The sequence below is a fragment of the Mustelus asterias genome, unplaced genomic scaffold (assembly GCF_964213995.1).
Source record: "Mustelus asterias unplaced genomic scaffold, sMusAst1.hap1.1 HAP1_SCAFFOLD_107, whole genome shotgun sequence".
NCBI classification, from domain to species: Eukaryota; Metazoa; Chordata; class Chondrichthyes; order Carcharhiniformes; family Triakidae; genus Mustelus; species Mustelus asterias.
The window spans coordinates 2,478-243,431 of record NW_027590151.1 but is presented as its reverse complement, the minus strand read 5'-3'; the positions used below and the strand labels follow the sequence as shown (position 1 = coordinate 243,431).

The 240,954-nt window shown below is 45.7% G+C and overlaps 8 protein-coding genes, 3 non-coding genes and 1 pseudogene across 11 annotated transcripts; 5 read left to right on the top strand and 7 right to left on the bottom strand.

The window, feature by feature from the left end:
• Nucleotides 1-9,163: 9,163 nt before the first annotated feature.
• On the bottom strand, nucleotides 9,164-165,658 carry LOC144484438 (uncharacterized). Its single transcript, XM_078202970.1, has 22 exons — nucleotides 165,268-165,658; nucleotides 154,531-155,157; nucleotides 152,481-152,497; nucleotides 134,319-135,253; nucleotides 116,823-116,869; nucleotides 116,436-116,511; nucleotides 101,676-101,753; nucleotides 100,585-100,722; nucleotides 92,658-92,839; nucleotides 91,929-92,040; nucleotides 91,651-91,720; nucleotides 87,094-87,287; nucleotides 86,746-87,000; nucleotides 72,005-72,173; nucleotides 71,826-71,917; nucleotides 67,352-67,605; nucleotides 57,031-57,539; nucleotides 45,962-45,971; nucleotides 33,455-33,596; nucleotides 29,706-29,840; nucleotides 27,142-27,420; nucleotides 9,164-10,724 (listed from the first exon to the last, which is right to left on the bottom strand). Exons 1-22 carry the CDS (start codon nucleotides 165,549-165,551, stop codon nucleotides 9,714-9,716), a joined length of 5,616 nt encoding a protein of 1,871 aa, XP_078059096.1. The 5' UTR covers nucleotides 165,552-165,658; the 3' UTR covers nucleotides 9,164-9,713.
• On the top strand, nucleotides 20,445-60,717 carry LOC144484431 (uncharacterized). The gene is made up of 3 exons (XM_078202964.1): nucleotides 20,445-20,699; nucleotides 23,795-23,883; nucleotides 59,630-60,717. The coding sequence occupies exon 3, from the start codon at nucleotides 59,959-59,961 to the stop codon at nucleotides 60,715-60,717; it is 759 nt and encodes a 252-aa protein (XP_078059090.1). The 5' UTR covers nucleotides 20,445-20,699; nucleotides 23,795-23,883; nucleotides 59,630-59,958.
• On the bottom strand, nucleotides 99,402-188,910 carry LOC144484436 (uncharacterized). The gene is made up of 2 exons (XM_078202968.1): nucleotides 187,910-188,910; nucleotides 99,402-99,678 (listed from the first exon to the last, which is right to left on the bottom strand). Exon 1 carries the CDS (start codon nucleotides 188,908-188,910, stop codon nucleotides 187,930-187,932), a length of 981 nt encoding a protein of 326 aa, XP_078059094.1. The 3' UTR covers nucleotides 99,402-99,678; nucleotides 187,910-187,929.
• Nucleotides 117,526-117,597, bottom strand: trnae-uuc (transfer RNA glutamic acid (anticodon UUC)). The gene has a single exon. It is a non-coding gene; the product is annotated as a tRNA-Glu (tRNA).
• Nucleotides 119,132-119,213, bottom strand: trnal-aag (transfer RNA leucine (anticodon AAG)). Its single transcript has one exon. It is a non-coding gene; the product is annotated as a tRNA-Leu (tRNA).
• On the bottom strand, nucleotides 124,834-124,905 carry trnaq-cug (transfer RNA glutamine (anticodon CUG)). Its single transcript has one exon. It is a non-coding gene; the product is annotated as a tRNA-Gln (tRNA).
• LOC144484428 (uncharacterized) lies at nucleotides 140,713-146,356 on the top strand. Its single transcript, XM_078202961.1, has 3 exons — nucleotides 140,713-140,748; nucleotides 143,093-144,036; nucleotides 146,293-146,356. The coding sequence occupies exons 1-3, from the start codon at nucleotides 140,713-140,715 to the stop codon at nucleotides 146,354-146,356; spliced, it is 1,044 nt and encodes a 347-aa protein (XP_078059087.1).
• On the top strand, nucleotides 168,528-174,528 carry LOC144484455 (uncharacterized). Its single transcript, XM_078202989.1, has 2 exons — nucleotides 168,528-168,962; nucleotides 173,600-174,528. Exons 1-2 carry the CDS (start codon nucleotides 168,900-168,902, stop codon nucleotides 174,386-174,388), a joined length of 852 nt encoding a protein of 283 aa, XP_078059115.1. The 5' UTR covers nucleotides 168,528-168,899; the 3' UTR covers nucleotides 174,389-174,528.
• Nucleotides 181,475-182,215, bottom strand: LOC144484437 (uncharacterized; annotated as a pseudogene).
• A 7,431-nt stretch (nucleotides 188,911-196,341) lies between the features above and the next one.
• Nucleotides 196,342-214,658, bottom strand: LOC144484435 (uncharacterized). The gene is given in 4 exon segments (XM_078202967.1): nucleotides 196,342-198,549; nucleotides 202,153-203,036; nucleotides 210,797-211,602; nucleotides 214,589-214,658. Coding segments are annotated over 4 exon segments (2,778 nt in total). The 3' UTR covers nucleotides 196,342-197,531.
• Nucleotides 214,659-217,278: 2,620 nt separating this feature from the next.
• LOC144484449 (uncharacterized) lies at nucleotides 217,279-223,636 on the top strand. Its single transcript, XM_078202978.1, has 3 exons — nucleotides 217,279-217,649; nucleotides 217,987-218,238; nucleotides 222,886-223,636. The coding sequence occupies exons 1-3, from the start codon at nucleotides 217,279-217,281 to the stop codon at nucleotides 223,634-223,636; spliced, it is 1,374 nt and encodes a 457-aa protein (XP_078059104.1).
• A 3,985-nt stretch (nucleotides 223,637-227,621) lies between these two features.
• Nucleotides 227,622-240,675, top strand: LOC144484463 (uncharacterized). Its single transcript, XM_078202999.1, has 5 exons — nucleotides 227,622-227,698; nucleotides 229,517-230,812; nucleotides 235,607-235,632; nucleotides 235,717-235,908; nucleotides 239,783-240,675. The coding sequence occupies exons 2-5, from the start codon at nucleotides 229,623-229,625 to the stop codon at nucleotides 240,334-240,336; spliced, it is 1,962 nt and encodes a 653-aa protein (XP_078059125.1). The 5' UTR covers nucleotides 227,622-227,698; nucleotides 229,517-229,622; the 3' UTR covers nucleotides 240,337-240,675.
• The last annotated feature ends 279 nt before the right edge of the window (nucleotides 240,676-240,954 follow it).

Genomic DNA, 240,954 nt, shown 5'->3' with positions numbered 1-240,954 from the left:
CATGTGAGAATGAGAGTTTTGATTTGTAATGGTTCTTTAAAATTTGACACATGTGAAATGATTCTGACCAATCCTGTGTTGGATTGATCTTGGGTTAAACTTCCTGTCAGGTCCAAAGATTTATTCCTGACACAAGTCACACAAAGGAAAGGAAAATTCTGGAATTGGATACTGAAGAAAAGAGTTTAAAAAAAGAGAGTATTAAATAGAAATGATTCCCAGACCATGTGGTCATTCGATTAAAACAAAGGAAGGGTGCTGACGTCCATTTGAGAACTTTTAATCCGCCCCATTTCTAACTAAGGGAGTCGATGTACAAAGAAAGCCCAAGAAAGACCCCCCCCCAAGGGGGGTCTGGAAAGCATGATGGGGCACCTGTCCATGAGATGATCACAAAGCCCCATAATGCCCAGATACTAATTTTATTGAACCGAAAATGTATGTAATCTATCACCATTCTGATTGGATTGTGTCCAGCCGGGATGGGCTGAGTAACTGGATAAGAATTGATGATATTCTTTGTTGGGTGGAGTTGCACATGGTCAGCCCCTGTGGCTTCTCCCCGCTGGCGTAACTCAATAAACTGTTTGTCAATTGAATCAGGCACAACACACTGGGAAGAGATACAAAGTGCCCTCTCCACTGGAAGCTCATCGGCACAGCCACACTGGGGAGAGGCCGTTCGCCTGCTGGGTGTGTGGGAAGGGATTCACTGATTCATCCACTCTGCAGAGACACCAGCAAGTTCACACTGGTGAGAGTGCATTCACCTGCTGTCAGTGTGGGAAGGGATTTACTCGGATATGAAGCCTGCAGACACACCAGCGAGATCACACAGGGGAGAGACCATACAGCTGCTTTCAATGTGGGAAGGGATTCAGTAAGTCATCCAACCTACAGAAACACCAGCGAGTTCACACAGGAGAGCGGCCATTCAACTGCTCTGCATGTGGGAAAAGATTCACTCAGTTATCGAATCTGCTGAGACACCAGCGAGTTCAGAAGTGAATATGGGGATGAGAGTCTGCTGTTATTGTTTCTGCTCTCAATTACATCCAGGACTGCATTTTGTTCAGTCTCACAGTTGGTCATTGGGGAGGGTCGGAGGGTTTCTTTCTGCTGGACTGGCCGGTCTCACAACTTTGCCTCCAGTGGGCTGATGCTCTTTGAGTCTTGTTGCAAATACCTGATTTCAAATTTCACAAGAATGACAGAGTGACCGGGTGTGAGGAAGTTCAGAGATATTTAGTCAGCATTTATTTTTGAAATGCCCCAAACGCTCATCCAATTTCCTTTGTAATTGTTTATTGTCTCCACTTCCTCCACTCTCGTAGGCAGCGAGTTCCAGGTCATTACCATTCGCTGCATCAAAATAATCCCATCATAATTCCACCTCCCCCAATTGTAAACCTTGCCCTGCCGTACGGCCCTATCCCTCTCCATTGCAATAACGAAAGACACCGAATTGTGGTCACTATCTCCAAAGTGCTCTCCCACAAACAAACCGAACACTTGGTACTGGGTAATGAAACGGGCCAAGTCCAATGTGGCCCCACCTCTTGTCGGCCTATCCACATATTGTGTCAGGAAACCCTCCTGCACACACTGTACAAAAACTGCCCCATCCGAACTATTTGACCTATAAAGGTTCCAATCAATATTTGGAAAGTTAAAGTCACCTATCCATAATCTGCTTTGCAATTTCTTCCTCCACATCTCTATTACTATTTGGGGGCCTATAGAAAACTCCTAACAACGTGACCGCTCCTTTCCTATTTCTAACTTCAGCCCATATTACCTCAGTAGGCAGATCCCCCTCGAACTGTCTTTCTGCAGCCGTTAAACTATCCTTGATTAATAATGCTACTCCTCCACCTCTTTTACCACCTTCCCTACTCTTACTGAAACATCTATACCCCAGAACTTCCAACAACCATTCCTGTCCCTGTTCTAACCATGTCTCCGTAATGGCCACAACATTGTAGTCCCAAGTACCAATCCACACTCCAAGTTCACCTGCCTTATTCCAGATGCTCCTTGCATTGAAGTAGACACACTTCAACCCACCTTCCTGTCTGCCGGTACACTCCTGCAACCTTGATACCCTCCTCAGTACCTCACAACACTCAACACTGGCTTCTGGACTACAGCTCATTTTCCCATTCCCATTTCAAAGTTTATTTTTAGAAAGGTAAAATTATGAATAACAATAATGACTTTCACTAACTCCATTGAGTGACCACCCCAAGTAGAAATGTGAATCTTCCTCGGGGTCCTGAACCAAAGGCGATTTCCCAAAATCCTGCCCCAGGGGCACTCAGTACCTCCACAACTAGAGTCCAACCTGCAAAGCCCAAGATCACTCACAAATCCCACTGAGCATTCTAACACAGCTCCCAGCTCCAATACAGCTATAAATGTTATACTGTTAGTCAGAGCACAGAACATTGTTCAAAAATTCCTATTTTGCCTATGTAGGTTTATTATTAAAACTTCACCCAAAGACTTGTCTGTAATCCAGAAACTGTTTGTTCCTCAAACAAGTAAACAACCTTGCTGATATTAGAACCTTGATGTGGAGCATTTGATTAACATGTGATTTTACTCTAATGCAGGGGTGTTACATCTATCACCCCTTTTACTAAATCTATTCATTCACTCTGGCATTTTCCCCCTTTTCCTCATTGGCTTAGCCCAAGGTAGCCAACTTCCATTCCCTTTACAATCTCCTTCTCACAACTAATTTTCAGACATAATTGAAATGGTATAATTGGATATAAAAGCAGTGATAACATATAATTGCTGTATAAATTGCATAGATTCAAAACAATTCTCAAGCTGTCCCTTAACCTGCTCCATCTTGTAATAATTCTTATTCAGTATTATTTCTCCCGCGCCTTCATTTGTCCCAGTCCAAAATTCCATTTACTTTAATTTGTTCTTCCAGTCAGTTTCTCTGGAGTCTGTGTCAGTGCCTTGATCATTTCAAAATGATTTCTTACTCTTCAGGTCATATTAACCATTTCATGTCACGCTGTTAGTCAAGCAGCTGAGAAAGTCCCATTTGAATCATAGAATCATTACAGTGCAGAAGGAGGCCATTTGGCCCATCGTGTCTGCACCGACCACAATCCCATCCAGGCTCTATCCCCAAAACCCCATTTATTTACCCTGCTAGTTCGCCTGACGCTCAGAAGCAATTTACTATGGCCAATCAACCTAACCTGCATATCTTTGGAGTGTGGGAGGAAACCGGAGCACCTGGAGGAAACCCACGCAGATACGGAGAGATTGTGCAAACTCCACACAGACAGTGACCCGAGGCCAGAATTGAACCCGGGTCCTTGGGCGCTATGACGAAGCACTGCTAACCATTGTGCCACCGTGCCACACTTCATTCTTCAATACAGCTGCACTGTGCACTCTCGCATATTAGTTCATTCACAACTTACAAACCAATTCTGCAATCTCACATCAGTGTTCCAATTCCTTCTTTAATTCTCTGTTGGAGTCTCACATTCATAAGCCATCTTCACACATTTCCCTCCATGTTAAATGTTGTCTCTCATGTTGTTGTTATTAACCAGACATGTACTTTGTCTTGCTTGTTGTTATCTCTCTGTCCTCTCCCACAAATCCTTGTTGTGTATTTGTGAAAGGTTTATCAGGTCTATAGCGATGGTGCTGGGTATTTTACCAATCATCATCCTGAATTCCACTCTCTTTCAAAGGATGCACCATCCAATAATTCTGCTGGAAACTTCAAAAGAAAGTCAAAAGCCGGGGTCAAAGGGGTTTTCCATCTCAACGTATTTGCTTATTTCCCCCTGTACAATCCCAACGTCTCAGATGGCGGCCAGATTATAAAATTCAGTTCTCTCAAATAGTTCATGGACAAAGAAACAAACAAGGGGTGGCACGGTGGCTCGCACTGCTGCCTCACAGCACCAGGGATCTGGGTTTGATTCCCGACTTGGGTCACTGTCTGTGCGGAGTTTGCACATTCTCCCCGTGTCTGCGTCGGTTTCCTCCGGGTACTCCGGTTTCCTCCCACAGACTGAAAGACATGCTGGTTAGGTGCATTGTCCCAAACAGGCGCCGGAATGTGGTGACTAGGGGAATTTCACAGTGACGTCATTGCAATAAGCCTTACTTGTGACACTAATAAATAAACTTTAAATATCTCCAAGAAAAAGCTGTCACCTCATTTACCTCATCTATACTTCCCCTTTACCAGAATGTTCCATACCCGAATGTATGCATTCCTTTAAACTGCACTTTCCGGAGTTCTGGAGAATCTTTTAAAACATGAAATATACTCATAATATCTTTAAAAAGAAACCGAACATTTCACAGTAACTTCATTGCAGTGTTAATGCAAGTCTAGTTGTGACACTAATAAATAAACTTTAAAAACTTTAAGAATATTTGAAGTCAAAGTTTATTCATTAGTCACAAGTAGGCTTACATTCACACTGCAATGAAGTTACTGCGAAAATCCCTTAGTCGCCACACTCCGGCGCCTGCTCTGGCACACTGCGGGAGAATTTAGCCTAGCCAATGCACCTAACTAGCACGTCTTTTTGACTGTGGGAGGAAACTGGAGCACCCGGAGGAAATCCACGCAGACACAGGGAGAACGTGCAGACTCCGCCAGACAGTGACCCAAGTCAGGAATCGAACCGGGTCCCTGGCCTATTTGCTACCAAATAAACCTGTTGGACTTTAACCTGGTGTTGTGAGACTTCTTACTGTGAGACAGCCATGAGAACCATTGTGCCACAGTGCTGCCCCAAATTTGTGTTTGATTCCAGGCATTATCAACTTTGTTCTTTCCCTTAAACAACAGGTGATTTCCATTTTCAATGCTTGAAATAGCAACTCACATCAGATGTTTATCAATTCCAGTATCCTAAGCAGGCTTGGTGGTTTTCTGAAAAGTAAAGTCTTTTATTCTCTGCTTTAATTCTCAAAACTGTTGACTTCACTCAGAGCTGGAAACCATCATCACCTGTTTAAAAAACACAAACAATCCATCTGGCTCTGGCCAAGATCTCAGTGAGTTAATATGTCCAAGTATAGGTTACATTAAAAAACAAAGGCTGTGTGGAGATTTATAACAATCAACTGTCTGCTGAAAGTGTTAACTTCTCTGTGGAACCGAGAGAGGCGGGGAGTGGGCAGAGGAAACTTGGCAATTGCATCAACTTACATAATTTAAAAAACTTCTCTCGTGTTATTTTCTTCAATTTTGTTCCAATTTCATCTCTTTTATCGATCCTTTTTTGAACACCAATTTCAACTTTCAATATTTTCCACTTAATCAAAGTTGAAAGAAATACTTTGTGAAATATGTTGTTAACCGAATCTCAACAATTTTAACTCAGATGTTTAGGAAAGTTGGAACTGGTTTGCTGCCAAACTGCAGCCTGATCTTTGTGTTTTGGGAGCAAATTGGCCTTCACAATTCTAACCTTGAACAACTTAATTTCAAACCCAAATACATTCCTTTCACATTTTAGTACAGTCTGAATTTATTTCAAACAGAAACACACGGCAGTTCAAATTAAATTAATTTTTATTCCCTTTCCAAACTAATTCTTCGAATCTGTGATGCTTTCAAACAACACCCTGCTTCAACAATTATGACTCAAATGTACAGCATTCCTTCAACTGGGCAAACCAACTTGGAGTAAGCGTTGTGGATCATGATGGTGCAGAAGTCATGGCTAATCACACACACCTGCATTCCCTTATCACACAGGAGAGGCAGAGGAGAAGGGGGAGTGCTTTCAGTGATTCTTTTTTTGGAGAAAACAACTACATTTACTCACTGGTGACTGATTTGTGTCTCAGGTTGTTTGATGTTAGCTAAACACAGGGAGTGGTCTGCTTCAGGGGAGGTGTCACTTTGTGGCTGAATTAACTTCCTCAAAGTCCCCACGGCATTTTCTAACTCTTCACTTGATCTGATATTTTCTGACTGTAAATCAATATCTTGTTCCAGAGTTTGGCCGAACAGCAGTAGATTTTTCTGAGCTCCACTCACCCTATCATCTGCCCCCTGTTCCCAATGTAACTGATTGTCCAGGTCAGACGTGCTCTCCTGCCAGCAATCAGCTCCATTCTGCAGCTTATCCACCAGTTCCCTCAACTCTTTATATTTTGTACTCAGCTGTGAGGCAACAGGTTTCCAATGTAACTGGAAATTAATTTATTCTGGACTTTTTCCAACTTGCTGCTTCCTTTCTGAATCTCTTTAGAAAACCAATCAAGGACCCGCTCGTAATCTCCGTCACATTCTTCTCCACCTCCCAGGGTATCTTTTGCTCCTGATGCCCTTGACTCCGTTGTCAATCTGTCAGTCACATTGTAGCAGATGCCAAAGCCATTGTTGTATTTGCTTTTTTGAGGCAGCAGTGCTCACCACTGTGCCACTGGATGGAATGCTGGCCCAGTGGAGAGAAACATAGAAACTAGAAGCAGGAGTAGGCCATTCGGCCCCTTGAGCCTGCTCCACCATTCATCTTGATCATGGCTGATCATTGAATTCAATTTCCTGATTCGCCCCTTCCTTCCATATCCCTTGATCCCTTTAGCCCCAAGAGTATATCTCATATCTTCTTGAAATCAGGCAATGTTTTGGCCTCAACTATCGGGTGACATGGTGGCACAGTGGTTAGCACTGCTACCTCACAGCGTCAGGCATTTAATTCCAGCCTTGGGTGAGTGTCTGTTTGGAATTTGCATGTTCTCCCTGTGTCTGCGTGGGCTTCCTCCGGGTGCTCCAGTTTCCACCCACAGACCAAAGATGCCCAGATTCAGTGGATTTGCAATGTTGAATTCCCTCTTCGTCTCCCAAGCTGTGTGGGTTAGATAGGTTAGCCATGGTAAATGTGTGAGATTACAGGGATAGGGCAGGGGAGAGGGCCTGGGTAAGGTGCTCTGTTAGAGAGATGGTGCAGACTCGATGGTCCGAATGGTCCCTTCTGCACTGGAGGTATTCTATGATTCAATGAACACAGGAATGGTCAGAATTATTTCACATGTCCCAAATTTTAAATAACCATTACAATTAAAACTCTCTCATACTCATATGTGTGAGTTTGAATCTGGATTAAAATTCCCACAAGTTTAGCAAAGTTTCCTGGAATCATGTCTCTGGCCAGTAAATGTGGCTCCAGGTTCACAACTTTTATGAAAAAAAGCTTTATTAATTACACGTCCTTTATTTAAATGTTTGATTTAAATCACAGACAGAAAACCTGAAAGCTTGAAGCATTCAACAAATATCATCCACACACAAACAGAGAAACATAGCATGTGCTTTACAACAATAAACAAAATTAATTCCTTAAGCGTTCTTGTGGTTCTGTTTCTAAACTTCCAGAAATGCCTTTAATTAAAGACTCAAGATAAGGTTAATTCCCCAGAAAGATAAACCTTAACAAATGTAGCCCAAAACAATAATAAAACACATCTACAAACATCCACATAAAACAAATGAAACACACAGGTTCTCACAGCTCGTAAATTTCAAACAATGAATCCTCAGCATTCTCTCTCGCAGCTATAGCTTCTTAAAGCGACAGAGCACCACAAACGTTTCGCAATATACATTAATGATTTGGAAGATGGAACTGAAGGCATTGTTGCTAAGTTTGCAGATGATACAAAGATATGTAGAGGGGCAGGTAGTATTGAGGAAGCAGAGGGGCTGCAGAAGGACTTTGATGGGCTAGGAGAGTGGGCAAAGAAGTGGCAGATGGAATACAATGTGGAAAAGTGTGAGATTATGTACTTGGGGAGGAGGAATGGAGACATCGACTATTTCCTAAATGGGGAAATGTTTCAGAAATCAGAAGCACAAAGGGACTTGGGAGTCATTGTTCAAGATTCTCTTGAAGTTAACGTGCAGGTTTAGTTGGCAGTTCGAAAGGCAGATGCAATGTTAGCATTCATGTCAAGAGGGCTAGAATACAAGAGCAGCGATGTACTTCTGAGACTGTATAAGGCTCTGGTCAGACCCCATTTGGAGTATTGTGAGCAGTTTTGAGCCCCACATCTAAGGAACGATATGCTGGTCTTGGAAAGGGTCTGGAGGAGCTTCACAAGAATGATCTCTGGAATGAAGAGCTTGTCGTATGAAGAATGGTTGAGGACTCTGGGTCTGCACTCATTGGAGTTTAGAAGGATGAAGGGAGATCTTATTGAAACTTAGTGGGAAAAAACTAGAGGGCACAACCTCAGGCTAAAGGGATGATCCTTTAAAACAGAGATGAGGAGGAATTTCTTCAGCCAGAGAGTGGTGAATCTGTGGAACTCTTTGCCACAGAAGGCTGTGAAGGTCAGTTCATTGAGTGTCTGTAAGACAGAGATAGATAGGTTCTTGATTAATAAGGGGATCAGGGGTTATGTGGAAAAGGCAGGAGAATTTGGATGAGAAAAATATCAGCCATGATTGAATAGCGGAGAAGACTCGATGGGCCGAGTGGCCTAATTCTGCTCCTGTGTCTTATGGTCTAAGCTCACAACTCCTTGATTAAAATAAGACACAAGATCCTTCATTCCCCTTCATTATAACTTAAACTTTTTTTAGCCAACTTCCAAGGCCTGATTTTATCGGAAACATCAAGTCTTTGTTGATTTAAAATCCCAAACATGTTGCCAGCTGCAAAATCTTTGTTTTAGCTAATTTTAGCTCATTCTGAGTAAATATTCTCACCAGGTCCTCTGTTGGGGCCCTGCTAAGCAGCTTTAATGGTTCATGATTGCAGAAACTGAGCAGTCACAGGAATGTGGTTAAGATAGTCCAGTCCCATAATGCCTCACATTCAATCTGCAGTCCTTCAATTATAACAGAATATGTGGCTGTATGTAGCTGCCTCGGCCATGGTCAACCCCAACACTGCCTTCCTGAACTGCTACAATGCCTGAGGTGTAAGTACACCCACAGTGCTGTTAGGGAGGGATTTCCAGCTACACATTCCACACTTTCACTAGACTGTAGGTGGATATCAGATTGAGGTATTCCATTCAACCACACCCAAGGTGAGTTATTCCAATTCTGTTATTGTCCAGGACAATATATTCACAATATCATTAAAACAGAAATTAAACATTCCCATTTGATTTCAGGTATTAACATATTCTGTTAGTTTGTTCTTTATTGTCGATGTCAGGCTGGGGTTGTTTCCCTTGGAGCAAAGGAGGTTGAGGGGAGATTTGATAGAGGTGGACAAGATTCTGACAGGTTTAGATAAGGTGGACAAAGAAAAGCTGTTCCCATTAGCTGATGGGACAAGGATGAGGGGGACACAGATTTAAGGTTTTGGATCAGAGATGCGTGGGGGTGGGATGTGACGAAGAATATTTTGATGCAGCGAATGGTAATGAGCTGGAACTTGCTGCCTACGAGGGTGGAGGAAGTGGAGACAATAAACAATTACAAAGGAAATTGGATGGGCATTTGAGGGGATTTCAAACAAAAATAGTGACTCTTAACTTCCTCACACCCTGTCACTCTGTGATCCTTGTGAAATTTGGTAACACGACTCAAAGAGCATCAGCCCACTGGAGGCAAAGTCATGAGACCGGCCAGTCCAGCAGAAAGAAACCCTCCGACCCTCCCCATTGACCAACTGTGAGAATGAACAAAATGCAGTCCTGGATGTAATTGAGAGCAGAAACAATAACAGAAACAACCCCTGGAATCACTCGTGAACTTGTTGGTGTCTCAGCAGGGCGGATGAAAGACTGAATCTCTTCTCACACACAGAGCAGCTGAACGGTCTCTCCCCAGTGTGAACTCGCTGGTGTATCTGGAGGTGGGAGGACCGAGTGAATCCCTTCGCACATTGAGAGCAGGTGAACGGCTTCTCCCCAGTGTGAACTCGCTGGTGTGTCAGCAGGCTGGATGACTGAGTGAATCCCTTCCCACACTGAGAGCAGGTGAATGGCCTCTCCCCAGTGTGAACTCGCTGGTGTATCTGCAGCTGGGATGACTGAGTAAATCCCTCCCCACATTGAGAGCAGGTGAATGGCCTCTCCCCAGTGTGAACTCGCTGGTGTGTCTGCAGGTGGGATGACCGACTGAATCCCTCCCCACATTGAGAGCAGGTGAATGGCCTCTCCCCAGTGTGAACCCGCTGGTGTGTCTGCAGGTGGGATGACTGAGTGAATCCATTCCCACACTGAGAGCAGGTGAATGGCCTCTCCCCAGTGTGAACTCGGTGGTGTATCCGCAGGTGGGATGACTGAGTGAATCCCTTCCCACACTGAGAGCAGGTGAATGGCCTCTCTCCAGTGTGAACTCGCTGGTGTGCCCGCAGGTTGAATGACTGAGTGAAACCCTTCCCACACTGAGGGCAGGTGAATGGCCTTTCCCCAGTGTGAACTCGCCGGTGTGACTGCAGGCTGGATGAACAAGTGAATCCCTTCCCACACTGAGGGCAGGTGAACGGCCTCTCCCCAGTGTGAACTCGCTGGTGTGTCCGCAGGCTGGATAAATGACTGAATCCCTCCCCGCACTGAGAACACGTGAACGGTCTCTCCCCAGTGTGAACTCGCTGGTGTGACTGCAGGCTGAATGACTGAGTGAATCCCTCCCCACACTGAGAGCAGGTGAATGGTCTCTCCCCAGTGTGGTTGCGCCGATGAGCTTCCAGCTCTGATGGGGCTCTGTATCTCTTCCCACAGTCCCCACATTTCCACGGTTTCTCCATGGTGCAGGTGTCCTTACCTCTCTCTTGGGTGGACAATCAGTTGAAGTCTCGTCCACACTCACAACACGGGTACAGTCTCTCCCTGCTGTGAATGGTGTGATATTTATTCAGGCTGTGTAACTGGTTAAAGCTCTTTAGTTAGTGCACTGGAACACTCTCACTCGAGTGTGGCAGTGTGTTGCTGCTTTTCCAGTCACACTGACATTTCAAATCTTTTCAAATCAACAGACTGGACAATCATTTCTCCTTCCAGATTCAAAGTCCGATGATATTCAGCTCCCAAGGAATATGACTCTGTCAGATCTAGACGTGACGTTTGAGATTTCGGCCTGTGATTCCTCTTTCAATATCCTGTAAAACAGGTTGACAAAAGTCATCAGTGTCAGTACAGGATAGAAATTCAGAACAGACAATTCTAGTTTCTATGGAACATTCTTTCCTATTTCAGTCCCAAAAAGCTGTAAATTTCCATCCCACACACTCTCCCTCCATTCTCACTCTGCTGTATCTAATATTCACCCTCCCAATTCTCCTGAAGGTGCTGATTGAGGCTGATTGACAGATCCATGCTCACTGCTTCCTGTCCTGGACACAGAGACCATAACAAATAGGAGCTGCAGTCGGCCATTTGGCCCATCGATTCTTTTAAACTATTCAATGAGATAATTCGTTCATCTACCTCAGCATCATTCTCCCCACACTAAACCCATATCCCTTGATATATTCAATATCTAGAAACCAATCAATCTCTCTCTTGCAAGTAGTTGATGACTGAGGCTTCACTGTCCTCAGGGATTGAGAATTCCAAAGCTTTCCCACATCCTTGAGTGAAGAAATCCCCCCACGTCTTAGCTTTTGCTCCATCTTCTTGTCTGTTCCCCATAACCCTTGACACCCTTGTCAGTCAAAGATCTGTCTAACTGGAATATATTCAATGATTCTCAGCCTCCACTGGTCCCTGTGGAAGAGAAATCCAAAAGACTAACAACCCTCTGAGGGAAGAGATGTCTGGAAATATATAACGTAGCTACAGTTCCATATTACAAGATATTCAGATCCCAAGGAATATGGCTCTGTCTAGACGTGACGGTTGAGATTTTTGCCTTTGATTCCTCATTCAATATCCTATGAAATGAGTTTGCAAAAGTCATCACAGTCATAGAATCATAGAAACCCTACAGTGCAGAAGGAGGCCATTCGGCCCATCGAGTCTGCACCGACCACAATCCCACCCAGGCCTTACCCGCTAATCCCTTTTTTTTTTTACCCGCTAATTTACCCGCTAATCCCTCTAACCTACGCATCCCAGGACTCTAAGGGACAATTTTTAACCTGGCCAATCAACCTAACCCGCACATCTTTGGACTGTGGGAGGAAACCGGAGCACCCGGAGGAAACCCACGCAGACACGAGGAGAATGTGCAAACTCCACACAGACAGTGACCTGAGCCGGGAATCGAACCCAGGACCCTGGAGCTGTGAAGCAGCAGTGCTAACCACTGTGCTACCGTGCCGCCCCTGTCAGTATAGGATAGAAATTCAGAGCAGCCAATTCTAGTTTCTATGGAACATTCTTTCCTATTTCATTCCCAAAAAGTTGTAAATCTCCATCCATATCTATGGATTCTATTTAAAAACGAAAGTGGATGGGCATTTGAAGGAAATAAACTTTCAGGAGAATGGGGATATAGAGGGGGATTGGGACTGGAATGTTATACAGAGAGTCAGAATGGACTCGAGTTACCGAATGGATTCCTTCTGTGCTGTAATGACTTTATGACTGGAAATGTATAACATCACTATAGCATTATATTACAATGCAAGAACTAATAATAAAAGTATTTTATTACAGAAACATAAATAATATATCTAATCTGGGTACCATATAATAACACTAGACAGATCTCTGTCCTATATTAACATACTGTCCCCTTAAATGTCAGCCATCTCCTGGGGAAAGCTGCCCTTTAATGTGAACATGAGGAAAAAGACCATCCTTTTCGACAGACAAATAAATGTGTCAAGCTGAGGGAGCAAAGGATGTTCACCAGGCTGATTCAGGGAATCGCGGGACTGATGTATGAGGAGAGATTGACCAGGTTAGAATTGTTTTCGTTGGAGTTCAGATGAATGAGGGGGGAATCTCAAAGAGACTTATAAAATTCTAACAGGTCGAGACAGGATAGATGCAGGGAGGATGTTCCCGATGGAGTCCAGAACCAAGGGTCACAGTCTGAGGATTCAGGGCAGACCATTTAGGACGGAGGTGAGTAGACATTTCTTCACCCAAAGAGTAGTCACCCTGTGGAATTCATTACCACAGGAAGTAGTTGGTGCCAAAACATTGAATGTATTCAAGAGGCGGCTGGATAAAGCACTTGGGGTGAATGGGATCACAGGTTATGGGGAAAAAGCAGGATTAGGCTACTCAGTTGGATGATCAGCCATGATCATAATGAATGGCGGAGCAGGCTCGAAGGGCCAAATGGCCTCCTCCTGCTCCTATCATCTCTGTTTCTATATCAATGTCTTTAAGAGAGAGAGAGAGAGGGAGACCTGGGCCAACCTTTCCAGAGTCTGCAGCCTCCCTGGATTCACTTCCTTTCCCTTCAGTTGCTGCAAGTCCCCAATTTCCCCCAGAATGAGAAAAGAAATGGAAAGGGGGAGAAAAGAAAGTGTGTTACTCACAGATGTTGGCCTCTTTTAGGTCAAAACAAATAAACAAACTCAGATTAAGTCAGGACAAAGTAAAAGGGGCAGCTCCCCAAAAGGAGGGAGAACAGTCCGAACAGAAATCAAAGTACAAAGGAAACTTAAAAACATCAAATTAAAATGTGATTATTAGGGTCGATAACGCACCCCAACCCCTGCGGTGCCCAGCGGGCGCGGAAGGCGTCAACCGCGCCCGTGGACACCGCATGCTCCCTCTCCAGGGACACCTGGCCGCGAACGTAGCCGCGGTAGAGGGGAAGACAGTCAGGATGGACGGCCCCCTCGATCGCCCGCTGCCTGGACCGGTAAATGGCGCGTTTCGCCAGGCCCAGGAGCAGGTTCACGAGGAGGTCGCCATCCCGACCCCAACAAAAAGAAAGTGCAACCTAAGACACAAAACATAGACATGGTCCACGGACTTCACAAGGCCACAGAAGGGGCAAGCTTCATAGCCCGTGAACCAGTGAATCCTACGGTTGTGCGGAACTGCTGCATGCATCACCCTTCACCCCACGTCCCCGATGTAATTGGGGCAATCCCTCCGTAGAGGGACCTCTACGGAAACAAGGCCCGCCAAGGTGTATCCGGGCGACAGGCAAGGAGGCGGTAGTGGAAGGTGTGCAGCAGCAGCCCGCACAGGAAACGCCTCCGCGCGGTAGGAAAAGGCACGGAGGACATTTCCGCGAGACGGCTCAGGCTGTGGGGCACCTCACCCAGGGGAGGAGGGTTGAAGTTTTGGGCCAATGTGGAATTCTGTCCGAACAGGGGAACGCACGGGCGGGATCCCACCGCACGCCTGCGCCGCCTCGAGTTTGCGTGCACTTTCGGGGCCGAGCACGACCGTCCTAAGGTCTAGGATGGCTTTGGCCGCGTGCCGGACGGTCGTCCCCACGCGCTCAGCCAGCACGCGGGGGCCCATCCAGCCCGCTCCTCCGCCATCGAGCACGTCCCCGATTCTGGTCACCCCGGCGTCCACAGCCCTCCTCTCCGCCAGCCACCTGAAGTCATACGGCTGGAGGAGCGGATTCCGGAGCAGCGGCTCTCGCACGAGAGCTGCTACTCCTGACGGGGGAGAGCTGTGTCGCGAGGCGACCTTGTTCCAGACGGTGAGGAGGTCCTGGTAAAAGACGGGCAACTCCTGCAGCGCGGTCGAAGCACGCCCCAGTTCGATATGCAGGAGCTGCACGTCATAATTGAGGCCGTGCCAGTGGCAGAAGAAATATGGCACACCACTGTGGAGGGGGCTCAACGGAAAGGTACCTTTAGCGGAAGGTCGCTATCTGAGTGCGGAGGCACACCAGACCTTGCCCGCCCTCCTCAAGCGGGAGATACAGAACCGCAGCAGGGACCCAGTGCAGTCGATTGCCCCAGAAGAACCGCAGGAGGGTTCTCTGGATATCGGTGACAAAGCCAGGGGGAGGGGTCAAAGGGACCAGCCGGTACCACAGCATGGAGGAGACCAGCTGGTTTATGACGAGAACCCGCGCCCGTGAATGGTCACAAACACTCACCTCTGAAACAATTTAACTGATTTTAATATTAAAATCTCCTGCTGGAGCCTGCAGCTGGAAAGATATCAGAAGCATTGGCATCAGAGAAAAATCTCCCAGTTGAGGAAATCCCCGGGGAGCGGGGGTGATGTCACTGTGCAATTGTAAGTATGTGATGAGATCACAGACAGGAACACAGAATACCTGGGTCTGTGCAAACCAGTGAACACCACACATTATGGAGGATGTGAGGCTCCTTGACAGGGTGCAGAGCAGATTTATCAAAATGGTTTCAGGGATGAGGAATTATAGTTACAATGTTAGGCTGGATAACTTGGGGTTGTTCTCCTTGGAGCAAAGTAGATTGATTGAGGTGTACAAGGGTACATGGAGGTGTCAAAGTTTACATGCTCTGTTTACACGTGTACAAGCTCTGACTATGGGTCATCCAGTCTCGAAACGTTGGTTCTATTCTCTCTCCACAGATGCTGTCAGATCTGCTGAGATTTTCCAGCATTTATTGTTTTTATTTTCCTTTCTTTTTCCTTCTCTACCACCGCTCTGCCTCATCAATAAGACATTGGGACTCAGGGTTGATGCAGTTTGATGGACAAGTTGTCTCCATTCTGAGCACTGGGGAACAAGCCCCTCCCACTGATTGACAACATTGCCCTCTACAAACATGGCGGCCGCACGTGCGCACTGCTGCCTATTGCCCCCAATAAAGATGGCGAACGTTAACCCTGGACGAACACGAGGAGCTGCAGCCTTGCTCGGTACAAACTGGGTCCGGGAAGTTCTCTTCCGCGGTTTGCGGCTTACACAACATGCTTACGCAGCGTTTCCACCCACCTGGACGATCCATTGCTCTCTCCGTTCCTCCAATCACCTCGAACAGATTTCCGAGCCCACAGCAAAAGCCGTTTCCCATCGCCATTACTCATACTGCGCATGCTCGAGTCAAAGTTGGCCCCGCCCCTCGTTCGCTCCGATTGGTTGGAGGACCGACCGCCCCATGTCGGTCCTCCAGCACTGTCCCCTCTTCCCATTGGTCCGCGCTGCCGTCAATCAGCCGGGCATTGTGACGGTGATTTGCTGCTTGTCCAATAATAACAGTAAGAAGTTTAACAACACCAGGTTAAAGTCCAACAGGTTTATTTGGTAGCAAACGTCACACAAGCTTTCGGAGCCTCAAGCTCCTTCTTCAGGTGAGTGGGAATTCTGTTTACAAACAGGGCATATAAAGACACAGACTCAATTTACAGAATAATGGTTGGAATGCGAATCCTTGCAGCTAATCAAGTCTTAAAGGTACAAACAATGTGAGTGGAGAGCTTCCACTCTAAACACGTTAAAGAAGCCATCCCCGACGGACAAGCCCTCCGTATACACAGGATCTGCTCGGATGAGGAGGATCGCAACAGACACCTCCAGATGCTGAAAGATGCCCTCATAAGAACAGGATATAGCGCTCAACTCATCGATCGACAGTTCCGACGCGCCACAGTGAAAAACCGCACCGACCTCCTCAGAAGACAAACACGGGACACGGTGGACAGAGTACCCTTCGTCGTCCAGTACTTCATCGGAGCGGAGAAGCTACGGCATCTCCTCCGGAGCCTTCAACATGTCATTGATGAAGACGAACATCTCGCCAAGGCCATCCCCACACCCCCACTTCTTGCCTTCAAACAACCGCACAACCTCAAACAGACCATTGTCCGCAGCAAACTACCCAGCCTTCAGGAGAACAGTGACCACGACACCACACAACCCTGCCACAGCAACCTCTGCAACACGTGCCGGATCATCGACACAGATGCCATCATCTCACGTGAGAACACCATCCACCAGGTACACGGTACATACTCTTGCAACTCGGCCAAAGTTGTCTACCTGATACGCTGCAGGAAAGGATGTCCCGAGGCATGGTACATTGGGGAAACCATGCAGACGCTGTGACAACGGATGAATGAATACCACTCGACAATCACCAGGCAAGACTGTTCTCTTCCTGTTGGGGAGCACTTGAGCGGTCACGGGCATTCGGCCTCTGATATTCGGGTAAGCATTCTCCAAGGCGGCCTTCACGACACACGACGGCGCAGAGTTGCTGAGCAGAAACTGATAGCCAAGTTCTGCACACATGAGGACGGCCTCAACCGGGATATTGGGTTCATGTCACACTATCTGTAATCCCCACAACTTGCCTGGACTTGCAGAGTCTCACTGGCTGTCCTGTCTGGACAGTGGGGCGGCATGGTAGCACAGTGGTTAGCACTGCTGCTTTACAGCTCCAGGGACCTGGGTTCGATTCCCGGCTTGGGTCACTGTCTGTGTGGAGTTTGCACGTTCTCCTCGTGTCTGCGTGAGTTTCCTCCGGGTGCTCCGGTTTCCTCCCACAGTCCAAAGATGTGCGGGTGAGGTTGATTGGCCGTGCTAAAATTGCCCTTAGTGTCCTGAGATGCGTAGGTTAGAGGGATTAGTGGGTAAATATGTAGGGATATGGGGGTAGGGCCTGGGTGGGATTGTGGTCAGTGCAGACTCGATGGGCTGAATGGCCTCTTTCTGTGCTGTAGGGTTTCTATGATTCTATGAATACACATCTCTTTAGCCTGTCTTGATGCTGTCTCCACTCACATTGTTTGTACCTTTAAGACTTGATTAGCTGTAAGTATTTGCATTCCAACCATTATTCTGTTAATTGAGTTTGTGTCTTTATATGCCCTGTTTGTGAACAGAATTCCCACTCACCTGAAGAAGGAGCTTAAGACTCCGAAAGCTTGTGGCTTTTGCTACCAAATAAACCTGTTGGACTTTAACCTGGTGTTGTTAAACCTCTTACTGTGTTTACCCTAGTCCAACGCCGGCATCTCCACATTAGTAATAACAGTGACAGAGTCTCAGTGTAACAATGACACACACAGGCTCCAATTCATTCAGAGTGGAGATGGGGCACAGAGACAACACAGCAAAGCACTGACTTACTCTGAGTGTAACAAATACAATGTTTGTTAAAATATTTAGAGTCACATTGCAGTATGTTAGTGAACACAGCATTAGATCCAATGTAATGGTAATACAGTCAGTATCTCGTGCACCATAACCAAAGTTTAAGTTTCATTTGATAGTGTGAGTGAGTCGTGGTCTATTGATATAATGTATTTAGATTCCGGTGTGTGTTACTCTGCCACTGTCATTATCGGACAATAACCTGTCTGTCATTCCAATTCTGCTGTATTTTACAACGGCAGTTTCAGTGTCTCTGAGGTCATTTTAACTGCAGGTAATCTGACATTAAGGGAGACAAGAGGCCCAACAAACATTTGATTATAATAGGAGGACAAAGTGCAAGGGAACAATGATATTTTAAGGTGTCTGTGTTATGGTGAGTGTCACTGGGAGGTGAGTGATAAAATACAAGTGGAAACATCATGACAGAGACACATGTGACTGACTCGGCCTGACTGAGAGCTGTTATACTCGAGGCGAGAATAATGAGGACATGGGGAGCTCCAGGGATTTCTGATATCTGAGGTGTATCTGTTAGAGGAACTGAAAATAATCAGTTCCTTCTCATTGTTATCTCCAGTTCTCAAGTTACACAGACACACAGGAAAGAGATCTGACAGCTCATCAAACCCAATATTTTAATCTTCTGTTTGAGACACATTATAATCGAAAAGATCAAATATTAAAACCTGAGGAGAGATACATTCAGAATGTCACAAAGATGAGTGAATTGTCTAATTAATCCCATTCACCATAACTTTGCCAATTTATCCTCTGCAAGTATTTATCCAATTCCCTTTGAAAGCTACTATTAAACTTGCTTCGAGCACCTGTCAGTTTGTGCATTCCAGATCATATCAAGTTATTGTGTAAAACATTCTCCTTAACACCCCTTCCAATTCTGTTGTCAATTAAATTAAATCTCTGTATCCTCTGCTTACAGACCCTCCTGCACCGGGGAAATCGATTCTCTCCATCGACAAACCCTCCTGCTGCTGGGAGATCATTTCTCTCCATTGACACTATCATAAATCATTTGTCATTTTAAACACCTCTATTAAATCTCCCCCAGCACATTCCCTGATCTAAGATGGATAACCCATGTTTTTCCTGCCCTGAAGAATTATATGGACTCAAAATGTTAACTCTCTGAACAGATGCCGCCAGACCTGCCGGGTTTTTCTGCTTTTCTCCCTGTTTTTCCCTCTGTAATCAATCAGAAACTCTCCCTGATTTTGAACATCTTGATCAAATAGGAACACACAAAGCCTGAGAAAGATACAGAGGAAAGGAGAGACAGAAAGACTGAGAGAAAAACTGAGAGAGATTTTAAAAAGCAGAAAGATGAGGTGGTCAAAGATAAAAGCTGAGAATCAGAGGAAACAAGCAATACAGAGAGAATGATATACAATATAAGGGAGCAGGCTATCAGTTCCTGGCTATGGGGAGCAGAGGCACGTCTCTGTCCTGTATTAGTTTACTGTCCCCTTTAATATATTTCAGAAATTAGATGGGCACATAAAGGAAATAAAGTTGCAGGGGAAAGGTAATATAGAAAGGGAATGGGACTGACTGGATTGTTCGACAGAGAGTCGGCATGGATTCGAGTTACTGAATGGACTCCTTCTGCGCTGTAATGACTCGATGAGTGAAAATATATAACATAGCTTCAGTGCTACATTACAAAATGAGAAATAATAATAAATGTACTTTGTTACAGAACCATAAATATTACACCAAATCTACAATATAACAACACAAGGCATATCTCTATCCTGTATTAATTTATTGTTCTTTTAAATGTCAGCCATCACCTGGGGAAACCAGCCCTTTAATTGTGAACATTAGGAAAGGGACCTTTTAGCCAGACAAATCAGCGTGTCAAGCTGAGGGAGCAAAGGATGTCAATGTCTTTAAGAGAAAGAGAGACCCGGGCCAACCTTTCCAGAGTCTGCAGCCTCCCTGGATTCACTCCGTTTCCCTTTAGTTGCTGCAAGTCCCCAATTTCCCCCAGAATGAGAAAAGAAATGGAAAGGGGGAGAAAAGAAAGTGTTTTACTCACAGATGTTGGAGAGACAGAAGAAGTTTGAGTCTGTCTGAAGCGCAATCTTCATTCAGAGAGAGAGCAGCAGCAGCTTTGCTGGGCAGGAATGAGCAGCTGAACAAGCTCATTGTCCACTTCCGCATTCAGACAATGGGGGCGCTCTGATTGGCTGGAGGACCAGAGAACGTCCGGTCCTCCAACTTTCCATTGGCCAACACCTCAGCAGCAGGTCAAAAGGTTGGCTCCCCCCCGCACATGCACATCTTCCCCTCTCCCTTGGACATGCGCAGTCCCGGGCCGAGGGAGGGGGCGATCAATACGCGGCTTCTCGCTCTGGCCGGAGCCGTCAGCCGGTTGCCTGGAAACCGTGGCTGGAAGAGGTGGAGGGGGAGGGGGAACAATGGGTGGGGGCGGGGCTCCCGGGTCCGCGCGCCCGGGCCTGCACACCGGAGACGTCATCGCGGAGCAGAATGATTCCTATTGGCTGATTTAGGCAGAGCTCTATTATGGACGTCACAATGCGGAAGTTGTCCAAACTCCCTCCTCTGGGCAACATCTGGGAGGAAATCAATGTTTCCCCCTTTCCATTTCTTTTCTCATTCTGGGGGAAATTGGGGACTTGCAGCAACTGAAGGGAAAGGAAGTGAATCCAGGGAGGCTGCAGACTCTGGAAAGGTTACAGATGAAGACCGGATTCAGGAACAGGACTAGGCCCAGGTATATTTTTGTTTCTCTCTCAAAGACATTGACATCTTTTAGTTCCCTCAGTTTATCTGGCTAATAGGGTAGCCTCTTACCCAATGTTCACAATTCAGTTTTCCCAGAAGAGGGCTAACATTTAAATCAACAGTAAATTTGTATGGGAGAGAGATATGTTATTTATGATCCCATATTTTTTGTCTTGAAATATACAGCAGTGTGGCTGCTTTATCAATTTCCAGTGATGCAGAGATTACAACATAGAAGGAAATGCATTTGGCAACTTAAATCCATGCTAACTCTCCATGGTAGCCATGATGTGGAGATGCCGGCATTGGACTGGGTTGGGCATAGTAAGAAGTCTCACAACACCAGGTTAAAGTCCATCAGGTGAGTGACCTGAGGAAGGAGCAGTGCTCCAAAAGCTCGTGATTCCACATAAACCTGTTGGACTTTAACCTAGTGTTGTGAGACTTACTGAACTCTCTGTGGAGCAATTTGGTCAGTTCCATTCCCTTGAGTTCCACGTCACATTGGAATGGTTGAGAGTTCCAGATGAAGTGAGACTGGGGTGGAGTCGGGCGATGTCACTGAGATGGGAATAGGCGGTTTTGATGATGATGTGGCAATGTGGTTGGAAGCTCATCTTGGGGTGAAATATTTCACCATGGTTGTGAACAGTTTGGTTCAGCCTCAGACAGTTACCAGGAAGATAGAGTTGCTGGCGAGGGAGTGGAGTTTGTAGTGGGGACTGAAGACAATGGGTTCAGTCTTCCCAGTGTTTATATGAAAGAAGTTTCAGTTCTTTTAGTACTGGATGTCAGACAAGTCAGGATTGTGTGTGAGTTGGGGGGGGGAGGGATCTTGGAGGTGATGGTGTTCACATCTACCTACTACCTCGGTCCTTCTAGGTGGTGGAGGTTGAGGATTTGGGAGATTCTGTCAAAGTTCTCATTGAGTTCTAGATGTATAAAATCCCTCTCCTTCACCCCGGCCCCTTCTACTTCTCTCTGTCTCCACTCTAGACCAGGTGCCAGATTTCCTTTCTTGACAGACATCAGCATACCCCTTGGGTTTTTATGATAATCCAGCAGCTTTCCTCCATGTCTGTGTGGGTTTCCTCCAGGTGCTCTGGTTTTCTCCCACAACGGATGAATGAACACCGCTCGACAATCACAAGGCAAGACTGTTCTCTTCCTGTGTGGGAGCACTTCAGCAGTCACGGGCATTCAGCCTTGGATCTTCAGGTAAGCGTTCTCCAAGGCGGCCTTCACGACACACGACAGCGCAGAGTCGCTGAGCAGAAACTGATAGCCAAGTTCCGCACACATGAGGACGGCCTAAACCGGGATGTTGGATTTATGTCACATTATCAGTAACCCCCACAGCTTGCCTCCTGGACTTGCAGAATTTCACTAGCTGTTCTGTCTGGAGACAATACACATCTCTTTAACCTGTGTTGAATGCTCCCTCCACCCACATTGTCTGTACATTTAAGACCTGGCTGGCTGTAGAGATTTGCATTCTAATCAGTATTCTGTAATTTGATTTCTGTGTCTGTTTGCACTGTTTGATAACAGATATCCACTCCATCTGACGAAGGAGCTGTGCTCCAAAAGCTTATGGTATTTGCTACCAAATAAACCTGTTGGACTTTAACCTGGCGTTGTGAGACTTCTTACTGTTTCTCCCACAGTCCAGAGATGTGCAGATTAAGTGGGTTGGCCATTTCCCCTTAGTGTCCCAAGACATGTAGGTTAGATGGATTAGCCATGGTAAATGTGTGAGGGTATGGGGATAGGGTGGGAGAGAGGCTCTGGGTAAGATACTATGTGAGAGAATTGGTGCGACTCATGGGTTGAATGTCCTCCTTCTGCACTGTTAGGGACTCTATGATAATGTGGGAAAATGTGAAACAGTTCATTTTGGAAGGGAGAGCAGGGGAGTATTATTTAAATGGGGAAAAGACTGTAAAGCTGCAACACAACAGGACTTGGGGGACTTCTGCACAAAACACAGAAACCCAGCACACAGGTGCAGTTGGTAATCAGGAAGCCTAATAGAATGTTGGCCCTTATTTCAAGTAAAGTAAAGTTTATTTATTTGTCACAAGTAGGCTTACATTAACAATGCAATGATGTTACTGTGAAAATCCACTAGTCGCCACACTCCGGCGCCTGTTCAGGTACACTGAGGGAGAATTTAGCATGGCCAGTTCACCTAACCTGCACATCTTTGGACTGTGGGAGGAAACCGGAGCACCCGGAGGAAACCCACGCAGAACCGGGGAGAATGTGCAAACTCCACACAGACAGTGACCCAAGCCAGGAATTGAACCCGAGTCTCTGGCGCTGTGAAGCAGCAGTGCTAACTGCAGTGCCACCATGGTTGGAGTATATGAGTAGGGAAGTCTTGCTGCAGCTGTACAAGGTACTGGCGAGACCATATCTGGAGGACTGTGAGCAGTTTTGGTCTCCTTATTTAAGGAAAAATATTATTTCATTGGAGGCAGTTCACAGTAGATTCACTTGGATTATCCCCGTTATGGAGGGATTGTTTTATGAGGAAAGGTTAAACAGGTTGGGCCTCTCCTCATTAGAATTTAGAAGAATGAGAGGTGATCTCATTGAAGCATATCGGATTCTTAAGGGACTTGAGAGGGTAAATGCTGAGCGGATGTTTCCTCTCATGGGAGAGTCTGGGACCAGAGGGCACAGTCTCAGAATAAAAGGTGCCAATTTAAGACTGAGATCAGGAGCAATTTCTTCTCCCAGAGGGTTAAGAGTCTTTGCAACTCCTTGCCACAGAGAGCTGTGGGGGCAAAGCCCTTGTGTATATTTTTGATTAAGGAAATCAAGGGTTACGGGAAAAGGGCAAGAAAGTGGACATGAGGAATGTCAGATCAGCCATGATCCTATTGAATGGGTGACATTCAATCCCTTCCCTGCAGGACATCAGTGAATCACTTGGGTTTTTATGACACTCCAGAATTTTCATGGTCACTTTTTCCCAGTGCCGGCCCCAGAAATTACCAGATTCATTCAGCTCAATTTCACAACCTGCCTTTGTGTTTTTGTGGGTTCTCTCTCACTTTTTTTTTCTTTTAAATTCAGTGTCACAGAGTTTTAGAAGAGGAGGATTTGCAGTCAGGAATCTTCGAACAAACATCACATCAGGATCTGACGGAGCTGCCCAGTTAACGGTAACTTGATTATCATTCGGATTTTAAACATTGAAGGAAAAAGCATTGTTCACAGTAGATGAAACTGTTCTCTGTGTGGACGCGGCTTCAGTTGATCATCTGGCCTCAGGAGCTACAAATATAAACATCCTGGGGAGGAACCATGGAAGAGTGAGGACAGTGATGAGGGATTCAGTTACCCGTCTGAGCTGGAAGCTCATCGTGCACCGGGGAGAGGCTGTTCACCGGCTCTGTGTATTGGACTGATTTCACTCCATCATCCAACCTGTTGGCTCACTGACATATTCACACTGGGGGGAGATTGTTCAAATGCTCCAGAGATGGAAAGGGATTCATTCAGTCATCCCACCATATGACACACAAACGTGTTCACACTTGAGTGATTTTGTTAATTACCCAGATTACGAGAAGAGCTGTAAAAGTTCCAGGGAAGTGATATCCTATCAATGTGTCCACACTGACGAGAGACTGTTCAGGTGCTCTCACTTTGGGATTGAGTTCAGGCGATTATCTCACCTCACAGTGCGCCAGCAAATTCACACTAGGGAGAGGTTATTCCTCTGCTCTGACTCAAGTTGAAAAAAATTACAAGTAAATCACTATTTGCTACAGACCAAAGAAAGATACTTTATTAGAAGAGTAAGGGTCACAAGGTAAAACAAGCCAAGTTCCAGAATATTAAACATCCAGTCCAGTTATAGAGATTATAAACATCAACAGAAACAAACCCAAACTATCAGAATGAACAGAGTTCAGTCTTGGATGTCATTAACAGCAGCAACAACAGCAGAATCCAAGCCCAGTAATCACTGCTGAACTCGCCGGTGTGTCAGCTGATTGGATGATCGATTCTATCTTTCTCACATGTGGAGCAGGAGTCTGGTCTCTCCCCAGTGTGAACTCGCTGGTGTGTGTCTTGGAGGTGATGGTTTTCCCAGGCACCGGCTGCTCTTATCTTTCCAGTGGGTGGAGTTATGGGTTTGGGAGATTCTTTCAAAATTCAAATTCAGTTGCAGATCTATGAAGTTCATCTTTTTTACCCTCCTTCACCTCTCTCTCTCCTCCCATGGAAGCCAGAGTCTTGTGTAAGCCCCGACTGGGTGGCAGGTTCCCTTCCCTAAAGGACATTAGTGAACCAGTTGGGTTTTTATGAGATGCCAGCAGTTTTCAGGGTCACTTTTTCCTAGCGCTGGCCCCACAAATTACAAGATTAATTTAGCTCAATTTCACAACCTGCCTTTGTGTTTTTCTGGGTTCTCTTTTACATTTCCTTGATTCTGTCTTAAATTCATTTTACAGAATATTTGAAAGGTTCACAATCAGGAAAGTCAAACCAAACATCACATCAAAATCTGACAGAGTCACTCGATTCATCAGGACTTGAAAATCATCAGCCTTTGAACATGGAAGCAAAAAGCACCGTTCACACCAGGGAGAAACCATGGGAATGTGTGGACTGTGGGAAGGGATTCAGATCCCCATCTGAGCTGGAAATTCATCGACGCAGACACACCGGGGAGAGGCCGTTCATTTGTTCCGTATGTGGGAAGAGATTCGCTCAGTTCATCTGCCTTCAGCTGCATGAGCGACTCCACACCGGGGAGAGGCCGTTCACCTGCTCGGTGTGTGGAAACGGATTCACTCGCTCATCCCACCTGCTGAAACACCAGCAAGTTCACACTGACAAGAGAGAGTTTCAATGCTCCAAGTGTGAGAAGAGCTTTAAAAGCCCACACGGACTGAGGGAGCACCAGCTCATTCACACCGAGTACACAATGTTCAGCTGCTCACTGTGCGGGAAGAGTTTCAGGACAGCAACCCACCTTCAGACACACCAACGAGTTCACACTGACAAGAGACCTTTTCAATGTCCAGAGTGTGGGAAGTGCTTTAAAAGTTCTGGTGAACTGATGTCCCATCAGCTTGTTCACACTGAGGAGAGACCGTTCAAGTGCTCTCACTGTGGGACTGGGTTCAGGCGATCATCTCATCTCACTGTACACCAGCGAATTCACACTGGGGAGAAGCCATTCATCTGCTCCAAGTGTGGGAAGGGATTCAGTCAGTCCTCCAACCTGCTGACGCACCAACAAATTCACACTGAGGTGAGGCCGTTCACCTGCTCCGAGTGTGGAAAGGGATTCGCACGATCATCCCACCTGCTGACACACCAGCGCATTCACACTGGGGAGAGGCCGTTCACCTGCTCCGAGTGCGGGAAGAGATTTACCGAATCATCCAATCTGGTGAAACACCAGCGAGTTCACAGATGACGGCTCTGCTCTGATTCTGCTGTTGTTAATCAGATTCAGGACTGAACATTGTTCGTTCTGACATTGGGAAAGTGTTGATGATGTTGCTGCAAAGTACAGTAACTGGGCTGGAGTTGACAGAATTTGCATTCATGTAGCACCTTTCACAACCTCAGGACATCTCTGTGTACAGTCAGCCTCCACAAACAGCAATGTGGTTCGGGGCAGTGACCTGTTTTCAGTGAGATTGGGTATGGGGTAATATTGGTCTCAGCAGGGTGAGCTCCCTCCTCTCCTTCCAAATAGAAGCCGTGTGATCTTTCACCTCTGCCTGAGAGAGCAGACGGGACCCTCGGGTTAACATCCTCATATCGGTGAAGTGAAGAACCTTCATTCTGAGACAATTGAAGAATCAGCACTTAATCAATAGATGTACTTGTCAGACTGGTCAGACCGAGTCATTCGGGCTTCCTTCCGGTTCTGTGAGCAGAACGTTGGCGAAAACATCGAAGATCTGAGATCTCTCAAGGCACTGAGGGAAATCGAGGACTTCATGCCAACTCCAGAAGAGAGCAGCAATGAGGAGATGGATATGATCAGGGCTGCGATACCAATGATTGGTGTGGAAGAGGCAGATTCCAGCAAACCACAAAACAAGTATGCGGGTTGGAGAGATTGGGAATTCGACAAATGGAGACGGCTAACCTGTCAAGTCATTGGTATACACTATTACAATCATGATAAGATATCAAACAGTTGGATGAAGGCTGTGGACCAACTTAAATCTCATTGTTACATTAATAACCTGTTAAGATGTAATCTGTATCCCGCGAGGGTGACCCTGTCAAGAGGGCAACCCTTTGCCACAAAAACCTGTCGAAGATGTGAAACTCTCGGTCATATTTCTGGCTTCTGCCCATTTGTAAAGAACCGCAGGATCAAACGCCATAATACGATCTTGGAACAGCTGCGCAATTATGTTGGAAAATACGGCTGGACATCTTACCTCGAACCAAGACTCATTGGCAAAAACGGTACCCTCTGGAAGCCAGACGTCATCTTCAAGAGGGAGAAGGATCAAAGGGTTGCAGTGGTGGATGTGACAGTTCGTTTTGAGGACAATTGCGGCAGTCTGGAAAAGACGTGGAATGAAAAGTGCATGAAGTACCAACATCTTGGACCTGAAGTTGAAAAGTTGACTGGATGCCTGGATCCCCGTTTCTTTGGATTTGTTGTTGGCGCCAGGGGAAAATGGCTGGAGAAGAACAACAGCCTCATGACGTACCTGGGAATAAAGAGATACCAGTCATTCGCCCAACAAATTTCAAGACTCACCCTGTCACTCACGTTGGAGCTGTTGGGGATCTTCAATAACAGGTGAGAGATGATTACTACCGCAATACAAGCTTGGAGCTTGTCAGACCATGGGGCTCGCAGCCTGCCAGGAGGCCATATGGACTTGTATGGAACACTCCATCATTGTATGTTTGGCTCGTTGTCTGTATGTTTATGCTTATGTTTATTAAAGGCACCTTTTACATCTGCAGGTGACCAATGGGCAACACGTCAGCTCAGTGACAACCACTGTTTGCTGTGCTGTGCAGATACAGAGGCCTGAATCGTATCCACGGTTTGGGTCAATGCCTGTGGGAGTTTGCACATTCTCCCTGTGGTTGCGTGGGTTTTCTCCGGGTTCTCCGGTTTCCTCCCACATTCCAAAAACGGGTATGTTGGCCGATTGGTGACACGAAATTGTCCCTTAATTCAATATACTTAATCTGGCATGTTTGCAATATTCCAAATTCCACCCCCAGTTATGGTGGAGCATGGTTCAATGGGTACCGACAACTTGGCTCATTAGGCCCAGTTAGATCTGGGATGACTTATGGACGGCATACTTTGTGACCATCAGCTGACCTCAGCTCACGTTCCTCAATTTAGATCGGTGGGACCTCGACTGTGGTTCCACTAGAGGTTGACAAAAACGTCAACAAGCGACGTAAAGACTCGAATAAGGCACTCATTGAGTGTGTTAAAAATAACCTGTAACACAAGTTTGTAATGTTTTATTATAATAAATAATATGATTTTACGTACACTGGTCATAAATCATGAGAACTGTCAAATTATGTTTTCCAGCCAATCTAGAAAGATAAGGTAGAGCTCACAAAACATTTATGGCTTTGACAAGTTACGTTAAGTTGGGGAATGAATGGGACCTTACCCAAGATGTCTCATTTATTCAGGAGACCTTTGTACTTGGACATCAGGAGATGCTCGGAGGTGTCAGGGGCCAATCAGACAATTAAGTTAATCAATTATCATTCAATACTGTGGCTAATCTGAGTTAAGGAAATGTGAGTTGAAGGGGTAAAAATAAAGGTTTGAGTCACCATTCTGTTAACATGTTATCCACCTTGTCTGATTATCATTTCACTTCTTTGGCCTGATCAACCGTGAAAGTTGTGAGACGTCTGTTTTATTGTTAAAGATGAGCTTTCTCCTCCTCCTGTCAATCACTGTTGATTCAAACTTTGCTTTTTATCTTTCTAACTTGTTACCTTTCTACCTTTTAATGGTTAATAAATCTTTTGAATTTACCAATTAGAATGTTCATTCTGGCCAGATAGTTAAATCTTGTAGATTTAATTTAAAATTGGGGATTTATTGCAAACAACTTCTACCTGATAAATCAACATCAAAGCGCAAATGCTGCCTGGATTTGGTGTCTCGGTGTAAGTGGTCCCTGGATTTGGTTTCTCAGTACATGTGGGCCCTGCACTGCTTTCAACCCATCTGTCTGTCTCAGATCTTTCATTGATTTCAATTTAATGGAAACTGGGGATTGGGACCTGTCAACATTTGAAATATATTTACAAATGTTTGGAGGGTTTCTTACAGTTGGGACCTTTCTCTGTTCTGTCCACTCAAGATGTTGGGTAACAGACTTTCTCCTGTGAATATCCAGCTGTAGTTTTGGGCCCTGATGTGTTTCCTTGTTCATCTTGTTGACTCTAAATATTGAATCTTGTGGTTTCATACATCAGATAATCAAACTCCCAACAACAGATTGTCTTTAACTGACTTTATTACAGCACTGCAATAGTAGACAGAGTATAGTTACTTGTCTGCAGAACAGAGGCAATACCCTAGATTCAGAGCTCTCTATCCTGAGCAAGCTATTCAGTTGTGTCAAATTGCTACAGAAGAGTCAATGATAAAACCAGACTGACCACCCCGCATTGACCTAGGTTCCAGAAATGATAAAAGCACACTGTTCCCAAGTTAATCCTGCAAAGAATTCCTGGCTAACAGCTGGGGGCTTGTGCCAAAGTTGGCAGAGATTTTCTGAAAGATGTGGGTTCACCTCAACTTAAATGTAAGACTTAAAGTCAATTACAATTGTTGGGTTTAGTTGGGAGAGCTGATCTAAAAGGGACTTTCATTTACAACGAGCTACAGGACCATACTGGGTGCAAATCTTGTTACAAGCTTTACAGAATTTACTAAGTTAATCACATAAGTACAAAATGCAAAACTTAACAAAGGCAGTGGAAGCAGTCAGTTCACTTTGTAACGCTGGCTCACAACTTCCAGCCGACTGAGGCGCTGTTTCTTGTTCTGTTGACGTCGTCTATCTTCTTCCTGCTCAGCTTCTCTGAGCTGTGAACTGGGCAGCTGCAAGCTGATGGTTATTAACCCTTTCTAGACACAGCTCCTGTACACGATCAATGGTGTTCCTGAACTCTGGTTCACCATGATCAGTCCCTGATTGATGTCGGTGGTGTGTAATCAGTTTCTGATTGGTTTCTTAATGGTGATGGTCATCTACTGACCATTTCCTGCAATCTCCCGACTGGCCCTCTAATGTGTCAGTTACTTTCAGAGTTTGCCCCACATGCCTTTTCTGTGATTTCATTAAATTTTATGGCTTTGTACTGAGATAATGGAGGCCTAAAGATATCTTCTTTGTCACTTAATTGAGAAAAGCAAGTTTATGGTGTCAGATCCTAATGGTTAACATTTGGGTTCATTGTTTCAAATGTCTAATTGATGTGTAGAAATCCTGTAGAGTTCTCATTGGGGCAGGTGACTATCAGTATATTTTGGTTAAAGAAAGTGCTTGCTGGTTTTTGTAGTGGTTGCCAGAGCTTGGAACACAGTTAATTAAAAGGACACAAAGTGACACACAGCCTTAAACTAATACAGAAATTACAAAGTTACTTCAGATCTGAAATCCAAAGAAAGTGGCATCAAATCAGTGTGTAAAAGGTGAGATAGCAGGAAACACAAATACAGTATGATACATTCAATTGATAAATGTTCAAAACTAATGAATCAGAATAACTACTGCACTATGAAAATTAAACTGAAACCTTTAATTTTTCAAACCAATGATAGTTATATAGTGTGAAGGAAAGTGATTGCTTCTTTTAAGATATTACAAGTTAAAAGATTAAACTAATTTATGACACAATGCTGAAGGTTTCAAACTTCACAGCTGGTTTCTTCACACAATATGGCCTCTAATTCAAGTATAACTGTTGTTGTCAATGGCTGAGGAGTTAACAGTTCCAGACCTCAGCTCATCCAGATTTGATGGGATCCACAGGACTCTGTAATTAAAGTATAAAAGTGTAGCTTTACACCGACCTCGGGTCATGTGATGTATTTCACTTGTCAAATAAGGATGCAGCGACAGACAAAGCCAGTTACATGATACGAATGTATTATAATTAAGCAGAATATCGTATCAGGTTAATTGATTAATAAGCTTCAATTACTTGATCATTACACATAACTAAGCTACAAACTATTAAACATGACCGTTCCTACAGTCAAACAGTCCAGTCAAGCAACAGGCTGACACAGTCATACTTTGAATCATATCTTACTGCCAATGTCTCACAGGAACAAGGAGCAGGATTCGGCTATTTGGTCCCTTGAGTCTGCTCCACCATTTAATCAGATCAGGGCTGATCTGATAGTAACCTTAAATCTGCATCCTGCCTGCCCCCAATAATCTATCACCCACTTGCTTGCCAAGAATCTATCGACATCTGCCTTAAAAATTTTCAAAGACTCTGCTCCCACTGCCTTTTCAGAGGCGTTCCAGAGGTTCACGACCCTCTGAAAGAAAATATTTCACTTCATCTCCGTTTTAAATGTGTGAACCCTTATTTTTAAACAGGGACCCCGAGCTCTAGATTCTCACAGAAGAGGAAACATCCTTTCCACATCAACCTGTCAAGAACCTTCAGGATCTTCTATGTTTCGATCAAATTTATCTTAAATTTATCTTTAAACTCCAGCAGACACAAACCTAGCCTGTCCAAGCTTTACCCATAATCCACACATTTCTGGCATTAGTCTGGTCAATCGACTGCTTCCAATGCATTTACATCCTTGCTTAAACAAGATGACCAATACTGTACACCGTACTCCAGATGTGGTCTCACTGGTGCTCTGGATAACTGAAGCATAACCTCCATATTTGTGTAATCAATTCCCCTCACAAATGATAACTTTCCTAATTACTTGCTTTACCTGCTTACTAGCTTTTTGTGATTCATGCAAAGAACAAAGAACAGCACAGGAACAGGCCCTTCGGCCAACGCTGATCACATTGTCCTATCGAGACCAACCGCTTATATCCCTCTATTCCCCGTCTGTTCATGTGTTTATCAAGATAAGTCTTAAATGTCGCTAACGTGTCTGCCTCAACCACCTCACTTGGCAGCGCATTCCAGGCCCCCACCACCCTCTGTGTAAAAAACCTTCCCCCGCACATCTCCACTGAACCTTTCCCCCGTATCTTGAACTTGTGCCCCCTTGTAATTGTCATTTCTGCCCTGGGAAAAAGGTCCCAACTGTTCACCCTATCCACACCCCTCATAATTTTATAAACGTCTATCAGGTCGCACCTCAGCCTCCGTCTTTCCAGGGAGAACAATCCCAGTTTATTCAATCTCGAGAACACTCAGATCCCTCTGCATCTCAGAGCTCGACAATCTCTCACCATTTAGATAATCTGCTTCCCTTTTATTCTTCCTGCCAAAATGTGCTGTCCTACCAGCAGTTCAGACCTGAGTAGAGGGAGCAGCACAGAGGTGGACAGTGCAAGGGAGTCATCCTGGGAGTCCTCAACTTGAAATTCTTTTTTATTCATTCGTGGGAAATGGGCATTGCTGGATGGCCAGCATTTATGGCCCAGTCCTTGTTGCCCTTGAACTGAGTGGCTTGCGAGGCCATTTCAGAGGGAGTCACATGTAGGCCAGACCGGGTAAGGAGAGCAGATTTCCTTCCTTAAAGGGCATTAGTGAACCTGATGGGTTTTTTACGATAATCAACAATGGTTTTATGGTCATCAGTAAATTGTTAATTCCAGATTTTTTATTGAATTCAAATTCCACCAACTGATGTGGCAGGATTCGAAACCCGGTCCCCAAATCATTAGCTGAGTTTCTGGATTAATAGTTCAGCAATAATACCACCGAGTCATCACCTCCCCTAGTTCAACATGGAGTGTAGGAGAACAAGTCAGGAGCAGCACTGGGCACCCTAAAACTGAGATTCCAACCTGGTGACTCTGTAACATGGGACTATAAGCATGCTGAACAGCAGAAGCAGCATGTTCCAGGCAGGGCCAAGCGATCCCACAAACAACGGATCAGATCAAAGCTGCAGTCCCCCCACATCCAGTCGTGAATGGTGGGGGACAATTAAACAAAAGCTCCACAAATATCACCATCCTCAATGATTGGGGCAACAGTGGATCAGTGCAAACAACTGTGATTTATCTTTTGTGATCACGGATGTGTTACTGATACCTTCCCTGGATTCCGATGCCAGGAAAGACACTCTGGAAGGTATGGGGAGCTGGGACTTGTCCATGAGAGTAACTGAAGGTATGAGAACTGAAATAATATAGAGTTAGAAAGGAGAAAAGGCCACAAAAATGCAACAAGACATTGATTAATCTGTTCTTATCCTGGAGAAATGAAGATGCCGGCTTTGTGTCTTAAACAATATTAGTTCAGTTGACATTTATCCAGAGTATTAAACTTCAGCCCAGTTATAGCGATCACTAACATTAGCAAAAACAAACTCCAACTGTCAGAATGAACACGGTTCAGTCCTGGATGTGATTGACAGTCGCAATAACAACAGAATCCAACCCCTCCAGACACTTGTCAATTTAGAAGATGGGTTGACTGAGTGAATTCCATCTCACACTCAGAGAAGGTGAACGGTCTCTCTCCATTGTGAGTGTGTTGGTGTCTCAGCAGGTGGGATGAGTGAGAAAATCCCTTCCCGCACTCAGAGCAAGTGAACGGTTTCTCTCCGGTGTGAATGTGCTGGTGTGTTCGCAGGTTGGATGAGCGAGTGAATCCCTTTCCACAGTCAGAGCAGGTGAACGGTCTCTCCCCAGTGTGAACTTGTTGGTGCCTCAGCAGAATACTGGAGGTCTTAAAGCTCTTCTCACATTCAGAACATTTGAAAGGTTTCTTGTCTGAATGAACAAGTTGGTGTGATCTGAGGCTGGTTAAATAAATGAATCCTTTTCCACACAAGGAGCAGGTGAACGACCTCTCCCCAGTGTGAACTCGCTGGTGTTTCTGGAGGCTGGATAACAGAGTGAATCCCTTCCCACACACTGTACATCTGAATGGCCTCTCCTTGTTGTGAACTCGCTGGTGTATCAGCAGATCACTTGTGGTTTTATAACTCTTCTCACATTCAGTACATTTGAAAGGTCTGTTATCAGTGTGAACCAGTCGGTGTGTAGTGAGGTGGGATGATCGTGTGAATCCATTCCCACACACAGAGCAGGTGAACGGCCTCTCCCCAGTATGAGTGCGTTTGTGTTCAATGAGATTCTGTGATCGCTTAAATAACTTCCCACAGTAAGAGCAGCAGAACTGTTTCTCGGTGTGAATAGATTGGTGCGTGACCAGGTCCTCAGGGCTTTTAGAGCTGTGATCACCGTCAGCATGGTTAAAAAGCCTCTCTTCAATGTGAACTTGCTGGTGGGTCAGCAGGTGGGATGACTGAATGAATCCTTTCCCGCACATGGAGCAGGTGAATGGTCTCTCCCCAGTGTGACTGCGCCGATGCATTTCCAGCAGCGATGGGTAACTGAATCCCTTCCCACAGTCCCCACATTTCCATGGTTTCTCCATGGTGCGAGTGTTCTTGTCTGTTCAAGCCTTGTCCACACACAACATGTGTATTGCTTCTAAGTAAGGCTATTAAGGGTTATGGGACAAGGCAGAAAATTGGATTGTCATATCATATCAGCCGTGATCTCATTGAATGGAGGAGCAGACTCGATGAGTCCAATGGCCTAATCCTGATCCTAATTCTTATGGTCTTATGGTTCTCTGCTGTGAATGGTGTGATGTTTCTTTCAGGCTGTGTAACTGGTTAAAGCTCTTTCCAGTCAGTTCACTCTCACTCAGGTCTGCGTCTCGGTGCTTTTCCAGTCACACTGATGTTTGAAATTGTTCCCCACCGCCAGAACAGACAAACATTTCTCCTTCCACATTTAAAGGTCGATGATATTCAGGTTCTGATGAATTGAGTGACTCTGTCAGATCTTGATGTAATGTTTGGTTTCCATTTCCCATCTGCAAATTCATCACCCTTGTGGACCTTGTAAAAGACATTGACAGAGTCAGTATCATTGTCAGCACAGGATAGAAATTCAGAACAAACAATTCTAGTTTCCATGGAATATTATATCAAATCTTGTTTCCCCAAATCTTGTGGTCCAATCGAACTTTCATCTGAACTAAACCAGAACTTTGTTTCCAGTGTTTGTGAGACACTCTGTACCCTGAGTTGTGGAAGATATCGAGTGTTCCAGTCAACACTGTCTGCTCCCTCTCCAGGACCACACGAGCACGGACAAGAAAGTTAAAGTTTATTTTTATTAGTCACAGGTAAGGCTTGCAGCAACACTGTAATGAAGTTACTGTGAAACCACAGAAGAGGGGCCCACAGCCAAGTTACCCTCTGCTGAACTACAAATTACTGTTTTAACCAGCCCCAAGAGCAGATCCAGGAAAAGATCCTCTGCCCTCCCCAGTCTCCTTCACTGGAGCATGGGGCAGAACAGAAGTGTAACTAAAAGTGGAGAAGCAGCTCCTTCAGGGGTTGCAATCTCTCACACTGAATATGTACATGGCTCATGGATTTCTCGAGTCTGCAAATTAATTTAAAGAGGAGAAAAAACAGTGATAAACACAAAGGCAGGTTGTGAAATTGAGCTGAATGAATTTGGTAATTTGTGGAGCCGGCACAAGGAAGAAGTGACTCCGGAAGCTGCTGGATTGTGATTAAAAACCCAAATGGTTTGTTAATGTCCTTCAATGCAGGAAACCTGCCACCCATCCAGATCTACACAAGAATTCAGCCTCAATGAGAGGAGAAAGATGAAGATGAAACAGGGAGGGAATGAATGGTAAGGACTTTATACATCTACAACTGGACAAGAACTTTGACAGAACCTGCCAAACCACAACCTTCACCAACTCAAAGGATGCAGGAAAACTATCACCTCCAAATGTCGCTTTCAATCTCAAAACAACTTGTAATCCTGAGGTAACCTGCATCCCCCTGCATTTCAGGGGCAATTTAGCATAGCCAATCCACCTAACCTGTACACCTTTGGGGTGTGGGAGGAAACCGGAGCACCTGAAGGAAACTCATGCAGTCACAGAGAGAACGTGCAAACTCCACACAGTCACCCAAAGCTGGAATCAAACCTGGGTCCCTGGTGCTGTGAGACAGCAGTGCTGACCACTGTGCCACCCTGTGCCACTGTACTGTGTTGCTCGGAAATAAGTTTTAGGATTTTGGCTGAGTGATTATGAAGGCAGAGCAGTATACTACCAAGTCAAAATAGTGCGAGATTCTGAAGAGTAAATGCAGGTAGTGGGGTTTCTGGGCATAAACTGCCCTTATCCATGTTGGAGAAGGTGCTGTCAAAGGAGGTTTAGCCAATTGCTGGTAATTCTAGTTATGTACATGTTCCGGTTACTTGTGAACTCGCTGGTGCCTTAGCAGTGTGGATGAACGACTGAATCCCTTCCCACTGAAAAATTTGAAATTCTTCTAACTGTAAATTTAATGAAAATACCCGACAGAACTACTTTTTCCTTACTTGAAACACAGCTTTAAATGGTCCGTTTGTTTCTAGGCTCGGTTCCATGAGCAACGCCTTCAACTAAACAAAATCAAAACACTGCAGCCGCTGTTTAAAAAAGGAAGGAGACAAAAGGCGGGTAACTATAGGCCGGTCAGCTTAACGTCTGTAGTAGGGAAAATGCTGGAATCCATTATTAAAGAGGAGATAGCAGGGCATCTGGATAGAAATGGTTCGATCAGTCAGACGCAGCATGGATTCATGAGGGGAAAGTCGTGCTTGATGAACATGTTGGATTTTTATGAAGATGTGACTAGGGCGGTTGATGGAGGAGAACCGGTGGATGCGGTGTTTTTGGATTTCCAAAAGGCGTTTGATAAGGTGCCCCATAAAAGGCTGCTGAAGAAGATTAGGGCACACGGAGTTGGGGGTAGTGTGTTAAAGTGGATTGGGGACTGGCTATCCGACAGGAAGCAAAGAGTCGGAATAAATGGGTGTTTTTCCAGTTGGAGGAAGGTAACTAGTGGCGTGCCGCAGGGATCGGTACTCGGGCCGCAACTGTTTACCATTTATATAGATGATCTGGAGGAGGGGACGGAGTGTAGGTTAACGAAGTTTGCAGACGACACAAAGATAAGTGGAAAAGTGAATCGTGTGGAGGACGGAGAAGATCTGCAGAGAGATTTGGACAGGCTGAGTAAGTGGGCGAGGATATGGCAAATGGAGTATAACGTTGAGAAATGCGAGGTTATACACTTTGGAGGAAATAATAACAAATGGGATTACTATCTCAATGGAAACAAACTAAAACATGCTACCGTGCAAAGGGACCTGGGGGTCCTTGTGCATGAGACGCAAAAGCCCAGTCTGCAGGTACAACAGGTGATCAAGAAGGCAAATGGGATGTTGGCCTATATTGCGAGGGGGATAGAATATAAAAGCAGGGATGTCTTGATGCACCTGTACAGGGCATTGGTGAGGCCGCAGCTGGAATACTGTGTGCAGTATTGGTCCCCTTATATGAGGAAGGATATATTGGCATTGGAGGGAGTGCAGAGAAGGTTCACCAGGTTGATGCCGGAGATGAGGGGTTTGGATTATGAGGAGAGGCTGAGGAGATTGGGTTTGTACTCGGTGGAGTTTAGAAGGATGAGGGGGGATCTTATGGAGACTTATAAGATAATGCGGGGGCTGGATAGGGTGGAGGCGGAGAGATTCTTTCCACTTAGTAAGGAAGTTAAAACTAGAGGACACAGCCTCAAAATAAAGGGGGGTCGGTTTAGGACAGAGTTGAGGAGGAACTTCTTCTCCCAGAGGGTGGTGAATCTCTGGAATTCTCTGCCCACTGAGGTGGTGGAGGCTACCTCGCTGAATATGTTTAAAGCGCGGATGGATGGATTCCTGATCGGTAAGGGAATTAAGGGTTATGGGGATCAGGCGGGTAAGTGGTACTGATCCACGTCAGATCAGCCATGATCTTATTGAATGGCGGGGCAGGCTCGAGGGGCTAGATGGCCTACTCCTGCTCCTATTTCTTATGTTCTTATGTTCTCAGCTGCTGGAAATCTGAAATGAAAAGAGAAAACGTTGTAAATACTCATCAGGTTAGACAGCACCTATGGAGACAGAAGCAGAGTTAATGTTTGCAGTCACTGACGCTTCTCTAATAAAACACATACCAATAGCTGCTGTTTTATGGGGCCGTGAATCCCACAATCCCCTGTGCCCCAGAAACAGCTCTATCCATCATACACATTTCCCATTATGACACTTCTATGTCAACAGGGCAAGCTGTTTAAAAGTCATCAAGTTCCATTTTTGCGTGTTGATGTTCATTAAAGATACAGATCGACTTCCCCCTTATCATGTTATTATGTATCAATTTCAGATATTTTGGTCGGGAATTTCCATTCCCTTACTTTTTGGTGGATAATGAATGCCTTGAGTACTTAGGTTACAGTATAATTTGATTCCTAATGACTGCACCACGATCCCTAATTTTCACATCGCAGCAGGAAAAGTTCACTGTTCACAAATGAGGCGTCTCGATGGCGTGTGCTTTACCCACCATTCCTCGCGGTAGTGAATGTCCCCTATCCACAGCACGGGAGAGAGCTGCGCATCCGCAGTCAGGCAGTGTGTGGCGCATGCGCAGCGTGAATGATGGCAATGGGGAGAGACATTCCTTTGTCTCATCAGCAACCGGTAAGGATGCGGATACATGGAGGGAGGATTGGAACCGGCAGATGGACGGAGAGGGTTTCTAAATATCTGGTGAAGGTCTCAAACCTCTAATAGTAATCCGCAGGTCCCGTGTTTGCAGCTTTGGATCTTTTTCCCGAGACGAGGCTCAGGTTAACAGCCGCCATCTTGATTCAGCAGGGAGCTCACAGGGAGCACATGCGCTGGTGTCTTGATGACGCAACAATAAGAGGGTGGGGCTTCAGCGTTTTATGGTCCCAACCGGGTCCTAGTGACCGGATCGCACAGCAGATTGAGCAACAGGTTTTCAACAGCTTCACCCACTCCCAGGGAAAATTGGAGTATGGAAGTAAGCTGGCAGGGAACATAAAAACTGACTGTCAAAGTTTCTATAGATATGTAAAGAGAAGAAGATTGACAAAAACGAATGTTAGAATTGGGAGAATTCATAACGGGGAATAAAGAAATGGCTGAGGGATTAAATTGGTACTTTGCTTCAGTCTTCACAAAGGAAGACGTGAATAATGTACCAGAAGTGCTGAAAGAAACATGTTTTAGTGAGGGGGCTGAAGGAAATCAGCATCTGTCGAGAAATGGCTTTGGGGAAATTGATGGGATTGAAGGTGGATAAATCTCCAGGTCCAGATAATCTTCATCCCAGAGTACTTAAGGAAGTGGTCCTGGAAATAGTGGTTATTTTCCAAAATTCTTTGGAATCGGTAATAGTTCCTACAGATTGGCGGGTAGCTAATGTAAACCCACTGTTCAAAAAGTGAGGGAGAGAGAAAACAGGGAACTATAGACCAGTGAGCCTAACATTGGTACTGGGGAAGTTGCTGGTGTCTATTATCAAGGATTTCACAACTCGGCATTTGGAAGGCAGTGGTATAATCAGACAAAGACAGCATGGATTTACAAAAGGGAAATCATGCTTGACGAATCTATTGGAATTTTGTAAGGATGTAAGGAGTAGAGTTGACCGAGGAGAACCAGTGGATGTGGTTTATTTAGATTTTCAGAAGGCTTTCGACAAGGTCTCACATAACAGACTGCTATGTAAAGTTAAAGGACATGGTATTGCAGGGAATGTCTTGAGATGGATAGAAAGCTGGTTCGCAGATGAGAAGCGAAGCGTTGGCATAAATGAGTCTTTTTCTGATTGGCAGTCAGTGATTAGTGGGGTTTGGCAGGGATCTGTGCTAGGACCCCAACTCTTCAAATTATATATTAATGATTTGGAAGAGGGAACTGAATGTATTATCTCCAAATTTGCAGATAATACAAAGTTGGGTGGGAGGGTGAGCTGTGAGGAGGCTGCAGAGGTGCTTTAGCGTGATTGGGACTGGCTGAGTGTGTGGGCATCTGCATTGCAGATGCAGTATAGTGATGATAAATGTGAGATTATCCACTTTGGCAGCAATAATAGGAAGACAGATTATTACTTGAATAGGTGTAAATTGAGGGAGGTGTATACTCAACAAGATGTTTGATTCCTCGTGCATCAGTCGCTGAAAGTAAGCGTGCAGGTACAGTAGGCAGTAAAGAAGGCAAATGATATGTAGGCCTTCATAGCGAGAGGATTTGAGTATAGGGATAGGGATGTTTTGCTGCAGTTGTATAGGGCGTTGGTGAGGCCACACCTGGAGTATTGTGTACAGTTTTGGTGTCCTTATCTGAGGAAGGATGTCCTTGTTATAGAGGGAGTACAGCGAAGGTTTGCCAGGCTGATTCCTGGGATGGCAAGTCTGTCACATGAGGAGAAACTAAATTGGTTAAGATTATATTCACTAGAGTTTGGAAGAGTGGGATCTCATAGAAACTTATAAAATTGTAACAGGGTTAGAAAGGGTAGATTCAGAAAGAATGTTCCCAGTGGTGGGGGGAGTCCAGAACGTGGGGTCATAGTTTGAGGATAAGGGGTAAACCTTTTAGAACTGAGGTGAGGAGAAATTTCTTCACCCAGAGCGTGATGAATGTGTGGAATTCACTGCCTCAGAATATAAATCAAGGGATATGGGGGAACGGGAGTGGGGTGGGGGGGTGGGGATTAGGATATTGAATTTGATGATCAACCATGACCATAATGAATGGCGGAGCAAGCTCGAAGGGCTGAGTGACCTACCCCCACTTCTAGATTCTATGTTTCAGTGAGAGAAGTTGCCTGAAGCGGTGGTAAAATATTTGGTTACACTTCAGGCTCCTCGTGTTTACATAGAAACATACGAGAAAATAGAAGTGGGGAGGAGGCCACTCAGCCCTTCGAGCTTGCTCCACCGTTCATTCTGGTCACGGCTGATCATCAAATTCAATATTGTAATCCCGCCTCCCCCCCCCACCCCCACCCCCCGTATCCCTTGATCCCCAAGAAATATATCTAATTCCTTATTGAAATCAGGCTCTACTTCTACTTTTGAGGAAGGGACTTCCAAAGATTCAAGACTCTCTGAGTGAAAAAAATCTTCTCACCTCTGTCTTCAATGGGCAGCACTGTTTGTTAAACAGTGACCCCCAGATTCTCCCATAAGAGTAAACATCCTCTCCACATCCAAGATCTTTCAGAATCTTGAAGGTTTAAATTAAGTTGCCTCTTACTCTTTTAAAGTCGAGCAGAAGCTGAACTTGAGCAGAGACTGTCTCTGGTGTTATTATATGGTAAGAAGTTTAACAACACCAGGTTAAAGTCCAACAGGTTTATTTGGTAGCAAAAGCCACACAAGCTTTCGGAGCTCTTAGCCCCTTCTTCAGGTGAGTGGGAATTCTGTTCACAAACAGAGCTTATAAAGACACAGACTCAATTTACATGAATAATGGTTGGAATGCAAATACTTACAACTAATCAAGTCTTTAAGAGACGAAACAATGTGAGTGGAGAGAGCAACAAGACAGGCTAAAAAGATGTGTATTGTCTCCAGACAAGACAGCCAGTGAAACTCTGCAGGTCCACGCAACTGTGGGAGTTACAAATAGTGTGACATGAACCCAATATCCCGGTTGAACTTCGTGGACCTGCAGAGTTTCACTGGCTGTCTTGTCTGGAGACAATACACATCTTTTTAGCCTGTCTTGTTGCTCTCTCCACTCACATTGTTTCGTCTCTTAAAGACTTGATTAGTTGTAAGTATTTGCATTCCAACCATTATTCATGTAAATTGAGTCTGTGTCTTTATAAGCTCTGTTTGTGAACAGAATTCCCACTCACCTGAAGAAGGGGCTAAGAGCTCCGAAAGCTTGTGTGGCTTTTGCTACCAAATAAACCTGTTGGACTTTAACCTGGTGTTGTTAAACTTCTTACTGTGTTTACCCCAGTCCAACGCCGGCATCTCCACATCGTTATTATATGGGACAGATTTACTTCTGGTCCTGTAATAAATGCATTTATTATTTCCAGTCTTGTAATATAGTCCTGTAGCTACGTTATATATTTCCAGTCATAGAGTCATTCCAGCACAGAAGGAGTCCATTGGATAACTCGAGTCCATACCGACTCTCACTTTAATTTCATACTTTTTCATGATTTTCACAGTGACTTCATTGCAGTGTTAATGTCAGCATCCTTGTGACACTAATTAATAAATTATCAAAAATAAACTATAAACTGTCTGTCGAGCAATTCTGTCCGTCTGGAGTGGGTCCCATTCTGTAACCCTGCAGCACCCATCCAATCTCATTGAGAAATTATTGATCATCTCTGCTTGACTACCCCCACAGGCAACAAGTTCAAGATCATCATCAATCGCAACCCCCTGTATCTTCACCAACTGGAGCCATCCTATCCATTAAATATATTTTTAGTTCAATCATAGCTGAGGTATTTGTATCATCGATAGTCACAGGTGAGGTGCCTGGAGGGTGGCAAATGTTGTGCCTTTGTTTAAAAAGGGCTGCAGGGAAAAGCCTGTGAACTATAGGCCGGTGAGCCTCACATCTGTGGTGGGTAAGTTGTTGGAAGGTATTTTGAGAGACAGGATCTACAGGCATTTAGAGACGCAAGTACTGATTAGGGACAGTCTGCATGGTTTTGTGAGTGGAAAATCATGTCTCACAAATTTGATTGAGTTTTTTGAAGGGGTAACCAAGAAGGTAGATGAGGGCAGTGCAGTCGATGTTGTCTACATGGACTTTAGCAAGGCCTTTGACAAGGTACTGCCTGGTAGGTTGTTGCATAAGGTTAATTCTTACGGGACCCAGGGTGAGGTCGCTAAATGGATACAAAATTGGCTTCTTGACAGAAGCCAGAGGGTGGTTGTAGAGGGTTGACCAGCGGTGTGCCTCAGGAATCCGTGCTGGGTCCACTGTTATTTGTCATTTATATTAATGATTTGGATGAGAATATAGGAGGCATGGTTAGTAAGTTTGCAGATGACACAAAGATTGGTGGCATAGTGGACAGTGAAGAAGGTTATCTCAGATTGCAATGGGATCTTGATTTATTGGGCCAGTGGGCTGACGAATGGCAGATGGAGTTTAATATAGATAAAGGCAAGGTGATGCATTTTGGTAGATTGAACCAGGGCAGGACTTACTCAGTTAATGGTAGGGCGTTGGGGAGAGTTACAGAACAAAGAGATCTCGGGGTACAGGTTCATAGCTCCTTGAAAGTGGAGTCACAGGTGGACAGAGTGGTGAAGAAGGCATTCGGCATGCTTGGTTTCATTGGTCAGGACAATGAATACGGGAGTTGGGATGTCTTGTTGAAGTTGCACAAGATATTGGTAAAGCCACACTTGGAATACTGTGTACAGTTCTGGTCACCCTATTATAGAAAGGATATTATTAAACTTGAAAGAGTGTAGAAAATACTTACTAGGATGCTACCCAGACTTGGTGGTTTGAATTATAAGGAGAGGCTGGATAGACTGAAACTTTTTTCTCTGGAGCGTAGGAGGCTGACGGGTGATCTTATAAAGGTCTATAAAACAATGAGGGACATAGATCAGCTAGCTCGTAAATATCTTTTCCCAAAGGTAGGGGAGTCTAAAACTAGAGGGCATAGGTTTAAGGGGAGGAAGGAGAGATACAAAAGGGTCCAGAGGGGCAACTTTTTCACACAGGGTGGTGAGTGTCTGGAACAAGCTGCCAGAGATAGTAGTAGAGGCGGGTACAATTTTGTCTTTTAAAAAGCATTTCGACAGTGACATGGGTAAGATGGGTATAGAGGGATATGGGCCAAATGCGGGCAATTGGGATTAGCTTAGGGGTTTAAAAAAAAAGGTGGCATGGACAAGTTCGGCCAAAGAGCCTGTTTCCTCTATGACTCTACAAAGACATATATCTGTCTGGCCCCCTGCATGGAGATTTCCAGCTGTGTGTCCAGGACAGGAAGCAGTGAGCATGGATCTGCCAATCAGCCTCAATCAGCACCTTCAGCAGAATTGGGAGGGTGAATATTAGATACAGCAGAGTGAGAATGGAGGGAGAGTGTGTGGGATGGAGAGTCACAGCTTTTGGGGAATGAGAGAGGAAAGAATGTTCCATAGAAACTAGAATTGTCTGTTCTGAATTTCTATCCTGTATTGACTGTGATGACTTTTGTAAACTCCTTTTACAGGATATCTAGAAGGTGAGGATTTACAGACAAAAATCTCAGACCAAATGTCACATCAACATCTGACAGAGTCACTCAATTCAACGGGACCTGAATATCATTGGCCTTTGAATCCAGAAGGAGAAATGTTTTTCTGTTCTGTCTGCTTCAGGAGATTTTAAACATCAGTGTGACTGGAAAGCACCGAATCTGACACACACCCGGGTGAGAGTGTTCCAGTGCATTGCGTGTGGAAAACGCTTCAGTTGCACAGCTTGAAAATACATTGCAGCATTCACAGCGGGAAGAGACTGTACCCGTGTTCTGTGTATGGATGAGGTTTCAACTGATTGTCCGACCTGGAGAGTCACAAGGACGCCTGCACCATGGAAAAACAGTGGAAATGTGGGGACTGTGGGAAGGGATTTAGATACCCTTCTCACCTGGAAACTCATCGACGCAGTCACACTGGGGAGAGACCGTTCACCTGTTCTCAGTGTGGGAATGGATTCAGTCGATTATCCACCCTGCAGACACACCAGAGAGTTCACAATGAGGAAAAGCCATTCATCTGCTTTCATTGTGGGAAGAGATTCACTCAGTCATCCGCCCTGCAGACACACCAGCGAGTTCACAATGAGGAGAGACCATTCATCTGCTCTCAGTGTGGGAAGGGATTCAGTCAGTCATCCAGCCTGCAGACACACCAGCGAGTTCACACTCGGGAGAGGCCGTTTACCTGCTCTCAGTGTGGGAATGGGTTCACTCAGTTATCCCATCTGAAGACACACCAACGGTTTCACACTGGGGAGAGGCCGTTCACCTGCCCTCAGTGCGAGAAGGGATTTGCTCAGTTATCCACTCTTCAGACACACCAGCGAGTTCACACCAAGGAGAGACCGTTCACCTGCTCTCAGTGTGGGAAAGGATTCACTCAGTTATCCAATCTGCGGAGACACCAGCGAGTTCACATGTGATTCCAGGGGTTGGATTCTGCTGTTATTGTTTCTGCTCTCAATTACATCCAGGACTGCATTTTGTTCATTCTCACAGTTGGTCACTGGGGAGAATTGGAGGCTCTCTGTCTGCTGGACTGGCCGGTCTCACCACTTTGTCTCCAGTGGGCTGATAATCTTTTAACCTTGTTTTGAATATCTGGCTTTGGATTTCTCAAGGATCACAGAGTGAAAGGGTGTTCGGAAGTTTAAAGATATTTTGTTCATAATACTGTTTGGAAGGCTCGCAAAGCACGCAGAGGGAGTAGTGAGCATGAGGAACTGAAAGAGATTAGTATTCGTGAAAAAGTAGCACTGGAGAAATTAATGGGGTTGGAAGTGAATTAATCGGCAAAAGCTGCTGATCTACATCCCAGAGTGTTGGAAGAGGTGGCTGTGGAGATAGTGGATACATTGGTGGTCATCTTTCCAAATTCTATAGATTGTGGAATGGTTGCTGCAGATTGGAAGGTGGTAAATGAAACCCCACTGTTTATGGAGGGAGAGAGAAAACGGGGAACCACAGACCCATCAGCCTGACATCAGCCGGAGGGAAAATGCTACAATCTATTGTACAGGATGTGATAACAGATGAATATGCATATTCAGAACAGGGGTACATCCCTCGTGCCTGCTCCACCATTCAATACGTGCACAGCTGATCTGATTGTAACCTCAACTCCACATTCCCGCCGACCCCCCGATAACCTTTCAGCCCCTTGCTTATTAAGAATCTGTCCAGCTCTGCCTTCAAAAGATTCAGAGACTCTGCGTCCACTGCCCTTTGAGGAAGAGAGTTCCAGATATTCAGACCCTCTGAGAGGAAGAAGTTCTCCTGTTATTTGTTTTAATCGAGCCGCCTCTTACTCTTCTAAACTCCAGTGGATACAAGCCTAGCCTGTCCAACCAATCCTCATTAGACAAACCAGCCATTTCAGGTATTAGTCCAGTAAACCTTCTCTGAGCTGTTTCCAATGTGTTTACATCTTTCCTAAATGAGAGCCATATTGTACACAGTACTCCAGATGGTTTCACCAATATCCTGTATAATCTCCCTACTTTTTTATTCAATTCCCTTCGCAATAAACAGCAACATTCTATTAGCTTTCCCAATTCCTTGCTGTACCTGTATACCGGCCTTTTGTGATTCACGCACTGGGACACCCAGATCCCTCTGCAATCCCAGCTCTGCAATCTCACACCATTTAAATGATAAGCTTCTCTTTTTATTCTTCCTGCCAAAATGGATGATTTGACTTTTTGCCACATTATATTCCATTTGGCGGATCTTTGCCCCTGTCTTAACCTATCTATATATTTTTGTAACCAAAAAAAGAAGATGCTGGAAAATCTCAGCAGGTCTGGCAGCATCTGTAAGGAGAGAAAAGAGCTGATGTTTCGAGTCCAGATGACCCTTTGTCAAAGCTAAAAGGCAGAGAAAGTGGGAGATATTTATACTGCAGGGTGAGGGAATTAAAGATGAGTCATAGCCACAGAAACCAGGGGAAAAGACTGCTCATAGCTGTCCACAGAGAGAATAAAGGGTGTGAATGGCCAAAAGAGAGAGGGAGGGGCGGGGAGGGGAGAGAGTAATGAATGGGACGAGGTAAGATTTAGCAAAGGGGGAGAAAAAGTCAGAGAAGGGGAATAAAGAAGGGGGAAAGAGTGGGAGGGAGGAAGAAAAATGAAGAAACAATAAAGAAATTAAAGGAATAAAGTATATATTTTTGTCGTCTCCTTATGTCATCTTCACAACTTTCCCACCTATCTTTATGCCATTAGCAAATTTAGCAACCATCCCCTCAGTCCTTTCACCCAAGTCTGAGGGCGAAAAGGGGTCACGAGAAATCATTGGCCAGCAGGATTAAGGAAAATCCCAAGGCTTTTTATACATATATAAAGAACAACAGGGAGAGGGTTGGCCCACTCAAGGACAGGGGAGGGAATCTATGTGTGGAGGCAGAGGAAATGGCGATGTATTAAATGAGTACTTTGCGTCTGTATTCATCAAAGACAAGGACTTGGTGGATGATGAGTCTGGGAAAGGGTGTGTGGATAGTTTGAGTCATGTTGACATCAAAAAGGAGGTATTGGGGTTCTTGAGAAACATTAAGGTAGACAAGTCCCCAGGGCCTGATGGGATATACCCCAGAATACTGAGAGAGGCAAGGGAGGAAATTGCTGGGGCCTTGAGAGAAATCTTTGTATCATCACTGGCTACAGAGGAGGTAAACACAGTAAGAAGTCTAACAACACCAGGTTTATTTGGTAGCAAATACCATTAGCTTTCGGAGCGCTGCCCCTTCGTCAGGTGGACTTGCAAAATCTCACTAGCTCTCCTGTCTGGAGACAATACACATCTCTTTCACTTGTGCTTAATGCTCTCTCCACTCACATTGTCTGTACCTTTAAGACTTGATTAGCTGTATTAGCTTGATTAGCATTCCAATCATTATTCTGTAAATTGAGTTTGTGTCTCTGTATGTCCTGTTTGTGAGCACATCTCCCATTCCACCTGACGAAGGGGCAGCGCTTCGAAAGCTAGTGGTATTTGCTACCAAATAAACCTGTTGGACTTTAACCTGGTGTTGTGAGACTTCTTACTGTGTTTAGCCCAGTCCAACACCGGCATCTCCACAAACAGAGGAGGTCCCAGAGGATTGGAGAATAGCCAATATTGTTCCTTTGTTTAAGAAGAGTAGCAAGAACAAGCCAGGTAATTACAGGCTGGTGAGCATTACATCAGTGGTAGGGAAATTATTGGAGTGGATTCTTCAAGATAGGATTTATTCCCACTTGGAAACAAGTGGATGTATTAGCAAGAGACAACATGGTTTTGTGAAGGGGAGGTCGTGTCTCACTAAATTGATTGAGTTTTTCGAGGAAGTGATAGAACATAGAACAGTACAGCACAGAACAGGCCCTTCGGCCCACGATGTTGTGCCGAGCTTTATCTGAAACCAAGATCAAGCTATCCCACTCCCTATCATCCTGGTGTGCTCCATGTGCCTATCCAATAACCGCTTAAATGTTCTTAAAGTGTCTGACTCCACTATCACTGCAGGCAGTCCATTCCACACCCCAACCACTCTCTGCGTAAAGAACCTACCTCTGATATCCTTCCTATATCTCCCACCACGAACCCTATAGTTATGCCCCCTTGTAATAGCTCCATCCACCCGAGGAAATAGTCTTTCAACGTTCACTCTATCTATCCCCTTCATCATTTTATAAACCTCTATTAAGTCTCCCCTCAGCCTCCTCCGCTCCAGAGAGAACAGCCCTAGCTCCCTCAACCTTTCCTCATAAGACCTACCCTCCAAACCAGGCAGCATCCTGGTAAATCTCCTCTGCACTCTTTCCAGCGCTTCCACATCCTTCTTATAGTGAGGTGACCAGAACTGCACACAATATTCCAAATGTGGTCTCACCAAGGTCCTGTACAGTTGCAGCATAACCCCACGGCTCTTAAACTCCAACCCCCTGTTAATAAAAGCTAACGCACTATTGGCCTTCTTCACAGCTCTATCCACTTGAGTGGCAACCTTTAGAGATCTGTGGATATGGACTCAACATTAAGAAGCATTTCGATGAGCACTTGAAATGCCATCGCTTACAAGGCTACTACTGACCAAATGGTGGAAGGTGGGATTAGAACAGATCGATGCTTGAGAGCTGGCACAAATTCGATGGGCCAAAGGGCCTCTTGCTGTGCTTTATAATTCTGAGGACAGAAATAGCCTTGTAAGCTAAGGCATTTCAAGTGCTCATCTAAATGCTTCTTAATGTTGAGCGTTCCCACCTCTCCCACCCTTTCAGGCAGCGAGTTCCCGATTCCACAATCCTCTGGGTGAAAATCTTTTCCCTCAATTCCCCTCTAAATCTCCTGCCCCTCACCTTAAATCTGGATGTTGACCCAGTGACTAAAGTTACTTGAACTAAGGATTCATATTTTTGTCCACCCCAATCAGGCCCCCCTCAGCCTTCTCTGAATTAGGGAGAACAATTCCAGCCTCACCAGCCTCTTCATGGCTGAAACTTTCCAGCCCAGGCAGCATCCTGGTGAATCTACTATGACCAGTGTTGTTATGTGATAAATATCGGATGGTTCTGCAATAAAGTACATTTATTATTATTTCTAGTCTTGTAATATAGTACTGTAGCTACGTCATATATTTCCAGTCAGAGTCATTACAGCACAGGAGGAGTTCATTGGACAACTCCAGTCCCTGCCGAGCAATTCTGTCGGTCTGGAGTGGGTCCCATTCTGTAACCCTGCAGCACCCATCCAATCACATTCAAAATTACTGACCATCTCTGCTTGACTCCCCTCACAGGCAGCAAGGTCAAGAACATGACCAATCACAACCCCCTGTATCTTAACCAATTTACAGATTTAGGGGAATGAGTGGGGAAAGAATGTTCCTTAGAAACTAGAATTTTAGTTCTGAATTTTGATCCTGCACAGACTGATTTCTGCCGCAAACTCCTTTACAGGATATCAGAAGGTTAAGATCCATAGACAGAAATCCCAAACCAAACATCACATCAAGATCTGATAGTCGTCAATTCAACTGGACCTCAACATCATCGACCTTTGAATCTAGAAGGAGAAATATTTCTGTTTTTTCTGCTTCAGAATGTTTAAACATCAGTGTGACTGGAAAGCACCGAGACACAAACACACACACCCGAGTGAGAGTGTTCCAGTGCAGTGAGTGTGGAAAGAGCTTTAACCAGTTACACAGCCTGAAAATACATCGCAGCATTCACAGCGGGAGAGACTGTACCCGTGTTCTGTTTGAGATTTAACTGATTGTTTAACCTGGAGAGTCACAAGGACACTCGCACCATGGAGAAACCGTGGAAATGTGGAGACTGTGGGAAGGGATACAGGTTCCCATCTCAGCTGGAAACTCATCAACGCAGTAACACTGGAGAGAGACCGTTCACCTGCTCTGTGTGTGGGAAGGAATTCACTCGGTCATCCAATCTGCTGAGTCACAATCTCACTCATATCAGTGAGAGACCCTGTAAATGCTCTGACATTGGGACTGGTTTCAAAAGCTCTCGGGTTCTGGTGTCCCACTGACGCACTCACACCGGGGAGAGACCATTCAGCTGCTCTCACTGCCCAAAAAGGTTTAGAAGGTCATCCCACTTGCTGTCACACCAGCACATTCACACTGAGGAGGGACTGTTTAGCTGCTCTCACTGCACAAAGCAGTTTCAAACATCATCCAACCTGCGGAAACACCAGCAAGTTCACACTGAGGAGTGGCCGTTCACCTGCTCGGTGTGTGGGAAGAGATTCACTCAGTCATCCAATCTGCTGAGACACCAGCAAGTTCACACTGGGGAGAGACCGTTCACCTGCTCCGAGTGTGGGAACAGATTCACCCGGTTATCCAGCCTGCAGAGACACAACGTCATTCACAACAGCGAGAGACCCTTTAAATGCTCTGACTGTGGGAGCGGATTCAAAAGGTCTCAGGATCTGATGGATCACCAGCGCATTCACACTGGGGAGAGACCGTTCAGCTGCTCTCACTGCTCAAAGAGATTTAGAAGATCATCCCACCTGCGGAATCACCAGCGAGTTCACACGAGGGAGTGGCCATTCACCTGCTCAGTGTGTGGGAGGGGATGCAGTGATTTATCCAGCCTGTCGTCACAAAGTCAATCACAGCAATGAGCGACCCTTTAAATGCTCTGACTGTGGGAAAGATTTCAAAAGTTCTCACCAACTGTTGGTCCACCAGCGCATTCACACTGAGGAGAGACCGTTCAGCTGCTCTCACTGCACAAAGAGATTTAGAACATCATCCTACCTGTGGGAACACCAGTGAGTTCACACCAATGAGTGACCCTTTAAATGCTCTGACTGTGGGAGCAGCTTCAAAAGCTCTCAGGATCTGGTGTCCCACCAGCGCATTCACACTGAGGAGAGACCGTTCAGCTGCTCTCACTGCACAAAAAGGTTGAGAACATTATACAACCTGCAGACACACCAGCGAGTTCACACCGGGGAAAGACCATTCACCTGCCCTTTGTGTGGGAAGGGATTCACTCAGTCATCCAGCCTGCTCAGACACAAAGTCACTTGCACTAATGAGAGACCATTTAAATGCTCTGACTGTGGGAGTGGATTCAAAAGGTCTCAGGATCTGGTGTCCCACCAGCGCGCTCACACTGAGGAGTGGCCATTCACCTGCTCTCTCTGCATAATGAGATTTAGAACTTCATCCAACCTGCGGAAACATGAGCGAGTTCACACCGGAGCGAAACCGTTCACATGCTCTCTGTGTGGGAAGGGATTCAGTGATTCATGCAACCTGCGAGAACACCAGCGAGTTCACACCGGGGAGAGGCCATTCACCCGCTCTCAGTGTGGGAAAGGATTTAGTGATTCATCCCTCCTGCTGAGACACCAGCGAGTTCACAAGTGATGACTGTTATTGCTGCTGTTGATCACATCCAGGACTGAACCATGTTCATTCTGACAGTTGGTGAAGTGGGAGGGTCGGAGGGTTTCTTTCTGCTGGACTGGCCGGTCTCACGACTTTGCTTCCAGTGGGCTGATGCTCTTTGAGCCTGGGAGAGCACATTTCACTGAAATGATCCACAAAAGCTGATGAGGGATATTTATTTTATCCTGGATAGTAAATAATGTTTTTCCTACCACTACAGGTAGATCTAAAATAAATACAGAAAGAACTGAAAAATCGCAGCAGGTCTGGCAGCATCTGTGGAGAGAGAAACAAAGATAACTTTTTATGTCCAATGTAACTCTACTTCAGAACTAAAGAGAGGGAGAAATGTGATGGGTTTGATGCTGCTGAGAAAGGGGGGAGGGGCAGGGAGAACAAAAGGGAAAGTCAGGGATTGGTTCGAGGGCGGGTGAGATTAAATGACAAAAATGTCCCGGAACAAAAGGCAAAGGGAGGTAATGGTTGTGGTAAAGAAACAATCAGAGTTTTAACAACACCAGGTTAAAACTCTTACTGTGTTTACCCCAGTCCAACGCCGGCATCTCCACATCGTAAAGAAACAAAGCATTGGTCCAGAGTAAGTGTTAATGGCAGAATAAAGGACAGCTCTGTCTGGAATCAAAGAAACATGAAAACAAGTTGCAGACTGGCACTCGGCAAATAAAAAACAAATCAAAATGGAGGAGAGAGTTCAGGGTGTGAAGTTGTTGAACTCAATGTTGAGTCCAGAAGGCTGTAAAGTGCCTCATCGGAAGATGAGGGGCTGTTTGTCCAGCTTGTGTTGGGCTTCTCCGGAACATTGCAGCAGGCCGAGGACAGAAATGTGAGTGTGAGAGCAAGGTGGTGAATTCTAATGGCAAGCGGAAGGTCAGGGTCATGCTTGTGGACTGAGCGGAGGTGTTCCACAAAGAGGACAGGGAACAGGCTACAGATGAATTAAAGAGAAACCATTTGTGTCCAGAACATTGTGAACATCCTTTTACTCTGGTTGTCTTTGATCCTCAAGTCATTTTCTGTTTGTTTTAACCATGTTCTGTTTCATTAATAAACTTTTATCAGTAAAAATTTGATTTTCCTGGACTTTTTCTGATTATATTGATGCACTTTCGGGAAAGCAGGTGAGAGGGGTTGGCAGGCTCTTTAACAGAAAGTGATCCCTCTAAGGTAATTGGCAAAGGAGCCAGAGGGGGAGATGAGATTTTATTTTATTTTTTGACACAGCGAGTTGTTCTGATCTGCCTGAAAGCAGATTCAATAGAATCTTTCCAAAGGGTAAAGATTTGAAAGGGAAGAATTTGCAGGGCTGTGGGGAAAGAACAGAGCAGTTGGATGAATCAGAGAGTCCTTTCAAAGAGATAGCAGGGGCACGATGGGCTGAATGGACTCCTCCTGCAGCCTGTCATTCTCAGCCTCCTGCTTTTGTGCAGGTTAAAAGGGGCAGATTTCAGTGCAGCCTCTTCCTGTATATGTATTTATAGAGACGGGTTTCTCTTTCGCTCTGAGAGACAGCTATAACAATTGGTTGGAGGCCCATTTCCCAGTCAGTCCTCCAGCATCTTCCTGTCTCTCTATTAGTGCGACGCCCAGGGCAGTTTCCCAACTGGGGCGCAGGCCCCGTTATTCTCAGCTAAATTCAGCCCTCAGCTCCGTCGCCTGGCTGTCATTGACACGAGCAATAGGGAGACAGAAAGGTGCCCCAGGCTCAAATGGGAAGTCGAAACTTGGGGCTTTAAATGAATTATTAGGACCTCTGTAATGATCAATAATTTAAAGAAATGAATTTAAACCCATTGAGTAAATGAAAGAATCACAAGACAAACTTCAAGTTTTATGACTTTTACTTTGACAAACTGGAAGCAACAATGAGTAAACACTTTTTGTAGAAACATAGCTCTTAAGCTGTAAAATTGAACTTTGCCCTTTTACTCTTAACACACTCAAATATCCCACTCAATGGTTATGTTTTACTCTGCCTTGGAATGTTGACACTCAATTCTCCAAGAATGAGTCCGGCAAGGTGACTTTTCACTCCCCAAGAGTGTATTTCCATTGTTTTCCTTTTCCAGTCTGGCAACCTTTAATCCCAGAACTGAATTTCACAGCGATGGTTTTAACACGAGCAAGGTGAATCTTCCAGCCTTGTTTCACAATTCTCAGAAAATTGCGACCAACATTCGACATCGGAGCAGAAGTTGGCCATTTGGCCCTTTGAGTCTGCTCCACTGTTTATTGAGATCATGGCTGATCTGTCTGTGTAGCATTCCACACTGTCATTCTACAGCCGATACTTTAGATTTCCTTATCCAACAAGAACTGGTATAAAGGCAAAATTCTGCTGCTGCTGGAATCTGAAATATAAACAGAAAATGCTGGACAATCTCAGCAAGTCTGACAGCATCGACAGAGAGAGAATAGAGACAACATTTTGAGTCAGGATGATTCTTTGTCAGAGGTGAATACAAGGAAAATCGGACAAAATTTATCCTGTGAGGGTCAAGAATTGGGAAGCAATTATTAAACCTCCTCTGAACCACTTTCAATGCATTTGTATCATTTCTTAAACAGGAGACAAAGCTGCACCGAGTGTTCAAGATGCAGTCTCAGCAACACCCTGTATAACTGAAGCATAACATCTTTACTACTGTGTTCAATTTCTCTCATAATAAAGGATTGCATTCCATTTGTAAGAAGTTTAATCTATTTGTATTGAGATTTATGGGGTTCTCTTGTTTACAATAACCTCCCTAATCATAAATCACACCAGGTTCCAGTGTCTTAACCATATGGCTAGAAAGAATACTTTAAATCGTGAATTCAGAAAGTTAATTAACCATTAAAAATGTAACAAGTCAGAAAGATAAAAAACAGAGTGTCGATTAACAGTGAATAGAGAAAGTTTAACATTAACAATTGAACGGACTTCTCTGTGAACATATCTCCCTCCACCTCTCTCTACCAAATTGGCTTCTCAAGACCACTTCTTTATACTTTAAAAATGTCGAAAGCCCATCTTAGCCAATTCCCATAAATCTTCAATTATAAACTAAAATAGACACGAGTTTTCAGATGATTTGAAAAGAAATGAACTGTCTGCTGAAAGGGTTAACTTTTCTACAGAACCTAAAGGGATGTGGAGTGAGCAGAAAAATATTGGCCCTCAATAATCCCACTTTACACAAGTATAAAAATCAAAACAAACTAGATTGTAAACTTCAGCTCTTAATTTCTTTGTTATATTCCATAACCTAATTATTTTAATTTGATCAGTTTTTGTTAGGGATGGATAACTTCTGTTCTTTACAAACTGCTTCACTCATTTTGTTGATTCCACATGGGCTCGGAGAATCAGAACCCAGACTCTATCATCCTTATCCTTTTTCCCCTTTTGCCACCACTCCCTCTGTTTTGCGGGAGGCTCATGGGGTTTCCAATTAGACCGAATCATTTTATCACAAAAGTAAAATACTGCGGATGCTGGAATCTGAAAAAACAACAGAAAATGCTGGAAAAGCTCAGCAGGTCTGACAGCATCTGTGGAGATAGAATAGAGCCAATGTTTCAAGTATGGATGACCCTTCATAAGAGCTGTTATGAAATGTCTTCCAGACTCGAAACGTTAGCTGTATTCTCTAATAATTTTATCGATAAGTTTCTTGTTCTTAGTTTCCAAATAGCAGGTAAGAGACCTGTCCAGTACCCACTCGAGCTCTGATTTTTCACTGGCCATGCTTGGGTCGGATTATAGCCATTAGAATCAACTCTCAGAGATCTGCTTTTCAGTCCAGTGCTACTTGGAGTATACCGTTACTTCACTGACTAATGGGTCACATGTCCCTCACAGTTCTCATCACAAATTTGGGATAAAATAATTTAAACAATGCCTGAGAATGCTTTTTTAACTTCTTAACTAACTATCTGCCACTGTTTGTTGATTGGTCAGACCTCCCGTTCACAGATTCAGGTATCTCAGCCGCTGAACATCAGCCGGTCCTGGAATAAGTTTAATTCAAACTCATTCTGAATAAATCGTCTCACCAGGTCCTCTGTCGGGGCTTTGCTAAGCAGCTTTAATGGTTCATGATTGCAGAAACTGAGCAGTCACAGGAATGTGGTCAAGATAGTCCAGTCCCATAATGCCTCACATTCAATCTGCAGTCCTTCAATTATAACAGAATATGTGGCTGTATGTAGCTGCCTCGGCCACGATCAGCGCCAACGCTGCCTTCCTGAACTGCTACAATGCCTGAGGTGTAAGTACACCATAAGAAATCTCACAATGCCAGGTTAAAGTCCAACAGGTTTATTTGGTAGCAAACACCACTAGCTTTCGGAGCGCTGCTCCTTCGTCAGGTGAGTGGGAGTTCTGATCATAAAAAATCCTGTTTTGTGAACAGAACTCCCACTCACCTGACGAAGGAGCAGCGCTCTGAAAGCTAGTGGCGTTTGCTACCAAATAAACCTGTTGGACTTGAACTTGGTGTTGTGAGACTTCTTACTGTGTTTACCCCAGTCCAACGCCGGCATCTCCACATCGTGTAAGTACATCCACAGTGATATTGGGGAGAGAATTCCAGCTACACATTCCAGACTTTCACTGGACTGTAGGTGGATACCAGATTGGTATATTCCATTCAACCACACCTAAGGTGAGTTATTCCAATTCCTTTATTGTCCAGGACAATATATTCACAATATCTTTAAAACAGAAATTAAACATTCCCATTTGATTTCAGGTACTAACATATTCTGTTAGTTTGTTCTTTATTGTCGATGTCAGGCTGGGGTTGCTTCCCTTGTTTCCCTCCCCAAGGAGGTTGAGGGGAGATTTAATAGAGATGGACAACATTCTGACAGATTTAGATAAGGTGGACAAAGAAAAGCTGTTCCCATTAGCTGATGAGACAAGGACGAGGGGGTCACAGATTTAAAGTTTTGGGTCAGAGATGTAGGGGGGGATGTGCGGAAGAATATTTTGATGCAGCGAATGGTAATGACCTGGAACTCGCTGCCTACGAGGGTGGAGGAAGTGGAGACAATAAACAATTACAAAGGAAATTGGATGGGCGTTTGGGAGGTTTCAAACAGAAATGCTGACTAAATATCTCTGAACTTCCTCACACCCGGTCACTCTGTGATCCTTGAGAAATTTAAAACCAGGTATTTGCAACAAGACTCAAAGAGCATCAGCCCATTGGAGGCAGTTGTGAGACCGGCCAGTCCAGCAGAAAGAAACCCTCCGACCCTCCCCATTGACCAACTGTGAGAATGAACAAAATGCAGTCCTGGATGTAATTGAGAGCAGAAACAATAACAGCAGAATCCAACCCCTGTGAACTTGTTGGTGCCTCAGCAGCTGTGATGAAATTCTGAACACTTTTTATACACTGAGCAGGTGGACAGTTTCTCCCCAGTGTAACTTCACTGATGTCTCAACAGGTGGGATAACTGAGTGAATTCCTTCCCACACTCAGAGCAGGTGAATGGTCTCTCCCCATGTGAATTCGCTGATGTCTCTGCAGGTTGGATAACTGACTGAAACCCTTCCCACACTGAGAGCAGGTAAATGGCCTCTCCCCAGTGTGAACTCGCTGGTGTCTCCGCAGGTGGGATGACCGAGTGAATCCCTTCCCACACTGAGAGCAGGTGAATGGCCTCTCCCCAGTGTGAACTCGCTGGTGTCTCCGCAGGTCGGATGACCGAGTGAATCTCTTCCCACACTGAGAGCAGGTGAACGGCCTCTCTCCAGTGTGAATGTGCTGGTGTTTCTGCTGGGTGGATAACTGACTGAAACCCTTCCCACACTGAGAGCAGGTAAATGGCCTCTCCCCAGTGTGAACTCGCTGGTGTCTCCACAGGTCGGATGACCGAGTGAATCTCTTCCCACACTGAGAGCAGGTGAACAGCCTCTCCCCAGTGTGAACTCGCTGGTGTCTCTGCAGGTCGGATGAGCGAGTGAATCTCTTCCCACACTGAGAGCAGGTGAATGGCCTCTCCCCGGTGTGAACGTGCTGATGTGTCCGCAGGTCGGATGACCGAGTGAATCTCTTCCCACAACGAGAGCAGATGAATGGCCTCTCCCCAGTATGAATTCGCATGTGTGTCCATAGATTGGATAACTGGTTGAATCCCTTCCTACACCGAGAGCAAATAAACAGCCTCTCCCCAGTGTGAATTCGCTGGTGTCTCTGCAAAGTGGATAACACAGTGAATCCCTTTCCACACTGAGAGCAGGTGAACGGTCTCTCTCCAGTGTGAACTCGCTGGTGTGACTGCAGACTGGGCAACAGAGCGAATCCCTCCCCACACTGAGAGCAGATGAATGGCCTCTCCCCAGTGTGGCTGCGCCGATGAGCATCCAGCAGAGAGGGGGCTCTGTATCTCTTCCCACAGTCCGCACATTTCCATGGTTTCTCCATGGTGCAGGTGTCCTTGCCTCTCCCTTGGGTGGCCAATCAGTTGAAGCCTTGTCCACACACAGAACACGGGTACAGTCTCTCCCTGCTGTGAATGGTGTGATATTTATTCAGGCTGTGTAACTGGTTAAAGCTCTTTAGTCAGTGCACTGGAACACTCTCACTCGGGTGTGGCAGTGTGTTGCTGCTTTTCCACTCACTGATGGCCGAAGTCTTTTCAAATCCAAGTGGAAGCTTTAATCTGAAGCTCGGTGGCCAATTTCCGCATTGAGACGTCACAATGGAGCGCTGCCTAAATCAGCCAATCGGAATTACTGGGCTTCGTAGTGACGTGTCGGGGTTCCATGGCGCAGGCCCGGCTCGCGGACCCGGGAGCCCCGCCCCCGCCCATTGTTCCCCTCCCCCTGCACCTCCTCCAGCCACGGTTTCCAGGCAACCGGCTGGCGGCTCCGGCCAGAGCGAGAAGCCGCTCAGTGATCTCCCCCTCCCCCCTCTCTCTACGGCGGCTGCTGCTCCAAAAAGAGATCGAGAGCGACCGCTGGCGGCAGCCGCACTGCGCCTGCTCCGGACAGCTCGGCTCAGCAGCGCTCTCTGCGCCTGCTCCGGACAGCTCGGCTCAGCAGCGCTCTCTGCGCCTGCGTGCTGGGCTGCCAGCTGAGGGAGTAGGGGAGGGGACTTTGCAAAATCTCTTCCCATCATTTTCTTCCCAGTCCCGCAGTTTGATTTGAAACAGAACAGCTTCTGTTTGTAGCTTCACCACAGACTCAAACTTCATCCTCTGGACAACATCTGTGAGGAAAACACTTTCTTTCTCCCCCTGGGAAATACAGAGAGTTGTGGGACTCTGGAACTGGAATTGGAGCCAAATATGGTGATGGGGGGAAATGTTTGTGATTTTGTGGAACCTGTTTTATTGTCTGAGCTTTTTAAAGTGAAATTTATCCTGTCTATTCAAATACTGTTTGTCTGTTAATGCATGATTCATTGATGTTGATTTTAATTTGATTATTGCAAGATTTATTAGAAGGTGAAATCTTTCCCTTTGTTTATTCCATTGGGTTTGTCTGGGAATTTGTTAATTTTAAGGTTATTGTATTCATAGGGATCATAACAACATTGATACATCTAGAGTTATTATAAGAACATCAGAACTAGGAGCAGGAGTAGGCCATCTGGCCCCTCGAGCCTGCTCCACCATTCAATAAGATCATGGCTAATTTTTTTGTGGACTCAGCTCCACTTACCTGCCCGCTCCCCATAACCCTTAATTCCTTTACTGTTCAAAAATGTATCTATCCTTGCCTTAAAAACATTCAATGAGATAGCCTCAACTGCTTCACTGGGCAGGGAATTACACAGATTCACAACCTTTGTGTGAAGAAGTTCCTCCTCAACTCAGTTGAGTTATAGAAGATCAGCCCTCATTCTTCGAAACTTTGAGAGAATAGAGGCCCAGTCTCCTCTGAGGAAACTTCCACCCTTCCAGGGATTTGTCGAATGAACCCTTGCTCCACTCCCTCTATTGCAAGTGTATCCTTCCTTTAGTAAGGAGACAAAAGCTCCACACAATACTCCAGGTAATGCAGGGAGTGTGTGGGACAGTTATTTACAGCTTTCGGGGAACAAGATAGAAAATAATGCTTCATAGAAATTAACAAATGCCAATTGTAGATTCTATCCTTAACTGACGGTGATGAAATTTGTAAACCTCTTTTACAGGATCTTCAAAGGGGGAGAATTTGCAGACACAAAATTCAAATCAAGCATCAAGTGAAGAATTGACAGAGTCACTCGATTATCGGGATCTGAATATCATTAGCCTTTGAATCTCGAAGGAGAAATGTCTTTCTGTTCTGTTTGCTTCAGAAAGTTTTAAACATCAGTGTGACTGGAAAAGCAGCAAGACACAAACATCTGGGTGAGACTGTTCCAGTGACAGTTACATAGTTTGAAAGACCATCACCATTTACACCAGGAAGAGATTGTACAGACGCTTTGTGTGGCCACCTCAGCTGAACAACAAACCTGGAGACAGGGACACCCACACCATGGAGAAACCGTGGAAATGTGGGGATTGTGGGAAGGGATTCAAATCCCCGTCTCAGCTGGAAATTCATCGACGCAGTCACACTGGGGAGAGACCGTTCACCTGCTGTGATTGTGGTAAGGGATTCACTCATTCATCCCACCTGCTGAGACACCAGCGGGTTCACACCAAGGAGAGGCCATTCACCTGCTCCGAGTGTGGGAAGACATTCACTACTTCATCTGATTTGCTGACACACCAGCGAATTCACACTGGGGAAAGGCCATTCACTTGCTCTGAGTGTGAGATGGGATTCAGTCGGTTATCTCACTTGCAGGCACACCAGCGAGTTCACACCGGGGAGAAGCCATTCACCTGCTCTGATTGTGGAAAGGGATTCTCTCACTCCTCCAACCTGCGGATACACCAACGCGTTCACACTGGGGAGAGGCCATTCACCTGTACTGAGTGTGGGAAGGCATTCATTGACTCATCAAGCCTGCGGATACACCAACGAGTTCACACCAAAGAGAGGCCGTTTACCTGCTCTGAGTGTGGAAAGGGATTCAGTCGGTCATCTTTCCTGAAGGCACACCAGCGGATTCACACTGGGGAGTGGCCACCCACCTGCTCTGAGTGTGGGAAAGCATTCATTGATTCATCCAGCCTGCAGATACACCAGCGTCTTCACACTGCGGAGAGGACATTCACCTGCTCTGAGTGTGGGAAGAGATTCAGTCGGTCAACCTACCTGCGCAACCACCAGCGAGTTCACAAGTGATGACAGGGATTGGATTCTGCTGTTATTGCTGCTGTTAATCACACCCAGGACTGAACCATGTTCATTCTGACAGTTGGTGAATTGGGAGGATCAGAAGGTCCAGCTCTGCTGGATTGGTCTTTCTCACAACTTTGCTTCCAGTGGGCTGGGAGAGCACATTTCCACAAATGAACCACACAAGCTGATGAAGGACATTTATTTTATACTGGATAGTAAATCCTATTTCTCCTTCAAGTAGCTCTAAATTAAATACATTTGTCTCTGTTCCATTGAGTCTACAGCACAGGGCCAGGCCAGTCGGCCCAATTGGTCTGTGTCAGTATTTATGCTCCACATGAGCCTCCACCCACCCCTCTTCATCTCCCCCCCATCAGCATATCCTTCTATTCCTCTCTCCCTCATGTATGTATCGAGCTTCCCCTTCAATGTATTCATGCTGTTCACCTCAACCACTGGCTGTGATAGTGAGTTCCACATTCTCACCACTCGCTGGGTAAAGAGGTTTCTCACTGAAATCCCTATTGGATTATTGAACCCCTTCATAATCTTGATTCCATCAGTCTTCAGTTTTCCAGAGAAAAGTAACACCAGCGTTTTCAGAGGGTTAAATGCTCTCAGTTCCGGGATTATTCTCATGGGGTAAACTGGTCAGTCCCATTGCCCCGTTCTATCCCTTTATCCTTTCAGTTCTATTTCCTGCAAGTGTCCGTCCATTTTCCTTGTTAAATCATTCATTGCCTCTGCTTCCACCACCCTCACAGGCAGTGAGTTCCAGCTCATTCCCCCTCATTGCATAAAACATCCCTTTCTCACATCCCCCTGCATCTCTCGCTAAGAATATATAAATCTGTGCATCTCATCCTTGCACCATCAGCTAATGGGAACAGCTTTTCCTTTTCACATTATTTAAACCTATTTTAATTTTGTACACCTCGAGCAAATCTCCCCTCCATCTCCTTTTCTCCAAGGAGAACAATCCCAGCTTCTCCAGCCTAGCCTTGTGGATAAAATTCCTCATTCCTGGAACCATCCCGGTAAATCTCCTCTGCACCCTCTCAAGGACCCTCACGTTCTTCCAAAAGTGTGGTGACCAGAACTGGGCTCAGTGTTCTGTTGTGGCCTCACCCAGAGCTTTAGAAACTATCAGCATAACCTCCCTGCTTTTGTTCTCAATTCCTCAGTTTCTGAAGCCCGAGATCACATAGTCTCCAGATGGGAATGGTCAACATTTTTGCTTGAACATAAAATGCATTTTAACAACATTTTTTAAATGGCCGAAGAAGATTTTGACCAATGAAGGAAAGAGTTGTTGACACAAAAAGAAGCCATTTTGACCTTGCTCTCTCTGTTGTCGGCAAGATGTTGGAAAAAATTATAAGGGATAGGATTTATAGTTATTTGGAGAGTAATGAATTGATAGGTGATAGTCAGCATGGTTTTGTGGCAGGTAGGTCGTGCCTTACTAACCTTATTGAGTTTTTTGAGAAAGTGACCAAGGAGGTGGATGGGGGCAAGGCAGTGGACGTGGTATATATGGATTTTAGTAAGGCGTTTGATAAGGTTCACCATGGTAGGCTTCTGCAGAAAATGCAGATGTATGGGATTGGGGGTGATCTAGGAAATTGGATCAGGAATTGGCTAGCGGATAGGAAACAGAGGGTGGTGGTTGATAGTAAATATTCATCATGGAGTGCGGTTACAAGTGGTGTACCTCAGGGATCTGTTTTGGGGCCACTGCTGTTTGTAATATTTATTAATGATCTGGATGAGGGTATAGTTGGGTGGATTAGCAAATTTGCTGATGACACCAAAGTCGGTGGTGTGGTAGACAGTGAGGAAGGGTGTCGTAGTTTGCAGGAAGACTTAGACAGGTTGCAAAGTTGGGCCGAGAGGTGGCGGATGGAGTTTAATGCGGAGAAGTGTGAGGTAATTCACTTTGGTAGGAATAACAGATGTGTTGAGTATAGGGCTAACGGGAGGACTTTGAATAGTGTGGAGGAGCAGAGGGATCTAGGTGTATGTGTGCATAGATCCCTGAAAGTTGGGAATCAAGTAGATAAGGTTGTTAAGAAGGCATATGGTGTCTTGGCGTTTATTGGTAGGGGGATTGAATTTAGGAGTCGTAGCGTTATGTTGCAACTGTACACAACTCTGGTGCGGCCGCACTTGGAGTACTGTGTGCAGTTCTGGTCCCCACATTACAGGAAGGATGTGGAGGCTTTGGAGAGGGTGCAGAGGAGGTTTACCAGGATGTTGCCTGGTATGGAGGGGAGATCCTATGAGGAGAGGCTGAGGGATTTGGGATTGTTTTCGCTGGAAAGGCGGCGGCTAAGAGGGGATCTTATTGAAACATATAAGATGATTAGAGGTTTAGATAGGGTGGATAGTGATAGCCTTTTTCCTCTGATGGAGAAATCCAGCACGAGGGGGCATGGCTTTAAATTGAGGGGGGGTAGTTATAGAACCGATGTCAGGGGTAGGTTCTTTACCCAGAGGGTGGTGAGGGATTGGAATGCCCTGCCAGCATCAGTAGTAAATGCGCCTAGTTTGGGGGCGTTTAAGAGATCCGTAGATAGGTTCATGGACGAAAAGAAATTGGTTTAGGTTGGAGGGTCACAGTTTTTTTTTAACTGGTCGGTGCAACATCGTGGGCCGAAGGGCCTGTTCTGCGCTGTAATGTTCTATGTTCTATGTTCTATGTTCTAAAAGAGAATCCAGAATGTTTGAGTCTGGGAAATGAAATTAAAAATGAAGCTGCAGCTACAACAGAGCAAGAAGAAGACATTTCAATGTGGAATTGACTGGAATATTCTCTCTGGATTTAAACAATGGAGGAACTGCAAACGTGGAAGAAAGTAAAGTTCAAAACGTGCATTCTGAACAGACTGTTTTCAAAACTGAAGTTGAAAATTCACAAATGAACAGCAATGAGGACTCTCCTCTTGCAGGAGGAACTTTGCACGATAATTATTATAAGAAGAAAAGTTTCAGAAAACACTGCAAGCAGTAATTTCCATCTTCAGTGGACTGAATTCCTGGACATGGAACCCAGCAGTGTGCTGTTACCAAGCTGGACTTGTGAATGTGAAGTGGACAATGGAGGGATTATTATGTCTATTGCAGGTTATAAGGTAATTAAACATTAGACTTTGGAACGGGAGTTGGCCATTTGGCTCTTTGAGCCTGCTTCACCATTTGATAAGATCACAACTATTTAAGTATACAACATGTTGTACGTTGTTGAAAGCAAAATACTGCGGATGCTGGAATCTGAACCAAAAACAGGAAATGCTGGAAAATCTCAACAGGTCTGACAGCATCTGTGGGGAGAGAGAAGAGCCAATCTTTTGAGTCTACATTGTAATGTTTCAAATGGGATAAAAGAGGATGATACATTTTCATTTCTTCATGGGGAAGGTGTTGCAAAGATCTAATTTCATAATTCCTAGGTTTTAGAAGTATGAATTAGTTCAACAATTGCTCTTTTAAAAATTTAAGGTAAATAGAAAACCTGCATTGAGAATCTGACAGAAACACCCGAAGGGGATTCACATTCACAAGGCGTGGCCCATGTTGGTTTAAGATGTCAAAACTTGAAGGGTAAGAAGTGTAAAAGGGCAGCTGGGCTCTTTTAGCTGGAGACCTGGAGACTACGGGTCTGACAATTATTGCTCTGTCTTTGTTACAGATCGGAATTCTTCATGCAGACCTCAGGAAAAAAAGGTTTAGTTTTGAAGCTAAATATCTAACAGACATTCCAACAGATGTGTTAGCACGGGGATAAGTGAGCCCTGGTTGGAATTCTGGGTGTTTCTCACAGAAAGCAAGCAGTTTGCAGTTAGCTTGGAGGCCGTCAGCTATGGGACCAGGAGCTGTGAACCAACTGTAGGACCAGAAGCCACTGGGTCATTAGGAACCAGGGGTGCTGCCAATGTTTAAATCCCTCAGTAAAGAAGGCAGCGAAGCCCACGGTTGGACTGAGGAGTCCACAGTTTTGAGGCCTCAAAGGAAAGTTGGAGAATTGTTTAGCCAAAAGCTAATGGAAAGAGCCTCCATAAAATCTTGGAGCCTGGAAAATAGCTGGAAAAGTGAGGAAAATTAAAGTGAATTCTGCAGAGCTCTGACATACCTTTGAGAGTCCCAGGAACAGAATTGAACTTTCAAGATATCATTAAGTATAAAGAAACTTTTGGGATGAGTTTAAAAAACAGGTTTGTACCATAAGTCTTTATTGACTACAGTATTCAGTTTGTAGTGCTGTATTCTTAAATTTTATTTTGTTTTATATATACAGTAAAGTTTGTTTTTGTTCTAAAATGTTAAATCTTTTCATGTAATTCTTTTAGTTAATCACTGGGTGTTCACAATTTTCTTTGAACGTTAATTGTCCTGACCGGGATCACAAAACATTCACACAAACAAAGAAGAAAAAATGTGACTTTCCTCCTTTTGTACAAAGCATTACATATAAAGCCACCCCTCTCCTCAGAACCACAATAAGTTGTTAATATTCTCTTCATGAAATAATCTGATAATTGAAAGACTTATGCTGTGTTCATAGAGCTGGCTTTTAATATTTTGTTTTATAAATTTTGTTCTTGTTTAAAAATGTGGAATCTTGTGGTGCAATTCTTTGTTAATCACTGGGTATTTGAGTTTCTCTTTAAACATTAACAATCCTGATTAGGATCAGAACAATACACAGCAACATATTTCAAAATGAATCAAAGAAAAAAAATGTCCAAAGTATTACATTATAAGACACCGCTGTTCTCGGATCCACAATAATTTCTTAGCTCGAGCACTTACTTTAGTGAAACAATCTGACAATATGAATAAAATTTATACTAATTGTCGTCCCTTCTAAAGCAGGAGGGCGATCGCCCGGCACAGAGGGGAATTTGGGATTTCTCCCTTAGACCAATTGGCAGGGATTCTACCCTCCAACCACCTGAAGTGAATTCTTTACATGTTTGCGTAGCTTTAAGACTGGTTGCTGTGTTTACCTCTGGGACGGAAGGGTAGCACACTGGTTAACACTGTTGCCTCACAGCGCCAGGGACCCGGGTTCGATTACTGGCTTGGGTCACTGTCTCTGTGGAGTTTGCATGTTCTCCCCATGTCTGCGTGGGTTTCCTCCGGGTGCTCCGGTTTGTGCGCCGGACTGTGGCCACCAGGGGAATTTCACGGTAACTGTTTCCCCGTCATTCCTGAGATTCATTCACCGATTAGTGCTTTTCCAATCCTGTCTTTTTTGTGATATCCAGATCTGCTAAATATACTTACACCCTGATTCAAAACTTGACAAAGTCTGACTATGCTTCATAGGCACCCATCAGAGCATCTTTCTTGTAAATCTCATCAATGAAACCGAGTAAAAGATCCAAGCCTTGATCAGTGGATTTCCAGCTCAGAAAATGTTTTGCTGCCAATTTTCCTTTCGTTAGGAAGTGACAGTGCCAAGGCCAGACCTGGTTTTCTCATTGTTAGGGATGTAACCATGTCCACATCGCCACTTCATTCTTCCACTGGTCGTATGGTTCAGGCTCCGAGAACAGCAGCGGGTCATCAGACCCTGACAATTCCCACTGGCTTTCATCTCTCACAAAAGCTGCTGGGATTGTAAACTTCTGTCTGAAATATACTTTCCTCCAGTTTCCAAACTTCACCATTGGACAAACACTCTCTGTGACCATGTTATAATCCTGACAGCCTTATGGTGAAGGAAGAAACTGGAACCAATCTTTACTTGGAATACATTTAACTCCCAACTCTTTATACATACTTTCTTCAAACAGACTCATATAATTATTTGATCAAAGCCCTCCATCTGTACATTCTTAAACTCAATTGATTCAATTAACACCCATAGTCAGGGCAGGAATCTGGGTTCAATTCCAGCCTCGGGTGACTGTCTGTGTGGAGTTTGCATGTTCTCCTCGTGTCTGTGTGGGTTTCCTCCAGGTGCTCCGATTTCCTCCCATCTTCTAAAGATGTGCCGGTTAGGTTGATTGGCCGTGGTAAATTGCCCCGTAGCGTCAGGGGGATTGGCAGGGTAAATGTGTAGGTTTACTGGAGTGGGGCCTGGTTGGGATTGTGGTCGGTGCAGACTCAATGGGCCAAGTGACCTTCTTCTGCACTGTAGGAATTCTGTGATTAAAAAAAGGTCTCTAAGCGGTGTGAACTTGTTGGTGTGTCAGCAAGTTGGATGACTGATGACCTTCCCTAAACTCAGAGCAGGGGAATGGCCTCCCCTCAAAGTGGACTTGCTAGTGTCTCAGCAGGTTGGATGAATCAGTGAATCTCTTCTCATACACAAAACACATCAAAGGTCTTTCCCCAGTGCGACCACATTGGTATTTTAGCAGACTGGATGACTCAATGAATCCTTCTCTTGGAGCAGGTGAATGGGTTCTTCCTGCTGTGAACTCGCTGGTGTGTCAGCAGGTTGGATGACTGAGTGAATCCCTTCCCACATACGGAGCAAGTGAATGGCCTCTCCCCAGTGTGAACTCGCTGGTGTGTCAGCAGATGCGGTGACCGTGTGAATCCCTTCCCACACTCAGCGCAGGTGAACAGCCTCTTCCTGGTGTGACTGCGTTGATGTGTCAGCAGACAGGATGACTCAGTGAACGCTTTCCCACACTCAGAGCAGATGAATGGTCTCTCTCCAGTGTGGATTCGCTGGTGTGTCAGCAAGTTGGATAACTGAGTGAATCCTTTCCCACACTCAGCACAGGTGAACGGTCTCTCCCTGGTGTGAACTCGCTGGTGTGTCCGCAGGGTAGATGAATCCTTGAATCCCTTCCCACACTCAGTGCAGGTGAATGGCCTCTCCCCACTATGAACTCGCTTGTGCGTCTGCAGGTGTGATGACTGAGTGAATCTCTTCCCACACTCAAAGCAGGTAAAAGGTCTTTTCCCAGTGTGGATGTGTCGGTGAATTTCCAGTTGAGATGGGGCTTTGAATCCCTTCCCACAATCTCCACATTTCCACGGTTTCTCCATGGTGCGGGTGTCTTTGTGTCTCTCCAGGTTTGATGATCAATTGAAGCCTTGTCCACACACACAAAGCGAGTACGGTTTCTCCTCACTCCGAATGGTGTGATATTTCTTTCAGGGTGTGTAATTGGTTAATGGTCTTTCCACAGTCAGTTCGCTGGTACACTCTCACTCATATGTGTGTCTCGATGCTTTTCCAGTCACATATTTAAACCTTTTGACGCAGACAGAACACCATTTCTTTATACACGCTTTTTTCATACACACTCATATAATGATCCAATCAACGCCCTCCATCTGTACATACTTCAACTCAATTCGAGACTGAAAGAGCGATGATATTCAGGTCCTTTTGAATCGAGTGAATGTGTCAGGTCTCGGTGTGACGTTTGGTTTCAGATTTCTATCGCAAATCTTCTCCTTCTCAAAACCTGTAAAAGGAATTTAGAAAAGTCAGCACTGTCAGTACAGCCGAGAAATTCAGAACACACGATTCTAGTTTCAGTTGAACATTCATTCCTATTTTGTTCACCAAAAGTTGTAAACCTCAATCTCACATATTCCCTCTACTCTCACTCAGCTGTATCTAATATACACCCTCACAATTCTCCTGAAGGTGCTGATTGATGCTGAGTGGCCGACCCCTACTCACTGCTTCCTGACCTGGAGACCTGAAAACCTTGATGCAGACTGCTAGACTCAATACAAACCCAACCCATAGGTACAGATTCTGGAGGAAAACATGTGTTGAATAAACACTGCTGTATTACTTGCTCAGAGATTCATGACCATGTCAGTAAGAACTTCATTAAGGTGCTGAGTGTTCACAAACACAAACTCGCTGCTTATGAGAATGCTGGAATTAGAGATGATACAAGATTTCAAACTCAACTGGATGGACAACTGAAGGAAATAATCTTGCAGAGATACAAGGGTACAGCGGGAGAATGGGACTGGCTGGATTGCTCGACAGGGAGTCAGCACAGACTCGAATGAACATCTTCTGTGCTGTAATTAATCAATGACTGGAAATGTATGTCACCACAGTGCCATATTACAAATTTGAAATAACAATAAATGAAATTTACCACAGAACCATAAATAATATATCTAATATGTACCTAACAACAAAACTAGACATAACACTGACCTATATAAAATTACTGTCCCACAAAGAATCATAAATTTACACCAGATTACACCAAACATATCCAAACATGCCAAACCTTACTATATTCCACTTAAATGTCAACTATCTCCTGAAGAAACCAGCCCTTTAATTGTGAACATTAGGAACGAGACCATCCTTTTAGCCAGACAAATAAATGTGTCAAGTTGAGGGAGCAAAGGATGTCAATGTCTTTAAGAGAGAGAGAGACCTGGGCCAACCTTTCCAGAGTCTGCACCCTCCCTGGATTCACTTCCTTTCCCTTCAGTTGCTGCAAGTCCCCAATTTCCCCCAGAATGAGAAAAGAAATGGAAAGGGGAGAAAAGAAAGTGTTTTACTCACAGATCTTGGCCTCTTTGGAGGGAGTTTGAGTCCGTCTGAAGCTCAACCTGCATTGTCACAAAGACCGCGCTCTGATTGGCTGGAGGACCAGAGTCCTTCCGGTCTTCCAAAGATTTCCATTGGTGAACATCTCAGCAGGGTTCGAAACATTTCCGCACATGCGCAGATTCCCCTTTCCCTTGGACATGCGCAGATCCGAGCCCGGGCGATTGAGCGATTTCTCCAACGCGAGGCATTGTGGGGGATGCGGCCGCCATTACTCCTCTGGAGCCCAGTCTCCAAACTCCTGGGACTGGGATGAAAGGTGGAGGTGGGAGTGACTGCACCCAGAAACAAAGCACATGTGGGTAGTCACTAGATTATATATTGATGCCCCATTAGCAAAACAGTTCGCCTTCAGGCATAAAGATTGAAATTTTGGGGTGAGACACTAGGGAGGGCAAGAGGTAGTCTGAAATTGAAACCGAGAGTTAGCACATAAAGTGGAGAAGTATTGATTTGATTTATTATCGTCGGAACTGTCAATCGTTGAGTCGAGCGCCATATCCTGTTCTTATGAACAGGATTATGTAAATTATTTTGTAAATTGAGTTTGTGTCTTTATATGCCCTGTTTGTGAACAGAACTCCCACTTACCTGATGAAGGAGCAGCACTCCAAAAGCTAGTAGCTTGTGCCACCAAATAAACCTGTTGGACTTTAACCTGGTGTTCATAGAAATCATAGAAACCCCACAGTGCAGAAGGAGGCCATTCGGCCCATCGAGTCTGCACCGACCACAATCCCACCCAGGCCCTACCCCCACATATTTTACCCGCTAATCCCTCTAACCTACGCATCCCAGGACTCTAAGGGGCAATTTTTTTAACCTCGCCAATCAACCTAACCCGCACATCTTTGGACTGTGGGAGGAAACCGGAGCACCCGGAGGAAACCCACACAGACACGAGGAGAATGTGCAAACTCCACACAGACAGTGACCCGAGCCGGGAATCGAACCCGGGACCCTGGAGCTGTGAAGCAGCACTGCTAACCACTGTGCTACCGTGCCGCCCACGTTGTGAGGCTTCTTACATTATTTTAGTGCCCAGCAGATGATTTGGACTGAAATTGGTCTCAGTCTGTCTCTGTGTTGTGAGTGTGTGTGTATTTGTGGAAGTCAGAGTGTTTTTCTGTCTGCATGTCTGTGTGTGCGAGTTTGCCTGTGTCTGTCTGAGAGTGCATTTCTGTGAATGTGTTTGTCTTCGAGTTCGCCTGTTGCTATTTCTGAGGTTGGTTTCAATTCTCTAAATAGATTCGTCTGCGTTAATATAAAAAAAAGGAACAAGAAAAATACAGCAGCACAATCCTCCTACGTTTCTATGTTTGAAAATAACCCTTCAGTCGCCTGAGGGTTCAGTGATCTCCCAGGCAGAGGCCATTTACCTCACTTCGCCTCTAGAGAGAGCTCCCTCACTGTGATTGTGTGGAATGAAGGAGTCTTGTGTTATTGTCAGTATTTTCATGTTTAATAAATATTTTTGTTAAAAGCTCATTGTCCGTCCAGTGACTCTGTTCATCCACATTTCTAACACAAAAAGGCAAAAGTTACGGTCAATTGAGCCAGGGTTTTATTCTGGGACCTTCCTGCCCAGAAGTAACATCAGCTGGGATTGGAACTGAGCAGCAGAAACCCATCTTCTGTTCTATTCCCCCAAGTCCCACGAAACTGTTTTTAGATTTGGGTGAGTTTATATAAAATTGACAAAGGTGGAGATTCAAGATACTTAACAAGTGAATAAAGGCAAAAGATTCCACAGATTCTGCACAAACAAAATAAACTTTACCAAACACAATGAGAAAGGGAAAACAAGTTACAATATGTGGAAGGTAAAACATTCAAGGACTTTAGAGAGGAAAGGAGATGGGATGGTAGTTCACAAGGGCATGTGTCAAAGATATTTTAATGAGAAGTGGGTGATGATATCGGATTTGAAGGAGAGGAAGATATTGACAATATCAGCTGATATGGAGAAGTTGTGCTGTCAGTAGCTCAGTGGGAAAAGGATTGAGGGATCAGGTGGTGGGTCTCATGGGCAAGATGAGCTCTAAGAGGACATGAGGGGAGGCAGGAGAGAAACTGCAGAAAGATGAGAGTTCAGAGCTCAGACAAAGGGGAGCGTTAGAGGAGGTTTGTTCCAGTGGGTTAGGGGAAGGAGGGAAGCAGTAGAGACAGCTGATTGGATTGTCTCAAACTTAGTGACAAAGAAGATTGTGAGTTTTATTCCCAATGAGCACTTGTGGGGAGGTGAAGATGGAAGATGGAAGAGGGAGAGCAACTCAAAAGGAATTCAGTTGTGCTGATGATATTAAAAAGATTCACAGTACTGAACACAAAGATAATTTATTTGACTTTTATTCAGAATATTAAACCGTATAACTGGCTGGAGTTCATTAACATCAACAAAAACAAACGCAATGAACATATTACAGTCCTGGATAGGATTAACAGCAGATTCCAATCACCGTGGTTACTAGTGAATTCTTTGGTGTCTAAGCAGGTAGGATGACTGAGTGAATCTCTTCCCACTTTCAGAGCAGGTGAATGGCCTCTCCCCAGTGTGAGCTCGCTGGTGTTGCAGCAGGCGGGATGACCGAGTGAATCCCTTTCCACACTCGGAGCAGGTGAATGGCTTTTCCCCAGTGTGAACTCGCTGGTGTAAAATGAGGTCATATGATCGCCTGAACTCAGCCTCACAGTGAGAGCACCTGAACGGTCTCTCATCAGTGTGAACACGTTGATGGGACATCAGTTCATCAGAACTTTTATAGCACTTCTCACAGTCAGAGCATTTAAAAGGTCTCTCCCCAGTGTGAGTGCGCTGGTGTGTCAATAGGTGGGATGACCGAGTGAATCCTTTTCCACACTCGGAGCAGGTGAATGGTCTCTCCCGAGTGTGAATTCGCTGGTGTACAGTGAGGTGATGTGAATGCTTGAACCCAATCCCACAGTGAGAGCACCTGAATGGTCTCTCATCAGTGTGAACACGTTGATGGGACATCAGTTCCCAAGAACTTTTGAAGCACTTCCCACAATCTGAGCATTTAAAAGGTCTCTCATCAGTGTGAACTCGTTGATGAGCAAGTAGATTGGATGACTGAGTGAATCCCTTCCCACACTCAGAGCAGGTGAACGGTCTCTCCCCAGTGTGACTGCGCTGATGAATTTCCAGCTGGGATGGGTAATTAAATTCCTTCCCACAGTCCACACATTTCCACAGTTTTTCCATGGAGCGACTGCACTTACGTTTTGACAGGCCAGAGGATCGGCTGAAGCCTCGTCCACACACAGAACCCGTGTACAGTTTCTCCCCACTGGGAATAGTGCTTTTTCCTTCCATGTTCAAAATCCACTGATATTCAGTTATGATAAATTGGGCGACTCTGGCAGTTCCTGATATGATATTTACTTTCAGTTTTCTGACTGCAAATCGTCCCCTTCTAGTCCCTGTGAAACTGATTTAAAACAGATAAAAGGGGATTGAGAGAGAACCCATAGAGACAGGTGATGAACAGAGTCCAGACCGAAGCAACAGTAAAAAAAACACGCAGGAGGCCAGGAACTGAGTTCTGCATCCAACACGCAGCCTGATTCAAACCGGCTCCTAACTGTGTTTCTAAAATCGAACCTATAAAACAATAACACAGAAAACTCTGTCGAGACTGTATCTGGGACAGAAAAAACAAATCCTCGAGATATTCAGCAGACCAGGCAGCCTGTGAGAGTTACAAACAGAATTGAGGGCTCAGGACTTGCCCTCGGTCTATAATGAAACAGTAGAGTCAGGCATTGACTAATGGCGGTCACATTTCCCACAATGCTCTGCGCCTCAGAAAGCCCTCTATTCAAAAGTTGTTCACCGTAATTCACTAATCATAGAATCCTTACAGTGCAGAAAGAGACCATTTTACCCATCGAGTCTGTACTGACTCTGAGAGCATCTTTCCCAGGCTCACCCCCTATCCCAGTAACCCCACGCACTGACTGCTAATCCCCATCCTGACCTTTTTCTTCACCCTGCCTGCAGCCGCAACAATATATTCTGGACCCGACTCTGTTCCTTTCCCCCTCTGTACTTTATCAAATTATGACTTTTTTTTCTGTATAACACGCAAGAAATAATTTTCACTGTATCCCAGAACATGCAACAATAATAAATCAAATTAGACCCTACACATCTTGGGACACTAAGGGACAAATTTAACATGGTCAATTCACCTAACCTGCACACGTTTGGGCAGTGAGAGGAAACCAGAGCACCCAGAGGAAATGCACACAGACGGGGGGGGGGGGGGGGGGGGGGGAATTGTGCAAACTCCACACCTGAGGTGGCGATGTTGGACTGGGGTGGGCACAGTAAGAAGTCTCACAACACCAGGTTATTTGGAACCACGAGCTTTTGGAGAGCTGATGAAGGAGCAGCTTTGACAAACGGTCATCTGGACTCAAAATGTCAATTCTTTTCTCTCTTTACAGATGCTGTCAGACCTGCTGAGATTTTCCAGCATTTCCTCTTTTGGTTTCAGATTCCAGAAGCCGCAGTAATTTGCATTGATTCCAAATGAATTTATTGGACGTTAACCTGATATTGTGAGACTTCTTACTGTGCAAACTCCACACAGACAGTCACACACCCACGGCTGGAGTCGAACCCAGACTCAGTGAGGCAGCAATGCTAACCGCTGTGCCACAGTGAAGGAAGTTTGCCGCAAATTTCGGGTGATAACAATGGGCTGGATGTTGCTCAGAATGTGGAGCACTGCAGCAAAGTACAGAGAGACAGAGACAGAGCAGCAAACTGGACTGAGAAATGGAGTCTGCAGACTGGAACTGGCAGCATGAGGAGAGGTTATTTAGTCTAACACTCACAGCAATCTACAACCCACCCCCATTACCGAGACAGTGAGACAGAGATTACAAACACTCACCAACACAGCTCCACTGAAACGTCCCAGGAAAAAGAGGGAATCTGTGGCAGTTCCTGTCCTGAAATAGCCCCAGGACTGTCACTCAAACCCCCAACCCGGCCCAGTTCACAGCTCAGCCTCTCAGCTTGCAGCTTCCTGCACCTTGAGCCAACCTTGCCCAGGTGTGGGAGGGATGTGGAACCACAGAATGAGGGGGAGGGGTGACCTCCTGCTGTGTCCCAAATAGTTTCTCCTTCCCCTCCCCCTTGGCGCTCTAAGCTCTCAATGTGGACAGATTGCTGGACTTTGCAGAGCCTCACTGAGCTGCGCCTGTCCCTTATCCTGGGTCACCCCCTCTCCCTGGGTTTAGTGTGTGTGAAATCGCTGCTTGTTTCCCTGCTGAACCTTCAGTTAAACACAAACAGAAAATGCTGGAGAACCTCAGCATTTCTGGCAGCACCTATGATCATCCAGACTGGAAACATTAATTCTGTTCTCTCACCACAGATGCAGTCAGATCCGCTGAGATTTCTAGCATTTTCTGTTTCAGATTCCAGCACCCGCAGTATTTTGCTTTTATCTTCGTTTAAACACACATTCTGTGATGCCCTTTACCCCCATTGCTCCTTTCCAGAGCTTCCCACCTTCTGCTATTGTCCCTGACTCCCACATTAACTCTCTCAATCCTCCCCTTTACCCCGCTCACCCTGTCTGAAGTCAGGCTCAGAGTTTTCCCGCCATCTCCCCCTCCCCCAGCCTCCACATCCCAACACCCGGAATCTCTAACCCAGCGGTTCCAGTTTGTCTGGTTTGAGTTCAGATTTGCCGCAGCACCGACAGGATTTCACTTCAAACCAGCCGGAACTGACTGCTCACAAATCCCTAAATGTTTCTCCAGCAGCCCGGGCTTGTTAATGTTGTTTAAAGTCAGTTTCAGTTACTCTCTTCAGTTTAAAAAACTTCTCCATTTAATTTAAGGTATTACTCGCACCAGACACAAATATAAAACAGCGAACATTATCCCCCCACCCTGACCCGAGCTGGAGTGTCCCGAGGAAGAGACATCTGTTCCGGGTGTAACAATTCTTTGACATTCTCTGTGGCATAAAGCAGGAAACGCTGGAAATATTCAACAAGTCAGGCAGCCTCTGTGGAGAGAGAAACAGACTGAATGTGACCTGTCATCGGAACTGGGAAATATAATATTTCCTGCAACTAAAAGAGGCACTTTACAACCTTCAGAACAACACTGAGTCCAACAATTTTACACCACAATCTCTGCCCCCATTGTGTTCTGTGTTTCGTTGTTGCTTTTTTCACCTCATTTCCCTCTTGTTTTCTTTACTTTGCATTCGGACTATTGCTAACCGGCTATTTACACCTCATCCAGATCATCTTTTGTGTCTTTACTTGTCCCATTAACACTCGTTTTGGTCTTGGGCTGTGAATCATGTTATCAGTTTGCAGATGTTTTATTTTGTTCTTCTCCACCTCCCTCTCTCCCTTCTTCACGGGTCTGGCTTTCCCTGTGTGGCTCTGGGGAGCGAGCTGGATTTAAGACGTCTGAAAGAGAGAGAATTAGATTTTTTTTTCTCTCAGAGGGTCTTTGGTCTGTGGAATTCTCTTCCCCAGAGAGCAGTGGAGACAGAGTCATTGAATATTTTTAAGGCTGATTCATTGGATTCTTGAGAGGAAAGTGGAGTTTTGGTCACAGTCAGATCAGCTGGGATCTGATCTGGAGCAGAGCAGCCCAAAGGTCTACTGCTGCTCTTGATTCATATGGATGTTTAACTGTGTGTTTCACTCTGTTTCTGCCTCCACACAAACTGCCGGGCCTGTTGACTCTTTGTGGCGTTGACTGTTTTATTTCAGATTTTAACACTCTAACCTCACGGTTAAGCTATTGCAGAAGATACGGAGGCATGGGATTGAGGGTGATTTAGCGGTTTGGATCAGGAATTGGCTAGCTGTAAGAAGATTTTAAACTCTCTGGGAACTGTGCCCAGGGACACACACACAATTAATCCAGTTCTCCTGGATTACTGCTCTGTAACATATCACTGTGTAATCCAACAATTAATCCAGTTCCCCTGGATTTCTGCTCTGTTACATATCACTGTGTAATCTAACAATTACTCCAGTTCCCCTGGATTCCTGCTCTGTAACATATCACTGTGTAATCTAACAATTACTCCAGTTCCCCTGGATTACTGCTCTGTAACATATCACTGTGTAATCCAACAATTAATCCAGTTCCCCTGGATTACTGCTCTGTAACATATCACTGTGTAATCCAACAATTAATCCAGTTCCCCTGGATTACTGCTCTGTAACATATCACTGTGTAATCTAACAATTACTCCAGTTCCCCTGGATTACTGCTCTGTAACATATCACTGTGTAATCTAACAATTAATCCAGTTCCCCTGGATTTCTGCTCTGTTACATATCACTGTGTAATCCAACAATTAATCCAGTTCTCCTGGATTTCTGCTCTGTAATATATCACTGTGTAATCTAACAATTAATCCAGTTCCCCTGGATTGCTGCTCTGTAACATATCACTGTGTAATCCAACAATGAATCCAGTTCTCCTGGATTACTGCTCTGTAACATATCACTGTGTAATCCAACAATTAATCCAGTTCCCCTGGATTCCTGCTCTGTAACATATCACTGTGTAATCTAACAATTAATCCAGTTCTCCTGGATTCCTGCTCTGTAACATATCACTGTGTAATCTAACAATTAATCCAGTTCCCCTGGATTCCTGCTCTGTAACATATCACTGTGTAATCTAACAATTAATCCAGTTCTCCTGGATTCCTGCTCTGTAACATATCACTGTGTAATCTAACAATTAATCCAGTTCCCCTGGATTCCTGCTCTGTAACATATCACTGTGTAATCCAACAATTAATCCAGTTCCCCTGGATTACTGCTCTGTAACATATCACTGTGTAATCTAACAATTAATCCAGTTCCCCTGGATTACTGCTCTGTAACATATCACTGTGTAATCCAACAATTAATCCAGTTCCCCTGGATTACTGCTCTGTAACATATCACTGTGTAATCCAACAATTAATCCAGTTCCCCTGGATTACTGCTCTGTAACATATCACTGTGTAATCCAACAATTAATCCAGTTCTCCTGGATTTCTGCTCTGTAATATATCACTGTGTAATCTAACAATTAATCCAGTTCCCCTGGATTACTGCTCTGTAACATTTCACTGTGTAATCCAACAATTAATCCAGTTCTCCTGGATTTCTGCTCTGTTACATATCACTGTGTAACCTAACAATTAATCCAGTTCCCCTGGATTCCTGCTCTGTAACATATCACTGTGTAATCTAACAATTAATCCAGTTCCCCTGGATTACTGCTCTGTAACATATCACTGTGTAATCCAACAATTAATCCAGTTCTCCTGGATTTCTGCTCTGTTACATATCACTGTGTAATCCAACAATTAATCCAGTTCTCCTGGATTTCTGCTCTGTAATATATCACTGTGTAATCCAACAATTAATCCAATTCTCCTGGATTTCTGCGCTGTAACATATCACTGTGTAATCTAACAATTAATCCAGTTCCCCTGGATTTCTGCTCTGTAACATATCACTGTGTAATCCAACAATTAATCCAGTTCCCCTGGATTACTGCTCTGTAACATATCACTGTGTAATCCAACAATTAATCCAGTTCCCCTGGATTACTGCTCTGTAACATATCACTGTGTAATCCAACAATTAATCCAGTTCCCCTGGATTACTGCTCTGTAACATATCACTGTGTAATCTAACAATTAATCCAGTTCCCCTGGATTTCTGCTCTGTTACATATCACTGTGTAATCCAACAATTAATCCAGTTCTCCTGGATTTCTGCTCTGTAATATATCACTGTGTAATCTAACAATTAATCCAGTTCTCCTGGATTACTGCTCTGTAACATATCACTGTGTAATCCAACAATTAATCCAGTTCCCCTGGATTACTGCTCTGTAACATATCACTGTGTAATCTAACAATTAATCCAGTTCCCCTGGATTACTGCTCTGTAACATATCACTGTGTAATCCAACAATTAATCCAGTTCCCCTGGATTACTGCTCTGTAACATATCACTGTGTAATCCAACAATTAATCCAGTTCCCCTGGATTACTGCTCTGTAACATATCACTGTGTAATCTAACAATTAATCCAGTTCCCCTGGATTACTGCTCTGTAACATATCACTGTGTAATCCAACAATTAATCCAGTTCCCCTGGATTACTGCTCTGTAACATATCACTGTGTAATCCAACAATTAATCCAGTTCCCCTGGATTACTGCTCTGTAACATATCACTGTGTAATCCAACAATTAATCCAGTTCCCCTGGATTACTGCTCTGTAACATATCACTGTGTAATCCAACAATTAATCCAGTTCCCCTGGATTTCTGCTCTGTAAAATATCACTGTGTAATCCAACAATTAATCCAGTTCCCCTGGATTTCTGCTCTGTAACATATCACTGTGTAATCTAACAATTAATCCAGTTCTCCTGGATTACTGCTCTTTAATACGTCACTGTGTAATCCAACAATTAATCCAGTTCCCCTGGATTACTGCTCTGTAACATATCACTGTGTAATCTAACAATTAATCCAGTTCCCCTGGATTTCTGCTCTGTAAAATATCACTGTGTAATCTAACAATTAATCCAGTTCTCCTGGATTACTGCTCTTTAATACGTCACTGTGTAATCCAACAATTAATCCAGTTCCCCTGGATTACTGCTCTGTAACATATCACTGTGTAATCTAACAATTAATCCAGTTCCCCTGGATTTCTGCTCTGTAAAATATCACCGTGTAATCCAACAATTAATCCAGTTCCCCTGGATTACTGCTCTGTTACATATCACTGTGTAATCCAACAATTAATCCAGTTCCCCTGGATTTCTGCTCTGTTACATTTCACTGTGTAATCCATCAATTAATCCAGTTCCCCTGGATTCCTGCTCTGTAACATATCACTGTGTAATCTAACAATTAATCCAGTTCCCCTGGATTCCTGCTCTGTAGCATATCACTGTGTAATCCAACAATTAATCCAGTTCCCCTGGATTACTGCTCTGTTACATATCACTGTGTAATCCAACAATTAATCCAGTACCCCTGGATTTCTGCTCTGTTACATTTCACTGTGTAATCTAACAATTAATCCAGTTCCCCTGGATTTCTGCTCTGTAACATATCACTGTGTAATCCAACAATTAATCCAGTTCCCCTGGATTACTGCTCTGTAACATATCACTGTGTAATCTAACAATTAATCCAGTTCTCCTGGATTCCTGCTCTGTAACATATCACTGTGTAATCTAACAATTAATCCAGTTCCCCTGGATTACTGCTCTGTAACATATCACTGTGTAATCTAACAATTAATCCAGTTCCCCTGGATTCCTGCTCTGTAACATATCACTGTGTAATCTAACAATTAATCCAGTTCCCCTGGATTCCTGCTCTGTAACATATCACTGTGTAATCTAACAATTAATCCAGTTCCCCTGGATTCCTGCTCTGTAACATATCACTGTGTAATCTAACAATTAATCCAGTTCCCCTGGATTTCTGCTCTGTTACATTTCACTGTGTAATCTAACAATTAATCCAGTTCCCCTGGATTTCTGCTCTGTAACATATCACTGTGTAATCTAACAATTAATCCAGTTCCCCTGGATTCCTGCTCTGTAACATATCACTGTGTAATCTAACAATTAATCCAGTTCCCCTGGATTCCTGCTCTGTAGCATATCACTGTGTAATCTAACAATTAATCCAGTTCCCCTGGATTCCTGCTCTGTAACATATCACTGTGTAATCCAACAATTAATCCAGTTCCCCTGGATTTCTGCTCTGTAACATATCACTGTGTAATCCAACAATTAATCCAGTTCCCCTGGATTACTGCTCTGTAACATATCACTGTGTAATCCAACAATTAATCCAGTTCCCCTGGATTACTGCTCTGTAACATATCACTGTGTAATCCAACAATTAATCCAGTTCCCCTGGATTTCTGCTCTGTAAAATATCACTGTGTAATCCAACAATTAATCCAGTTCCCCTGGATTTCTGCTCTGTAACATATCACTGTGTAATCTAACAATTAATCCAGTTCTCCTGGATTACTGCTCTTTAATACGTCACTGTGTAATCCAACAATTAATCCAGTTCCCCTGGATTACTGCTCTGTAACATATCACTGTGTAATCTAACAATTAATCCAGTTCCCCTGGATTTCTGCTCTGTAAAATATCACTGTGTAATCTAACAATTAATCCAGTTCTCCTGGATTACTGCTCTTTAATACGTCACTGTGTAATCCAACAATTAATCCAGTTCCCCTGGATTACTGCTCTGTAACATATCACTGTGTAATCTAACAATTAATCCAGTTCCCCTGGATTTCTGCTCTGTAAAATATCACTGTGTAATCCAACAATTAATCCAGTTCCCCTGGATTACTGCTCTGTTACATATCACTGTGTAATCCAACAATTAATCCAGTTCCCCTGGATTTCTGCTCTGTTACATTTCACTGTGTAATCTAACAATTAATCCAGTTCCCCTGGATTCCTGCTCTGTAACATATCACTGTGTAATCCATCAATTAATCCAGTTCCCCTGGATTACTGCTCTGTTACATATCACTGTGTAATCCAACAATTAATCCAGTTCCCCTGGATTTCTGCTCTGTTACATTTCACTGTGTAATCCATCAATTAATCCAGTTCCCCTGGATTCCTGCTCTGTAACATATCACTGTGTAATCTAACAATTAATCCAGTTCCCCTGGATTCCTGCTCTGTAGCATATCACTGCGTAATCCAACAATTAATCCAGTTCCCCTGGATTACTGCTCTGTTACATATCACTGTGTAATCCAACAATTAATCCAGTTCCCCTGGATTTCTGCTCTGTTACATTTCACTGTGTAATCTAACAATTAATCCAGTTCCCCTGGATTTCTGCTCTGTTACATATCACTGTGTAATCTAACAATTAATCCAGTTCCCCTGGATTCCTGCTCTGTAACATATCACTGTGTAATCTAACAATTAATCCAGTTCCCCTGGATTACTGCTCTGTAACATATCACTGTGTAATCCAACAATTAATCCAGTTCTCCTGGATTTCTGCTCTGTTACATATCACTGTGTAATCCAACAATTAATCCAGTTCTCCTGGATTTCTGCTCTGTAATATATCACTGTGTAATCCAACAATTAATCCAATTCTCCTGGATTTCTGCGCTGTAACATATCACTGTGTAATCTGACAATTAATCCAGTTCCCCTGGATTTCTGCTCTGTAACATATCACTGTGTAATCCAACAATTAATCCAGTTCCCCTGGATTACTGCTCTGTAACATATCACTGTGTAATCCAACAATTAATCCAGTTCCCCTGGATTACTGCTCTGTAACATATCACTGTGTAATCCAACAATTAATCCAGTTCCCCTGGATTACTGCTCTGTAACATATCACTGTGTAATCCAACAATTAATCCAGTTCCCCTGGATTACTGCTCTGTAACATATCACTGTGTAATCCAACAATTAATCCAGTTCCCCTGGATTACTGCTCTGTAACATATCACTGTGTAATCTAACAATTAATCCAGTTCCCCTGGATTCCTGCTCTGTAACATATCACTGTGTAATCCAACAATTAATCCAGTTCCCCTGGATTACTGCTCTGTAACATATCACTGTGTAATCCAACAAGTAATCCAGTTCCCCTGGATTACTGCTCTGTAACATATCACTGTGTAATCCAACAATTAATCCAGTTCCCCTGGATTACTGCTCTGTAACATATCACTGTGTAATCCAACAATTAATCCAGTTCCCCTGGATTTCTGCTCTGTAAAATATCACTGTGTAATCCAACAATTAATCCAGTTCCCCTGGATTTCTGCTCTGTAACATATCACTGTGTAATCTAACAATTAATCCAGTTCTCCTGGATTACTGCTCTTTAATACGTCACTGTGTAATCCAACAATTAATCCAGTTCCCCTGGATTACTGCTCTGTAACATATCACTGTGTAATCTAACAATTAATCCAGTTCCCCTGGATTTCTGCTCTGTAAAATATCACTGTGTAATCGAACAATTAATCCAGTTCTCCTGGATTACTGCTCTTTAATACGTCACTGTGTAATCCAACAATTAATCCAGTTCCCCTGGATTACTGCTCTGTAACATATCACTGTGTAATCTAACAATTAATCCAGTTCCCCTGGATTTCTGCTCTGTAAAATATCACCGTGTAATCCAACAATTAATCCAGTTCCCCTGGATTACTGCTCTGTTACATATCACTGTGTAATCCAACAATTAATCCAGTTCCCCTGGATTTCTGCTCTGTTACATTTCACTGTGTAATCCATCAATTAATCCAGTTCCCCTGGATTCCTGCTCTGTAACATATCACTGTGTAATCTAACAATTAATCCAGTTCCCCTGGATTCCTGCTCTGTTGCATATCACTGTGTAATCCAACAATTAATCCAGTTCCCCTGGATTACTGCTCTGTTACATATCACTGTGTAATCCAACAATTAATCCAGTACCCCTGGATTTCTGCTCTGTTACATTTCACTGTGTAATCTAACAATTAATCCAGTTCCCCTGGATTTCTGCTCTGTAACATATCACTGTGTAATCTAACAATTAATCCAGTTCTCCTGGATTCCTGCTCTGTAACATATCACTGTGTAATCTAACAATTAATCCAGTTCCCCTGGATTACTGCTCTGTAACATATCACTGTGTAATCTAACAATTAATCCAGTTCCCCTGGATTCCTGCTCTGTAACATATCACTGTGTAATCTAACAATTAATCCAGTTCCCCTGGATTCCTGCTCTGTAACATATCACTGTGTAATCTAACAATTAATCCAGTTCTCCTGGATTCCTGCTCTGTAACATATCACTGTGTAATCTAACAATTAATCCAGTTCCCCTGGATTACTGCTCTGTAACATATCACTGTGTAATCTAACAATTAATCCAGTTCCCCTGGATTACTGCTCTGTAACATATCACTGTGTAATCTAACAATTAATCCAGTTCCCCTGGATTACTGCTCTGTAACATATCACTGTGTAATCTAACAATTAATCCAGTTCCCCTGGATTCCTGCTCTGTAACATATCACTGTGTAATCTAACAATTAATCCAGTTCCCCTGGATTCCTGCTCTGTAACATATCACTGTGAAATCCAACAATTAATCCAGTTCTCCTGGATTTCTGCTCTGTTACATTTCACTGTGTAACGGAACCCGTTCCTGCTGCCGTGAACACACAAACACAGCGAGGGAGCTCCCTCTTGTGGCGATGTGAGGTAAATGGCCTCTGCCTGGGAAATCACTGAATTCTCAGATTACTGAAGGATCTTGTTGGAGGATTGTGCTGCTGTATTTTTCTTATTCCTACTATTCTTATTTTAATATATTTTAATGCAGACGAATCTATTCCCATAACTGATATCAATCTCGGAAACAAATACAGACAAACTCATAGACACACAAATACTCAGAAAAATGCAGACACATACAGAGGATTCCAAGAATAAATTAGATATAGCTCTTGGGGCTAAAGGTGTGGGAAGAAGGGGGATCAGAATATTGAATTCGATGATCAGCCATGATCAAAATGAATGGCGGAGCAGGCTCGAAGGGCCGAATGGCTTCCTCCTGCTTCTAGTTTCTATCTTTCTATAATCTCACACAAACACACACACAGCACACACAGATACACACTCATACATACACACGCTCAGACACACACACTATCTCAGACACTCTCACAAACACAGAGACAGACTGAGACCATGAAGGGTTGATGTCAGTCTCACTCCAAATAATCTGCTGGGCAAATTAAAACAACAGAAGCAAATCTGAAATTCAGTGTGTGAGTTTTATTGTGAAATGAGATAATGTATAAAGATATCCCCATAGCTCAGGGTGGGAGTGGAATTGATGATTTGTCTGCTGTCTGAACAAATATTAAATTGTAGAGATTATAAAGTTTGAATTGTAATATCTCATGGTGTGAAGTATCTGGGAGCAGAGTGGGTGTGGTAAAGGCTGGAATACAAACTGGGGGAATGAGGGTGAAACTGCGGTGCACAGTGAATGGTTCTTGTTGTAGGGAGGGATGGGAGGAGGGATAGAGAGAGGAATGGGGGGGGATGACCTTCCAGAATGTCTTTCCCAGCCTTGAGATCCAGGGAAGTTTTCAGCATTAAAACAGAAAATGCTGACAATAAGAATCCACACTTTTCCAAGTACCAGTTGATTGTGCCCCAGATTATTGGTTTCATTTTTCTCCACCGCTGATGTTAAGATGATTGTTCTGTAATTTTTTGAACAGGGATGTAACATTTCCAATCTCTCAGCCTTTTGGCACCACAACTCTATGAGAAGGATTGGAAGATTGTGGCCAGAGCCTCCACAAGCTCCATGTGAAGGACAGTTTATGTCAGAGTGCAGCAGTCCCTCAGTGTCAGACTGCAGTGTCAGCCTAGATAATGTGCTCAGCTTGATGAGTATTTCCTGTTGTTATTGATGTGGATCATTCAGAAACAATGGACTCTGATGATGTCATCCAGTCCTGCTGCGATGATGTCATAGAGACTATTACATCACAGTGGAGCCTTAGTGGTGAAAACAGTTTTGTTCCAGACGGCAGCAAGTCCATTACTGATAGATCAGCAACTAGAATTACTGTGTCACAGAGCACAATATTAGGATGGATGGCCAAAACCTTGTTTGGAGAGACAGACCTTAACAAACACCTTTAATCTGGACAGTTAGGGAGGGAGTTTCAGAATCTCATATCCAGGCCTTGTTCCATTCACTCAAAATATTTTACAGAAATTGATAAGTTATAATGATCAGGAAGGTTTGAAAAGCATTAATCTCTTCTCTTTGGAACAATGTTGACCCCATTTTCTGTCTCAATCTGATTCTCTTTGTCTCAGTTTACGAACTTCCATCCCATTCACTCTCACTGTCTCTTTCCCCATTTACTTTGCTCCCTCTATTCACTTGTTCTCTGTCTGTAATAATCACAATGACTGCCGGTGATTCTCTGACTACAATCAGAAAAGAAATTAATCCGAAGTGTGCAGTCCCACCCAGCTGGACAATAATGGAGAGGCACTGGAGGAAGATGGTTTGGTCAATGGTGTCAATAACTGCAGACTGGCTGAGAAGGACAGTGACAGATAACTTACCTCAGTCATATTCACACAGTAATTTGAGACTTTGGTAAGAGCTGGTTTAATACTGTGGAAAGACAAATGTCATCGGAGGGATTCACACAGGGAATTTCAGGACATATGGGCAGAGATTTGGGAGACGACAGGGATTTTGGAAGTTGTAATGAGAGATGGGCAGGAGGGGAACAAAGACACCGGGGTCAAGGGTGGGCTCGTGGGAGGAAGGGAAGCAACAGAGGCAGCTTTTTAAATTTCATTTGTGAGACATGGATGTTGTTGCATGGCCAGCATTTATTGCAAGTTGCCCTTGAGAAGGTGGTGGTGAGCTGCCTTATGAGTGGCTTGCTCGGCCATTTTAGAGACAACCACACTGCTGTGGCTCTGGAGTCCCATGTCATAGAAATCATAGAAACCCTACAGTGCAGAAGGAGGCCATTCGGCCCATCGAGTCTGCACCGACCACAATCCCACCCAGGCCCCACCCCCACATATCCACCCACCAATCCCTCCAACCTACGCACCCCAGGACTCTAAGGGGCAATTTTTAACTTGGCCAATCAACCTAACCCGCACATCTTTGGACTGTGGGAGGAAACCGGAGCACCCGGAGGAAACCCACGCAGACACGAGGAGAATGTGCAAACTCCACACAGACAGTGACCCGAGCCGGGAATCGAACCCGGGACCCTGGAGCTGTGAAGCAGCAGTGCTAACCACTGTGCTACCGTGCCGCCCCTAGCCAGACCAGGCAAGGACGACAGATTTCCTTCCCGAAAGGACATCATTAAACCAGATGGGTTTTTACGACAATTGTTTCACGGTCGTCAGTAAATTCTTAATTCCAGATATTTTTTATTGAATTCAGATTTCACCATCTGCCCTGGTGGGATTGAAACCTGGTCCCCAGAACATTAGCTGAGTTTCTGGGTTAACCGTCTAGTGTTAATACCACTAGGCCATCACCTCCCCTCAATCTTAGTGACAAAGAAGCTCCATGCGATCCTCACACTTGTTGTTGGAGGTGAGGATGGAGAAGACAGGGGAGAGGGAGAGCCCTTCAAAAGGATCCAAATGGAGTTAGAGACATTAAATAGATGCAACACAGTGTGTTCAATATAAAAATAGTAATATAAAACTGATTTATTTGACCTTTATCCACAACATTAGCCCAAACAACTGGCTGGAATTTATTGACATCATCCAACAGACCCCAACGAACATAATCCTGGATGTCACTGACAGCAAAATCCAATCATTGTAATTGTTTGTGAGCTTGTTGGTGTCTCATCAGTACAGAAAAATAAGCAAATCCCTTCCCACATTCAGCACATGTGAATGGCCTCTCCCCTGTGTGAACTCGCTGGTGTGTCAGTAGGTTCGATGACTGAGTGAAACCCTTCCCACACACAGAGCAGGTGAACGGTCTCTCCCCAGTGTGAACGTGCTGGTGCATCAGAAGTTTGGATGAGGAAGGGAAACCCTTCCCACACTCAGAGCAGATGAATGGTCTCCCCCCAGTTTGAACACACTGGTGTGTCAGAAGGACGGATGACTGAGTAAATCCCTTTCCACAGTCAGGGCAGGTGAACAGCCTCTCCCCAGTGTGAATTTGCTGGTGCACAGTCAGGTGAGACGATCGCTTGAATGCAGACCCACAGTGAGAGCATCTGAACGGTCTCTCATCAGTGTGAACAGGTTGATGCTGCATCAAGTCCTGGGAACTTTTAAAGCGCTTTCCACAGTCTGTACATGTAAAAGGTCTCTCATCAGTGTGAACTCGCTGGTGTGTCTGCAGTTTGCATTGCTGAGTAAATCCTTTCCCACACATGGAACAGGTGAATGGCCTCTCATTGCTGTGAACACGTTGATGGCGCATCAGTTCCCCAGAACATTTGTAACACTTCCCACAGTCTGAGCATTTAAATGGTCTCTCCTCAGTGTGAACTCGCTGGTGATTCAACAGGGTGGATGACTGAATGAATCCCTTCCCACACACAGAACAGGTGAACGGCCTTTCCCCAGTGTGAAGTCGCTGATGTATCAGAAGGTAGGATTGACGAGTGAATCCCTTCCCACATTCGAAGCAGGTGAACGGTCTCTCCCCAGTGTGACTGAGCCAATGGCATTCCAGGCCAGACGGGGATTTGAATCCCTTCCCACAATCCCTGCATTTCCATGGTTTCTTCCTGGATTGACTGCATTTGTGTTTTAACAGGTCAGATGATTGGCTGAAGCCTCGTCCATACACAGAGAGCACGTGTACGGTTTCTCCCCGCTGTGAACGGTGCTTGTTCCTTCCATGTTCAAAATCAAATGATATTTAGGTTATGATACATTGGAAAACTCCACCAGATTGTGATGTGATGTTTCGTTTCAGTTTCCCGACTGCAAATCCTCCTCTTCTAAAATGCTGTGTAACTGTTTCAAAACAGAAAAAGATGGGGTGAGAGAGAACCCACAAAAACAGAAAGGCAGTTTGTGAAATTGAGCTGAATGAATCTGGTCATTTGCGGGGCCGGCTCCAGGGAAAAGTGACCATTAAAACTGGTGGATTCTCATAAAAACCCAACTGGTTCACTAATGTCCTTCGGGAAGGAAACCTGCCACCCAGTCTGGGTCGACACAGATTCTGTCCACAAATTTCTAAACTGTCCCTGAACACCAAGGTCTGGGTCATTTGTATACATTAGGAAGAGCTGGGTGTTAACACCCGCTCCTGAGGAACTCCCAAACATCCATTAACCAGTATTTTGTGTGTTTCCTGTCCCCCAGACAATTTTGTGTCAATGCTGCTGCTGTCCCTTTTATTCCACGAGTCATATCTGTGCTCCGATGTCTGCTGTGCGGCAATTTATCTGATGCTTTTTGGAAGTCCATGTTCACCACATTAACAGCATTATCCTCAACAACGGTATCTGTGACCTCATCAAAATATTTCAGCAGGTTCGATAAACACCATTTCCTCTGAACACTGTCCTTCTTCATCCACATTTACTCAGGTGACTACTAAATATGTCCTGAATTATTGTTTCAGGAATCTTCCCCATCACTAGCATTGAACTGACTGACCTGTAGTTTCTGGGATTATCTTTTGAGCAGGTACTGACTAATCCACCTAACCTGCACATCTTTGGACCACGGGAAGAAATCCATGCAGACACGGAGAACGTGCAAACTCCACACAGACAATCGCCCGCGGCTGGAATCGAACCCGGGTCTTTGGCGCTCTGTGGCAGCAGTGCTAACCACTGTGCAGTCCCAAAACATTTTCCATGTTCAATTTCCAATTGCTGTATCCTGTAAATAGAGTTCCCACAAAGATCATCACCCTTAAACCAGGACATAAATTCAGAAGAGACAAACCGTTCCTTGATTTGAATTTTCTGTGTGTAAATCCCCCACTTCTAACCAAATAAAAGCAAATTACTGCGTCTGTTTGAATGAGGAACCAAAAGAGAAAATGCTGGAAAATCTCAGCAGGTCTGGCAGCATCCCTAAGGAGAGATGCAGATGGTCTGTTAGTCTTTATTCCCCAGGGATACAGTTTCCGAGTGAGGAAATCTTTCTGAAATTGTATCCAGTTTTGGTAAAACCACATGTGGAACACTGCAGAGTTTGGGTCTCCTTACCCAGAGAATTGCCCCAGAGGACGAGTAACAAACGTTCACCAGACTGCTTCCTGGGATGACAGGACTGTGCAATGAGGAGCGATTGAGCAGAATTGGTCTTTACTCTCTGACCTGATCGTAACCTCAAATCTTCATCCTGCTGACCTCCAATAACCTTTCACCTCCTTTCTTACCAAGAATCTATCCACCTTTGCTTAAAATATTCAAACACTCTTCTTCCACCACCTTTTCAGGGAGAGAGTTCCAAAGACTCACGACACTTGGAGAAAAATTCTCCTCATCTCTACTTTAAATGGGTGACGCTTTATTTTTTAAAACGGTGACCCCTAGTTCTAGATTATCCCACAAGAGGAAACATCCTCTCTACCTCCATCCTGTCAAGGCCTTGCAGGAACAAGTCGCCATTTACTCTTCTGAACTCCAGCGGATACACTCCTAGCTGTCCAACCTTGCCTCGTAACACAACCCATCAATTTCAGGCATTGTAAGAAGTCTCACAACACCAGGTTAAAGTCCAATAGGTTTATTTGGAATTATGAGCTTTTGGAGCGCTGCTCCTTCCTCAGGTGCGGAAGGATTCCAAATTCCAAATAAACCTGTTGGACTTTAACCTGGTGTTGTGAGACTTCTTACTGTGCCCACCCCAGTCCAACGCCGGCATCACCACATCATTTCAGGTATTGGTCTGGTAAACTTCTCTGAACTGTCCCCAGCACACTTACACCCTTCCTTAAACAAGGTGACCAATACTGTACACAGTACTCCAGATGTGGCCTCACTAGTGACCTGTACAACTGAAGCATAACCTCCCTAGTTCTGTATTTAATTCCCTTCACAATGAATGATAACATTCTATTAGTGTTCCTAATTACTGATTTACCTGCATATTAGCCTTTTGTGATTTATGTACTAGAACACCCAGATCCCTCTGAATCTCTGAGCTCTGCAATCTCTCACCATTTAGACAAAATGCTTCTTTTTCATTCTTCCTGCCGAAATGGACAATTTCACATTTGCCCACATTCTACTCCATTTACCAGATATTTTCCCACTCACTTAACCTTTCTGTCTTTTTGAACCCTCCGTATGTCCTCGTCACAACTTACTTTCCCACCTATCTTTGTGTCATCGGCAAATTTGCCAACCAGCCCTTCATCCAGTCATTTCTATAAATCTTTGATTCCTTGCCCCAAATTTGTTTCCCTGTCTACTATTTAGTTTTAAAATGCTTTCCCCAGTACTGGTGTCAGTGCCCCATGAACCAGAACCCACCTCCCACACCAATCTTTGAGTCACTCATTCATCTCTCTGATCTGATTTGTCCTAAGACAATTAGGAAGTAGTTAAGGTAATTATCCAGATTATGAACTTTGAGATCCTGCTTCTTAATTTGGTACCTAGGTCCTCATACTAGCCATGTAAAACCTCCTTCTTTGTCCTGCCTGTGTCATTGGTACCTACATGGACCACAATGACTGGGTCCTCCCCCGTGCAGCTGTTTTTGAGCTGCAGATCCGACACAATACTGTAAGTTCCTCTTCAGCCCTGAGCAGATGTCCTGAACCCTGGCACAAGGCAACACAGCCATCTGGACTCATGCTCTTTGCTGCAGAGAACAGTGTGAATCCCTCTGACTACACCATCCCATACTACCCCCACATTCCCTTTTTCTCCTCCAACTTGAATGGCTTCCTGTACCACGGTGCCAAGGTCAGTTTGCTCATCCACCCTGCAGCACAAACAAGCTGAAAAAACTGCAATCCGGTTGGACAATTGTGAAGGCTGAGGCTCCTGCCACCTGAATCCCCTTACCTGCCTCACTCACAGTCATCCTCCTGTCCCTGATCACTGACCAAATCAGCAGGTCCTGTCCTAAGAGGTGTGACTGCTTCCTGGTGTAAAGAATCCAGGTAATGTTCCCCCTCCCTGATGCATCGCAGTGTCTGTAGTTCAGCCTCCAGCTCATAAACTCTAACCAGAGCTGCTTGAACTTCAAACACTTACTGCAGATGTGTTTGCCCTGGATCAAACTGACACCCAGGAGCTCCCACACGTTGCAGCTGTGACGCATCACCTGTCCTCCCATCTTTAATGTGTGCGAAAAAAGTATTTAATTATTTTATCCAATGATGTATTTTACTTTTGATTTTATATATTTTATTAACCTTACCAGCAGCTGCTATACGATTTTGATTACCAGCAGTTGCTGTACGATTTTGATCCTTAGACATAGAATAAACTTGAGTCACTTTGCAGATACTCAGCAAATAGCTCGCCGCTCTTTCTCCTGTAGAAGAGGAAGATCACTTCCCAAAGGCTGAGAATATTAGAAAGCAAAAGGGTACCTCGTTCCCTTCCTTCCCTAAGTCCCTTAATTACCCAACTCTTAGCACTCTGTTCTAAGCTGCATTCAAGTGATGCCGGTTCAGAGCTGTTTCTGAGCTACAGATTCAATACAATACTCACTTGCAGACATGGACATCAGTGCCTGTATGGGTCTCCAGGCCATCATGCACACATCATGATGGGGAGAATGGAGATGGTGTTGCCAGCCATGTACATGATGAACAGATTCATGGGCAGCTGTTTCAATGGGCCCAAGGCGATGTCCCAGCAGCGCTGAAACAGAAAGCGAGCAGGGTATCAGTCAAGGGGGCCGGTTAGGGGAGGCCATATGCTGATCTTATACCCAGGCCTGGAAGTAACAATTAACTCAATAAGTCCCTTTACCAAACAGGCTGCTGTGGTTCAGCAAGGCACTTCACCACCATGGACAAACCCAGGCATTGCCTGCCACCCACCAAGGACACATTCAAATCTAACTTACTTTCTCGACTAGGATCCAGTCTGTTTCTTGGATGCAGATGTCCGGTAGCTGTTTGTCCGAATATGCGATTGGGCACGTGGAGTGGCCCTGGCCACACTGTTGATCACGGCTCCTGTGAGAAACAGAAAACACAAATTGGTCACCCTTTCAAGACCTTCTTTAAAGAGGGAGTCTCTCTGTTGAGGACCCCAACGTGGTGGCAATGCTGCCAGCACGAACTAAAGCTTGGGCAAACCTCAGACACACACTGCTATTGTGTCCACTGAACTGCCACGGGAATGGAGGGCTGCAGAAGTGGATTAGTGTCAATTGATAATCAGGGTGCCAATCCACTTACCCTCCATTGAGGGACAAAGTGACAAATCACCTAATATACCAAATTGTATCTTGAAAACAAACACTGTGGGACATTGAGAGAGATCCAGTTCAGCACCCGGCCCTGGAAACGAGCAATCGTTCCTCCAACCACCACCGCAGTTGGCACCTGATCAGGTGGAGGGGCTGAAACCAAAAGGGCATCTCAGGGTCATGACCTGGGGAAAAGATGCCGTGGGGTCTGAGTGATTTCTGGAGGATTTGAGGGGCTGCTTTGTGCTGAGGGGCTCGGTGAGGGGTAAAAGACGCGTGAAAAACCCGGGGTTGGGAAGTTTTGGGTTGGTGCCACATCCCCGGGTCAGTGTGCGGTGGCGTCCCCTCGGGAGAGGCGGGCTGACCCGGCTTGCCGCCTACTCGAGCCCCCGGCTCCCCGCGCGGCCTCCGCAGCTGCTGCTGCCGCTCAGGTTAAGCTCGAGGGTCCACTTGTGCCAGCGCGCGAGGTTAGCAAGCCCCGCCCCTGCCGCCATGGCAACGCCAGCGACAGTTAAACGTTCCTCCTTTAAAATCTGATTCCGATCCGAAGAAGAAGCCGCGCGCTTCCGTCAACAAACCACAACCGCAGCAATGCGCATGTGCGGTCCCAACCTCCTCCGCCCATTGCCCCCGCCCCCACATCGCAGCCATCTTTGTTAGGGACGCATCAGCTCCGACACTTCACCTTCTGTCCAAACGGAGCACGTCTGCCCCGCACAAAGATGGACATCACTTAACCTTAGAGATATTTACATCGCTTTTTTCGCCTCAAAAAACGTGTAACACAGTATAAAACGTCAATAAAACCTAAAGGACCTTGCCTCCTCAATCAGCAATCAAAATCATAAATATCTATTGTAATAGGTTTCTCCATAGATGCTGCCAGTCCAGCATTTTCAGTTTAAATTTCACAATTCCAACATCCGCAGTATTTTAATTTTATCTCCTTTCTATTCTGTCTCTAATGCAACTGGATATCATGAGTAAAGCTACCACCAGGCTGATCCTTCAGTGTGGTAAGAAGTCTCACAACACCAGGTTAAAGTCAGTGTGGCACAGTCGTTGGCATTGCTGCCTCACAGCGTCAACAACCTGGGATCGATTCCCATCCTTGCGTCACTGTCTGTGCGGAGTTTGCACGTTCTGTGTGGGTTTCCTCTGGGTGCTCCAGTTTCCTCCCATACGCCATCCTTTTCTTCACATGAGAATTCAGTATTTCGTCCTGAATGAATTTTGAGGCCCAAGTCAGAGTGAATAAATAAAAGCAAAAAACTGCGGATGCTGGAATCTGAAACAAAAACAGGAAATGCTGGAAAATCCCAGCAGGTGTGACAGCATCTGTGGAGAGAGAATATAGCCAAGAGAGCCAGCGAATAAATAACCCTATAAGATACCAGATTCACATAGAATTCAGCAAGAAATTCTGCAAACGTCCTTCAAACTGAACGGGAAACATTGCCATTCAAGTTTCATAGAAATCATAGAAACCCTACAGTGCAGAAAGAGGCCATTCGGCCCATCGAGTCTGCACCGACCACAATCCCACCCAGGCCCTACCCGCACATATTTTACCCGCTAACCCCTCTAACCTACACATCTAAGGGGCAATTTTTTTAACCTGGCCAATCAACCTAATCCACACATCTTTGGACTGTGGGAGGAAACTGGAGCACCCGAGGAAACCCACGCAGACACGAGGAGAATGTGCAAACTCCACACAGACAGTGACCCGAGCCTGGAATCGAACCCGGGACCCTGGAGCTGTGAAGCAGCAGTGCTAACCACTGTGCTACCGTGCCGCCCTGAAACCAGTTTCAGCCTGGTTTTGGAGGGGACCTTTCACATGTTAGGTAAACGTGATAACCACTACACTACAGAAGCTGTTGACAGCACAGGGCAGCCAATCGGCCTGTCGGCAATGTTCAACTCTGCTATGTTACTGCAGGTTCCAATGGTTAGACTGAGAGCCCATGCCACTTAATACAAGAAGACAACTGTTACTTTCAACCTGATGTCTCACCTTATATTGAACTTCAAAATTTAAAAGTGCCCATCTGGCAAATGTCTTAGGGAGCAATGATTTCTGCTCAATTATAGAATTGCTAAAGTGCAGAAAGAGGCCATTCAGCCCATCGAGTCTGCACGCAACAATCCCAAGCAGATCCTATCCCCATAACCCTATATATTTGCACTGCTAATCCCATGACACCAAGGGGCAATTCAGCATGGCCAATCCACCTAACCTGCACATTTTAGGAAACCTACACAGAGATGGGGACAATGCGCAGACACCACACAGATTTCCTTCCCAAGGCTGGAATCAAACCTGGGTCCTTGACACCATGAAGCAGCAGTGCTAATCACTGTGCCAAATTCATCATTCTCAGTCTATATTACTCGGTATTTGTTTCATTATTCAACATTTAATATCAATACATTTATTGAACACAGATGTCCTCATTCTGAATTGCATATCTCTGCACTATATCACATTGAATTGCAAATGTGACTGACGAACAAAACAGATGGAGTCACTGGGTAACACACATCCCATGATGCTTATTTGAGATTGACCACGGTCAGTCTATAAACAAAATCAAATATCTTTAATGGGAAGAGAGTTAGAAATAATCAGTTAGTTATACTTGATCCCTCTTTATTCTGGGTGTGAAACATTCTGGCACTTAAATCCCATTTGTCTACAGAAGAGTCCAGCAGATCCGCACTGATTCTCGATTTCCTCATCTGACGAGTGTTTTTCCTATTTCTCTATTGTGAAGACCGATTTTTAAAAAAAGATTGTTCTGCGCAATGTGCGTCATTTCCTCTAGTTCAGTTACAGTATCACCTTTGAGTCTGTCTTTATGAGCACGCAATACTATTAGACATGTTTCAGGTGGTAATTAACTATGTTAGTCTACACCTACAAATTCTGTTGTGGACTGAACAAATTGCTAATATGTGCACGGTGTCAAAATGCAAACATTTATTTCCTTGTTGCGTTTTAAAATATCGCATTCATGATTTTCCTGAAAGCATTTGTACCGAGGTCAGAGCAAAGATAATAGCTGGAATTTTACCATTGGCCTCGGGTGGGATTTTATGAGCCTCACCAGAGCGATGCTGTAAAATACTGGCCAATATGTCTGTAACATCGAGATTTGGATAATGTTCAGCAAATAACTGAAATCATGCAGATTTCCCTCACCCTAAATGGTAAAGTTTCATTCATGTTTCTGCCCAGTTTTGAACCTTCGTGTGTTCGGCAAATGGGATAATCACAACATTACAAAAACTGCCAACAGCGCCAGGCCTACAATCGACCTGTCTGCAATGTTCAATTTTGCTCTGTTGCTGCTGGTTTTCATGGCGAGACTAAGAGCCCATGTCACTTCAGATGTGACAGAGCTCTGACGAAGGGTCATCTCGACTTGAAACATTGGCTCTATTCTCTCCCCACAGATTCTGTCAGATCTGCTGAGATTTTCCAGCATTTTCTGTTTTTGTTTCAGATTACAGCATCAACAATATTTTGCTTTTAAAATAAATGGAAATTGGTGAAATGGGTGAAGGTGGAGGGGAGAGTTCATGCTCGTGAATTGTCAGAGATGGACCTTCACATGGTCCATCTCTGAGACTTCTCTTCCCCCTCCTTGACATTTCTGACTCCATTTCTGGTAGTCATGATGTGGAGATGCCGGCGTTGGACTGGCGTAGGTACAGTAAGAAGTCTCACAACACCAGGTTAAGGTCTGAGTGACTCACCTGATGAAGGAGCAGTGCCACGAAAGCTCGTGATACCAAATAAACCTGTTGGACTTTAACCTGGTGTTCTGAGACTCTTTACTGTGTCAATTTCTGGTGATAATATCACTGGTATCTATTACAAGCACACCGACACCTACAACTACCTTGACTACAGTTCTTCACACCCCATATCCTGAAAGGACTCCATCTCATTCTCTCAGTTCCTTCACCTCCGCCACATCTGTCCTGATAATGCCATTTTCCAAAATAGTGTTGCCCATGTCTTTCTTTCGCCAATTGTGGTTTTTCACCTACTGTGGTTGACAGTACACTTGACCATGACCGACCCATTCCCCAGCCACTGCTGTCACCCCCCTCCTCTCCCTCCCAGAACCAGAATAGGCTTCCCCATGTCCTCACTTTTCACCCCACCAGCCTCCGCATTCAAAGGATCATCCTCTGCCATTTCTGCCAACTCCAGCATGATGCCACTACTCATCACACCTTCCCCTCACCCCTTCTCCCCCCCCCCCCCCCCCGCCACCTCCACCCTCCTCAGCAAGAACTCACAAGGACCGTTCTCTCTGGGACACCCTGGTCCATTCCTCCATCACACCCACCATCTCACCCCCTGTCCATGGAGCCTTCCCATGCAATGGTTGAAGGTGCAACACCTACCCTTTTACCTCCTCCCTGCTCACTGTCCCAGGTCCCAAACACCATTTCAGGTGAAGCAGCGTTTCAGACATCTCCTTCAATCTGGTCTATTGCATTCGTTGCTCCCAATGTGGTCGACTCCACACTGGAGAGACCAAATGCAGACTGGTTGTCTGTTTTGCTGAACATCATCCACAAGCAAAACCCAGACCTTCCTGTCAGTTCAATACACCACCCTACTCTCCTGTCCACATGTCGGTCCTTGCAATGTTCTAGTGAACCCCAATGCAAACTGGTGGAACAGCACCTCATCTTCCAATTGGACACTTTACAGCCTTCCGGACTGAACATTGAATTCAACATTCACAGCGTGAACTCTCCCCTCCACCTACACTCCATTTCCATTTATTTCATTTAATTCTGATTCTTCTTTTTGTCTTATTCATCCATTTTATCATCCTTCTTTCTCACTTCCATGTTTCCAGTTCTCCATTCTTGCTTTCTGCCTTGTCCACCCCCACCCCCCGTTCAGGGCAACTGTTTCTGCCTTGTCCACCCCCTAACCACTCCCCCTCCCCCCACCCACCCACATTCAGGACAACTGCCTTAAACATCTGTACCACTGTTCTGCCATTCACATATTCTGATCACTTCATGGACACTTTTAACACCTCTCCCAGCTGTCTTCATACATAAAAGCAAATTATTGCAGATGCTGGAATCTGAAACCAAAAGAGAAAATGCTGGAAAATCTCAGCAGGTCTGGCAGCATCTGTGAGGGGAGAAAAGAGCTGACGTTTCGAGTCCAGATGACCCTTTGTCAAAGCTGGCAAGGTCTTCATCCTCATTCATCTCTCCCCGCTGTCTGTTAGACATGCACACGCTCCACTTTCTGGTGAACACACACTGACTCTCTGCTTCAAGCTTTACTCTTTGTACCAATTCACACTCTGACTCCTTTTACAATTACTCATTGTTCCCAATAGGCTCCATTCCCTCTGACTCCATCCCCCTGAACTCACTGAACATCACCCCAGGGCTCCTCCCTCCCTGCTCCATTCCCTCTGACTCCATCCCCCTGAACTCAGAGCATCACCCCAGGGCTCCTGTCTCCCTGCTCCATTCCCTCTGACTCCATCCCCCTGAACTCACTGAGCATCACCCCAGGGACCCTTCCCCCCTGCTCCATCCCCCTGACTCCATCCCCCTGAACTCACTGAACATCACCCCAGGGATCCTCCCTCCCTGCTCCATTCCCTCTGACTCCATCCCCCTGAACTCACTGAATATCACCCCAGGGATCCTCCCTCCCTGCTCCATTCCCTCTGACTCCATCCCCCTGAACTCACTGAACATCACCCCAGGGATCCTCCCTCCCTGCTCCATTCCCTCTGACTCCATCCCCCTGAACTCACTGAGCATCACCCCAGGGATCCTCTCTCCCTGCTCCATTCCCTCTGACTCCATCCCCCTGAACTCACTGAGCATCACCCCAGGGACCCTCTCTCACTGCTCCATTCCCTCTGACTCCATCCCCCTGAACTCACTGAGCATCACCCCAGGGATCCTCCCTCCCTGCTCCATCCCCCTGAACATCATCCCAGGGACCCTCTCTCCCTGCTCCATCCCCCTGACTCCATCCCCCCAGGGATCCTCACTCCTTGCTCCATTCCCTCTGACTCCATCCCCCTGAACTCACTGAACATCATCCCAGGGATCCTCGCTCCCTGCTCCATTCCCTCTGTGAGCATTCCCCTGAACTCACTGAACAGAAGGAGTAATCCCAGAGAAACTGTTGGGAATGGAGTCAGGGAATGTTCTAGGTTTGTGTATTTTTAGTTATCCTGGTGTCAGAACACACACACATCAATAAAACAGGGCATTCCTGCAAACACACTGCAGCTCCTCATGTCTGTTGTATAATTGTCCCAGGCTCCTGTGAATTCCTTCAACTAGTATGTAATGTAGACTTGAATTGATTTATTTTAAAACGGTTTATTTTAAACATATTAACACCGGTCTGAAAGTTGTAGACTCAGGACTGTCACACAAATGCTCTCAATCTGATGGTGTGGTGGTATTGTCACTGGGCTGGGAGCCCAGAGTCCGAGGGTAATGCTCTGGGGAGCCAGCTTCCAATCACACCACAGCAAATGGTGAAATCTGAAGTCAATAAAAGTCTGTAATTAAAGGTCTAGCGATGACCATGAACCCATTGCTGTTCAAACCCATTTGGTTCACCGATGATCACTGATGCCCTTTAGGGAAGGAATTTATACGACTCCAGGATAAGACCAGAGGATGCTGGAAAATCTCAGCAGGTCTGGCAGCATCTGTAAGTCTTTCATGTGACTCCAGGTCCACACGATGTGGTTGACTCTGGAATGGTCCAGCAAGCAAGCTGCTCAGTTCAAGGGCAGTTAGGGATAGGCCACAAGCAATGAATTAAAAATAATCTTCACAAAATGTTGACCAGTCATTTTCAGTCTGCAAATTTAAACCTGCTTTTTCAGGAACAGATCCCAGATTTAAACCAATCTTTGATTTAACAGCACACTGCCAGCATTCACCGCTGTTCTTCCCAACTCTAAACACAGTTGTAAAGGAATCTTTGTTCCATGTCTTAGAATACTACAATGCAGAAGGAGGCCATTCGGTCCATCGAATCTGCACTGACCACAATCCCACCCAGGCCCTATCCCCATAACGCCATGAATTTATCTTAGCTAGTGCCCCGACACTAAGGGGCAATTTAGCATGGCCAATTCACCTAACCCTCACATCTTTGGACTGTGGGAGGAAACCGGAGCACCCGGAGGAAACCCACGTAGACACGGGGATAATGTGCAAACTCCACACAGACAGTGACCCAAGCTGGAAATTGAACCCAGGTCCCTGGCGCTGTGAGGCAGCATTCCAACCACTGTGCCACAGTGCCGCCCGTGTTGAGGAGTTCTGAACCATGGAAGAGAGTGGTTGGGATACATTTCTTACACACCTCAGGAATATCCCACACATTTTGTCTTGAATGTGATTAACAGCAGCAATAACTGCAGAATGCAGCTCCTGAAGACACATGAACTCATTGAGGTGTCAGTAGATGAGGTAGGCAGCACGGTGGCACAGTGGTTAGCACTGCTGCCTCACAGCACCAGCGACCAGGGTTCAATTCCGACCTCAGGGGACTGTCTTTGTCGAATTTGTCCATTCTCCCATGTCTGCGTGGGTTTCCTTCGGGTGCTCCGGTTTCCCACAGTCCAAAGATGAGCAGGTCGGGTGGATTGACCACGGTAAAGACAGTTTGGCCCGGTGGCCTTGTAGAAGGGAGGGAAGCAGCAGAAACAGCTGATCAGATTGTCTCAAGCTTAATGACAAAGAAGCTCCATGAGCTCCTCGCTTGTTGCTGGAGGTGAGGATGGAGGAGACAAGGGTGAGGGAGAGACCTTCAGTAGGAATTGACCTATGTTCGAGATATTAAAAGGATTCAACACAAATCTGATTGATTTAACATTTATCTGGAATATTAACTCAGCTGAGATGGAGTTTATGAACATCAGCAGAAACAGAGCCCAATCAACATGCTTCATTTCTGGATGTAAATAATGGCAAAATCCAATCACTGTCGTCATTTATGAACTCGCTGGTGTGTCAGCAGATTGGATGAAGAAGCAAATCCCTTCCCACACACAGAGCAGGTGAATGGCCTCTCCCCAGTGTGAGTGCGCCGGTGCACAGTGAGATGAGATAATTCTCTGAACCTAGTCCCACAGTCAGAGCACCTGAACGGTCTCTCCCGAGTGTGAATGCGTTGATGGGACACCAGATTACTGGAACTTTTAAAACGTTTCCTACAGTCTGGGCATTTAAAAGGTCTCTCCCCAGTGTGAACACGTTGATGACGTACCAGTTCCCCTGAACTTTTATAGCATTTCCCACAGTCTGGGCATTTAAACGGTCTCTCCTCAGTGTGGGTGCGCTGGTGTGAAGTGAGGGCAGATGATGTCTTGAACCCAGTCTCACAGTGAGAACACCTGAACGGTCTCTCATCAGTGTGAACACGTTGATGGCGCATCAGTTCCCCAGAACTTTTATAGCTCTTCCCACAGTCTGGACATTTAAATGGTCTCTCAGTAGTGTGAACTTGCTGGTGTTTCAGCAGGGTCGATAACTGAGTGAATCGTCTTCCACATTTGGAGCAGATGTAAGGTTTCTCGTGAGTGTGAACTCGCTGGTGTCTCTGCAGGGTAGATGAATGAGCGAATCCCTTCCCACACTGAGAGCAAGTGAATGGCCTCTCCCCAGTGTGAGTGCGCTGGTGTTCAGACAGGTTACTCATTTGCCTGAATGCAATGCCACACTGAGAGCATCTGAAAGGTCTCTCATCAGTGTGAGTGCGTTGGTGTTTAGTTAGGGCAGAGGATGTCTTGAACCCACTCCCGCAGTGAGAGCACCTGAATGGTCTCGCATCGGTGTGAACACGTTGATGGGACAAAAGTTCCCCAGAACTTTTATAGCACTTCCCACAGTCAGAGCATTTAAAAGGTTTCTCTTCAGTGTGAACTCGCTGGTGCATCAGCAGGTTAGAGGACCTTGAGAATCTCTTCCCACACTCGGAGCAGATGAATGGCTTCTCCCCGGTGTGAACTTGTTGGCGTTTCATTGCACACTCAGAGGAGGTCATTGGCCTCTCCCCACTGTGAACTCGCTGGTGTCTTTGCAGGTTGGTTAACTGAATGAATCCCTTCCCACAGTCAGAGCAGGTGAATGGCTTCTCCCCAGTGTGACAGCGGCAATGCTTTTCAAGGTGAGATGGGGATCTGAATCCCTTCCCACAATCCTCACATTTCCACGGTTTCTTCCGGGTGTGACTGCGCTTGTGTCTCAACAGGTCAGATGATTGGTTGAAGCCTCGTCCACACACAGAACACACGTACGGTTTCTCTCCACTGTGAATGGTGCTTTTTTCTTCCATGTTCAAAATCCAATGATATTCACGTTGTGATAAGTTGTGCGACTGCCAGATCCGGATGTGATGTATGGTTTGAATTTCCTGACTGCAAGTCCTCCTAAAACCTGTGAAATTGATTTAAAACAGAAACAAGGGAGTGAGAGATAACCCACAAAAACACAAAGGCAGGTTGTGAAATTGAGCTGAATAAATCTGGTAATTTATGGGGACAGCACAAAGGAAAATGTGACCATGAAAGCAGCTGGATTTGTGTAAAATCCCAACCACTACATTAATGCCCTTCAGGGAAAGGAACCTGCCACTCAGTCTGGATCTGCACAAAGCACTAACCTCGAAATGAGGGGGTGGGACGGTGGCAGGCACTGCTGCCTCACAGCAGCAGGGACATGGATTCGATTCCCGGCTTGGGTCACTGTCAGTGTGGAGTTTGTACATTCTCCTCCTGTCTGTATGGGTTTCCTCCGGGTGCTCCTGTTTCCTCCCACAGGTTAGGTGGATTGGCCATGTTAAATTGCCCCTTTATGTCAGGGGGACTAGCTAGGGTAAATGCATGGGGTTAAGGGGATGGGGCCTGGGTGGGATTGTGGTCGGTGCAGACTCGATGGGCCGAATGGCCTCTTTCTGCGCTGTTGGGATTCAATGAAAATCACAACCTTCTCTCCTCCTGCTGACAGGGAGCACCGCGCATGCGCATTACTGCGCATCGCCCCATTAAAGATGGCGGCCGTTTATCCATGCTTGTCTCTGCAGAAGCAGAATGGCTCTGGACAAACCCGGGACTGGCCCAGGATCTTCGTGTTTGGGGTTTGAATTCACGAAGTGTTCATGAAACCTTACCGCCCTCCCTTTGCGCCCATCGCTCCCTCAGACACGCCGCTTCCTTACCCGCCGCGGAGACAAGAAACAACAACTTCGACTCCCCAGCACTCCCTCTGCGCATGCTCAGAACACGGTCACTACTGCGCCTGCGCGGTCGTGATTGCCCGGATAGGAGGCATTCCTCGTCGCTTGGGACGCTGGGTAAATACCCCGCCATTGAATAGAACAAATGGTTTGTCGTGATTTCTTTGTTGTTATCGCGTGCAAGCTGGGGCTGAAGGGCCAATAATAAAACTAGGATACATATCATATAGAGACCTGATTGCACAGACCATTATCTCAATTCAGAGAAGGAAATTGGAATTGTTCAGACATCAAAAGTCACCTGAAGGTAGAAATAAGAGCAGAAACCCTCTCCTACAGTCACCTGTGAATTCACTGGTATCTCAGTAGCACATGAATATCAGGAATAGTGCAATTAATTATGAAGATGTACAATGTGAACGGTGACTGTTAGATAAAGTGCAATGTTCTAACACATTGGAGCAGCTATGATCAATGCTAGGAGAATATTGGATCACAGTGTCACAACAACATTATGCTCTGTCTCCTTGTAGCCTGTCTCAGAATTTCCTTCAATAACTAGGCCATTAGTGTGACAGGATTTAGCATCTATGATCTGCCAAAATTACAAGAGGAAAGTTAGTGACTGCAATTATCCCAGAATTAAATTATATATTGCATACTATCTCCAAATGGGGCTCATAACACAATTTATTTTATTTATTAGTGTCACAACTGGGCTTACATTAACACTGCAATGAAGTTCCTGTGAAAATCCCCTCATCGCCACACTCCAGCATCTGTTCAGGTACGCTGAGGGAGAATTTAGCATGGCCAATGCACCCAACCAGCACGTCTTTGGACTGTGGCAGGAAACCAGAGCACCAAGAAGGAAAACACACACAGACACTGGCAGAACAGGCATATTCTGCAAAGACAGTGCCCCAAGCCAGGAATCAAAGCTGGGTCACTGGCGCTGTGAGGCAGTAGTGCTAACCACTGTGCTGCCCTTAGAATCTCAATTATTTCGGAAATTGATTTTATGCCATTGATTTTACTGAAGGCTGTGGAAATAGTGAAATCTAAATCCTGTACAGAAACAAGCAAGATGCAGCTACTTTCTACACATTAGCTTTGCATATTTCCCTCAATGAGTGGGGTATTTTGAAATTTTGAGGTTTACTTCACAAGGTGTTAAGATTAGCACACATGGATTTTTACTTCATGATATGTGGGTGTGGCTGGCAAAAGCCACACTCCAAAATGGTGGTGAGCCAACTTCTTGATCAGCTGCAGTCCATATGGTGTCAGTACATGCCGCACTTCTCTTTGGGAGGTGATCCATGATTTCAATGCAGTGACAATGATGCAATGCAATATAATAGCAATATAATTCCAAGTCAGGATGGTGTGCAATTTGAAGGGGAACGTGAAGGCGGTGGAGTTCACACATACCTACTGTCCATGATCTTTTAGGTTCAGAGTTCACAAGATTGGAAGGTGCAATTGGAGGAGCCTTGACTAATCACTGCAATAAATCTTGTAGTTGTGAGAAATGATCATTTGACTTCAAGTCCATTTCTTCTGCTCTTATGCATGTCCAACTCATCATGGACTCTACCACACTCATTTAATTTCATGAGGGACAATTCTGCACAAATACTCCCCAATTTCCAGAGATCAAAATCCAAACATGTATCCAAATATATCGAGATATGTATCACTTCTCAGATTTCCACCACACTGGCATTACATTTTTCAGACAAACATTTCCATGCCTGACAGCAAATATATGATTGATCACCTCAGTCTATACACTGCACAGGTGGCAATGATCACTCAATGTTAATGTTTTGCTGTTGTCTCTGTACCAAGCGTGGTTCAGTATAGATTTAAGGTTCAAAAAAAGAGGTGGAATTGAATGGTCAAAACAACATCATCTTTGGAGCATCATTTTTTCCTTGAATCCCTTGCAATTTTTGGCCCTTACATGAACACTTTAACTCCAAAATTAGTCAGGTTGGCAGGTGTTGTCTGCCCAAAAGGACATGAAGTATCCCCTGTGTGTTTATGTGTGGGAGTTGGTGTATACGTGAGCGTGTGTGAGTATTGAGGAATATAGCTGCGTGCATGTGCCTGTATCTGTATGTGAGGAAAGGATGCTTCTGTGTGAGACAGAGGGAGAGAGTGTTTGTGGATCTCTGTGTTTAGGTGTCAGTCTGTTCTGCTTTTCATTTACTGTAACATAAATCTTCCTCTCCAAGCAGACAATTTCCTGAAAATTCCATTGACTGATTTCAATTATACAATTAGGAGATTTGTCTTCAGGATGAAACCACAAGCTGACTGTGTGTTGTGTGAAACATGACATCTACACAGGTCCCACTCTCCCAAAACAACATAAAGTGTCTGCTACTCCCCAGATCCCTTCCTTTCCCATCATCTGCTTAAAGCCACAAACAAAAAGGTCCATTTTTCTGGAGGAGTTTGAAAGAAAGCAGCTTTCAAAATGATGCAGAGTCTCCGCAAATCTGGGCTCAGATATTTCTCTCATTCACTCCGATTGAACCATAGAATCCCAGCAGTGCAGAAAGAGGACCTTCAGCCCATCTGGTCTGCACCAACTCGCCGAAACAGCATTCACCTAGGCCGTTTCGTCTGCCTTATCTCCACAACCCCACATATTCATCATGGCCAATCCACGAAATCCGTACATGTTTGAGCTGTGGGAGGAAACCAGAGGAAACACACGCAAACACGGGGAGAACATGCAAACTCCACACTCGAGGCCGGAATTGAACCCGGGTCCCTGGCGCCGTGAGGCAGCAGTGCTAACCACTGTTCGGAGGACCAGCCGCTCCCGCTTGGTCCTCCAGCCCCGCCCCCTCATCCTATTGGTCCAGAGCTACCGTCAATCACTGCCCCGGCATTGTGGTGTGGAGCATGCGCAGTGCCGCTGGGAGCTCAGGATTGAGGCGCTGGAAATTCTGATCGCGTCACAAACCGGCGGGTGGGGAATGAGGGAGGGACGGAGCCGGTGGGTGGGAATGGAGGGATACAAAAGAATGGTCTAGTTTGGACTAGGGAGCGGCATGGGCTTGGAGGGCCACAGGGCCTGTTCCTGTGCTGTATTGTTCTTTGTTCTTTGGATGGATCCGGCGGGTGGGGAATGAGGGTGGGATGGAGCTGGCGGTGGGGGAATGAGGGAGGGATGGAGCCGGCGGGTGGGGAATGAGGGGGGGATGGAGCCGGCGGGTGGGGAATGGGGGGGGATGGAGCCGGCGGGTGGGGAATGGGGGGGATGGAGCCGGCGGGTGGGGAATGAGGGGGATGGAGCCGGCGGGTGGGGAATGAGGGAGGGATGCAGCCGGTGGGTGGGGAATGAGGGGGGGATGGAGCCGGAGGGAGGGGAATGAGGGGGGCATGGAGCCGGCGGGTGGGGAATGAGGGGGGGATGGAGCCGGCGGGTGGGGAATGGGGGGGATGGAGCCGGCGGGTGGGGAATGGGGGGGATGGAGCCGGCGGGTGGGGAATGAGGGGGGGATGGAGCCGGCGGGTGGGGAATGGGGGGGATGGAGCCGGCGGGTGGGGAAGGGGGGGGATGGAGCCGGCGGGTGGGGAATGAGGGGGGGATGGAGCCGGCGGGTGGGGAATGGGGGGGGATGGAGCCGGCGGGTGGGGAATGAGGGGGGCATGGAGCCGGTGGGTGGGGAATGAGGGGGGGATGGAGCCGGCAGGTGGGATGGAGCCGGCGGGTGGGGAATGGGGGGGATGGAGCCGGCGGGTGGGGAATGAGGGAGGGATGCAGCCGGTGGGTGAGGAATGAGGGGGGGATGGAGCCGGAGGGAGGGGAATGAGGGAGGGATGGAGCCGGGGGGAGGGGAATGAGGGGGGGATGGAGCCGGCGGGGGGGGGGGGGGGGGATGGAGCGGGAGGGAGGGGAATGAGGGAGGGATGGAGCCAGCGGGTGGGGAATGAGGGAGGGATGGAGCTGGCGGGTGGGGAATGAGGGAGGGATGGAGCCGGCGGGTGGGGAATGAGGGGGGGATGGAGCCGGCGGGTGGGGAATGAGGGGGGGATGGAGCCAGCAGGTGGGGAATGGGAGGGATGGAGCTGGTGGGTGGGGAATGGGAGGGATGGAGCCGGCGGGTGGGGAATGAGGGAGGGATGGAGCCGGAGGGTGGGGAATGGGAGGGATGGAGCCGGCGGGTGGGGAATGAGGGAGGGATGGAGCCGGAGGGTGGGGAATGGGGGGGATGGAGCCGGCGGGTGGGGAATGGGGGGGGATGGAGCCGGCGGGTGGGGAATGGGGGGGGATGGAGCCGGCGGGTGGGGAATGGGAGGGATGGAGCCGGCGGGTGGGGAATGGGGGGGGATGGAGCCGGCGGGTGGGGAATGAGGGAGGGGATGGAGCCGGAGGGTGGGGAATGATAGGGGGGGATGGAGCCGGCGGGTGGGGAATGGGAGGGATGGAGCCGGCGGGTGGGGAATGCGGGAGGGATGGAGCCGGAGGGAGGGGAATGAGGGGGGGATGGAGCCGGCGGGTGGGGACTGAGGGGGGGGGGGTGGAATGGAGCCGGCGGGTGGGGAATGAGGGGGGATGGAGCCGGCGGGTGGGGAATGGGGGTTGGGGGGTAGGGGGGATGGAGCCAGCGGGTGTGGAATGGGGGGGGATGGAGCCGGGGGGTGGGGAATGAGGGGGGGGGAGGGATGGAGCCGGTGGGTGGGGAATGAGGGGGGGGGAGGGATGGAGCCGGTGGGTGGGGAATGAGGGAGGGATGGAGCCGGTGGGTGGCTGTCAGGCCCCAAGCCCCGAATACAAAGCTCAGGAGCGGATTGTGAACCGGGGAAATCAGCTCGGGCTTTTCCCCGGAACAGGCCCAGATTCCCTCTAACGGGATCCTGTGCGGCCCGGAGCATGCGCAATGAGAGCCTCGGGCCTCCCGCCGCCACCCCGGCCCCACTCCCCCTCCGATTGGTTGGAGGACCAACCGCTCCCGCTCTGTCCTCCTGTTTTATTGGCCCGGGCCTGCTGTCAATCACCCCGGGGCATTGTGAGGTGAGGGGGAGGATTCACAAACACCCGCTGGAGGTCCCAACACCCCCAATCAGACCCATTGGTTTTATTGTCAGTCTGCAGACAGGAGCTGGAGAACTGAACCCAGACAGAAGAGAGGGAGGGAGAAAACTGGGAGTGGAGGAAAGAAATGGGGAGATGGGTTTGGATTTCAGGATGTGGAGATGCTGGCGTTGGACTGGGGTAAACACAGTAAGTGTTTTAACAACACCAGGTTAAAGTCCAACAGGTTTATTTGGTAGCAAATGCCATTAGCTTTCGGAGCGCTGCTCCTTCGTCAGATGGAGTGGAAATTTCCTGGTGTTGTTAAAACTCTTACTTTGGATTTCAGCCCGGGGAGGAGGGAGAGTGTGTGGGACGGGATTTACAGATTTGGGGGAACGAGAGAGGAAAAAATGTTCTGGAGAAACTGGAATTGTCTGTTCAAAATGGACTTTCAGTGATGACTTTGGAAACTCCTTTTACAGAATATTAAGAGGATTACAGATGGGAAACCAAAATTCATGCCAAATTTCATCTGACAGTCAGCTGGTTCACCAGGATCTGAATATCATCACCTTTGAGGATTAAAGGAGAATTGTTCGTTTGTTCTGTCTGAGGGAAAGATTTTAAACTTCAGTGTGACTGGAAAAGCACCGACACACACACACACCCCCGAGAGTGTTCCAGTGAACGGACTGCAGAAAGAGCTTCAATCAGTTGCACAGCCTAATAAAACATTGCAGCATTCACAGCGAGGAGAAACCATACACGTGTTCTGTGTGTGGACAAGGCTTCAACTAATCATCCAACCTGGAGAGACACAAGGACACCGGCACCATGGAGAAACCTTGGAAGTGTGAGGATTGTGGGAAAGGATTCAATTACCCATCCCTGTTGGACAATCACCGACGCATTCACACTGGCGAGCGGCCATTCACCTGTTCCGTGTGTGGAAAGGGATTTACTCAGCCAACCGGCCTCATGTTACACCAGCGCATTCACACTGAGGAGTAGTTGTTCAGCTGCACTCACAGTGGAAAAAGTTTCAGGTCTTCATCCGATCTCAGTCAACATCAGTGAATTCACACTGGGGAGGGGCCATTCACCTGCTCCATGTGTGGGAAGGGATTCACAAAGTCCTCCAACCTGGTGACACACCAGCGAATTCATTCTGAGGAGAAGCCGTTCAGCTGCACGTCCTGTGGAAAGAGGTTCAGGTCTTCACACAGCCTCGACTTCACACTGGGGAGAAGCCTTTCACCTGTTCAGTCTGTGGACAGGGATTCACTCAGTCATCCAGTCTAGTGAGTCATCAGCGAGTTCACACTGGGGAGAGGCCATTCAGCTGCATCTCCTGTTCTATGTGTGGACGAGACTTCAACTGATCCTCTAACCTAGAGAGACACAAGGACACTGGCACCATGGAGAAACTTTGGAAATGTGGGGCCTGTGGTAAAGGATTCAAATCTTCATTCCAGCTGGAAATCCATCGACACATTCACACTGGGGAGAAACCATTCCTCTGTTGTGTGTGTGGGAAGGGATTTACCAAGACAACCTACCTGATGTTACACCAGAGAATTCACACTGAGGAGAGGCCCTTCAGTTGCACTCACTGTGGGAAGAGGTTCAACAGCACATCCAGCCTCGCTACACACCAGCGGATTCACACTGGGAAGAAGCCATTCACCTGCTCTGTGTGCAGTGAGAGATTCACTCGGTCATCTGGCCTTTGGACACACAAGCAAATTCACATTGAGGAGAAACCATTCAGCTGCACCTCCTGTGGAAAGAGTTTTGGACAGTCATCCACCCTGACTGCTCACCAACGCACTCACACCGGGGAGAGACCATTCAGCTGCTCCATTTGTGGGAAGAAATTCTCCCAGTCATTTGATCTGGTGAGACATCAGCAACTAACTTCACACCGGGGAGAGACCATTCACCTGCTCGGTGTGTGGGAAGGGATTCGGTCGGTTATTCACCCTCCAGTCCCACCACCGCACTCACACTCAGGAGAATCCATTCAGCTGCAGTACCTGTGGAAAGAGTTTCAAGCAGTCATCCAACCTTCTGACTCACCGACGCACTCCTCTGGGGAGAGGCCTTTCACCCTGCTCCTTGTGTGGAAAAGCATTCACAAGCTGAGACACCAGCAAATTCATAATAGACTGCAAGGATTGGATTCTGCTTTTAATCACAGCCTGGATTGATAGTCTGACAATATCTGGTTTGTTTCTGCTGATGTTATCATCCCTATAACTTTAAAGTTTTTTTTAAAAAAATTATTAGTCACAAGCAAGGCTTCATTAACACTGCAATGAACTTACTGAGAAATGCCCCTAATCACCAAACTCCGGTGCCTGTTCGGGTTAATGCACCTAACTAGCACATCTTTCAGACTGTGGGAGGGAACAGGGGCACCTGGAAGAAATCTACAAAGCACAGGGAGAACATGCAAACTCCACACAATGACCCAAGCGCGGAATGGAACCCGGGTCGCTGGTAATAAGAGGTAGCAGTGCTAACCACTGTGCCACCGTGGTTGGAGTTTAATATTCTGGAGATGTCACTGATTTTCAGAGCTGCAATGTTCCTTTTTAAAAGCACCTTCTGTGATCTTTCTCCTTAATTCAAGAATCCTCAACAAGAACCTGTTCATAAAGTTAATATGATAACGAAGGAAATAAAGGAGAGTATTAAAATAAAAACAGCTGCGTACAGAGTGGCCAAAAATAGTGGAGAAACAAGTGATTGGGAAAAATTTAAGAAACAACAAAGAGAGACTAAGAAAGCGATAAAGAAAGGAAGGATAGACTATGAAGCTAGGCTAGCAATTAATATAAAAAATGATAGTAAAAGTTTTTATAAATATATAAAAAGGAATAGAGTGGCTAGAGTGAATGTTGGACCCTTGGAGGACGAGAGGGGGGAGTTAATAGTGGGAAATGAGGATATGGCTGAGTCTTCAAATAAGTTTTTTGTGTCGGTCTTCACGGTGGAGGACACAAATAGTTTGCCAAATATTAACGATAGAGGGTTGGCAGCAGGAGAAATACTTAATACGATTAATGTTACCAGAGAGGCAGTGCTGGGTAGACTAATGGGACTGAAGGTGGACAAGTCCCCGGGTCCGGATGGAATGCATCCCAGGGTATTGAAAGAAATGTCAGAGGTAATAGTGGATGCGTTAGTGATTATTTATCAAAACTCGTTGCATTCTGGGGTAGTGCCGGTTGATTGGAAAACGGCTAATGTTACGCCGCTGTTTAAAAAAGGAAGGAGACAAAAGGCGGGTAACTATAGGCCGGTCAGCTTAACGTCTGTAGTAGGGAAAATGCTGGAATCCATTATTAAAGAGGAGATAGCAGGGCATCTGGATAGAAATGGTTCGATCAATCAGACGCAGCATGGATTCATGAGGGGAAAGTCGTGCTTGACGAACATGTTGGATTTTTATGAAGATGTGACGAGGGCGGTTGATGGAGGAGAACCGGTGGATGCGGTGTTTTTGGATTTCCAAAAGGCGTTTGATAAGGTGCCCCATAAAAGGCTGCTGAAGAAGATTAGGGCACACGGAGTTGGGGGTAGTGTGTTAAAGTGGATTGGGGACTGGCTATCCGACAGGAAGCAAAGAGTCGGAATAAATGGGTGTTTTTCCGGTTGGAGGAAGGTAACTAGTGGCGTGCCGCAGGGATCGGTACTCGGGCCGCAACTGTTTACCATTTATATAGATGATCTGGAGGAGGGGACGGAGTGTAGGGTAACGAAGTTTGCAGACGACACAAAGATAAGTGGAAAAGTGAATCGTGTGGAGGACGGAGAAGATCTGCAGAGAGATTTGGACAGGCTGAGTGAGTGGGCGAGGATATGGCAAATGGAGTATAACGTTGAGAAATGCGAGGTTATACACTTTGGAGGAAATAATAACAAATGGGATTACTATCTCAATGGAAACAAATTAAAACATGCTACCGTGCAAAGGGACCTGGGGGTCCTTGTGCATGAGACGCGAAAGCCCAGTCTGCAGGTACAACAGGTGATCAAGAAGGCAAATGGGATGTTGGCCTATATCGCGAGGGGGATAGAATATAAAAGCAGGGATGTCTTGATGCACCTGTACAGGGCATTGGTGAGGCCGCAGCTGGAATACTGTGCAGTATTGGTCCCCTTATATGAGGAAGGATATATTGGCATTGGAGGGAGTGCAGAGAAGGTTCACCAGGTTGATACCGGAGATGAGGGGTTTGGATTATGAGGAGAGGCTGAGGAGATTGGGTTTGTACTCGTTGGAGTTTAGAAGGATGAGGGGGGATCTTATGGAGACTTATAAGATAATGCGGGGGCTGGATAGGGTGGAGGCGGAGAGATTCTTTCCACTTAGTAAGGAAGTTAAAACTAGAGGACACAGCCTCAAAATAAAGGGGGGTCGGTTTAAGACAGAGTTGAGGAGGAACTTCTTCTCCCAGAGGGTGGTGAATCTCTGGAATTCTCTGCCCACTGAGGTGGTGGAGGCTACCTCGCTGAATATGTTTAAAGCGCGGATGGATAGATTCCTGATCGGTAAGGGAATTAAGGGTTATGGGGATCAGGCGGGTAAGTGGTACTGATCCACGTCAGATCAGCCATGATCTTATTGAATGGCGGGGCAGGCTCGAGGGGCTAGATGGCCTACTCCTGCTCCTATTTCTTATGTTCTTATGTTCTTAACAATAAAATTACGAACTTTACTTCAGTCCTAAATTAATTAATCTTTTCTGCAAATCTGTGTGTGAGGGGTTCCACTGATTAACATCTCCAATGAGAAAGTGCTGATTAATCCTTGCTGATAATTCTGACTGACCTCTTCACAGTGAGGTGTCCATTATGAAATTCAATTGTGAAGGAACCTAAACAAAGGAGTGAAATATTATACAGGCACGATAAAAGTTTACATAAAAACTTAAACAACACAGATAACCCGGATAAATGTGTAGTGGTACAACCCGGATAAATGTGTAGTGGTACATTTTGGAACCCGGATAAATGTGTAGTGGTACATTTTGGCAGGTCAAATGGGATGAAGGAGTATAATATCAAGGGTAAGCAGTGCAGAGGATTAGAAGGATCAGAAGGACCTTGGGGTCCAGGTGCATAGGACTCTTAAATCGGCCTCACAGGTAGAGGAGGTGGTTAAGAAGGCGTATGGTGTGCTGGCCTTCATCAATCGAGGGATTGAGTTTAGGAGTCGGGAGATAATGATGCAGCTTTATAAGACCCTCGTCAGACGCCACGTAGAGTATTGTGCTCCGTTCTGGTCGCCTCATTACAGGAAGGATGTAAAAATTATTGAAAGAGTGCAGAGAAGATTTACAAGGATGCTGCCTGGATTGGGTGGCATGCCTTATCAGGATAGGTTGAGGGAGCTCGATCTTTTCTCCTTGGAGAGACGAAGGATGAGAGGTGACGTGATAGAGGTGTACAAGATGTTGAGAGGTATGGATCGGGTGGATTCTCAGAGGCTTTTTCCCAGGGCTGAAATGGCTGCTACGAGAGGACACAGGTTTAAGGTGCTGGAGTGTAGGTACAGGGGAGATGTTAGAGGTAAGTTTTTCACTCGGAGGGTGGTGGGTGAGTGGAATCGGCTGCCGTCAATGGTGGTGGAGGCAAACTCGATAGGGTCTTTTAAGAGACTCCTGGATGAGTACATGGGACTTAATAGGATTGAGGGTTATAGGTAAGCCTATATATAGGCCGAGGTAGGTAGGGACATGACCGGCGCAACTTGTGGGCCGAAGGGCTTGTTTGTGCTGTAGTTTATCTATGTTCTATGTCTCATGGTCTTCTGGTATCATAGCTTCCACTTGGCAAAACACTGCGTCACATTCAGAGATCTGGAAAAGGAAAGGTCTCTGTTCCACTCTGCTGTGATGCGCGCAGTAAACGTGCGAATTTCAGGGGCAGACAGCCGAGCTGCTGCGTGCCATTCCAACAGGGAAAACGGCTCCTTATTTTCAACGGCACTGATACCTGGGCTGAGGGCGGGACTGAGTGAACATATTCACACAGGTTCCATGAATACAAACAAAAATTCGCACAAATGAATTTTAAGATGTCAATTAGACTAACTTGAGCACACAAAGTTGAAGCTTCCTCAAATTATGGTCAGTTGAGTCAGTGAAGCAGCCTATTATATTTGCAGTGATGTCTGCATTCGAGCTCTTGCTGCTGTTTGAACTGAAGGCGGCTGAATCAAGGATTCCGTTTGCCGGGTGCTGTGGCGCGCACCTGTAATCCCGCTGCTGGGAGGCTGAGGCTGCTGGATTGCTTGAGGTTGGGAGTTCTGGGCTGTTGTTCTCTGTGCCGATCGGGTGTCCACACTAAGATCAGTATCCACATGGTGTTCCGAGAGGACTCTGGGAGCACCAGGTGTGCTAAGGCGGGGTGAACCGGCCCAGGTCGGGAACGGAGCAGGTCAAATCCCCTGTGCTCTTCAGTCGTGGGATAGCACCTGTGAATAGAAACAGCAGTGCAGCCTGACCAATACAGCGAGACGCATCCTTTTCTCCACACCTTCAATCGCAGCAAACAAAATATTTTGCCGTTCCCCTCAATACAGACAAACCGGATGCCTCTCTCCTGCCTCCACACTCACTCCCTCTGCTGCCCCTTTCATTCACTCTCACATCCAATGCTATCACCACATCACTCTACGCAAGTAAACGAAAACAAGTACACACACTTTTGACCAACCAACTCTCCACCTGCCCTGCACGCTCACACGCACCATTCTCCAATCCCCACTTTCCTCACTCTCCCCATTCTTTGCCTCCTCAATATCCACCTCACTTCTACCGCCCCCTGCTGCTCCCGGCAGGAACTGCACTTTTAAAATCTTCAACTTGCACAATCATGTCAGCCACGGCCACAAGAGAGCGCGAACCTATTCACCTCCTCCACACTACTCATATCGCGCACATACTTCCCAGCACAACCACCAAACATTCAACCTGTCTCTCGGCTCTCATAACTCCTTCTCGTTTATTCATTCCCTTCTGACAATTTCTCCACTGTCAACATCGAAAGTCGAGACTCTTTTGACTCAATCGAATGCTGTAAATAAGAGAGTGGGAGAAAAAGAAAGAGAGAGAGAGACAGGAAAATGTTCATTGTAACTTCCAGTTTCAGCGTTGATCGCCAAGCCACTTTGGCAATTCACAGACACCCCATTGTTCGATGTCCCCTCTCCCGAGTGTATTCTCAAAGATAAGACCCGGGGTGGTGACTGCCCCGGAGGGAACGCGCAGTAACCAAGCATTGCACTTAATAGATTTCACTTGGCAAAAAGGTGCGTCGCATTCAGAGATCTGGAAAAGGAAAGGTCTCTGTTCCACTCTGCTGTGATGCGCGCAGTAAACGTGCGAATTTCAGGGGCAGACAGCCGAGCTGCTGCGTGCCATTCCAACAGAGAAAACGGCTCCTTATTTTCAACGGCACTGATACCTGGGCTGAGGACTGGACTGAGTCAACATATTCAGACAGGTTCCATGATACAAAGAATAATTCGCACAAATGAATTTACGTTGTCAATTCGACTAACTTGAGCATTCAAAGTTGAAGCTTCCTCAAATTATTACCAGTTGAGTCAGTGAAGCAGCCTATTATATTTGCAGTGATGTCTGCATTCGAGCTCTTGCTGCTGTTTGAACTGAAGGCGGCTGAATCAAGGCTTGTGTTTGCCGGGTGTTGTGGCGCGCACCTGTAATCCCGCTGCTGGGAGGCTGAGGCTGCTGGATTGCTTGAGGTCGGGAGTTCTGGGCTGTTGTTCTCTGTGCCGATCGGGTGTCCACACTAAGATCAGTATCCGCATGGTGTTCCAAGAGGACTCTGGGAGCACCAGGTGTGCTAAGGAGGGGTGAACCGGCCCAGGTCGGGAACGGAGGCGATCAAATCCCCTGTGCTCTTCAGTAGTGGGATAGCACCTGTGAATAGAAACAGTAGTGCCGCCTGACCAATGCAGCGAGACGCAACCTTTTCTTCAAACGCAGCCAACAAAATATTTTGCCATTCCCATCAATGCAGACAAACCCGATGCCTCTCTGCCTGCCTCCACACTCACTCCCTCTGCTGCCCCTTTCATTCACTCTCACATCCAATGCTATCACCACAGCAAACTACGCAAGTAAACTAAAAACATGAACACACACTTTTGACCAACCAACTCTCCACCTGCCCTGCACGCTCACACGCACCATTCTGCAATTCCCACTTTCCTCACTCTCCCCATTCTTTGCCTCCTCAATATCCACCTCACATTTACCGCCCCCTGCTGCTCACGGCAGGAACTGAACTTTTAAAATCTTCAACTTGCACAATCATGTCAGCCACGGCCACAAGAGAGCGCGAACCTATTCACCTCCTCCACACTACTCATATCGCGCACACACTTCCCAGCACATCCACCAAACATTCAACCTGTCTCTCGGCTCTCATAACTCCTTCTCGTTTATTCATTCCCTTCTGACAATTTCTCCACTGTCAACATCGAAAGTCTAGACGCTTTTGACTCAATCTAATGCTGTAAATGAGAGAGTGGGGGGGGAGAGAGAGAGAGAGAGAGAGAGACAGCAAAATGTTCATTGTAATTTCCAGTTTCAGCGTTGATCGCCAAGCCACTTTGGCAATTCACATTCGATGTCCCCTCGACCGAGTCTATTCTCAAAGATAAGACCCGGGGTGGTGACTGCACCGGAATTCTACGTAGTAGGATGTATCATTAAACATTTTAACAGGAGTTACCAGCAGACACAATGCAAATATAAATTGCTGTAGGTAATTGACGTTTTTGTGGAGCCAGTTTCCTTACATCATTGCATCGCAGCGTTTCTGTAGTGTGGTACTTATCACGGTCGCCGTACACATGCAAGTTTCCTGGTTCAATCCTGAGCAGAAACTTATTAAACGGGAATAGAAAATGTTGGAAAATCTCAGCAGGATTGACAGCCTCTGTGAGGAAACAAACGTTTCAAATCTGGATGACCCTTCATCAGATTTCCTGATTCGACACACTGGCTCTGTTCTCTCTTCACAGATGCTGCCAGACCTGCTGAGATTTTCAAGTATTTTTTTGTGTTTTTCAGGTTCCAGCATCAGCAGTATTTCACCTTTACTGAAACATTTCCAAATGTTTTCAATTTCAGAGTAATTCAGCTTTCAGAAATAATCACGCATTTGCCACGAAACATTAACTGACCTGCCGATTATTTCCAACATTTTCTGATGGTAACGCCATGAATCAACCTGTGAAAAGAACAAAACGGATGTTCTGTGATATAAAGCAAGGGAGGGTGATTAAATGAAACAAGGAGTGATGGATAAGGCAACATTTAGCTGGTGATGGTGGAGGCCGGGTGGTCAAGTCGTTCAGAGTCAATGCTTTCACCGCCAAGGCCCGGGATTGATGATAAACTGTCAACTAAACAAAACATTTTACTGAGCGTCTAATCAGTTTCTGGAGGTGAAAGTATCTGAAAGCAAAGGAAGAGAATATAATTTGCTGCAGAAGGTAGAATGACTGTGTGACGATGTCTGTAGCGACAGTGACCGGGAATGAAGCAATGGAGACAGTAATGATGATCAATGAGATACAAATCTCTGATGTTGTTCAGCAGATTTCCCACAAGAAGCTACAGAAGACGCAGAGGTTACGAATAATCTTTGAATGTGGTGAGCTACAGTGAAATTTAGAGGAGCAGAATGAATTATTATTCATTTTGACAGGAGGAAGCGGCAAGGGGAATGTAATGAAAAGTTGCCGGGGACAATTGACGGGATTGTGCAAGTGGGTTTATTTTGTTTCTCCAGGTAGTTCAAACTGGCACAATGAATGTTTTCGATCAGGAGGTAATTTCAGCCCCTCCTAAATCATGTGCTGGTCGGCAGCTGTAAAATCAACATTCCCTAACCGGGAATCGAACCCGGGCCGCGGCGGTGAAAGCGCCAAATCCTAACCACTAGACCACCAGGGAAGATGCAAGCAAACATTTTAATCTGACCGATACATTGCAGCGTTTTTCAAATATTCGAGAAAGGTTTGGGGGAAAAAAAAACCTCATGTTTAGATCGAACATGAATGACTCCTTCAGTCAACAGCAAATTACTGCAGATTCTGGAACTTAAAAGAAAAACTTAAAATGCTGGAAAATCTCAACAGGCATGGCGGCATCTCTGGAGAGAGAATAGAGCCAACATTTCAAATCTGTATGGTCAGTCATCAAAGTTGAAGACAGGAAAAGAGGACAAGATTGATACTTTAAGTGTGGGAGATGTTGTGTGAGGGTGGGAGCCGTGGGGAAGAGTTGACAAAGTTGTGATGGAAAAAAAAATCAAAAGGAATGTAAATGGTGGCGGTAAAAGCAAAATACTGCGGATGCTGGAATCTGAAACAAAAACAGACAATGCTGGAACATCTCAGCAGGTCTGGCAGCATCTATGGAGAGAGAACAGAGCCAACGTTTCGAGTCTGGATGACCCTTCACCAGAGGTCTGTAGATCCTCAGTTAATGAGAATATTGAAGTTTCAGGGGGAGATATTTTTGGGATCTAAGGGGATTAAGGGCCATCAGGATACGTTTGGAAATTGATGTTGATTCCTGGGAGTCGTCATAATCTCCTTAAATTCCGGAGGAGACTCCATGGGACATGTGAGCCAATCCTACTCCATCAATTCCGTTCCCTGCAGCACCAGATCTGATCGGGATCACCTCTGTTAAAAGGGTTGGTGAGTGTTCTGAGGCATTGAATTCGAGGCAGCAGCATTTGTGGGGGAAAATGATCAAATGCCGCAAATTTCAGGTGTTCAGTTGATTTGCTTTACACGTCATGAATACTTTTTCTCGAACATGTTATTACGAAACTTTAATGCAGTAGGAAGTATCATTATTCATTTTGACAGGAAAAATCAGCAGAGACAATGTAATATCAATTGCTGTGGGCAAAAGATGGGCTTCTGGAGCCAGTGTGGTTGTTTCTTCAGTAAACCGGATCTGCTTGCCCCGAGATCATCACCGTGTTTCTGTAGTTCGGTGGTTATCATAAGAGCCAGGTTAATTCTGAAAATATCTGGTGAGAATAAGGAATGATGGGAAGTGTACGTGATAGGATTTGAACTTCACTTCGAAAGTTCAAGTCCATCACCTTAATTCCTGGGCCGGGAATACAGTCTCACTGTTTGTAATCCTGTTATTTATATCATGATGCAAAGATGCCGGCGTTGGACTGGAGTGGGTACAGTAAGAATTCTCACAACACCAGATTAAAGTCCAACAGGCTTATTTGGAATTGCGAGCTTTCAGGAGAACTGCTCCTTCATCAGGTTGTTCAAATAGGCAGTCAGAAATTCAGCCTGTGTGTGCTCTCGAAAGGAACCACTTGAACACACGCTGCTTTACCCCAACAACGTTTTAAGTTGGTCAGGTCTCTGCTCGTTGCTCCTGACGAAAACGACACAGCACACACTCCTGCACTCAATCCGAGCTGTTAGACCAAAACTTAAATCCACTTTGGCAGCGGTGGGATTCGAACCCACGCCTCCGCAGAGACTGGAGCCTTAATCCAGCGCCTTAGATCGCTCGGCCACGCTACCACGTTGGAACACATCGCGATCATATTATTTAATGATAATGTTACTGAAATTCATGACAAGCAATGGAGCTTGGAAAGGCCATCAGGAGGCATGAGCCTGCTCCTTCACTGAATCAGGTAAGTCTGAACTGCGTAACAAACAGAAATCATCTCACGCCAGAAACACAATGAGCTGCAGTGAAGGGTCGGCATCATTTAAACTGTCCTTAAGCTCATCTATTTCCAATTTCCTGCCAGAAATGACAAGGGAACCTCCTGTTGAATTTGCTCAGGGTCTGCACTGAAGGACACGAGGCGAAATTATGTTTTGTATCTTCGTCAAGGCAATAACTCACATTTGTTTTCACAGTTTGGATGAGAGCAATACATCTTCAATTCCAGACGAGTAATCTGAACAGCAGCGAAAGAGTCAAACTCTAATCACCAGACCAGCAGCTTACAGTGTGTTTTAGAATTTAATTTATCCACGCTGCTTTTGTTACTTTAATTTTCACGCCACTTTCGCCACAAACAGCTTTCTCCTGCAAAATGGCACCTTCTGTTTCAACGCCAGTGATGTGTTCAGCCAATCACAACATATAACAAACACTCCAGTGCAATTATCGCTTTCGCTTTTAACGGTTCGAAACCGGACAGAAACATTTCCAAATGCTTTTCAATGCAGAGTGCGGGAAAAAGTTTCATTATTCAGTGCCAATGTAAACGGTAAAATCTGACTAATTACCAGACAGATTTGACCTTGCAACAACGGCTCAATCGTTCGTACTATGCACCCTATCGCTGTCCTTCTCTTTCTGTGTTTGTTCTTGAACTGTTGCACATGTGAAATTTCCAGCTCTGATATAAACTTGCAAACCTCACTCGGCTGATTCTAGTAGATCTGCTTTCGATCAGAGAGTAAATCAGGTCATTATTAATGGTTTACTGAGAGCAAATAGTCCTCTTTTCCAAAGCGGGAATTGAAACCAGACATCACAAGGAGAGTGTTGAACACAAGCCACTGGACTACCACGGAAACCGGTGAACTGTGTTTTTCAAACTGACTTCACACATGTCCCTTTGCTCATTATTTTCCTCTCAGATCTTTTTCACTTGTGACACGTTTCTCCTTCAAAATGTCCTGTTTGGATGGAACATAATTGCCTCCTTCAGCCAATGACAACACGGATTGAGTTCGCTGGGTCATGGAATTGATAGTGAGGTGAAATGGTCCCACAAAATGCTAAAGTTTAGAAGGATGAGGAGGGGATCTGATAGATGTATATAAAATTCTAAATGGATTGATAAAGAAAAGGTAGATCAAAAGTTTCTTCTTATGGGGAAATCAAGTACAAGAACTCACGTGTATAGTTTGAGAGCCCGTGGATTTAAAACTGAGGTGAGGAGAAACTACTTCTCGGAAAGGGTGGTGAATTGGTGGAACTCGCTGCCCCATAGCGCGTTGGAATCTGAATCGTTGAATGATTTCAAGAAGGGATAGAAATATTTCTGATGAAGAAAACACATTAAAGGGATATGGAGAACAGGTGGGGAGGTGGATTTCAGATCAAGGAGAGGTCAACCATGATCTGATTGAATGGCAGAGCAGGATCACAGGGCTGAATTTGCCGACACCTGCTCCCAATTCCTATGTTCCTATGTTTCTATGTATAGCGTTCAATTTTCAAGCCCACTAACCTCATCACGACGGTTTTGTTGAAATATATGTACAGTACGCCCTCTGGTTCCCCTTCACCCACAACGCATGTGAGTCCTGCAAGTAAATTTGTAATCGTCTCATTCTGTGCTGTAATCATTCTGTCATTCTCTGTTTCCCTCATTTATTTTCCCCTGGCTTCCACCATATCAGATGTTGTTATGTTTCCTCCCTGCTGGATTTCACTTCTTTTAAAATTCCTACATTTCTAAACATTCCCAATGTTAACGAAAGGTCATGGAGGTGAAAGTTTATCTTTTGTTTCCCTATGCACAGACGCTGTCTGACTTCCTGAGTTTTTCCAACATTATCACGTTTCGTTGCAAATTTCTGATCCGCTGTTAGATGGCAATGAAAATATATTTAGTTGACATGCTTTTTTAACGCTGGCCTGTTGGTCGATGGGTATGATTCTCGCTTTGGGTGTTAAAATCCGCAGGCTTGCGAGAGGTCCCTGGTTTAAATTCCGGACAAGCCCTTCCTTTGTAATGGACATGTCGTGGATTTTGTTAGTTTATTTCCCGTGACATGGCGGAATTGGTTCACATGGGACATGATTTGAGAACCTGAAAACGCACTGAAAGGCTTCCCATTGTCTGTCTACACTTCCCGCTGTCTCGGGAAAGCAGCCAGCGTAATTAAGGACCCCACGCACCCCGGATATTCTCTCTTCCACCTTCTTCCATCCGGAAAGGATACAAAAAGTCTGAGGTCACGTACGAACCGACTCAAGAACAGCTTCTTCCCTGCTGATGTCAGACTTTTGAATGGACTTACCTTGCATTAAGGTGATCTTTATCTACACCCTAGCTATGACTGTAACACTACGTTCTGCACTCTCTCGTTTCCTGCTGCATGAATTGTATGTTTTGTCTGCATAGCGCGCAAGAAACAATACTTTTCACTGTATGTTAATACATGTGACAATAAATCAAATCAAATTCTGTTCGCACAACAGACTCACTGAGGATCCAGACATTTTCAAAAGGTGACAATGCTTGTAGACATTCATTTAATACTTATTCACCCATTCAGAGGACCTCATGCTGTGGGTTCCGAGAGTTGTTTTCTGTATATTGAGTTGCGGGTGATTGCTTCACTCTCTTTCCCTATCTGTCCCTTTTTGTCGCTGGAGACCTGTCTCTGACTCTTTCACTTTTCAGTCTCTCTGTCTATGCATCGATCACTGTTCCCTCTTTTGCTCTTTACTCCCTCTATTCCCGCTGTCTATGTTTAACCAACGTTCACTGGATTTGATCCTGTGATGAGGCGGTTGTGCGGGGAGGAGAGACTCAGTTGGATGGTTTTAGGATGAGAGGTGGTCAGATGGAAAAGTCTGAAAATGGGGCGATAGTTTGACTCCGGGCATACTGAGACGCTGTTTCCCCACCTGGTTTGAGTAGTTAGATCAAAAATATTAAGGCGAAAGATGTAAGAGGAGTTTGCAATGTTTGGAAGGAGATGCACCTCAAAAGTGCAAGATGCGAATGAAGTTGTCGATCATTGAGAGGAATGCATTCTAACCTCAAAGATTCTGTCGGTTGATTAATCGCCAACTTTCTAATTGGAATAAGCTGAGATACTAGATGGAAAAGCCATATTTGTCTCCATGCATTTGAGTATATGGAGTGCCAGTTCTGATATGTGTCCGTCTAGCTCAGGGTCGTGCATTTGAGTCCCACGTTGGGCTCTGTTTTTACTGGGTTAAGTTCCAGCAGTGTCGCCGCTCAAACTGAACCTTTTCCCATCCCGTTTTCTTTTAAAGTTTATTTAGTAGTCACAAGGAAGGCTTGCATGAATGAAGTTACTGTGAAATTCTCCTCGTCGCCTCTTCGGGTCAATGCACCTAACCAGCACATCTTTCCTACTGTGGGATGAAACACTCGCAGACACGGGGAGAATGTGCAGACCACACACAGATAGTGACCCAAGCTGAGAATCGAACCCCGGTCCCTGGCGCTGAAAGACAGCGGTGCTGAGCACTGTCCCACCGTGCCGCTCTATGAATTTCACAATTACCGCTTTCATGAGTTAAAGCGATCTCTGCTTCCCTGGCAGTCGAAGAATTTAGTGCTTAATTCAGCTAGAAGTTTTCTTCTCATTTTGCGCGAGATTGGAACCAAGATCTGGGAGATTGTGTCAGTGGAAACAATAATCATCCCAATTGCCATTCAGTCACTCCAACCTTACATCCTGTCACAAGGTCATAAAAAGAGTTCTTGTCCTCTTTTTTTCCTTCACTCTGTAGTTGCTTGTAAACCATTAAATCTCTAACTTCTTCCATTTTGGATATAACGTCAGTGACCCGAAACATTCACTCTGTTTCCCTCTCCAAAGACGACGTTTGACCTGCTGAGTGTTTCCAATATTTTCTGTTTTGAAATGGGATTTTCAGTAACTTCAGTGTTTCTTTTTCTAGTTCAATGTGGATTAGTTTTCTTGGACTGAATGTTCCCTGTTTAAATCGTTAAAGGGCCGAGGTATTAAAAAATAAGATACAAGAATGTGTCACCCTATTTGACATAAAATGAAACAAAATGAGGATCAATCATTCCAAAAGATGTTACTAATTCAAAATATCTTTTGCAGGGGATCCACCTCCGGGTGCCATTCACTCACTCATCTGTCCCAATTTAAACAAGAAGTCGGACGGCGAGAGTCCAGATTGCTCAGCGTTACACCAAGGAAACGACAGCACTCTGACCTATGACACCAGACCTTGCTCCCAAAACACACACGCACACATACACACTTGCTCAATAATTGCCAGTCTCCAGTCGAATGGTTGCTGTTGTGTGACACCAGCTGCTTCTTTCTTTCAGCAGATGATTTAAAGAGTAGCGAAAGATGAAAAAAAACATTGCTGATGTCGGCATCTATCGCCGGAGGCTCAGCATTGTGCAGTGTAATGGAAGTTGAACTGGCTGACAAATTGTCCGCCCGATTCCTGCTTTATGAGGAACTGAAATAAAAGATCCATCGACAAATCAATCCTCAACAATGTCAAAGAAGAGCAAGGGTCCACCGAAATTTAAACTCGGTTCGCTGGATTCAGAGTGGTCACCATTAGACCAGAGGACCTACAACATAGCAGCCGGCTGCAAATGGTCACTCAAAGCATTTGACCCACTTGCTGTTGCTGCCACATTGAATGAAAAAGGTCACATGCTTTGAGTAACCATTTGCATCAGGTGGCTCTGTTCCTGTTTCTGTGGTGTGACGGTGGGCACTCTGGACTCCGAATGCTGTAAGCGGAGTTCAGAACTCGGTGAAAGATTGTTTTTATTTGCTGAAGACGATGATGAGTTTGCTGAAGCGCATTTCATTTTTAATTCTCAGAAAGTGGAAAACTAAACACTGAGGAAATTTCAGCAAATTCCACCGCAATCACATTGCAGACGATGCAGCGAATGACTCTCCCGGCGTCATTGCATCAGCTCCAGAGAACGATTGCTCAAGAACACAAAGGGCTGAGAAGCAGAGTCACCACAGTGGGCAGGGGGTCCACCTACATGTGTCACTCATTCACTCATTCATCCCAATTTAAACCAGAATTCGGAGGCGAGAGGCCAGAGTGCGAACCATTTCACCATGGAATCGACAGCAGTCTTTTCTCCAGAACACACGCACGCACCGACTCTCTTTCTCTCTCTCACGCACTCACACACACACACATTTTGCTCAATAATTGCCAGGCTCCAATCGAATTGTTATTGTGTGACACCAACTGCTTCTATCTTTCAACAGAGGAGGTAAAGAGTAGCGAAAAGATGAAAAGCACTGATGTTGCAGGCATCTGGCGCCAGAGGTTCAGCAATGTGCATTGGAACCGCAGCTGAAGTGGCTGACAAATTGTCCTCTCGATTTGGACTTGGTGAGAAAATTAAACGCCCTTTAGTATATCCATCATCTGCAAATTAAAGCAAGGTTCCGCCGAGATTTGAACTCGGATCGCTGGATTCAGAGTCCAGAGTGCTCACCATTACACCACGGAACCCAGCACACGGGAGCAATCTGAAAATGGTCGCTCAGTACCTGTGCCAATTTGAACAGCAGGGCGAAATATCAGTCCCATTGCACAATTCCGTCAATTACCCACAGCAATTCATATTTTCATTGCCCTTGCTGATTCCTTCCGCAAAAATGAGTAAGCTACCTTCAACTGCATTATATTTCACTGTAGCTCACCACGTTTAAAGAGCAATGTTAGCATCGAACTTTTATAAACCTGTTGTGTTAAAAATGCTGAACAACATGGTCACCTCACTCTAAGAAGGATGTGGAGACACTGGAAAGAGTGCAGAGGAGATTTACCAGGATGCTGCCTGGTTTGGAGGGTAGGTCTTATGAGGAAAGGTTGAGGGAACTTGGGCTTTTCTCTTAGGAGCGGAGGAGGTTGAGAGGAGACTTGATAGAGGTTTATAAGATGATGAGGGGGATAGATAGAGTGAACGTTCAAAGACTATTTCCTCGGGTGAATGGAGTGGTAACTAGGGGGCATAACTATAGGGTTCATGGTGGGAGATATAGGAAGGATGTCCGAGGTAGGTTTTTTACTCAGAGAGTGGTTGGGGTGTGGAATAGACTGCCTGCAGGGATAGTGGAGTCAGAAACTTTAGGAACATTTAAGAAGCTATTGGATAGGCACATGGAGTACTTCGGGATGATAGGGAGGAAATAGCTGGATTCTGGGTTTCAGACAAAGCTCGGCACAACATCGTGGGCCGAAGGGCCTGTTCTGTGCTGTACTGTTCTATGTTCTATGTTCGAACATCAGCATATCACAGCTCTGCTTTCGTCACACTGGAAACCAGTGTGAAAATATGAACAATTTAATGTCTTAAGAGACAGGGAGGAGTGTATGAATGTCGATAATTGGCACCGTGCACATTCCTGTCGTAAGTATTTGGGAGATGAGATCCTGGTGATCCAGTGGTTAGGGTTCAGCCCTTTCAGGGTCGCAGACTGGCTTCGATATATAAAGGTTTAAATGCTTTGATAAACAAACCTGCAATACTTTCTGCTCGAAAGCAGCTCTGCCAGAAACAGTGGAGTGAGATTTGTGTTTTTGCTTCCGAGTTGGAAATGTCATATGGGCAACAGGGTCAGGTGGAGAACAAATACTGATAGTGAAAGACAGTGATAGTCTGCAAAGCGCTGACGATGGAGATGTTGATACAAGGTAAAATCTGTGTGGTAATGTGTCAGAGTTAACCATTTGCACTGACAGAAATATCACTCATTTCTGGATAAAAATATCGTGCTGAATGACAAGAAACTTCTCACTGAATTTAGCAGTAATCTATTTGACTTAGACTGATTCCAAGCAGTCTTCATTCAGAAAGCAGTAACTGTGAGATTAACAAAGTGGGATAGAGAAAGACTCAGTTTGATTGGTGACGCTGCCGGAGGAATGGAGAGCTGGAGTTCACCCAGGAAAGCAGCAAAGTTTAAAAATAATGAGAACCACCCAATGTTGCCCTTGTCCATCATTCCTTGTGTCAGTTAATCCATCCTGTTATGCTCTCTATCACAGACCTTCCCTTTTAATCTCTTTACTGATAGCCAAGTTCCGCACACATGAGGACGGCCTCAACCGGGATATTGGGTTCATGTCACACTATCTGTAATCCCCACAGCTTGCCTGGACTTGCAGAATTTCACTGGCTGTCCTATCTGGACATCTCTTTAACCTGTCTTAATGCTCTCTCCACTCACAGAATTCCCACTCACCTGAAGAAGGAGCTTAAGGCTCCGAAATCTTGTGGCCTTTGCTACCAAATAAACCTGTTGGACTTTAACCTGGTGTTGTTAAACTCATTACTGTGTTTACCCCAGTCCAACGCCGGCATCTCCACATCATGACAATCAGCCTAACCCACACATCTTTGAAAAGGAAAGCGGATCACCAGGAGGAAACGCACGCAGACAGGGGGAGAACGTGAAAACTCCGCATATACAGTAACCCGAGAAATTGAACCTTAGTCACTGGCGCTGTGAGGCATCAGTTCTAACAACTGTCCCACCGTGTCGTCCTTTCTACTGCATTCAATTTTACTGCAGCTCGCTGCGTTCAAAGGGCAGTGTTAGTATCAACCTGTGATTAAATCATGTTGTGGTAATTCTGCTGAACAACATGAATTTATCACCGTTAATGGACCGTGGGTTCCAGCCCCACGTTGAGCGCGATTGTTTTTAAACTTTGCTGCATTTCTGGTTGAACTCCAGCTCGCCATTCCACCCGCAGTCTCACCATTGAAACTGAGTCCTTCTCCATCCCGCGCTGTTAATCTCACCGATACTGGTTCCTGAGTGAAAACTGCCTCCATTTCACTGGAGGTCAGAAAGTTTGCTGTTGAATTCAATTAAAGGTTTTCTTGTCACTGAGCCCGAGATTTGGACCCTGATCTGCAAGATCTTTGTGTCAGTGGAAACAATGAAATCCACCCCATTATCAGCCAAATTTTACCCCGCATCACCATCTCTATCGTCAGCGCTTTCCAGTCCATCGGTTTTTAAAAATTCTTGACATGTGACATTTCCAATTCAGACACAAAAGAGGAAATCTCCCTTATACTGACTGCGACAGAACTGGTGCTGACCCGGAAGTAACGCGGGATTGTTGTACAGAGTTTAGCAATAAATCAATATTCCCTAACCGGGAATCGTACCCGGGCGGCGGCGGCGAAAGCGCAGAATCCGAACCACTAGACCATCAGGGAAGTTAATGCGAAGTCTTTAAAGCAGTAATTTATACATGGACCACCTGCCTTTTATTTTATGTTGGACATTTTATTCACCAGAGCATGTTTGTCCTTCAAAGTTTAATGTTTAGATCGAACACAAGTGACTGCTTCAGCCAATGAAAACAGCGAATTCTGTTAGTTGGAACATGAAATCGACAGTGAGGTGAAATAGTCCCGCAAGGTGCCATGTGACACTTTCAATTTCCAAAACCCACCAACTCCATCACTGTGGCTCCTGTGAAACTTACAGGGTAACACACGGCAGGCATTCATCACGGACAGCAAGTGATACAAGTCATTTACGAAACACTATCATGTCGCTTCTCTTCCTGTTTCTGTTCTCCAGCTTCCTCTGACCGTCCAGCTCCCAGGGTCAATTAGCTGCTTAATGCAGACAGAGACAAGTAGTGAGCCCGAGCTCTACCTGGAAAGCAGGGGCAGGGAATGTAAGATTGTTGTCGGTGCAGGCTCGGTGTACCGAATGGCCTCCTTCTGTGCTGCAGGGAATCTATCATTCTATGAATTTGATAGGGGAAGACATTATTTTCCCTGGCTGTGGAATCTAAGACTTTCGCAGTAACTTCATTGCAGTGTTAATGTAAGGCTACTTGTGAAACTAATAATGAATAATAAATGAATAAACTTAAATAATGTTTTGATTCTAATTGTTAAGTTTAATGGGATAATGGAAGCAAATTTAAATTACGTGTAATTTGTTTGAAATCAATATGCATTAAAGAATGTTGATAACACCGGATAACATTCCATCCGGTAACACTTGATGGATATATAGATGTACGCGACACGTTTTTTACACAGACAGTGGTGGGTGCCTGGAACTCATCGGGAGATGCAGTGGAAGCAGATACGATGGTGAGTTTTAAGGGGCGTCTGGACAAATACATGAATAGGATGGGAATAGGGGGATGTGGTCCCCGGAAGGGTAAGGGGTTTTAGTTCAGTTGGGCAGCATGGTCGATGCAGGCTTGGAGGGCCGAAGGGCCTGTTCCTGAGCTGTAATTTTCTTTGGTCTTTTGTTCTTATATATTTAATGACACCTCAGGGCCCATTGCCAACCCACAACTGTTTGCCTATGAATGCTGATGGGGTCAAAACAGTGAAAACTACGTCTCTGGGTGGTCTTAAACTGATGTGGAGATGCCGGCGTTGGACTGGGGTGAACACAGCAAGAGTTTTAACAACACCAGGTTAAAGTCCAACAGGTTTATTTGGTAGCAAATACCATTAGCTTGAGAGCACATTTCCACTCCATCTGACGAAGGAGCAGCACTCCGAAAGCTAATGGTATTTGCTACCAAATAAACCTGTTGGACTTTAACCTGGTGTTGTTCAAACTCTTGCTGTGGTCTTAAACTACCAACTTTTCAGTTAACAGCTGAACGCGCTGACTAATTGCGCCACAGAGACTGGCAAAACAGCTGCTAAAGATATTCTAAACCAGGGTGCCAATGACCCAAATTCTATTTCTGCAAAACCTGTTCCAGAACTACAGCATGACCGCAGCGTTTACAATTCTATATAAGTCTCTTTGGTTATGTTGATCCCGCAGAATCCCGCAGGATATAATACTTTCCACTCAATCACAAATAACATCATTCACAGCTGCACCGCCTTCCCAACATTGTGACCCATTTCCCTCAGGATTTCTTCCAGTATTTAATATTTTCCTGGTTTTCTCATCATTTTGAAATGAGATTCTCTTCAATGTACAACACAAATGGAATTGCAAATCTGACGGACAAACAATGGAAACCAATTCACTGGGTAACAGAAATCCCACACTGCTCATTTCCAGATTCACAACACTCAGCTTTTCAGTCAAATGAACGAATTTATGACTGAAAAGTTTTGGAAAGTTGGTAAAAATATTGTTTGTGACTTACTCGGGTATTGTGTAAATGCTGTTTGAATATTCAGTGAGGGCACTATAATCGATCAACTTTTTGATGAGTGTTTGGTCGGTGCATTGTTATGTTTCACACCGTTTGGAGTATCCTGTGTCCCAGGGATGGGCAGTAAGCCGCTGATTGAAGCTGCAGTTGCCACTTTCTGCTGGCAGCGGATGGGTGATTGGAGAGTGCGTGGTAAGGTCCTGCTGCTTGTCCCTGTCCCACTCACTGTGGAACTGGGGTAGAGAGAATCATTGATCGTTTTGTTTCCCCGTCTATGTTGCATTATAGGAAGGATGTGGAAGCATTGGAAAGGGTGCAGAGGAGATTTACTAGGATGTTGCCTGGTATGGTGGGAAGGTTTTATGAGGAAAGGCTGAGAGACTTGAGGTTGTTTTCGTTAGAGAGAAGAAGGTTAAGAGGTGACTTAATAGAGGCGTACAAGATGATCAGAGGATGAGATAGGGTGGATAGTGAGAGCATTTTTCCTCAGATGGTGATAGCTAGCACGAGGGGACATAGCTTTAAATTGAGGGGTGATAGATATAGGACAGATGTCAGAGGTAGATTCTTCACTCAGAGAGTAGTAAGGGCGTGGAATTCCCTGCCTGCAGCAGGAGTGGACTTGCCAACATTAAGGGTATTTAAATGGTCATTGGATAAACATATGGATGATATTGGAATAGTGTAGGTTAGATGGGCTTTAGATTGGTTTCACTGGTCGGCGCAACATCGAGGGCTGAAGGGCCTGTACTGCGCTGTAATGTTCTATGTTCTATGAATCAGGGCAGCACTTACTCAGTTAATGGTAGGGCGTTGAGGAGAGTTACAGAACAAAGAGGTCGAGAGGTACATGTTCAGAGCTCCTTGAAAGTGAGGTCACAAGATGGACAGTGGTGAAGAAGGTGGGAGGGGTTTGGGGTGGGTGGGGGGGGTGGGAGCGTGGGGAGGGGTGGGGGTGGGATGGGGTTGGGGGGGGTTGGGGGATTGGGGGGTGCGGGGGATGGGGTTGGGGGGGGTGAGGGTGGGGTGGGGGTTGGGGAGCAGCGTCGTGAGGCGACCATGTTCCAGACAGTGAATCCGCACGAGGGACGACTCGGTGGGAGGCACGAGGGAGTCCCCCGCCTCGCTCTGGGCAGACTCCAAAAGTGCCCCCGTGCCCACCACCGAGCCGCTGACCTCCTCAGCGCAGTCACCCCTCGACTCCGAGTACCCCGCCGCAGGACGTACGGCGGGCGGCACGGAGCCGCCAACTCGTCCCAACCCCTCCCCGATCCCACCCCCAGGATCGGCGGAGGAGGGGTTCCCCCGGGCTCAGCTTCCCCGGTTTGCAGGCCCGCGTGCAGCGGCGACTCAGTCCCCCGCTCCGCCCCAGACACTTGGACACCCCCCAGGTCCGGTACAACCTCCGGATTAAGGTCGGGGATGTCCAGCGTCCAAGGTCGGGACGGAGAGGACGAGTGGACCATTTCCTCGCCACCGCCGCACGGGGACACGAACATTGGGGTGTCGCCCCAGTCCCCCGACATACTGAAAAAGAACTCCGGGTTGTAATCGGCCGGGTGGAACGGATACTAAACCCTCCCTCCAGGACCTCCTCCCGGGTCAGGCAGACAAATGGAGAAATGGACAAAAAGGAGTAGACATGGCGGAGGGAGGGGTCCCAAAGGTCAAGCGGGATCGGCACCACCCCGGACCTGACCTCCCCCAGTGGATGGAGGTGGGGGAGGAGGAGCTCACCGGGTAGAAAGGGCGGGACGTTCGAGATGATGATCTTATGGGCGGTGGCCTCCAATGTATCCACCGCCAGGAACGCCCCACCCACCATGACCCCCCTCTCCAGGGCGAGGTGGACCGCCCGCTCGGCCTTCAAAAAGAATACGGCCCGGCCGTACATCTTAGAGGCCGCGACAATGGCTCAGGGGCCGACAACCCCAGCCATTGCCTTGACACAGGCCTCGATGGACATGTCGGGGTGGGCGTAGCACTTAACCCCGAGCTGCCGCGTGAGCAACGAAAAAGGAGCGGCGGGGGTTCTGGTAGCCGCCACGCCCGCATAGGTGGGCCGAGAAGGCTCTGCCATCGACGACGCTGGCGATGCCTCCATTGTAATCAAGGGAGTGCTATGCCCACCCCGAGACTGCCCAGAAGCACGGCAGGGTGTATAAGGGGAGGGAAAAATAAGGGAGGGTAGGGTAGGTGGATGGGGGTCTAGGTGCTCTCTCCCCGGAGAGGAGAGAGGAGGTCGGAGGAGCAGGAGGGAGGACGAGGGACAAGGCACGGAGGGGGGCCGGTGCCCCAGTCAGGGGGAAAGAGGGGAGGGGGTGCCGGTGTTGGGGGCAGCAGCAGTGGGTGGGGGACTTTACTCCTCCAGCCCTTTCGGGCGCAAACAATTCAAGTCCGGGGTGTCTTCACCCCCCCCTCCCCTTCCCCCCCCCCCTCCCCTCCCCCCCCCCCTCCCCCCCCCCCCCCCCCCCCACTGCAGATGGAAAAAACAGTCTGAATTTACTTCACCCCCCCATCCCTTTCAGGCACCGACCTTCTGATGATGAGGGCACCAGCCCAACCACTCAGTCCCTAGATGTTGAAACATGCAGTCCTCCCTCCCATAGATGGAAAGAAAAAAGAAAGAAAGTCACTCCGTGTCCTCTCTCCCTCCAAGGAGAGAGCACCCTCCAGTGGATGGACGGACGGCAGGCAGGTAGGCCAGACGGCAGGCAGGCAGGCCAGACGGCAGGCAGGCCGGCCAGAAAACAGGCAGGCAGGCAGGCCAGACGGCAGGCAGGCAGGCCAGACGACAGGCAGGCAGGCCAGATGACAGCAGGCAGGCAGGCAACAGCTCACCTTCCTCCCCCTTCCCACTTTCAGATGCTGGAATGACCAAATTAACATTTCTGCCCGGTTCTGACCCAGGGACCTTTCGCGTGTCAGGCAAATGTGACAACCACTTCACTACAGAAACAACCTCTCTGATGTTGGAGACAGGAGGAAGTTTCAATCTGTCTGAAGCTCAATCTTCATTCACACAAAGCCCGCGCTCTGATCAGCTGGAGGACCAGAGTCCTACCGGTCCTTCAACTCTTCCTATTAATCAACACCTCAGAAGGTCAGGGGGTGGGATCTGCCCTGCAATTCACAGCTTCCCCCTCCCTTGGACATGCGCAGTCCTGGGCCGGGGGGAGGGGGAGATCACCGAGCGGCTTCTCGCTCTGGCCGGAGCCATCAGCCGGTTGCCTGGAAACCTTGGCTCGATGTGGTGCAGGGGGAGGGGAACAATGGGTGGGGGCGGGGCTCCCGGGTCCGCGCGCCCGGGCTTGCTCACTGGAACCTGGGGCGTCACCGCGGAGCAGAGAGATTCCTATTGGCTGATTCAGGCAGGACTCCATTGTGACATCACAAAGGGGAAGTTGGCCAATGATGATGTAATTTAAACAATGCCTGAGATCACTTCACTTCTTGGTCAGACCCCCTTTTCAGTCCAGTGCTACTAGGAGTTTACCGTCAATTCAACAACTATTGGGTTACAAGTCCCTCACAGTTCTGATCACAAATTTATGATAAAATAATTCAAATAATGCATGAGAACGCTTCTTACCGAACTACCGACCACTGTTTGTTGATTGATCAGACCCCCTTTTTACACATTCAGGAATCTCAGCCACTGAACACCAGCCGGTCCTGGAATAAGTTTAATTCTAACTCATTCTGAGTAAATATTCTCACCAGGTCCTCTTTCGGAGCCCTGCTAAGCAGCTTTAATGGTTCATGATTGCAGAAACTGAGCAGTCACAGGAACGTGGTCAAGATAGTCCAATCCCATAATGCCTCACATTTAATCTGCAGTCCTTCAGTTATAACAGAATATGTGGCTGTCTGTAGCTGCCTCGGCCACGATCAGCACCAACACTGCCTTCTTGAACTGCTACAATGCCGAAGGTGGAAGTACATCCACAGTGCTGTTAGGGAGGGATTTCCAGCTACACATTCCACACTTCCTCTAGACTGTGGGTGGATGTGAGATTGATACATTTCATTCAACTGCACCCAAGCTGAGTTATTCAAATCCCTTTATTGTACGTGACAATATATTCATGATTTCTTCAAAACAGAAATTAAACATTCCCATTTGATTTCAGGTATTAACATATTCTGTTGGTTTGTTCTTTATTGTCGATGTTAGGCTGGGGTTGTTCCCCTTGGAGCAAAGGAGGTTGAGGGGAGATTTGATAAAGGTGGACGAGATTCTGACAGGTTGAGATAAGGTGGACAAAGAAAAGCTGTTCCCATTAGCTGATGGGAGAAGGACGAGGGGGGACACAGATTTATGGTTTTGGGTCAGAGATGCAGGGGGCAGGGGGGCGCAGATGTGAGGAAGAATATTTTGATGTAGTGAATGGTAATGACCTGGAACTCGCTGCCTACGAGGGTGGAGGAAGTGGAGACAATAAACAAGAACAAAGGAAATTGGATGGGCATTGGGAAGTTTCAAACAGAAATACTGACTAAATATCTCTGAACTTCCTCACACCCTGTCACTCTGTGATCCTTGTGAAATTTAAAACAAGGTATTCGCAACAAGACTCAAAGAGCATCAGCCCACTGGAGGCAGTTGTGAGACCGGCCACTCCAGCAGAAAGAAACCCTCCGACCCTCCCCATTGACTAACTGTGAGAATGAACAAAATGCAGTCCTGGATGTAACTGAGAGCAGAAACAATAACAGCAGAATCCCACCCCCTGGAATCACTCATGAACTTTTTGGTGTCTCAGCAGATTAGATAATTGACTGAATCCCTTCCCACACTGAGAGCAGGTGAATGGTCTCTCCCCAGTGTGAATGTGCTGGTGTATCTGCAGGTCAGATAACTGACTGAATCCCTTCCCACACGGAGAGCAGGTGAACGGTCTCTCCCCAGTGTGAACTCGCTGGTGTCTCCGCAGGGTGGATAAATGAGTGAATCCCTTCCCACACTGAGAGCAGGTGAACGGCCTCTCCCCAGTGTGAACTCGCTGGTGTCTCCGCAGGGTGGATGAATCAGTGAATCCCTTCCCACACTGAGAGCAGGTGAACGGTCTCTCCCCAGTGTGAACACGCAGGTGCATCTGCAGGTCAGATAATCGACTGAACCCCTTCCCACACTGAGGGCAGGTGAATGGCCTCTCCCCAGTGTGAACTCGCTGGTGTGTCTGCAGGGTGGATAACCGAGTGAATCCCTTCCCACACTGAGAGCAGGTGAATGGTCTCTCCCCAGTGTGAACACGCTGGTGCGTCTGCAGGTTAGATAATTGACTGAACCCCTTCTCACACTGAGAGCATGTGAACGGCCTCTCCCCAGTGTGAACTCGCTGATGTGCCTGCAGGCTGGATAACTGACAGAATCCCTTCTCACACTGAGAGCAGGTGAACGGTTTCTCCCCAGTATGAATTCGCTGGTGTGTCTGCAGGACGGATAACTGAGTGAATCCCTTCCCACACTGAGAGCAGCTAAAGGGCCTCTCCCCAGTGTGAACTCGCTGGTGTGTCTGCAGTTGGGATAATCGAGTGAATCCCTCCCCACACTGAGAGCAAGTAAATGGTCTCTCCCCAGTGTGTACTCGCTGGTGTGTCTGCAGGCTGGATAAATGACTGAATCCCTCCCCACACTGAGAGCACATGAATGGTCTCTCCCCAGTGTGGCTGCGCCGATGAGCTTCCAGCTCTGATGGGGCTCTGTATCCCTTCCCACAGTCCGCACATTTCCACGGTTTCTCCATGGTGCAGGTGTCCTTTCCTCTCTTCAGTTGAAGACTCGTCCACACACAGAACAGTCTCCCCCCACTGTGAATGGTGTGATATTTATTCAGGCTGTGTAACTGGTTCAAGCTCAGTGCACTGGAACACACTCACTCCAGTGTGGCAGTGTGTTGGCACTTTTCCAGTCACACTGATGTTTGAAATCTTTTCAAGTCATCAGGCCGGACAACCATTTCTCCTCGATTCAAAGGCCGATGATATTCAGGTCCCAAGGAATGTGACTCTGTCAGATCTAGATGTGACGTTTGAGATTTCGGCCTGTGATTCCTCTTTCAGTATCCTGTAAAACAAGTTTACAGAGATCATCAGTGTCAGTGCAGGATGGAAATTCAGAACACGCAATTCTAGTTTCTGTGGAACATTCTTTCCTCTCTCCAGACTCGAAACATTGGCTCTATTCTCTCTCTATCTGGGGGATAGCGTGGGAAATGATGCTGCGGTAGATCAGCCAATTCTCAATGAATGGTTGCAGCAGTTCGATGGGCTGAATGGCCAACTGCAGCTCCTGTTTCTTATGATGTGTGTGTGGTGGACAGGAAGCAGTGAGCATGGATCTGTCAATCAGCCTCAATCAGCACCTTCAGGAGAATTGGGAGGGTGAATATTAGATACAGCAGAGTGAGAATGGAGGGAGAGTGTGTGGGATGGAGATTCACAGCTTTTGGAGAATGAGAGGAAAGAATACACTGACCCACACAGGCTCCTGGTTAAACAACTCAATTTAAAACATTGCATCTTTTTTTGCAAATCCTTCCATGACATTATCGTTCCCTGTTTCCAGCCACACAGATGTTTGAATCTTTTTCTACAGACACACTTACAATCAGGTTCTGATGAATGGAGTGACTCTGTCAGGTTTTGATCTGATGTCTGGTTTGAGTTTCCCTTCAAATTTTGTCATCAAATTTCCTGTAAAAAAAGATCATCACTGTCAGTCAAGAATAGAAATTAAGCGAGAAACATTTCTCTTGGGTTGAGTTTTCTGTGTGTAAATCCTCCCCTTCTCACTCCCTGTAAAAGGAGTTTCCAAAGTCCATCCCTGTCAGTCCCGGAGAGAAATTCACAACTTTCTCTCCTCCTGCTGACAGGGAGCAGCGCGCATGCGCGCTATTGCCCATCGCCCCGGGAAAGATGGCCTCCGTTAACTCGGGGCCTCCAAATCAGGCATCTGCGGTCGCGGCCCCGAATTGTACGAACGCGACACCGAGCAGTTATTATTCGGGTTTTCCTGTCTCCTCTGGGTGCTTATGAAGCCTCTCCACCCACCCCGCCGCCTCCATTACCCTCCAGAGTAAGCCGTTTCCCTGGAAACCCGGAGCCGATATAACCCCCTTGCTGCTCCTGCAGCAGCAACATACATTGCGCATGCGCAAAATCTGTTGAGCGGCTGGATCATATTCTGAATCACTGTGAATGCTGGGTAAGATAGCCACCATTGAAGTATGTTATTGCATTTTTAAAAATCATGTTTTGTGATTCACTTACGACTGAAGCCAAAGCACCAAGGTATAAAATGGTGCAGTGGTTAGCACTGCTGCTTCACAGCTCCAGGGTCCCGGGTTCGATTCCCGGCTTGGGTCACTGTCTGTGTGGAGTTTGCACATTCTCCTCGTATCTGCGTGAGTTTCCTCCGGGTGCTCCGGTTTCCTCCCACAGTCCAAAGATGTGCCGGTTAGGTTGATTGGCCAGGTTAAAAATTGCCCCTTAGAATCCTGGGATGCGTAGGTTGGAGGGATTAGTGGGTAAATATGTGGGGGTAGGGCCTGGGTGGGATTGTGGTCAGTGCAGACTCGATGGGCCGAATGGCCTCCTTCTGCACTGTGGGGTTTCTATGATTTCTATAATGAAAATAACTAATATAGCAGCTAGCTCCGTCCTGAGTTTAATTAATGTAAGAAGTCTCACAACACCAGGTTAAAGTCCAACAGGTTTATTTGGTAGTAAATAAACCTGTTGGACTTTAACCTGGTGATGTGAGACTTCTTACGGTGCTTACCCCAGTCCAACGCCGGCATCTCCACATCTGAGTTTAATTGATAGCAGAACTAACATCTACACCTGAAGATGAACTCCTTGGAGTGTCAGCTGGTGTAACGAACTGATTGATTTACCATCCACCCTCTCTCCACACACACACACGCACACACGGACTTGACAATAAGAATGAACTCATGATTGATCAAATCCTTTGAACTTTTAAATATGTTAACAGAACGGGAAATTGAATAAATCCATTTGCACACATAACATATCTGAATGGTCTCTTTCTGGTGTGGCTGTGCTGCTGTCAATAGGATAACTGACCACTTACATTCCAGGACTGACATTCTGCCCTGTTTCCAAGACCAATATTGAGAGGTGCTACAGTGGTTAGCACTGCTGTCTCACAGCACCAGGGACCTGGGTTCTATTCCCAGCTTGGGTCACGATCTGTGTGGAGTTTGCACGTTCTCCCTGTGTCTGCGTGGGTTTCCTCTGGGTGCTCTGGTTTCCTCCCACAGTCCAAAGTTAAGTGGATTGGCCATGCTAAAAATTGTCAAGGGGACTAGCTAGGGTTAATGCATGGGGTTATGGGGATAGGGCGTGGGTGGGATTGTGGTCGGTCCAGACTCGATGGGCTGAATGGCCTTCTTCTGCACTGTAGGATTTTTGTTCCTTGAAAAGGTACAAAATCGACTGCATGACTGCAAATAGTTTTATTTCCAAAACTGTATGAGAATTCCCACCTGACTCTTCATGGTATTGAGTCAAAGAAACTTTGTTAATTTTAAAAATGACCATGAATACTGCAGAGGCTTCTGCAACTCTTCCGATGTTGTTTTTTGTTAACTCAGATTTTTCATAAAGAGAATTGAGCAATCATTTGAAAGGAGAAATAATGCATGTTTTTATGAAGGGGAATGATATTAGGACTAATTGTACAACTGTTTGAAAATAAGCTAGCACAGACATGATGTGTCTGTGGGTAGAGATGTGTATTGTCTCCAGACAGGACAGCCACATCTCTTTAACCTGTGCTTAATGCTCCTTCCACCCACATTGTCTGTATCTTTAAGACCTGGTTGGCTGTAGGGATTCGCATTCTAATCAGTATTCTGTAACTTGATTTTGTGTCTCTGTGCCCTGTTTGAGAGCACATTTCCACTCCATCTGACGAAGGAGCAGCGCTCCGAAAGCTAATGGTATTTGCTACCAAATAAACCTGTTGGACTTTAACCTGGTGTTGTTAAAACTCTTACTGGGTTCAGTTCTCCAGCTCCTGTCTGCAGACTGACAATAAAACCAATGGGTCTTATTGGCGGTGTTGGGGCCTCCAGCGGGTGTTTGTGAATCCTCCCCGCCCACCTCCCAGGGTTTCCTTCCTTCCCAGAGATCAGAATCCTCATTGATTTGAGGCCAAAGTGTAACCTCTTATTTATTGTCCCCCTCCCCCATCCTCTGATGTGAACCATCCTCCAGTGGCTGAGCCAGGATGGGGCCGTTAACCTGGGCCTGTTCCCGGGAGGGAGGGAGGGAGGGAGGGAGGGAGGGAGAAGCCCCGCAGCTTCAAACCAGGGAGCTGACAATGATTCTGAAGGGTTTGCGGATCCACAAAGTGTTTCCAAATCCTCCCAGCCACCGCCTGACGCTGACTCCGCTTCTCCGGGACAAACAAGCGCCAAGGACAGCAATGACACTGCGCATGCTCCACATCACAATGCCCGGGGACTGATTGACGGCAGCTCCGGACCAATAGGAAGAGGGGGCGGGACTGGAGGACCGAGCGAGAGGGGCTGGTCCTCCAACCAATCGGAGTGAATGAGGGGCGGGACCTGAAGCATGCGCAGTGCGGGTAATGGCGACGGACGGACGGTTATAACTTGGAAGCGAGATCAATACGAGGTAGAGGGCGGCGCGCGGGGAATGATAAATGTGGCGGGTGGGTGGAGAGGCTTTGTAAACATGTTGTTCAAACCCAAACCCCGGAAATGAACTTCCCGGTCCCCCCCTTTGTACCAAATGGAGCGGCAGCTTGTAGTGTTAGACCCGGGCTGACTGCCGCCATTGAGGCTGCATGTGGGAGGTCGGCAGGGATTGTGATCGGAGAGTGAAGCCCTGACGTCACAATGGAATGGGTGAGAGTGTGACGTCACAATGGAATGGGTGAGAGTGTGACGTCACAATGGAATGGGTGAGGGTGTGACATCACAATGGAATGGGTGAGAGTGTGAGGTCACAATGGAATGGGTGAGGGTGTGACGTCACAATGGAATGGGTGAGGGTGTGATGTCACTATGGAATGGGTGACGGTTCCAGATGAGCTGAGACTGGGCTGGAGTCGGGCGATGGCACGGACATGTGGCCCGGTGGCACAGTGGTTAGTGCAGCTGCCTAACAGCGCCAGGGACCTGGGTTCAATTCCAGCCTCGGGTCGCTGTCTGTGCAGAGTTTCTACATTCTCCCCGTGTCTGTGTGGGTTTCCTCCGGGTGTTCCGGTTTCCTTCCACAGTCCAAAGATGTGCTGGTTAGACGGATTGGCCATGATAAATTGCCACTTGGTATCAGGGGGATTAACAGGTAAATATGTGGATAGGGCCTGGATGGGATTTTTGTCAGTGCAGGCTCGATGGGCTGAATGGCCTCCTTCTACACTGTATTTTATTATTCATTATTGTTAATTAATTACTATTAATGCTTCTATGAATGAAGGTGGTCTTGATGATGATGTGGACATGTGGCTGGAAGCTCATCTTGAGATGAACTATTTCACCCTGGTTGTGAACAGCCTGGTTCAGCCTCAGACAGTTGCCCGGAGGAGAGATAAAGTTGTTGGTGAGGGAGTGGAGTTTGTAGTGGGGACTGAACACAATGGGTTCAGTCTTCCCAGTATTTATATGAAATAAATTTCTGTTCTTTCAGTACTGGATGTCAGACAAGTCAGGATGGTGTGTGGGTTGGAGAGGAACTTGGAGCTGATGGTGTTCACAGGGTTTGGAAATTCTGTCAAAGTTCCTGTTGAGTTGTAGATGTATAAAATCTCTCTCCTCACCTCCGGCCTCTCCTACTTCTCTCTGTTTCCACTCAGAGTGTGGAGATGCCGGCGTTGGACTGGGGTAAGCACAGTAAGAAGTCTCACAACACCAGGTTAAAGTCCAACAGGTTTATTTGGGAGCACAAGCCACAAGCTTTTGGAGCTCTGCCCCTTCATCAGGTGAGTGGCAGTCGTGTTCTCAAACAGGGCATATAAAGACACAAACTCAATTTACAAGATAATGGTTGGAATGTGAGTCTTTACAGGTAATCAAGTCTTAAAGGTACAGACAATGTGAGTGGAGAGAGGATTAAGCACAGATTAAAGAGGTGTGTTTTGCAAGCATGTGGAGATGCAAGCGTTGGATTGAGGTAAACACAGTAAGTAGTCGAACAACACCAGGTTAAAGTCCAACAGGTATATTTGGTAGCAAACGCCACGAGCTTTCGGAGCGCTGCTCCTTCGTCAGATGAAGGACAGTTAGTGAGATTTTGCAAGCCCAGGCAAGTTGTGGGGGTTACAGATAGTGTGATATGAACCCAAGATCCCGGTTGAGGCCGTCCTCATGTGTGATTGACAGATCCATGCTCACTGCTTCCTGCCCTGGACGCAGAGTGCTGAAAATACTGCGGGTGCTGGAATCTGAAACAGAAACAGAAAATGCTAGAAATCTCGGCATCTGTGGAGAGAGAATAGAGTTAATACTTCCAGTCTGGATGATCACAGATGCTGCCAGACCTGCTGAGGTTTTCCAGCACTTCCTGTTTTTGATTAACTGAAGGTTCAGCAGGGAAAGAAGCAGCGAACTGAACACACTGAACCCAGGGGGAAGGGGTGACCCAGGATAAGGGACAAGCGCTGCTCAGTGAGGCTCTGCAAAGTCCAGCAACCCGTCCACATTGAGAGCTTAGAGCGCCATGGGGGAGGGGAAGGAGAAACTATTTGGGCACAGCAGGAGGTCACCCCTCCCCACACTCTGTGGTTCCACATCCCTCCCACACCTGGACAGGGTTGGCTCGAGGTGCAGGAAGCTGCAAGCTGAGAGGCTGAGCTGTGAACTGGGCCGGGTTGGGGGTTTGAGTGACAGTCCTGGGGCTATATCAGGACAGGAACAGCCACAGATTCCCCCTTTTTCCTGGGACGTTTCACTGGAGCTGTGTTGGTGAGTGTTTGTAATCTCTGTCTCACTGTCTCGGTAATGGGGGTGGGTTGTAGATTGCTGTGTGTGTTAGACTAAATAGCCTCTCCTCATGCTGCCAGTTCCAGTCTGCAGACTCCATTTCTCAGTCCAGTTTGCTGCTTTGTCTCTGTCTCTCTGTACTTTGCTGCAGTGCTCCACATTCTGAGCAACACCCAGCCCATTGTTATCACCCGAAATTTGCGGCAAACTTCCTTCACTGTGGCACAGTGGTTAGCACTGCTGCCTCACAGCGCCAGGATTCGACTCCAGCCATGGGTGTGTGACTGTCTGTGTGGAGTTTGCACAGTAAGAAGTCTCACAATATCAGGTTAAAGTCCAATAAGTTATTTGGAATCAATGCAAATTACTGCGGATTCTGGAATCTGAAACCAAAAGAGAAAATGCTGGAAAATCTCAGCAGGTCTGGCAGCATCTGTGAGGAGAGAAAAGAACTGACATTTTGAGTCCAGATGACCGTTTGTCAAAGCTGCTCCTTCATCAGCTCTCCAAAAGCTCGTGGTTCCAAATAACCTGGTGTTGTGAGACTTCTTACTGTGCCCACCCCAGTCCAACATCTTCACCTCAGGTGTGGAGTTTGCACAATCTCCCCCTGTCTGTGTGCATTTCCTCTGGGTGCTCTGGTTTCCTCTCACTGCCCAAAGATGTGCAGGTTAGGTGAATTGACCATGTTAAATTTGTCCCTTAGCGTCCCAAGATGTGTCGGGTCTAATTTGATTTATTATTGTTGCGTGTTATGGGATACAGTGAAAATTATTTCTTGCGTGTTATACAGAAAAAAAAATCATAACTTGGTAAAGTACAGAGGGGGGAAGGAAAAGAGTCGGGTACAGAATATATTGTTGTGGTTGCAGGCAGGGTGAAGAAAAAGTTCAGGATGGGGATTAGCAGAGTAAGTGCGTGGGGTTACTGGGACAGGAGGTGAGCCTGGGAAAGATGCTCTCAGAGTCAGTCGAGACTCGATGGGTAAAATGGCCTCTTTCTGCACTGTAAGGATTCGATGATTAGTGAATTGCGGTGAGCAACTTTTGAATAGAGGGGTTTCTGGGGTGCAGAGCATTGTGGGAAATGTGACCGCCATTAGTCAGTGCGTGACTCTAGATGTTTCATTATAGACTGAGGGCAAGTCAGCAACCTGAGCCCTCAATAATGTTTGTAACTCTCACAGGCTGCCTAGTCTGCTGAATATCTCGATGATCCTCAGTTCCTGGCCTCCTGCGTGTTTTTTTTTATTGTTGCTTCGGTCTGGATTCTATTCATCACCTGTCTCTATGGGTTTTCTCTCAATCCCCTTTTTTCTGTTTTGAATCAGTTTCACAGGGACTAGAAGGGGACGATTTGCAGTCAGGAAACTGAAAGTAAATATCATATCAGGAACTGCCAGAGTCGTCTAATTTATCATAACTGAATATCAGTGGATTTTGAACATGGAAGGAAAAAGCACTATTCCCAGTGGGGAGAATCCGTACACGGGTTCTGTGTGTGGACGAGGCTTCAGCCGATCCTCTGGCCTGTCAAAACTTAAGTGCAGTCACTCATTGGAAGAACTGTGGAAATGTGTGGACTGTGGGAAGGAATTTAATTCCCCATCCCAGCTGGAAACTCATCGGCGCAGTCACACTGGGGAGAGGCCGTTCACCTGCTCTGAGTGTGGGAAGGGATTCACTCAGTCATCCCACCTACTTACTCATCAGCGAGTTCACACGTCTGAGAGACCTTTTAAATGCTCAGACTGTGGGAAGTGCTTCAAAAGTTCTTGGGAACTGATGTCCCATCAACGTGTTCACACTGATGAGAGACCATTCAGGTGCTCCCACTGTGGGATTGGGTTCCAGCATTCACATAACCTTACTGTACACCAGCGAATTCACACTGGGGAGAGACCATTCACCTGCTCCGAGTGTGGAAAAGGATTCACTCGGTCATCCCAACTATTGACACACCAGCGAGTTCACACTGGGGAGAGACCTTTTAAATGCTCTGACTGTGGGAAGTGCTATAAAAGTTCTGATGAACTGATGTCCCATCAACGTGTTCACACTGATGAGAGACCGTTCAGATGCTCTCACTGCGGGGCTGGGTTCAAGCGATCATATGACCTCATTCCACACCAGCGCACCCACACTGGGGAAAGGCCATTCACCTGCTCCAAGTGTGGAAAGGGATTCACTCGGTCATCCCGCCTGCTGCAACACCAGCGAGTTCACACTGGGGAAAGGCCATTCAGCTGCTCCTACTGTGGGAAGGGATTCACTCGGTCATCCCACCTATTGACACACCAGCGTATTCACACTGGGGAGAGACCTTTTAAATGCTCTGACTGCGAGAAGTGCTATAAAAGTTCTGGTGAACTGCCTTCCCATCAACGTGTTCACACTGATGAGAGACCGTTCAGGTGCTCTCACTGTGAGGCTGGGTTCAGGCGATCATATGACCTCATTCTACACCAGCGCACCCACACTGGGGAAAGGCCATTCACCTGCTCTGAAAGTGGGAAGAGATTCACTCAGTCATCCTACCTGCTTAGACACCAAAGAATTCACTAGTAACCACGGTGATTGGAATCTGCTGTTAATCCTATCCAGGACTGTAATATGTTCATTGCGTTTGTTTTTGTTGATGTTAATGAACTCCAGCCAGTTGTACTGTTTAATATTCTGAATAAAAGTCAAATAAATTATCTTTGTGTTCAGTACTGTGAATCTTTTTAATATCATCAGCACAACTGAATTCCTTTTGAGTTGCTCTCCCATTGTCCCTCTCCCACCTTCACCTCCCCACAAGTGCTCATTGGGAATAAAACTCACAATCTTCTTTGTCACTAAGTTTGAGACAATCCAATCAGCTGCCTCTACTGCTTCCCTCCTTCCCCTAACCCACTGGAACAAACCTCCGCTAACGCTGCCCTTTGTCTGAGCTCTGAACTCTCATCTTTCTGCAGTTTCTCTCCTGCCTCCCCTCATGTCCTCTTAGAGCTCATCTTGCCCATGAGACCCATCTCTTGATCCCTCAATCCTATTCCCACTGAGCTACTGACAACACAACTTCTCCATATCAGCTGATATTGTCAATATCTTCCTCTCCTTCAAATCCGATATCATCACCCACTTCTCAATAAAATATCTTTGACACATGCCCTTGTAAACTACCATCCCATCTCCCTTTCCTCTCTAAAGTCCTTGAATGTTTTACCTTCCACATATTGTAACTTGTTTTCCCTTTATCATTGTGTATAGTAAAGTTTATTTTGTTTGTGCAGAATCTTTTGCCTTTATAGAAATCATAGAAACCCTACAGTGCAGAAGAAGGCCATTCGGCCCATCGAGTCTGCACCAACCACAATCCCACCCAGGCCCTACCCCCACATATTTACCTGCTAATCCCTCTAACCTACACATCCCAGGACTCTAAGGGGCAATTTTTAACCTGGCTAATCAACCTAACCCGCACATCTTTGGACTGTGGGAGGAAACCAGAGCACCCGGAGGAAACCCACGCAGACACGAGGAGAATGTGCAAACTCCACACAGACAGTGACCCGAGCCGGGAATCGAACCCGGGACCCTGGAGCTGTGAAGCAGCAGTGCTAACCACTGTGCTACCATGCCGTCACTTGTTAAGTATCTTGAATCTCCACCTTTGTCAATTTTATACAAACTCACCCAAATCTAAAAACTATTTTGTGGGAATTGGGGGAATAGAACAGAAGATGGGTTTCTGCTGCTCAGTTACAATCCCAGCTGATGTTACTTCTGGGCAGGAAGGTCCCAGAATAAAACCCTGGCTCAATTGACCGTAACTTTTGCCTTTTTGTTTTAGAAATGTGGATGAACAGAGTCACTGGACGGACAATGAGCTTTTAACAAAAACATCTTTTAAACATGAAAATACTGACAGTAACACAAGACTCCTTCATTCCACACAATCACAGTGAGGGAGCTCCCTCTAGTGGCGAAGTGAGGTAAATGGCCTCTGCCTGGGAGATCACTGAACCCTCAGGCTACTGAAGGGTTATTTTCAAACATAGAAACGTAGGAGGATTGTGCTGCTGTATTTTTCTTGTTCCTTTTTTTTATATTAACGCAGACGAATCCATTTAGAGAATTGAAACCAACCTCAGAAATAGCAACAGGCGAACTCGAAGACAAACACATTCACAGAAATGCACTCTCAGACAGACACAGGCAAACTCGCACACACAGACATGCAGACAGAAAAACACTCTGACTTCCACAAATACACACACACTCACAACACAGAGACAGACTGAGACCAATTTCAGTCCAAATCATCTGCTGGGCACTAAAATAATGTAAGAAGCCTCACAACACCAGGTTAAAGTCCAACAGGTTTATTTGGTGGCACAAGCTACTAGCTTTTGGAGTGCTGCTCCTTCATCAGGTAAGTGGGAGTTCTGTTCACAAACAGGGCATATAAAGACACAAACTCAATTTACAAAATAATTTACATAATTTACATAATCCTGTTCATAAGAACAGGATATGGCGCTCGACTCAACGATTGACAGTTCCGACGATAATAAATCAAATCAATACTTCTCCACTTTATGTGCTAACTCTCGGTTTCAATTTCAGACTACCTCTTGCCCTCCCTAGTGTCTCAACCCAAAATTTCAATCTTTATGCCTGAAGGCGAACTGTTTTGCTAATGGGGCATCAATATATAATCTAGTGACTACCCACATGTGCTTTGTTTCTGGGTGCAGTCACTCCCACCTCCACCTTTCATCCCAGTCCCAGGAGTTTGGAGACTGGGCTCCAGAGGAGTAATGGCGGCCGCATCCCCCACAATGCCTCGCGTTGGAGAAATCGCTCAATAGCCCGGGCTCGGATCTGCGCATGTCCAAGGGAAAGGGGAATCTGCGCATGTGCGGAAATGTTTCTGAACCCTGCTGAGATGTTCACCAATGGAAATCTTTGGAAGACCGGAAGGACTCTGGTCCTCCAGCCAATCAGAGCGCGGTCTTTGTGACAATGCAGGTTGAGCTTCAGACGGACTCAAACTTCCTCCAAAGAGGCCAAGATCTGTGAGTAAAACACTTTCCTTTCTCCCCTTTCCATTTCTTTTCTCATTCTGGGGGAAATTGGGGACTTGCAGCAACTGAAGGGAAAGGAAGTGAATCCAGGGAGGGTGCAGACTCTGGAAAGGTTGGCCCAGGTCTCTCTCTCTCTTAAAGACATTGACATCCTTTGCTCCCTCAACTTGACACATTTATTTGTCTGGCTAAAAGGATGGTCTCGTTCCTAATGTTCACAATTAAAGGGCTGGTTTCTTCAGGAGATAGTTGACATTTAAGTGGAATATAGTAAGGTTTGGCATGTTTGGATATGTTTGGTGTAATCTGGTGTAAATTTATGATTCTTTGTGGGACAGTAATTTTATATAGGTCAGTGTTATGTCTAGTTTTGTTGTTAGGTACATATTAGATATATTATTTATGGTTCTGTGATAAATTTCATTTATTGTTATTTCAAATTTGTAATATGGCACTGTGGTGACATACATTTCCAGTCATTGATTAATTACAGCACAGAAGATGTTCATTCGAGTCTGTGCTGACTCTCTGTCGAGCAATCCAGCCAGTCCCATTCTCCCGCTGTACCCTTGTATCTCTGCAAGATTATTTCCTTCAGTTGTCCATCCAGTTGAGTTTGAAATCTTGGATCATCTCTAATTCCAGCATTCTCATAAGCAGCGAGTTTGTGTTTGTGAACACTCAGCACCTCAATGAAGTTCTTACTGACATGGTCATGAATCTCTGAGCAAGTAATACAGCAGTGTTTATTCAACACATGTTTTCCTCCAGAATCTGTACCTATGGGTTGTGTTTGTATTGAGTCTAGCAGTCTGCATCAAGGTTTTCAGGTCTCCAGGTCAGGAAGCAGTGAGTAGGGGTCTGCCACTCAGCATCAATCAGCACCTTCAGGAGAATTGTGAGGGTGTATATTAGATACAGCCGAGTGAGAGCAGAGGGAATATGTGAGATTGAGGTTTACAACTTTTGGTGAACAAAATAGGAATGAATGTTCAACTGAAACTAGAATCGTGTGTTCTGAATTTCTCTGCTGTACTGACAGTGCTGACTTTTCTAAATTCCTTTTACAGGTTTTGAGAAGGAGAAGATTTGCGATAGAAATCTGAAACCAAATGTCACACCGAGACCTGACACATTCACTCGATTCAAAAGGACCTGAATATCATCGCTCTTTCAGTCTCGAATTGAGTTGAAGTATGTACAGATGGAGGGTGTTGATTGGATCATTATATGAGTGTGTATGAAAAAAGCGTGTATAAAGAAATGGTGTTCTGTCTGCGTCAAAAGGTTTAAATATGTGACTGGAAAAGCATCGAGACACACATATGAGTGAGAGTGTACCAGCAAACTGACTGTGGAAAGACCATTAACCAATTACACACCCTGAAAGAGATATCACACCATTCACAGCGAGGAGAAACCAGACTCGTTTTGTGTGTGTGGACAAGGCTTCAATTGATCATCAAACCTGGAGAGACACAAGGACACCCGCACCATGGAGAAACCGTGGAAATGTGGAGATTGTGGGAAGGGATTCAAAGCCCCATCTCAACTGGAAATTCACCGACACATCCACACTGGGAAAAGACCTTTTACCTGCTTTGAGTGTGGGAAGAGATTCACTCAGTCATCGCACCTGCAGACACACAAGCGAGTTCATAGTGGGGAGAGGCCATTCACCTGCATTGAGTGTGGGAAGGGATTCAAGGATTCATCTACCCTGCGGACACATCAGCGAGTTCACACCAGGGAGAGACCATTCACCTGTGCTGAGTGTGGGAAAGGATTCACTCAGTTATCCAACATGCTGACACACCAGCGAATCCACACTGGAGAGAGACCATTCATCTGCTCTGAGTGTGGGAAAGCATTCACTGAGTCATCCTGTCTGCTGACACATCAACGCAGTCACACCAGGAAGAGGCTGTTCACCTGCGCTGAGTGTGGGAAGGGATTCACACGGTCACCTCATCTGCTGACACACCAGCGAGTTCACACTGGGGAGAGGCCATTCACTTGCTCCGTATGTGGGAAGGGATTCACTCAGTCATCCAACCTGCTGACACATCAGCGAGTTCACAGCAGGAAGAACCCATTCACCTGCTCCAAGAGAAGGATTCATTGAGTCATCCAGTCTGCTAAAACACCAATGTGGTCGCACTGGGGAAAGACCTTTGATGTGTTTTGTGCATGAGAAGAGATTCACTGATTCATCCAACCTGCTGAGACACTAGCAAGTCCACATTGAGGGGAGGCCATTCCCCTGCTCTGAGTTTAGGGAACGTCATCAGTCATCCAACTTGCTGACACACCAACAAGTTCACACCGATTAGAGACCTTTTCTTTTTAATCACAGAATTCCTACAGTGCAGAAGGAGGTGACTCGGCCCATTGAGTCTGCACCGACCACAATCCCAACCAGGCCCCACTCCAGTAAACCTACACATTTACCCTGCTAATCCCCCTGACGCTAAGGGGCAATTTACCACGGCCAATCAACCTAACCCGCACATCTTTAGAAGATGGGAGGAAATCGGAGCACCTGGAGGAAACCCACACAGACACGAGGAGAACATGCAAACTCCACACAGTCACCCGAGGCTGGAATTGAACCCGGATTCCTGCCCTGACTATGGGTGTTAATTGAATCAATTGAGTTTAAGAATGTACAGACGGAGGGCTTTGATCAAATAATTATATGAGTGTGTCTGAAGAAAGTATGTATGAAGAGTTGGGAGATAAATGTATTCCAAGTAAAGATTGGTTCCAGTTTCTTCCTTCACCATAAGGCTGTCAGGATTATAACATGGTCACAGAGAATGTTTGTCCAATGGTGAAGTTTGGAAATTGGAGGAAAGTATATTTCAGACAGAAGTTTACAGTCCCAGCAGCTTTTGTGTGAGATGAAAGCCAGTAGGAATTGTCAGGGTCTGATTACCCGCCGATGTTCTCTGAGCCTGAACCATACGACCAGTGGAAGAATGAAGTGGAGATGTGGACACGGGTTACATCCCTAACAATGAGAAAACAAGGTCTGGTTTGGCATTGCCACTGTCTAACGAAAGGAAAATTGGCAGCAAAACATTTTCTGAGCTGGAAATCCACTGGTCGTATACTGATCAAGGCTTGGATCTTTTACTCGGTTTCATTGATGAGATTTACAAGAAAGATGATCTGATGGGTGCCTATGAAGCATAGTCAGACTTTGTCAAGTTTTGAATGAGGGTGTAAGTATATTTAGCAGATCTGGATATCACAAAAAAGATAGGTCTGGAAAAGCACTAATAGGTGAATGAATCTCAGGAATGACGGGGAAACAATTATCATGGAATTCCCCTGGTCGTCACAGTCCGGCGCCTGTTCGGGTCAATGCACCGAACCAGCACGTCTATCAGAACGTGGGAGGAAACCGGAGCACCCGGAGGAAACCCACGCAGACATGGGGAGAACATGCAAATTCCACAGAGACAGTGACCCAAGCCAGTAATCGAACCCGGGTCCCTGGCGCTGTGAGGCAACAGTGCTAACCAGTGTGCTCCCCTTCCGTCCCAGAGATAAAGACAGCAACCAGTCTTAAAGCTACGCAAACAATTTTCTTATCTTTGTTAAAGATTTAAAATCGCGCAAAAAGATGCAGGGGAGTTGATGAAGAGTATCTGAGGCTCATCGAACAGACTAATGCAAAGTGTGCAATGTGTGAAAAGTATTGAAGGATGCTGTCACATCCGATTGTAAAGCTGCCCTTGGCACATGACTTTAACAAGGTATTTCCGTGGATCTAAAGGTATGAGACAAAGACAGAAATATTTCCATTCTACACATGATCGACATGGTGACCCAATTTAGTCTTTCTCCAATAATACATGGCAAGGACAAAAGGGTGATTCTAGACCAAGTCATTGAGAAGTTGACAGGGACTGGACCTGGGGCACCAGCTAAGTTTCTGCCTGATAGTGGAGGGGAATTTGTTAATGATGAGTTTTGAGACGTGTGTGAAAACATGAACATTCTGGTCATGAACACGGCAGCTGAAAGTCCTTTCAGTGATGGACTCTGTGAAAGGAATCACACGGTGATTGATGAAATGCTGCAGAAAATCTTAGCTGATCAGCCAAACTGCAAGTTGATAACTGCATGTACGATTCATGTAAATAATTCACTTCAGGTGGTTGGAGGGTAGAATCCCTGCCAATTGGTCTATGGGAGAAATCCCAAATTATCCTCTGTGCCGGGCGATCGCCCTCCTGCTTTAGAAGGGACGACAATTAGTATAAATTTTATTCATATTATCAGATTGTTTCACTAAAGTAAGTGCTCGAGCTCAGAAATTATTGTGGATCCGAGAACAGCGGTGTCTTATAATGTAATACTTTGTACATTTTGTTTCTTTGATTCATTGTGAAATATGTTGCTGTGTATTGTTATGATCCTAATCAGGATTGTTAATGTTTAAAGAGAAACTCAAATACCCAGTGATTAACAAAGAATTGCACCACAAGATTCCACATTTTTAAACATAAGAACTAGGAGCAGGAGTCGGCCATCTGGCCCCTCAAGCCTGCTCCGCCATTCAATAAGATCATGGCTGATCTGATAGTGGGTTCACAAGAACAAAATTTATAAAACAAAATATTAAAAGCCAGCACTATGAACATAGCATAAGTCTTTCAATTATCAGATTATTTCATGAAGAGAATATTAACTTATTGTGGTTCTGAGGAGAGGGGTGTCTTTATGTGTAATGCTTTGTACAAAAGGAGGAAAGTCACATTTTTTCTTCTTTGATTTGCTCTGAAACATTGTTTGTGTGAATGTTTTGTGATCCCGGTCAGGACAATTAACGTTTAAAGAAAATTGTGAACACCCAGTGATTAACTAAAAGAATTACATGAAAAGATTTAACATTTTTAAACAAAAACAAACTTTACTGTATATATAAAACAAAATAAAATGTAAGAATACAGCACTACAAACTGAATACTGTAATCAATAAAGACTTATGGTATAAACCTGTTTTTTAACCTCACCCCAAAAGTTTCTTTATACTTAATGATATCTTGAAAGTTCAATTCTGTTCCTGGGACTCTCAAAGGTATGTCAAAGCTCTGCAGAATTCACTTTAATTTTCCTCACTTTTCCAGCTATTCTCCAGGCTCCAAGACTTTAAGGAGGGTCTTTCCATTAGCTTTTGGCTAAACAATTCTCCAACTTTCCTTTGAGACCTCAAAACTCTGGACTCCTCAGTCCAACCGTGGGCTTCACTGCCTTCTTGCTGAGGGATTTAAACATTGGTAGCACCCCTGGTTCCTAATGACCCAGTGGCTTCTGGTTCACAGCTCCTGGTTCCATAGCTGCCTGCCTCCAAGCTAACTGCAGACTGCTTGCTTTCTGTGAGAAACACCCAGAATTCCAACCAGGGCTCACTTATCCCCATGCTAAAACATCTGTTGGGATGTCTAATATATATTTAGTTTCAAAACTAAACCTTTTTTTCCTGAGGTCTGCATGAAGAATTCCGATCTGTAACAAAGACAGAGCAATAATTGTCAGACCCGAAGTCTCCAGGTCTCCAGCTAAAAGAGCCCAGCTGCCCTTTTACACTTCTTACCCTTCGAGTTTTGACATCTTAAACCAACATGGGCCACGCCTTGTGAATGTGAATCCCCTTCGGGTGTTTCTGTCAGATTCTCAGTGCAGGTTTTCCATTTACCTTAAATTTTTTAAATAAGCAATTGTTGAACTAACTCATACTTCTAAAACATAGGAATTATGAAATTAGATCTTTGCAACACCTTCCCCATGAAGAAATGAAAATGTATCATCCTCTTTTATTCCATTTGAAAGATTACAACGTAGACTCAAAAGATTGGCTCTTCTCTCTCCCGATAGATGCTGTCAGACCTGCTGAGATTTTCCAGCATTTCCTGTTTTTGTTTCAGATTCCAGCATCCGCAGTATTTTGCTTTCAACAACGTACAACATGTTGTATACTTAAATAGTTGTGATCTTATCAAATGGTGAAGCAGGCTCAAAGAGCCAAATGGCCAACTCCTGTTCCAAAGTCTAATGTTTAATTACCCTATAACCTGCAACAGACACAATAATCCCCCCATTGTCCACTTCACATTCACAAGTCCAGCTTGGTAACAGCACACTGCTGGGTTCCATGTCCAGGAATTCAGTCCACTGAAGATGGAAATTACTGCTTGCAGTCTTTTCTGAAAGTTTTCTTCTTACAATAATTATAGTCCAAAGTTCCTCCTGCAAAAGGAGAGTCTTCATTGCTGTTCATTTGTGAATTTTCAACTTCAGTTTTGAAAACAGTCTGTTCAGAATGCACGTTTTGAACTTTACTTTCTTCCACGTTTGTAGCTCCTCCATTGTTTAAATCCAGAGAGAATATTCCACTCAATTCCACATTAAACTGTCTTCTTCTTGCTCTGTTGTAGCTGCAGTTTCATTTTTAATTTCATTTCCCAGACTCAAACATTCTGGATTCTCTTTTGGAGAGAGCAAGGTCAAAATAGCTTCTTTTTGTGTCAACAACTCTTTCCTTCATTGGTCAAAATCTTCTTCGGCCATTTAAAAAATGTTGTTAAAATGCATTTTATGTTCAAGCAAAAATGTTGACCATTCCCATCTGGAGACTATGTGATCTCGGGCTTCAAAAACTGAGGAATTGAGAACAAAAGCAGGGAGGTTACACTGATAGTTTCTAAAGTTCTGGGTGAGGCCACAACAGAACACTGAGCCCAGTTCTGGTCACCACACTATTGGAAGGACGTGAGGGTACTTGAGAGGGTGCAGAGGAGATTTACCGAAATGGTTCCAGGAATGAGGAATTTTATCCACAAAGCTAGGCTGGAGAAGCTGGGGTTGTTCTCCTTGGAGAAAAGGAGATGGAGGGGAGATTTGCTCGAGATGTACAAAATTAAAATAGGATTAAATAATGTGAGAAGGTAAAGCTGTTCCCATTAGCTGATGGTGCAAGGATGAGATGCACAGATTTATATATTCTTAGCGAGAGATGCAGGGGGATGTGAGAAAGGGATGTTTTATGCAATGAGGGGGAATGAGCTGGAACTCACTGCCTGTGAGGGTGGTGGAAGCAGAGACAATGAACGATTTAACAAGGAAAATGGACCGACACTTGCAGGAAATAGAACTGAAAGGATAAAGGGATAGAACGGGGAAATGGGACTGACCGGTTTACCCCATGAGAATAATCCTGGAACTGAGAGCATTTAACCCTCTGAAAACGCCGGTGTTACTTTTCTCTGGAAAACTGAAGACTGACGGAAGTCTTCAAGATTATGAAGGGGTTCAATAATCCAGTACGGATTTAATGAGAAACACCTTTACCAGCGAGTGGTGAGAATGTGGAACTCACCACCACAGCGAGTGGTTGAGGTGAACAGCATGAATACATTGAAGGGGAAGCTAGATACATACATGAGGGAGAGAGGAATAGAAGGATCTGCTGATGGGGGGAGATGAAGAGGGGTGGGTGGAGGCTCATGTGGAGCATAAATACTGACATAGACCAATTGAGCCGACTGGCCCGGCCCTGTGCTGTAGACTCAATGGGACAGAGACAAACGTATTTAATTTAGAGCTACTTGAAGGAGAAGTAGGAATTACTATCCAGTATAAAATAAATGTCCTTCATCAGCTTGTGTGGTTCATTTGTGGAAATGTGCTCTCCCAGCCCACTGGAAGCAAAGTCGTGAGAAAGACCAATCCAGCAGAGCTGGACCTTCTGATCCAGGATCTTCTGATCCTCCCACTTCACCAACTGTCAGAATGAACATGGTTCAGTCCTGGGTGTGATTAACAGCAGCAATAACAGCAGAATCCAATCCCTGTCATCACTTGTGAACTCGCTGGTGGTTGCGCAGGTAGATTGACCGACTGAATCTCTTCCCACACTCAGAGCAAGTGAATGTCCTCTCCGCAGTGTGAAGACGCTGGTGTATCTGCAGGCTGGATGAATCAATGAATGCTTTCCCACACTCAGAGCAGGTGGGTGGCCACTCCCCAGTGTGAATCCGCTGGTGTGCCTTCAGGAAGGATGACCGACTGAATCCCTTTCCACACTCGGAGCAGGTAAACGGCCTCTCTTTGGTGTGAACTCGTTGGTGTATCCGCAGGCTTGATGAATCAATGAATGCCTTCCCACACTCAGTACAGGTGAATGGCCTCTCCCCAGTGTGAGTGCGTTGGTGTATCCGCAGGTTGGAAGAGTGAGAGAATCCCTTTCCACAATCAGAGCAGGTGAACGGCTTCTCCCCGGTGTGAACTCGCTGGTGTGCCTGCAAGTGAGATAACCGACTGAAACCCATCTCACACTCAGAGCAAGTGAATGGCCTTTCCCCAGTGTGAATTCGCTGGTGTGTCAGCAGATCAGATGAAGTAGTGAAGGTCTTCCCACACTCGGAGCAGGTGAACGGCCTCTCCTTGGTGTGAACCCGCTGGTGTCTCAGCAGGTGGGATGAATGAGTGAATCCCTTACCACAATCACAGCAGGTGAACGGTCTCTCCCCAGTGTGACTGCGTCGATGAATTTCCAGCTGAGACGGGGATTTGAATCCCTTCCCACAATCCCCACATTTCCACGGTTTCTCCATGGTGCGGGTGTCCCTGTCTCCAGGTTTGTTGTTCAGCTGAGGTGGCCACACAAAGCGTCTGTACAATCTCTTCCTGGTGTAAATGGTGATGGTCTTTCAAACTATGTAACTGTCACTGGAACAGTCTCACCCAGATGTTTGTGTCTTGCTGCTTTTCCAGTCACACTGATGTTTAAAACTTTCTGAAGCAAACAGAACAGAAAGACATTTCTCCTTCCAGATTCAAAGGCTAATGATATTCAGATCCCGATAATCGAGTGACTCTGTCAATTCTTCACTTGATGCTTGATTTGAATTTTGTGTCTGCAAATCCTCCCCCTTTGAAGATCCTGTAAAAGAGGTTATAAATTTCATCACTGTCAGTTAAGGATAGAATCTACAATTGGCAGTTGTTAATTTCTATGAAGCATTATTTTCTATCTTGTTCCCCGAAAGCTGTAAATAACTGTCCCACACTCTCCCTGCATTACCTGGAGTATTGTGTGGAGCTTTTGTCTCCTTACTAAAGGAAGGATACATAAGAACATAAGAAATAGGAGCAGGAGTAGGCCATCTAGCCCCTCGAGCCTGCCCCGCCATTCAATAAGATCATGGCTGATCTGAAGTGGATCAGTTCCACTTACCCGCCTGATCCCCATAACCCCTAATTCCCTTACCGATCAGGAATCCATCTATCCGTGATTTAAACATAGTCAACGAGGTAGCCTCCACCATTTCAGTGGGCAGAGAATTCCAGAGATTCACCACCCTTTGAGAGAAGAAGTTCCTCCTCAACTCTGTCCTGAACTGACCCCCCCTTTATTTTGAGGCTGTGCCCTCTAGTTCTAGCTTCCTTTCTAAGTGGAAAGAATCTCTCCACCTCTACCCTATCCAGCCCCTTCATTATCTTATAGGTCTCTATAAGATCCCCCCTCAGCCTTCTAAATTCCAACGAGTACACTTGCAATAGAGGGAGTGGAGCAAGGGTTCATTTGACAAATCCCTGGAAGGATGGGAGTTTCCTAGGAGGAGACTGGGCCTCTATTCTCTCAAAGTTTCGAAGAATGAGGGCTGATCTTCTATCACTCAACTGAGTTGAGGAGGAACTTCTTCACACAAAGGGTTGTGAATCTGTGTAATTCCCTGCCCAGTGAAGCAGTTGAGGCTACCTCATTGAATGTTTTTAAGGCAAGGATAGATACATTTTTGAACGGTAAAGGAATTAAGGGTTATGGGGAGCGGGCGGGTAAGTGGAGCTGAGTCCACAAAAAAAATCAGCCACGATCTTATTGAATGGCGGAGCAGGCTCGAGGGGCCAGATGGCCCACTCCTGCTCCTAGTTCTTATGTTTTTATAATAACTCCAGATGTATCAATGTTGTTATGATCCTTATGAGTACAATAACCTTAAAATTAACATTCCCAGACAAACCCAGTGGAATAAAGCAAAGAGAAAGATTTCACCTTCTAATAAATCTTGCAATAATCAAATTAAAATCAACATCAATGAATCATGCATTAACAGACAAACAGTATTTGAATAGACAGGATAAATTTGTCTTTAAATATCTCAGACAATAAAACAGGTTCCACAAAATCACAAACATTCCCCACTCACCATATTTGGCTCTAATTCCAGTTCCAGAGTCCCACAACTCTCTGTATTTCCCAGGGGGAGAAAGAAAGTGTTTTCCTCACAGATGTTGCCCAGAGGAGGAGGTTTGAATCTGTGGTGAAGTTTGAGTCTGTGGTGAAGTTTGAGTCTGTGTGTGAAGTTTGAGTCTGTGTGTGAAGTTTGAGTCTGTGGTGAAGTTTGAGTCTGTGTGTGAAGTTTGAGTCTGTGGTGAAGTTTGAGTCTGTGGTGAAGTTTGAGTCTGTGTGTGAAGTTTGAGTCTGTGTGTGAAGTTTGAGTCTGTGTGTGAAGTTTGAGTCTGTGTGTGAAGTTGGAGTCTGTGGTGAAGTTTGAGTCTGTGGTGAAGTTTGAGTCTGTGGTGAAGTTTGAGTCTGTGGTGAAGTTTGAGTCTGTGTGTGAAGTTTGAGTCTGTGGTGAAGTTTGAGTCTGTGGTGAAGTTTGAGTCTGTGTGTGAAGTTTGAGTCTGTGTGTGAAGTTTGAGTCTGTGGTGAAGTTTGAGTCTGTGTGTGAAGTTTGAGTCTGTGGTGAAGTTTGAGTCTGTGGTGAAGTTTGAGTCTGTGGTGAAGTTTGAGTCTGTGGTGAAGTTTGAGTCTGTGGTGAAGTTTGAGTCTGTGGTGAAGTTTGAGTCTGTGGTGAAGTTTGAGTCTGTGGTGAAGTTGGAGTCCGTGGTGAAGTTTGAGTCTGTGTGTGAAGTTGGAGTCTGTGTGTGAAGTTTGAGTCTGTGATGAAGCTACAAACAGAAGCTGTTCTGTTTCAAATCAAACTGCGGGACTTGGAAGAAAATGATGGGAAGAGATTTTGCAAAGTCCCCTCCCCCACTCCCTCAGCTGGCAGCCCAGCACGCAGGCGCAGAGAGCGCTGCTGAGCCGAGCTGTCCGGAGCAGGCGCAGTGCGGCTGCCGCCAGCGGTCGCTCTCGATCTCTTTTTGAAGCAGCCGCCGTAGAGAGAGGGGGGGGGGGGAGATCACCGAGCGGCTTCTCGCTCTGGCCGGAGCCGCCAGCCGGTTGCCTGGAAACCTTGGCTCGAGGAGGCACAGGGGGAGGGGAAACAATGGGAGGGGGAACAATGGGAGGGGGCGTGTCCGCGCGCCTGGGCCTGCGCACTGGAACCCCACGACGTCATGGCAGAGCAGACTGATTCCTATTGGCTGATTCTAGCGTGGACGTTCCCAACGCTCAGTCTCCCATTGGAGGAAAAAGACAACATTGCGGATTGGACAACAGCTCCACGCGTTCGGAGGTCAAAGTGTCTCCGGCCCCACGTGGGCTCGGGTTTAGCTGCCTATTGTCTTCATTGACCAATGGGAAGAGCTGGAGGACCGGCAGGACTCTGATCATCCAGCCAATCAGGGGCGGGTTTTGTGCCAATGGCTGCGCGGGTCATCCTGATTGTCTGAACGTGGAGCTGGTCAAGCGGCTGCTTCCCTCTGTCTGAAGATTGAGCTTCACACATTACAAATTTCTCCCCTGTCCAACATCTGTGAGTAAAACACTTTCCATTTCTTTTCTCATTCTGGGGGAAATTGGGGACTTGCAGCAACTGAAGGGAAAGGAAGTGAATCCAGGGAGGCTGCAGACTCTGGAAAGGTTGGCCCAGGTCTCTCTCTCTCTTAAAGACATTGACATCCTTTGCTCCTTCAGCTTGACACATTTATTTGTCTGGCTAAAAGGATGGTCTCTTTTCTAATGTTCACAATTAAAGGGGTGGTTTCCCCAGTGGATGGCTGACATTTAAGGGGACAGTAAATTAATATAGCACACAGATATACCTGGTGTTGTTGTGGTACATATTAGACATATTATTTATGGTTCTGTAAAAATGTTTACTGTTATTTCTACATTTTAATATAGTACTGATATCTTTAGGGCCCTTGCAAAAAGATTCAGCAATTCCAGTCCTTCTCAATGCTTCATCGAGCAATCTAGTCAGCTCCATTCCTCCCTAAATAACTGTACTTGTGGAAGTTTATTTGCTTCAAATACCCACCTGTTTTGTCTTGAAATAAGTTACCACTGCTTCCACGATCGTCTTAGGCAGAGAGGCAGATTATGTCCACTCGCTTTCTAAATAATGTCCCCTGCTGCTGTATTGCTAATTAAAAAATAGAGTATGGTAGAGCACACATTTTTCATCCAGTTATATACATGATGTGAAGATGCTGGTGTTGGACTGGGGTAGGCACAGTAAGAAGTCTCACCACACCAGATTAAAATCCAACAGGTTCATTTGGAATCACCAGTTTTCGGAGCGCTGCTCCTTCATCATGTGTCTCACCTGATGAAGAAGCAGTGCTCCAAAAGTTCATGATACCAAACAAAGCTGTTGGACTTTAACCCAGTTATATATATTCACATGAGATATAATATATATTTCAGCAGACTGCGTGTTAGGAGTTTCACGTATATTTGAAGCTGTCGATTAGAATGAATCATTCCTTCACTATCATTTTTTTAAAACAGTAAATGAATTAAGGGTTATGGTGAGCGGGTGGGTAAGTGGAGCTAAGTCCATGAAAAGATCAGACATGATCTTATTAAATGGCAGAGCAGCTCGAGAGGTTCAGTGGCCTACTCCTGCTCCTAGTTCTTAAGTTCTTATAATTTGTTGGCTGATATTTGGGACAACAGAATGAAAATGGTGAAAATTGCTGGAATTTTACCAGCACGCCAGCCCGAGGCTCGTAGGATCCCGTCGGAGAATGCCATTCTGCAAACCTCACCTGCCCCAATTCCGAGGCAGACGTGCCAGTAAAATTTTGGCCAATGTGTCTGAGTGGATTTTTGAGGAATTATAGAGGAAAGAAGATTCCATACAAACGAGAATTTTTGGTTTTGAATTTCTATTCTGCACCAAGTGACAACTTTCATGAACTTCTTTTCCAGAATATTAGGAGGCGATTTGCAGACATAAATCCCAAAAGACATTAAGCAATGGCGTAACTGGAAAAGCACCGAGAGACACACACACACAGCCGAGTGACTGCTTCAGTGAACTGACTCTGGAAAGAGCTTTAACCAGTTACACAGCCTGAAAGAATATCACACCATTCACAGTGAGGAGAAACAGTACACGTGTTGTGTGTGTGAACGAGGCTTCAACTGATCATCGAACCTGGAGAGACACAAGAACATCTGCGTCATGGAGAAACTGTGGAAATGTGGGGACTGTGGGAAGAAATTCAGATACCCATCAGAGCTGGAGATTCATCAACGCAGTCACACAGGGGAGAAACCATTCATCTGTTTCAAATGTGGGAGGGGATTCAGTAATTCATCCAACTTATTGAAACACAAACGGGTTCACACTGAGGAGAGGCCATTCACCTGTTCTGACTGTGGGAAGGGATTCAAATCCTTATCAGTGCTGGAGATTCATTGGCGGATTCACACTGGAGAGAGGCCATTCACCTGCTCCGAGTGTGGGAAGGGATTCACTCATTCATCCAACTTTCTGACACACAAGCGGGTTCACACTGGGGAGAGGCCATTCTCCTGCTCTGTGTGTGGGAAGAGATTCAGTGATTCATCCAGCCTGCGGAAGCACAAGCAAGTTCACACCGGGAAGAGGCCTTTCTCCTGCTCTGTGTGTGGGAAGAGATTCAGTGATTCATCCACCCTGCGGAAGCACGAGCGAGTTCACACTGGGGAGAGACCATTCACCTGCTCAGTCTGTGGGAAAGGATTCACTCGGTCATCCCACCTGCTGATGCATCAACGAGTCCACACCGGGGAGAGGCCGTTCACCTGCACTGTTTGTGGGAAGGGATTCAGTGCATCATCTACCCTGCAGAACCACCAGGCAGTTCACACTGGGGAGAGGTCATTCACCTGCTCCGTGTGTGGGAAAGGATTCACTCAGTTATCAACCTTGCTGCGACACCAGGCAGTTCACACTGGAGAGAGGCCATTCCCCTGCTCTGTGTGTGGGAAGGGATTTACTAGGTCCACTAGTCTGCTGACACACCAGCGAATTCACTCTGGAGAGCCTGTTCACCTGCACTGAGTGTGGGAAAGGATTCACTGATTCCTCCAGCCTCTGGAAACACCGGCGAGTTCACACCGGGGAGAGGCCATTCATCTGCTGTGTGTGTGGGAAAGGATTCTGAGTCGTCCAGTCTGCGTGCACACCGTCGAGTTCACACCGGGGAGAAGCCTTTCACCTGCTCTGAATGTGGGAAGGGATTTGCTGATCCTTCCAGCCTGCGGAAACACAAGCAAGTTCACACGGAGGAGAGAGGCTGTTCACCTGCTCTGAGTGTAGGAAAGGATTCACTGAGTCATCCAACCTGCTGAGACATTATGGCAGTCACACCGATTAGAGACCTTTTAAATACTCTGCCTGTGGGTGTTAATTGTATAATTTGGGGTTAAATATATACAAGCAGTGGACATTGATTAGATGTTTACATGAGCACATATAGACACTTACTGACAGAGCATGGAATGGTATTAGGAGTTATATACCTGTAATGTTTCACTCTGTGAATAAATCTATACCAAGTAAAGATTGGAACCAGTTTCCTCCTTCACCAGAAGGTGGTCAGGATTATAACGTGGTAACAGAGAATGCTTAAAAATACCTGATGTTTCCAATCTGAATGTTTGAGAAGGAATAATGAAAGCTTTGATAAAAATCAGAAGAGAAAGATGCAAATTATCTTAAAACTACACAGACAATTTGTTCACACTACTTGCCAAAGATTAAAAATCCTGCTTCAAGATGCAGGAGCAGTTGATGAAGAATACACGAGACTCATACAAGAGACTAGTGCAAAGTGTACAATGTATAAAAATTATTGGAGGATGCCATCACATCCCAACAGTGAACCTTCCCTTGGCCCTTGGGGCTGGAGCTGTGGCACCAGCTCAGTTTCTGAATGATGAGTTTTGAGACATGTGTGAAAACATGAACATTCTGGTCAGGAACACGGCAGCTGAAATTCCTTTCAGTGATGGACTCTGTGAAAGGAATCACACGGTGATCGCTGAAATGCTGCAGAAAATCTTAGCTGATCAGCCAAACTGCAAGTTGATAACTGCACCGGCCTGGACGATTCATGTAAAGAATTCACTTCAGATGGTTGGAGAGTATAATCCCTGTCAATTGGTCTGTGGGAAAAATTCCAAATGACCCTCTGTGCTGGGGATAACCCTCCTGATTCAGAAGGGACGACAATTAGTCCAATTTTTATTCATTTATTATCTGATTGTTTCACTGGTGCTCGAGCTAAGAAATTATTGTAGATCCTCGATGAGGGGTGTCTTATAGTGTAATACTTTGTACAAAATAAAGACCATCATGGTTTTATTTTTCAAATAGTTTTGAAATATTGTGTGTTATAATTCGGGTCGAGAACATTAACGTTCAGTGAGAAATCCAAACACCCATCACAAGATTCCAGGTTTTTAAACAAAATCAAACTTCACTGAATATAAACAGAATATTAAAAACCAGCTCGATGAATTATATTTTGTAAAGATTTATTCTGTAAACTCAGTTCTGACTCAAAACATGAACTCTGTTTTCACTCTCTACAGATGCTGCCAGACCTGCTGACGTTTTGCAGCATTTTTCAGTTTTTGTACTTTTTAACCCTTACTCCTCGACAAGAGTGCCCTTATACTTAATATCTTGAATGTTCATTCACTTCTGTTCCTGGGACAATCCCAAAGGTATGTCAAAGCTCCCAGAATTCACTTTAATTCGCCTCAGTAATCCAGCTATTCTCCAGACTCCAAGATTTCATGAGGATCCTTCTATTAGCTTTCGGCTAAACAACTCTCCAACTTTCCTTTGAGATTTCAAAATTGACTCAAAACATGGACTCCTCAATTCAAGCATGGGCTTCACTGCCTTCTTGTTGGGGGATTTAAACATTGGGAACATCCATGGTTCCTAATGACCTCCTCGGCTCCCGGACCCACAGCTGGTTCACAGCTCCCGGTCCCACAGCTGGTTCACAGCTCCCGCTCCCACAGCTGGTTCACAGCTCCTGGTCCCACAGCTGGTTCACAGCTCCCGGTCCCACAGCTGGTTCACAGCTCCCGGTCCCACAGCTGGTTCACAACTCCCGGTCCCACAGCTGGTTCACAGCTCCCGGTCCCACAGCTGGTTCACAGCTCCCGCTCCCACAGCTGGTTCACAGCTCCCGGTCCCACAGCTGGTTCACAGCTCCCGCTCCCACAGCTGGGTCACAGCTCCCGCTCCCACAGCTGGTTCACAGCTCCCGGTCCCACAGCTGGTTCACAGCTCCTGGTCCCACAGCTGGTTCACAGCTCCCGGTCCCACAGCTGGTTCACAGCTCCCACTCCCACAGCTGGTTCACAGCTCCCGGTCCCACAGCTGGTTCACAGCTCCCGGTCCCACAGCTGGGTCACAGCTCCCGCTCCCACAGCTGGTTCACAGCTCCCGCTCCCACAGCTGGTTCACAGCTCCCGGTCCCACAGCTGGTTCACAGCTCCCGGTCCCACAGCTGGTCCACAGCTCCTGGTCCCACAGCTCCCAAGCTAACTGCAGACTGCCTGCTTTCTGTGAAAAACACCCAGAATTCCAACCAAGACCACCCTGAATCACTTATCCTCATGGTAAGAGATCAGTTGAGATGTCCAAAAGATGTTTAAATTAATTAACTTTTAGTTTCAGAACCAAACCTTTTTTCTTGAGGTCTGCGTGAAGAATTCCCCTCTCTAACAAAGACAGGAAAAAAATTGTCAGACCCAATGTCTCCAGCTAAAAGAGCCCAGCTGCCGTGTTATCCTTCTAGCTTTGACTTCTTAAACCGACATGGGCCACACCTTGTGACTGCGAATTCCCTCAGGGTGTTTTTATCAGATTCTCAAACCAGGTTTTCCAGTTGTTACATTTTTTTTAAAATCCAAAATTAATATTTCTAAAACACATGACTTATTAAACTAAATCTTCACAACATATTCCCTGGATGACATGAAAATGTATCACTCTATAATATCCCATTTAGAATATTACAATGTACAACATGCTGTATATCTTAACAACAGCCATGATCTTATTGAATGGTGGAGCAGGCTCGAAGGGCCAAATGGCCTCCTCCTGTTCCTAAATCCACTGTTTTCCTGTGTTGATCTATCTTATAACCTGCAACAGACATAATAATCCCTCCATTGTCCACTTCACATTCACAAGTCCAGCTTGGTGACAGCACACTGCTGGGTTCCATGTCCAGGAATTCAGTCCACTGAAGATGGAAAATATTACTCCTTGTAGTGTTTTCTGAAAGTTTTCTTCTTTCAATAATTATAGTAATTTTTACTAATTATAGTTTCTTCTGCAAGAGGACAGTCCTCATTGCTGTTCAGTTGTGGATTTCCAATTCTGAAAACAGTCTGTTCAGAATTCACCTTTTGAACTTTACTTTCTTCCATGTTTGTAGTTCCTCCATTGTTTAAATCCAGAGAGAATATTCCAGTTAATTCCACATTGAAATGTCTTCTTCTTGCTCTGTTGTAGCTGGAACTTCATTTTTAATTTCATTTCCAAGAATCAAACATTCTGGATTCTCTTTTGGAGAGAGCAAGTTCAAAATGGCTTCTTTCTGTGCCAACAACTCGTTCCTTCATTGGACAAAATCTTATTTAGCCATTTTAAGAATGTTGTTAAAATGCTTTTTATGTTAAGCAAAAAGGTCTGATATTCTTGTTTGGAGCATTTTGGATCTTGGGTTTCAGAAATCGGGGAATTGAGAACAAAAGCAGGGAAGTTATTCTGATAGTTTCTAAAGCTCTGGTGAGGCCACAACAGAACACTGAGCCCAGTTCTGGTCACCACACTTTAGGAAGGATGTGAGGGTCCTTGAGAGAGTCGAGAGGAGATTTACCAGAATGGTTCCAGAGATGAGGAAGATGATGCGAATGTGGAACTTGCTACCAGTGAGTGGTTGAGGTGAACAGCATGAATACATTGAAGGGGAAGCTAGATACATACATGAGGGAGAGAGGAATAGAAGGATATGCTGATGGGGGGAGATGAAGAGGGGTGGGTGGAGGCTCATGTGGAGCATAAATACTGACACAGACCAATTGAGCCGACTGGCCCGGCCCTGTGCTGTAAACTCAATGGAACAGAGACAAATGTATTTATTTTAGATCAACCTCGTGTTTGTGGATCATCTCAGTAAAATGAGCACTCTCAAATTCAAAGAGCATCGACCCACTTGCAGCAAAGCCGTGAGGTTGGTCAGTCCAGCAGAAAGAAACCCTCCAACCCTCTCACTTCAGCAACTGTCAGAATGAACATGGTTTAGTCCTGGATGTGATTAACAGCAGCAAGAACAGCAGAATCCAACTCCTGTAATCACTTGTGAATTCGCTGGTGTCTTAGCAGGTGAGACGACCGTTTAAATCTATTCCCACACTCAGAGCAGCTGAACGGCCTCTCCCCAGTGTGAACTCGCTGGTGTGTGAGCAGATTGGAGATCTGAGTGAATCCCTTCCCACAGTCAGAGCAAGTGAATGGCCTCTCCCCAGTGTGAACTCGCTGGTGTGCCAACAGGGTGGATGAATGACTGAAACCCTTCCCGCACACAGAGCAGGTGAAGGGTGTCTCCCCAGTGTGAACTCGCTGGTGTATTAGCAGTTGGGATGATGTTCTAAATCTCTTCACGCAGTAAGAGCAGCTGAACGGTCTGTCCTCAGTGTGAATGCGCTGGTGGCCCATCAGGGTCTGAGAGCTTTTGAAGCTGCGCCCACAGTCTGAGCATTTAAACAGTCTCTCATTCGTGTGAGTGACACGGTGTGTCTGCAGGGTGGATGAATGGCTGAATCCCTTCCCACACACACAGCAGGTGAACGGCCTCTCTCCAGAGTGAACTCGCCGGTGCCTCCACAGGGTGGAACGATCACTGAATCCTTTACCACAGTCTGAGCAGGCGAAAGGCCTCTCCCCGGTGTGAACTCGCTGGTGTGTCAGCAGGCTGGATAACTGACTGAATCCCTTCCCACACACGGAGCAGGTGAACGGCCTCTCCCCAGAGTGAACTCGCTGGTGTCTCAGCAGGGTGGTTGATATACTGAATCCCTTCCCACACACGGAGCAGGTGAACGGCCTCTCCCCAGTATGAACTCGTCGATGTGTGTCCAGTGCAGATGGGCACTGGAATCCCTTCCCACAGTCCCCACACTTCCATGGTCTCTCCATGGTGTGGAGATGCCGGCGTTGGACTGGGGTAAACACAGTAAGAAGTTTAACAACACCAGGTCCAACTCAGGTTGGACTTTAACCTGGTGTTGTTAAACTTCTTACTCTCCATGGTGCCAGTGTCCTTTTGATAATCAGTTGATTCCACATCCAAGTACAGAACACATGTACAGTTTCTCCTCGCTGTGAATGGGGTGATGTTTTTCAGGCTGTGTTACTGGTTGAAGCTCTTTCCACAGTCAGTTCACTGGAACACTCTCACTCAGGTGTGTGGGGTCTCCATTCTTGTCCAGTCACACTGATGTTTGAAATCTTTTCCCACAGACAGAACAAACATTTCTTCTCATACATTCAAACAGCAATTATATTCAGGTCCTGATGAATCCAGTGACTTTGTAACATCTTGTTGTGACGTTTGGTGAGATTTCAGTCTGTACATTCTCTCCTTCTAATATCCTGTTTATAGAAGTTATCAGTGTAAGTATCGGACTGAAATTCAAAACAGACAATTCTACTTTCCATGGAATATTCTTTGCTCTCTCATTCCCGAAAGTTGTGAATCTCCATCCCACACACTCTCCCCCCCATTGTCATACTGCTGTACCTAATACACACCCTCCCAATTCTCCTGAAGGTGCTGATTCAGGCTGATTGACAGATCCATGCTCCTGTCCAGTACAAAGAGACCTGAAAATCTTCATACAGGCTGCTAGCCAATGTCCACATTACTAGAAAGGAGATGTGAGGAACAATTTTATTCACGAGTGGTCACGACCTGACCTCACTGCTTCTGTGCATGATGGAATCAGAAATGATCAATGGTTTGAAAAATAAATCAGATAGGTGTGAAGGAATTAAAAAAGGAACAGAGTTATGGAGGGGAAATGGGACTGAGTGGATTGATGTACAGAGAGTCAGCATGGACTTCTTCCAACTATCACTGGAATATATACAAAATTTCAGGCAATGTAGTGGAAGACATGCCCTGTCTACATCAACGGTGACAAAGTGGAAATGGTTGAGAGCTCAAGTTTCTAGGTGCTCAGATCACAACAACCTGTCCTGGTCCCTCGAAATTGCTGCTTTAGTTAAGAAAGCCCACCAACGACGCTACTTTCTCAGGAGGCTAAGGAAATTCGCCATGTCAACTATGACTCTCACCAATTTTTACAGGGACACTACAAGGGGTGTGAATGTAGCCCAGTCCATCACGCAAATCAGCCTCTTATCCATTGACACTGTCTACATTTCCTATTGCCTCAGAAAAGCAGCTAGCATAATCAAGGACCCCACTTATCCTGGACATTCTCTTTTCTATCTTCTTCTGTCGGGAAAAAGATACAAAAGTCTGAGGTCACAAACCAACCGACTCAAGGCCAGCTTCTTCCCTGCTGCTGCTGTCAGACTTTTACAAACAAAGAACAAAGAAAATTACAGCACAGGAACAGGCCCTTCGACCTTTCAAGCCTGCACCGACTATGCTGCCTGACTGAACTAAAACCCCCTACCCTTCCGGGAACCATATCCCTCCATTCCCATCCTATTCATGTATTTGTCAAGATGCCTCTTAAAAGTCACTGTCATATCTGCTTCCACTACCTTCCCTGGCAGCGAGTTCCAGGCACCCACTACTCTCTGTATAAAAAACTTGCCTCGTACATCTCCTTTAAACCTTGCCCCTCACACCTTAAACCTGTGCCCCCTAGTAATTGACTCTTCAACCCTGGGAAAAAGCTTCTGACGATCCACTCTGTCCATGCCCCTCATAATCTTGTAGACTTCTATCAGGTCGCCCCTCAACCTCCGTTGTTCCAGTGAGAACAAACCAAGTTTCTCCAACCTCTCTTCATAGCTAATGCCCTCCATGCCAGGCAACATCCTGGTAAATCTTTTCTGTACCCTCTCCAAAGCTCCTCCTTTTGAATGGACCTACCTCATATTAAGCTGATCTTTCTCTTCACCCTTTCTGTAACTGTAACACTATATTCTGCACTCTCTCCTACTCCGCTGTGTACTCTATGAACAGTATGATTTGTCTGTATACCGCGCAAGAAACAATACTTTTCACTGTATCCCAATACATGTGACAATAATAAATCAAATCAAACCCATTGCTGCATTTCCTTCCTGAAGCCACATTTGTCCACTGGGGCCTGGCCCCGGGAGAAAGCGCTGCAGCTGCCGTTGTGTTGGGTGTTGAGGCGGTGCCGCTAGTTCCTTATTGGGGGTGTTAAAGCCTCCACTGGGTGTGTGGAGCCTCCCCTCCCACCCACTGCCCCTAACACTGCCTCCGCTTATCCGCCTCCTTCCCGCCTGAAGATCAGACAAACAAGCGTCTGTCCCTGGACATGAGCCGCACTGCGCATGCCCAACGTCGCAATGCCCAGGGATTGATTGACGGCAGCTCTGGACCAATAGGAAAAGGGGGCGGGGCTGGAGGACCGAGCAGGAGCAGCTGGTCCTCCAACCAGAGTGAATAGAGGAGGGGTCTGAAGCATGCGCAGTGTGGGTAATGGCGGCGGACGGACGGTTTTAACTCAGATCCGAAATCAGTTCAAGGTAGAGGGCGGCGCGCAGAGAGCGATGAATGTGGCGGGTGGGTGGAGAGGCTTCGGAAACATGTTGTTCAAATCCAAACCCGGGAAAATATCTTCCCGGGCGTCCAGTTGGTACCAAATTGGGGGCGCAATTTGTCGTGTTGGGCCTGGGCTGACGGCTGCCAATGTGTCGGTGGCAATGTCTATCAGTGCGCATGTGCGGCCGGCATCTTTGTAAGGGGCGAAGTGTCGCAGCGCGATCGCCATGTTTGTTGGGGGCAGCAGACGCAGCTCTGGAGCGCAATGGATCGCGCGTTGGACGTCTAACTAAATGGCACGTTCGCTATTCAAAGGTTATGGGTTCGAGTCCCACCAGAGTCAGGCTTTGGCCCAGGTTAGTAGCAATCAAGTTGTTGCTTCATTGATGTGTTTCAGCGAGGGGAGCTCCGGCAGTGACATTTGCTGCTCTGCCATACCTCCATGCAGCTTCTCTTTATAAAAAAAAGAAAAAGTTGGGGGGCAGCAGGGCGCAAGAGCGACTTTGTGAGGGCAATGTGCAGCAGCGCGATCGCCATGTTTGTTGGGGGCAGCAGGGTGCAGGAGTGATGTATGGGACCTGAACCCACTGCAGTCCATGTGGTGTAGGTACATCCACCCTGCTGGTAGGGAGGGAATTCCAGCATTTTGTCCCACGACTGCGAAGGAATGGCGATATATTCCAAGTCAGGATGGTGAGTGACTTGGAGGGGAGCTTGCAGCTGGTGGTGTTCCCATGCTTCTGTTGTCTTTGTCCTTTTAGATGGAAGTGGTTGTGTGTTTGGAAGGTGCTGTCTGAGGACTTTTGGTGAATTCTTGCAGTGCATCTTGTCGATAGTACGCACTGCTGCTCCTGAGCTTCGGTGAGAGGAGCTTGTTCCCCATTGTTCAGAATGGAGACAACTTGTCCGTCAAACTGCATAAACCCTGTAAGGATGAAGAATAAGTATGGCAAGTTTTGGGACCCTTGGATAACGAGCGATATTGTGAGCCTAGTCAAAGAGAAAAAGGAAGCATTTGTCAAGGCTAGGAGGCTGGGAACACACGAAGCAAGTGTGGAATACAAGGAAATTAGAAAGAAACTTAAGCAAGGAGTAAGGAGGGATAAAAGGGGTCATGAAAAATCATTGGCCAGCAGGATTAAGGAAAATTCCAAGGCTTTTTATACATATATAAAGAGCAAGAGGGTAGCCAGGGAGAGGGTTGGCCCACTCAAGGACAGGGGAGGGAATCTATGCATGGAACCAGAGGAAATGGGCGAGGTATTAAATGAGTACTTTGCGTCAGTATTCACCAAAGAGAAGGACTTGGTGGTGGATGATGAGTCTGGGAAAGGATGTGTAGATAGTTTGAGTCATGTTCAGATCAAAAAGGAGGAGGTATTGGGGTTCTTGAGAAACATTAAGGTTGACAAGTCCCCAGGGCCTGATGGGATATACCCCAAAATACTGAGAGAGGCAAGGGAGGAAATTGCTGGGACCTTGAGAGAAATCTTTGTATCCTCACTGGCTACAGGGGAGGTCCCAGAGGATTGGAGAATAGCCAATGTTGTTCCTTTGTTTAAGAAGGGTAGCAAGATTAATCCAGGTAATTACAGGCCGGTGAGCCTTACGTCAATGGTAGGGAAATTATTGGAGAGGATTCTTCGAGACAGGATTTACTCCCACTTGGAAATGAGTGGATGTATTAGCAAGAGGCAACCTGGTTTTGTGAAGGGGAGTTCATGTCTCTAACTTGATCGAGTTTTTCGAGGAAGTGATGAAGATGATTGATGAGGGTAGGGCAGTGGATGTTGTCTACATCGACTTCAGTAAGGCCTTTGACAAGGTCCCTCGTGGCAGACTGGTGCAGAAGATGAAGTCGCATGGGATCAGAGGTGAACTGGCAAGGGATACAGAACTGGCTCGGTCATAGAAGACAGAGGGTAGCAGTGGAACGGTGCTTTTCTGAATGGAGAGCTGGGACAAGTGGCGTTCCTCAGGGATCAGTGCTGGGACCTTTGCTGTTCGTAATATATATAAATGATTTTGAAGAAAATGTAACTGGTTTGATCAGTAAGTTTGCGGATGACACAAAGGTTGGTGGATTTGTGGACAGCGATGAGGACTATCAGAGGATACAGCAGAATATAGATCGGTTGGAGACTTGGGCGGAGAGATTGCAGATGGCGTTGAATCCGGACAAATGTGGTAATGCATTTTGGGAAGTTTAATAAAGATAGGAAATGTACAGTAAATGGCAGAACCCTTAAGAGTATTGATAGGCAGAGGGATCTGGGTGTACAGGTACACAGGTCACTGAAAGTGGCAACACACGTGGAGAAGGTAATCAAGAAGGCATACGGCATGCTTGCCTTCATCAGCCGGGGCACTAAGTTTAAAAATTGGTGAGTCATGTTGCAGCTTTATAGAACCTTAGTTAGGCCGCACTTGGAATCTAGTGTTTTATTCTGGTCACCACACTACCAGAAGGATGTGGAGGCTTTGGAGAGGGTACAGAAAAGATTTACCAGGATGTTACCTGGCATGGAGGGCATTAGCTATGTGGAGAGGTTGGAGAAACTTGGTTTGTTTTCACTGGAACGACAGAGGTTGAAGGGAGACCTGATAGAAGTCTACAAGATTATGCGAGGCATGGACAGAGTGGATAGTCAGAAGCTTTTTCCCAGGATGGAAGAGTCAATTACTAGAGGGCATAGGTTTAAGGTGTGAGGGGCAAGGTTTAAAGGAGATGTACGAGGCAAGTTTTTTACACAGAGGGTGGTGGGTGCCTGGAACTCGCTGCCGGGGGAGGTAATGGAAGCAGATACAACAGTGAATTTTAAGGGGCATCTTGACAAATACATGAATAGGATGGGAATAGAGGGATATGGTCCCTGGAAGGGTAGGGGGTTTTAGTTCAGTTGGGCAGCATGGTCAGTGCAGGCTTGGAGGGCCAAAGGGCCTGTTCCTGTGCAGTATTTTTCTTTGTTCTTTGTTCTCTGAGTCCCACTGTCTTATTGATCAGACAGAGCGGTGGCAGAGCAGGAAAGAAAAGGAAGCAAATCCTGCTCTCCGAATCCCACTCCCTCATGGAACGTCCTGGCATCATAGAATTCCTACAGAGCAGAAGGAGGCCATTTGGCCATCGAGTCTGCACCAACTACAATCCCATCAAGGACCTATCCCCATAACCCTATACATTTACCCCAGCTAGTCCCCCTGACAGTAAGGGGCAATTTAGCATAGCTAATCCACCTAATCCACACATCTTTGGATTGTAGGAAGAAACCGGAGCGCCTGGAGGAAACCCACACAGACACCGGGAGAATGTACAAACTCCACTCAGGTGACCCAAGCTGGGAATCGAACCCGGGTCCCTGGCACTGTGAGCCAGCAGTGCTAACCAACTGTGCCACTCTCTCTCCAACAGAGCATTTTACGCCCGCTCTATCCCCGTAACCGCACCAATCCCCCTAACCTCCACATCTTTGGACGCTGAGGGGCAATTTAGGATGGCGAATCCAGCTAACCTAGACATCTTTTTGGCAAAGTATTTATAGATCTGTGGGTTTGTTCAGTCACATGAAGAACCATGGTGAAACTCACGACCCTGAGTAGACACGAGCAACACGGTGGCACAATGGTTAGCACTTCTGCCTCACAGTGCCAGGGATCCAGTTTCAGTTCCTGGCTTGGGTGACTTAAATTAATTTATTTATTAGTGTCACAAGTAAGCTTACTTTAACACTGCAATTAAGTTACTGTGAAATTCTGTGGAGTTTATATGTTTTCCTTGCATCTGCGTGGGTTTCTTCCGGGTGCTCCAGTTTCCCCCCCACAGTCCAAAGATGTGCAGGTTGGGTGGATTGACCATGATAAATTTCCCCTTAGTTTCCCAAGCTGTGGAGATAAGGGGACTTGGCTAAGATAAATCTGTGAGGCTACGGGGATAGGTTATAGAGGTTTACAGCATGGAAACAGGCCCTTCGGCCCAATTTGTCCATGCCGCCCTTTTTTTTTTAACCCCTAAGCTGGTCCCAATTGCCTGCATTTGGCCCATATCCCTCTATATCCATCTTACCCATATAACTGTTTAAACGCTTTTTTAAAGAGAAAATTGTACCAGCCTCTACTACTGCCTCTGGCAGCTTGTTCCAGACACTCACCAACCTCAGCGTGAAAAAATTGCCCCTCTGGACCCTTGTGTATCTCTCCCCTCTCACCTTAAACCTGTGCCCTCTAGTTTTAGACTCCCCGACCTTTGGGAAAAGATATTGACTATCTAGCTGACCTGTGCCCCTCATTATTTTATAGACCTCTATGAGATCACTCTTCAGCTTCCCACACTCCAGAGAAAAAAATCCCAGTCTATCCAGCCTCTCCTTATAACTCAAACCACCAAGTCCTGTTAGCATCCGAGTAAATCTCTTCTGCATTCTTCCTAGTTTAATAATATCCTTTCTATAATAGGGTGACCAGAACTGTACACAGTATTCCAAGTGTGGGCCTTACCAATGTCTTGGGTGGGCAAGAGGGCCTGGGTAAAGTACTCTGTCAGAGAGTCAGTGTCGACTCAATGGGTCGAATGGCCTCCTCCTGCACTGTAGGGATTCGATGATGATAAATATCATCCTCAAATCGAGGGACTGTTGACAATGACGACAATCAAGGTGCAACAGGGAGTTAGTGTGGATATCCTGGTCTTAGGAGAATCTGTTAAAATCCTGATTTATTTGTACAAATATAAAATCCCTCTCCTCTGTTCTGCTCCCAAATCCTCTCTCACTTTCCTCCCCTCAAAGAGGACAGAGTCTTGTGAAGACCCAGACCGTGTGGCAGCTTCCCTTCCCTGAAGAACATCAGTGAGTCAGTTGTGTTTTATATGACAATCCAGCAGTTTTTATGGTCACTCTTTCCCAGTGCCGGCCCCACAAATTACTGCATTCATTCAGCTCCATTTCACAACCTGTTTTTGTGGGTTCTCTCTCACTCACTCTTTTCTGTTTTAAATCAGTTTTATAGGGTCTTCAAAGGGGAAGGTTTGTATTTGGGAGACGGGAAACCAAACATCACATCAGGATCCGACAAAGTTGCCCAAGTTATTGTAACTGAATATCATCGAGTATTGAACATGGAAGGAAAAAGCACCGTTCAGAGTGGGGAGAAACCATACACCTGTTCTGTGTGTGGACGAGGCTTCAGTCGATCCTCAGGCTTGTCGCAACATAAATGTGTTCACACTTGGAAGGAGTCATTTTGTTCCCCATCTGAGCTGGAAATCCATCAACACACTAACGCTGAGAAACCTTTCACTTGCTCCGAGTGTGGGAAGGGATTCAGTGATTTATCCAGCCTGCTGAGACACCGGCGAGTTCACACTGGGGAGAGGCCATTCAGCTGTACTGTGTGTGGGAAAGGATTCAATGATTTATCCAACCAGTTGAAGCACCAGCGAATTCACGCTTTGGAGAAACCATTCACATGCCCCAAGTGTGGGAAAGGATTCACTGATTCATCCAACATGTTGAGACATCAGCGAGTTCACGCAGACAAGAGACCATTTAAATGTCAGGAATGTGGGAAGGGCTTTAAAGGCTCTGAGGATCTGATGTGCCATCAGCGAGTTCACTCTGACGAGAGACTGTTCAGGTGCTCCAGCTGTGGGACTGGGTTCAGGCAGTCATCTGAACTCACTGTACACCAGCGCACTCACACCAAGAAAAGACCATTCACCTGCTCCGAATGTGGAAAGGGATTCACTCGGTCATCCTACCTGCTGAGACACCAGCAACTTCATGTGTAACTACAGTGACTGGATTTTGCTGTTAATCACATCCAGGACTGAACCGTGTTCATTGGGGTCTGTTTCTGCTCCTATTTCTAAACTCCAGCCCAGTGACAGGGGCTAATATTTTTGCTTTGAAAAAATAGTTTTTGTAAAGTACACTGTGCTGAATCTTTTTAATAGCTGTTACAAGTTAGTTCCTGTTAAAATTCTCACCCCCTCCCCGTCTCCTCCATCCTCACCTCCAACAACAAGTGTGAGGAGCTCAAAGAGCTTTTTGTCACTAAGATTGAGGCAATCTGATCAGCTGCCTCTGCTGCTTCCCTCTCACACTCGGCCAAACTGTCCTCCACTAAGTCTGGAACTCGCATCTTTTTCCAGTTTCCCTCCCATCTCTCCCTTATGTCCTGTCGGACTCAGCTTGTCCATGACATTCCCCCCTCACTATGTTCCATTGACCTTATTCCTACGAAGCTGTTGACCATTCACCTCCTCCATATTAATCAATACTCTTTACAGTTCTCATTCTCTTCTAGTCCGAGCCTTCTCACCTTTAAATCCATTGTCACCACACACTCTGAAAAAACAATCTTTGACTTCCTCTCCAACCTCCTTTTCCTCTCCAAAGCCCCTGAACTTGGTGTCCCCCGAGGATCTATCCTTGGCCCCTCCTATTTCCCATCTCCAAGCTGCCACTAGGTGACATCATCCAAAAGCACCGTGTTGGTTTTCACCTGTACACTGACACCACCCAGCTCGACCTCACCCCCATCCCCCTCCATTCCTCCACTGTTACTAAATTAACAAACTGCTTATCCCACGTACACTACTGGATGAGCAGAAATTCCTTCCAGTTAAAAATTGGGAAGATCAGTCACCACGACAAATTCCCTAACTACTGAGTCCATCCCTCTCTCTGGGAACTGTCTGAGGCTGAACCACATTCTTCACAATCTCCGTGCCACATTTGATGTCAGGATGAGTTTCTGACCACATTTCCACCCATCACTGATCCCAGATATTTCAATCTCCATAATGTCGCCTGTCTCCACCCCACCTGCTGCTGAAACCCTCATCCATACCCGTGTTACCCTTAAACTGGATGATTCCAATCCATTCCTGACCAGCCTCTCTCACTCACCCCACCCCCACATTAAACATGTCTTTTTTATTCATTTGTGGACCGTGGGCATCGCTGGCTGCCCAGCAATAATTCTCCATCCCTAATTGGCCCTGGAGGGCAGGTGAGTGTCAACCACATTGCTGTGGGTCTGGAGTCACATGTAGGCCAGACCAGGTGAGGACAGCAGATTTCCTTCCCTAAAGGACGTGAGTGAACGAGATGGGTTTTTATAACAATCGACAATAATTTCATGATCATCAGTAGATTCTTAATTCCAGATATTTTTTATTGAATTCAAATTCCCCCAGCTGCAGTGGCAGGATTCGAACCGGGGTCCCCAGAACATTGACAATAGTCTAGCAACAATACCACTAGCCCATCACCTCCCCACATTTGTGATTATCCAAAACCCTGCTGCCCCTGTGCTGTTCACCCACCACATCCTGTGCTCACTGAACTACATCGGGTCCACATCAGGTAATGCATTGATTTTAACATTTACATCCTTGTTTTCAAATCTCTCCACGGCCTGTCCTTCCCAATCTCTAATCTCCAATAACACACCCTCTGAGATATCTGTGCTCTTCTCATTCTGGCCTCTTGAACATCTCTGATTTTAATTACTCCATCATTAATGTCTGTCCTGGTGTGTCGTTCTGAAATTCCCTCCCTAAACATGGTTTAAATATGGTTCACATCCATAGATCTCTGAAGGTTGCCACTCAAGTGGATAGAGCCGTGAAGAAGGCCTTATAGTGTGTTGCGTTCATTAACAGGGGGTTTGAGTTTAAGAGCCGTGGGGTTATGCTGCAACTGTACAGGACCTTGGTGAGACCACATTTGGAATATTGTGTGCAGTTCTGGTCACCTCACTATAAGAAGGAAAGAGTGCAGAGGAGATTTACCAGGATGCTGCCTGGTTTGGAGGGCAGGTCTTATGAGGAAAGGTTGAGGGAACTTGGGCTTTTCTCTTTGGAGCGGAGGAGGTTGAGAGGAGACTTGATAGAGGTTTATAAGATGATGAGGGGGATAGATAGAGTGAATGTTCAAAGACTATTTCCTCGGGTGAATGGAGTGGTAACTAGGGAGCATAACTATAGGATTCATGGTGGGAGATATAGGAAGGATGTCCGAGGTAGGTTTTTTACTCGGAGAGTGGTTGGGGTGTGGAATGGACTGCCTGCAGGGATAGTGGAGTCAGAAACTTTAGGAACATTTAAGAAGCTATTGGATAGGCACATGGAGTATTTCGAGATGATAGGGAGGAAATAGCTTGATTTGGGTTTCAGACAAAGCTCGGCACAACATCGTGGGCCGAAGGGCCTGTTCTGTGCTGTACTGTTCGATGTTCTTTTTAAACCTCTCTGTCCCTCCATTCCCTCCCTCCTGATTAAAGATTCTCATTAAAATCTCCCACTCCTATCAAGCTTTGACCAGCTGTTCACATATCACCCAGTGTGACTCAGTATTTTGTTACAAAATTCCTCTGAAGCACCTTGGGATGTTTTATTACATTAAACGTGTTCTATAAATACAAGTTGTTACTGATCCCAGCAGTCAGTTCGTACACAGTAAGATTCCACAAACAGCAATCAGTTCAACTGATCAATCCATGGTGATGTTAGTTAAAACACGAATGTTGGTCCCACTGCACGGTGGCACAGTGGTTAGCACTGCTGCCTCGCAGTGCCAGGGTCCCGGGTTCAATTCCGGCCTCAGGTCGCTGTCTATGTGGAGTTTGCACATTCTCCCCGTGTCTGTGTGGGTTTCCACCGGACGCTCCAGTTTCCTCCCACAGTCCATAGATGTGCTGGTTAGGTTGATTGGCCATGGTAAATTGACCCTAGTGTCAGGGGATTTGCAGAGAGGGGTTATGGGGATAGGGCCTGGGTGGGATTGTGGTCGGTACAGACTCAATAGGCTGAATGGCCTCCTTCTGCACTGTAGGGATTCTACGATTCTATACAGCAGGGGAACTCCCCTGTGGACAATGTGTGGAGTTGTTGAGCTCTCTTGAGCTGAGACTAGAGCTGATTGAACTGTTGGGCCTGTTGTGGACCTTGAAGAGCCGCTGTCTGGGATCTTTCCTCTCAATTCACTGACTCCCAGCTGAAATTGTTCCTGATCAGTCAAATAATTAACTCTGAAATCAATCTCTATTTACTCTTTGAAGCAAAATCTACAACCTTAAATCAGCTGTGAAAGAGAAATAAATTTCTTGTGTTCATTTAGAACCTTTCAGAACATCCCAAAGTGATTCATATTCAATGGTGAATTTTGGAAGGAAGAATGTGGAGAGGCAGAATAAACTAAATGGGACAACTTTAAACAGAATGCAGGAACACTGTGACCTGGGAGTGGATGTACACAAATGCTTGACTGCGACAGGACAAGTTGATCAAGCTGTTTAAATATAAAACTAATGGAGTCCTCGGTTTATTAATGGAGACATGGATTACAAAAGCAAGGCAGTTATTGTGAATCTTTATAAATCAAGGATTAATCCTCAGCTGAAATAGTGTTAAATTCTGAGTTCTAAATTTCACTTTGGGAAAGATGTCAAGGCCTTTGAGAGGGTGCAGGGAAAATTTCCCAGAATAGTATCAGGGATGTGGGATTTCAGTTCTGTGGAGAGACTGAAGTTCTCTTTCGAGCTGAGAAAGTTAAGGAATGATTTGATAGAGATGTGGACACTTCTGAGGAGTTTTCATCTGCACAGGGAGAAGCTGTATCCATTGGCAGGATGGTTGGTAACTGCAGAACACAACTTGAAAATAATCAGCAAAAAATCCAGGATGGAGATATAGAAACGCAGAATGCTGCCATGGCAACAAACTTTTTTTTTTATTTCAAAAATATACTTTATTCATAAAAAAAACTCTCAAATAAAACATTGCAAAATGACAGATCCAAAAGTTACAAACAGTGCAAAAAAGAATCATTTTTACAGTACAATACAGTGCTTATTGACAAAACATTACATTCATTACATTTCATTACTTAAAACTATGTACATACATCAGAGTTTACTGTGTGCCGTTATTTTTCAGGTTGACACACAGTTACGCAGGCTGAGGGTATTCTGCAGTTACCAGGCCCTCGGTCTGCCTCGGTTGAAAGGCTTTACACGGTGGCTTTTCCCCATTGTGCCTTGGCGGCGGCTGCCCCAAGCTTGAGCGCACCCTGAGCACGTAGTCCTGGACCTTGGAATGTGCCAGTCTGCAACACTCGGTCGAGGACAATTCTTTCAGCTGGAAGATCAGTAAGTTTCGGGCGGACCAAAGTGCATCCTTCACCGAGTTGATGGCTCTCCAGCAGCAGTTGATATTTGTCTCGGTGTGCGTCCCCGGAAACAGCCCGTAGAGCACAGAGTCCTGCGTCACCGAGCTGCTCGGGACGAACCTCGACAAGTACCACTGCATCTCACTCCAGACCTTCTTTGCAAAGGCACATTCCACAAGGAGGTGTGCGACCGTCTCATCACCCCCGCAGCCGCTTCCAGGGCAGTGTGCTGCCATGGCAACAAACACTCCATTTGTTGGTTCAGGGGGGGTTGAGTGGAACTTTCCATTTTGAAGTGTCATCATTCATTGTTTTGTATATTAGGCCACATCTACAAACCTCTTTCTCACACTTCCAATGAAGAGGAACAAATGTGAATGGATGAATCACTTTGAGAAGCTCTCTGCTGTCTGTGATTTTTCCCTCTCAAATGGCCATATATAAACCAAATTTCTGAGAGTTTTTTGTCACTCACTCAATTGTCCATCAGTCAGGGGCAGATATTCAAGGTAATCCCTGCTATTTCCATTGTCCATTAAGTCATTTTGTGGCTCATCACTTGCTCGGACATCCTGTTTAATCTTTACTCAGACAGTTGGTTTACATGTGGGTTTTGAGAACCCCTCAACCCTATCAAGTTTCTCTTGTTTCCGATTCTGTGTCAGTGACATGTCCTTGGCAGATATAACAGGCCTACACTGTCCTGTGTTTGTCACCCCAGGAAGCTTTCCTGATAAGAAAGAGAGAGATATTCTTTTAATATTCAATACATTGCTAAATATATTATCACAGTGATTCCTTACAGATCTCCGCACCCTGAGAAGGGAATAAAAGCAAAATATTGCAGATGCTGGAATCTGAAACAAAAACAGAAAATGCTGGAAAATTCCAACACTTCTGACAGCATCTGCGGAGAGAGAATAGAGCCAATGTTTCGAGTCTGACTGACTCCCTGCCTCAAAACGTCGGCTATATCCTCGCTCCACAGATGCTGTCAGACTTATTGAGATTTTCCCATTTTCTATTTTTGAAAAGGAATATCTTACTGAATTCTCACTAATTTCTTACTAACCTCACTATTTCTAAACTATGAGCTTGTTTTCCTCATTTTTTGATGACATCCCAAGGATAACATAGTAAACCTACTTGAATGATCAGAATCGGCAACACAAACCCTTCAGCTGCCATTAAGAATAACTATAAAACCTTTTCCAGTAAATGTGATAACGATCAACTTTGATTCATCCTCCCCACCGTGCAGGTCATCTCACACAACTTTAAATTATTGACATGTTGTCAATACATCTGGTTCAAACAAAACTTCATGCACGGACTTTAAATATTCTCCAGCTCCCTGTTCATCTGCATCCACCTTGTGGATATTTTCTAACCAATACTGGACCCTCTTCAACTTAATTTCTCCTTTCTGAACTGGTTTAGAAATTCTATTATATAGGATTTACTCGTAATCCCCATCACCACCTTCTCCAATCCCCAGGATATCTCTCAGCCCTGGCCTGCCTGTTTTCTCTGTCAGACTGTCAGTCATTCCCTGTAATGAGGCAGTGCCATTGTATAGTCCTGGCTTCACTTAGGAACTTCTTCATTCATGTTTAACGAAGACTGATCCCACTCCGAACTTGTAAGATTTAGCTCGGCAAATCACAGATTACCCAAAAAGAGTGTTGAGCTCAGAAGTGATTTGAAGTATTTCATTGAGAAGCAACAGTTTGAATATGATACAGAAGCCAAATAAACAGGAGAAACCCACAAACTGGCAGGTGAAAATGATTTACCAGTCCCAGAGGACAAACAGACAGATGACACAGAGTGAGTGCTGGTCTCTGTAGCTGGTGGCTGCACTCTCCTCTGAATGGTTTACTGGTGTGAGCCAGAGTGCGGGTGTTGGGCTGAAGTCAGTACAGATCACTTCAAAATCTCTTTGCTCTCAAGAGCCTGCTTTAAACTTCACACAGGCAGCTGGTTTATGTACGGGTCTTGAGATCCGATCGTATCAGGATTATAAATCTCTTGTTTCAGGGTCTGTACTAGTGACATTGTCCTTGGCAGAGATAGCAAGCCTGTCCTGTGTTTCAAAAACAGAAAATGCTGGAAAATCTCAGCTGGTCTGACAGCATCTGGAGGGAGAGAATAGAGCTGACATTTCGAGTCTGGATGACCCTTCATCAGAGCTGCGATGGAAGCTTTCTTCACAAGACAGAGAGTGAGCTGCTTCTATAATCCAGAATATTCTGAAAATGTTATAAAGTTATTAGACAGCAATTTCTTACAGTCTGTTACTTGGATTGAACTTGTCTCCACTCCCGGGTTGAGGGGGAGGGAGGGGGGGGGGAGAGAGAATTCTGTACCAGAGTGGAGGGGTAAGATTTGGGATCTCTCGATTCTCCACCAATTTTCATTCCTCTTCTTTCTGGTGGATAATGGAGGTGTCACTTTGTGTAATGTGCACGTCAGCAAGGATTAATCAGCATTTTAATTGGAGATGTTAATCAGTGGAACCTCTCAGACACTGAATTGTAAAGTTTGTACTGAAGATCAATTTGGGATTGAAGTAAGAAGTTCAGAATCCTGTTGTAAATTAATTTCTGATGCGAGTTGCTGAATTATGGGGAAAGGTCGCAGACAGAGGTTCTTAAAGGGACACTGCAGCCCAGAGAACGCAATCAGCTCCAGATCCAGAATATTAAACTCCAGCCCAGTTACCGGCTGTATTAACATCAGCAGAAACAAACTCCAGCTGTCAGAATGAAAGGGCCTGGTTGTCATTAACAGCAGCAATAACAGCAGAATCCAATCTCTGCCCTCACTTGTGAACTCGCTGGTGTTTCAGCAGCTGAGATGAATCAATGAATCCCTTCCCACACTCGGAGCAGGTGAATGGCCTCTCCCCAGTGTGAGCTCGCTGGTGTACAGTGAGACTGCCTGAGTGTCTGAAACTCTTTCCACAGTCAGTGCAGCTGAATGGCCTCTCCCCAGTGTGAACTCGCTGGTGTTTCAGCAGGGTGGATGAAAGCCTAAAGCTCATTCCACAGTCAGTGCAGCTGAATGGTTTCTCCCCGGAGTGAACTCGCTGGTATGCCACTAGGTTAGAGGAATTAATGAATCCCTTCCCACACACGGAGCAGGTGAACGGCCTCTCCCCAGTGTGAACCCGCCGGTGTAACGCTAGATTGTACTACTGAGTAAATCTTTTCCCACACACAGAGCAGCTGAATGGCCCCTCCAGTGTGAACACGCTGATGTAATGCTAGGTTGGATGACTGAGTGAAATCCTTCCCACACATGGAGCAGTTGAAAGGTCTCTCCCCAGTGTGGGTGCGTCGATATGTTTCCAGTTTGGATGGGCAAGTGAATGCTTTCCCACAGTCCCCACATATCCACGGTTTCTCCGTGGTGTCGGTGTCATCATGTCTCTCCATGTTGATGATCAGTTGAAGCCTCGTCCACACACACAACACATGTACAGTCTCTCCCCTCTGTGAATGATGTGATGTAGTTTCAGGCTGTGTAACTGTTTAAAGCTCTTTCCACACTCAGTGCACTGGAACATTCTCACTCGGGTGTGTGTGTGTCTCGGTGATTTTCCAATCCCATTGATTTATGAAATCTTTTCCCACAGACAGAACAGATAAACATTTTTCCTTCCACATTCAAAGACCAATGATATTCAGCTGATGAATCGAGTGACTCTCAGATTTTGACATGATGTTTGTTCTGACTTTCCTGTCTGGAACTCCTCTCCCTCTCACCCCCTGTAAAAGGAGTTTACAGAAGTTATCAGTGTAAATAGAGGACAGAAATTCAGAGCAGACAATTCTAGTTTCTATGGAACATTTCATAGGAATTAGGAGCAGAAGGAGACAAATTCAGCTCTTCGAGCCTGCTCCGCCATTCAATCAGATCATGGCTGATCTCTCCCTGGTCTCAAATCCACCTCCCCACCTGTTTATACTCCAGATTCTTTACAATAAATACCAACATCCCATTTGCCTTTTTTATTACATGCTGCACCTGCAGACCGACTTTCTGTGATTTATGAACATAGACACCCAGATCCCTCTGCCTGGACACATTTTGGATCTGCTTCATTTAGGTAATAATTTGCCTTTTCATTTTTTCTGCCAAAATGGATAACCTCACACTTACCCACATTAAATTCCATCTGCCAAATTTTGGCCCATTCTCTGAGCCTATCTATATCCATCTGAAGAGCCTTTATATCCTCTTCACTGCCTGCTTTCCCACCTATTTTAGTATCACCCGCAAATTTTGCTATGTTACACTCTGTCCCTGCTTGCAGATCATTTATATAGATTGTAAAAAGTTGAGGTCCGAGGACTGATCCCTGCAGCACCCCATTAGTTACGTTTCGCCAGCCAGAGAAGGACTCATTTATCCCGACCCTCTGCTTTCTGTCAGTTAGCCAATCCTCAATCCAATCTAGTACTATACCCCCAATCCCCTGTGATCACACTTTCTGAATCAATCTTTTATGTGGCACCTTGTCAAATGACTTCTGAAAGTCTATATATACCACATCCACAGGTTCCCCACTATCCACCTTGCTGGTTATGTCCTCAAAGATTTCAAGCAAGTTTGTTAAACATGACTTACCCTGCATAAAACCATGCTGACAATAATGGATTGAGCTTTGACGTTCCAAATGCTCATTCATCTCCTCCTTAATGATTGATTCTAGCAGCTTCCTCACTACACAGGTCAAGCAAACTGGCCTTTGGTTTCCTATTTTTTGCCTCTCTCCCTTTTTGAACAACGGCGTCAAATTAACGTGTTTCCAATCCACCGAGACCTTACCAGAATCCAAGGAATTTTGAAAACTCACAACTAATGCATCCACTATCTCTGCTGCCACCTCCTTTAATACCCGAGGGTGCAGGCCATCAGGTCCCAGAGACTTATCTGCCTTTAATCCTTTTAGTTTATTCAATATTGTCTCCCTCGTGATGGTTATTGTACCAAGTGACTGTAACACTACATTCTGCACTCTCTCGTTTCCTTCTCTATGAATGGTATGTTTTGTCTGTATAGCGCGCAAGAAACAATACTTTTCACTGTATGTTAGTACATGTGACAATAATAAATCAAATTTTAAAAAATAAATAATAAACAGTTTTTAGAAAATCTTCATTATTCTGTATTGTGAAGACAGAGGCAAAATATTGGATTAGTGGTTCTGCCATCGCTGCGTTCCCCATTAATACCTCATCAGTATTGTCCTCTAAAGGACCAACATTTATTTCAGCTATTCTCTTCCTCTTTATATACTTATAGTTCCCCCATATATACTTCCCCAGATCTGTAACTGTGTCCCATACACTCCTCTCCCTCTCTGCTCATTGCTCCAGATTCAGTCTGATTCTCTCTCCTCCTATCCTTAAACTGGTGACTCAGGCTGTGGGTCCATTCCTTCACTCTCATCCCAACAAATTATACAGCTCACAACAACAAATCAACTTTAATGACTTTATTATTGATTTTAAATATCCGGGAATAATCACCTTTTCTCAGTTGTGCCTTTGCTCCAGTTTGTGATTCCACAACAATGAAAAGAGAGGCTCCGCTGGGTGGCTGGAGGACCGAGAGGGAGCAGCTGGAGGACCAAGAAAGAGCAACTGGTCCTGCAGCCAATCGGAGTGAATGAACGGCGGGGCTGGAGGACCGGGAGCGGCTGGTCCTCCAACCAATCAGAGTGAATGAGGGGCCGGGCCGGAGGACCGAGCGGGAGCAGAGTGCCCCTCCAGTCCTGCTCCAGACTCTGGAATCTTGTGTCTTTATTCACTTGTTAGAATCATAGAATCCTACAGCGCAGAAGGAGGCCACTTGGCCCATCGAGTCTGCACTGACCACAATCTTACCCAGGCCCTATCCCTATAACCCCATGCATTTACCTTCGCTAGTCCCCTGACACTAAGGGGCAATTTAGCATGTCCAATCCATCTAACCCGCACATCTTTGGGCTGTGGGAGGAAACCACCCAGACACGGGGAGAACGTGCAAACTCCACACAGATAGTGACCTAAGCTGGGAATCAAACCCGGGCCCCTGGCGCATTAACAACAGTTTTTAGAAAATCTTCATTATTCTCTACCGTGAAGACAGAGGCAAAATATTGCTTTAGTGTCTCTGCCATCTCTGCGTTCCCCATCATCAGTATTGTCCTCTAAAGGACCAACATTTACTTTAGCTATTGTGATGCAGCAGTGCTAACCACTGTACCACTTATTAAGTATCTTCAATCGCAACCTTTAGTTTAATCAAAGTGTTTATTGTCCCTAACTGGATCTCCCCTCACATCCCAGGATCTGGACAAAGATTGTAACAATAACGGGGTGAAAAGTTATCAGGGTAGGTGGGTCTATGGAATTGAGGTTACAATCAGATCAGACATGATCTTATTGAATGGTAGACCAGACTCAAGTGGCTGAGTGGCCGACTCCTCCTAATTCATATATCTGCATGTATGTTCACTAATGTCCTTTAGGGAAGGAAATCTGCCGTCCTTACCTGGTCTGGCCTACATGTGACACCAAAGCCACAGCAATGTTCACCAAGGGCAGCTAGGGGTGGGCAATAAATGCTGTCCAGCCAACGATGACCATGTTCCACAAATGAATTTAAAAATGTTGCAATGAGAGCCATGCACTTGATATCAATGTATTTATATTGGGTTTTTTTCTTATTTAAGGTGGGGGGGGGGGGTGTTTAAAATTTCAGATTTATTCTGTAGGCAGCCAGTGTGTCTGGAAAACATTTAGCTTCAGGGTGTAAAAGCAAGTTGGAACAAAAGGTCCAGTGGTTAGTTCAAAACTTCCTTCTCCCCAGGTCTGTTCTAACAAACTGTGTCCATCTGAGTTACATTTATACAAACTCACTCACTCAGTAAGTGATCAGATTTCACTGAACTACAACAACAACTTATATTAATGTAGAACTTTTCACTTAATAAAATGTCCGAAGCAGTTTCATAGGAACAAAAGGACATGTTGCGTCAGATGATTCAAAGAGATTGGTTATAAGGAGAGTCTTTAGGGAGGAAAGGGAAGTGGAAAGGTGGAGAGGTTTAGGGAGGAAATTCCAGTGCTTAGGGTCCAGGCAGCTGAAGGCACGGCCACCAATGGTGGGGTGATTTAAATCAGGGGTGAAGGACAACTGGGAAAGGACATCTGGGAACGGGGCTCCATGTGTGTGGCCCCATAGCCCAGGCTCAAGGCTCTAATCTGAACTTTGGGACAGTGTTTGACCGTCCCTGGTCTCACAGAAAGACAATTCCGCCGATCAACATCTTGTAAGATCTGTGTTTATTGATACCATAAAAAGTTGGGACCAGTCCAGTCCTCCTGTGGACTGGATGGGGATTGATTTTAACAGGTTTAAACTCCTCTGGATCTCAATGTTACAACTTGAATATCTTTTGGTTAAAAATGAAAATAAATAAATATTGGAAATTGAACAGAACAGAAATGGGGAAACACACACAATCCCCTTCATGTTCACTGAACATTCTTTCACCCACTCATCCACCCAGTGGCTCCCAGCCGGATCGACAATCAGCACAAAGCCAGAGAGAGGGGGAGCTGGTCCTCGGGATGTAACAATGGACAAGGGCTGGAAGTTTACAGTTTATGGTCATGACCTGCTTGGAGGCAAGTCAGAGCCGTGCTTGAAGCTCCATGGAGGCAGCCACTTTCTCCATGATAGACAGTCTCTGGAACCTCCACCAGCCCCACAACCCTCCGAGCTCCCTGCCCTCCTCCAATTAGGGAAGAAGGTGACACAGTGGTAATGTCGTTGATTGGATTTATTACTGTCATCTGTATTGGGATACTGTGAAAAGTATTGTTTCTTGCACAACATACAGACAAAACACATACTGTTCATAAAGTACATCAGGGAGAAGGAAAGGAGACAGTGCAGAAAATAGTGTTAAAGTTATAGCTAGGGTGAAGAGAAAAGCTTAATGAAAGGTAGGTCGATTCAAGAGTCTGATAGCAGCAGAGAAGAAGGTGTTCTTGAGTTGGTTGGTCGGTGATCTCAGACTTGAATGCTTTCTATGGTGCATCTGTAAAAGCTAATGAGAGTCGTAGCAGACATGCCAAATTTTCTTAGCCTCCTGAGAAAGCAGAGGTGTTGGTGGCTTTCTTAACTATAGTGTTGGCGTGGAGGGACCAGGACAGGTTGTTGGTGATCTGGACACCTCAAATCATGAAGCTCTCAACCATTTCCACTTCTGGAACAGACATCCAGAAGTCCAGCCCAATGCTCTGGGGACATGGGCTCAAATCCCCAATTCAATTAACGAATCTGGAATTCTAAAGCTAGTCTCAGTAATGATGTCCATGTTAGTTATCATCGATTGTTGTAAAACTTCACCAATGTCCTTTAGGGAAGGAAATCTGCCATCCTTATCTGGTCTGGCCTACGTGTGACTCTGGACTCACAGCAATGTGGTTGAGTCTAGGGCCGAGCAAGCCACTCAGTTCAGGGACAATAAGGGATGGGTAACAAGTTCTGGCCTTTCCAGTGATGCCCACATCCCAGGAGACAATAAAATAAAATGTTCTGACCCTCTTCAGCTCCCCCAACCGGCTTCACTCCACCTGTACTTTCACCTGCTGAGGTCCTAAAGGATGGAAATCCCTCACTAAACCTGCTCCTTACCTTTTCAACCCAGCTTCTTACCGTCTGTGAAGGGTCTCGGTACATTTTAACCTGTTACTGGGTAAATACCAATTGTTGTCACCGCTTTTCATCTGAAAACTCAGGAATGCCACAAAAACATTTGGAAACTTCAGATCAGAGACATTTTCAGACTGGAATAGTCACTTGTGGTCAGGAACAGCTCGCAGTTTTATATCAATCTGATTTCAGAGCATGCTTTGTAAACAATCACTGTCTAATAATCTTCATAAAATGTAAAAAGGTTCCTTGAAAATTAACAGAACAGCACTCTCTGTCCCTCCCTCTCTCCCTCTTATGAAGAAAGCTTCCACAGCAGCTTGCTGGGTGACAAACCCAGAATGCACCTGTTTTCTCTCCCCAGATAAGGAGCTCTGATCCATGGAAGAGAGCGGCTGAACACATTTCTTACACACCTCAGGATTAACCCACATGCTCAGTCTTCAATGTGATTACCAGCAGCAAAAGCAGTTGAATCCAACCCCTGCAGACACTCATGAAATTGCTGGTGTCTGAGCATTTGCTGTAAGTCAGTGAATACATTCCCACACTCGGAACAGGTGAACAGTCTCTCTCCAGTGTGAACTTGCTGGTGTATCATTAGATCATTGCTACTTTTAATGTTCTGCTCATAATCAAAATATTTATAATGTTTTATATCAGAGTGAATCCGCTGATGTTTCAACAGGTTGTATGACTGAGTGAATCCCTTCCCACACACAGAGCAGGTGAACGGTCTCTCCCCAGTGTGAACTCGCTGGTGCATCACGAGACTTTTGCTGCTTTTAAAGCTCTGCTCACAGTCAAAACATTGAAAAGGTTTTACATCGATGTGAATTTGTTGGTGTTTCAGCAGGTGGTATGATTGAATGAAGTTCTTCCCACACACAGAGCAGGTGAATGGCCTCTCCCCAGTGTGAATTCGCTGGTGTACAGTGAGTTCAGATGATCGTCTGAACCCAGTCCCACAGTGAGAACATCTAAATGGTCTCTCGTCAGTGTGAACACGTTGATGACACGTCACTTCACCGGAGGTTTTGAAGCACTTCCCGCAGTCTGGACATTTAAAGGGTCTCTTGTCAGTGTGAACTCGCTGGTGTTTCTGCAGGTTGGATGTAGCAGTGAATCGCTTCCCACACAAGGGGCAGGTGAACGGCTTCTCCTCACTGTGAATGTGTTGGTGCCTCAGCAGATACTTTTTGCTTTTAAATGTTTTCTCACAGTCAGAACATTTGAAAGGTGTCTGATCAGTGTGAACATACTGGTGTGTCAGCAGGCTGGATGACTGAGTGAATCCCTTCCCACAGGTGGAGCAGGTGAACGGCCTCTCCCCAGTGTGAGCGCGTTGATGCATTTCCAGTTCAGAAGGGTAACTGTATCCTTTCCCACAATCCCTACATTTCCATGGTTTCTCCATGGTGCTGGTGTCCTTGTGTCTCTCCAGGTTGGACACTTAGTTGAATCCTCATCCACACACAGAACATGTGAACGGTTTCTCCTCGCTGTGAATGGTGTGATATTTTTTCAGGCTGTGTAACTGGTTAAAGCTCTTTCCATAGTCAGTTCACAGAAATACTCTCTCAGGTATTTGTGTGTGTCTCGGTGCTTTTCCAGTCACACTGATGTTTGAAATCTTTTCCCACAGACAGAACAAACATTTCTCCTTCCACATTCAAAGGCCAATGATATTCAGACCCTGATGAATCGAGTGACTCTGTCAGATCTCAATGTGATTTCTGTTTCTGTCTGTAATTCCTCCTTTCCAATATTCTGTAAAACAGTTTACAAAAGTCATCAGTTAGTCCAGGATAGAAATTTTGAACAATTTTAGTTTCTCTGGAACATTTTTTCCTCTCTTGCTTGCCTTCATTGGCCGGGGCATCAAGTATAAAAGTTGGCAAGATGTGTTACAGCTGTATAAAACTTTTATTAGGCCACATTTGGAGTATTACATGCAGTTCTGGTTCCCACACGATCATAGAATCATAGAAACCCTACAGTGCAGAAGGAGGCCATTCGGCCCATCGAGTCTGCACCGACCACAATCCCACCCAGGCCCTACCCCCACATATTTTACCCGCTAATCCCTCTAACCTACGCATCCCAGGACTCTAAGGGGCAATTTTTTTAACCTGGCCAATCAACCTCACCCGCACATCTTTGGACTGTGGGAGGAAACCAGAGCACCCGGAGGAAACCCACGCAGACACGAGGAGAATGTGCAAACTCCACACAGACAGTGACCCGAGCCGGGAATCGAACCCGGGACCCTGGAGCTGTGAAGCAGCAGTGCTAACCACTGTGCTAGAAGGATGTGGATGCTTTGGAGACACTATAAAGAAGGTTTACCAGATGTTGCCCAGTCTAGAGGGTTTAAGGTATGAAGAGGTTGGATAAACCTGGATTGTTTTCACTAGAAAGACGGAGACTGAGGGGTGACCTGATAGAGATCTACAAAATTATGGGATGCATAGATAGGGTGGATAGTCAGAGGCTTTTTCCCAGGGCGGAAGGGTTGACTATGAGAGGGCACAGGTTCAAGGTGAGGTGGGGAAAGTTTTTCACACAGAGGGTTGTGGGTGCCTGGACCATGCTGCCAATGGAGGTTGTGGAAGCAGGCACATTAGCAACGTTCAAGGCGTATCTTGATAGACACACAAACGGGAGACAAACAGAGGGATAGAATCTGTTTAGGGACAATAAGTAGTGGGTGTAAATTAGGAATCAGCACAGGCTCGGTGGGCCAAAGGGCCTGTTGCTGTGCTGCATTGTTCTTTGTTCTCCTAAATCTGTAAATCCCCTTCCCACACACTCTCCCTCCTCCTTGGGCTGAAATCCAAACCCTTCTCCACTATTTCTTTCCTCCACTCCCAGTTTTCTCTCTCCTTCTCTGTCTGGTTTCAGTTGCCCTGTTTGTGAACAGAATTCCCACTCACCTGAAGAAGGGGCTTGGAGCTCCGAAAGCTTGTGTGGCTTTTGCTACCAAATAAACCTGTTGGACTTTAACCTGGTGTTGTTAAACTTCTTACTGGGTTCAGTTCTCCAGCTCCTGTCTGCAGACTGACAATAAAACCAATGGGTCTTACTGGGAGGTTTGGAACCTCCTGCACTCATCCGCCTGAGTCCAGATTCACAGCCACACCGCGCATGCTCCAGCTCACAATGGGCCGGGGAGTGATTGACGGGCAGCTCCGGACCAATAGGAAGAGGATCATCCGGGTCCCGGATTGACCCGGGCAACCGGCCACCATCTTAGGAGAGGAAGGCGTGTCTTTTGTTCAGGGAGCGGAGCGTGGGGACGGCCATCTTGGTAAGGGAAGGGGGAGTGGGCGGGGCTGCTCCCTGTTGCTTGGGCCCGGGTTACCCGGGCAACCGGCGGGCGCCGCCATCTTGAGGTGGTGATTGTCCATCCGGGTGTTTAGTGAAGGGATGGACAATGAGCTGGAGCTGAGTTTGGAAAGTGTTCAGAGGAAGGTGTGAAATCAGATTGACAGCCAGATCTGTGTGAGAACTAGAAACTCACATTCAGTATGTTTCTCAAAGCTCACCACAATGCTGCAAACACTCAGCTCATCAACAACAAGCCTCTGGCATTGCAAATGTTAACTCTGTTTCTCTCCACAGAAGCTGCCAAAACCTGCTGAGGATTTCCACAACTTCCTGTTTTCAGTTCCCATTTCCAGAACTTTCTGTTTTTGGTTCCCATTTCCAGCTTCTCCAGTTTTTCACTGCGATTATTATAGAATTCCTACAGTGCAGAGGAGGCCATTTGGCCCATCGAGCCTGCACCGAACAACAATCCCACGCAGGCCCTATCACCGCAACCTCACCTATTTACCCTGTTAATCCCCCTGAGGGTACTAAGTAGGTCAATTTAGCATGGCCAATCCACCTAGCCTGCACATCTTTGGACTGTGGGACCATGTGAAGAATGTGCAGACTCTGCACAAACAGTGACCCAAGCTGGGAATTGAATCCGGGTCCCTGGCGCTGTGAGGCAGCAGTGCTAATCACTGCTGTTATTTTGTTTTTAAAGTTAAAATTTATTTATTAATCACAAGTAAGGCTTACATTAACACTGCAATGAAGTTACTGTGAAATCCCCCGAGTCGCCACACTCCGGCACCTGTTCGGGTCAATGCACCTAACCAGCACGTCTTTCAGACTGTGGGAGGAAACTGGCGCACGACACCAACAAGGGGAGAACGGACAAACTCCACATGAGGCAGCAGTGCTAACCACTGTGCTGCCGTGTTGCCACTGTGCCGTTTTTTTAAAGTTCAGAGTAAAATAATTGTCACCATTTAAATATACAAATCAGTGATATTTATTTGCTTAACTGAGACTGGGCTGTTCAGGAGCAATGTCAGGAATCACTTTACGGAAAATAGAAATCTGGAATTCTGGTCAGATTCAGTCAACAGAGAATTTAAAAACTGAGATTGTGAGAAGGTTGTGAGATGAGAGTGTTAAGGATTATGGAATCAAGGGAGATGGATGGATTTAACAAACAGATCAGGCAAGTCATCCTCAAACCCAAGAGACTACCAATGAAATAGGAAGTCAGGGCAGATCGGGAAGGTGGGGCTCTTTTGGTGTCATGCCCAAGGTACTCAGGTGACCAGGTGCCACTTGAGGGAGGAAGCTGGCGAGTCTTGTCCAACCAACAGGGTACATGTGTGGCCGTGTTAGTGAAGGGGCATTGGGTTGGCGGGGCATCAGGGAGCAGTGACCAGGAGAGAAAATGATTGATTTTATTCTTATTCTGCAAACAGCAGCTGGAGATCTGAACACAGCCAGAGAAATGGGGGAGGGAAAACTGGGAGTGAAGGAAAGACACTTCACCGGATTCTGCACAGGGAGATTGTGTGGGATGGGGAACAAAAATGTTCCACAGAAAATGGAATTGTCTGTTCTGAATTTCTATCCTGGATTTACCGTGATGACATTTGTAAACTCCTTTTCCAGGATATTGGAAGGAGAGGAAACTCAAACCTAACATCACGTCAAGATCTGACGGAGCTATTTGAGGAATCGGGATATGAATGTGGAAGGAGAAAGGATTTCTGTTCTGTCTGTGGGAAAAGATTTCAAACATCAGTGTGATTGGGAAAGCACCGAGACACACACACCCGAGTGAAGGTGTTCCAGTGAACTGACTGGAAAGACCTTTAACCAGTTACACAGCCTGAAAAAAACATCACACCATTCACATTGGGGAGAAACTGTACACGTGTTGTCTGTGTGTGGATGAGCTTTCAACTGATCATCAACCTGGAGAGGCACATCGGCACCATGGAGAAACCGTGGAAATGTGAGGATTGTGGGAAGGGATTCAAATGGCTGTCCCAGCTGGAAATCCATCAGCGCACTCACACTGGGGAGAGGCCATTCACCTGCTCCATGTGTGGCAAGGGATTCAGAGAGTCATCCAACCTGCTGCAACACCAGCGAGTTCACACTGACCTGAGACCTTTTAAATGATGTGGAGATGCCGGCGTTGGACTGGGGTAAACACAGTAAGAAGTTTAACAACACCAGGTTAAAGTCCAACAGGTTTATTTGGTAGCAAAAGCCACACAAGCTTTCGAGGCTCTGAGCCCTGAAGAAGGGGCTCAGAGCCTCGAAAGCTTGTGTGGCTTTTGCTACCAAATAAACCTGTTGGACTTTAACCTGGTGTTGTTAAACTTCTTACCTTTTAAATGCCCAGACTGCGGGAAGGGCTATAAAAGTTCTGGGGACCTGATGTCCCATCAACGTGTTCACACTGACCAGAGGCCATTCAGGTGCTCTCACTGCGGGACTGGGTTCAGGAAATCATCTGACTTCACTGTACACCAGCGCACTCACACTGGGGAGAGGCCGTTCACCTGCTCCATGGGTGGGAAGGGGTTCATTAATTCATCCAACCTGTTGAGACACCAGCGCACTCACTCTGATGCAAGAGCTTTTAAATGTCCTGACTGTGAGGAGAGCTTTAAAAACAGTGATAATCTGCTGAGACATCGACGCACTCACACTGGAGAGAGGCTGTTCACCTGCTCCGAGTGTGAGAAAGGATTCACTCGATCAGCCGCACTGCTGACACACCGGCGAGTTCACAGCGGAGAGAGGCCATTCACCTGCTCCGAGTGTGAGAAAAGATTTACTTGTTCATCTCATCTATTGAAACACCAGCGCACTCACACTGTGGAGAGACCATTCACCTGCTCCATGTGTGGGAAGGGATTCACTCAATCTTCTAACCTGCTGACACACCAGCAAATTCACAAGTGAGTGCAGAGGTTGGAGTTCTCTGTTATTGCTGCTGTTGATCACATTGAGGACTAAATGTGTGGGTTAAACCTGAGGTGTGTAAGAAATGTGTCCCAGCTGTTCTCTTCCATGGTTCAGAGCTCCTCGGCACGGAACAGAGGCTCCTTTACAACTGTGTTTAGAGTCAGTAAGAACAACACTGAATGCTGGAAACATACTGTCAAATCAGAGATTGGTGTAAAACTGGGATCTGTTCCTGACTGAGAGTGAAACAGCAGGTTTAAGTTTCCTGTCTGGAACTGATTGTGGTAATTATGGTAATCATAGAATCCCTACTATGCAAAAGGAGGCCATTTGGCCCATCGAGTCTGCACCGACTCTCTGTCAGAGCATCTTCCCCAGACACACCCCTCCCCGCCCTAGCCCCATAACCCCACGCATTTACCCCACTAATCCCCCTAACCATAACATCCTGGGACATTTACGGGGCAATTTAGCATTGGTCAATCTGCCTAACCTGTACATCTTTGCACTGTGGGAGGCAACCAGGGAGTATTTACATGGAGATGCTGCTTCTACCCAGAGTGTAATAGTAATGCTGCTGCACTTTGATACGACTGCTCAGACATCAGACTGTGTCAGCTCTTATTGATACTGAATAAAATCTAACCACTGTCACCAATAAGGGTTATCACTGGGAATCATTTCAGAGTTTAGGAAAAGAGAATAAAGGGTTAATGGACACCCCGAATCCCAATTCTATAGATTAAAAGGATGTTCACAATGCTCTGGGCCCAAATGGTTTCTCTCCAGCTCCTCTGCACCTGTTACTGTGACTCCACACTTTGGGCACATGGACTGAACCCCAGGGGTTCCGTCACCATCTGCCCCAATCGCCCCGTCTCCTGCCCCGATTGGCTGGAGGCCCATTTCCCAGTCAGTCCTCCAGCACCTTCCTGTCTCTCTATTAGTGCGACGCCCAGGGCAGTTTCCCAACTGGGGCACAAGCCCCATTATTCTCAGCTAAATTCAGCTCTTAGCTCCGTTGCCTGGCTGGCATTGACACAAGCAATAGAGACAGAAAGGTGCCCCAGGCTCAAGTGGGAACCTGAAACTTGTAGCTTTCAACAAACTCTTCAACATTTGTGCATTCAATACCTGTTTTTGTATGAGGTTGTTATTTTTACATTGAAGCACTGGAGGTGAAGAATACCTTTCCCTTTCTAACTTTGTATTGTCTATTGTATCAGCCACGGCACAGTGGATCACACTCTTCCACAAGAAACTACCAAGGGTCATGAACAAAGCCCAGTCCATCACACAATCCAGCCTCCCATCCATTGACTCTGTCTACACTTCCCGCTGCCTTGGAAAAGCAACCAGCATAATTAAGGACCCCACACAACCTGGACATTTGCTCTTCCACCTTCTTCTGTTGGGAAAAAGATACAAAAGTCTGAGGACACATACCAACTGACTCAAGAACAGCTTCTTCCCTGCTGCCATCAGACTTTTGAATGGACTTACCCTGCATTAAGTTAATCTTTCTCCACATCCTAGCTATGACTGTAACACTACATTCTGCACTCTCTCGTTTCCTTCTCTATAAACGGTATGCTTTGTATAGCGTGCAAGAAACAATACTTTTCACTGTATGTTAATACATGTGACGATAATAAATCAAATCTTCATTCTGAATCTGAAGATTGTTCTTTCCAATCCCAGTCCATTGACCTGAGCCCAACATTCAAAATGCCAGCACTGAGGGAGTGCTGCATTATTAGAGCTGCTGCCTTTAGGATGAGATGCCAACCCAAGTACCCCATCTGCCCCTTTTATCCCCAAAGTGACCATTACCTGACATCAGAGTTGGGCTGATTGTGACATGACACTTGGTCAATTTGGTTACCAGATTAATTTAACCGGATCCCCAATTACTGACACCACCTTCTCTCATTATCTTAGACAGGAATACAATTGCACAGTTTCATACTAACCCTTTATCTGATTCTACACAATCAGCTGTTCAGACAATTTGAAATTTTGAGACGAATCAGAGCTTGAAGGTCTCTCTTGAAAGTACATTTATCATCATTGCACATTCTTTACATACACAGCAATTCAGATTATAATTTTTACAGCAAATAAAACTCAGCTTTTACGATAAGCCGACATGTGACACTAATAGATAAATTTAAAAACAGTGACTGATTCTTGATTGATTTATTAATTGTAACTCAATTAAATCTCACGACTTCTCCAATCATCTATTGCTGACCGCTAGCTAATTAATACAGTAATCTTTAATTAATATACTTGGCTACTACAAGATAGACTAGTTCAAAAAGACAGTTTGTAGAAAGACAACAGCTTTCTTCCTTACTAATCCTGACCAGACTGAACCTTATTCTTCAGCTGGACTTTGGAAGAATATGATATCCTGTAGCTTATCAAAATTAGAGAATAATTTCTTCCTTTAAACAATTTCTGCCGGCTCTGCGGTTTCTGGAAACATTTCAGGTGATTCAGTGTTAATATTTTAAAATAAAGATCTAGCCTTTATGATGTAATTGTCTATTACACTGAGTCACGAACGATATCTTAATCAAGGTTCATTACTGAATCTGTTTCATGACTGGGTTTTAATATAAAATCAATTTGTAGCGAATAAAGACAACTGACAGAAGGTGAACAGACTGTTAGAAGCCACATGTTTTGAGTTTAAAATGGTTTCCTTGACCTTGTTACTTATAGCAATGAACATGGTATGAAAATGATTGAATTTTAAAACTAAATTTGATTACCCAGGCCTGCAGTTTCCTCCATTAGCACAGTCACTACAATTCACAGAACTTCATTCACTGTATAAGGCTTCAGGACAAAGGCAGAGTTCGATAGATTCCAGATAAACAAGGTGGTGAAAGGTTATCAGGGGGAGGTGGGAATGTGGAGTTGAGGTTTCAATTAGATCAGCCATGATTATGTTGAATGGCAGAACAGGCTCCTGATTCACATGTTCATCTGACACCCGGTGGTTGTGAGAGGTGCTATAGAAATGCAATTTTTTCTTGTTCTCCACAATATTGTATATATTACACTCAGTCCCTGCATCAAAATCATTGTTAAAGGTTGAGTCTAAATTTGACACATTTTGAATGATGGGCGGCTTTTCTCTAGAAAAGAGAAGACTGAAGGGTGACCTGATGGAAATCTTTAAGATTATGAAGGGGTTCAATAATCCAATGGTGATTTCAGTGAGAAACCTCTTTACCCAGCGAGTGGTGAGAATGTGGAACTCACCACCACAGCGAGTGGTTGAGGTGAACAGCATGGATACATTGAAGGGGAAGCTGGATACATACATGAGGGAGAGAGGAATAGAAGGATATGCTGATGGGGGGAGATGGAGGGGGGTGGGTGGAGGCTCATGTGGAGCATAAATACTGACACAGACCAATTGAGCCGACTGGCCTGGCCCTGTGCTGTAGACTCACTGGAACAGAGACAAATGTATTTATTTTAGATCTACCTGTAGTGGGAGGAAAAACACTATTTACTATCCAGGATAAAATAAATGTCCTTCATCAGCTTTTGTGGATCATTTCAGTGGAAATGTGCCCTCGCTCAAAGAGCATCAGCCCACTGGAGGTAAAGTTGTGAGACTGTCCAGTCCAGCAGAAAGAAACCCTCCGACCCTCCCACTTCACCAACTGTCAGAATGAACATGGTTCAGTCCTGGGTGTGATTAACAGCAGCAAGAACAGCAGAATCCAACCCCTGTCATCACTTGTGAACTCGCCGGTGTCTCAGCAGCTTTGATGACTGAGTGAGTCCTTTCCCACAGTCAGAGCAGGTAAACAGTCTCTCCCCAGTGTGAACTCGCTGGTGTGCCCGCAGGTTGGATGAATTACTGAATTCTTTCTCACACTGAGAGCAGGTGAATGGTCTCTCTCCGGTGTGAACTCGCTGGTGTGTCTGCAGGTGGGATGACTGAGTGAATGTTTTCCCACAATTTGGGCAGGTGAATGGTCTCTCCCCAGTGTGCAATCGTCGATGTTTCTGCAGATTTGATGCATAAGGGAAACGCTTCCCACACTCGGAGCAGGTGAACGGCCTCTCCCCAGTGTGAACTCGCTGATGTATCAGCAGATAGGATGAATCAGTGAATCCCTTCCCACACTCGGAGCAGCTGAACGGTCTCTCCCTGGTGTGAATTCGCTGGTGCCTCTGCAGGTTGGATGAATTACTGAATCCTTTCCCACACTCAGGGCAGATGAACGGCCTCTCCCCAGTGTGAACTCGCTGATGTATCAGCAGATAGGATGAATCAGTGAATCCCTTCCCACACTCGGAGCAGCTGAACGGTCTCTCCCTGGTGTGAATTCGCTGGTGCCTCTGCAGGTTGGATGAATTACTGAATCCTTTCCCACACTCAGGGCAGATGAATGGCCTCTCCCCGGTGTGAACTCGCTCGTGTGTCTGCAGGTGGGATAACTGAGTGAATCCCTTCCCACACTCTGAACACGTGAACCATTTCTCCCCGGTGTGACCTCGCTGGTGCATCAGCAAGTTGGATGATTCACTGAATCCCTTCCCACAATCGGAGCAGGTGAATGGCTTCTCCCCGCTGTGAACTCGCTTGTGTGTCTGCAGGTGGGATGAACTTGTGAATCCTTTCCCGCACTCGGGGCAGGTGAATGGCCACTCCCCTGTGTGAACTCATTTGTGTGTCTGCAGGGAGGATGAATGAGCAAATCCCTTCCCACACTCCAAACAAGTGAATGGCCTCTCCCCAGTGTGATTACATCGATGAGTTTCCAGTTGGTGTGAGAAATTGAATCCTTTACCACAGTCTCCACATTTCCACGGCTTCTCCATGGTGCTGGTGTCCATGTGTCTCTCCCAGTTTGACAGTCAGCTGAAGCCTCATCCACAACAAAACACCCGAACGGTCTCACCCCAATGTGACTGGTGCTGTCTTTTCAAGCTGTGTTGGAGTTTTTTTCCACAGTCAGTTCACTGGAACGCTCTCACTCCGATCTATGTGCGTCCATGCTTTTCCAATCACATTTATGGTTGAAATCTCTTGAAGCAGAAGAACAGACAAATATTTCTCTTTGTAGATTCCAAAGGCTGATGTTGTCCAGGTCCCGATGAATGGAGTTAATCTGTCAGATCACCATGAGTGTTTGTTTTGAGATTTCTGAGATTCTTCAGATAAAGCTCGGCACAACATCGTGGGCCAAAGGGCCTGTTCTGTGCTGTACTGTTCTATGTTCTATGTTCTGTCTGGAAATCCTCTTCTGATATCCTGTAAAACGAATTTCCAAAATTCATCACTGTCAGTGCAACTTAGAAATTCAGAAAAGACAATTCCAGTTTTTAGAGAAAATTCTTTACTTTTTCCCACTATTCTTACCCTGCTATATCCCACTATACACCCTCCCAATTCTCCTAAAGGTGCCAATTCATGTTGGTTAACCAATCCATGCTCATCACTTCCTGTTCAAATGTGTGTAATATGCAGCACTCATTACTTGGTTGGAGATGTGGTGGGTGCAGCAAGTGATCATGATCTGGAACTGGGTGCCCATGGATCTGGTGGCAGTGAAAGCAATTAAAGATTTCAAAATGAAACTGGATGCGCACTTGAAGGAAATAATCTTGCAGGAGAATGGGTAGATGGAGGGGCAATGGGTCTGACTGGATTGCTCTATAAGGAGTTGACATGGACTCCTTCTCTATTGGAATAACGATGCCTGGAAATATATTAACATAGTTACAATGTTCTATTACAAGACTAGAATCATAGAATCCCTACAGTGCAGAAGGAGGCCATTCAGCCCATCCAGTCTGCACCAAGCACAATCCCACCCAGGCCCTATTCCCGTAACCCCATTTAATGACCCTGCTATTACCACTGACACTAAGGTCAATTTTACCACGGCCAATCAACCTAACCCGCACATCATTGGACGAACCTGTGTTGAAGATATTAAAAAGGCCGTGTGTTTAACACTAAGTCAATTTATTTGACTATTATCCACAATATTAACATCTATAAGTGGACTGTTGTTTATTAACAGCAATGGAAACAGACCCATTCGAACATAATAATTAGGAACAGAAGGAGGCCACTCGGCCCCTCGAGCTGTTCCACCATTCAATAAGATCATGGCTGATCTGATTGTGAACTCAACCCCACACTCCTGCCCACTACTCTCACCAATAATCTTCCATCTCCTTGTTAATCAGGAGACCATCTTGCTCTTCTTCAAAATATTCCAAGATTCTGCTTCCTCTGCCTTTTGAGAAAGAGAGTTCCAAAGATCCATGATCCTCTGAAAGAAAACACTTCTCCCCACCTCTGTCTTAAACACATTTTTAAACAGTGTCTCCTTGTTCAAAATTCTCCTGCAAGAAAAAAAACATCCTTTCCACATCAACCCAGTCAATAACCCTCAGAAACTTAAAAGGCTTCAATCAAGGCCCCTCTTACTCTTCTAAACTCCAGTGAACAAGCCCAGATTCTCCAATCTTTCCTCATAAGACAACCTGCCAATTTCTGGTATTAGTCTGGTAGACATTCTCTGAACTGCTTCCAATGCATTTACATTTTCCTTAAATAAGGAGTTCCATACTTTAACAACACTCCAGATGTGGTCTCACCAGTGTCCTGTATGACTGAAACATAAACTCACTCCTTTTGTAACCAATTTCCTCACAATAAACAATGACATTCTATTAACTTTCCTCATTACTTGCTGTAACTGCATTCCAGCCTTTTGTGATTCATGTATTAGGACACCTCTGAATCTCAGAGCTCTGCAATCTCTCAATATTTAATGTGTTTTTTAAATTTGGCAGGAATTTCTGCCAAAATTGATAATTCCACATTTGCCCACGTTATACTCCATTTGCCAAATCTTTGCCCACTAGCTGAACTTATCTACATCCCTTTGTGGCCTCCTTACATCCTCTTCACACTTACTTTTCTACCTTTGTGTCCTCAGCAAATTTAGCGACCATGCTTGCATCCAAGTCATTTATATAAATTGTTAAAAGTAGAGGTCCCAGTTCTGATCGCTTTGGCACATCACTCGTCACATCCTGTCAACCAGATAAAGATCCATGTGTGCCAACTGTTTCCCGTTAGCTCGCTAATCTTCTTTCCATGCCATATTACCCCCACACTGAGAGATTCTATTTTTCACATTAAGCTTTGATGTGGCAGCTTATCAAATGCATTTTGGAAATCTAAGTACAGTACATTCACCTTTGCTGCCCTATTATCCAATATATAAAGTCACCATCTCCCAGATGTCCCCTTGAGAGGGAGAGCTGACTGGTGGTCACTTAACCTGAGGATCATAAATTCATAAGATATAGGAGCAGAATTAGACCATTTGAGTCTGTTCCGCCATTCGATCATGGCTGATAACCTCCTCATCCCCATTTTCCTGCCTTCTCCCCATAACCCTTCAACCCATTACCAATTAAAAATCTGTCCAACTCCTCCTCAAATTTACTCACTGTCCCAGCATCCACCACCCTTTGGGACAGCGAATTCCACAGATTCACAACCCTTTGGGAGAAGCAGTTTCTCCTCAACTCTGTTTTAACTTTGCTGCCCCTTATCCTAAGGCTATGACCTCTCGTCTTAGAATGCCCCAGAAAAGGAAGCATCCGTTCCACGTCTGCTTTATCCACACCTTTCATCATCTTGGATCACCACACCTCAGGTGAGTGGCAAGATTGAGGAGACGGCACCTTCATGAATAACCTTGGTTGGCACGAGAATTGAAACTGTGCTGTTGGTGTCGCTGTGCATCACAAACCAGCCACCCGGCCAACTGAGCGAACCGACCCCCTTTATCCAAAGTATATGTGACTCCTTCAAAGAACTCCAATAAATAGGTTGAATATGATTTCCCTTTCTCAAACCGTGCTGACTCTCTCTGGTTGTCTGAATTTTTCTCATTCTCATGATATCTTTAATAAAGCTTTAATATTTTCCCGACATCAGGTTTTAGATTAATTGGCCTTTAGTTTCCTTTTTGCCTCCCTCCTTTTTTTGAATAAAGGAGTTACATTTGCTATTTTGCAATCGACTGGAATCTTCCTCAAATCTCATGACTTTTAGATCATTAAAATGGTGCTATTTCCTTCCATGTTCAAAATTCTCTGCTGTTCAGGTTACGATACATTGTGCAATTCCATCCAATCCTGATCTGATGTTTTGTGCAAGTTTCCTGACCCCAAATCCTCCCCTTCTAAGACCAATTATATCAACACCTATAACAGAGCTGGAGTCACTTTTCAATTCAGCAGAAACAGACCCAAAGGTACATGATTCAGTCTGAACACGAAAACAGCAAAATCCAATCACAGCAGTTACTTGTGAACTCGCTGGTGTCTCAGCAGATTGGAGGATTGACTGAATCCCTTTCCACACTTGGAACAAGTGAACGGCTTCTCCCCAGTGTGAATTCGCTGGTGTGTCAGCAGAGTGGATGAGTGAGCAAATCCATTCCCACACTGGGAGCAGGTGAATGGTCTCTCCCCAGTGTGAGTGCGCTGGTGTACAGTGAGTTGAGATGATTGCTTGAACCCAGTCCCACAGTGAGAGCACCTGAATGGTTTCTCATCAGTGTGAACACGTTGATGGTAGTGCAGATTTACAGAATTTTTAAAGCATTTCCCACAGTCTGGACATTTAAAAGGTCTCTCATCAGTGTGAATCCGCTGGTGTGTGAAGAGGGTGGCTGACTGAGCAAATCTCTTCCCACACTGGGAGCAAGTGAATGGCCTCTCCCCAGTGTGAATTCTCTGGTGTAATGCGAGGTTGGAAGACTGAGTGAATCCCTTCCCACACACAGAGCAGGTGAACGGCCTTTCCCCAGTGTGGATTTGCCGATGTTTCAGCAGATGGGATGAGGCAGTGAATCCTTTCCCACACTGGGAGCAGTTGAATGGTCTCTCGTCAGTGTGAGTTCTCTGGTGTATATGTAAGCTGTTTGACTGAGTGAATCCCCTCCCACACTGGGAGCAGGTGAATGGTCTCTCCCCACTGTGACTGCGCCGATGAATCTCCAGCTGGGAAGGGTAATCGAATCCCTTCCCACAGTCCCCACATTTCCACAGCTTCTCACTGTTGTGACTGCAATTATGTTCCGAAAGGCTGGATGATTGGTTGAAGTCTTGTCCACACACAGAACACGTGTACAGTTTCTCTTCACTGTGAATGGTGCTATTTCCTTCCATGTTCAAAACACAATGATATTCAGGTTACAACAAATTGGCTAACTCCATCAGGTTTTGATATAATATTTGGTTTCAGTTTCCCAACTGCAAATCCTCCTCTTCTAAAGCCCTGTGAAATTGATTTAAAACAGAAAAAAGGAAGTGAGAGAGAACCCACAAAAACACAAAGTCAGGTTGTGAAATTGAGCTGAATGAATCTGGTCATTTGTGGGGCTGGCACTCGGAAAAAGTAATCATGAAAACTGCTGGATTGTCATAAAAACCCAGCGGGTTCACTGATATCCTTCAGGGCAGGAAATCTGCCACACGGTCTGGACACAAGACTCTGGACACAGAGAGAAGACAGAGAGAAGTAGGAGAGGTCAGGGTGAAGGAGAGGGATTTTGTACATTGACAACTCAATTGGAACTTTGACAGAAAGTTTCCCAAACCCTCAACCTCCACCCACCTAGAAGGACCAGGGTAGCAAATAGATGGGAACACCATCACATTCAAGTTCCTCTCCAACTCACACACCATCCTGACTTATCTGACATCCAGTACTAAAAGAACAGAAATTTCTTTCATATAAACACTGGGAAGACTGAACCCATTGTCTTCAGTCCCCACTACAAACTCCACTCCCTCGCCAGCAACTCTCTCCCTCTTCCTGGCAACTGTCTGAGGCTGAAGCAAACTGTTTACAACCATGGTAAAATATTTCACCCCAAGTTGAGCTTCCAGCCACATCAAGACCGCCTATTTCCACCTCAGTGCCATTGATGAACTCCACTCCAGTCTCAGCTCCTTTGGAACTCTCATCCATTTCATTGTGATGTGAAACACAGGGGAATGGGGATACAGAGGGGGAATGGGACTGACTGAATTGCTGCACAGAGAGTTGGCATGGATCTGAGTTGCCTATTCTATGTTGTAATGTTTCCATCACTGAAAATAGATAATGTTGATATACTGCTATATATTTTAAGACAAGAAATAGGGAATCGTAAATAACATAGTATATACCATGTAACTACATTAAACATATCTCTCTCCCATACAAATTTACTGTTCATTAAAATGTTAGCCCTCTCCTGAGAAAACTCCCCCTTGAATTATGAACATTGGGTAAGAGCCCATCCTATTAGCCAGATATATAAACGTGTCAAAGTGAGGGAGCTAAAGGATGTCAATGTCTTTGAGAGAGAAAGAAAAAGATACCTGGGCCTAGTCCTGCTCCTAATTCCGATGTTCGTCTATAACGTTTTCAGAGTCTGCAGCTCCCTGGATTCACTTCCTCTCCTTTCAGTTGCTGCAAGTCCCCAATTTCTCCCAGAATGAGAAAAGAAATGGAAAGGGGGAAACATTGATTTCCTCCCAGATGTTGTCCAGAAGCGGGAGTTTCACTCTGAACCTCGTTGGCCAACTTCCGCGTTGTGACGTCACAATGGAACCTAGCCTGAATTAGGCAAGAGGAATAAGCCTGTACCGATGTGACGTCCTGGATTTCCAGTGCGCAGGCCCGGGCGCGCAGACATGGGAGCCCCGCCCCCTCTCATTGATTCCCCCGCCCCCTGCCATCTCCTCGAGCCAAGGTTTCCCGGCAACCGGCTGGCGGCTCCGGCCAGAGCGAGAAGCCGCTCGGTGATCTCCCCCTCCCCCCTCTCTCTCCGGCCGCTGCTCCAAAAAGAGATCGAGAGCGGCCGCTGGCGGCAGCCGCACTGCGCCTGCTCCGGACAGCTCGGCTCAGCAGCGCTCTCCGCGCCTGCGCGCTGGTCTGCCAGCTGAGGGAGTGGGGGAGGGGACTTTGCAAAATCTCTTCCCATCATTTTCTTCCAAGTCCCGCAGTTTCATTTGAAACAGAACAGCTTCTGTTTGTAGCTTCACCACAGACTCAAACTTCACCACAGACTCAAACTTCACACACAGACTCAAACTTCACCACAGACTCAAACTTCACACACAGACTCCAACTTCACCACAGACTCCAACTTCACCACAGACTCAAACTTCACACACAGACTCAAACTTCACCACAGACTCAAACTTCACCACAGACTCAAACTTCACACACAGACTCAAACTTCACACACAGACTCAAACTTCACACACAGACTCCAACTTCACACACAGACTCAAACTTCACCACAGACTCCAACTTCACACACAGACTCAAACTTCACCACAGACTCAAACTTCACACACAGACTCAAACTTCACACACAGACTCAAACTTCACCACAGACTCAAACTTCATCCTCTGGACAACATCTGTGAGGAAAACACTTTCTTTCTCCCCCTGGGAAATACAGAGACAGAGAAATTCTCTGGAACTGGAATTAGAGCCAAATATACTGAGGGGGAAATGTTTGTGATTTTGTGGAACCTGTTTTTATTGTCTGAGCTTTTTAAAGTGTAATTTATCTTGTCTATTCAAATACTGTTTCTTAATGCATGAAATAAGTGATGTTAATTTTAGATTAATTTTTAAAGTAACATTTTTAAAAAAATGAAACATTGTCTTTCAGATTATTCTATTGTGATTTGTGGGAATTTGTTTATTATAAGGTGACCATGAGGATCGTAACAACATTGATATGTCTGGTGTTGTTATATGGTGCATATGATGTGGAGATGCCGGTGTTGGACTGGGGTGGGCACAGTAAGAAGTCTCACAACACCTGGTTAAAGTCCAACAGGTTTATTTGGAATCACGAGCTTTCAGAGCGCTGCTCCTTCTCACCTGATGAAGGGGCAGCGCTCTGAAAGCTTGTGATTCCAAATAAACCTGTTGGACTTTAACCTCGTGTTGTGAGACTACTTACTATATGGTGCATATTAGGTATATTATTTATGGATTTGTATTACAGTTGATGTTGTTTAATTCCAGAATAGTATTGTAACTACTCTGTATATTTTCCAGTCAAAGAGTCATCAGAGCACAAGATAAATTAATTCAGCAACTTGACTCCGTGCCAAGTCTCTGTCGGGGAATCCACTCAGTGCCATTTTTCCTCGATATCCCTGTTCCCCAGTACGTTTAATTCCTTCAAGTGCCCGACCAATTTTATTTTGAAATCACTGGTCGTCTCCACTTCCACCACTCTCATCGTCAGTGAGTTCCAGAACATGATTGCTTGCTCCCCAACTCAAGTTCTTCCGCACCCATCTGTATCTCTAATCATGTAATAGAGTTCTGAATATTGCTTACATTTTTACTTCACTAAATATGCAAATTTTTGATATGCTTAGACACAAGCCTGTGTGAAGATTTCAGGAATATGTGTCCTGTACATGGAACAGTCAGCACAGATCTGTCGATTAGGATGAATCAGCATCCTCAGGACAATGTCTATTTCAGGTCTAGCAAAGTGAGAATGGAGGGAGAGTGTTTGAGATGGAGATTTACAAATTTTCAAGAATGAGAGGAAAGAATGTTCCACAGAAACTAGAATTGTCTGTTCTGAGTTTTTATCCTGTACTGACAGCAATGATTTTTGTGAATTTCTTTCACAGGCTATTAGAAGGGGAGAATTTACAGACACAAATCTCAACAAACATGACGTTAGGATCTGACAGAGTCACCCAATTATTCAGGATCTGAATACCATCGGCATTTGAAACTAGAATGGAAAATGTTTGTCTGTTCCTTCAAACTGTTTAAACATCAGTGTGACTGGAAAATCACTGAGACACAGACACTCGAGTGAGAGTATTCCAGTGAACTGACTGTGGAAAGAGCTTTAACCAGTTACACAGCCTGGAAAAGATTGAAGGATTCACAGTGAGGAGAGAGACCATGTATGTGTTATCTGTGGGGTCAAATCTTCATCTGAACCTGGAGATGTACAAAGTCACTCAGACCATGGAAATGTAGGGACTGTGGGAAGGGATTCAATTGTCCCTCGAAGCTGGAAACCCTTCGATGCAGCCACACTGTGGAGACACTGTTCACCTGCTCTGAGTTTGGAAGGGGATTTCGTGATTCATCCACCCTGAGGAATCACCAGCGACTTCACATCAGGGAGAGGCCATTCACCTGCTCTGAGTGTGGGAAGAAATTCAGCGATTCGTCTGCCCTGCTGACACACCAGCGGGTTCACAATGGGGAGAGACCATTCACCTGTTGTGCGTGTGGAAAGGGATTCGCTCAGTCATCTACCCTGCAGAACCACCAGCGATTTCACACGGGTGAGGGACTGTTCCCCTGCTCAGAGCGTGGAAGGGATTCACTCACTCATCCCTCCTGCTGACAAACCAACGCATTCACACTGGGCCGAGGCCATTCATCTGCTCCGAGTGTGGGAAGGGATTCACTCAATTATCTAGTCTGCTGAGACACAAACGATTACACACTGGGGAAAGGCCATTCATCTGATGTGTGTGTGGGAAGTGACTCAGTCAATCATCCAGTCTGCTGGAATACTGAGGCACCTCCCCCAATAAGAAACCTGTTCAATGCTCTGACTGTGGGAGCTGCTTTAAAACCTGAGCCGACCTGAGGGTCGACCAGCGCATTCACACTGAGGAGACCCCGTTCAGGCGCTCTCACTGTGCAAAGAGGTTTAGAACATCATCTGACCTACTGAAACATCAGGGAATTCACACTGGGGAGAGACCCTGATAATTCCCACTCACTCTCAGCGATTTCTCATAAAACCTACCAGATTGGAAGCTTCTGCCTGAAATTTTATTTTCCCCCAGTTTCCAAACTGAGACCATTCACCTGCTCAGTGTGTGGGAAAGGATTCACTTGTTCACCCAAGCTGCTGAGACACCGTGGCAGACACACCCATTAGTGATCTTTTGGATGCTCTGACTGTGGCTGTTAATTATATCAATAGAGGTGAAGTTTATTCAGATGGAGGGCACTGATTAGATAGTTATAATGAGCAGGTAAAAAGTGGGACTCACTAATATAACCTGGAGTCAGAGTTGAACCTGTAATGTTTGATTCTGTGAACAAATCTAAACCAAATAAAGATTGACTCCGCCCCAAGGCTGTCAGGATTATAACATGGTAACAGAAAATGCTTGTCTAATGGTGAAGATTGGAAACTAAAAGAAAGTCTATTTCAGACGGAAGCTTCCAATCCCAGCAGCTTTTGTGAGAAATGACTGAAAGGCAGTGGGAATTGTCAGGGTCTGATTACCTGCTGATGCTCTCGGAGTCTGAACCATACAACCAGTGGAAGAATGAAGTGGCGATGTGGACACGGGTTACATCCCGATCAAGGAGGAAACAAGATCTGGCCTTGGCACTGTCACTTCCTAACACAAGGAAAATCAGCAACAAAGCATTTTCTGATCAGCCAAACTGCAAGTTGATAACTGCACTGGCACGGATGATTCATGTAAAGAATTCACTTCAGGTGGTTGGAGGGTAGAATCCCTGTCAATTGGTCTATGGGAGAAATCCCTAATTCCCCTCTGTGCCGGGCGATCGCCCTCCTGCTTTAAAGGGATACAATTAGTTCCATTTTCAGTCATCAATTATCTGATTGTTCCATGAAAAGAATTGCTCGAAGCAACAAATTATTGGAGATACCAGAAGAGGGTTTCTTCATGTGTAACGTTTGGACTGAAGAAGAAAAACCATCTTTTTCTTTGATTTGTTTTGAAACACTTTGTGTGAATGTTTGCGATCCTGGTCAGGACTGTTAACGTTTGCAGAGAAATTCGAACACCCAGTGATTAACTGAAAGAATTACATCACAAGATTCCACATTGTTAAACAAAAACAAACTTTACCGTATGTTTAAATAAAATTTAAAAAGACCTCTGCATGGAGGTCAGTGACCAGTGGAGTGCCCCAGGGATCTGTTCTGGGACCCTTGCTGTTTGTCATTTTCATAAATGACCTGGATGAGGAAGTGGAGGGATGGGTTGGTAAGTTTGCTGACGACACCAAGGTAGGTGGTGTTGTGGATAGTTTGGAGGGATGTCAGAAGTTGCAGCGAGACATAGATAGAATGCAAGACTGGGCGGAGAAGTGGCAGATGGACTTCAACCCGGATAAGTGTGTAGTGATCCATTTTGGCAGATCCAATGGGATGAAGCAGCAGTATAATATGAAGGGTACCATTCTTAGCAGTGTAGAGGATCAGAAGGACCTTGGGGTCCGGGTCCATAGGACTCTTAAATCGGCCTCGCAGGTGGAGGATGCGGTCAAGAAGGCGTACGGCGTACTAGCCTTCATTAATCGAGGGATTGAGTTTAGGAGTCGGGAGATAATGCTGCAGCTTTATAGGACCCTGGTTAGACCCCACTTGGAGTACTGCGCGCACTTCTGGTCACCTCATTACAGGAAAGATGTTGAAGCCATTGAAAGGGTGCAGAGGAGATTTACAAGGATGTTGCCTGGATTGGGGGGCATGCCTTATGAGGATAGGTTGAGGGAGCTTGGTCTCTTCTCCCTGGAGAGACGAAGGATGAGAGGTGACCTGATAGAGGTTTACAAGATGTTGAGAGGTCTGGATAGGGTAGACTCTCAGAGGCTATTTCCAAGGGCTGAAATGGTTGCTACGAGAGGACACAGGTTTAAGGTGCTGGGGGGTAGGTACAGAGGAGATGTCAGGGGTAAGTTTTTCACTCAGAGGGTGGTGGGTGAGTGGAATCGGCTGACGTCGGTGGTGGTGGAGGCAAACTCGTTGGGGTCTTTTAAGAGACTTCTGGATGAGTACATGGGATTTAATGGGATTGAGGGCTATAGATAGGCCTAGAGGTAGGGATATGATCAGCGCAACTTGTGGGCCGAAGGGCCTATTTGTGCTGTGGCTTTCTATGTTCTAACACTACAAATTGAATACTACACTCAATAAAGATTTATGATATAAATCTAGTTCCATTTTTTTACCTCACCCCAAGAGTTTCTTTATACTCAGCACACTGCTGGGTTCCATGTCCAGGAATTCAGTCCACTGAAGATGGAAATTACGGTTTGCAGTCTTTTCTGAAACTTTTCTTCTTCCAATAATTATAATCCAAAGTTTCTCCTGCAAAAGGAGAGTCTTCATTGCTGTTCATTTGTGAATTTTCAAGTTCTATTTTGAAAACAGTCTGTTCAGAGTTCACATTTTGAAATTTATTTTCTTTCACGTTTGCAGTTCCTCCATTGTTTAAATCCAGAGAGAATATTCCACTCAATTCCACATTGAAATGTCTTCTTCTTGCTCTGTTGTAGCTGCAGCTTCATTTTTAATTTCATTTCCCAGACTCAAACATTCTGGATTCTCTTTTGGAGAGAGCAAGGTCAAAATAGCTTCTGTTTGTGTCAACAACTCGTTCCTTCACTGGTCAAAATCTTCTTCTGCCATTTTAAGAATGTTGTTAAAATGCATTTTATTTTCTAGCAAAACTGTTTGATGTTCCTGTTTGGAAAATCTGGGATCTTGGGCTTCAGAAATTGAGGAATTGTAACAAAAGCAGGGAGGTTATTCTGATAGTTTCTAAAGCTCTGGTGAGGCCACAACAGAACACTGAGCCCAGCTCAGGTTACTGCTCTTTAGGAAGGTTGGGAGGCTCCAGCAGAAAGAAACCCTCCAACCCTCCCATTTCACCAACTGTCAGAATGAACATGGTTGAGTCCTGGTTATGATTAACATGATGTGGAGATGCCGGCATTGGACTGGGGTAAGCACAGTGAGAAGTCTCACAACACCAGCTTAAAGTCCAAACTTTAACCTGGTGTTGTGAGACTTCTTACTGTGATTAACAGCAGCAATAACAGCACAATCCACCCCCTGCAATCACTTGTGAACTCGCTGATGTGTCTTAAGGATGGATAACCGAGTGAATCCCTTCCCACATTCAGAGCAGGGGAACGGCCTCTCCCCAGTGTGGATTCGCTGGTGTGTCCGCAGGTGGGATAATCGAGTGAACCCCTTTCCACACACAGAGCAGGTGAACGGTCTCTCCCCTGTGTGAATTTGTTGGTGTGTTTGCAGATTGGATAACTGCGTGAATGCTTTCCCACACTCGGAACAGGGGAATGGCCTCTCCTTGGTGTGAACTCGCTGATGTCTCAGCAGGGCGGATGAATGAAAGAATCTCTTCCCACAGTCAGAACATGTGAACGGTTTCTCACCTGTGTGAATTCGCTGGTGTGTCTGCAGGATGGATAACCGAGAGAATTCCTCTCCACATTGACAGCAGGTGAATAGCTTCTCCCTACTGTGAACTCGCTGGTGAGTTTTCAAGATGGAAAACCGAGTAAATCCCTTCCCACAATCGGAGCAGGGGAATGGCCTCTCCCCAGTGTGAATTCGCTGGTGTGTCTGTAGGTGGGCTGACCGAGTGAATCCCTTCCCACATTCAGAGCAGGTGAATGGCCTCTCCCCAGTGTGAACTCGCTGGTGTGTCCGCAGGGTAGATGAATAAATGAATCCCTTCCCACACTCAGAACAGGTGAACGGCCTCTCACTAGCATGAAATCGCTGGTGCATCTGCAGTTTACAGGACCGAGTGAATCCCTTCCCACACACAGAGCAGGTGAACGGCCTCTCCCCAGTGTGAACTCGCTGGTGTACCAGGAGGTGGGAGGACCACGAGAATCCCTTTCCACAAACAGAACAGGTGAATGGCTTGTTTCCAGTGTGAATTTTCTGGTGTTCTAACAGGTTGGATGAGCGAGTGAATCCTTTCCCACACACAGAGCAGGTGAAGGGCCTCTCTCCTGTGTGAACTCGCTGGTGTGTGTGCAGATCAGATGAATTAGTGAATCCCTTCCCACACTTAGAGCAGGTGAACGGTCTCTCTCCGGTGTGACTGCGTCGATGAATTTCCAGCTCGGATGGGGATCTGAATCCTTTCCCACAGTCCCCGCATTTCCACGGTTTCTCCATGGTGCGGGCGTCCTTGTGTTTCTCCAGGTTTATTGATCAGCTGAGGTGCCCACAGCTTCAGCACAGATATGGTCTTTCTCTCCTGTAATGTTTCTTTAGATTATCTAACTGGTCAAAGCTCTTTCCTCAGTCAGTGCACTGGAACGCTCTCATTTGCATGTGTGTTTCGTGCTTTTCAAGTCACACTGACGTTTAAAATTTTCTGAAGCAGACAGAACAGAGAAACATTCTCCTTCTCGATTCAAAGGCCAATGATATTCAGGTCCTGACGATCGAGCAATTCTGGCCATTCTTCACCTGACATTTGGTTTGAGAATTCTGTCTGCAAATCCTCACCTTCTGATATTCTGTAAAAGGAATTTACAAAAGTTGTCTCTGTCAGTACAGGATTAACATTCAGCACAGACATTTCTAGTTTCTGTGGTCATATAACTGGACTAAAAATATGTGGTATAAATACTGCATTTCTTAATTAGAGAGAGGTGGGAAGGGGGAATGGGAGGAATAATTTTATCTTGACAGCGAGTGGTCAAAATCTGGAATGTCTCTGAGGATGGTTAAAGAGAAGATAAAGTTTCAAAATGATATTGGGTGGACACTCAAAGGAAAATGACATACACAGTAAGGGGATAAAGAGGACGGAATGGGACTGAGTGGATTGGAATGCAGAGAGTTGACAGGGACTCAAATTTTAAACCAGATTCCTTCTGATCTGTACTGTCACAAACTGGAACGATGTAACATAGTTACAGTACTAGATTACAAGAATGGAAATAATAAATATATTCTATAACTGAAACATGATTATTATATCTAATGTGTATATAAAACAACACTGGAGATATCTCTATTGTTATCTCCCCATAGAGACCAATAACCTTATGGGGAGATGGTGGCATTGTGGTTTTGTCACTGGACGAGTAATCCAAAGACCCAGAGTGATGTCAGACAACTCCAAAATGGACAAGGTTTCACTTCCTTAATGATTTTCCAGCAAGCTGCTGATGTGCTGTTGGAGTATTGACACCTACCTAATAATGTCAAAAATTGCGCAGGTTTGTGCCGTCCACAGAAAGCAGGACAAATCCAGCCTGGCCAAGTGCAGCCACATCAGTTCTTTTTGTTATGTATTCAATTCCCCTCACAAAACCATAACATTGTTTTACCTTTCCTAATTTTTAAAAGTTCCTCTGTGGGATCTGGGCGTTGCTGATTAAGCCGACATTTATTGCTAATTGCCCTCAAGAAAGGAGTGGTGAGCTGCCTTCTTGAACTGCTGCAGTCCATGTGCTGCAGCTACACAGTGCTGTTAGGAAGAGAGTTACAGGATTTTGATCATCAGCAAAGTGATGGAAAGGATTCTAGACAGTGCAATCAAATGGTACTTACAAAATAATAATTTGCTCCCTGAAGCTCAGTTTGGGTTCCACCAGAGCCACTCAGCTCCTAAACTCACTACAGCCTTGATCTAAACATGGATAAAAGAGGTCAACACGAGGAATCCTATCTAAATTGAGGTTAATGGGAATCAGGGCAAAACCTCTGCACTAGTTCAGTCACACCTCACACAAATAGAGATCAGGTTACAGTCCAACAGGTTTATTTGGAATCACGAGCTTTCATCAGGTGACGGAGAAGCACTCCGAAAGTTCATGATTCTAAATAAACCTGTTGGACTTTAACCTGGTGTTGTGAGACTTCTTACTGGGCCCACCCCAGTCCAATGCTGGCATCTCCAGATCACAAGTATAGATGGTTGTGATTGTTGGAGATCAATCATTTCAGGCCCAAGGCATCACTTCAGGAGTTCCTCAGAGTCCTGTCCTTGGTCCAACCAACTCCAGTGACTTCTTCAATAACTTCCCTCCGCCATAAGCTCAGAAAAGGGGCGGGGGGGAGAAGGGATGTTCACTGGTGATTATACAAAGTTCAGCAATGTTCATGACTCCCCAGATATTGAAGCAGTCCATGTCCAAAAGCAGCAAGACCTGGATAATGTTCAGGTTTGGGTTAATAAGTGACAAGTAACCTTCACGACACACAAATGTCAGCCAATGCCATCCCCAACAAGAGGGAATCTAACCCTCATCTCCATGATATTAAATGGCATTACCATCAATGAATTCCCCCACTATCAACATCCTGGGGATTACCATTGACCAAAAACTGAACTGGACGACATATGAATACTGTACCTACAAGAGCCTGTGTCGACAAGAGACAATACACATCTCTTTAACTTGTGCTTAACCCTCTCTCCACTCACATTGTCTGTACCTTTAAGACTTGATTACCTGAAAAGACTCGCATTCCAACCATTATCTTGTAAATTGAGTTTGTGTCTTTGTGCCCTGTTTGTGAACAGAACTCGCACTCACCTGATGAAGGAGCAGAGCTCCGAAAGCGAGTGGCTTTTGCTACCAAATAAACCTGTTGGACTTTAACCAGGTGTGAGACTTCTTAAAACAAGAGCAGGTCAGAGACTGGGAATCCTCCCCAGAGTCCAGCCACAATGGCCGCGCCTGCGCACTGCAGTACATGGGCCATGATCAAGATGGCGCATGCGCATTGCAGAATGTTGCCCCCTATAAAGATGGCGGCGCTAACCCGAGCCTTCAACCGCGGAACAAAAAAAACGACGGCTCCAGTGTGGCAAATGGAAGGCCGATGGTTTTTCGTTGGCGGTTCTGGGCCTACACCTTGTATTTCTTTAGCCTCCCACACTACCCGCCGGGTCCAGTGTTTCCCGCTCACCTCGTTTCTGAATCTGACCCGCTGCCAGTTTCCAACCAAACTGACCCCATCCGGAATCGGCACTGCGCATGCTCCAGCTCGCTGGGCCCGGGAACAGATTGACGGCAGCTCCGGACCAATCAGAGTGAATGAGGGGCGGGGCTGGAGGACCAAACGGGAGTGGCTGGTCCTCCAACCAATCAGTGAATGAGAGGCGGGCCTGGAGGACCAAACGGGAGTGGCTGGTCCTCCAACCAATCAGACGGAATGAGGGGCGGAGTTTCGGGCATGCGCAGTGCGGGTAATGGCGACAGCCGGTTTGAACTCGGATCCCGGGTCAATAGGAGGTGAAGAGCGGCGCGCGGTGAATGTGGCGGTTGGAGAGGCTTCGGAAACATGTTGTTCAAATCCCGGGAAAGAACATCCCGGTCCCCCCCGTTTGTACCAAATGGAGCCGCAGCTGGTCGTGTTGGGCCTGGGCTGACTGCCGCCCTTCTGTAGGTGGGAATGTGAATCAGTGCGCATGTGTCAGGCCATTCCACCCATCGAGGCTGCTCTGCCAGTCAGTGCTTCATCTGATCATTGCCTTCACTCAATGTTCCTCCAGCCCCAACCTCCCCAACCCACCACTCCCTTGTCGGTAAAAATGGTGCATAACACAGCCCTGAATATACCCAATGATGTGGAGATGCCAGCGTTGGACTGGGGTAAACACAGTGTAACCTGGTGTTGTTAAAACGCTTACTGTGTATACCCAATGAGCCAGCTTCCATTGCTCACTGAAGGAGAGAATTGCACGGGCTACTGGACCTCTGAGCGAAGTGATTTCTCCTCATCTCTGTCTTCAACCCTTACTTTTAAACTGTCTCTGCAGTTCCACATTTCCCTCTGAGGGGAAACATCCTTGCAGCACTTATCCTGTCAAGCACCCACAGAATCTTATATGCTTCAGTTTCAACATTTATCTAAAATCTAATGAGTATAGGTACACCCTGCCCAATGTTTCCTCATTTAAAAAAAAACATTGTGCCTGGAATCAGCTCAGTGAACCTTGTCTGAATTACTTCCAATGTAAGCATATCCCATTTTACATAATCCTGCACCCTTTTACAGGGGGTTAAAAGGGGAGCAATCGCAAACCAAGAAAAATGTTTATCTCTTATTTTCTAACCACAGTTGACACATGACTCTTGTAATCTCCTTTTACAGGGAGTTGGAAGATTTGAAGTCTGTGATTTCTCTGATTCCAATGCTTGCGATATCTTTCCAGCTGCAGCAGGAAGTTTTCAAATAGTTCCAGAAGTGAGTATTATTGAGCATTCATCTACAATCCAGTGCTTTTAGTGCCATGCTCTGTTATTTGTGCTCTGTTCTATCTCTCCGGCTGGTCTGACTCCTTTCCTTTGGATCTGAATCCATATCCATCCATTGCTCTGTTTCACCTCTGCCCTCTCTGATTACCTCTGTCATTGTTTAACTCTCTATTTTTCCAGTAGTAGATTTATTTTAACCGTGTTTGCTATTTTACTGTTATTTTCTTGCAACTGTGTCTAAATGAAGCTTTCACCTTTTCCCATCCCTCAGCTATGTGCTTCTGATGTACCATCTTTATCTCCCAATGGTCAGGAATTCTTTTTCCTGCACTAGAGATCATTTCTCTTTTGCTCATTGGCTGATATTAAACATCAAATCTGCACCATAATTCCCTGGAATTGAAGATTTGAAGTTACTATCAGATTAGCCATGATCTTATTAAATGGTGGAGCAGGATTGAGGGGCTGAATGGCCTACGCTTGATCCTGATTGTATACCCATATTGATTATGCACACTCAGATATTTTAACTCTGTTCTCTTGCCACAGTTACTAGCTAACAAGTTAAGTATTTTCAGTATTTGCTCTTTTTATTTCAGATTTTCAGCAACCACAGTATTTTGCTATTATTTTGTTGCAGGCGTTTGTCCCAGAAACGAGCCTTGAAGCAGAGATTGACCAATTAAGAATGACTTGTATCGGGGCGGGTGTTGGTTGTGGACGTTGATCTGTGTTTTCCAGTTACACACACTTTTTCACAGTGTTGGTGTGATTGAAATGTGGAACACTCATGATGCCACAATTAGATCAGTACAGATATCTCACAGGGTTGTGTGATGGAGGAGATTTCAGAGATGGGGTGGTTAAGTCTAGAGGTACAGGGTCGGAAGCTCAGTTTTGGGTAAAGGATGGCAGTAATGTTGTGAAATTAATTTCACTTCAGATAGTTGCTCGGGAGAAGGATAGCGTGGTTAGGGAGTGAAGTTTGTATTGGGGCAATCTCTCTCGTGTGTATGTATATATTATGTGTATATATATCACTCTCTGTCTCTCTTCACATTGTGTCCAGAGTCTTGTGAAGGCACAGAACAGGCGGCAGGTTCTCTTCCCTGAAGGATATTACTGAACCTGTCTGATTTTTGTGACAATCCAGCAGTTTCCATGGTCACGTTTTCCTAGTGCCGGCCCCACAAATTACCAGATTCATTCAGCTCAATTTCACAACCTGTCTTTGTGTTCTTGTGGGTTCTCTCTCACGCCCTTTTTTCTGTTTTAAATCAATTTCACAGGGTTTTAGAAGGGGAGGATTTGCAGTCAGGAAACAGAAATCAAACATCACATCAAAATCTGACGGGGTCACCTAATTTATCATAACCTGAATTTCATCGGATTTTGAACATGGAAGGAAAAAGCACTGTTCACAGTGGAGAGAAACTGTACGTGTGTTCTGTGTGTGGGCGAGGCTTCAGCCAGTCATCTGGCCTGTCGAGACACAAGCGCAGTCACACCAGGGAGAAGGTGTGGAAATGTGGGGACTGTGGGAAGGAATTCAGTCATTCATCTGCCCTGCAGAATCACCAGCGACTTCATAGTGGGGAGAGGCCGTTCACCTGCCCCGAGTGTGGGAAGGGATTCACTCGGTCAGCAACCTTGCTGAATCACCGGCGAGTTCACACTGGGGAGAGGCCATTCCCCTGCTCTCAGTGTGGGAAGGGATTCACTCAGTTATCCCACCTGCTGACACACCAACGTGATCACACTGGGGAAAAGCCATTCACCTGTTCCGTGTGTAGGAAGAGTTTCACTCGGTCATCCCACCTACAGACGCACCAGCGAGTTCACTCTGGAGAGAGACCATTTACCTGCTCTGAGTGTGGGAAGGGATTCATTCAATTATCCAACCTCTTGGTTCACCGGCAGGTTCACACTGGGGAGAGACCGTTCACCTGCTCCGAGTGTGGGAAGGGATTCACTCAGTCCAGCAGCCTGCATTTACACAAACTGACTCACACTGGGGAGAAGCCATTCACCTGGCTCCGAGTGTGGGAAGGGATTCACTCGGCCATCTGACTTGCTGATACACCAGCGAGTTCACACTGACGAGAGACCTTTTAAATGCCCAGACTGTGGGAAGTGCTATAAAAGTTCCAGCCAACTGATGTCCCATCAACGCGTTCACACGGACGAGAGACCATTCAAGTGCACTCACTGCGGGACTGGGTTCAGGAGTTCAACAAACCTGACTGTTCACCAACGAATTCACACCGAGGAGAGACCGTTCATCTGCTCCGAGTGCGGGAAGGGATTCACTGATTTATCCACCCTGCTGAAACACCAGCGCACACACACTGGAGAAAGGCCATTCACCTGCCCTAAATGTGGGAAGGGATTCACTCAGTCAGCCAACCTGCAGAGGCACCAGCGAATTCACACTGGGGAGAGGCATTCACCTGTTCCCAGTGCGGGAAAGGATTCATCGAGTTATCCAATCTGCTGAGACACCAGTCAGTTCACGAGTAACTACCACAATTTGGTTTTGCTGTTAACCACATCCATGTTCACTGGGATCTGGGTGTTTTTCTTCCTCCTCTTCCCATTTTACTTGGAATCACCACAAAGCTGCTTCACCATCTCCTCCTGTCAGTCACCATCCCTCTCCCAATCCCACTGTATTTCTGATTCTGTCCACCACATCTTTCCATCTGGTCTTAGACATTCCTCCTCTCCTTCTTCCTGACAGTCCCATGTCCATCACTCCCCTCACCACATTTCCTCCCTCACTCTCCATAACAGATGTCCAGACCATTTCAATCTCTTCTCCACTACATAGAAACATAAAAACTAGAAGCAGGAGTAGGCCATTCGGCCCTTCGATCCTGCTGCGCCATTCATTATGATCATGGCTGATCATCGAATTCAATATCCTGATCCCTTTAGTCCCAAGAGCTATATCTAATTTCTTCTTGAAATCACACAATGTTTTGGCCTCAACTACTTTGTGATTGTAGATTCTTTCTTTTCAAGTTCAGTGATGATTTTCTATCACCGAATATTCCACTGCACATCTTCCAATTACTGCAGCCAGAGCTAATCTGTTTCTTCATTTCCAAATTTCCATCTCCTCCCATCACTGACCCCAGGAACTTGAAGCTACTCATATTCTTCAAGTCTTCACCCATAATCTTTACCTTCACTCTCATCCCCTTCCCTAATCTCAACTTGACAGTCCAGAAATTGGATCTTTGGTTCATTAGTGTCCTTGAGGGAGGGAAATCTGCCATTCTTACCTGATCTGTACAGACTTGAAACGTTAACTCTGTTTCTCTTTCCACAGATGCTGCCAAACCTGCTGAGTTTTTCCCAAATTTTCTGTTTTATTTCAGATTTCAAGCATCCACAGTAATTTGCTTTTACTTAATCCAATCTTCTTATTGCATTGACCTTCCTGATATTTTTCTATCATTTGTCTTTAAAAATACCTTTGTGCTCTGTTTCTGCTGATGTTGATAAACTCGATCCCGATCATATTCTGGATAAAAGTCAAATAAATCAGCTTTGTGTTGGAACAGCCAGTGTGGTTAATAATTTTAATATCTCTAACACAAGTTAGCTCTTTTTAAAACATCCTTGGTATCCCAGTCTCCTCCATTCTTGCCAAAGCAACGAGTGTGAGGAGCTCATGGAATCATAGAATCCCTGCAATGTGGAAGGAGGCCATTCGGCCCATTCAGTCTACACCAACTCTCCAACAGAGCATATTACCTCGGCCCTATCCCCATGCATCCATCATGGCCAATACACCCAACCCACATATCTTTAGACACTAAGGGGCAATTTAGCATGGCCAAGCCACCTAACCTGCACATCTTTGGACTGTGGGAGGGAAGCAGAGCACCCGGAGGAAACCCCCACAGACTTAAGGAGAACGTGCAAACTGCCCACCTGGTCTGGAATTGAACCTGGGTCTCTGGCGCTGTGAGGCAGCAATGCTACCACTCTGCCTCTGTGCTGCCCCATTGTCACTAAGATTGAGACAATCTGATCAGCTGCCTCTGCTGCTTTCCTCCCTTCCACTACCCCGGAAGTTCAAAATTGTTCTGAAGATCTGCCCAGCCCAGGCCTTAAACTGACTTCTTTCTTTAGTTTCTCTCCATCTCCCCTTATCCCTTCAAGAGCTAATCTTGTCCATGAAACCCATCTTCCGTTCTCTTCACTCTTTCCCACTAAACTGCCAACCATCCAGAGAGTTCTGGAGGAGGGTACGTTTATGGAGAATGGAAGATGGGGGATCGGTCAGAAGAGCGTTGGAATAGTCAAATCTGACAGTAACAAAGGCAAGATGAGAAGTTCAGCAGCAAATGAACTGAGGCAGGATGGATCTAATTGTCTTACAGAGGTGGAAACAGTAATATTAGAGACGGTGAGAGTATGTAGCCAATAGTTCAACTCAAGGTCAAATAGGAAAGGAAGATTGCAATTGGTCTGGTTCAGCCTGTGGTCAGAGAGGAGGATAGTATCACTGATGAGGGTGACACAGTTTGTGGGGTGCACGGTGGTGGAGTTCATGGACCTGAGTATTAACCCTGCACCTGGAAACTAACTTGTGATTCCCCTGCCAAGGCACCCAGATTGCTCTGTACCTCAGAGTTCTGTTTGTGATATATATAAATGATTTGGAAGAAGATGTACCTAGTCTGATTAGTAAATTTGCAGACGACACAAAGATTGCTGGAGTTGCGGATAGTGATGAACATTGTCAGAGCATACAGCCGGATATAGATAGGCTGGAAAATTGGGTGGAGAAATGGCAGATGGAATTTAATCCAGATAAATGCGAAGTGATGCATTTTGGTAGATCTAATGCAGGGGGGAGCTATACAATAAATGGCAGAACCATCAGGAGTATAGACACGCAGAGGGATCTGGGTGTGCAAGTCCACAGATCCTTAAAGGTGGCAGCACAGGTGGAAAAGGTGGTGAAGAAAGCATATGGCATGCTTGCCTTTATTGGACGGGGCATAGAGTATAAAAGTTAGCATATGATGTTGCAGTTATATCGAACGTTGGTTAGGCCACATTTGGAATAGTGTGTCCAGTTCTGGTCGCCGCACTACCAGAAGGACGTGGAGGCTTTGGAGAGAGTGCAGAAAAGGTTGTTGCCTGGTATGAAGGGTATTCGCTATGAGGTGTGATTCAGTAAACTAGGGTTGTTCTCCCTGGAAAGACGGAGGTTGAGGGGCGACCTAATAGAAGTTTATAACATTATGAAGGGCATAGATAGGGTGAACAGTTGGAAGCTTTTTCCCAGGTCAGAAATGACAAACACAAGGGGTCACAAGTTCAAGGTGAGGGGGGCAAGGTTCAATACAGATATGCGGGGGACGTATTTTACACAGAGGGTGGTGGGGGCCTGGAATGCACTACCAAGCAAGGTGGTTGAGGCAGACACGCTAGGATCATTTAAGACTTATCTAGATAGCCACATGAACAGACTGAGAATAGAGGGATACAAACGGATGGTCTAGTTAGGAACACATGATCGGTGCAGGCTTGGAGGGCCAAAGGGCCTGTTCCTGTGCTGTATTGTTCTTTGTTCTGCAATTCATTTAAATAAGCTGCTGCTTTTTCTGTTCTTTCTGTCTGAGTGGACAAGTTCACATTTTCCCATGTTATACTGGATCACCAGTCTAATACCTGGGAAGGTGTTATGTTATTGGGAACGGTTGAGCCTGTAGTCATTGGAGTTTAGAAGAATGAGGGGTAATCTTTTTAAGTTTAAATTTTATTTATTAGTGCCACAAGTAGGCTTACGTTAACACTGCAAAGAAGTGACTGTGAAAATCCCCTAGTCGCCACACTCCAGTGCCTGTTTGGGTACACTGAGGGAGAATTTAGTTTGGCCAGTGCACCTAACCAGCACGTCTTTCAGACTGTGGGAGGAAACCGGAGCATCTGGAAGAAACCCACACAGACACGGGGGGAATGTGCAGAATCCGCACAGACAGTGACCTAAGCCGGGTATTGAACCCGGATCCCTGGCGCTGTGAGGCAGCAGTGTTAACCACTGCCACCGTGCTGCCCAAGGTAGCTTGACAGATGAAGAGAGGTTATTTCCCCACATGGGCAGAATGCCAAATATGAAGGGTTTCTCATTTCGAATGGAGATGAGAAATTTCTTCCCTCAGGGGGTCTTTGGAATTTTTTTCCCCAGGGAGCAGTGGAGGCTGCATCAGGCTGAGTTAGGCAGACTGTTATCTACAAGAGTTATGGCCGACAGGCGGGAACGTGGAGTTAAGGGCACAATCGGATCAACCATCATCTTATTGAATGGAACAGCAGGCTCAATGGGCCGAATGGTCTATTCCTCCTACTTTCCATGATGTTATGGTCTCTGTGTTGAGGACAGGAAGCATTATGTATTGATCTGTCAATCAACATGAATTAGCATCTTCAGGAGCGTTGGAGGGACAGCAGACTGAGAATGGAGGAAAAATAGACAGATTTACAGCTTTGGGGGAATGAGAGGACAGATTGTTCCAGAGAAACTAAAACTGTCTGTTCTGAATTTTTATCCTACACTAATAGTGGTAATTTTTGAGAACTCCTTTTACAGGATATTAGAAGGGGAGAATTTTGAGACAGAAATCTCAAAACAAACATCAAGATCTGATTCACTCAATTCACTGGGATGTGAAACCATCGGCCATTCTAACATCAGTGTGACTGGAAAAGCACCGAGACACACACACACCTGATTGAGAGTGTTCCAGTGCACTGAGTGTGGAAAGAGCTTTAACCAGTTACACAGTCTGAAAATACATCACACCATTCACAGCGAGGAGAAACTGTACACGTGTTCCATGTGAGATTTAACTGATTGTTTAACCTGGAGAGTCACAAGGACACCCGCACCATGGAGAAACCGTGGAAATGTGGGGACTGTGAGAAGGGATTCAGGTCCCCGTCTGAGCTGGAAACTCATCGACGCAGTCACACTGGGGAGAGACCATTCATCTGCTCCAAGTGTGGGAAGGGATTTGCTCAGTCGTCCACACTGCTGACACACCAACAGGTTCACAGTCGAGAGAGGCCATTCACCTGCTCTCAATGTGGGAAGGGATTCACTAATCCATCCCTTCTGCTGAGACACCAGCGAGTTCACACTGGGGAGAGGCCGTTCATTTGCTCTGACTGTGGGAAGGGATTTAAAGACTCCTCCACCCTGCTGACACACTGGCGAGTTCACACTGGGGAGCGGCCGTTCACCTGCTCAGAGTGTGAGAAGGGATTCAGTGATTTATCCACCCTGCTGACACACCAGCGGGTTCACAGCGGAGAGAGACCATTCAGATGCTCCCAGTGTGGGAAGAGATTCGCTCAGTCTTCAAATCTGCAGAAACACCAGCGGGTTCACTCTGGGCTGAAGCCGTTCACTTGCTTTGAGTGCGGGAAGGGATTCCGTGATTCATCTCACCTACTGAGACACCAGAGAGTTCACACGGGAGAGAGGCCGTTCACCTGCTCAGAGTGTGAGAAGAGATTTACTCACTCATCCACCCTGCTGACACACCAGCGAGTTCACTCTGGGGAGAGGCCATTCACCTGCCGTGACTGTGGGAAGGGATTCACTCAATCTTCGAACCTGCTGAAACACCAGCGAGTTCACTCCGGGCAGAAACCATTCACCTGCTCCGGGTGTGGGAAGGGATTCAGTGATTCATCCCACCTGCTGAGACACCAGCGAGTTCACAAGTGATGACAGGGGTTGGATTCTGCTGTTATTGCTGCTGTTAATCACATCCAGGACTGAACCATGTTCATTCTGACAGTTGGTGAAGTGGGAGGGTCGGAGGGTTTTGCTCAGCAGGACTGGCCAGTCTTATGTCTTCCAGTGGGCTGATGCTCTTCGAGCCTGGGAGAGCACATTTCCACTGAAATGATCCACAGAAGCAGATGTGGTGTATTCATTTTATCCTGGATAGTAAATAGTCTTTCCTATCACGACAGGTGTCTTGTCTTTCTTCCATCCTCGTTCTCAGGGTTGGCCGCACTCTGAACAATCTTTCTCCACTGATTTCTCAACTGCCCTCACTGCCTATCCCATCGAGAGACTAGTCCACATTCTGATATTATCCACCCGTGCCATCTTGGGCCTTCCTTGCACACATTTTCCAGGTGTTTTGCCTTGCAGTCCCTCTTTTTCCAAATACTCATAGAGAATCATAGAATCCCTACAGTACAGAAGGAGGCCATTCAGCCCATTGAGTCTGTACCGACCACAATCCCACCCAGGTCCTATTGCCGTAACCCCACATACTTACCTGCTAATTCCCCTGACACTCGGGTCAATTTAGCATGGCCAGTCAACCTAACCCACACATCTTTGGACTGTGGGAGGAAACTGGAGCACCCGGAGGAAACTCATACAGACACCGGGAGAAAGTGCAAACTCCACACAGGCAGTGACCCGAGGCCGGAATTGAACCCAGATCCCTGGCGCTGTGAGGCAGCAGTGCTAACCACTGTGCCATCCCTCCCTATTTACAACACATGTCCAAAATAGGTGAGCTTCCTGGATGTCAGAGCCTCAGACAGATTCCTGTGAACACCAAAAACAAAACCCCCAAAGGAAAATTACAAATTTCAAAACAGGATGTGGTTCTGGGGAGAAATGAAGCACTCCAGCCCCCACATTGCCCACTGGTCATGGAGGATCTTAGTCATGCTGATGGACACCATGTGTTCCACTCCAGGGACACCCGACTGCGAACATCACCGTGAAAGCGGCTCAACCGCCCACTGCCTTAATCCATTCATGGCAAATACTCACTGGGTAAAGAGGTTTCTCATCAAATCTCTACTCGATTATTGAACCCCTTGAACATCTTGAACATTTCCATTGTGTCAGGGTGGCAATAATTGTGTTTTGGGTGAATCCCATGGAATCTCCTCTGGAGAAGCTTTCCTGGTAAGTGTGTCTGCCTGGTTATCATCACTCTCTTCACTAACTCCTGCTGCTGATCTACCTTCACTTTACAAATAGCAATTTGTCCCAAACACATCACACTTCCCACCCCGAGAGTCTGTGTGAACAGGGAGGAATATGTTTGAAACATAGAAAATAGGAGCAGGAGGAGGCCATTCGGCCCATCGAACGCACTCCACCATTCATTTGATGATGGCTGATCATCCAGTTCAATAGCCTGATCCCACCTTCTCCCCATATCCTTTGATCCCCTTCACCTCATGCGCTATATCGAACTGTTTCTTGAAAACATAAGTTTTGGCCTCGACTATTCCCTATGGTGGCGAATTCCATGGGCTGACCACTCTCTGGGTGAAGAAATTTCTGCTTATCTCCCCAAAACAGTCTACCCTGCATCGTCAGACTGTGACCCCCTGGTTCTGGGCAGCCCCACCATTAGGAACATCTTTCCTGCATCTATCCTGTCTGGTCTCAGATCTCCACCCTGGGATTCCCGGTGTGAACAGGGTGGGATGTGTTTGGAGACAGGATGTCCCAGTTCTCCAGTCTGGAATTCTCAGTGTGAACAGGGGGGGAATGTGTTTGGAGATAGGATGTCCCAGTTCTCCATCTTTAAAAGGTCAAAGAGAGGACCAGCTGGATTAAATGGTGTTGCTTTATGACATAATTTCATTGCCTGGTAACTAACCCCCTGGAACCCAGCTCATTATGGGCTGGGAGTGTTTGGTGGGGCAGTGCAGATGGAGTTTTTCTACTCACTGGCACTGTTTGGTGTGGCTGCTCTGCATGATTTCCACTTCAGAACATGAGCATTAAATTTTGATTTGATTTATTATTGTCAAATATATTGGGATACAGTGAAAAGTATTATTTCCTGCACGCTATACAGACAAAACATACCTTTCATAGAGTACACGGGGAGAAGGAAAGGATAGGGTGTAAAATATAGTATTGCAGGTACAGGTAGGGTGAAGAGAAATATCAGCTTAATAGGACCATTCAAGAGTGTGATGACTTTTGGGAAGAAGCTGTTCTTGAGTCATTTGGTACATGTTTTCAGACTTTTGCATAAATTTACCGAGAAAGTGGTGATGAGCTGCCTTCCTGAACCACTTCAGTCCATGTGGTGTAGGTATATCCATAGTGCTGTTAGGGAGGGAATTGCAGGATTTTGATCCAGTGACAGTGAAGGAACAGCGATATATTTCCAAGTCACAATGGCATGTGGCTTGGAGGGGAATTTGCAGCAGGTGGTGTTCTCATGTGTCTGCTGTCCTTGTCCTTCCAGATGATGATGGTTGTGTGTGGGGGAAGAGATTGACTCAGTCATTTATCAGCTTTGTTTATGGGAATACATTTGTTGATAATGGATCCACAGCTTTTTGGTATTTTCCTAATCCACCACAAACAAGTTGCCTCCTCATAACTTTGCGGTTACCTCTGTTTAGATTTAAGACCCTAGTTTCAGATTGAGTAACATTGTTTTCAAACTTATTGTAAAATTCTATTTTAAATTCATTGTGTCTTTCAATCTCGATAAACCTCACGAAAAACAGATTATTTCTGATCATCATCACATTTCTGTTTGTGGAGGCTTACTGCGCATAGAGATACCCTGAGGTTGTGAAAGGCACTATATAAATAAAAATTCTTCCAACTGCAGCCCACTTGCTGTGGTTATCAGCAAATTCCTTTACACACAAAGAAGAAGAATGGCCTCTCCCAGTGTGAACTCGCTGGTGTCTCAGCAGGGCCGATGAATCTCTTTTCACACACTGGGTAGGTGAACGATCTCTCTCCAGTGTGAACTTGCTGATGTGTCAGCAGGTGGGATGACTGAGTGAATCCCTTTCCGCACTGGGAGCAGGTGAAGGGTTTCTCCCTGGTGTGAACCTGCTGGTGTCGCAACATATTTGAAAATTGAGTGAATCCCTTTTCACACAGGGGGCAGGTGAATGGCCTCACACCAGTGTGACAGCATCGATGAATTTCCCGATCAGAGAGATAATAGAATCCCTTCCCGGTATCCCCACATTGTCCACACGGACTTTCCCTGTTTTGGTTACACTTTTGCCTTCCCATATCAATCGATTGAATCCAGATGTGTATTGTCTCCAGACAGGAGACAATACGCATCTCTTTAACCTGTCTTAATGCTCTCTCCACTCACATTGTTTGTACCTTAAAGACTTGATTTGCTGTAAGTATTCGCATTCCAACCATTATTCTGTAAATTGAGTTTGTGTCTCTGTGCCCTGTTTGTGAACAGAATTCCCACTCACCTGAAGAAGGAGTTTAAGGCTACGAAAGCTTGTGTGGCTTTTGCTACCAAATAAACCTGTTGGACTTTAACCTGGTGTTGTTAAACTTCTTGCTCTTTCTGTACTGCAGGGTTTCTTTGATTATCCAATCTTTTGGTCATCTGTGCTAATATATCCTGATGTATCTGGATGTTCCTGTGAAATGCAGTGGGATGATTTCTGATGTTAAGGATTTTAAATAAATAGAAGTTGTTGTTGGCTGTAACCCTGACCTGCTTTACAGCAACCCATTGATTTCAATCTCAGGCTTTGCTCCCTGCGGCTTTGCAGCCTGAGCCTAGCATTGGCACTGCGCATGCTCCAGCTCACAATGCCCTGGGAGTGATTGACGGCGGCTCTGGACCAATAGAAAGAGAGGGCGGGACTGGATAGCCGAGCAGTGAGGCTGGTCCTCCAGCCAATCGGAGTGAACGAGGGGCGGGTCTAGACCAGAACACTCCTGTTGTGACTGAGAACATGCGCAGTGCCGATGAGAACTCACGATCGAGGCGGTTGTGGAAATTATCAGCCGGTGAGATACCGTGGGATGGGTCATGAGGGAGGGAGCCGGCGGGTAGGTTTGGAGGCCTCATAAACATCCCGTGTGGGCCGAAGCTCCGATGCGGAGTTTGGAGCGGCGGAAGCTGCTCAGGCTTTTCTCCGAGAGAGGCCCGTGCAAACAGCCGCCATATTTACTGGGGACGGTGTGCGGTCTGGCGCATGCGCAATGAAGGAGTGCTGGGAGGTTCCAGACGTCACAATGGAATGGGTGAGGGTCCCAGATGAGCTGAGACTGGGGGAGTCGGGCGATGTCACTGAGGTGGAAGAACAAAGAACAGCACAGGAACAGGCCCTTCGGCCCTCCAAGCCTGTGCTGACCATGATGGCCTCACTAAACTTAAAAAAAACCTTCCGCCCTTACTCGGTCTGTATCTCTCTATTCCCTCCCTATTCATTATCCATCCAGATGCCTCTTAAATGTTGCTAGTGTGTGTTCCCACCACAGAATATTGAATACAGGAGCTGGGACGTCTTGTTGAAGTTGTACAAGACATTGGTAAGGCCACGCTTGGAATACTGTGTGCAGTTCTGATCATCCTGTTATAGAAAGGATATTATTAAATGAGAAAGAATGCAGAAAAGATTTACGAGGATACTACCGGGGCTTGATGGTTTGGGTTATAAGGAGAGGCTGGATAGACTGGGACTTTTTTCTCTGGAGTGTAGGAGGCTGAGAGGTGATCTTATAGAGGTCTATAAAATAATGAGGGGCACAAATCAGCGAGATAGTCAATATCTTTTCCCAAAGGTAGGGGAGTCTAAAACTAGAGGGCATAGGTTTAAGGGGAGAGATACAAAAGTGTCCAGAGGGGCAATTTTTTCACACACAGGGTTGGGAGTGTCTGGAACAAGCTGCCAGAGGTAGTAGAGGCGGGTACAATTTTATCTTTTAAAAAGCATTCAGTTACTTACACGGGTAAGATGGTGCAGAGGGATATGGGCCAAATATGAGCAATTGGGATTGGTTTAGGGGTTTTAAAAAAAGGGCGGCATGGACAAGTTGGGCCGAATGGCCTGTTTCCATGCTGTAAATCTCTATGACTCGATGACCTCCTCTGGTAGCGCGTTCCAGACACCCACCACTCTCTGCGTGAAAAACTTCCTCATTCACATCTCCCTGAAACTTTCCTTCTCTCACCTTGAACCTCTGTCTCCTTGGAAGTAGGCAGCCTTGATGATGATCTGAATATGTGGTTGGAAGCTCAACCTGGGGTGAAATATTTCATCCTGGTTGTGAACAGCCTAGTTCTGCCTCAGACAGTTGCCAGGAAGAGGGATAGAGTTGCTAGCGAGGGAGTGGAATTTGCAGTGGGGACTGAGCACAATGGGTTCAGTCTTCCCAGTAGTTACATTAAAAAAAAGTTCATGTTCTTTTAGTACAGGATGTCAGACAAGTCAGCATGATGTGTGAGTTGTAGGGGAACTTGGAGTTGATGGGGTTCCTTTCTAACCTACTACCCTGGTCCTTGGTCATGGAGGTTGAGGGTTTGGGAGATTTTGTCAAAGTTCTTGTTGAGTTGTAGATGTATAAAATCCCTCTCCTTCACCCCCGCTCTCTCCTATTTCTCTTTGTCTCCTCCCACAGTGTCCACAGTCTTGTGTAGATCCAGACTGGGTGGCAGGTTTCATTCCTTGAAGAACATTGGGGAACCAGTTGGATTTTTATGACAAGCCAGCAATGCCGGCCCCACAAATTCCCAGATTCCTTCAGCTCAATTTCACAAGCTACCTTTGTCTTTTTGTGGGTTCTCGCTCACTCCCTTTTTTCTGTTTTATATCAATTTCACAGGGTTTTAGAAAAGGATTTGGAGTTTGGAAACTGAAACCAAACATCGTATCAGAATCTGATGGAGTCGGCCAATTTATTGTAACCTGAATATCATTGCACTTTGAACATGGAAGAAAAATGCACCATTCACATTGGAGAGAAACCATACATGTGCTCTGTGTGTGGACAAGACTTCAACTTATCATCTGGTCTTTCAGAACATAATTGCAGTCACAACAGGGATTTAGCATGGACATGTGGGGACTGTGGGAAAGGATTCGATTTCTCATCCCAACTGGAGATTCATCGGTGCAGTCACACTGGAGAGAAGCCATTCACCTGCTCTGAGTGTGGGAAGGGATTCAATAGGCCATCCCACCTAGCAAGACATCAGCAAATTCACACTGGGGAGAAACCATTCACATGCCCCGAGTGTGGGAAGGGATTCAATAGACCATCCCAGTTAGCAATGCACCAGCGAGTTCACACTGGGGAGAAACCGTTCACCTGCTCCCAGTGTGGGAAGGGATTTGCTGACTCATCCAATCTGCTGAGACACGAGCAACTTCACACTGGGGAGAGACCGTTCACCTGCTCCCAGTGCGGGAAGGGATTCACTAACCAATCTTATCTGCTGACACACCAGCGAGTTCACACTGGGGAGAGGCCTTTCATCTGTTCCCAGTGTGGGAAAGGATTCGCTCAGTTATCCACTCTGCTGTTACACCAACGGGTTCACACTGGGGAGAGACCGTTTACCTGCTCCGAGTGTGGGAAGGGATTCACTCGCTCAGCCAAACTGCTGATACACCAGCGAGATCACACTGGGGAGAGGCCGTTCACTTGCTCTGTGTGTGGGAAGGGATTCACTCAGTCATCCAACCTGCTGACACACCAACGTGTTCATACTGGGGAGAAGCCATTCACCTGCTCTCAGTGTGGGAAGGGATTCAATAGGCCATCCCGCCTAGCAATGCACCAGCGAATTCACTCTGGGGAGAAACCGTTCACCTGCTCCCAGTGTGGGAAGGGATTTGCTGACTCTGCCAATTTACTGAGACACGAGCGTATCCACACTGGGGAGAGACCGTTCACTTGCTCTCGGTGTGGGAAGGGATTCATTAACCAATCTTACCTGCTGATACACCAGCGAATTCACACTGGGGAGAGACCATTCACCTGCTCTCAGTGTGGGAAGGGATTCACTCAGTCATCCCATCTGCTGACACACCAGCGAGTTCACACTGGGGAGAGACCTTTCATCTGCTCCCAGTGTGGGAAGGGATTCAGTACGCCATCCCACCTAGCAAGGCACCAGTGAATTCACACTAGGGAGAAGCCGTCACCTGCTCCCAGTCTGGAAAGGGATTTGTCACCCCAGCCAATCTGCTGAGACACCAGCGAATTCACAAGTAACTATTGTGGTTGGATTTTTCCTGTTAATTTTCAGATTGAACCATGTACATTTGGGCCTGTTTCTGCTGAATTGAAAAAAAACTCCAGCTCTGTTATAGATGTTAATATAATTGATCTTATAAAGGGAGGATCTGGGGTCAGGAAGCTCACACAAAACATCAAATCAGCATTGGATGGAGCTGCACAATTTAAAGTAAATTGAAAAGCAGGAAACTTTGAACATGGAAGGAAGCAGCACCATTCACAACTACAGTCACATTCGGGAGAAACCGTGGAAATCTAGAGACTGTGAGGAGACATTTCAGTTACCCGTTTGACCTTTTTATCATTTCCTAATTCAGTGCATTTCTTATTTACTAGATTAGTATCATAATAAATGTAGCGACGCTGTATCTTTCAATCAGAGTCATCACGGCACTGAAGGAATACATTCGTTTTCTCAAACCCATTTGATTCTCTGTGGACCAGTAACACAGGCTTGAAAAACATCACACCATTCACAGCTGGGAGAAACTGTACACGTGTTGTGTGGGTGGATGAGGCTTCAACTGAACATCCAACTTGGAGAGACACAAGACACCAGCACCATGGAGAAACTGTGGAAATGGGACTGTGGGAAGGGATTCAATTATCCATTTGCACTGGAAACCCATCAATGCAGTCACACTGGGGAGAGGCCGTTCACTTGTGCTGACTGTGGTATGAGGTTCACTAACTCCATTCTGCAGGAAGAACAGCAAATTCACACTGGAGAGAGGCCACACACCGGCTCTGACTGTGGAAAGGGATTCACTTAGTTATCCACTCTGCAGAGACACCACAGATTTCATACGGGAGATAGGCCATTTATCTGCCCTGACTGTGGGAAGGGATTTAGTCGATTATCCAAGCTGTGCAACCACCAGCAGGTTTGCACTGAGGGAGACATTTCACTTGCTCCGAGTATGGGAAGGGATTCACTCGGTCATCTCACCTGCTGACACCAGGAAGCTCGCACTGGGGAGAGGCCATTCACCTGCTCCAAGTGTGGGAAGGGATTCACTGAGTCATCTTGCCTGCCTACACACCAACAAATTTACACAGAGAAAGATCATTCGTCTGCCCTGATTGTGGGAGATTCCCCGAGTGATCCAACTCCTGTTTAAACATCACGGCAATCACTCCAATTCAACCTATTATCTGCTCCAACTCTGGGTGTTACCTGTATAATTTGAAGTTAAAAATATATAGATGGAGGGCATTGATTAGATGATTTTGAGTGCAACTAACTTGCTGACATAGAGTGGAGTTAGGAGTTATATACCTGCAATGCTTCACTCTGTAAATAAAACTATTCCAAGTACAGATTGGCTCCAGTTTCTTCCTTCACCATAAGACTGTCAGGATTATAACATGGAAACAGAGAATGTTTGTCTCATGGTGAAGTTTGAAAACTAAAGGAAAGTATATTTCAGACAGAAGATTACAATCCCAGGAGCTTTTGTGGGAAATGGCTGAAAGCAAGTGGGAATTGTCAGGGTCTGATTACCTGCCGAAATCTGAACCATATAACCAGTGGAAGAATGAAGTGGACACAGGTTACATCCCCACGAAGGAGGAAACAAGGTCTGGTCTTGGCCTTGTCACTTACTAACAAAAAGAAAATCATAAACAAAATATTTTGTGATCTGGATGTCCATCAGTTCAATACAGATGAAGTCTTGGATCTTCTGTTCAGGTTCAATGATGACATTGACAAGATAGATGATCCACTGGATGCCTATGAAGCATGGTCAGACTTAGACACATTTCAAATGAGGGTAAAAATATCGTTAGCAAATTATGATATCACAACAAAAGGCAGATTTCCACACCAACAGTCAATCAACTTCACTCCTCTGCTGGATAGTTGTGTCCCCTTGAAAATTTGAGGGTGTCTTGTTCAGGACCCCTTTCTGGAAAGGCTGACGTGAACAAAGATGCAGATTTTCACACCAATAGCCAATCAGCTTTGCTGCTGTGCTGCCCTCTGCAGGAATGCATTGAGCTCATTAGGGAGGGGTGCATTGGTGCCTGCAATTCTATATGCCTTCATTTTGTAGCCTGTTACATCTTTCAAAGTTGATGGGAGGCCATGTGGCTAGCCTGGGACTCTAGCTTGGTCCAGTATTGACTCTTGGCGTCTTTGATAGCTCTCTGTAGATTGTATCTGGATTTCTTATATAGGTCAGGGTCACATGACTTGAATGCTTCAGGCTTGGACTTCAGCATCAGTGGATATCGTTGTTCATCCATGGTTTCCAGTTGAGAAACACATGGATTTTCTTCTTTGGCACACAGTCTTCTATGCACTTACTAATAATGTCAGTTACTGAGATGGCGTACTCATTCCAGTTCATTGCTGAGTTCTTAAATATTGACCAGTCCACAGACTCGAAGCAGTCCCATTGGCGATCACCCGATTCCTCAGACCAACATTATCCATGAAGATTGTCATCAACATCAGGAAGCATAGTCAAGAACATGCCCCTGTCTACATCAACAGTGGTGTAGTTGAAATGGATGAGGGCTTCAAGTTCCTCAGTGTCCAGATCACCAACAACCTGTCCTGGTCCCTCCACGCTGCAGAGTTAAGAAAGCCCACCAATGCCTCTACTTTTTCAGGAGGCTAACAAAATTTGGCATGTCTGCTATGACTCTCACCAATTTTTACAGATGTATCATTGAAAGGATCCTTTCTGGATGTATCACAGCTTCGTTAGCCTCCTGCTCTGACCAAGATTGCAAGAAACTACGAAAGGTTGTGAATGTAGCCAAGTCCATCATGCAAACCAGCCTCCTATCCATTGACTCTGTCTACACTTCCCACTGCCTCGAAAAAGCAGCCAGCATGATCGAGGATCCCATGCACCCTGGACATACTCTCTTCTACCTTCTTCTGTCAGGAAAAAGATACAAAAGCCTGAGATCACATACCAATTACTCAAGATCAGCTTCTTCCCTGCTGCCATCAGACTTTTGAATAGACTTACCATATATTAAGCTGATCTTTCCCTACACCCTAGCTATGACTGTAACACTATATTCTACACTCTGTCCTTTCTTTCTCCCCAAGTACTGTATGAACGGTATGTTTTGTCTGTATAGCGCACAAGAAACAATATTTTTCACTGTATCCCAATACATGTGACAATAATAAATCATATCAAATCAAATGTTCTGTCAGGAATGGTGATGGTGGAATTGGAATTCAATAAAAATATCTAGAATTAAGAATCGACTGATGACCATGAGACTGTTGCCAATTGTCGCAAAAAACCATCTGGTTCACTAATGTCCTTTGGGAAGGAAATCTGCCGTCCTTATCTGGTCTGGCCTCTAGAGCCACAGAGGGTCCACTGAAATGGCCTAGCAAGGCACTCAGTTCAAGGGCAACTATGGATGGGCAGTAAATGCTGGAGTGCCAGCGACACCCATGTCCCATGAATGAATAAAAGAAAACTTGATCATCCCATTTACTGACATAACAACAATCATATCAGGGGGAAACCATTCAGATACATCACCTGCAAAGGGGTCCATTTAGTTTTTCCACCTGTTATCATTCCAGCTCTAAAAGTTCAAAGCAATTGATATTCACTCAGTGCATTCTTTGTGCTCAGGAGCTGTTAAAATGTTCTCTTTGAGAGAAAAAAGACACTTGTTCACACCACCTGCTGAGATTCCAGTAACTTCACACTTGACATTTAGAATGTTTTTTTGCTTTTAATAAAATCCAAAATGGAACTATGGAGAAGGTCCCACACGTTTGGATGCTGTGTCGCTGACTTAATTTCCTGATATCTATGACTCCGTTGTAATTGGAGCAGAAAATATCATTGGTCAATGGTGGTGCTGGTGCCCAGCATGCACCGAGAGTGAGAATACGCCCTATCTTCAGTACGCAGAGCCGCTCTGACTGGAGCATGCGCAGTGTTGGTGTTGACAGTGGCCGGACGGGGTGGTGTGGGAGTCAGAGGGAGAGCAGAGATTAATTGGAGACAGCGGGTGAGTGAGGTTAAATGGAACCGGCGGGTGAGAAAGGAGGCTTCATAAACATCCTGTGTAGGAAAGGGAAATTCATAGAAACCGGGTGTGGGCCTCAAACCGCCAATAAGAAGCCCGAGGCCCTGGGTGATTGTTCTCGAAAGATGTTGGTTGTAAAATCAATGGGCAGCGCAGCCGCCATCTTTATTGGGATCAATAGTCAGCCATCTTTGTCGGGAGCATTTGGGCAGCAAGGCACGTGTACGGTCGCCATCTTTGTGGGGGGCGTTAGGCAGCAAGATGCATGTATTTATGGGCCTCATGGTTTAATCTCACTCCTATTTCTTATGTTCTTATAGGGGCCGAAGTCTTGTGTAGACGAGACCAGGCAGCAGGTTCCCTTCCCTGAAGGACGTCAGTGAGCCAGTTAGGTTTTTAACAATGAACCAGCAGTGTCCATAGTCACTTTTTCTAGTTCCGGCCCCACAAGTTACCAGATTCATTCAGCTCAATTTCACAACCTGCCTTTGTGTTTTTGTGAGTTCTGTCTCACGCCTTTTTTTCTTTTTTTAATGTCAATCTTTAGACTTTGCAGTCATGAAACACAAATCAAACACATCAAAATCGGACGGAATCGCCCAATTTATTGCAGCCTGAATATCGGAGAATTTTGAACATGGAAGGAAAAAGAACTGTTCACACTGGAGAGAAACCGTGCAAATGTGGGGACTGTGAGGAGGAATTCCGATCCCCATCTGAGCTGGAAACTCATCAGCGCAGTCACGCTGAGGAGAGGCCAGTTACCTGCCCTGAGTGTGGAAAGGGATTCACTCGATCATCAGGGCTGCTAACACACCAGCGAATTCACACTGGGGAGAGGCCGTTCATTTGTTCCCAGTGTGGGAAGGGATTCACTCGATCGTCAGGGCTGATGCAACACCAGCAAATTCACACGGATGAGAGACCATTTAAATGTCAAGACTGTGGGAAGGGCTATAAAATTTCTGCAAATAAGGTGCGCCATCAGCGGGTTCACACTGATGAGAGACCATTCAGGTGCTCCCACTGTGGGATCGGGTTCAGGGGATCAGAACAACTCACTGAACACCAGCGAATTCACACCGGAGAGAGGCCATTTACCTGCTCATTTAAATTTCTAATATATCAACAAGCTCTGTGTGTATGTCTGTGTGAATAGAGGGCTTTTCAAAAATCCTGGGGTTAATTTTAAATTGTTGTAATGTGTTGTTTCGAAAAGCTAAACACACTCCCAGTTTTTACTGAATTATTTGCATCCCTTTAAACAAGCTCAGAAACTAGGAAACAATGAGACTTTGATTTAATATTTTATTTCTATTACATAGCTCATTACAGACCAAGACCATGAGATGACTGGATACTCACAGGAGGATTCATCAGACAGAGTTTTGAGCGAATTATTCCTCATCTGGTTAGTCTGGTCGAAAGTAGACCTGGTTAAGAACCCTAAGTTTTTGTGTATTTAACCCTTTTGGTTTTAATAAGGTCTCGATAACTCGATGGTAACATGCTAACATTTCCTGTTTTTATAAACTGAAACACCAAAACCATTAATTCATCTTGTAAAAGTAAATAGTGAGTCTGTGTGATATCATCAATTCCTTTTCTCATGCTGTCTACCTGAATGGTTCATATCTTTCTGAAAGAATTAGTGATGCCTTTGTCTTTGGTTCTTTAGCCAGTGGTTTGGAGTTGCGAACAAGCATTGTCTATTCTTTCAGATCATTCGTCTATTCATGTTTGTATACAGGTTCTAATCTTATCTTCAATATTATCTCTTAGAACCTGATTCATTTACAAATCCTTAATTTATTGTAAGTGTGTTTACTATTGAGAAAAGTTGAATAAAGTTATTAGAATTATTTAGGTGTTCCCTGTCTGGCCTCCCTCTGTCTACATTCCCCATCTCAAGGCTCAAGAATATTATTTGATTTGATTTATTATTGTCACATGTATTCGTATACAGTGAAAAGGTATTGTTTCTTGCGCGCTATACAGACAGAGCATACTGTAGATAGAGAAGGGAAGGAGAGGCTGCAGAATGCAGTGTTACAGTCATAGCTAGGGTGTAGAGAAAGATCAACTTAATACGAGGTAGGTCCATTCAAAGTCTGACAGCAGCAGGGAAGAAGCTGTTCTTGAGTCGGTTGGTAAGTGACCTAAGACTTTTGTATCTTTTTCCCAATGGAAGAAGGTGGAAAAGAATATGTCCGGAATGTGTGGGATCCTTGATTAGGCTGGCTGCTTTTCTGAGGCAGTGGGAAGTGTAGACAGAGTCAATGGCAGGTTTGCGTGATGAACTGGGCTCCATTCACAACCCTTTGTAGTTTATTGCGGTCTTGGACAGAGCAACAGTCATACCAAGCTGTATTGTTCCTTTTGTAGTTTCAAAACTTTTCTCTGGGTCAGTGCAAACATTGAATTGAATTTATTATTGTCACATGTATTGGTATACAGTGAAAGGTATTGGAAAAGTGCAGAATATAGTATAATTTCCTGAATTAATCCCTGCTTTCTGTGCTGAGTGAACCCATCTCAGAGACAAATGTTGAGCTGTTTGCTCCACACTGCAAGAAGACTCACAACACCAGGCTCCACAGCCACAGGGCTCCATCTGTTTGCCCCCACACCCACAGGGCTCCGTTTGCTCCACACCACAGGGCTCCATCTGTTTGCTCCGCACCCACAGGGCTCCATCTGTTTGCTCCGCACCCACAGGGCTCCATCTGTTTAAAGCCACAAACAGAAAGGTCCAGTTTTCTCCTGAACTTTTGACACAATAAGAAGTTTAACAACACCAGGTTAAAGTCCAACAGGTTTATTTGGTAGCAAATTTGGGCGGCACGGTAGCACAGTGGTTAGCACTGCTGCTTCACAGCTCCAGGGTCCCGGGTTCGATTCCCGGCTCGGGTCACTGTCTGTGTGGAGTTTGCACATTCTCCTCGTGTCTGTGTGGGTTTCCTCCGGGTGCTCCGGTTTCCTCCCACAGTCCAAAGATGTGCGGGTTAGGTTGATTGGCCAGGTTAAAAATTGCCCCTTAGAGTCCTGGGATGTGTAGGTTAGCGGGTAAATATGTGGGGGTAGGGCCTGGGTGGGATTGTGGTCGGTGCAGACTTGATGGGCCGAATGGCCTCTTTCTGCACTGTAGGGTTTCTATGATTTTTTTTCTATGAAAAGCCACACAAGCTTTCGGAGCTCTAAGCCCCTTCTTCAGGTGAGTGGGAATTCTGTTCACAAACAGAGCATATAAAGACACAGACTCAATTTACATGAATAATGGTTGGAATGCGAATACTTACAACTAATCAAGTCTTTAAGAAACAAAACAATGTGAGTGGAGAGAGCATCAAGACAGGCTCTCTCCACTCACATTGTTTTGTTTCTTAAAGACTTGATTAGTTGTAAGTATTCGCATTCCAACCATTATTCATGTAAATTGAGTCTGTGTCTTTATAAGCTCTGTTTGTGAACAGAATTCCCACTCACCTGAAGAAGGGGCTTAGAGCTCCGAAAGCTTGTGTGGCTTTTGCTACCAAATAAACCTGTTGGACTTTAACCTGGTGTTGTTAAACTTCTGACTGTGTTCACCCCAGTCCAACGCCGGCATCTCCACACCTTTTGACACAAAGCAGCTTTCACAATGTTGCAGAGTTTCAGCCAATGAGGGAGATCTGGGCTCAGCCCCGCCTCTCATTCACGCCGATTGGTTGGAGGACCAGCCTCTCCCGCACGGTCCTCCAGCCCCGCCCCTCATTCACTCCGATTGGTTGGAGGACCAGCCGCTCCCGATCGGTCCTCCAGCCCCCCCCTCTTTCCTATTGGTCCGGAGCTGCCGTCAATCAGTGCCCGGGCATTGTGATGTGGAGCATGCGCAGTGTCATTGCTGGCCTTGGCGCTTGTTTGTCCCGGAGAAGCGGAGTCAGCGTTAGGCGGTGGCTGGGAGGATTTGGAAACACTTTGTGGATCCGCAAACCCTTCAGAATCATTGTCAGCTCCCTGGTTTGCAGCTGCGGGGCTTCTCCCTCCCTCCCTCCCGGGAACAGGCCCAGGTTAACGGCCCCATCCTGGCTCAGCCACTGGAGGATGGTTCACATCAGAGGATGGGGGAGGGGGGACAATAAATAAGAGGTTACACTTTGGCCTCAAATCAATGAGGACTCTGATCTCTGGGAAGGAAGGAAACCCTGGGAGGTGGGCGGGGAGGATTCACAAACACCCTCTGGAGGTCCCAACACCCCCAATAAGACCCATTGGTTTTATTGTCAGTCTGCAGACAGGAGCTGGAGAACTGAACCCAGACAGAGGAGAGGGAGGGAGAAAACTGGGAGTGGAGGAAAGAGATGGTGAGATGGGTTTGGATTTCAGCCCAGGGAGGAGGGAGAGTGTGCGGGACGGGGATTTACTGATTTGGGGGAACAAGAAAGGAAAAAGTGTTCCAGAGAAACTAGAACTGTCTGTTCAGAGTTTCTATCCATACTCTATATCATTTTCCTGAATTTCTTTTGCAGGGTGCTAGACTGGAAAAGCACTGAGACACACACACACACCCATCTGAGTGTTCCAGTGAACTGACTGTGGAAAGAGCTTTACACAGCCTGAAAGAACATCACACTATTTGCAGCTGGGAGAAACTGTACACGTGTTGTGTGTGTGGACAAGGTTTCAACTGATCATCCAACCTGGAGAGACACAAGAACATCGACAACATGGAAAAACCATGGAAATGTGAGGAATGTGGTAAAGGTTTCAAATATTCATCCCTGTTGGAAAATCATCGACGCATTCATACTAGGGAGAAGCCATTCACCTGCTTTGTGTGTGGGAAAGGATTCACTCAGTTGTCCTGTTTCCAGTCACATCAACAAACTCACACTGAGGAGAGGCCGTTCAGCTGCGCTTCCTGTGGAAAGAGGTTCAAGTCTTCATCCAACCTCACTGCACACCAGCGAGTTCACACCGGGGAGAGACCATTCAGCTGTTCCGAGTGTGGGAAGGGATTCACTCGATCCTCCCATCTGCTGGAACACCAGCAAACCCACAGCGAGGAGAGGCCATTCAGCTGCACCAATTGTGGAAAGAGGTTCAGGTCTTCTCCCAATCTCATTGCCCACCAGAGAGTTCATTCGGGGAAGAAACCGTTCACGTGCTCTGTGTGTGGGAAGGAATACACTCACCCATCCAACCTGCTGATACACCAGCGAACTCACACAGGGGAGAGGCCATTCACCTGCTCCGTGTGTGGGAAAGGATTCATAAAGTCCTTTAACCTAGTGATACACCAACGCACTCACACTGGGGAGAGGCCATTCACCTGCTCTGTGTGTGGGAAAGGATTCACTCAGCCATCTAACCTGCTGACACACCAGCGAATTCATAAGTAACTGCACTAGTTGGATTGTTATTTTTGCTGTTGTTAATCACATTTAATACTGATAATCTGATAATATTTGGTCTGCTCCTGCTGATCTTAACAAACTCTATAACTGGCTGGCTCTTAAATATCTTGGCTGTGTTGCAGATTTTCAGAGCTGTAAAGTCCCTGTTTGAAAGCACCATCTGTGATGCTTTCCCTTGATCCAAGAACACCGTCTCCTGGAAGTTCACCTCCAATTCTTCACCACCCTGACTTTGAAATATTTTTGACCATCCTGCACTGTTACTGGCACAAAATCCTGAAATTTCATTCCAAATAGCACTGTTGGTGCACCTACACCCCAGGACTGCAGCTGTTCAGGAAACTAGCTCAACACCATCATTCTTTCAAACCTGAATATCATCGGCCATTGAATGTGAAAGGAGAAATGTCCGCCTTCTGTCTGTGGGAAAAGGTTTTAAACATCAGTGTGACTGGAAAAGCACTGAGACACACACACACACACACTCGAGTGACAGTGTTCCACTGAAGTGACTGTGGAAAGAGCTTTAACCAGTTACACAGTCTGAAAAAACATCACACCATTCACAGCGGGGAGAAACCGTACACAGGTTCTGTGTGTGCA

What these genes read in the sequence shown, in the direction of transcription:
- LOC144484463 (XM_078202999.1), top strand. Translation starts at nt 229,623, where the DNA reads ATGGAAGAAAAATGCACCATTCACATTGGAGAGAAACCATACATGTGC. An exon ending in TCACACTGGAGAGAAACCGT is followed by an intron (nt 235,633 to 235,716) that starts GCAAATGTGGGG and finishes AGGAGAGGCCAG; the next exon opens with TTACCTGCCCTGAGTGTGGA. An exon ending in ATGTCAAGACTGTGGGAAGG is followed by an intron (nt 235,909 to 239,782) that starts GCTATAAAATTT and finishes TGTGTGGGAAAG; the next exon opens with GATTCACTCAGTTGTCCTGT.
- LOC144484436 (XM_078202968.1), bottom strand. Translation starts at nt 188,910, where the DNA reads ATGGAGAAACCATGGAAATGTAGGGATTGTGGGAAAGGATACAGTTAC.
- LOC144484428 (XM_078202961.1), top strand. Translation starts at nt 140,713, where the DNA reads ATGTGGAGATGCAAGCGTTGGATTGAGGTAAACACA. An exon ending in GTTGGATTGAGGTAAACACA is followed by an intron (nt 140,749 to 143,092) that starts GTAAGTAGTCGA and finishes TCAAAACTTAAG; the next exon opens with TGCAGTCACTCATTGGAAGA. An exon ending in CGCACCCACACTGGGGAAAG is followed by an intron (nt 144,037 to 146,292) that starts GCCATTCACCTG and finishes TTCTGGGTGCAG; the next exon opens with TCACTCCCACCTCCACCTTT.
- LOC144484449 (XM_078202978.1), top strand. Translation starts at nt 217,279, where the DNA reads ATGGAAGGAAAAAGCACTGTTCACAGTGGAGAGAAACTGTACGTGTGT. An exon ending in CGTGATCACACTGGGGAAAA is followed by an intron (nt 217,650 to 217,986) that starts GCCATTCACCTG and finishes CACTGACGAGAG; the next exon opens with ACCTTTTAAATGCCCAGACT. An exon ending in CGCACACACACTGGAGAAAG is followed by an intron (nt 218,239 to 222,885) that starts GCCATTCACCTG and finishes CACTGGGGAGAG; the next exon opens with ACCATTCATCTGCTCCAAGT.
- LOC144484438 (XM_078202970.1), bottom strand. Translation starts at nt 165,551, where the DNA reads ATGGGCCACCAGCGCATTCACACTGAGGACAGACCGTTCAGCTGCTCT. An exon ending in GTCGCACAACTTATCACAAC is followed by an intron (nt 100,723 to 101,675) that starts GTGAATATCATT and finishes CACACTGATGAG; the next exon opens with AGACCGTTCAGGTGTTCTCA. An exon ending in ATAAAAGTTCAGGGGAACTG is followed by an intron (nt 92,840 to 100,584) that starts GTACGTCATCAA and finishes TGTTGACGGAAG; the next exon opens with CGCGCGGCTTCTTCTTCGGA.
- LOC144484455 (XM_078202989.1), top strand. Translation starts at nt 168,900, where the DNA reads ATGGCACGTTCGCTATTCAAAGGTTATGGGTTCGAGTCCCACCAGAGT. An exon ending in AGAGTCAGGCTTTGGCCCAG is followed by an intron (nt 168,963 to 173,599) that starts GTTAGTAGCAAT and finishes GTTTTAAATCAG; the next exon opens with TTTTATAGGGTCTTCAAAGG.
- LOC144484431 (XM_078202964.1), top strand. Translation starts at nt 59,959, where the DNA reads ATGGAGAAACCGTGGAAATGTGGGGATTGTGGGAAGGGATTCAAATCC.